The sequence below is a fragment of the Bufo gargarizans genome, chromosome 2 (genome assembly GCF_014858855.1).
Source record: "Bufo gargarizans isolate SCDJY-AF-19 chromosome 2, ASM1485885v1, whole genome shotgun sequence".
Lineage (NCBI taxonomy): Eukaryota > Metazoa > Chordata > Amphibia > Anura > Bufonidae > Bufo > Bufo gargarizans.
Genome location: NC_058081.1, coordinates 609,482,299 through 609,770,656, shown reverse-complemented (window position 1 = coordinate 609,770,656; position 288,358 = coordinate 609,482,299). Strand labels below are relative to the sequence as shown.

Here is a 288,358-nt window from a genome sequence, read left to right as displayed (position 1 = left end):
AATTCTTCTCAAATGTCTGTAGAGGTTTAAACGTAAGTTTCTTGTAACAAGCTCCTTCCCTTAATTGTCTGTAGGCTTCCCGTTCGTATAAGTCATGAGGCCATACTACAATGTTACCACCTTTGTCGGAAGGTTTAAACACGACATCTGCCAAGGTTCTTCAGACTAAGCCGTTGAACTCTTGACAGATTGTCCTTCGGGGTGAACATTGCCATACTCTCAAATTCTCTAGAGACAAGTTTTACAAACAAGTCAACTGCTGGACACAGCGATAATGGGGGGAATTTTTTAGACTTACATTTAATTGAAGCCGGGATCTCCTCAGTTTTGTGTGATTCATTTTCTCCTGCCAATTCCTCCAATATTCGAACTGCCTGTATCTCTTCAGCAGTGGACAAGGCCCCACTCTCACCCTCTTTATGATGCCATTTTTTTAGCAGTAGGGAGCGGGCAAAGATATGCAGATCCTTCACTGCTGTAAAGGAATCGAAATTTGCACAGGGAGAAAACGTTAAACCCTTTTCCAGCAGTGAATAGTCTGCTGGTGACAGAATATGATTGGATAAATTTATTACCTTCAGCCCATCGTGACTGCTGGTATCCCTTCTGTCTGCAAAGGGTCTCCTTTTTTCATTCGAGGTCACTCTTGATGGTGTTTTTCTCTTCTGGATCCCCCCTGATCTGGTCATCCTTCCATCTGATTCTTGGCTGTCAGAAATCGATGACAGGGATAATGTTGAGGAGGTCCGATTCCAGGGGGTAAAATTACCTCTTCTTTGATGGTACATATTTTTCCGTCTCCATTTATATACATTTTTCTGTTGGAAATCTTCACAGTCCCTGGAAAATTTCCTCGATTTAATCTCTTGAATTTCTTTGTCCCACTTCTAGAAGTTTTTATTAAGTGCCCCCGCAAAGGCCGCCAAGGATTCCCTGTTGCAATCTTGTTTGAGGGTTATTTGTAATTTCTCAATTTCTGCATCCAATGCAACGAGGGTCTGATTATTATGTTTAACCACCAGATTCATTAATTTCCTCGCTGACTCTGTACATATCTCCTCCCAACTTGATAAGAAGCTTTCACTATCAATATCAAAGGAAGACATCACCTGTATACGTAAACCCCGTGGTATTAGATCCATCAGGAGATATCTCTCCAGGAAAGAGATATCCTGAACTATTAGGCCATCAAAGAAAACGCTATGTCTGGCGCAAACCCAACACATCACATCACCCAAAGAACACCATCCTCACAGTGAAACATGGTGGTGGCAGCATCATGCGGTGGGATGTTTTTCAGTAGCTGGGACTGGGAAACTGGTCAGAGTTGAGGGACAGATGGATGGTGCTAAATACAGGGATATACTTGAGTAAAACCTGTAGCACTCTGTGCGTGATCTGAGGCTAGGACGGAGGTTCACCTTCCAGCAGGACAATTAACCCAAACACACTGCTAAAGCAACACTTGAGTGGTTTAAGGGGAAACATGTAAATGTGTTGGAATGGCCTAGTCAAAGCCCAGATCTCAATCCAATAGAAAATATGTTGTCAGACTTAAAGATTGCTGTTCACAAGTGCAAACCATCCAACTTGAAGGAGCTGAAGCAGTTTTGCATAGAGGAATGGGCAAACATCCCAGTGGTAAGATGTGGCAAGCTCATAAAGACTTATCCAAAGTAACTTGGAGCTGTGATTGCTGCAAAAGGTGGCTCTACAAAGTGTTGACTTTAGGGGGGTGAATAGTTATGCACATTGACTTTTTCTGTTATTTTGTCCTATTTGTTGTTTGCTTTACAATAAAAATAAAATAAAATAAATCTTCAAAGTTGTGGGCATGTTCTGTAAATCAAATGATGCAAATCCTTAAACAATCCATGTTAATTCCAGGTTGTAAGGCACCAAAACAGGAAAAAGTCAAGGGGGTGAATACTTTTGCAAGACACTGTACATCAGGTGTCCAGGAAGGTTTTAGACCAGGTCTCAGCTCTCTCAAAAAATGCATTAGCCAATAGAAGCTTAGTCACATGACCCTTATCATCCAATGGAAGCTTGCAGGTCCTCCAGGCTCCACATACACAGTTTTACTCCAGGTTTCCATAACAACCCAGCCATTTATCGTCACGGCTGTAGGAGATCTTTAAAGAAAATCTGTCACAAGGATAATCGCTATTGAAGTAAAGCCATGGCCTAATAACACTTACTACCTTATTTCAAGATATGCCTTTGTTCCAGCAATAGATGTTTTTATCCTCAGAAAATCCAGTTTATTTGGTATGCAAATGAGCCAGTAAGGTGCCCAGAGGGGCATCACTCTTGCAGGAAGGAGCTCAGACATGCCCCCTGCCACAATATGTCCACCCTGAAAAGACTTAAAACCCTGCCCCAAGGTCCCGCTAAGTCACGACCCCTGATCTGGTTAGGCCACGCCCACTCCCACTCCTGAGCCGACAGGGATTTAAAAAAATGAAGCCAAAAATCAACTTCTTTCAGCTGCAGGGGTGGGAGGGAGCTTGGCTTTCTCCCTGCAGCTTACACTCAGACAGCACAGTGCTGCTGTCTTAGAGTGAGCTGTTGAAAAGGACACACCCCTGATTCGGTTAGTGGCGTACCTCCAATAGAGGCAGACCACGCAGCTGCTATGGGGCCCCTGGGGGAAGGGGGCCCGCAGTGGAGGATAGGCCCCGCCCACTAATTACACTTGTATGGCTACCTGAGAAAGTAAGAGGTGGAGAAGGACCTTTGGTGATGTCATCAACCATGTGACCGGTGCAGGAAGCCAATGAATAGCAGAGCAGCAGAAATCTAAAGGACCTATGGTGATGTCATCAACCATGTGACCAGTGCAGGAAGCCAATAAATAGCAGAGCAGCAGAAGTCTAAAGGACCTTTGGTGATGTCATCATCATGTGACCAGTGCAGAGGACTGGTGAAAGACCTGTGGCATATCACTGTGAGGGGGCGGAGCTTCTGTGTGGTGCCTGGAGGAGAGGTTAGTGGTGTTCTGGGATAACCCATAACATCCTAGCAAAGCTGGGAGTTGTAGTTTTGTCGTATTATATGTTTCTCAATGTAATTTAAACGTATGCCCTAGTACAGGCTGGTAATGCTGGGAGTTGTAGTTCTCTCCTCCTATACCCCCTCTTTTAAATGTATACTGATACCCCATAATAAGTCTGGCCATACTGGGGGTTATAGTTATTTCTTTTTAAAGCTCTTACCTGGTACAACTAGATGATGTCCTATAATCTGGACATGCTGAGAGTTGTAGTTCTCTTTTCTTAGGCTGGATTCTCATCACAGTTTAGTTTTCCGTTTTGCATGCAGGACTTTTTTCTGTCTAAAATAACGGATCTCCGACAGATATGGCATAAATGGATGCCAAATGTGCAGAACTGATGCTTGAAATACAGGATCATTTTTTTTCTTTATTTTTCTGTTCATCTGACGGATCAGAAGAACTGAAAACTAAATGGTGATATGAACCCGGCCTTATACTCTGTGTAATATCTACTTGTATCTGATCATAACAGCCTGGACATGCTGGAAATTGTAGTTCTCTCCACTTTCACCTCTCCCTGTGTTGCTCCCTAATTTCCAATAATAATCTGGTGATGATGAGACTTGTAGTTCCCTTGTCACTATTATAATGTTCTGCAGCAGCTGAGGTGAGTATTAGGCTTTGTTCACATCTGTGCTGGTGACGTTCGCTGTTCTGCTGTCATAGGAGCAAATCAACGAAAATCACTGCAGTTCCGGATCTGGCGCTTCATGGACTACAACACCCGACGGATCCCGCTGACTATGATGAGATCTGTCAGGTTTCCATCTTCCAGGCTATAAAATTGTGTCTAGCATTTATGACTTGATCCACGAATGAGGCCCCAACACAGATTTGAACGAAGCTTTTCATGTTCTGCAGCAGCTGAGGTATGCATTAGGAGGTTCTGACAGTTCATAAGGTAAGGGGGGCTATGGTGGCACTGGTATACTATTATGCCAGCACCACCATAGCCCCCCCCCCCCCCCATGAGCTGTGCTTGTGTGCTGCTTATAGTGGAAAGTGCCCTAAGACAATGAATGGGGACAATCAAAAGCGGGTTTTTTCCCGGTATTGAGACCCTATGACGGATCTCAATACCGGAAAATAGAAACGCAAGTGTGAAAGTAGCTCCTAATGTCTACACGGCTGCAACTGCTGGGGGTATGGCAGGGGAGAAGCCAGGGCAGGTGGTGGGATGGGCCAGTGGACGGAGTTAGTGGGGCCCCATTAAGATTCTTGCTATGGGGCCCAATGATTTCTATGTACGCCCCTGGTTAGGCCATGCCCCATCCCACTCCTCAGCCAACTGAGATTGAAAAAATGAAGTTAAAAATCTACTTCTAAGTCCCGTTAAGCCTCGCCATGATCTGGTTAGGTTACGCCCCCTCCCACTCCTGAGCCGACGGGGATTGAAAAAAGGTAAAAATCAACTTCTGTCAGCTGCAGAGGTGGGAGGGAGGGTGACTTTCTCCCTGCAGATCACACTCAGACAGTACAGTGCTGCTGTCTTAGAGTGAGCTGGTCAAAACGACACGCCCCCGATCCAGTAAAGGACACTGTTAAGGGGGCGGGCCCCTATAGAGGTTGCTGTCAAGGGGGTGGTATGCTGTGAAAGTCACTGTTAAAGGGGAAGGCTGCTATAAAGGTCAAAGTTAAGGGGGTGGGCTGCTGTGGAGGTCCAACTTTAAGGGACAGGGCACTGTGGGGGGTCGGTGTTAAGGGGTGGAGGGCTGTGGAGGTCACTGTTTTTGGGGCGGGGTGCTGTAGATGTGTCATGCCCCACTCTGACGATGTGCGGAGGTCAGCCAGGATAGCAGCACGAGTTTAGTGGTTGCTTTGGAGCCGTGCTGGATCCGCCTCTCATCAGGTGCACTGGGTGGGGTCATTAGTTTAAATAGCACACTGCCCAGTGCCCTGAGCGGATTATACTGTTCATTTTGGTCTGGGAAGCTTGGAGGGAAGGTTGGCTGTCAGTTCCTGCTCTCAGAGATAAGTGTCATTTCTAGTTCGGTTGTTTGTGTCTTCTATTCCATCCAGGTTCTGTGCGAGCAGACTGCTCCTATCTCCCCACTTCACCATCTTAGGGAGTTCAGGGTTTTGTCAGCCCAGGCTGGAGGACACAGCACACCTACCTTCAAGGTCTGCTGTGGGCTGAGCAGTGCAGGGAAAGAGGTCAGGGAGAAGCTAGGAGGTGACCCTTCCCCTGTCTCTCGTCCAGAGCCTGGTTGGTGTGTTATCTTTTGTACAGAGTGCACGTCCGTCGTGACAAGATGTCACTGTTATCGTGGATAGGTTTTATATCTTTTAACGACACACACAAACATTAAATGATATAGATTAAATATACCCGAGCGATGCCGGGTCCTTCAGCTAGTTGTGTTATATAGTTAAAAAGCTGTAGACGGTTTGGGGCGGGGCATTAACCCTGAAATGGATTAACCATAGGTCTGGCAATATGAAAGAATGAGTGGGTGGGCTATTTGCAAATGCACTGACTGACCGATGTCTCCTGATATATAGTATTAATGTCATCTGGACCAGGCTTGTGATCCAGAATGTGGTTTCATAATGTGATAAAAATACAGATACAATCTCTACAGGAATTAAGAACAGACTTGCCAAGATCTGATTAGATAGGTGTCAAAGTGAAATAGATGCATAAAACACAAATTAGTCACATCCTGCAGGGTAAAATACATATGCAGGTACACATACTGTACTCTTAATTAAAAGGGAACAAGGCATGGCAGCATTCTATAAACATCCAATTTATGATCTATATGCAAACTAATACCACATCTAAGATACAGTTAAACATGAGGTGCTTAGCAAATGTATTTTGATCAAAAAATATCTATGCCCATCTAACAAGACAAGGTCACCTCAGTACAGATGGGAACCTCATCTAAAACCTATGCTGTACATGGGTATATAAATTCAGAGAGAGCACAACCTAGATATATACTGTGACTGCTACAATTGTTACCTCTGTGGGTTTACAACTAGACTTGAACAAATCGAGCTTCGGATCATAGATCCAAAGTCAATTGGTTCAAAAACTTTGTCTTAAAGGGGTATTCCCATCACAATGATCACTGTTAAATCTGTTAATGATTTGACAGTGATCATTTTAGTAAATACATTTTATTACCCAATTCCCACCCTTTTTGAGAAAATAAGTCCCCTCTTACCTGATTGTTGTCTTTCGTCTCCCCTGGTTACGGCCACCTCTTGCCCGTTGAATCCTGTGGCCGCGCTTGCGCAGAAGACTGAAGATTTTCGGGAAGCGCAATGTCCTGGACGCGCACGCTGCCGCACATGCACCATGATGACTTCTTCCTGGCCAGTATAGTACAGAGCCGCGAACGCGCACGCCGGCTCTGTACTATACAGGCCAGGAATAAGTCACCATGGTGCATGTGCGGTGGCGTGAGCGTTCAGGACATTGCGCGTCCCGGCCAGGAGAAGACGTCAATCAAGCCCAGCTGAATCCATAAAGTGGATGTCGCGCTCGCCGCAGGTAAGTATGAAAACCGCTGATGGGAATACCCTTTAAATGCGGTTTCCGAACAGCATTAAAGTGTATTGACTCCGTGTAGGCAAAATTTGTATCTCCTGAAGTCACGTGAGACTTCCTTGAAATACTATGGTATTCCTATCTGCGTCTTTAAAAACCAGTACCAAACCCCACTCCGGATTTCTATTTTAAAAATGTTTTTAAAGACGTAGATAGGAATACCGAAGTAATTCACCCAGTGTTTGAAGGTTGTTTTATAGAACAGGAGTGGAGCCTATTACTATTAGGAATATGCGATAATACTGTATGTGGCAGGCAAGAAATATACAAACTCAAGAGTCTGGAGCCAGCGCGCAGCTGCCAGCCTCTTACCACATTATTATAGCACCCTAATATAGGAGCTGATGATAAATACACTAATAGGAAGGCGACACAACTGATAATTTTAAGATAGTTATTAGTTAGTAAGAAGATTCATAATAAGCAATATTAAAAGTTAAGTTTTATGGGGATAAATTAGGCATATGTCAAGATAAGGCAAATAGTAGTCTGAGTGACTAATTGTTCCTGGCACCGCCCGTGCATCTTACTTTGGATTCAGATGAGCGCAGCTACTACCTCTTTTTCCTAATTACTATAGGTTTATAGAATGCCGCCTTGCCTTGCTTAGCTTGAAAAAGATGCATGCATACACCCAACAAGCCCAATAATAAATATATTAATATTTATGAAATAAATGCATGGAGTATTACTGATGCAAGATAAAGTTCATGGAATTTGTAATTCATTAATAGTGAAATAAGATTTATTTTCTGAGATTGAAGGGGTTGGACGCTTTTTCCTTACTGTTGACCAATGTGTTTTAAGATGTCTTACTAATATAGCCTATGTTGATATTCTGTACCATTTTCTATATTTCTTGCTTGCCAAGTCTTTTGTGCTGATGGAAGGTCATGTGATCAGCTAAATCACCTCCATGTGCTGTCTCCTGCATCTGCCATCTGCACTTGCACTGTTAGGAATTAAGTGCAGTACAATGTGTTAGAAAGGAGGAGGCTGAATGTTATCTATGGTCCCATGACCCTCCATCAGTGGCCATCTTATGGACAGGACCTCTATGTGGATAGCACAGACTATTAGCCCAACAAGTGGAAATGGCTCATGAAATATGTGAAACAGCACAGAATATCAACAAAGGCTATATTAGTAAGTGGCAAATAGATTGGTCACAAGCAGCCAGAAAGTGGCCAACCCCTCATAAGTCCTCATTTTGAAATTTAAAAAATTCAAGAAACCTCCCTACGAAGAAGGCGTCTCCTTAAATCTCTCCAGGAATGATGTGCCTCCTTAACTCTCACCATCAGACAGTGGTGTTCAGTGGGTTGCCAGCAGCCAGGGCAAGACAAGTATTGTGGCCCACTTAAACTGTGACATGTGATTGCCGGGTCCACTAGACGAAGCGGCATAGCTGCTTCCGCCATTCACTGCATAGCGCTCATGGACTGCTATGCACCAAGCAAAGGAGAAGGCAGAAGTGGTAATAAACCACTTTTGTCTTCTCCTATAGGTCCCTTAAAGTTGAAGACCTGACCAGTGGGACTTCATTTTGGCACTGTACATGTATGGTGCTCCGGATTAAAGACCTGCATCAAGCCCCATATATGTGCAGTGTTTAGTTGTGTAGCTAATATGAAGGATTACTGTGGGGCACTAAATGGAATCGGTATAGCAGGCTGATGAGAATTACTACTACTCTGAGCCACACAAGTAAAATTCCCATTTGACGGCTCTGCAGATACCACTTAATCCCCCACAGTAATAATCCTCCATTATGAAGCCAGTCCCAATCTCAATTTAGAACCCATGCGCCCCAGCCAGCTCCACTTTTATACTTATCATGCTGCCCCCTCCCCAATTCCCCCATAAACAAAAACAAAAAAAAACTTGTGGACACACTTGAGTGTGGACAGTTGGACATCCGCAGCAGTCAGTTGCTCCAAACTGGAGCGGTGTACAGCCTTGTTCAGGCCTTGAGGCGGCGCAGGCTGCTCTGACCACTCATTAGTGCAGGTGCCTCTGGTGCTCTTGAAGGCTGCAGGCCGCCGCAGACCTGAGCCAGCATTTGTACAGTGCGCAGCCTGCGACTGAGTGAATTTCATTCATTCTGTCACAGCCAGTGCACTGCACGCATCTTTCCATGGCCATTCAATGAATCATTTGGGATGCACACAGTTTGTTGCCTTGGACAGAGTGAATGGGAGTGTCTGTAATAATGCCTGGAAGCCGCCTCCTCCCAAATATTTGGCACCCAGAGAAACCGCTCCTTTAACCTCCCTATTCTATGCCACTGCCATCAATGACTTACTGCTGTTTTCTATGCTATAAATTGTGAACAAATCGGACTGCCCTGCTGTTGCAAGACAAATGTTGAACACGGCATTTAATTTTTTTTTTATTGTTGGGGAAAGTCATATTGTTCAAGTGTTCCAAGATCCTTCTGATATTTAGCTTTCTTGAAGTGCAGCCTGAATACAAATGCTGACATGATTTGGTGTGAAGAATTGGTGTGCACAGAAGTTCTGACAAGAACTCACAATTCTTTTCTGGGGGTTTATATTTGGGAGTGTTGACAACTATTTGAATATACAGTATATACACTAACAGATATAGACAAGTATTGGGACACCTACACATTGCACCTATTGGAGCTTTTAATGATATCCCATTCTAAATCCATAGGCATTAGCTAGTTCTCCCCTTTGCAGATTAAATTGCTTCCACTCTTCTGCGAGGGCTTTCTATAAAATCTTGTAGTGTGTCTGTGGGAATTTCTACCCATTCATCCAGAAGAATTGTGACGTCAGACACTGATGTTGGACAAGAGGGCATAGTTGACAATCTCTATTCTAGTTCATCCCAAAGGCGTTGGATGGGGTTGAGGTCAGGGCTCTGTGAGGGCCTGTGAAGTTTTTCCACACCATACTCACCCAACCATGACTTCATGGACCTTGCTTTGTGCACTGGAGCACAGTCATGCTGGAACAGAAAAAAGGCCTTCTCCAAACTGTTCCCCAAAAAAATGGAAGCATACGATTGTTCAAAATGTCTTGTCCACAATGCAGTTAGGCAGATAACGTTCTAGCATTTGCCAAACCCAGACTCGTCTAATCAGACTGCCAGGTAGAGAAGTGTTATTTGTCACTCCACATAACACATTTCCACTGCTCCGAAGCCCAGTTGTGACGTGCAAATATTTTGTAGAATATTCGTTGAATATTCACAAATTTGAATATTCGTAATATTTTACGATTTTTTTGCTCAAAGAATCGGCAAGGTAATGATCTTGTAATATGCGAATTTTCGTAATGCGAATTTTTCAACTTACAACTATTAGACAAAGAAGAATAAAGCACTATATTAGCTAAATTGCTCTATATTCGTTTTATTTTTGAATATTCGCTATATTGCTATAACTTCGTTTTTTTAGAATATTCGTAATATTCAAAAACAAGAAAAGTCATTTTTTTGTTGTAATTTTTTTTCCAATCTGAACTTCAGATGAGAAAAAAATTACAACTATATTAGCTAAATTGATCTTTTTTCGAATATTCGCTATATTGCTATATATTCTTGTTTTAGAATATTACGAATATTCGAAAAAACAAAGTTATAGCAATATAGCGAATATTCGGAAAAAAAAAAAGGCTTGCAAGGCTTGCAAGTGGCTTGGAAACCCATGCCATGCAGCTTCCAAAAAAAGCAGTTTCTGAGTTTCTGTGGTAATGTTAACACCAGAGTATTTTGGGGACTCTGCAGTTATTGAGTTAGCAGAGCGCTGGTGACTTTTATGCCCTATCACAGCGCAACTGTCATTTTACCAGAGCAACAAATGAATGTTGCTCTTATTGGTTGCAATGGCCAACAAAGATAGTTTTTCTTTTAGACAGTTTTGATAAACGATGCCCTGTTCTTTCAGTCTGGCTTTAATGCCCCTCTCACATGCCACATCGCTCCTCCTTCACGCTTTGTTAGATACATCATTTAGTAAGCACTTAGTATTATTGGTGTCATGTGCAATGATTTAAAGTGCTATTTATATAAATTATATATTTATATTTATTATTTCACATGAGATGAATTTTCCATGCACTGTAATCACTTTGATATCTATGATGCCACCATGTGATACATTAAGTATTTGTCACAGTTTACTTTTATCCATTTTTTTTATAATGACATTATATAACTGATTTTTGTGAATTGGCACATTAATTGGGTTTGCTATATATACTGAGCACTTTGTCTGTATACACTGCTTGAGGAAGGCTCCAGCATAGAGCCGAAACGTCGCATGTCCTGTTTGGGTGAATAAACATTTATCTATTTTTATTTTATGGAGTGCTGCCCATTTTTCGACTTTTACATTGGGTTTTCTTAATCCCAGCTGGGCCAGCTGCACCTCCTTGTCTTCTCATTAGACGGTGCTGCCACTTTTTTTCATATACAGTACAGACCAAAAGTTTGGACACACCTTCTCATTCAAAGAGTTTTCTTTATTTTCATGACTATGAAAATTGTAGATTCACACTGAAGGCATCAAAACTATGAATTAACACATGTGGAATCATATACATAACAAAAAAGTGTGAAACAACTGAAAATATGTCATATTCTAGGTTCTTAAAAGTAGCCACCTTTTGCTTTGATTACTGCTTTGCACACTCTTGGCATTCTCTTGATGAGCTTCAAGAGGTAGTCACCTGAAATGGTCTTCCAACAGTCTTGAAGGAGTTCCCAGAGATGCTTAGCACTTGTTGGCCCTTTTTCCTTCACTCTGTGGTCCAGCTCACCCCAAACCATCTCGATTGAGTTCAGGTCCGGTGACTGTGGAGGCCAGGTCATCTGGCGCAGCACCCCATCACTCTCCTTCATGGTCAAATGACCCTTTCACAGCCTGGAGGTGTGTTTGGGGTCATTGTGCTGTTGAAAAATAAATGATGGTCCAACTAAACGCAAACCGGATGGAATAGCATGCCGCTGCAAGATGCTGTGGTAGCCATGCTGGTTCAGTATGCCTTCAATTTTGAATAAATCCCCAACAGTGTCACCAGCAAAGCACCCCCACACCATCACACCTCCTCCTCCATGCTTCACGGTGGGAACCCGGCATGTAGAGTCCCACCGTTCACCTTTTCTGCGTTGCACAAAGACATGGTGGTTGGAACCAAAGATCTCAAATTTGGATTCATCAGACCAAAGCACAGATTTCCACTGGTCTGATGTACATACTTTGTGTTCTTTAGCCCAAACACGTCACTTCTGCTTGTTGCCTGTCCTTAGCAGTGGTTTCCTAGCAGATATTCTACCATGAAGACCTGATTCACACAGCCTCCTCTTAACAGTTGTTCTAGAGATGTGTCTGCTGCTAGAACTCTGTGTGGCATTGACCTGATCTGAGCTGCTGTTAACCTGCGATTTCTGAGGCTGATGACTCAGATGAACTTATCCTCTGCAGCAGAGGTGACTCTTGGTCTTCCTTTCCTGGGGCGGTCCACATGTCAGCCAGTTTCTTTGTAGCGCTTGATGGTTTTTGTGACTGCACTTGGGGACACTTTCAAAGTTTTCCCAATTTTTCGAACTGACTGACCTTCATTTCTTAAAGTAATGATGGCCACTTGTTTTTCTTTACTTAGCTTCTTTTTTCTTGCCATAATACAAATTCTAACAGTCTATTCAGTAGGACTATCAGCTGTGTATCCACCTGACTTCTCCACAAGGCAACTGATTGTCCCAACCCCATTTATAAGGCAAGAAATCCCACTTATTAAACCTGACAGGGCACACCTGTGAAGTGAAAACCATTTCAGGTGACTACCTCTTGAAGCTCATCAAGAGAATGCCAAGAGTGTGCAAAGCAGTAATCAAAGCAAAAGGTGGCTACTTTGAAGAACCTAGAATATGACATATTTTCAGTTGTTCCACACTTTTTTGTTATGTATATAATTCCACATGTGTTAATTCATAGTTTTGATGCCTTCAGTGTGAATCTACAATTTTCATAGTCATGAAAATAAAGAAAACTCTTTGAATGAGAAGGTGTGTCCAAACTTTTGGTCTGTACTGTATATATATATATATATATATATATACGTACACACACACACACAAGAAAAATGGCGGCACTGGCTATAATCAGAAAAAATTGGGTGCACGTTCCTGGGGAATCGACTTCTTACCCCACCAATGTATCCAGAAAATGGACGGCACTCCAGTTAGATGAAATTAAATGATTCCTTTATTCAACCATCCGGTTAGTTGAATAAAGGAATCATTTAATTTCATCTAACTGGAGTGCCGTCCATTTTCTGGATATATATATATATATATATATATGTAGTACAGACCAAAAGTTTGGACACACCTTCTCATTCAAATTGTAGATTCACACTGAAGGCATCAAAACTATGAATTAACACATGTGGAATTATATACATAACAAAAAAGTGTGAAACAACTGAAAATATGTCATATTCTAGGTTCTTTAAAGTAGCCACATTTTGCTTTGATTACTGATTTGCACACTCTTGGCGCTCTCTTGATGAGCTTCAAGAGGTAGTCACCGGAAATGGTCTTCCAACAGTCTTGAAGGAGTTCCCAGAGATGCTTAGCACTTGTTGGCCCTTTTGCCTTCACTCTGCGGTCCAGCTCACCCCAAACCATCTCGATTGGGTTCAGGTCCAGTGACTGTGGAGGCCAGGTCATCTGGCGCAGCCTTCATGGTCAAATAGCCCTTTTACACAGCCTGGAGGTGTGTTTGGGGTCATTGTCCTGTTGAAAAATAAATGATGGTCCAACTAAACGCAAACCGGATGGAATAGCATGCCGCTGCAAGATGCTGTGGTAGCCATGCTGGTTCAGTATGCCTTCAATTTTGAATAAATCCCCAACAGTGTCACCAGCAAAGCACCCCCACACCATCACACCTCCTCCTCCATGCTTCACAGTGGGAACCAGGCATGTAGAGTCCATCCGTTCACCTTTTCTGCGTCGCACAAAGACACGGTGGTTGGAACCAAAGATCTCAAATTTGGACTCATCAGACCAAAGCACAGATTTCCACTGGTCTAATGTCCATTCCTTGTGTTCTTTAGCCCAAAAAAGTCTCTTCTGCTTGTTGCCTGTCCTTAGCAGTGGTTTCCTAGAAGATATTCTACCATGAAGGCCTGATTCACACAGTATCCTCTTAACAGTTGTTCTAGAGATGTGTCTGCTGCTAGAACTCTGTGTGGCATTGACCTGGTCTCTAATCTGAGCTGCTGTTAACCTGCGATTTCTGAGGCTGGTGACTCGGATGAACTTATCCTCCGCAGCAGAGGTGACTCTTGGTCTTCCTTTCCTGGGGCGGTCCGCATGTGAGCCAGTTTCTTTGTAGCGCTTGATGGTTTTTGTGACTGCACTTGGGGACACTTTCAAAGTTTTCCCAATTTTTCGGACTGACTGACCTTCATTTCTTAAAGTAATGATGGCCACTCGTTTTTCTTTACTTAGCTACTTTTTTCTTGCCATAATACAAATTCTAACAGTCTATTCAGTAGTACTATTAGCTGTGTATCCACATGACTTCTCCACAACGCAACTGATGGTCCCAACCCCATTTATAAGGCAAGAAATCCCACTTATTAAACCTGACAGGGCACACCTGTGCAGTGAAAACCATTTAGAGGTGATTACCTCTTGAAGCTCATCAAGAGAATGCCAAGAGTGTGCAAAGCAGTAATCAAAGCAAAAGGTGGCTACTTTGAAGAACCTAGAATATGACATATTTTCAGTTGTTTCACACTTTTTTGTTATGTATATAATTCCACATGTGTTAATTCATAGTTTTGATGCCTTCAGCATGAATCTACAATTTCCATAGTCATGAAAATAAAGAAAACTCTTTGAATGAGAAGGTGTGTCCAAACTTTTGGTCTGTACTGTATATATATGAAAATAAAAAAAAGCAGCACACATTAAACACGGGTGCAAGTCCTCCTGGGGGCCTGAGACCAAGATCCCAAAATGTATATAGAAGAAAAAGGCAGCACTCCAAATTTTGATGAAAAAAAGTGGACGGTTTATTCACCCATCTAACAGCAACATTTCAGCTCTCTCATTGGAGCTGGACAAAGGCTCCAATGAGAGAGCTGAAACATTGCTGCTAGATGGTTGAATAAACCGTCCACTTTTTTTCATCACAATTTGGAGTGCTGCCATACATATATATATATATATATACAGACGTGGACAAAATTGTTGGTACCCTTTGGTCAATGAAAGAAAAAGTCACAATGGTCACAGAAATAACTTTAATCTGACAAAAGTAATAATAAATTAAAATTCTATAAATGTTAACCAATGAAAGTCAGACATTGTTTTTCAACCATGCTTCAACAGAATTATGTAAAAAAATAAACTCATGAAACAGGCATGGACAAAAATGATGGTACCCCTAGAAAACACAGAACATAATGTGACCAAAGGGACATGTTAATTCAAGGTGTGTCCACTAATTAGCATCACAGGTGTCTACAACCTTGTAATCAGCCATTGGGCCTATATATATGGCTCCAGGTAATCACTGTGTTGTTTGGTGATATGGTGTGTACCACACTCGACATGGACCAGAGGAAGCAAAGGAAAGAGCTGTCTCAAGAGATCAGAAAGAAAATTATAGACAAGCATGTTAAAGGTAAAGGCTATAAGACCATCTCCAAGCAACTAGATGTTCCTGTGAGTACAGTTGCACATATTATTCATAAGTTTAAGATCCATGGGACTGTAGCCAACCTCCCTGGACGTGGCCGCAGGAGGAAAATTGATGACAAATCTAAGAGACGGATAATCCGAATGGTAACAAAAGAGCCTAGAAAGACTTCTAAAGAGATTCAAGGTGAACTTCATGCTCAAGGAACATCAGTGTCAGATCGCACCATCCGTCGTTGTTTGAGCCAAAGTGGACTACATGGGAGACGACCAAGGAGGACACCATTGTTGAAAACGAATCATAAAAAAGCAAGACTGGAATATGCCAAACTACATGTTGACAAGCCACAAAGCTTCTGGGAGAATGTCCTGTGGACAGATGAGACAAAAATCGAAGTTTTTGCCAAGGCACATCAGCTGTATGTTCACAGACGAAAAAATGAAGCATATCAAGAAAAGAACACTGTCCCTACTGTGAAACATGGAGGAGGCTCTGTTATGTTCTGGGGCTGCTTTGCTGCGTCTGGCACAGGGTGTCTTGAATCTGTGCAGGGTACAATGAAATCTCAAGACTATCAAGGAATTCTAGAGAGAAATGTACTAGCCAGTGTCAGAAAGCTTGGTCTCAGTCGCAGGTCATGGGTCTTGCAACAGGACAATGACCCAAAACACACCGCTAAAAACACCCAAGAATGGCTAAGAGGAAAAAATTGGACTATTCTAAAGTGGCCTTCTATGAGCCCTGACCTCAATCCTATTGAGCATCTTTGGAAGGAGCTGAAACATGCAGTCTGGAAAAGGCACCCTTCAAACCGGACACAACTGGAGCAGTTTGCTCATGAGGAGTGGGCCAAAATACCTGCTGAGAGGTGCAGATGTCTCATTGACAGTTACAGGAAGCGTTTGATTGCAGTGATTGCCTCAAAAGGTTGCGCAACAAAATATTAAGTTAGGGGTACCATCATTTTTGTCCATGCCTGTTTCATGAGTTTATTTTTTTACATAATTCTGTTGAAGCATGGTTGAAAAACAATGTCTGACTTTCATTGGTTAACATTTATAGAATTTTAATTTATTATTACTTTTGTCAGATTAAAGTTATTTCTGTGACCATTGTGACTTTTTCTTTCATTGACCAAAGGGTACCAACAATTTTGTCCACGTCTGTATATATATATATATATATATATACAGTCGTGGCCCAAAATTTTGAGAATTACATAAATATTGGAAATTGAAAAAGTTACTGCTTAAGTTTTTATAATAGCAATTTGCATATACTCCAGAATGTTATGAAGAGTAATCAGATGAATTGCATAGTCCTTCTTTGCCATGAAAATTAACTTAATCCCCAAAAAACCTTTCCACTTCATTTCATTGCTGTCATTAAAGGACCTGCTGAGATCATTTCCGTAATCGTCTTGTTAACTGGATTTCATTATGTCAGGCTGATTGGGTTAAAAGGACAGACGTGACCTGTTAAAAGGAGGGTGATGCTTGAAATCATTGTTCTTCCATTGTTAACCATGGTGACCTGCAAAGAAACGCGTGCAGCCATCATTGCGTTGCATAAAAATGGCTTCACAGGCAAGGATATTGTGGCTACTAAGATTGCACCTCAATCAACAATTTATAGGATCATCAAGACCTTCAAGGAAAGAGGTTCAATTCTTGTTAAGAAGGCTTCAGGGCGTCCAAGAAAGTCCAATAAGCGCCAGGATCGTCTCCTAAAGAGGATTCAGCTGCGGGTTCGGAGTGCCACCAGTGCAGAGCTTGCTCAGGAATGGCAGCAGGCAGGTGTGAGCACATCTGCACGCACAGTGAGGCGAAGACTTTTGGATGGCCTGGTGTCAAGAAGGGCAGCAAAGAAGCCACTTCTCTCCAAAAAAAAACCCATCAGGGACTGATTGATCTTCTGCAGAAAATATGGTGAATGGACTGCTGAGGACTGGGGCAAAGTCACATTCTCTGATGAAGCCTCTTTCCGATTGTTTGGGGCATCAGGAAAAAAGCTTGTTCTGAGAAGAAAAGATGAGCGCTACCATCAGTCCTGTGTCATGCCAACAGTAAAGCATCCTGAGACCATTCATGTGTGGGGTTACTTCTCATCCAAGGGAGTGGGCTCACTCACAATTTTGGCCAAAAACACAGCCATGAATAAAGAATGGTACCAAAACACCCTCCAACAGCAACTTCTTCCAACAATCCAACAACAGTTTGGTGAAGAACAATGCATTTTCCAGCACGATGGAGCACCGTGCCATAAGACAAAAGTGATAACTAAGTGGCTCAGGGACCAAAACGTTGACATTTTGGGTCCATGGCCTGGAAACTCCCCAGATCTTAATCCCATTGAGAACTTGTGGTCAATCCTTAAGAGGCACGTGGACGAACAAAAACCCACTAATTTCTGACAAACTCCAAGAAGTGATTATGAAAATGATGATTACACTTACCAGTAATCGGATTTTCCTGACCCCATGACAGCACCACTGAGAGATGGCTCCGTCTCCACGGACAGGAAACCTGTAGCATAAAAAGGTGGAGCCACTCTCCCACCTCAGTGGGTTTACAGAGTATGAGAGGGACTCCCCTTTTGGTTAATACAATATATATATATATATTTTTTTTTTTTTGCATCACACCACGTGAAATTTAACACCAACCACCACCTTAGGGAGGGAATTAGACGGGTGCTGTCGTGGGGTCAGGAAAATCCGATTACCGGTAAGTGTAATCATCATTTTTCCCCCCCCCACGACAGCACCACTGAGAGAGATTACATAGAATTCAAGGGTGGGTGACAACTTCTAACACCTTTGTACCAAAAAGGAGGTCAGAGATGGAGTCAAGCTGAAGTCTATAGTGCCTATAGAAAGTAGAGGGAGAAGCCCACGTGGCAGCCCTGCAGATTTGGTCAATTGAAATGCTGGACCTTTCTGCCCAGGAGGTAGACACCGCAGTAGTAGAGTGAGCCTTCAAGGATAGAGGAGGAGAAAACCCAGAACAAGAGTAGGCTAAAGAAATTAGCTCTCGAATCCACCTAGCAATGGTACTTTTAGAGGCAGCATTACCTTTTCTAGCCCCAGCGTACAAGACCAATAAAGACGAGGATTTTCTCCAGTCCTTTGTTTTCCCTAGGTACTGGATCAGGCACCTTCTTACGTCTAATAGATGCCATTTTTCTTCATCCTCAGATTTTGGGTCTGGAAAAAAAAAATGGGAGAACTATCTCCTGTAATCTGTTGGCCTTAGAAGGGACTTTAGGAATGAATTTTGGATCTGGTCTTAGTATCACCCTATCCTCGCGTATGGTCATAAACGGGGCATTAATAGATAGGGCCTGAAGCTCGCTAACTCTACGCGCCGAAGTAAGAGCTATCAACATAACTAACTTTAGCGTGAGATTTTTCATAGAGCTATCCTCAATGGGCTCGAATGGATGACTAGTCAAAGCTTTTAATACTAAATTCAAGTTCCAGGGGGGAAATCTAGGTCCCTTAACCGGAGCAACCCAATCCACCACCCTGAAAAACCTGACTATCCAGGGATCCATGGCCAGACTCCTACCGCTTAATCCTGAGAGGGCCGAAACCTAAACCTTTAGGGGGCTCTTTGCTAAGCCGAAAGATAACCCTCTTTGTAAAAATTCCAAGACCTGTCTGGTGGAAATTTTATCTGGCCAAACACTGGTGTCAAGACCTGCAAAGGATAGGAATCTCTTCCATATTCAACGTAAATAGTGTTAGTCACTTTTTTCCTGCTTTTGAGAATGGTAGAAATTAGTACTTCAGAGAACCCCTCCTTAATTAAGTGTGCCCTTTCAATCTCCATGCCGTAAGATGCAAGGACTCCACCTCTGGGTGCATTACTGGGCCCTGCCTCAGGAGATTCGGAATCTCGGGAAGAACCCACGGTTCTGCTACTGACATGGACCTGAGAAGAGAGAACCATGCCCTCCTTGGCCAAAAGGGGGCGATTACTATCATGTCCGATTTCTCCTCCCTTATTTTCTTGAAAACTCTGGGAAGGAGCTGAAGAGGGGGAAAGGCATATCCTAGATGAAATTTCCATTCTAGGAGGAAGGCATCCACCCCAAACGAGGATTCGTAAGGACTAAGAGAGCAAAACTTTCCCACCTGCCTGTTCTCCCTGGTGACAAAAAGATCCGGGACACCCCATAATTCCACGATCTTCGCAAATATTGATGGGTCTAGGGACCACTCTCCCTGTCTCAAACGATGACGGCTTAAAAAGTCGGCCTGCACATTCTCCTTCCCTTTTATATGCAGAGCGGATATGTGAGTTAAATGAACTTCTATCTCTGAGAATATCATCTCCGTTTCCCTTATTGTAGATCGGGATTCGGTACCTCCCTGACGGTTCAGGTATGACACCACCGTTCTGTTATCTGACATAATCCTGACATGCTGGTGCTGTAGCTCTGGAAGGGCTGCTCTTAAATCTAGTAACACTGCTCTCAATTCCTTTCTGTTGGAAGAGAATTGTCTCTGCAACGGGGACCAGTTTCCCTGCCTTAACTGACCCCGGAAATGTGCGCCCCACCCCCATGGGCTGGCATCTGTCGTAATCACTACCGGATCGGGGTAATTCCACGGGTTACCCTGGTTTAAATTCTTTACCTCCAACCACCAGTTGAGGGAGATAAGAGTCTTCCGGCAGAGATTCATTTGGGAGTCCAAGGTGATTCCCTTTCGTCTTGTTATGTCCAATATTTCCTCCTGCAAATATCTTGAATGAAACTGTGCCCATCGTACCGCTGGAATACAGGCAGTCATTAACCCTAGTAGGGACATGGCCTTCCGGACTGACATACTCGGATTTTACTGAGCTCCCCGGGCTTCGTTCTAGGTTCTGTTTATCTTTCCTGATGGAAGAAAAGTCCTTTGTTGCAAGGAGTCCAGCTGCAACCCTAAGAATGTCTTGCTTGTGCTGGGTTCTAACCTGGATTTCTTTATATTGATTATCCAGCCCAGATGCTCCAGGATTTGAATCCCCGTTTGGACGGAGCTCCGACACTTCTCCCGCGACTTTGCTATAATCAGGAAGTCGTCTAGATAGGGTAGAAAAAGAATATCTTCCTTCCGAATAAAAGAGGCCACCTCTGCCATCACCTTGGTAAAGGTTCTTGGTGCAGTCGACAGGCCGAATGGCATGGCCTGAAACTGTAGGTGTCTGGTTCCCCTGTTTTCTGCAACCGCCACCCTCAGAAATTTTTGGAAGAGGGGATGCATCGGGATATGCAGATATGCGTCTTTTAAATCTAACACCGCCATGAAACATCCCTGAAAAACAAAATGAATTGCAGACTTTATGGTCTCCATCTTGAATTTCTTTATAACTAGAGACTTGTTTAATTGTTTTAAATTTATAATTGTCCAAAAGGAGCCATCCGTTTTTTTTCACCAAGAACAGAGTCGAGTAGAAGCCCTTCCCCCACTCTGCTCTTGGCACCGGTACTAACACCCTTTTTTCTATCAGCTGATCCACTTCCCTTGACAATTTTTCGGATTCTTTTGTAACCACAAATCTTTGAGGACAATGTCCTCTGAACTGCAGTTTTAAGCCCTCTGTCACAATATCGGTCACCCATTTTCCTGCAATTTCTCTCCAGGCAGAAGGAAAGAATTTTAGTCTCCCTCCTACCTGTAGCCTGGCGTCATTTTTTCAACAACTTGTCCTTCTGGGAGGAGGAGGAATTTCCGAACATGAAGCCCCTACCGCCTGACCCCCTGGGTCTGGGAAACTGATCTCTGTCCCCCGACTGTCTCTTTCCCTGAAATCTAGATACGTTTTGAAAGGGACGTCTGTATGGTCTAAACTGTGAGAAGGAGGATTCTTGAGGCATTCTCTTTTTTCTATCTGCTGCCTTTCCTAGGAGGGCATCAAGCTCTGGGCCAAACAGAAACTGTCCCTGACAGGGAATACTACACAAGCGTTGTTTAGAGGCCATGTCTCCTCCCCTCCAGTTCTTCAGCCAAAGGGCTCTACGGGCAGAGTTTGAAGTGGAAGCAGACCTGGCTGACAATCGAACTGCCTCAACCGAAGCATCGGATAAGAAATCCGCCGCCTTCAGTAAGGTTGGCAATGAATTTAAAATCTGATCCCTAGGACACTTATCCCTTAACTGTCCTTCTAGTCTTTCAAGCCATAAGGCTAAGGACCTGGCTGTAACTGTCGCTGCTATGTTTGGTCTGAAGGAAGCTGTAGATGCTTCCCAAGTATTTTTAAAACAAGAGTCTATCTTTTTATCTAGTGGGTCCTTTAAAAATCCCATATCTTCAAACGGTAAGGAAGATCTTCTGGAAACTTTAGAAATGGCCACGTCCAGTCTAGGCGCCTTATCCCATGATGTAGTGGCCTCCTTCTCAAAGGGGTATTTTCTCTTAAAATTCTTACTTACAAAGGCTTTTTTGTCTGGTTTCTTCCATTCCATTTCTATTAGGGCTGATATGCTCTTATGTAAAGGAAAACATCTTCTTTTCTTTTCGCATAATTCCTCAAAGACTGTGTCTGCCATAGACCTGTCCTACTTGACGTCTTCTAACTCTAGTGTAGCCCTAATAGTTTTAAGTAATTTTTCCGTATCTGTTACTGGGAACAGAAATTTTTTCTCTAGCTCCTCTTCCGCGAAGGACAAATCCTCCGACCTCTCATCCCTATCTTCCTCACTATTGCCTATAGATTCCACATCCGAATCTGTCTTTTCTACTGATCTTTTATTTTTTTTTTGATGTTTTAAGGGATTCCTTAACTTCCGACTTAATCAATTGTCTAATGTCCTTCATGAAATTTGGGGATTCTTCTGCCAGGGTCTTATCAATACATACCTGACAATTTCTTGGCATACGAAGAAGACAAGGAGCATCTACACAATGCACATTCCTTATTTTTCTTTTTTGACACGGCTTTTTTAGGTGCCATCTAAAAAAACAAATAGATACGAAGAACATACATCAGTATTCTCATTAACCTTTGTATCTTCCTGACCCCACGTGCATCTGTTTTTCTGACTCTGCTTCTTCCGGCCTCTTGTCCTCTTCCATGATATTCCTAGAGGCATAGAGGTTAAGATTCAGTATGCCGCAGGGAACAGCACCTCTCCTTGTAAAGTTCCCATGTTCCCTGGGAGCGCTGTGTCTGAAACCATCTGGGGTTCTCAGCCTCCTTGATCCGCCGCTGACGAACGCTTTTGCTAGAGAAGGAGAAATAACTGATAGCCCAGAGTTAGCAGTCAAACATCCACAGCAGACCTCAATGGTGTCTGCACTCCGAGAACGCTGAATCTGTCTGCTCTCTCTTTTATTTCCGGTCACCTGACCGGAACCAGTCTATGGAACGCACGTCTTACCTGACGTCATTCCTGCGACTTCGCGGCACAGTCTGCAGCCCACACAGGGTGTGCGCCGGGACAGCAGCCCTCTGGCGTGTCCTCCATGAGCCGCTCTCCTGTTCTGCGGCTCCCATGCGGTCTCACTCTTTTAAAGGACCGGTGTCCTCAGCCTCCGGACAAAGGTTGGCCCGGACCAACCCCCATTGAAAGGTAAAAAAGACCCGGCACCCGGTCTCAGGCTGGTAAGACCCATGGCTCTCTAGGTTTTCCTAGGATTTCCAAGCCATGGGTCCCTAGGAGAAAAACTGCTACAAGTCTCCTGCTCCAGGGACAGGAAACCTCACTGAGGTGGGAGAGTGGCTCCACCTTTTTATGCTACAGGTTTCCTGTCCGTGGAGGCGGAGCCATTTCTCAGTGGTGCTGTCGTGGGGGAGGGGAAAAGAATGGGTTGCTATCAGTCAGGAATTGGCCCAGAAGTTGATTGGGAGCATGCCCAGTCGAATTGCAGAGGTCCTGAAAAAGAAGGGCCAACACGGCAAATACTGACTCTTTGCATAAATGTCATGTAATTGTCGATAAAAGTCTTTGAAACGTATGAAGTGCGTGTAATTATATTTCACTACATCACAGAAACAACTGAAACAAAGATCTAAAAGCAGTTTAGCAGCAAACTTTGTGAAAACTAATATTTGTGTCATTCTCAAAACTTTGGCCACGACTGTATATGTATATATATATATACACATACACACACACACACACACACACACCGTATATTTTGCCCTATAAGACACACCTGCCCATAAGACGCAACTAGGTTTTAGAGGAGGAAAATAAGAAAAAAATATTTTGAACCAAAGGTGTTTTAACATAATTTTCACACATTATAGGGGGGGATCTGAAGCTGACACAATATTATGGGGGGGGTCTGCTGATGACACCTTGTTATTAGGAGTGAGGTCACTTTATTAGGAGTGGGGTCACTTTATTGGGGGATCACTTTATTGGGGGGGGTCACTTTATTGGGGTGGGGACACTTTATTGGGGGGGGGGGGAATTTATTGGAGGGGCACTATGCCCTGACTGGGGTGCAGACAGACAGACTGAAGGCCATGGTCAAAGGAGGACAAGTTTTCAGGCTCTGAATGTCAACTCACTGACAAGCAGAGTTATTAGCATACCTAAAACAGAAAATCATACTTAAAACACTATAGGCACAGGCAGTGTGACAGAGACGAGAGGCGGAGCATGCAAGTCTCCTCCACCCCTCTTTCTGCCTGTTCCTGCTCTGAGCTCTTCAACTTTCCTCCTCCTCCCTCCTCCATAGCTGCGCTTCGGGCCGGCCGGTCCATACACCCAGCACATGCTGAGGCCGACCGGACCCCACCACGGACAGCCCGCAGATCCGACAAGCCCCTGCATCACCATATGCAGCCCGGCCGGTCCCAGCCTAGGAACACCCACAGCGCGTCCGGCTCCTAACAAGAACAACAAGCACGGCCAGATTGCAGCGGCCGTTTGATTGTATCGCATCACAGCAGGTACAGTGACTTCACAAGCGCCGGACATGCTTTTTTCCCTATGTTCATCCCATAAGGCACACTAACTTTCCCTCCCCATTTTGTGTCTTATAGGGCGAGAAATACGGTATATAATTTTTTTTTTTTTTTTTTGAGAGATAGCTAAAATGTGTTTATTATAATTTATTTAGCTCCATTACATTTTTGCAGTTATTAAATAAATTAGGCTTATGTTGCTATCCCATTCTCCTGTTTAGCTTAGTGCATTGTACAGTAATACTAATTAAGTTTTTTAGTTAGGGTGCATTCACATCACCGTTTAGCTTTCCGTTCTTCTGATCCGTTAGAAGAAGAGAGAGAAAATAAAAACAGAATCCTGTAAAAAAAAAAAAAAAAAAATCATTGTTTTCCGTTATAACATGTGTAGCAATGTGAACATTAAAGTGTTTTCCCCAGGTTCCAGTCCGGGACTTAGGGCATGCTCATGTCCAGGGATCCTATTTAATCCTGCTACTGGATGTTGGGTGTGTCTCACTCTGGAGAGTGTGCAGACAGAGGCCTGGTGAGTCTCTGTCAGTGTGGTCTCAGATAAGCCAGGCTGAGGGGCCACGAGGCTATGCAATAGCCTGGACTTTGGGGGACGTGCACACAGAAGGCTGGAGTGGCTCTGTGTGGTCTGAGCCAGGAGGGCTGAGAGACCACTGTCCCCCAAGAGACACTGGTGTGAGAGCAGCCTGGAGGCTGCTGAAGGTTGGGCTGGGAAAGCCGCATCTCATCACGGGTGTGAACTGTGTTACGCTTTAGGTGAGTCAGGGAAACCTATGTGTTTAGATAGGGCCCAGACGGGCAAGGTATTTTATTTTGGCTTTGTGTGTTTTTCTTTATGCCGTGTGCCACAATAAAGCACAGTTTGGCCCCTAAATCTTGGTGTCTGTGAAGAAGCGTGTGTTTGCAACCCCTGGAAAAGAGATAATCCCCTACACATGGTTATAGCGGAAAATAACGGAATCCATAAGGCGGAAGTCAAAGGGAAGCCTTTAAGAGGAATTCCGTTTTGATCGGTCATAATAGAAGTCTATGGGAATCATAACGGATCTGTCTGGTTCCTGTTATGCAAGACAGGACTTTTTTTTCCTGTTTTGCATAACGGAGACCAGATGGATCCGTTATGATTCCCATAGACTTCTATTATGACGGAAAGCAAAATGTACTAACAATATCACAGCTGCCATTAATGAACATTGGCATGTTATAACCAATTCCTACCCACAAATTGAGGAATTTCAGAGGTCCCCTATGATTTGTTATAAAAGAGCGGATAACATCAGGGACAAAATCATCAGAGCGGACATTGGGAGCAATAGAACAGAACTCAGACAAAGTGTACTCTCCACCCCCAAGCAAGGAACCTTTCCCTGCCTGGGTTGTATACACTGTTCTAGCATTATAAAAGGCACACATCTTACCCATGCACACACAGGAGACAGAATACCTATACGTGGCATGTTCACATGTAAAAGTAAATTTGCAATTTACATTCTCAAATGTCCATGCGGCTTACTGTATGTGGGTGAAGCGTCCACCAGAATGAAAGACAGATTCTGTAAGCATAAGGAAAGGCAACCTATTGTTACCCATACCATATCATTTCCACCAACAAAAACATACCATCACAGAACTACGCTTCCAGATTATTGAATATGTCTCGCAGCCATGTCGGGAAGGGAATGGGAACAAATTATTACTCAAGCGGGAGGCTTACTGGATCCACCAACTCCAAACACTGGAGCCGAGGGGTCTGAACCACGACTATGAGTTGAACAGCTTTTTGTGATTCATATTTTAATATATACTATCATTTTTCCACAGCGGAACTGAAACTATATGAACTATACAATTCTGAAATGCCAATATGGACTATGATATTGCTTTGACTTTACACGTGATCCTGTTTTTCTTTTCAATTTTTTTCAATTTTGTTTGTTTACTCTGTCGTCATGACAACATGACTTCACTACTTTGTTATTTGGTGGGTTATTTAAATGTAATGCTGTTTGAGATTTTCAAAGTCTGAGGAAGGCACAGATTGTGCCGAAACGCATCACTAGTATGCGGCAATAAACAAAGCATTACAAAAGAAACTAACAGTGAGTGCTGGTCCTTCGTTATCACTAATTTTATGTGTCTAACATCATGACCATTTAGCTAGTGATTCTGATGGTGGGCATCATGGGAGGCCTGGTCATGACATCAAAGGAAAACCAGTCTCCACAGAGGTGTCATGGTGGGGAGTGGGGGGAACTCCCCACCGAACACCGAAGGTAAATGGGAAAGAAACTAGGCCTGGACACTGGGGACAGGGAGCAGGGCACCTACTAATGCCACCCTCATCCTAGCCCTGACTTCTATCCATATGAGCGGACCTGGATGGTAGGAAGGCTCATACACCAGAACCTCCGACCCTGAGTCCCCCTGATGATCCTGGATATAATGTCAGGAACTAGAGATGACATGTTCCTCTAATATATGGATGAACAGGAGTCTCCCACTGGCCTAGATGCAAGAAAAGTGGAAGACAGGGAAAAGCAACTGGATCGGCAGGTAAGAACCCAGAATAAATAACACTTACCTGCCACAGAAACAGGAAGGAAAACCAACACACAAGTAATTGCCTTGACCCCCAATGCGGACAGGGTGCATAGCGGCCCCAGGCAGAGCTGCTCACTGACTTGTTGTTCCCCCTCGGGGAACCCTGGAACCCTCTCACCGAACGCACAGACAGACAGGGGAGTGTCTAGCATCCATGCAGGACCATACACACCAAAACAGACCAGACATGGAACAAACAACTAGACATACAACACAAACCCTGAACATAAACCACACCAAACATAGAAACGGGTAAGGTAGGAAGACATGGTAACAATGGGATGACATTGGTGTCTCACTACACCTCAATAACTGGGCAGATGGAATATCCAGGACAGGAGCATAGCTCCAGCACCAACAGAGGCTGGAGGACAACAAAACACCAGGCTGCAGCCGCAGGTAATATATGCACATAGTGACCACACCCAGCCAGGTAGTGAACCCCACAAGCACCAGACAGGGAAGGGAAACAAACTTTAACCCCTTCCCAACCAGCGCCGTAATAGTATGGTGCAGCGGGACATGATTTGTCACCCAGCGCAGTACTATTATGGCGTGCTGATCGGGCGGGTGCAGGAGCTGCGCCCGCCCGATCAGCTACAGGGGACCAGCTGTTCTTGTTAGCCGGACCCCTGCTGCATGCGCCGGAATCAGTGAAAACACAGATGCCGGAGCATTAACCCCTTCTGTGCCGCGGTCAGCGCTGACCGTGACATAGAAGGGGTTTGCTGCGGGTGAGGGAGCCCATTGGGTCCCCGCGCTGCTGTGGCGGGGACCCGATGGGTGAGAAGGTAGCTCGATGCCGTGCAGAGGCTGCCCAATGGCTTGCACGGCATCCGGACCTGCCTTCTATGGGTGCCCAGGAGATCCAGCCTCAGGCTGGGTCTCCTAGGCAACCTGTTAGTGTATTACTCTGTGTAATACACTAACAGGCAATGCATTACAATACGGATGTATTGTAATGCATTGCAGAGGGGATCAGCCCCCAAAAGTTAAAATCAGAAATAAAGTAAAAAAAGTTAAAAACTGTTTTTAATAAAAAAAAGTTTTAAGTGAAAAAAGAAAAACACCCTTTTTCCCCTGATTTTATAATACAAATTTTAAAAAAAAAGAGAAAACACACATATAAGGTATCACCGCGTCCGTAACGACCGGCTCTATAAATGTATTACATTTCCTAACCCCTTTAAATGAACACCGTAAAAAATAAAAACTGTATAAAAAAAAGCCATTTTTGTCACCTTACATCACAAAAATTGCAACACCAAGCAATCAAAAAGGTGTATGCCCCCCAAAAAGTACCAATCAAACAGTCACCTCATCATGCAAAAAAATTAGATCCTAACTAAGACAATCGGTCAAAAAATAAAAAAGCTATCACTTTCAGTCAATGGAGACACTAAAATATGACTTTTTTTTGGCTTCAAAACTGCTATTATTGTGCTAAAGTGAAATAAAAAAAAAAAGTAGACATATTAGGTATTGCCGTGCCTGTAACAACCTGCTCTAAATACCACATAACCTAACTCTTCAGGTGAACACCGTAAAAAATAAAAAATAAAAACAGTGCCAAAAAAGCCATTTTTTTGTCACCTTACATCACAAAAATTGCACCAAGCGATCAAAAAGGCGTATGCCCTCCAATCAAACCGTCACCTCATTTTGCAAAAAGGAGACCCTACCTAAGACAATCGGTCAAAAAATAAAAAAGCTATGGCTCTCAGACTATGGATACACTAAAACATTTTTGGGGTTTTAACAATGCTATTATTGTGTAAAACTTAAATAAATAAGAAAAAGTATACATATTAGGTATTGCCACGCCTGTAACGATCTGCTCTATAAAAATATCAGGGGAACGCTGGAAAAATAAATAAAAACTGTGCCAACATTACCAAATTTTTGGTCACCTTGCACCAAAAAGTGTAATAATGAATGATAAAAAAACATATGTACCCAAAAATGGTACCAATAATAACGTCAACTCTTCCTGCAAAAAACGGGCCCCTGCACAAGACAATCAGCAGAAAATAAAAAAAATATGGCTTTCAGAAAATGGAGACATAAAAACATACTTTTTTTTCCAAAAACGCTTTATAATGTGAAACTGAAACAAACAAACAAAGTAGACATACTGTTGTGGAAATTTTATCAGGATGTGTTTTTAATATATTGTGTATTGTCATCATGTCTCTCAGTATCAGGGTAAACCGTTGGAGTGGATATCTTCCTGTGTATGTGGAGACACAGCTGCCGGGCACAGAGGTCTCCATCTGCAAATGGTCTGATGTGCTGTGGGCCGGGGGAGACTGATGTGTTCAGCAGAGCGGTGTTTTGTTGGCGAATGTATGGACGCCGGCTAGGGCCCCCGCGCAAGACGTGGATTTATTGGCTTGACGTGGATGCATTTGTTAAGAGAACAACATATGAAAGGAACATGCGTTTGTTGTCTCTAGTGCGCCTGATCAGCCGCTGGAGATAATGACGTTGTCCTGTAAATAAACATGCATGAGGATCATAGTAACTTTATTGGGCATTGATCACTGAGCAAGGCTGGATAAAGTTCACTCCAGTGGTAATGGGAGATTATTGTTAGCTGGCTATGTTATTTTAAATGGTGTTTTATCATCCTGTATTATCACTTCCTGTATGTTTGTTACATGAAGGAAGTGGCCGGTCCCCTTTCTATTGTTGCACCCTTTTGTGACTAAGAAATAAAAGTGAACAGAGTGGGTAGGAGCAGCAGCCAGTGCTTAGAAGAACTCAACATGAAAACACCTTTGTCTGACTCTGGTTGAGTGTTACCAGTCCTTATGCAAAGGAGCTTGATACATGTGGGAAATTCTTTGTGGTTGGCATACTTTGGATACTGTATGTGCGTCTGATGCAAGCAAATTTCTATTAAAATACGGATGTAGCAGGGTTAACACACATGCTTTATGAGACATTTTATCTAAACTAAATGCAACTAAATGCGTTAAGCAATTGCTTTTCAATGGCTTTTGTTTCAAGATAATGCGATAAGTTAAAAAATTTGAGTTAAAATTTGATCTACCCTGTGAGATGAATGTTGTAAAAAATAAAAACGGTGCCAAAACAAAAAAGTAATATAGAGCAATTAAAAATCATGATATATAAAAATGTGATGGCACACTCACATATGGTATAATATATATTATATATAATATATATACATCATATGTGAGTGTGACATCACATTTCTATATATCAAATTCTCCTTACCACACGGTCTTTGGGTGTACCGGTGATAGAGCACCTCTACCCATAATACCTAGTTGATGAGCCACTGAACAATTACATTGCAATTAAAAATCATATGTACCACAAAATAGTACCAATAAAACTGGCACCTTGTCCCCTAGTTTCCAAAATGGGGTCACTTTTTGGGAGTTTCTACTGTAAGGGGGCATCAGAGCGGCTTAAAATGGGACATGGCATCTAAAAACCAGTCCAGCAAAATCTGCCTTCCAAAAACTATATGGTGTTAACGACCACATGTGGGGAGTGTCTTTAAACCTCAGAAGCAGGGTAATCAATATTTAGTTTTGTTTGGCTGTTAACCCTCCATGTGTTAGAGAAAAAATGGATTAAAATGGAAAATCTGCCAAAAAAGTGACATTTTGAAATTTCATCTCTATTTTCCTTTAATTCTTGTGGAACACCTAAAGGCTTGACAAAGTTTGTAAAATCAGTTTTGAGTAGCTTGAGGGGTGTAGTTTCTAAAATGGGGTTATTTATGGGGGTTTCCACTATGTAAGCCCCACAAAGTGACTTCAGACCTGAACTGGTCCTTAAAAAGTGGGTTTTGGAAATATTCTTAAAATTTAAGAATGGCTTCTAAAGTTCTAAGCCTTCTAACATCCTAAAAAAATACAATGACATTTACAAAATGATGCCAACATAAAGTAGACATGTGGGGAATGTTAAGTAATAAATATTTTATGAGGTATCACTTTCTGTTTTAAAAGTAGAGAAATAGAAATTTGGAAAATTGTGAATTTTTCATAATTTTTGGTGAATTTTTGATTTTTTCAGAAATGAAGGTGAAATATATTGACTCAAATTTATGACTGTCATGAAGTACAATGTGTCACAAGAAAACAATCTCAGAATGGCTTGGATAAGTAAAAGCCTTCCAAAGTTATTACCACCAGGCAGGGGCTGACTGGCAACTTTTGGCCCAGGGGGCAAGTAACACCCAGAGGCCCACTGACCCTCCCCCCCCCCTTGCCACTTTCGTCAGCCATGTAAATTACAACACAGGAAAACTAAATAAACTAGGGATGCTCCGATATATCAGCCGCCGAAACATATCAGCCGAAAATGGCATTTTTGGTATAATGCCGAAAGTGTCATTTTATGGCTGATACAGTGTTGCATCCGTGTATTCTCTCCTCCCCCCTGGGCGCTGCTCTGTGTCCGAGCAGGGGGGGGGAGAGACTGTGTCAGCCGTCCGAGCGCTACGGGAGGAGAGCGCAGTGAGTGGCCGACGTCTCCTCTCCACAATGCTCAGCCTCCTGTCTCAGATTGGCAGAGTGGTGTGTGGGCAGAGACAGCTTGCAGTGCTGTCCCAGGAGGTTGAGCTCTCCTCTCCGCACCGCCTGCTCAGCCTCCTGTGACATTGTGTCAGGAAGCAGAGTGAGGCACAAACACGCAGTGATCAGCGATCACTGAGTGTTTGTAAATAATTGAGAACCTAACATGTTTACTGTGTTCCCAATTATGAATAAAAAGAAAGTGATCTACAGGTGTGTTCATTCATAGTTGTAATTATAGTAAACACACTCTGTCCTCATGTTCTGAATGAACAGAAACTCTCAATATAGAGGGTTCCTGTTCATTTGTAACAGGGGATACAGAAATAGAGATTGAGGACTTTGTGTCCTCAATTGCTTTTTCTATTTTAAAAGGGAAATATCAGGCGTCTGTTTAGACCCCTAATATTTCCCCGAAGCCCCTAAAAGTAAAGTAAAAAAATCTAATTATTTAATAAAAAATGAATGAAATTAAAAGTTTATGATGAAAAATGTAAATTTAAAAAAATGTTCTGTTTCGGCTTGACTATTTTTGTTTCGTTTTGAAATTTGCTTTTTGGTGCACTTCTAAACAAGTCACACTGTAAGACTTTAAAATAAATAGAGAACTTTAATCCGATATACAGAAGCAAAACATAAATTAAAAGAACATGCATTTCTTGAATTGTTTTTTTATTTTTTTTTCACACTAGCAAACAAACATGAGAACATATTTTTTTTCAAATAGTTAAGTGCATATTACAACTGCTTAGTGCAGAACATATTATGATGTATTGCATACACCATACTAACATTTGGAGAGGTATGTTTTTCTCAAAAATTTCAAACCGTTAGCAAAGACCTCATCAAAGGAGAGGTCTTCCGAATTTTTTCAAGAACATCTGGAAATTGAACAAGTTCCAAAAGATCTCTTTCAACTGACATTATCATAAGTGCATCAAGAAGTTCTTGCCCCATGGTGGTTCTTAGGCGAGTCTTTATAAGTTTTAACTTACTAAATGCTCTTTCACATGCCACTTGAGTATATGATAGTGTTAGCAGGTATTCATAAACTACAGAGAGATTTTCATAAGCAGTTGAAAAAAGATTGTATTTTACAAGAAATCGGTGACAGCAAAGAAAACATTTGTTACAGGACTTGCATTTTGTTTCTTGTTCCATGGTATCAACTTTACAGGAGCCCCAGTCCTCATCATCAGCATCAGTATTAACAGGATTATTATCCAGATAATCATCATCATCATCATCTTCTTGCTGACAGCTAATAGGAGCTATGTTTACCTTCCCGCTCTCATGTTCTCTAAGATGTGGGAACAAGTTGGCAAAACTCTGTAGCTCAGTTTTCAGACCCGATTCATCCACGTTTGCCAATTGAGAAATTCTTTGTAGTGCTCCTGCCTCTAACACATTTGGATCTTTTCTGATTTTGTCAAAGAAACGAGGATCCAAGTATTGGGAGTCCTGAACTAATTGTTTGTTTTCAGAAAATCGCTCATCCAGGCTTCCAATAATCTGATCCAGAATTGGTCTAAAAACTTCAACTCGAAAACGTTGGGTTTCACTAATAGGACGTTCATCAATTGAGGATTCGCCAGGCATACGCTTTTTTCGCCCAATTCTTCTCTCTTGTAGCTCTGACTCAACTTCCAGGGAATCAAGGCCCTCTCTTTCTATGATTAGGTCATTTATTTTTTTTGCAAACTGCTTTGCTTTCTCTTTTATATAAGAAAACTCAATTTTTTTTAGTTGGTCAACTGTACTTTCCACCATTCTCCATGCAACCATATAGTCAAGACCACTTGTTTGAAGATATCTTGAAACAGGGCCAATAACATAAAAAATAGCCAAAAATAGATGTGCAGTTAAAATGGTCTTAAACAACATAGGTTTTCTGACAGAGAAGAAGCCTCTGAAGTAGTCTTTGAATCAGACTGTTTGAACTGTGAAATCAACAATAACACTTCTAAAGTGTCCAAAAATAGTGAGTGTTTTTCTCCAAATAGCCAGTGGAGGGCTTTATCTTTGGCCCACCATCTTGTCTCCCCAATTTTTTGCAACCTGAGAAGTTTCTCATGCCCACATCTCTTATCAAGCTGATCCCTCCAGACATTCATTCTCTTGTGAGAGTCCCCAATAAATGTTGCTAGGCGATGTAGAAGACCAAAAAAAGTTTTTGCCTCTAAAACATCACAGCAGTCAGATATGCACAGGTTTAAAATGTGACTATAGCACCAAATGTAGACAGCATTAGGCACTTCCTTTGCAATCTGAGCACGCAACCCCACATAAGCACTTTTCATGTTTGCTGCTCCATCAATAGACTCTCCTGCTATTTTTTTTGTAATCCAGTCCAAGAATTTTAAAACTTGACATTAAAAGTTCATTGAGTCCTCTTCCAGATGTATCTTTTACCGGTAAAACAGAGATGAGACGTTCCTTAACAGATTCCTCTTTTACATATCTAACAACCACAGTAGCTTGGTCAACTACTCCAACATCTTGTGTAGAATCTACTTGGATGCTAAATCTCTTTTCACCAATTTAAGACACTATTGATGACTTCATGGTCTGAACGATTGCCATAATTACTTTTTTTACTGTGTTATATGACAAAAATGTCACAAGTGATCCACGGCCAGCTGTCTGTTTTCCCAGGAGTCTTCTCTGTTTTTTACTCTTTTCACTTTCAGAAATGCATTTCCGAATGTGATTTTTAAGCGGAACGTCATAATTCGAGAGAAATAAAACCATTTCTAGAAAGTTTCCATGGTTAATTTCAGCATTATTCAAATTATATAATGATTCATTAGTTCCATGGGCACGAAAAGGTAATCCTTGTTTTGCTAGCAGTTTAACAATATCAAAGATTCGTTTCATTACTTCTATGTTTTGAAGTATCTCCTTCTTTCTTTTTGAAGCATGTGCCTGGTTTATCAATGTATCAATGCCTTTGCTCTTTGTTATAGTAAAATAGGTGTTCACAGCTTCACGGTGAGTTTTTGATATCTCATGTTTGTTAGTAACCTGATAACAATGCCTAAAATTTGTACACCCACTAGTGAACGATGAAGTGGAATTTGAAAATGCTATGCAGATACTGCAAAAAAAAGCTTCAAGCTTTCTATTGTTTACTCTGCAAGTGAGCCATGAACGCCTAATAAGATCTCCATTTGGATTTCTACGGAAATAAAAATTGATTTCTTTAAAGGGAAGGCCTTCACAATCGGTAGTGCTTGGTTGCACTGGATGCATTTGCACAAATGTAATTTTTTCTGCCATGGAACATGTAGAAGGAAGACTAAAGAGAGTTTTGGTGGTGTCAAACTGAACATCAGAAGATGCAGACTCTTCTTCTGTTCTACCGCTTTCTAAATCATGAAAGCTTGTAGCTTCAGAGCAAGGAATGGGTGATTGTTCTATAATAGTCATTTCAGAACTGCTTTCAAAGTCCAACTCCTTCTCTATTAAGCTACTTGGACTTTGTGTTCTCAACTCCTCTTCAACTAGCACATCTTGCCTCACTGGAAGCCTATCTTGGTCTGTGCAAACCTCTGTTGGTCTTTCTTTGGGTACTGTTGCACCATGACCCTACAAAAAGTCATATAAAAATTATGAACATTATGAGCAGTGCAGAAGGCTGCCTACCCCTGCTTTACAACTTCTAAACTTTCAACTCACCACTGCAAATGATAATTTCATTTGCTTAGGATCCTTTCCTGCTATGTCAAGCTCTTTAGCCCTTTTCTCGCGTATTTTTTGAGCTCCACTTTTTTCCTTGCTTTTTGATGGTATGCTCTCCATATTTATCAATAAGGAATGAACTAAACTGTTTGCTGGACATCAAACAAATAAAAGGGAGTAACAATTAGGACAGGAATAAGGGCTTTATAGTACATATCCAAAATACAAATTAAAGCTTCATATATGCCAATCATCTAAGGTGACCCGAAGGTGAGGGCATGCCATGCCAGTGTGCTCCCACAGGTGTAAGGGCACCACCGCACAAGCATTACTTACTGGAGCGTTGGGCATCCAGAGCAGGCCTTTGCAATGGAACCCTAAAGCTCAACACACACCTTACAATCTGATTGTACAATTTCCTTTAGATCTACTAACAACAAAGTTTGCAAACTAATGTGGCATACAATGTGCGATGTCACTAAAAAACATAGGGGGTTCACTAAGGAGCCAAAGGATTAAGCTGAACATTCGGCTGTTCACTTTCTGCTGTTTGGCCCCTGAGAGAATAGCCCGTACAAAAGTGAATAAACTGACGAATGTTTGCCTCAGCAGACCCAGATGTTGGATCGGCTGAGCTAACCAGAATACTCCCTTTGGTTCAGCCAAAAGTCCTGAGGCTGTTCAGCTTAACTAAAGGGGAAGTGAAGGGAGACAAAGCGATAAAATTAGCCGTACAGGTCTGAAGTGAATAGTCGAAGAAGCTTCAGCTCCCTTCATTTCGGGACAGGTATTTATTTTGCAGCTTATTAAATAACACCCTCAGTGATAAAGGAGTATGATGTAAGTCATGTGGGGATAAAACAAAAAATTAACTCCTTAGGGTGCAAAACAAATCTGCACCTCAGTTGCAGATAATCACCATAAAGGGTTAATTTGTATAGTAATCTACTTTATTTGATTTTGTTTTTCTACATTTTAAAAATACCTCTCTGTCAGTGTTGACCAGAAGAAGGGGTAATGGTAGGGGTGGGCGATATAGACGATACATCGTCAGTAAATACATCACCAATTAATAAAGTTACTGATTAGTTTATAAATGTATAAACGTCGGGGGAAGGGGGGGGGGGAATCTGTGGATGGCACCGTTTAGGGGGGGGGGGGATCTTTGGATGGCACCGTTTAGGGGAGGGGGATCTGTGGATGGCACTGTTTAGGGGAGGGGGATCAGCTCCCTGCTGTTGCGTACACAAAGCACAGGGCAGCAGGGAGAGTGTAAAGTCATATTCACCCTAATAGAGCTCTATTAGGGTGAATATAACAAGGGTTCTAGCCCTTAAAGAGGCTAATAGTTATTAAATAAAAAGTAAAAAATAAAAAAAAAAGTTTAAACACGCCCCCCAAATATAGAAAACAATATATCGCGATATATATCGCACATGCTTAAAATTAAATCGCAATATAGATTTTAGGCCAAATCGCCCACCCCTAGGTAATGGCATGTCAGAGTTTTAACTAGAGGTGCACCGAAATAAAAATTTCAAAACCGAACAGAGGTGTGACGTAGAGATCAGTAAGAAAGTCCAAAGGTCATACAAAAAGAACATGGAGTTACTGTTACTCCTTTTCTTTCTTCATTCAGGTGTTGTTCCCTCTTGTCTTTCTCTCCTGATAGTTGTGGCCTGGGGGTCAGATGAATGCTTCAGCAGCCTCTAGCCGCCGAGATAAATGCTCCTGCAGCTTCCTGTGGTGTCACTGTCTCCTCCCTTCAGGTCCCCGGATCACTTCAGAGCCTGCCAATGGTAGGTGGGCAGTCTCCCTCCCAGCCAATAGTAGCAGAAGTGGGCGGAGGGAGCTGCCGTGGCCGTAAAGGACCCCTATCAGAGACACGCGCATTTGGGAAGGCAGCATGTTCTCGCCAGCCGCTGAAGTAGCAGAGCGGCCGAGAGGAGCTGGGTGACACTAGTGTTTGCACCGACGGGGGCCATTTATAGAGGCAACAGTAGGGTGAGCACATTTCCTAACTGCCATTCAGGGACACTTATTTTCACAAGTGCACGGTCACGCTACTTGGCCGCGCCGCAAGGCAGGGGAGGAGCCACACACAGGACAGTACTATGCGATGCCGATCTGATTCGGAGATCGCATGGTATAAAGATCGCATAGTATAAAGAAGTGACTATCACCAGGGCCGGTTCTAGGTTAACTGGGGCCCTGGGGTAAAAAACAATAAGGGGGCCCCCACATGACACTTGACTTTTGCAGAAGAAACGGTATATTGTGTTGCACGGTATATGCATGAAAACTTACAATTACTTGGCTTGACCCTTGGGGATCTTGGACACCTCGACACTTTGGCCGCGGCTCGGCGGAGCTGATGTGTTTTATCCTAATGAGAAAAATTTCATAATGAGGATTTGGAGAAGAGGCAGAGGGATAGCAGAGCAGGGAGAGGCCGGTGCTGCTACTAGGTGGGTCATACCATGGGGGAGTAATAAAGCCCACCATAATGCCCCCTCCCCAGTAGTAATAATTCTCCTTATAATAGACAGTGCAAAAAATACCCCCTTGTAATGTCCCCAGTTGAGCCAATGTCCCCATAGTGCCCCCTATAATGTGCCAGTAGCCGTAGGCCCCCCTATATTGTGCCAGTAGCCATAGGCCCCCCCTATAATGTGCCAGTAGCCATAGGCCCCCCTATATTGTGCCAGTAGCCCATAGGCCCCACTATATTGTGCCAGTAGCCCATAGGCCCCCTATAATCTGCCAGTAGCCCATAGGCCCCCTATAATCTGCCAGTAGCCATAGGCCCCACTATAATCTGCCAGTAGCCATAGGCCCCCCTATAATCTGCCAGTAGCCATAGGCCCCCCTATAATCTGCCAGTAGCCATAGGCCCCCCTATAATCTGCCAGTAGCCATAGGCCTCCCATAATGTGCCAGTAGCCATAGGCCTCCCATAATGTGCCAGTAGCCATAGCCCCCCATATAATGTGCAAGTAGCCATAGCCCCCCTATAATGTGCCAGTAGCCATTAGCCCCCCTATAATCTGCCAGTAGCCATAGGCCCCCCATAATGTGCCAGTAGCCACATAGGGCCCCCCTATAATGTGCCAGTAGCCACATAGGGCCCCCCTATAATGTGCCTGTAGCCATATACCCCCCATAATGTGCCAGTAGCCATAGGTCCCCTATAATCTGCCAGTAGTCATAGCCCCCCTATAATCTGCCAGTAGCCATAGCCCCCCCTATAATCTGCCAGTAACCATAGCCCCCCCTATAATCTGCCAGTAGCCATAGCCCCCCTATAATCTGCCAGTAGCCATAGCCCCCCCTATAATCTGCCAGTAGCCATAGGCCCCCCATAATGTGCCAGTAGCCACATAGGGCCCCCCTATAATGTGCCAGTAGCCACATAGGGCCCCCTATAATGTGCCTGTAGCCATATGCCCCCCATAATGTGCCAGTAGCCATAGGTCCCCTATAATCTGCCAGTAGCCATAGCCCCCCTATAATCTGCCAGTAGCCATAGCCCCCCCCTATAATCTGCCAGTAGCCATAGCCCCCCCTATAATCTGCCAGTAGCCATAGCCCCCCCTATAATCTGCCAGTAGCCATAGCCCCCCTATAATCTGCCAGTAGCCATAGCCCCCCTATAATCTGCCAGTAGCCATAGCCCCCCCTATAATCTGCCAGTAGCCATAGCCCCCCCTGTAATCTGCCAGTAGCCATAGGTCCCCCATAATGTGCCAGTAGCCATAGGTCCCCCATAATGTGCCAGTAGCCATAGGCCCCCCCTATAATCTGCCAGTAGCCATAGGCCCCCCACTAATGTGCCAGTAGCCAGATAGGGCCCCCCCACTAATGTGCCAGGAGTAGCCAGATTGTGCCCCCCTGCCCCCCACCCCCCTCATAAAGTGCCAGCCCAGTAGCCAGATTAGGGGGGCCCCCCTATAATGTGCCAGGAGTAGCCACTAGCCAGATTGTGCCCCCCTGCCCCCCACCCCCCTCATAAAGTGCCAGCCCAGTAGTAGCCAGATTAGGGGGGGGGGCCCCTATAATGTGCCAGGAGTAGCCACTAGCCAGATTGTGCCCCTGTGCCCCCCACCCCCCTCATAAAGTGCCAGCCCAGTAGTAGCCAGATTAGGGGGGGGCCCCCTATAATGTGCCAGGAGTAGCCACCACTAGCCAGATTGTGCCCACGTGCCCCCCACCCCCCTCATAAAGTGCCAGCCCAGTAGTAGCCAGATTAGGGGGGGGGCCCTATAATGTGCCAGGAGTAGCCACCACTAGCCAGATTGTGCCCCCATGCCCCCCTGCCCCCCACCCCCCTCATAAAGTGCCAGCCCAGTAGTAGCCAGATTAGGGGGGGCCCCCTATAATGTGCCAGGAGTAGCCACCACTAGCCAGATTGTGCCCCCGTGCCCCCCTGCCCCCCACCCCCCTCATAAAGTGCCAGCCCAGTAGTAGCCAGATTAGGGGGGGGCCCCCCTATAATGTGCCAGGAGTAGCCACCACTAGCCAGATTGTGCCCCCCTGCCCCCCACCCCCCTCATAAAGTGCCAGCCCAGTAGTAGCCAGATTAGGGGGGCCCCCCTATAATGTGCCAGGAGTAGCCACTAGCCAGATTGTGCCCCCCTGCCCCCCACCCCCCTCATAAAGTGCCAGCCCAGTAGTAGCCAGATTAGGGGGGGGGCCCTATAATGTGCCAGGAGTAGCCACTAGCCAGATTGTGCCCCTGTGCCCCCACCCCCCTCATAAAGTGCCAGCCCAGTAGTAGCCAGATTAGGGGGGGGCCCCCTATAATGTGCCAGGAGTAGCCACCACTAGCCAGATTGTGCCCACGTGCCCCCCACCCCCCTCATAAAGTGCCAGCCCAGTAGTAGCCAGATTAGGGGGGGGGGCCCTATAATGTGCCAGGAGTAGCCACCACTAGCCAGATTGTGCCCCCATGCCCCCCTGCCCCCCACCCCCCTCATAAAGTGCCAGCCCAGTAGTAGCCAGATTAGGGGGGGCCCCCTATAATGTGCCAGGAGTAGCCACCACTAGCCAGATTGTGCCCCCCTGCCCCCCCTCATAAAGTGCCAGCCCAGTAGTAGCCAGATTAGGGGGGGCCCCCCTATAATGTGCCAGGAGTAGCCACCACTAGCCAGATTGTGCCCCCACCCCCCTCATAAAGTGCCAGCCCAGTAGTAGCCAGATTAGGGGGGGCCCCCCTATAATGTGCCAGGAGTAGCCACCAATAGCCAGATTGTGCCCCCGTGCCCCCCTGCCCCCTCATAAAGTGCCAGCCCAGTAGACTACTGGGCTGGCACTTTATGAGGGGGGTGGGGGGCAGGGGGGCACGGGGGCACAATCTGGCTAGTGGTGGCTACTCCTGGAACATTATAGGGGGGCCCCCCTCTAATCTGGCTACTACTGGCAGTAGTAGCCAGATTAGGGGGGGGCCCCCCTATAATGTGCCAGGAGTAGCCACCACTAGCCAGATTGTGCCCCCTGCCCCCCACCCCCCTCATAAAGTGCCAGCCCAGTAGTAGCCAGATAGGGACAGAAATAAAGAAAAAAAAAAAAATGTCAGTCAGACATACTTACCTCCCTGCTTCTCTGGACTACTCTGGTCCCGCCTCCAGCCAGCACACACTGCAATCACTTTACGGCAGCGGCTCAGTTAGGCCGCAGGACCGGCGCAGGTGGCGCGATGACGTCATCGCGCCGCCTGCGCCGGTCCGGCGGCCTGTCTGATAGGCTGCCGGCAACACGCCTCCACTGCTCCCCTGCTCCCCGTCTCCCTGGCATAAAGCGGCTGTTTATTCCGGCCCGGCCGGCCGGGACAGCAAGCCAGGGAGGCCCGGGGGGCAATTGCCCCCCTGCCCCCCAGCCCAGTCCGCCCCTGCCACCAGGGGTGTACACTGGGCCCCATAGCAAGAATCTAAATTAGGCCCCCATTCCCCTTTTATAGCCCCCCCAGTACCCATTCCAGGCCTCTCCCTTTGTTCCATAAACTATGCTTGCTGCTGCGTTTTATAATTTATGCCATCAGGGCCGGATTGGGATTACAAAACAGCCCTGGCACACAAAAGAGGTATAATAGATGCAGTGTGTACAGATGTATAGTATATACAGCAGAGTACTGATATGTGAGGTATGAGGTAAAATATATGCAATGTGTACAGGTATATAGTATATACAGCAATGTGAGAAAGAGAAATCGGTGGTGGCTACTCTCCTTTCTAGCCTATGATAAGGTGCTATAAATCCAAGGAGAGGACACCCTACCTCTCAAAGATAAATAAGTTTAGTAAGGATATAAGGATAAGCACTCTAGCAATTGGCATATATTTGGCATATATTTAATATAATTTAATAACGGTGTAGTCGATTTACAATAAAACAATGATCAATAAAATAAAAATAAAAATATAAAAACACAATAGTACTGGTATCAGATGATTCTAAGGCAATCCTAAATGGAAATGATCATGACCTGATAGCCTAATGTCCGACAAACCAAGGGAGGATCCCAAGAGGTGGAATCAGTACGAGTATAAGTCCACACTTTCTAATGATCTATTAGAGTGGATAAAGCATTGCTAGTCCCGTCACATCTGTTGGTATTGACCAGTGAGACTATATATCACAACGGTATAATATCTGTCAGCTTTGCAGCTGCTTACCTCTCCTTCATATACCTCCTTAGTCCTGCAGAATGCTTCAGACTGGGTAGGAAGGGCTCATCGGGTGCAGCTTTTTTCGGTAATTAGATAACCGGGTTGCCGAACGCTCACCTCTGAACACTCTTGGTCTTACGGTGCAGAGGCAGCGTGTAAAGTCCTTGTTGGTGTGAAGGGCTGGCGTCTCACGTTACTTTGCTTGGTATCCGCGTTGAATGTTTGCGGGATACTGCCGACGTCACTTCCTGCAATGACGTGTTCCTTCCTGTTATGTCCAATGATTCCGGACTGTGGTTTTTCGTTCGTAGAGAGTTTTGATTTCCAGCTTTTTTAAAAACCTGTTTGCATGGCCATGCAGTTAAAGAGATTCAGACAGGTGTATGGCGCAGAAACCCAGACGCGTTTCGGGAGTTGTCGCTCTCCCTTCCTCAGTGGTTATGCCATACCTGTCTTAATACACCTTATATACTCTCTCAAGTTCTCTTCAAACTCTGGGTCGGACTTTGGATCGGACTTCTGGATATAGTATTTCCGTTTCTATGTGATATGATGTGTGGACTTCTAATTTTCACCGTTTATTTATCAAATCTGTTTCTTTTTTAAGGAATCCCTGATTCAGTATTCATGGATTTCTTTTTAGTTAGTTTTTGTTGTTTTTTTGCGTCCTTTCAGTCTTTTATATTTTGATCGATTTCCCAATATTAGGTAGATACCACATCGCTATAGACAGTCTGTTTAAAACCATGGATGATTATATATGCCATTCTAATTTTGGGTTACATACAATTCATTAAATATATCAAACATAGAGATATATACGAATAATAAAATGAACATATGTAATATGATTAATAATAACATATATGTGATAATAAAAAGTGATAATGATAAACATAATAATATTATTAAAAATGAGATAACAAATAAAACAACAAATGATGGATGCTGGCACAATATCCATAATTGAAAAAGCATATCCAAACGTAATGGTGTTAACATTAAAGCTTGTAATGGCACCATTAATGAAGGACCTCCATTCCCAATTGGTCCATAACTAGTTGGTCCATAGCTTTCGGCACAAGAAATATATAAAAAAAAAAAATTAATGGTGCCATTACAAGCTTTAATGTTAACACCATTACGTTTGGATATGCTTTTTCAATTATGGATATTGTGCCAGCATCCATCATTTGTTGTTTTATTTGTTATCTCATTTTTAATAATATTATTATGTTTATCATTATCACTTTTTATTATCACATATATGTTATTATTAATCATATTACATATGTTCATTTTATTATTCGTATATATCTCTATGTTTGATATATTTAATGAATTGTATGTAACCCAAAATTAGAATGGCATATATAATCATCCATGGTTTTAAACAGACTGTCTATAGCGATGTGGTATCTACCTAATATTGGGAAATCGATCAAAATATAAAAGACTGAAAGGACGCAAAAAAACAACAAAAACTAACTAAAAAGAAATCCATGAATACTGAATCAGGGATTCCTTAAAAAAGAAACAGATTTGATAAATAAACTGTGAAAATTAGAAGTCCACACATCATATCACATAGAAACGGAAATACTATATCCAGAAGTCCGATCCAAAGTCCGACCCAGAGTTTGAAGAGAACTTGAGAGAGTATATAAGGTGTATTAAGACAGGTATGGCATAACCACTGAGGAAGGGAGAGCGACAACTCCCGAAACGCGTCTGGGTTTCTGCGCCATACACCTGTCTGAATCTCTTTAACTGCATGGCCATGCAAACAGGTTTTTAAAAAAGCTGGAAATCAAAACTCTCTACGAACGAAAAACCACAGTCCGGAATCATTGGACATAACAGGAAGGAACACGTCATTGCAGGAAGTGACGTCGGCAGTATCCCGCAAACATTCAACGCGGATACCAAGCAAAGTAACGTGAGACGCCAGCCCTTCACACCAACAAGGACTTTACACGCTGCCTCTGCACCGTAAGACCAAGAGTGTTCAGAGGTGAGCGTTCGGCAACCCGGTTATCTAATTACCGAAAAAAGCTGCACCCGATGAGCCCTTCCTACCCAGTCTGAAGCATTCTGCAGGACTAAGGAGGTATATGAAGGAGAGGTAAGCAGCTGCAAAGCTGACAGATATTATACCGTTGTGATATATAGTCTCACTGGTCAATACCAACAGATGTGACGGGACTAGCAATGCTTTATCCACTCTAATAGATCATTAGAAAGTGTGGACTTATACTCGTACTGATTCCACCTCTTGGGATCCTCCCTTGGTTTGTCGGACATTAGGCTATCAGGTCATGATCATTTCCATTTAGGATTGCCTTAGAATCATCTGATACCAGTACTATTGTGTTTTTATATTTTTATTTTTATTTTATTGATCATTGTTTTATTGTAAATCGACTACACCGTTATTAAATTATATTAAATATATGCCAAATATATGCCAATTGCTAGAGTGCTTATCCTTATATCCTTACTAAACTTATATACAGCAATGTACTGATATGTGAGGTACGAGGTATAATAGATGCAGTGTGTACAGGTATATAGTAAATACAGCAGTGTATTGACATGAGGTATGAGGCATAAATTACAGCTCGTACCTCTCACATCAGTCCACTGCTGTATATACAATATATCTGTACACACTGCATCTATTATACCTCATACCTCACATATCAGTACATGGCTGTATATATTATAGATAAACCCCATACATCCCCATAATGTATACATCCATGGATAGCTCTGATCTGGGTGAACAACATATCCAAAAATCACCCAGATCCGGGCAGAAGTTCCCGAATTCCATGGAAGTCACATTTGGCCGGCCGCAAGCATGGCTTTCCTGCCCTGTGCGGCCATCTCAGGGTTCGCTGTTTGTCGCCCCTCGGGCTGTTATTGGTGCGTTACCTTGGTAAGACACGTTTGCCAGCATTGAACGAAAGATTGCATACCTGACACGTCATTCAGGTTTTGGCGATCCGTTCCACATTTGTTATTTTGCATAGCACGCAGTCACCTGGGGTCATGAACATGTTAAAAAAAAATTATAAAAAAAAAAAAGATTTTTTTTTAAAAAAAGGAAAAAAACAAACAAACGGTTATTTACACTCGTGCCTCCAAGGCCATCATAACACTGGATTTGTTGATTTCCTGGTCGCAGGTTTCGAAGCAGGTTTCCAAACTGTTCTAATCGCGCTACCTGAAGCAACGTATGAGTGTAAAACTTTACAGTCCGCGGTGAGAGTCCCCACAACAGTGAACAGGTTGATAGAGGCTGAATTAGAGAAAGGGTTCCTCATAGGCCCCTTTTCGGTTCCCCCGTTCGACCACTGGCGGGTCAACCCGGTGGGGGTAGTCACAGGTAAATTCAGCAAGAAGGATAGGCTGTCTATGACCTTTCAGCCCTGCATGCCTCTCATGTTTCCAACCTCAATTCCCTCATCCCATCTGAAGAAGTGAGCCATAGGTCAGGCCATTGCCATCATCATGCAGGCAGGACCTGGGGCTCATCTGTCCAAGGCAGACATAGATGCCTTAAAACTACTTCCCATCATGCCTGCGCTCTGGCAGTGGCATGATATCAAATGGAAGAACCTGTATTATGTCGCCACCAAACTGACATTTGGCTCCAAGAGTAGCCCCTGGCTATTTGACCAGTTCGCTCAGGCCCTGCACTGGGTGTAGGAAGTCAAGTTTAACTGCAGTCATGTTATTCACTATCTGGATGACTTTCTGCTGATTGAATACCCAGGGTGCACACCCCAGGATCTGGACACCCTACGAGTAGTTTTTTCCAGCTAGGCGTGCCAGTGTCGCCTAAGAAAATTGAAGGCCCATCCAAGGTGATCACTTTCCTGGGTATCGTACTAGACTCCGTCAACATGTTAGCCAGTTTACTGGAAGATAAACTGATCCGAATCAGGGAAGTTATACACAAATTCACAGTCACGAGAGTATCAACAAACGCGGAGTTACAGTCGTTGCTAGGGATGCTAAACTTCGCCATGCACATTATTCCACAGGGAAGATCATTAATTTCCCATCTGTTAGCTCTTCTTCCTGCTGCTCCACAGCAGCACAGCCCAGTTCAGCTAGATGCTCAGGCTGTAGCAGGTCTAGTCATGTGGGATCAGTTCCTGAGCCACTGGAATGGGATCTCCTTTTTCATCCCCTCAGCTACCAGTTCATCTCCTGTGGTTTTTGTTTCCAGTATAGGTTTTGTGTTCAACATTTCTCGGCCATCAACAACCTGGAGTCAGGGTCCCTATGAAGGGCCTGGGTAACTGCCACGGTTCAAATTTACTGGCATCTTTGGCAGGCCAAGACCCTTGTAGCCCTCTGTTGCCGTTTCCCAAAGCTCCGCTCACTACCTCCTAGTTTGTCAGTCACATCCACACGTTGGTGTCAAATTTAAGTTTGAACCCTGCGTCTATTTCTGGTCATTCTTTTTGGATAGGGGCTGCTTCGGCTGCCTCCAGGAATAAAGTGCCGGCTCATGTAATCCAGACGTTAGGTGGCTGGAGCTCCTTATGTTTCAACAGGTACATACCTCGTCCCGAACGTGAAATGTTTCTCGCGTTTGAGAGTCTTGTTATGTAATGTTGTTTTAGAATATCCGTTCAGGTGATGTTTGATAGCAGTGTTTTTGCCCACTTTAGGCTTTCCCCCCCTACGCAGTGGTTACGGCACAACTCAAGATGCTTAGTTAGTTAGTCAGGCAGGTTGAGGGTACCATGTCTCCAAGCCCACGTGTCACAGGCAAGCCATGACCACAAGTGTGAAGGCCGATTCATTGGCCTGCATTTGTGGGAGGGCCGCCAGCAGCTCACTTATACACAGCTAATGCCTCCCCCTGAGGCTGATGTTCCATTGCAACATACCCTCCCAACCAGCCCTCATTTTCATCTACACATTACAGGGTATGCCCACTTTAGGCTTTCCCCCCTACGCAGCGGTTACGGCACCACTCAAACCGCTTAGTTAGTCAGGTAGGTAGAGGGTACCATGTCTCCAAGCCCACACGTCACAGGCAAGCCATGACCACAAATGTATATATATATATATATATATATATATATATATACACATATATACATACAGAGCAGTGTATTGATGTGAGACATACAAGTTATAATACTGTAGATGCAGTGTTTACAGAAATATGTGGTCAGTTATACATTATGGTCACTGTGTGTCAGGTACATGAGGTAGTGGTCACTGTACCTGTCTGAAGTATTATACATGAGTTAGCAATGAGTAAAAACAGGGCATGGGTGGGGGGAAAATGAAGAGAAAAGTGGAGGACCTCCTCTTACCACTCCATTCCAGTCTGTATGGATCAATGCAGAGCTGATTGTGAACGTCTAATACTTGCTGTTAGGGGTTGAAAGACCTGTGATGATGTCATCACAGGTCCTGGCAGACGTACCTTTCAAACCTAGGAACTACACCATTTTAGGTGCAGTTCCTTTGCTAGATCCTGCAAGACCTGTGTTGAAGATTTTGTCATCACAGGTCCTGGCAGATGCACTGTTCTAACCTAGGAACTACACTTTACACTGTGCAGTTCCCTTACAGGACCTGTGATGACATCAAAGGTCCTTTAGCTTTAGAAAGATAGACAGGATCAATTAGGGGGTGGGGCCTCTCCTCCACTGCGGGCCCCTCTTCCTCACGGGCCCTGTAGCAGCTGCATGGTCTGACTATATGGTAGGTACGCCACTGATTACCACATATAGTGACACATGTCTGATTTGCAAAAAGTGGCCTGGGCAGGAAGGTGAAAACTGGCCCAAGGTAGAAAGGGTTAAAGGAGAAGTGTAAACACATGCTGCATTGACTATACGTTACCCCAGGCAACCAGCATGCACGGCAAACATGTCATGGCAAACAACACAGAGACCAAGACACAGCCATGACAAGAGGGCACAATGACATGACCACTCCATATATCTCTGGAGCCAGACCGAAAAAATAGCGCAAGACTCTGGCTTATATGTTATGAAAAATCAATAATGAACAGATTGTGGTTTCATAATATGATACAAAAAGAGATAATCTTGACAGGATTTCAGAGCAGACTTGCCAGGATCGGATTAAATGGGTGTCAGGGTGAAATAGACACATTGCATAAACCCAGCACGCCCAGTAATAGTTATTAAATAAATAGAGGATTGATGACACAAGTCAAAGGAATTAGTTGGAATAAGCTAATGATTGCTTTGTATTTAAAGCGATGCAAATGAGCTCTTAGCAAGCTCTGCTTCTAAAGCCACCAGATGTAAGGGTCCATTCACACGTCCGTATGTATTTTGCAGATCCACAAAACACGGACAACGGCAATGTGCGTTCCACATTTTGTGGACCACACATCGCCAGCACTCTCATAGAAAATGCCTTTTCTTATCCGCAATTGCGGACAAGGATAGGACATGTTCTATTTTTTTGCGGAACGGAAGTGCGGATGCGCAAATGCGGATGTGGACAGCACATTTCGGCCCCATTGAAAATGAATGAGTCTGCACCTGTTCTGCAAAATTGTGGAATGAATGCAGACCCATTTTGCAGACATGTGAATGGACCCTAAGGCAGCTATCCTACAAGTCAACGTTCAACCCTTTAAATAGGCCTTGAGACATAACTCGATATTAAATAAGCCTCATCTACAGACAGATGTTTTGGGGTGATTGCCCCTCCTCAGTGCAGAGCAGAGAGTACTGGCTTAACTGGGTGAGAGACCTAGGTCAGGATTTGGGGGGTACTATCTCTCCTTACATGCTCCTCTGGAATTCTTGGAAGAAAGTGATGCAAATGAGCTCTTAGCAAGATCTGCCTCTAATGCCACCAAATGTAAGGCAGCTATCCTATAAGTCAATGTTCTTACGAAATTATGTTCATGACATACTGATACTGGCTTACAAGTTCATTTTTCTCTGCAACTATACCAAAGACAGACATACGAAATGCTGTGGAAGAACCAGGCTGCGTTTGCCCGCCATGCCGATGACTTTGGCTGCACAGATGCTATCATGCATGAGATACCGATGGGGGACACTCCTCCAATTCGGGAGAGATATCGGCAGATTCCGCCCAAGTTGTACCAGGAAGTAAAGTCAAATACCTTGCAAATAAAAAAATGATATTTAATATTTTTCTGTGATATAATCACAGTTGCAAGCCCGTGTGTGTCAGGCCCACACAGACTGCATTGTGGCCACTGGCTAGTGGCTAGGCCTCCACTCATACCGTTACAGGGTGTCACTCACTCAAATACCTTGCAAATAAAAAAATTATATTTAATATTTTTCTGTGATATAATCACAGTTGTAAGCACGTGTGTGTCAGGCCCACACAGACTGTACTGTGCCCACTGCCCACCACTTATATAGGGTGGCACAGAAAATTGCACGCATAGTACCACTTATCTTTAAAAAAATTACAGGCAGAGGCAGGCCACCCCGCAGGGGCAGTCATGGTGCTGTGATTTCCACTGGCCCTGGAATAATGCCCAGTGTTCAGAGGCCACGTACCCTGAACCCCAAAAATTCGGAGAAAATAGTTGACTGGCTTACACAGGACACCTAATCTTCAACAGCTTCCACTAAGAACCTTGACGCACCATCCTCCTCCAGCTCAGCTTTGGTCACCTGCTCTCAAGTTACCACTCTCCCGCCCGCCGCCACCACCACCACTACCACCACAGCCACCACAGCCGCTTCACTTGATCCCTCAGAGGAGTTATTTACACATCAGTTGGATGAAATTAGTGATGCGCAACCATTATTGCCAGAGGATGTGGATAACAGGGATATGTCTCAGTCAGGCAGCATTACACACATGGACGTACAGTGTGATGATGATGATGATGTTGTACCCGCTGCTTTTTCCTTTGCTGAGGTGTCAGATACAAGTGAAGCGGTTGATGATGACGATGTGTCCGTGGATGCCACGTGGGTGCCTGCTCGAAGAGAAGAAGAAGAGGGGGAAAGTTCAGAAAGGGAAACAGAGAGAAGGAGGAGACGAGTTGGAAGCAGGGGGAGGTCATTGCAAGGGGCTAGTCAGACAGCATGTATCGGCACCCGGGATCAGCCAGACAGCACGCCAATCAACGCATGCTGTTGCCACCACCAGAATGCGTCATTGCAAATCTCAGCAGTGTGGCATTTTTTTTGTGTGTCTGCCTCTAATAACAGCAATGCCATTTGCAACCTGTGCCAAAAGAAGCTGAGTTGCGAAGGCACATGCTCTCACATCACAAACGCCAATGGGATCAACACATGAGTACAAGCAGCACACAAACTCAAAGCCACCATCCTCCTCCTGGTCCAGCATCTTCAGCCACGTCAACCACTGCTGTCCTCCTTGCCCCCTCTCAACCACCCGCCACTCTGCCTCTCATCTTCAGCAGTTCCATCTCATCTGCCCACAGTCAGGTGTCTGTAAAGGAAATGTTTGAGCGTAAGAAGGCAATGTCACAGAGTCACCCCCTTGCCCGGTGTCTGACAGCTGGCTTGATGGAACTCTTAGCCCGCCAGCTTTTACCATACCAGCTGGTGGAGTCTGAGGCCTTTAAAAAATTTGTCGCTATTGGGACACCACAGTGGAAGGTACCCGGACAATTTTTTTTTTCAAAAAAGGCAATCCCAAACCTCTACTCAGTGATTGAAAAGGAAGTCATGGCATCTCTGGCATACAGTGTTGGGGCAAGGGTCCATCTGACCACTGATACCTGGTCTGCAAAGCACGGTCAGGGCAGGTATATCACCTACACTGCGCATTGGGTCAACCTGCTGACGGCTGCCAAGCATGGAATGCGTGGCTCTGCAGCGGAGGCCCCAGGGGCTATTCCACATCCCGGATACGACAGTGTCACGCTGTCTTGGGGTTGACTTGCCTGAAAGCAGAGAGCCACACCGGACCAGCACTCCTGTCCGCCCTGAACGCACAGGTGGATCAGTGGCTGACCCCGCACCAACTGGAGATCGGCAAAGTGGTGTGTGACAATGGAAGCAATTTGTTGGCGGCATTGAATTTGGGCAAGTTGTCACGTGGCACATGTGTTGAATCTCATTGTGTAATGCTTTGTGTCTAAGTACCCAGGCTTACAGGACGTCCTCAAGCAGGCCAGGAAGGTGTGTGGCCATTTCAGGCGTTCCTACACGGCCATGGCGCACTTTGCAGACATTCAGCGCCGAAACAACATGCCAGTGAGGCGCTTGATTTGCGAAAGCCCGACACGTTGGAATTCAACACTCCTAATGTTCGACCGCCTGCTCCAACAAGAAAAAACCGTCAACGAGTATTTGTATGACCGGGGTGCTAGGACAGCCTCTGCGGAGTTGGGAATTTTTTTGCCACGTTACTGGACGCTCATGCGCAATGCCTGTAGGCTCATGCGTCCTTTTGAGGAGGTGACAAACCTAGTCAGTCGCACCGAAGGCACCATCAGTGACCTCATCCCATTTGTTTTCTTCCTGGAGTGTGCCCTGCGAAGAGTGCTGGATCACGCTGTAGATGAGCGTGAAGAGGAAGAGTTGTGGTCACCATCACCACCAGAAACAGCCTTATCATCGCTTGCCGAACCTGCGGCAACGCTGCAAGAGGAGTATGAGGAAGAGGAGTCAGAGGAGGAATGTGGCTTTGAGGAGGACGAAGACCAACCACAGCAGGCATCCCACCAGGGTGCTCGTTGTTGTCACCTATCTGGGACCCGTGGTGTTGTACGTGGCCGGGGGAAAGAACAGACCGTCAATGACATTAGTGAGGACGAGGAACGGGAAATGAGTAGCTCGGCATCCAACCTTGTGCAAATGGGGTCTTTCATGCTGTCATGTCTGTTGAGGGACCCTCGTATAAAAAGGATGAAGGAGAATGACTAGAGTTGAGCGAACACCTGGATGTTCGGGTTCGAGAAGTTCGGCCGAACTTCCAGGAAATGTTTGGGTTCAGGATCCGAACCCGACCCGAACTTCGTCCCGAACCCGAACCCCATTGAAGTCAATGGGGACCCAAACTTTTCGGCACTAAAAAGGCTGTAAAACAGCTCAGGAAAGGGCTAGAGGGCTGCAAAAGGCAGTAGCATGTAGGTAAATCCCCTGCAAACAAATGTGGATAGGGAAATGAATTAAAATAAAATAAATAAAAATTAACCAATATCAATTGGAGAGAGGTCCCATAGCAGAGAATCTGGCTTCACGTCACCCACCACTGTAACAGTCCATTGTCATATATTTAGGCCCTGGCACCCAGGCAGAGGAGAGAGGTCCCATAACAGAGAATCTGGCTTCATGTCAGCAGAGAATCAGTCTTCTTGTCATAGCAGAGAATCATGCTTCACGTCACCCAACACTGGAACAGTCCATTGTCAGATATTTAGGCCCAGGCACCCAGGCAGAGGAGAGAGGTCCCTTAACAGAGAATCTGGCTTCATGTCAGCAGAGAATCAGTCTTCATGTCATAGCAGAGAATCGTGCTTCACGTCACCCAACACTGGAACAGTCCATTGTCATAAATTTAGGCCCCGGGACCCAGGCAGAGGAGAGAGGTCCCGTAACAGAGAATCTGGCTTCATGTCAGCAGAGAATCAGTCTTCATGTCATAGCAGAGAATCATGCTTCACGTCACCCAACACTGGAACAGTCCATTGTCAGATATTTAGGCCCAGGCACCCAGGCAGAGGAGAGAGGTCCCGTAACAGAGAATCTGGCTTCATGTCAGCAGAGAATCAGTCTTCATATCATAGCAGAGAATCATGCTTCACGTCACCCAACACTGGAACAGTCTATTGTCAGATATTTAGGCCCAGGCACCCAGGCAGAGGAGAGAGGTCCCGTAACAGAGAATCTGGCTTCATGTCAGCAGAGAATCAGTCTTCATATCATAGCAGAGAATCATGCTTCACGTCACCCAACACTGGAACAGTCCATTGTCAGATATTTAGGCCCAGGCACCCAGGCAGAGGAGAGAGGTCCCGTAACAGAGAATCTGGCTTCATGTCAGCAGAGAATCAGTCTTCATGTCATAGCAGAGAATCAGGCTTCACGTCACCCACCACTGTAACAGTCCATTGTCATAAATTTAGGCCCGGCACCCAGGCAGAGGAGAGAGGCCCTGTAACAGAGAATCTGGCTTCATGTCAGCAGAGAATCAGTCTTCATGTCATAGCAGAGAATCATGCTTCACGTCACCCAACATTGGAACAGTCCATTGTCATATATTTAGGCCCCGGCACCCAAACAGAGGAGAGGTTCATTCAACTTTGGGTTGCCCCGCAATATAATGGTAAAATGAAAATAAAAATAGGATTGAATGAGGAAGTGCCCTGGAGTACAATAATATATGGTTAAGGGGAGGTAGTTAATGTCTAATCTGCACAAGGGATGGACAGATTCTGTGGGATCCATGCCTGGTTCATTTTTATGAACGTCAGCTTGTCCACATTGACTGTAGACAGGCGGCTGCGTTTGTCTGTAATGACGCCCCCTGCCGTGCTGAATACACGTTCAGACAAAACGCTGGCCGCCGGGCAGGCCAGCTCCTCCAAGGCATAAAAGGCTAGCTCTGGCCACGTGGACAATTTAGAGACCCTGAAGTTGAATGGGGCCGAACCATCAGTCAGTACGTGGAGGGGTGTGCACACGTACTGTTCCACCATGTTAGTGAAATGTTGCCTCCTGCTAACACGTTGCGTATCAGGTGGTGGTGCAGTTAGCTGTGGCGTGTTGACAAAACTTTTCCACATCTCTGCCATGCTAACCCTGCCCTCAGAGGAGCTGGCCGTGACACAGCTGCCTTGGCGACCTCTTGCTCCTCCTCTGCCTTTGCCTTGGGCTTCCACTTGTTCCCCTGTGACATTTGGGAATGCTCTCAGTAGCGTGTCTACCAACGTGCGCTTGTACTCGCGCATCTTCCTATCACGCTCCAGTGCAGGAAGTAAGGTGGGCACATTGTCTTTGTACCGTGGATCCAGCAGGGTGGCAACCCAGTAGTCTGCACACGTTAAAATGTGGGCAACTCTGCTGTCGTTGCGCAGGCACTGCAGCATGTAGTCGCTCATGTGTGCCAGGCTGCCCAGAGGTAAGGACAAGCTGTCCTCTGTGGGAGGCGTATCGTCATCATCCTGCGTTTCCCCCCAGCCTCGCACCAGTGATGGGCCCGAGCTCCGTTGGGTGCCACCCCGCTGTGACCATGCTTCATCCTCATCCTCCTCCACCTCCTCCTCATCCTCGTCCTCCTCGTCCTCCAGTAGTGGGCCCTGGCTGGCCACATTTGTACCTGGCCTCTGCTGTTGCAAAAAAACTCCCTCTGAGTCACTTCTAAGAGACTGGCCTGAAAGTGCTAAAAATGACCCCTCTTCCTCCTCCTCCTGGGCCACCTCCTCTTCCATCATCGCCCTAAGTGTTTTCTCAAGGAGACATAGAAGTGGTATTGTAACGCTGATAACGGCGTCATCGCCACTGGCCATGTTGGTGGAGTACTCGAAACAGCGCAACAGGGCACACAGGTCTCGCATGGAGGCCCAGTCATTGGTGGTGAAGTGGTGCTGTTCTGCAGTGCGACTGACCCGTACGTGCTGCAGCTGAAACTCCACTATGGCCTGCTGCTGCTCGCACAGTCTGTCCAGCATCTGCAAGGTGGAGTTATACCTGGTGGGCACGTCGCATATGAGGCGGTGAGCGGGAAGGCCGAAGTTACGCTGTAGCGCAGACAGGCGAGCAGCGGCAGGATGTGAAGGCCGGAAGCGAACAGACGGCCCGCACTTTATGCAGCAGCTCTGACATGTCGGGGTAGTTGTGAATGAACTTCTGCACCACCAAATTCAGCACATGCGCCAGGCAAGGGATGTGCGTCAAACCGGCTAGTCCCAGAGCTGCAACGAGATTTCGCCCATTATCGCACACCACCAGGCCGGGCTTGAGGCTCACCGGCAGCAACCACTCGTCGCTCTGTTGTTCTATACCGTGCCACAACTCCTGTGCGGTGTGGGGCCTGTCCCCCAAACATATGAGTTTCAGAATGGCCTGCTGATGTTTACCCCGGGCTGTGCTGAAGTTGGTGGTGAAGGTGTGTGGCTGACTGGATGAGCAGGTGGAAGAAGAGGAGGAGGAAGCTGAGTAGGAGGAGGTGGCAACAGGAGGCAAAGAATGTTGCCCTGCGATCCTTGGTGGCGGAAGGACGTGCGCCAAACAGCTCTCTGCTTGGGGCCTAGCCACTACATTTACCCAGTGTGCAGTTAGGGAGATATAGCGTCCCTGGCCGTGCTTACTGGTCCACGTATCTGTGGTTAGGTGGACCTTGCCACAGATGGCGTTGCGCAGTGCACACTTGATTTTATAGGATACTTGGTTGTGCAGGGAAGGCACGGCTCTCTTGGAGAAGTAGTGGCCGCTGGGAACAACATACTGTGGGACAGCAAGCGACATGAGCTGTTTGAAGCTGTCTGTGTCCACCAGCCTAAATGACAGCATTTCATAGGCCAGTAGTTTAGAAATGCTGGCATTCAGGGCCAGGGATCGAGGGTGGCTAGGTGGGAATTTACGCTTTCTGTTAAATGTTTGTGAGATGGAGAGCTGAACGCTGCCGTGTGACATGGTTGAGATGCTTGGTGACGGAGGTGGTGGTGTTGGTGGTACATCCCCTGTTTGCTGGACGGCAGGTGCCAACGTTCCTCCAGAGGCGGAGGAAGAGGCCGAGGCGGCAGCAGCAGAAGAGGTAGCAGGGGGAGCCTGAGTGACTTCCTTGTTTTTAAGGTGTTTACTCCACTGCAGTTCATGCTTTGCATGCAGGTGCCTGGTCATGCAGGCAGGGCCGGTGCAAGGATTTTTGCCAACACAAGCGAAGCTACATTTTGGCGCCCCCCCCCCCCCCCCTCGTTTCTCCTCTCTGTGGTCCTGGTATCTTCTCTCTGCTTCAGACAATGGCTGGTTTAAGGACCATATTTTTCGCCCTCTAAGACACACCTAGGTTTTAGAGGAGGATAATAAGAAAAAAATATTTTCCATTACACCTCAGGTCAGACCAGCAATCAGACCCCCAATGTTAATCAGACCTCAGCTCACAGCCCCAATCAGACCCTCAATGTCAATCAGACCTCAGATCAGAACCCCATGTCAGACATCAGCCCCCAATGTTACATTTCTCCCCCTTCATGTCACATTTTTCCACCCTTCCCCAGGGTGCGCCCTAAGGCGACCGCTTGGTCTGCCTTATGGTAGCACCGGCCCTGCATGCAGGTTGTGCTAAGGTTCAGAATGTTAATGCCTCGCTTCAGGCTCTGATGGCACAGCGTGCAAACCACTCGGGTCTTGTCGTCAGCACATTGTTTGAAGAAGTGCCATGCCAGGGAACTCCTTGAAGCTGCCTTTGGGGTGCTCGGTCCCAGATGGCGGCGGTCAGTAGCAGGCGAAGTCTCTTGGCGGCGGGTGTTCTGCTTTTGCCCACTGCTCCCTATTTTGCTACGCTGTTGGCTCGGTCTCACCACTGCCTCTTCCTCCGAACTGTGAAAGTCAGTGGCACGACCTTTATTCCATGTGGGGTCTAGGACCTCATCGTCCCCTGCATCGTCTTGATCCCTGACCTGCTGTTCAGTCTGCACACTGCAGAAAGACGCAGCAGTTGGCACCTGTGTTTCGTCATCATCAGAGACGTGCTGAGGTGGTATTCCCATGTCCTCATCATCAGGAAACATAAGTGGTTGTGCGTCAGTGCATTCTATGTCTTCCACCGCTGGGGAAGGGCTAGGTGGATACCCTTGGGAAACCCTGCCAGCGGAGTCTTCAAACAGCATAAGAGACTGCTGCATAACTTGAGGCTCAGACAGTTTCCCTGGTATGCATGGGGTTGATGTGACAGACTGATGGGCTTGGTTTTCAGGCGCCATCTGTGCGCTTTCTGCAGAAGACTGGGTGGGAGATAATGTGAACGTGCTGGATCCACTGTTGGCCACCCAATTGACTAATGCCTGTACCTGCTCAGGCCTTACCATTCTTAGAACGGCATTGGGCCCCACCAAATATCGCTGTAAATTCTGGCGGCTACTGGGACCTGAGGTAGTTGGTACACTAGGACGTGTGGCTGTGGCAGAACGGCCACGTCCTCTCCCAGCACCAGAGGGTCCACTAACACCACCACGACCATGTCCGCGTCCCTTACTAGATGTTTTCCTCATTGTTACCATTCACCACAATAAGGGCCCTTTCACACTTGCGTTGTCCGGATCCGGCATAGAGTTCCGTCGTCGGGGCTCTATGCCGGAAGAATCCTGATCAGGATTATCCTAATGCATTCTGAATGGAGAGAAATCCGTTCAGGATGCATCAGGATGTCTTCAGTTCCGGAACGGAACGCTTTTTGGCCGGAGAAAATACCGCAGCATGCTGCGCTTTTTGCTCCGGCCAAAAATCCTGAAGACTTGCCGCAAGGCCGGATCCCATTGAAAGGCATTGATCCGGATCCGGCCTTAAGCTAAACGTCGTTTCGGCGCATTGCCGGACGCTAAAGTCCTGGCAGCCATGGTAAAGTGTAGTGGGGAGCAGCATACTTACCGTCTGTGCGGCTCCCCGGGCGCTCCAGAGTGACGTCAGCGCGCCCCAAGCGCATGGATCACGTGATCACATGGAACACGTCATCCATGCGCACGGGGCACTCTGACGTCATTCTGGAGCGCCCCGGGAGCCACACGGACTGTAAGTATACTGCTCCCCCGCTCCCCACTCCTACTATGGCAACCAGGACATTAATAGCGTCCTGGCTGCCATAGTAACACTGAACGCATATTGAAGACGGCTCCATCTTCAAATGCTTTCAGTACACTTGCGTTTTTCCGGATCTGGCGTGTAATTCCGGCAAGTGGAGTACACGCCGGATCCGGACAACGCAAGTGTGAAAGGGCCCTAAGAAAAATATTATTTGGCCCAATGTATTGAATTCAAATTCAGGCCTTTTTTTACAGACACCTAACACTATCTGGCTGTCTATTTAGGTACCGTATTACACTAATAAAGGCACAGCAGTAACGACAGATTTAGCTGAATATAAATTTGAGGCCTAGTATTTAGGCGCTGGATGACAGGTATACGTTTACGGACAGAATTAGACTTGGAAATGCACGGTAGCGTGTGAAGTTATTGTGGATGACCCTATCAGCACCTTGAATCTAATATACAGGGGCGTACATACAGGGGTCGCAGGGGTCGCAGTTGCGACCGGGCCCAGCACTCCAGGGGGCCCGGCCGCCTGTGGACCCCTGGCCCCGCTCTGCAGAAGTTCTGTGGGTGCTGCGCCTGACTGTATAACCCGGGGCCTGCCGCCCAGTGTTGCGTTTCTGCGCTGCGCTTCAGTGCCAGGCCAGCCCTACCCTCCATTAAGTCTCCTCCCCCTGAGTCTCCTCCCCGGGCGGCCGCACCGAACATGAGGTTTCCCTAGGCTGCGCAGGCGCACAACGACGCCGAGACGCAGCAGGGAGAAGGCGCCAGAAAAGATTTGGAGGAGCACTGCGCGAAAGAGGCCGATGCCGGAAGATAAGATTTGTAAAAAAAAAAAAAGGTCTTCATAATTGCTCACCATAATTGGTGAGTAAGTTCAGAACTTCAGAGTAGACTCAGAGTAGGGTCTGATGGGGGCTGGCTCTATCTCTGCTATATTTCTGTAGCCTGGTGCCTGGAACCTCTGACTGCCCAGTTGGGCTGAAACTACTACACCCAACATGTTCTGGCAGTAATAGTAAATGGATATTGGTGCAATTCTGAGCTACTAGTCTATATAATACATAGACTAGTAGCTCAGAATTGCACCAATATCCATTTACTATTACTGCCAGAACATGTTGGGTGTAGTAGTTTCAGCCCAACTGTGCAGTCAGAGGTTGCAGGCTACAGAATTATAGCAGAGTTAATAGGCTACTTTCATACCTGCGTTAGGTGCAGATCCGTCTGCATTACTATGTAAAAAAAAAGTCTAAGTGTAAGTCAGACGGATCCGTTTGCATTATTCTTTTTAAAAAAAAATCTAAGTCAAAACGGATCCGTCCTGACTTACATTGAAAATCAATGGGGTACGGATCAGTTTTCACTTGCACCATATTGTGTCAGTGAAAACTGACCCGTCCCCATTGACTTACATTGTAAGTCAGGACGGATCCGTTTGGTGTCCGCATCCAGAGCAGAATGGAGGTGGAACGGAGGCAAACTGATGCATTCTGAACGGATCCTTATCCATTCAGAATGCATTGGGGCTGAACTGATCCGTTTTGAACCGTTTGTGAGATCCCTGAAACGGATCTCATAAACGGAATTCAAAACGCCAATGTGAAAGTAGCCTTATTTATAAAGCCGTTGATAGGCCAATGAAGTATTTTACCATATGAAGGCAAAATAAATGCATGACAAAACCAGCTCTAGTACATAATGTAGCAGAGCTGGTTTTACGTGGGAAATGCATTGCTGGTACCTGATGCTGACACCTGCAGTTCTGGGTAAAAGTACATAGTTATGGTTGAGGCAATTTGTTAACTCTGCTCTGCTACATCTGCTTATAAAGGGATGAACAGACTGCGCACATTGGGGTATACCTTCTTGTTCTTGCATTCGTCTTCAGCCTGTGGCTCTCTAGACCTGGTGGAAATACAAATTTAGGCATGCTGCTGTCTGGTGATGCTGGGAGTTGTAGTTGGGGCGTACATACAGGGGTCGCAGTTGCGCGCACTTACGTAACATCACAATGTTATCAGCGCTGCAGGTCCGCAGGAAGTTGGGAACAGAGGAGCGTGGGAGCCACTGCTAGTCTGCCACTGCCCACTTGCCCAGTAGTCTGACTCTATACTACAGTCACTCACCCCACCTTGTTCTCTCTCTCTCTGCCAGCCTGAGCCAGGCCCCAGAGCAGCGCTCATTCAGCCAGCCAGAGCCCACACTGAGCCCAGCCAGCATTCAGCCTTGCCAGTTGCCGCAGACTTTCAGCAGGTCCATTCAGCAGCTTTCAGCCTGAGCCAGGTCAGGTAAGAGTTACTATTTGGCCTTGGTATGTTCTGTATATTATTATATGTGAGCTGGCCTGGTATAAGTTATACATCTTCTGGTATATTAAGATGTATAACTTATACCAGCTGTACATATACACTACGTGCAGAATTATTAGGCAAATGAGTATTTTGACCACATCATTCTCCTTATGCATGTTGTCTTACTCCAAGCTGTATAGGCTCGAAAGCCTACTACCAATTAAGCATATTAGGTGATGTGCATCTCTGTAATGAGAAGGGGTGTGGTCTAATGACATCAACACCCTATATCAGGTGTGCATAATTATTAGGCAACTTACTTTCCTTTGGCAAAATGGGTCAAAAGAAGGACTTGACAGGCTCAGAAAAGTCAAAAATAGTGAGATATCTTGCAGAGGGATGCAGCACTCTTAAAATTGCAAAGCTTCTGAAGCGTGATCATCGAACAATCAAGCGTTTCATTCAAAATAGTCAACAGGGTCGCAAGAAGCGTGTGGAAAAACCAAGGTGCAAAATAACTGCCCATGAACTGAGAAAAGTCAAGCGTGCAGCTGCCAAGATGCCACTTGCCACCAGTTTGGCCATATTTCAGAGCTGCAACATCACTGGAGTGCCCAAAAGCACAAGGTTTGCAATATTCAGAGACATGGACAAGGTAAGAAAGGCTGAAAGACGACCACCACTGAACAAGACACACAAGCTGAAACGTCAAGACTGGGCCAAGAAATATCTCAAGACTGATTTTTCTAAGGTTTTATGGACTGATGAAATGAGAGTGAGTCTTGATGGGCCAGATGGCTGGATTGGTAAAGGGCAGAGAGCTCCAGTCCGACTCAGACGCCAGCAAGGTGGAGGTGGAGTACTGGTTTGGGCTGGTATCATCAAAGATGAGCTTGTGGGGCCATTTTGGGTTGAGGATGGAGTCAAGCTCAACTCCCAGTCCTACTGCCAGTTTCTGGAAGACACCTTCTTCAAGCAGTGGTACAGGAAGAAGTCTGCAAGGTAAGAAAAACATGATTTTCATGCAGGACAATGCTCCATCACACGCGTCCAAGTACTCCACAACGTGGCTGGCAAGAAAGGGTATAAAATAAGAAAATCTAATGACATGGCCTCCTTGTTCACCTGATCTAAACCCCATTGAGAACCTGTGGTCCATCATCAAATGTGAGATTTACAAGGAGGGAAAACAGTACACCTCTCTGAACAGTGTCTGGGAGGCTGTGGTTGCTGCTGCACGCAATGTTGATGGTGAACAGATCAAAACACTGACAGAATCCATGGATGGCAGGCTTTTGAGTGTCCTTGCAAAGAAAGGTGGCTATATTGGTCACTGATTTGTTTTTGTTTTGTTTTTGAATGTCAGAAATGTATATTTGTGAATGTTGAGATGTTATATTGGTTTCACTGGTAAAAATAAATAATTGAAATGGGTATATATTTGTTTTTTGTTAAGTTGCCTAATAATTATGTACAGTAATAGTCACCTACACACACAGATATCCCCCTAAAATAGCTAAAACTAAAAACAAACTAAAAACTACTTCCAAAAATATTCAGCTTTGATATTAATGAGTTTTTTGGGTTCATTGAGAACATGGTTGTTGTTCAATAATAAAATTAATCCTCAAAAATACAACTTGCCTAATAATTCTACACTCCCTGTATACCCATATAAGGAGATACCTAGGTTATATCATCAGCGTGGTCCACTATATCGCTATATACAAGAAGATGTTATACCAAATATCATCCTCTTGTATATAGTATTATACAGTATATAATATATATATATATATATACACACACACATAGATTTGCATGCGGCGAGGGCGGCGGCAGGTTGGGGGGGGCGTCAACGGGGAGGGGGCCCCATGGATCAGTTTCGCACCGGGGCCCCATGGATTGTGTGTACGCCACTGCTAATATACCCTTTTATGGATAGATTTAAAGTAGGTCTGATACAGCAGAAAACACTAATTTAGGAAATTGCTAAATTGGGAATTGTATTTCAACCCAGAACAAAAACTGTGCTTTGACGGACACTAAATAACTTGACCAGCCACAGCAATAAACACAGATTTAGATGAATGTAAATGTGAGGCCTATTATTTAGGCGCTGGGTGAAAGGTATACGTTTACAGAGAGAATTAGACTTGGAAATGCACAGTAGCGTGTGTGTGAAGTTATTGAGAATGACCCTATCTGCACCTTGAATCTAATATACCCTTTTACGGATAGATTTAAAGTAGGTCTGATACAGCAGAAACCACTAAATTAGGAAATTGCTAAATTGGGAATTGTATTTCAACCCAGAACAAAAACTGTGCTTTGACGGACACTAAATAACTTGACCAGCCACAGCAATAACCACAGATTTAGATGAATGTAAATTTGAGGCCTAGTATTTAGGCGCTGGGTGAAAGGTATACGTTTACAGACAGAATTAGACTTGGAAATGCACAGTAGCGTGTGTGTGAAGTTATTGTGAATGACCCTATCTGCACCTTGAATCTTATATACCCTTTTAATGAATAGATTTAAAGTAGCCCTGATACAGCAGAAACCACTAATTTAGGAAATTGCTAAGTTGGGAATTGTATTTCAACCCTGAACAAAAATATATCCTTTGCCAGACAGCAGACAGTATTACAATTGGCTGGCCACAGCTGAAACACCAGATTTAGGGTACTGCTATTTTGGCAATTGTATTTCACCCCTCAATAAAATAGCAAGCACAACTTGCCCCTGATGTAGGATATAGCCAAAAAATAACCACACTATTGATGGTTAAATGCACTTGGTGACAGCTTGCCCCTGATGTAGGATATAGCCAAAAAATAACCACACTATTGATGGTTAAATGCACTTGGTGACAGCTTGAACCTGATGTAGGATATAGCCAAAAAATAACCACACTATTGAGGGTTAAATGCACTTGGTGACAGCTTGCCCCATATGTAGGATATAGCCAAAAAATAACCACACTATTGATGGTTAAATGCACTTGGTGACAGCTTGCCCAATATGTAGGATATAGCCAAAAAACAACCACACTTTTGAGGGTTAAATGCACTTGGTGACAGCTTGACCCCGATGTAGGATATAGCCAAAAAATAACCACACTATTGATGGTTAAATGCACTTGGTGACAGCTTGAACCTGATGTAGGATATAGCCAAAAAATAACCACACTATTGATGGTTAAATGTACTTGGTGGCAGCTTGTGCTGGCGCACCACAAGACCGCCGATCACCCCAGAAAAAAGTGAATGAAAAACGCTCTGGGCAGCCTAAAAACAGTGAGCAATTGAATAGCAGCAGTTCAATGATCCACAGCTGTAGATCAATCACAATTAAGTCTTTTGGAGGAGTTAATCACTGCCTAATCTCGCCCTAATGTCGCAGCTGCAACCTCTCCCTACACTGATCAGAGCAGAGTGACGTGCGGCGCTACGTGACTCCATCTTAAATAGAGGCTGGGTCACATGCTGCACTGGCCAATCACAGCCATGCCAATAGTAGGCATGGCTGTGACGGCCTCTTGGGGCAAGTAGTATGACGCTTGTTGATTGCCTGCTTTGCAGCCTTTCAAAAAGCGCCAAGAAAGCGACGAACACCGAACCCGAACCCGGACTTTTACTAAAATGTTCGGGTTCGGGTCCGTGTCACAGACACCCCAAAATTTGGTACGTACCCGAACTATACAGTTCGGGTTCGCTCATCCCTAAGAATGACCTGTACTGGGTGGCCACTCTACTAGACCCCCGGTATATACAGAAAGTCGCGGAAATGTTACCAAATTACCGACAGTCAGAAAGGATGCAGCAGTTCAAAACCAAACTAAAAAATATGCTTTACACAGCTTATAAGGGGGATGTCACAGCACAACAGGAATCTAAGTGGGGAAGAGGTGAAATTAATCCTCCTCCTACTACGACCACGGCGGCAAGGACAGGACGCTTTACAGATGTGTTGTTGATGGAGGACATGCAGAGCTTTTTCAGTCCTACGCATCGCCACAGCCCTTCGGGGTCCACCCTCAGAGAATGACTCGACCGACAGGTAGCAGACTACCTCGCCTCAACTGCAGATATTGACACTCTGAGGAGCGATGAACCCCTTGACTACTGGGTGTGCAGGCTTGACCTGTGGCCTGAACTATCCCAGTTTGCGATAGAACTTCTGGCCTGCCCCGCTTCAAGTGTCTTGTCAGAAAGGACCTTCAGTGCAGCAGGAGGCATTGTCACTGACAAAAGAAGTCGCCTCGGTCAAAAAAGTGTTGATTACCTCACCTTCATTAAGATGAATGAGGTATGGATCCCGAAGGAACTGACAGTGGGGCATACGTTTGACTAACAAAAGGCCTGATGACATGCCTTGGCCTCAAAATGGTCCCCACGCTGCTGTATTTAATGTCTGCATACTGGATGACTTTCGTGAATTCTCCGCCACCAACTAGGGTTCAAGCCGCAATGTTATAGTCACCTTTCTGCGGCTGCAACAATACCTAATTTTTCAGGCATGTGTACATGCCTAATTTTTCTGGCCTCTAGTGCTGCACTGTGGCTGCAAAAAACAAACAAATTAAAGGCACATACATGTGTCAATTCCCCTTCGTGATCAGTACCTTGTTGTGGTGAAGGGGCTTGCGTACTAAAAGCGATCGGCTGGATAATTTTTCATAGAAAAAACATTATTTTTCTTTTATTTTTTAAAAATCATAATAAAGTCTCTTAATAGTTTATTAGAAATAATGCAGACAATTTAAAAAATCCCCATCAATTCCAATACGAAGCAAGTACAGAGCTCAGAACTAAATTATTTCAGGATGTCGTTAATTCGACAATGATTAATCAATTCGACACACGTCCCCGGATAGGGGACGTAATAGGGATTAAACTGATAGGAATAGTACTAGTTAAGACACCACTCATATAGGGTGTCACAGCACATTGCCTAGTGCACGTAGTGGGGCGCGCAGTGCCCCAACTTGGGAGTAAGAGGACCGACCAAGCTGCTTTTTCCATCTCCCGGTTCCTAAAATCAATTCAGTTTGGTGTATCAGAGTTTGGTCTGTCACTGTGAAGGCAGTCGAAGATACCCAGCCAACATTTTTTTTTCACAAAAGGCAATCCCTGATATGGGACATAACAGGGATTAAACTGATGAGAAAAGTACTACAGAAAATACCACTCATATCGGGTGTGACAGTAAATTGCACGGCGCAGACGCAGTGACCGTGGCGTGGATTCAAACAAAGGGGAGGGAGCCAGCGTTTTTCTAGCCATCTCCCCATTCGAAAAATCACTTTAATAAATGGACCTCAGATTGTGGACGTCACGTAACAGGGATTAAACTGATGAGAATAGTACTACAGAAAATACCACTCATATCGGGTGTGACAGTAAATTGCACGGCGCAGACGCAGTGACCGTGGCGTGGATTCAAACAAAGCGCAGGGAGCCAGCAATTTTTTTAACCATCTCCCCGTTCGAAAAATCAATTTAATAAATGGACCCCAGATTGTGGACGTCACGTAACAGGGATTAAACTGATGAGAATAGTACTACAGAAAATACCACTCATATCGGGTGTGACAGTAAATTGCACGGCGCAGACGCAGTGACCGTGGCGTGGATTCAAACAAAGAGGAGGGAGCCAGTGTTTTTTTAACCATCTCCCAGTTCGAAAAATCTATTCAATTCACCTTTCGGGGACCCTTGGTGTTGTACGTGGCTGGGTGGAGGAAGAAACCTTCAATGACATCAACAGGACATGGCTAGCTTGGTATCCAAGCTTTTCCAAATGGAAAGTTTGCAGTTGGGCAAATGGACTGTTTGCGGTGCATTAAAAGGGGAGTTTGGTCTGTCAATGTCTGTAAAGCGGGCGTAACCCTTACACTACCTGATCGATACAACATCATACCTGATCGTATACACACACTGGATCTTTTAAACCACGTTGTTCAAAACAAAATTGGATTGTTAGGTGATTTATGCCCTTTATGGATTAAAATCCAACTCTGCGTCAACTATGTAATTTTCCATGGGAGTTTTGCCTTGGATCCCCCTCCGGCATGCCACAGTCCAGGTGTTAGTCCCCTTGAAACAACTTTTCCACCACTACTGTGGCTAGAAAGAGTCCCTGTTGGTTTTAAAATTCGCCTGCCTATTGAAGTCAATGGCGGTTCGCCCGTTCGTGAAAATTTGCAGAAATTTGCGTTCGCCAACGGAAAATTTTATGTTCACGACATCTCTAGTACCCAGACCCGAACTTCTTCACAGAAGTTCAGGTTTGGGTTCAAGGTTGTGTAAATTGTATTATTTCCCCTTATAACATATACAGAATGCATAGTACAATAGGGCTGGATGGGTTAAAAAAATAAAAAATAATTTAACTCACCTTAATCCACTTGCTCGCGCAGCCTGGCTTCTCTTCTGTCTTCTTCTTTGAGGAATAGGACTTTTGATGACGTCACTGCGCTCATCACATGGTCCATCACATGATCTTTTACCGTGGTGACGGACCATGTGATGAGCGCAGTGACGTCATCAAAGGTCCTTTTCCTGTGCACAGCAAAGAAGAAGAAGACAGAAGAGAAGCCAGGCTGCGCGATCAAGTGAATTAAGGTGAGTTATATATAAAAAAAAAAATTTTTTAACCCCTCCAGCCCTATTGTACTATGCATTATGTATTAAGAATGCTATTATTTTCCCTTATAACCATGTTATAAGGGAAAATAATAATGATCGGGTCCCCATCCTGATCGTCTCCTAGCAACCATGCGTAAAAATCGCACCGCATCCGCACTTTCTTGCGGATGCTTGCGATTTTTTCAAACAGCCCCATTCACTTCTATGGGGCCTGCGTTGCGTGAAAAACGCAGAATATAGAACATGCTGTGATTTTCACGCAACACACAAGTTATGCGTGAAAATCACCGCTTGTGTGCACAGCCCCATAGAAATGAATGGGTCCGGATTCCGTGCGGGTGCAATGCGTTCACATCACGCATTGCACCCGCGCGGAAAACTCGCTCGTGTGAAAGGGGCCAAAAGGTTAACAAAGTTTGTAAAATACGTTTTGAATACCTTTAAGGGTTTAGTTTCTAAAATGGGGCCATTCATGGATGGTTTCTATTATGTAAGACCAACAGTGACTTCATAACTGAATTGGTCCTTAAAAAAGTGGGTTTTGGAAATTTTCTGAAAAATTTTAAGATTTGCTTCTAAACTTCTAAGCCTTCTAACGCCCCCAAAAATAAAATGGCATCAATAAAATGATCCACACATTAGTAGACGTATGGGAATTGTAAAGTGCTAACTGTTATAAAAGGTATCACTATCCATTTTTGGGGGGTAAATTTAGGATAAAAAAAATAAAATATTGACTACAATTTACCACTATCATGAAGTACAATGTGTCACGAGAAAACAATCTCAGAATGGCTTGGATAAGTAAAAGCATTCCAAAGATATTACCACATAAAGTGACATGTCAAATTTCTAAAAAACGGCCTGGTCCTTAACCCCTTAGGGACCGGGCTCATTTTCACCTTTAGGACCAGGCCATTTTTTGCAAATCTGACCAGTGTCACTTTATGTGGTGATAACTTTAAAATACTTTGACTTATCCAGGCCATTCTGAGACTATATCTGTAAAGAATAAATCAAGGAAAATGGACGTACAGTAGATTTCTTGAAAACGTTTCACTCGTTCTTCCAACGAGCTTTCTCAATTCTGAGTGACTGTACAAAAATTCTGGGAATAAATATGTAACTGAATCCACATCTGGTAATTATACCCAGCATTGGGTCAAAGGTGTTGATTCCATTATCCTAATTGGAGTCAGTAGGTGTCAATTTTTGTACAAAGTGGTCTGAGGAAGGGGTGTAGATGCCCCGAAACGCGTCTGGTGACAGAAAGAAAAAGCGCACACCTAACCCACTGGATCCTGATGTAAAATATTGCATGGCCATGCGATAAAGAACACTTCCGATCATAAATACCGTTCCGGAACATAGCTACGGCTGCCACTGCTAAGGTATTACTCCTGCCTGTCTGATCCCGCGATATAGTGACGTCATCTACCCGAGACTTACGACGGGAGACGCCGAGACGGCCGGCATTGCTCGCTTCTCGTTGAGGGATGCGCCAGCGGGTGACAGCACTTGGAACCAGGTAGGAACCTGAACTGTTTGCCCAGCAGACAGTGACCTAACAATACCACTATTCTGGGCGGTATATCAAGCAATTCTGGAGAGACTTTTTCCTGCTATGACACCTATATACACGAGGAGATCTAACACCAATTGAAGATATAGACTTTCTTTGGGACACTTCAATCTTGATTGCGGTTTATACTGACACCCCAGTGGCTTATTCACTATTAGCCCCCCAGGTGTAGAATCACGAGGATGTTTTATTATTTTATGTATTTTATGTGCTGGTACCTACTAGTTTTATTGTATTTGAATGTTCATATGTAAATGATTATTGGACAATTGGTCCTATTAAACTAATATATCCTTGTACCTTATGGTCCAGATGGTGTGAGTGCTCACTCCTTTCTTTTTTCCAATAGATTCCCGTTGTGCCATCCCCCTTATAAGCTGTGTAAAGCATATTTTTTAGTTTGGTTTTGAACTGCTGCATCCTTTCTGACTTCCGGTAATTTGGTAACATTTCCGCCACTTTCTTCTTATACCGGGGGTCCAGTAGCGTTGCCACCCAGTACAGGTCGTTCTCCTTCATCCTTTTTATATGAGGGTCCCTCAACAGCATGAAAGACCCCATTTGCACAAGGTTGGATGCCGAGCTACTCATTTCCCGTTCCTCCTCCTCACTGATGTCATTGACGGTCTGTTCTTCCCACCAGCCACGTACAAGACCACGGGTCCCAGATAGGTGACAACAACGAGCACCCTGGTGGGATGCCTGCTGTGGTTGGTCTTCGTCCTCCTCAAAGCCACATTCCTCCTCTGACTCCTCTTCCTCATACTCCTCTTGCAGCATTGCCACAGGTCCGGCAAGCGATGATGACAAGGCTGTTTCTGGTGGTGATGGTGACCACAACTCTTCCTCTTCCCGCTCATCTACAGCCAGATCCAGCATTCATCACAGGGCACGCTCCAGGAAGAAAACAAATGGGATGAGGTCGCTGATGGTGCCTTCGGTGCTACTGACTAGGTGTGTCACCTCCTCAAAAGGACGCATGAGCCTACAGGCATTGCGCATGAGCGTCCAGTAACGTGGCAAAAAAATTCCCAGCTCCGCAAAGACTGTCCTAGCACCCCGGTCATACAAATACTCGTTGACGACTTTTTCTTGTTGGAGCGGGCGGTCAAACATTAGGAGTGCTGAATTCCAACGTGTCGGGTTGTGGCAAATCAAGCGCCTCACTGGCATGTTGTTTCGGCGCTGAATGTCTGCAAAGTGCGCCATGGCTGTGTTGGAACGCCTGAAATGGCCTGGCCTGCTTGAGGACGTCCTGTAAGCCTGGGTACTTAGACACAAAGCGTTGTACGATGAGATTCAACACATGTGCCATGCACGGCACATGTGACAACTTGCCCAAATTCAATGCCGCCAACAAATTGCTTCCATTGTCACACACCACTTTGCCGATCTCCAGTTGGTGCGGGGTCAGCCACTGATCCACCTGTGCGTTCAGGTCTGCTTTCAGGCAAGTCAACCCCAAGACAGCGTGACACTGTCGTATCCGGGATGTGGAATAGCCCCTGGGGAGCTAGGGGGGTTCAGTTGATGTGCATCCAGACGCCGCAGCAGAAGAGGACTCAGCCGAGGAGGTTATAGAAGAGGATGGAGTAGGAAGAGTAGAGGAGGTGGCAGTAGGCCTGCCTGCAAGTCGTGGCGGTGTCACCAACTCCGCTGCAGAGCCACGCATTCCATGCTTGGCAGCCGTCAGCAGGTTGACCCAATGCGCAGTGTAGGTGATATACCTGCCCTGACCGTGCTTTGCAGACCAGGTATCAGTGGTCAGATGGACCCTAGCCCCAACACTGTATGCCAGAGATGCCATGACTTCCTTTTCAATCACCGAGTAGAGGTTTGGGATTGCCTTATTAGAAAAAAAAAATTTGTCCGGGTACCTTCCACTGTGGTGTCCCAATAGCGACAAATTTTTTGAAGGCCTCAGACTCCACCAGCTGGTATGGTAAAAGCTGGCGGGCTAAGAGTTCCGTCATCCAGCTGTCAGATGCCGGGCAAGGGGGTGACTCTGTGACATTGGCTTCTTACGCTCTAACATTTCCTTAACAGACACCTGACTGTGGGCAGATGAGATGGAACTGCTGAAGATGAGAGGCGGAGTGGTGGGTGGTTGAGAGGGGGCAAGGAGGACAGCAGTGGTTGACGTGGCTGAAGATGCTGGACCAGGAGGCGGATGGTGGCTTTGAGCTTGTGTGCTGCTTCTACTCGTCATCATGTGTTGATCCCATAGGCGTTTGTGATGTGCGATCATGTGTCTTTGCAAAGCAGTTGTACCTAGGTGGGTGTTGGATTTCCCACGACTCAGTTTCTTTTGGCACAGGTTGCAAATGGCATCGCTGTTGTCAGAGGCAGACACACAAAAAAAATGCCACACTGCTGAGCTTTGCAATGACAGCATTCTGGTGGTGTCAACAGCACGCGTTGATTGGCGTGCTGTCTGGCTGACCCGGGGTGCCAACACATGCTGTCTGACTGTGCCACTAGCTCCTTGCGACGACCTCCCCCTGCTTCCAACTCGTCTCCTCCTTCTCTCTGTCTCCCCTTCTGAACTTTCCCCCTCCTCTTCTTCTTTTCGAGCAGGCACCCACGTGGCATCCACGGACACATCGTCATCATCAACCGCTTCACTTGTATCTGACACCTCAGCAAAGGAAGCAGCAGCGGGTACAACATCATCATCATCATCACACTGTACGTTTATGTGTGTAATGCTGCCTGACTGAGACATTTCCCTGTTATCTACATGCCCCGGCAATAATGGTTGCGCATTACTAATTTCATCCAACTGATGTGTAAATAACTCCTCTGAGGGATCAAGTGAAGCAGCTGTGGTGGCTGTGGTGGTAGTGGTGGTGGTGGCGGCGGGCGGGAGAGTGGTAACTTGAGAGCAGGTGACCAAAGCTGAGCTGGAGGACGATGGTGCGTCAAGGTTCTTAGCGGAAGCTGTTGAAGATTGGGTGTCCTGTGTAAGCCAGTCAACTATTTTCTCAGAATTTTTTGGGGTCAGGGTACGTGGCCTCTGAACACTGGGCATTATTCCAGGGCCAGTGGAAATCACAGCACCACAAACACGACGGCCCCTGCGGCGTGGCCTGCCTCTGTCTGTCATTTTTTATTAGATAAGTGTTACTATGCGTGCAAGGTACTGTGCCACTCTATATAAGTGGTGGGCAGCGGACACGATACAGTATTGTGTGGGCGCCTGACACACACGGGCTTGCAAATGTGATTAGATCACAGTTACATTTTAAATAGATTTTTTTTTCCTGAAAGGTATTTGGGCGAATGACACCCTGTAACGGTATGAGTGCAGGCCGAACCAGCCACTAGCCAGTGGACACAATAGAGTATGTGTGGGCGCCTGACACACACGGACTTGCTAATGTAATTAGATCACAGAAAAATATTAAATAGAATTTTTTTTTATCTGCGAGGTATTTTCTGTCACATCCACACCCTGTACCAGCCCTGAAATGGGCTTTTTGGGGTGCTGTCAGGACGCTGTCCTTACAGCAGATGAGTCTGTGGACACAGAACAATGCCCTAGCTAACGCTTTCCCTATTGAATCAGCAGCAGCTACACTGTCCCTCCTCTCTCTGTGCAAGCAGATTCCGAATGAATCTAAAATGGATGCTGTCCTGGAGGTGGGAGGGTCTGGGAGGGAGGGTCTGCTGCTGATTGGCTGGAATGTGTCTGCTGACTGTGAGGTACAGGGTCAAAGTTTACTCAATGATGATGTATAGGGGGCGGACCGAACATCACATATGTTCGCCCGCAGCGGCGAACGCGAACAAGCTATGTTCGCCGGGAACTATTCGCCGGCGATTAGTTCGGGACATCACTAGTGGCCGCGACTTTTTTCCAGGCCCAGTCTGCAATGATTGTGATGTTGGTTCTCAGCAACCACTTACTTTTAACTTATAAATGACTGACCGCTGAAATCATCTCACCTGTCTCTACTTTATTCTGCTGTTAGTATGGGCAGCATAAAGTTGATGACAGGGTCCCTTTAAGGTGAAATATGGCAGGGTCCTGAAAGGATTAATTTATAAATATTTTATGAGGTTTCACTGTCTTTTTTTTTTTTAAATAAAGGTAAAATGTATTGAGCCAAATGTACCACTTACATGAAGTAGGATGTGTCAAGAAAAAACAATCTCTGAATGGCTTTGATAAGGAAAAGCATTTCAAAGTTATTACCACATAAAATGATACATGTCAGATTTGCAAAATTAAGCTTGTTCAGGAAGGGGGTAAATGGCTCTTGAAGGAGTTAATCATGGGATAATCTACATGAAGCCAGTGACAGATTTAAAATTTAAAAATTATAAAAAAAAAAAAGCCTGAATGCAAGTTTCAATAAATGGATATAAGATTAAACTAATATTTGGCTGCTGGGTAATGTGTCTGCTATCATCTCCTTACATCAGAACTATCTGTAAAAGTTGATGTTACCATAGGTATGACTTCTGCCAGCATCACAGGGTCCTGATGGTACTGCTTATCACACGGGTAGCATCTCATTATCCTGATGGTGTCTTTATATAGCCTGTGCTGACTAATCTGGTCACCTGTTTTTGCATTGTGCATGTGGAGGTGGGGCTGCCAACATTTGAGTTCTACACATTAACAACCCATCTTTCCAAGGCTATTTTTAATCAGAGCAGTACATAGCTGGATCATACTTTCCCTGAATTCATTGGAGACCTGTTGACACAAAGATAGGAGTCAATATAGAGTAGGGTCCCATCTAAAAGAGGTCACATTGCCTTTGTGGATGGGCACAAATGGTATTGATGCTAAGCACCTTATATTTCCTTAATAGTGAATTAGTAGAATTTATAATCCATATACTGGGTGTTTGCAGAGTGCTGTTGCATTGTGTTTGGCTCTACTGATGACCTTATGCTGTCAAGTAAAACAGTGAGTGATGACAGAAATGCCATTTATTTATCCAGTTTTTCATATGTTGTCTATGCTCTGGTTGGAAACTGATCTTAAACTGGGGAATGCGCTGGTACCTGCAACTAACATAAAACCATCCTTATTACCTGCTGCCCCCTGGTGGAGACTCATCTACAGAGTCAGCCGTTCCCTTTGGTGTAATTCATAGGCCATGTATGGAGGCTAAGTGTAAAACAGAATATATGGCCAGGCACGTATCATAGATTAGTCAGTACTATGTCCAGATTTTTTACATGAGGGATATTTGGAGGGACACATCATGGGGGAGATGATATCTTGTAATGTTCTGCCTCAGATACAGTACAGAGGATGCATTGCTAGAGTACATTGGCCTCTCCTGGACCCTATATGTACTGTAAAGTGATGTAATTAATGTCTGTACAGCTTTAGAGAAAAAGTGGATCCTTTGCAACAATGAGTCTTGAGGTTTGGTCATCTGAGATCCAATAATCAGAGCCATTTAGTGCTCACATAATGGTGCCGTAAAATGGGCATCACACTAAAGTTAGCCACTGGAATTCACTAAGGGATCATAATACTGATGTCTCTAAATTCTAATGAACTTTGTTGCTTTGTGGACCCTGATTCCACTGCCACCAGAGGAGTACCTAATTCCCAAGTGCTATTGATTTCCAGGGCCTCCTTGACATTTTAATATCTATTCACATCAACCTCAGTAAAATATCCATTCCAGGTGTTGTGTATTAATGACCTATCTGCAAGGATAGGTCATCAATAAGAGATTGGCAGGGGTCCAACTCCGGTACCCCAGCTGATTTAGGTATTTGAAGAGGTAGTGCTGTGAGCCTCTGAGGAATCAGTGCAGAGGATGGGAGTGTTGGCCGTGATGACACCCTGCCGATCTGATATTGTTGACCTATCTGACTATACAACCCTTTTAATCTAAATGAAATAGATGTCTAAATTTTACTAAGCAGAATGCCATGTTAACAAGACCAAGGCATTCTGGAAACTGTACCTAAAGGCTGCAGAACATGTTGGCACTATATGAAGATTATTTCTAAATCTGTGGAAAGCCCACCATAGACACTTATCACTAGAGATGAGCGAATTTCATAAAAGTTTATTTCAGCTGATTCACCGAATTTCACCCAAAAATTCGCTTAGTGATGAATTACTTCGTCACAAAGCGCATTCTTTTGTAAGTAGCAGGTGCAGTCACAGGGAGCTGTGATAGTGCCGCCCCGTCATTGTACACCACAGATGCCACGTTCATACACGATAGAGGCATCTGAGTGTAAAATTACCAATAAAAAAAATAATTTATCAAACTTACCGCCTCCGTGTGCTTGTGACGTGCCGGCCACCACCATCTTGCTTGAAGATCTCGGCGCGAGATTATGTCATCATGCTGGCTGGCGTGGTGACGTATAAGACGTCAACATGCTGGCCGGCGTGATGATGTAATCTCGTGCCGCACGGGATTTCGCCTGTGATTTTTAAGCATGATGGAGGCTGGTGGCCCATCGTGAGCAAATGGAGGAGGTGAGTTTAATTTTTTTTTATACTATTTCAGTTTAAATCGATTCGGTGAAACGAAGCACGAGGAAATTCAGCTTCTAGGCGAATCGAATTTATCCCGAAATTCAGATCGAATTCCACTTCGTGGGATTCGATTCGCTCAGCTCTACTTATCACCCCTGCCCCCAACATTAAAATGCCTTTTTGTCTCAGCTGAACATGTATGTTACCTTAGCAGCGGGGGCGTTAAACTGCTTGCCTGTCCCCCTTGGTGCTGTCTCTCTAGGGGGAACTGAGAACAATTAAACCATCCTCCTCTGCAAGACCACAGACATGATTCTTGGCAGGTCCAGAATCTGCCACAAAATGCACCAACCCCTGGCAGATTGGTGCCAAGAACTAATATGAATTATCAAATTGAATTGCATATATTTTGACATTATATAAAATATATTACTGTAAGAATCTCTGCCCCCCTTCCATAAAGCATTAAAAGTTTTAAACACATCACATCTATATTCATCTCAGTAGATTATATTTATCTCATCCCTCTGGGTGTGGAAAGTGCAGAGAATGCGCTGGTACCAGCAACATGCACACAGGAATGATGATTGATAAGATAAAGACACCGTCAAAGAGCAGTACCAGCACATTCTCACCATTATACGGCTTCCCACCCACTCTCCCTCCAGTACAAACTGGCTGCAGAATATGAGATGTTCAAGGGAGGAGCTGCCATGTCCTAGATTACCTTGAGGAGAAAATGAAAATATAGAAATGTTTTTTTAAGATGCGAGTGACTTCCACTCAGGAGGATAGCATAGCAACAAGATAACTAGTAGAACCTGGACCAGCAGAATGAGAATGTAAAACTAATGTAGTATATACAAGGAAGAACCAGTGAAGGTCATGCAGATTAGGACTCCAGAAGCCGGAAAAGCGTCAACATTTCTGTAAAGGACACGAATGAAAAAGATTTTATCGGATCGCCCATAGGTGAATACATAGAATCAGTCCCTATTGTCATGCTTGCTATAGTCGTCCTATGACGTGCTTGCCACAACTATAGCAATAGCATTGTGAGCCGTGCGCATGGCCCTATAAGCAGGTGACATGTGACATGTGATCGTAAATGATAAGATGAAATAACCGTGCAGTGCAGGGTTTAGACCAGGGCATGCTTAACCTGCGGCCCTCCAGTTGTCACAAAACTACAACTCCCATCATTCCCGGACAGCCTACAGAGGGGCATGGTGGGAGTTGTAGTTTTACAACAGCTGGAGGGCCGCAGGTTGATCATCCCTGGTTTAGACAATGAATTCTGCTACAAATTGGTTTGAGCCATGTCATCTCACAATATAGGTTATATGTGGGGAAATCCTGACGCTCAGGCCAGGTAACACTCTTGACCTGGGAATCACAGGTTCTCAGACTGCTTTCAGCCTTTACTGACAGGTTTGCTTGAACGTGTCATGATTCAGACAGGCTTGAATAGAACCTGACACATGACCAATGATATACTGGCATCAGCAGGTTGAGGCACCGCTGTTCTCGGGATCAGTGGAGGCCCCAGCACTCAGAGTCCTATGATCAGACATTAATGGAACACCAAATTGACAATGTTACAAATGTTAATTATGTGAAAACCCCCAGGGTTGTTGGGATTACCTAAAAGGAGTTCTAAACTATGATAACAATGATTGTTTAAAGCTGATATGTGGACACAGTGCCACTGGGTTTGCAGGAAAAGCAGGCAGGGAAGCACATTAAGATGGACAAGTCTTTGATCATCATCCCTTGCACTCTCCTTTTCATAATGCCTTATAATTTGCGCAGAATGGCAGACCTGGGACCTAGAGTATTTGCTCCTCCTGATCACAGCCTTTTAGGCACTACATATGTACTTAAATGTGCACAAAACAAAACAAATTCTGAACTGCTATATCTGTATAGATTTAATGCATGTAGGGCACTTACTGATGACCTTAAGTAGAGCGAGGTCTACCCATTATTTCAAGCCTCTCAAAATGGTCCAGGTACAAGGTGACTGAAAAGAGGGAAATGTAAATAAAATATAAACACACATCTTATTTATTCACTGTACAGTAAGTGAAGGGGGAAAAAAATTTAAGTCTGTACAAAACCTGCACCCTGTCAATTAGATGGACAAGCAGATATCTCATGTCACTCATCACTCCACACATATGAGATTGTAGTTCTTTTCTCTCTGTAATGCTCTGGGAAGAATTTTAGCACATTGAACTTTCTTTTGTCAGCTCTTCAATCTCAATTGTGCAACCAAGTATGTGCTGAAAGGTTTTTATGGACTCTACACATTCAGGAAACTCCTAGATCCAAATCCATTCCAATCTTAAATTACCAGTATAGTCAGACAGTCAATGCCTAGAAAAGTCAGTGCGGGAATATTTGACAATGTGATGATTTTGGCCTTAGGCAATGATCTGAACCAATCCTGATGGTATGAGACTCTTAAGCCATCTATAGTGTAGATTTGCTTCTACAATGTTTCCCTTCTCCATAAGTTCCTGGACAAGCAGGAAAAACGTCTGGTCCACTTAACCATACAATGGACAATAGATGTGTTCTACTGATCCTAGTCAGCTATTATCCTACACAGTGCACAAAGACAATGATCAAACAAGGTAGTTGGACAACATTTTTGGGAATGCCTATGCTTTCTCTCAAATCAAGTGAGAAAAAAAGGTGCTAATGCCTAGCATAGTTTATCATCATGTGTGACATAATGTCTTGAGTGTTTGAGAATTTTCATAATTTCCTCACAGTTATGGTTGGAAATTGATAATGACCACGAATGTACAGTACATAGCATGTGTGATCTGTACACAAAGGATAATGGCTAGAAATGTTGCCTGTTGCTAACCATCTGCTAAACATTTTCTATAATATGGCTGCTCCCTTTTGTATATGGATGATGTGGATCCTAGCAGTCAGACTGCCCCTCCCACTGGTTAGATATTGATGGCATATTCTAGTGACATGCTATCAATGTCTCTAGTGAGTAAACCCCTTCCATGGAAAATGACTGCTTCAGTAGCCGCTTCTCTTCTGAGAACATTGACACAATCAGTAGTCACAGACTTAAGCCTCATTCACATATCAGTGTTTTCGTCAGTGATTTCCATCAGCGATTGTGAGCCGAAACCAGGATTGGAGCCTCCACAGACATAAAATAAGGTGTAAGGGAAAGATCTGTCAAAACAGTACAAAAAAATCAGCAGCAGATGGATTTCTTCATTATAAACTAAAATCCATAGGCTGACCAGACAGGCAAGGTCTACGCGTTTCAACTGTACGTCTTAATCATGTTGGTCATCATGAATCATGATTAAGACGTACAGTCGAAATGCGTAGACCTTGCCTGTCTGGTCAGCCTATGGATTTTATAACGAAGAAATAAAGAAATTGGATTTTATCCTGAGCCTGCTGCTGGATTTTTTCTACTGTTTTTATGGATTTCTGGTCCGGGATCCGTGCATGACGAAGGAGGACAGTGGGTGAGCAACTTTTCTGTGTTTAGAGCTGCACCTGGTTTTGGCTCACAATCACTGATGGAAATCACTGACCAAAACACTGATGTGTGAATGAGGCATTACCATGTACTATGAAATTAATTTGGTGTAATCTCCCTTTAAAGCGGTTCACTCATCTTTTCATTGGCATCTTCTCTGAAAAGGAGCTGATTGCTGGTATCGCTAGTGGTCAAGTGGTCAGTCAAGATGGACATTGTTTTACATACAGTACCAGCCTTCTGGTGACCCTTCAGATTAGAGTGGTGGGGAAGGGCACTTACTCCCTTAGCACTCTCATTGATAAGGATTTCACAATGTTACCATTCGATCCAGCCAGTAAGTACAAGATTAGACCAATCTGAGTTTATTGTTTTTCCCCATGGAGGGAAAAATCTTTTATTCATAAAGCAGCTATGATGTAGAGGTGGCTGTACAGACGCCATTACCTGCTTCATTCCTTAATACGCCAGGGATATCTGGATTAACAGCATACAACAAAACTGTTGGTTGGCTGCGAAAAGCTCCTAAGGCTGTGAAAGTGGCAGGACATTAATAGTGGGAGAACATGGAGCTTTTATTACACTCCAATCAGCCTGATAATGATCTGGTGCCACTTTGTGATGGTAACATTTCATGTTAATGCATAATTCCGATGTAATTTATCACAGCAGTGGTAGGGACTTTGTGAACAACTATCCTGATCCTGAACCCTCCAGAGAAATGCTGCCCATAGAAAAGTTCTATGTCCTATTGTGGCCTAGAGGTTGCAAAAAGGTCCATTATTCAAATCTTATTGTCACATTTTTGTGGTTTTCTATATGACAGGTACTTACACTGAAATCAATGGAAACCCTAAGAGGACTTTCATGTAGCTATTCCTCTACTATCTTCTGGTGTTTGTAGGTACATACGATTCAGGAGCATGTAACTTACATAAAACTAGAAGACATTGCTAGAGAAGAGGAGAGAGCATAGATGGTATTTCAGGTTCTCCTAAAGGTGACTATGCATTATGGGTAGGTTACTATTCTTACAATTGATCTATTGTACATTATGTTAGGAGGGAGTTATCCATGAGATATTACTAGCATTATTTTCTAGCACTGGCTATTTATTTATAGCATTTGTTATTAATTATTCATCATTTGTTTTGTAGCTTAGGGCTCTTTCACACCTGCGTTCTTTTCTTCCGGCATAGAGTTCCGTCGTCGGGGCTCTATGCCGGAAGAATCCTGATCAGTTTTATCCTAATGCATTCTGAATGGAGAGAAATCCGTTCAGGATGCATCAGGATGTCTTCAGTTCAGGACCGGAGCGTTTTTTGGCCGGAGAAAATACCGCAGCATGCTGTGCTTTTTGCTCCGGCCAAAAATCCTGAACACTTGCTGCAAGGCCGGATCCGGAATGAATGCCCATTGAAAGGCATTGATCCGGATCCGGCCTTAAGCTAAACTTTGTTTCGGCGCATTGCCGGATCCGACGTTTAGCTTTTTCTGAATGGTTACCATGGCTGCCGGGACGCTAAAGTCCTGGCAGCCATGGTAAAGTGTAGTGGGGAGCGGGGGAGCAGTATACTTACCGTCCGTGCGGCTCCCGGGGCGCTCCAGAGTGACGTCAGGGCGCCCCACGCGCATGGATGACGTGATCGCATGGCACGTCATCCATGCGCATGGGGCGCTCTGACGTCATTCTGGAGCGCCCCGGGAGCCGCACGGACTGTAAGTATACCGCTCGCCCGCTCCCCACTACTACTATGGACACCAGGACTTTAATAGCGTCCTGGCTGCCATAGGAACACTGAACGCATTTTGAAGACGGATCCATCTTCAAATGCTTTCAGTTCACTTGCGTTTTTCCGGATCCAGCGTGTAATTCCGGCAAGTGGAGTACACAACGGATCCGGACAACGCAAGTGTGAAAGAGGCCTTAGTAATTCTCTCGTTATAACTACTCTCCACTTACAGACTATACTTCCCTATTTCCCTCGGGTAGTACCACACTTTACATTGATGTGATTCATCTTTTTTTTATTATGTCTGGTATATTAATTTAATAAAGACTGATGTATTTTTTTTAGCTATATAGCTATAAGGACTCTTGTGTCTTTACGTATGTTAATTTGATGGTTCTGAGTCAGCATGTTATTTGGGGCCTTTTGAGCTTAGATACATTTCCCCTTATTTTAAGGGTGGTAATATTTGTTATCATGTTGGTTAGCCTTCATGTAATAACTATTTTTGTTTCATTTTTAACCTCCTGAATCTCTATGGCAGAGCCTGTTAACAAACAACATTGGCAGTTTTATTACCATGTGCATAGACAGAAAGGGGGTCATTTATGACCATATATACACTTTTGTGCCGTATATCTGGCGCAGATTCTGTTGCATGCCATGGTGCGGCAGAATCTGGGACTTCCTCCCCACTGACACCAGGTCTAAAAAAGTGGGCGGAGAAGGGGACGGGCCGTCTCATTCATCATTTTCTACACCTGGTTTAAGCGTACAAAATGGTCTAAATGTCAGACAGCAAGGAAGTTGTCTTGCATTTAGAATCAGAGCTGGATGCACCGAAGTTATGTAGAGGCCGGTCACCACCAGCTATAGGGCTTAATAAGTCTAAAACGGTGGTCTTAATAAATGTGCCCCAAATATTTCTGTTTGATCACTAATGTTCTCTAGCAAACTTCTGAGGTCTTCATAGAATAGCTGTAGTTATACTGAGAATACATTAGACACTGGTGGTCTCTATTTACTAATTAGGTGACTTTTAAAGGCAATTGGTCACACTGGATTTTATTTAGGAGTATCAGAGTAAAGGGGGTGAATACAAATACATTCCACACTTTCCAGATTTTTATTTATGAAAATCTTTGAAAACCCTGCATCATTTCTTTTCACTTCACAAATACTTGCTACTTTGTGTTGGTCTTTCACATAAAATCCCAATAAAATAAATTTAAGTTTGTGGGTGTAAGGTGGAAAAATGTGGAAAAATTCAAGGTGTGTGGTGCACTTCCCGCTTTCGCACAAATGTAAGTATTCTGGCCTTTGGCCCATGCAGTGTCTGTGTGGGACTCCTCACCAAGCACGCAACAGTCCTGCTGCTGCTATGTCAGAGTTAACTCTCGTCAGTTGGCAAATGTGGTGCACTTCTGTGTCTTCACTTACATTTTATTCTTCTGGGCTGTGTCCCAAGTGATGTCGGTATGGGACTTTTCGCCAAGCGGTAATGGTTCTACTACTGCTATGTCAAATTTAAAAGGGTTTTTCTGAGATATTTTTACTGATGACCTATCCACTTATACTAGTTAAGTGCCTTGTATTAACTTTCTCTATATACTGAATGCCACTTGCTGAAGTGAGAGAACCCTTTTAATTCCCTTTTCCATAGAAAAACAGTGTTTTCTTAGAAGGCAGTTTAAAATCTAAAATAATTAAACTATGAAGGTAAAATTTGGAGCCATTATGCTCAGAGAACAAAAGGGCAAAGGCAGCAATGACATTGTCCATCTCAGACTGAATTATTAATCAGATTGTTTTTCAAATTGGGGAACCTCTTTAACCACCTCCGGACCGCCTAACGCACATGTGCGTTCCGGAGGTGGCAGCGCTGCGCACAGTCACGCATATACGCGTCATCTCGCGGGACGCGAGATGACGCGAATATGCGCGCGCGCATGCGCAGTTCGCGCCGGCATTTCGCACAGCAGTATTTCGTCAGCAACCTGCCAGCCAATGATCGTGGCTGGCAGGTTGCTGATTTTTAAAAAATCCAATCAAAGTGCCAGATAGCAGATCATATTAGTAAATATGATCTGTTATATGGCTGCCTGCTCCTCTGCTGGTTCTTTTCGTCGGTTGAATCCAGCAGAGGAGCAGGCTTCACAGTGAGTACACCAACACTACACACTTAGCCCCTGATCACCCCCCTGAACCCCAATTAACCCTTTGATCACCCCTTTGATCACCCCTGTCAATCACAAGTGAAAAGAAAAAAGTGATCAGTGCAAACTGTCACTTTTTTTTTTCACTGTTATTGACCGTTAGGTTTTAGGTATAGTTTAGGTCCCTTGGTTAGGTAGTTAGCGATCAGTTAGCGCCCAGCCCACCGCACCGCAGTCCGTTATTCGCTGATTAGCGTATCGCTAATTAGCATTTGTACTTTTATAGTATCTGGAAGTGATCAAAACTGATCACGGTCAGATCTATAATTGTATTAGTGTCACTTTAGTTCGCCCTCCACCCAAAACGCAGTGTTTGCCCGATCAGGCCTGATCTGTCGCCCACACGTGCGTTCGCCCACACCCGCCCCACCGCAGTGACAAAAAAAATATTTTTGGATCACTGCACATTCACTTTACACGCACTGCGGCGATAAAAAAATCAGTTTTGATATTTTTTATCAACCGCAGCGGCCTCCGGTACTTCGCTAGCCTCCCCTTTGTAAGACAGGCTTGCTTTTTTTTTCTTGGGTAGTCTCAGGGAATACCCCTAAATTTAGTTGCCCACATGTCTAACAGGGGGTATTCCTCTGAAGAGGCCTACAGGCTTCTGACCCAGTCGGATGAGGAGTGGGAACCCTCATCTGATGAATCCAGCGGGTCAGAATACGAACCTGTAGAAAGCAGTGGCTCTCTGACCCAAAGTTCGGACGAGGAGGCTGAGGTCCCTGATACCACCAGGCGTACCCGGCCCCGTGTCGCTAGACCGCAGGTTGCGCAGGATCCGCTTCAAGAGCAGCAGAGTGGGGCTGGTGCTGTCGGATTACGTGGTGAGGCATACACCAGCAGCCCAGCCCTCCCTGGACCTAGTACCAGCACTGCCGTACAACCTGGTGAAGTAGCGAGCACCAGAAGGGCAGTTGAAGCTGGTACGGTGGCACGTGCAGTAGTGACCCCGTCGCAGCCACCGCAAAGACGTGCCCGTAGAGCCCCTAGAATCCCAGAGGTGCTGGCAAACCCTGATTGGCAGTCCCCAACTTCAGCCGCACCTGTAGTTTTCCCTTTCACTGCCCAGTCTGGAGTTCGGGTTGAGACGGCTCAGATCGGTTCGGCCCTGGGATTTTTTGAGCTGTTCTTGACTGCGGAGCTTTTAGACATAGTTGTGGCCGAAACAAACAGGTATGCCACACAATTTATCACCGCTAACCCGGGAAGCTTTTATGCCCAGCCTTTCCGGTGGAAACCAGTCCAAGTTTCCGAACTTAAAACTTTTCTGGGCCTCCTCCTCAACATGGGCCTGACAAAAAAGCATGAATTGCGGTCATATTGGTCCACGAACCCGATTCATCACATGCCCATGTTCTCTGCTGCCATGTCCAGGGCACGTTTTGAGGCCATCCTGCGGTTCCTGCACTTTAGTGACAACACCGCCTCCCGTCCCAGGGGCCACCCTGCTTTTGACCGGCTCCACAAAATTCGGCCCCTCATAGACCATTTCAACCAGAAATTTGCAGATATTTATACCCCAGAGCAAAACATCTGCATAGACGAGTCCCTGATACATTTTACCGGGCGCCTTGGCTTCAAACAATACATCCCAAGCAAGCGCGCCCGGTATGGGGTCAAATTGTATAAGCTCTGTGAAAGGGCCACAGGCTATACCCACAAATTTCGGGTCTATGAGGGAAAAGATCAGACCCTGGAGCCGGTCGGTTGCCCTGACTACCTGGGGAGCAGTGGGAAGACAGTTTGGGACTTGGTGTCACCCTTATTCGGCAAGGGGTACCATCTTTATGTGGACAATTTTTACACAAGTGTGGCCCTCTTTAGGCATTTGTTTCTAGAACGGATTGGCGCCTGTGGTACCGCGCGAACTAGTCGCGCGGGCTTCCCCCAACGGCTCGTTACCACCCGTCTTGCAAGGGGGCAGAGGGCCGCACTGTGTAACGAAGAACTGCTCGCGGTGAAATGGAGAGACAAGCGTGACGTTTACATGCTCTCCTCCATTCACGCAGACACGACAATACAAATTGAGCGAGCAACCCGTGTCATTGAAAAGCCCCTCTCAGTCCACGACTATAACCTCCACATGGGAGGGGTCGACTTCAATGACCAGATGTTGTCTCCGTATTTAGTTTCCCGACGCACCAGACGCTGGTATAAGAAGGTGTCTGTATATTTAATTCAATTGGCTCTGTACAATAGTTTTGTTCTCTACAGTAAGGCTGGGAGAACTGGATCCTTCCTCAAATTTCAGGAAGAGATCATCGAGAACCTCCTGTATCCAGGAGGTTCCGTGGCCCCAACCACCAGTGTAGTTAGCCGTCTACACGAGCGACATTTCCCCAATGTCGTTCCTGGTACCTCAACCCAACAGTCACCCCGAAAAAGATGTCGTGTCTGTAGCAGGAGTGGAATAAGGCGTGACACCCGCTATTTCTGTCCTGACTGTCCGGACCACCCTGCCCTATTGCTTTGGAGAGTGTTTCCGGAAGTACCACTCACAGGTACACTATTAGCATAGGGATCATCTCACCAGGACAGGCACACAGGGCTATTAGGGCCCATTCACTCACTGCTGCTGCAAACGTCTCCTTTCACATGGGACAAAGTGCATAACGCACTTCAAAAAAAAAAAAAAAAAAAACACCAGTAAGCAAACACGTTAATGTTCAGTTAAAAAAGTTAAAGTTTATATGTTCTGTTGCAAAGTTAATAAAATTATTGCGTTGCGGCCTGGTTTTTTCTTTTTTTTTCTTTTTTTACCTTCCAGGTGGACCAACCGATCTACTAGCTGCAGCACCGATGTGCATTCTGACAGAAGCATTGCGCTGCTGTCAGATTACACGCAAGTCGGTGTATGCGGCGCTGCAAGACGGGATTTTCTCCTCTGCAGTGACAGATACGTTTGCCGAGGCATACGAGCTGAGGAGGAGGCGGCGTTCCTATGCTTTGGCAAGCACTTTGTATATATATATATATATAAAAAAAATAAAAAATCCCGGCAATGATTTATTCATCCACATCGATTGATGTGAATGGAGAAATCTGGTTTGCCAGGGCATACGAGCTAAGTGGGTATGGATGTAGGGCGGAGCTCCTATGTCCTGGCAGACGCCTTTCCCCTCCATTTTTTTTTTTTGGCAGAGATTTTTTCATCCACATTGATCGATGCGAATGAAGAAATCTGTGCCGTTCATTTTTTTCTTTCAGCCCAGAGGCTGAACGGAAAAAAAAATCTCATTACCTGTATGCTCAATATAAGGAGAATAGCAGAAACTCCTAATGCTGGCCATACATGTAATGATTGCGGAGACCCTCAAATGTCAGGGCAGTACAAACACCCCACAACTGACCCCATTTTGGAAAGAAGACACCCCAAGGTATTTGCTGAGGGGCATATTGAGTCCATGAAAGATTTAAATTTTTGTCCTAAGTTAGCGGAAAGTGAGACTTTGTGAGAAAAAAAATAATAAACAATTTCCGCTAACTTATGCAAAAAAAATAATTCTATGAACTTGCCAGGCCCCTCATTGGATACCTTGGGGTGTCTTCTTTCCAAAGTGGGGTCACATGTGGGGTATTTATACTGCCCTGGCTTTTTAGGGGCCCTAAAGCGTGAGAAGAAGTCTGGGATCCAAATGTCTAAAAATGCCCTCCTAAAAGGAATTTGGGCCCCTTTGCGCATCTAGGCTGCAAAAAAGTGTCACACATCTGGTATCGCCGTACTCAGGAGAAGTTGGGGAATGTGTTTCGGGGTGTCATTTTACATATACCCATGCTGGGTGAGAAAAATATCTTGGTCAAATGCCAACTTTGTATAAAAAAATGGGAAAAGTTGTCTTTTGCCAAGATATTTCTCTCACCCAGCATGGGTATATGTAAAATGACACCCCAAAACACATTCCCCAACTTCTCCTGAGTACGGCGATACCAGATGTGTGACACTTTTTTGATGCCAAGGTGGGCAAAGGGGCACATATTCCAAAGTGCACCTTTCGGATTTCACCGGTCATTTTTTACAGATTTTGATTGCAAAGTACTTCTCACACATATGGGCCCCTAAATTGCCTGGGCAGTATAACTACGCCACAAGTGACCCCATTTTGGAAAGAAGACACCCCAAGGTATTCCGTGAGGGGCATGGCGAGTTCCTAGAATTTTTTATTTTTTGTCGCAAGTTAGTGGAATATGAGACTTTGTAAGGAAAAAAGAGAAAAAAAAAAAAATCATCATTTTCCGCTAACTTGTGACAAAAAATAAAAAATTCTAGGAACTCGCCATGCCCCTCACGGAATACCTTGGGGTGTCTTCTTTCCAAAATGGGGTCACTTGTGGGGTAGTTATACTGCCCTGACAATTTAGGGGCCCAAATGTGTGAGAAGAACTTTGCAATCAAAATGTGTAAAAAATGACCGGTGAAATCCAAAAGGTGCACTTTGGAATATGTGCCCCTTTGCCCACCTTGGCAGCAAAAAAGTGTCACACATCTGGTATCGCCGTACTCAGGAGAAGTTGGGGAATGTGTTTTGGGGTGTCATTTTACATATACCCATGCTGGGTGAGAAAAATATCTTGGTCAAATGCCAACTTTGTATAAAAAAATGGGAAAAGTTGTCTTTTGCCAAGATATTTCTCTCATCCAGCATGGGTATATGTAAAATGACACCCCAAAACACATTCCCAAACTTCTCCTGAGTACGGCGATACCAGATGTGTCACACTTTTTTGCTGCCAAGGTGGGCAAAGGGGCACATATTCCAAAGTGCACCTTTTGGATTTCACCGGTCATTTTTTACACATTTTGATTGCAAAGTTCTTCTCACACATTTGGGCCCCTAAATTGTCAGGGCAGTATAACTACCCCACAAGTGACCCCATTTTGGAAAGAAGACACCCCAAGGTATTCCGTGAGGGGCATGGCGAGTTCCTAGAATTTTTTATTTTTTGTCGCAAGTTAGTGGAATATGAGACTTTGTAAGAAAAAATAAAAAAAATAAAATCATCATCATTTTCCGCTAACTTGTGACAAAAAATAAAAAGTTCTATGAACTCACTATGCCCATCAGCGAATACCTTAGGGTGTCTACTTTCCGAAATGGGGTCATTTGTGGGGGTTTTCTACTGTTTGGGCATTGTAGAACCTCAGGAATCATGACAGGTGCTCAGAAAGTCAGAGCTGTTTCAAAAAGCGGAAATTCACATTTTTGTACCATAGTTTGTAAATGCTATAACTTTTACCCAAACCATTTTTTTTTTTTGCCCAAACATTTTTTTTTTATCAAAGACATGTAGAACAATAAATTTGGCGAAAAATTTATATATGGATGTCGTTTTTTTTGCAAAATTTTACAGCTGAAAGTGAAAAAATCGTTACATTTTGATTAATAACAAAAAAAGTAAAAATGCCAGCAGCAATGAAATACCACCAAATGAAAGCTCTATTAGTGAGAAGAAAAGGAGGTAAAATTCATTTGTATGGTAAGTTGCGTGACCGAGCGATAAACGGTGAAAGTAGTGTAGTGCCGAAGTGTAAAAAGTGCTCTGGTCATGAAGGGGGTTTCACCTAGCGGGGCTGAAGTGGTTAAAGGTGCTTTATATTAACATGCAAAATAACCCATTCAGATGTATGAATGTTATTTTTACTGAAATGTCTGCATTTAATCTGCAGCATGTAAATATACCCAGGGACGTAGCTAAATGCTCATGGGCTCTGGTGCAAGAGTTCAGCTTGGGCCCCGTTTCCCTCAGTTCTTTGTGGCCAGGGGCAGGGGAGCACATAGTTTTCGTGCTGCCTGAGGCAAAAATCGAAACAGCACCCCCCCCCCCAATGCTAAATTCTTGACCTAACCCCTTCCCTCCAGCCAGAGGTATAACTTTGCCAACATGCCCTTTCTATAATATCCATGTTGTCTTATGTGGCACAAGGATCTTTGGGCCCCCTCAGGCTCCTGGGCCCAGTATCCACTGCTACCTCTGCACCCCCTATAGCAGTGATGGCGAACCTTTTACAGACTGAGTGCCCAAACTGCAACCCAAAACCTACATATTTATCACAAAGTGCCAACACGGCAATTTAACCTGAACACTACAGTCCAATATAATATATCTTCTATGTACTTAATAATATCCTGCCTACAGTCAGTGCGCTGCCTGTGCTGTTCATAGTGTGTCCTGCTCTGATGAATGGCAGGAAAATTCTAAGGCATATTGGTACAACATAGACCTTTTCCAATGCGTGAGTGCCCACAGAGAGGGCCCTGAGTGCCGCCTCTTGCACCCATGCCATAGGTTTGCCACCACTGCCCTATAGCTACGCCCACGAAAATACTCTAAAGGTGGCCATACACTTTAGACTACCCAAACATTTTTGGGTGAAATTTAACAATGAACGATCGTTTTATCCGCCTGATGACAGACCACCATTGTCTGCAAAGGTGTCGGCTGTGTTTGAAATTTTCAGCAAATGAAAGATCTTTCTTTGCTCATCGCCCTATTTCATTCAACATGTATGGACAGTTTGAACGACTGTAACGGCCAATACGGAGTGAAAAGTGTATGACCGTGTCTGTGACATGAATGAATTGACCCCACCAGAGCGTCTAGCTTGGGGGGAGACATGGGGGCAATGACACCATTATTAGGCAGAAAAGATAAAGGTTTAAGGGCCTTGTTTCTTTCCCTGTATCTCTTTTCCCGCCCTTTTTTCTATTTCAGGTAAAATCACCTCAGAAATGTCTTACCTGCATTCCAGAAGTTTCCAGCTGCTGTGTGTCAAGAAAGCAGCTGATTGGTTGTTGCCTGTTGCTGGGGGAGATTTCCAGCTCCCTGATTTGTTGTTGTATTATCGGCGGGAATCTGTTCCCCTTTATATTTCCAGGTTCAACGGAGCTGGCTCAGAAGTGCCTGGAGAAGCTGACCAGAGTGGGACATGGAGGAACTTCTACAGCAGCTGTTGGAGAGAGCGGGGGCCGCCGGAGGAGAAGACTGGCTGAGGAGCTGCTTGAAGATGCCGGCGCCGCTCCTATCAAGCTTACCCCAAGTGTCGTCGCAGCCGCCGAGTTCGTCTGGACCTCCGCTGGGGACCCCGATGTTGCCGCCGCCATCCCTGGAGCCGCCGTCGCAGCATCCAGAAAGAGAGAGGCTGGTTCCAGCTGGAAGAAGAGCGCCGGAGCTGCGCTCAGCCGGAGAAGCCCTCTGCAGTTTCCGGGAGGAGGAGTCAGCAGCGCTGCCCGGCAAAAGAGCTAGAAGGAGCGCTTATACTCCTCCCCCAGGGGCGGGGCGTCGGCGCAGCAGCAGTCAGCGAGGAGCAGCTGTACACAGAAGCCGTCGGTCCTCCAGGAGCATCGAGTCAGGAGGGAAGAGCGGCCAGCCAGGATATACAGCTGGTGCTATTACTGGTGGGGAACGTCATCAGGATGCTGCCAGTATGGCGCTGCAGCATGAAGAAGAGCAGGGATGCAGCCTGAATGAGCTACAGGGGCTGCCTGTTGAGAGGCTCCCACCTCTGTTGGTTGAGCCATCTCCGGGCCCTCTGGGAAGACTACCACACCTATCATCTTCAGCCTCTGGTCCACGCCAGGAGGGTCAGCTAATGGGTGAGAACGTCAATGTTGTCCCTTTGTCTGAATCGTCTGTTTTAAATAATTTGGTTAAGCTGCTAGCTGAGTTTTCTAGCAGGCAAACGGTTCATGCCGCTTCAGATGTCTGGAGCAGTGGTCAAAGTACGGTGGTTACTCCGTCTGGTGTTAATAGTGTTGGCAATGTGGTGCCTGTGTTGGAAAAGGGTTCAGGGGTTAAAGAGACTTGTTTGAAGGAGGCTCTAGTCTGTGAAGTGTCTCCGTTGGGTTATCACCTTAGTGCTATAATGAAAGAACGTATTTGGCGGATGGAGTACGATGAATTAATGGCGTTATTACCGTCTGCCAAAGATAGTGCTTTTAAAAAGGATGAGAAATTAGAGGATGAAAAGAAATGCTTTCCCCCTAGATCATTTAACAATTGGCTTCAGGCTTTTTGTGTTTATGCTGCGGTTTTGGGGGAGAAGCATTCTGAGCTATGTTCGGGACTGTTCTAGCATTTGGATATTGTTATTGAGGCCTACAGGAATTTTGGCGGGATGGCTTGGTTTCAATACGACGAGACGTTCCGCCAAAAGTTAGCTGTCCATCCATCCCTTAAATGGGGTGTGAAGGACATTGGGTTCTGGGTAAATTTAATGTTGCCACAAAAAGCTATACCAGCGAAGCCGCCGGTGGCGACTCAGACAGTCATGAGGAAAGGTGTCTGTTTTGCTTATAATGAGGCTTCTTGTAAATGGCTGCATAACTGTCATTTTAAGCATGAATGTTCCTTTTGTGGGGGGACCCATCCTATGTCCCGTTGTTTTAAAAGGAACTCCCAGTCAGGCCAGCAGCAGCCAAACGTTAGGGAACAGGTGGCAAAAAGCATTGAGTCCAGTGAAGTTGGCAGAAATGCAACCATGGCTCGCTCTTTATCCAGACCGTCAGAAAGCTGATTTAATTTATAACGGTTTTCTGTATGGTTTTGAAGTGCCACATTTTTCTGGTGTTGGCTGCTGCTGGGTTGAGAATTTAAAATCTGTAAATTTACATAATGAGGTAGTCCGTAGAAAAGGAGCTGGACTTGGGGAGGATTGAGGGCCCCTTTGCAGAGCCGCCGTTTATTAATTTTAGGCTTTTTCCTTTGGGCGTTGTGCCAAAGAAGGAGCCTGGTGAGTTTAGGCTGATTCATCACCTGTCGTTCCCAGAGAAAGGCTCTTTGAACGATATGGTAGATAAATCTAGGGCTTCTGTGTCATATGCCTCTTTTGATAGCGCTTTAGCATTAGTTAGGTCTTTTGGTAAAGATGCCCTGTTAGCTAAGGCAGACATTAAATCTGCGTTTCGTTTACTACCTGTTTGCCCAGATGGTTTCAACTCATTAGGTTTTCAGTTTGACAGTTGTTTTTATTTTGATAAATGCCTGCCGATGGGTTTTTCATTGTCATGTTATTATTTTGAAGCATTTTCTTCATTTATTCAGTGGGTTATTGAGTATGATTTAAAGTTTAGTGGTGTTCTTCATTATTTAGATGATTTTTTGTTTGTTGGTCCTTCTCATTCTAGTGCTTGTTCAGATCTGTTAGCTAGGTTTTTAGATATTTGTTCTTGTTTTGGTATTCCAGTAGCTGAGGAGAAGACTGTTGGCCCTTGTGTTTGTTTAGAATTTCTCGGGATAGTTATCGACTCGAGTTGCATGGAATTCCGCTTGTCAGAAGCTAAATTGGAAAAAATCCGGAGGTTGCTCTGGTCTTTGTTGGGTAAAAAGAAATGTACGCTGAAAGAGATGCAATCTCTTCTTGGATCCCTTAACTTTGCTTGTAGGGTTATTCCCATAGGTAGGGTTTTTTCTAGTCGATTGTATTTTGCAACTGGGGGTATTAGGTCACCTAAATCACATATTCGGTTGACTAAATGTTTGAAAGAAGATATGGGTGTTTGGTTAGAATTCCTTCAGGAATTTAATGGTTCTAGTTGCTGGCAGGAGGAATTTCTGAGTTCAGACGCTTTAGGGCTATTTACGGATGCGGCTGGTAGTTGTGGTTATGGAGCGTTCTGGAATGGTAAATGGTCAGCTGAGAAGTGGCCAGCTTCCTGGGTGGATAATGGACTCACAAGGAATATTGTTTTATTAGAGCTTTTTCCGGTTATTGTTGCAGTTGTTCTTTGGGGTTATGAGTTTAAGGATAAGAGAATCTTATTACACACAGATAACAAAGGGGTTTGTTTTGCGGTCAATACTCTCTCTTCCAAATGTGATGTAGTGGTAAAATTATTAAGGCATTTAGTTTTATTTTGTATGAAGTTTAATATATGGATCAAAGTGAAGTATATTGTAGGGCCTTCTAACGTGCTGGCTGATTCTTTGTCTCGTTCACAGTTCCTGAGATTCCAGGAGTTAGCTCCGGAGGCGGATCTGGATGGGAGCCCGTGTCCTCAACATCTGTGAGGTTTGATTTGGGACTGATGTCTGCAGCTATTGAGAGGTCTTTAGCCCCGAGAACATGGGCAGCTTACTCTGCCGCATGGAGGGATTGGTTGTATTTCATAAATGCATGTTCTGAAGATATTAAAGGGAATGTTTTAAGTTGCGGTTTATTATTTGTTACTAGTTTGTTTAATAAAAAGTTGGCGGCTTCTTCTATTGCTAGGGTGGTGGCAGGTGTTTCGTTTTTCCAGAAACTGCAAGGTGTGAGACCGTTATCTTCCTTTTTTCAGATTAAACAGTCGTTGAAGGGTTACAGGAAAAGTGTTGGTAAGTTGGATTCTAGGAGGCCAATTTCTATTTCTTTGTTGGGTGACCTTTGCAAGGTTTTGGGTGACGTATGTAGGGATCAAAGTGAAGTGTTGCTTTTTCGTACAGCCTTCGTGTTAGCCTTTTTCGGGGCCTTTAGGGTTAGTGAGTTAGTGGCTGCGAGCCGTAATAGTGTTTGGAGTTTTCGGATGTTGTTGTTATTAATGATAAAGTTGAGATTGTTATCAGAAGGTCTAAAACTGATCAGTATGGCAGGGGTCAGGTAGTTAGATTATATTCTTGGGTTGGTTCGGATTTTTGTCCAGTTAAATTGGTAAGGTCTTTGCTTGAGATTCATCCTGCCAAGTCTGGCTCTTTTTTAATGCATCAGGATGTCTCCCCTCTCACTAAATTTCAGTTTAGCGCAATTTTAAAGAAATGTTTGGGGAAGTTGGGACTTAGCTCTGTAAAGTTCACGTCACATTCATTCAGGATAGGCGCTGCGACTGAGGCGTCTAGGTTTGGTCTAGATGATTCAGTAGTTAAAAGAATCGGGTTCTAAACAGATTTAGAATTTATGTTAGACCAGAGTTAATGTTACCAGCCTGAATGCCTTCTTTATTTTACAGGGAGTCAGTTTGTGATTTGGATTGTGGGCCATTCATTTGTGTTTTGGGCTCAGAAGCGAGCTGAAAAAAGAATATATTCAGAGAATTTGTAGTTTAATGCATGTGAAATTCTTATTTTGTGGCAGGGAATTAGAGGAATGTGCTGGAAGGGGTTAATGGAAGAAATGAATAAGCTTATGAAAAAATGGCCTGTTCCACATTTGATTGTTATCCACCTTGGAGGGAACGATTTAGGTAGATTAAGAACCTGTGAATTATTATGGGTTATGAAGAGGGATCCGGCCTTGTTACATCACAGCCTTCCCGGTACTGGTTTAGTTTTTTCAGAAATTGTCCCTCGCTTAGTCTGGTCAGGTAAGAATGAGAAATTTCTTCCCTTGATAGGGGGGTTTTGCTATAGGCATTCAGATTTGGAGGGGTTTTTGCCTGGCCTTTTTAGATCCGATAGTGTTCATCTTTCAGAGGTAGGGATTGATATTTTCAATCTGGGCTTTCAAAATATAGTGGAGAAATGGCTGCGGTGTGGTGGGGGGCCTCGCCTTTGTTAGGCGTGGCTTGTGGGGTAGTGTCGCTCAGCTCATGCTGAGTGGATCTTGGTCTTTATATGGTTAATTTATTATTGGTCTTATGGTATCGGTTATGTTGGTATTTTTAAAAGTTATTTATTTATTTAACGTATGGTTGTAAAATATTTTTAAGTGACCCTTAATAAAGCACAGCGGCCATTTCCTCCACTATGTTGTTGATGTCATTTATTTATTTAGGAATAAGTCAGTATTAGAGTGTGTCATTTGCCCCCATGAATTGACCCCACCAGAGCGTCTAGCTTGGGGGGAGACATGGGGGCAATGACACCATTATTAGGCAGAAAAGATAAAGGTTTAAGGGCCTTGTTTCTTTCCCTGTATCTCTTTTCCCGCCCTTTTTTCTATTTCAGGTAAAATCACCTCAGAAATGTCTTACCTGCATTCCAGAAGTTTCCAGCTGCTGTGTGTCAAGAAAGCAGCTGATTGGTTGTTGCCTGTTGCTGGGGGAGATTTCCAGCTCCCTGATTTGTTGCTGTATTATCGGCGGGAATCTGTTCCCCTTTATATTTCCAGGTTCAACGGAGCTGGCTCAGAAGTGCCTGGAGAAGCTGACCAGCGTCCCACCCCCCCTTCCCCTAATTTTTCACTGTGTCATCTGTCGCTGGGCTTTATTAGAGGGGTAGTGTCGCTCAGCTCATGCTGAGTGGATCTTGGTCTTTATATGGTTAATTTATTATTGGTCTTATGGTATCGGTTATGTTGGTATTTTTAAAAGTTATTTATTTATTTAACGTATGGTTGTAAAATATTTTTAAGTGACCCTTAATAAAGCACAGCGGCCATTTCCTCCACTATGTTTTTGATGTCATTTATTTATTTAGGAATAAGTCAGTATTAGAGTGTGTCATTTGCCCCCATGTTCACCAGATATTTGTTCAATGGCTGTTAAACCATCAACCAACTTCTAATGTGTATCGCCACCTTTGGAGTTATATCACGCAGTCAGGTCCAGCGTCAGCACCCGGCTTACCTGGGCAAGTGCCGGGGCCCATTGCTCCTAGGGGGGGGGGTCCACTGTGCCCGCTCACTCCTGCAGCTGTGTCCTGCCTGTTCTGAATTCTAGGGCAGCTTACCCCAGCAATGCAGACAATTTTCGAAATGTGCACTGCTGGGGTGGGCAGAATAGGGTAGATGGAGTTTCGGTAGATGCTATGCTAGAATGGAGTTGTTAGAAGGAGGTCTGTGATGTCACTGGTCACATGCTCCTTCATGGTCAAATGACGAAATGACTGCAGCAGCTTGTGGAAGGAGGAGGGGCTGTGTGTGCCTGCAAGAAGCCCATTGAGGTAGGATGTGCTGCAGTCCTGGAGTACACAGAGCTTCATGGGGAGCAGGTGAGGGGCAGCATATGGAGCTCGTATATGAGGGGGCAGGTGGAGAGCTCAGGGGCAGTGGAATCTGGTGCAATTAGTACAGATATGGGTGTATTCTGAGGGCCATGATGTGTGTGTCTGTCTGTCCCTGTGTGTGAATTTCTGTCCCTGTGTGGGGGTGTGTTTGTGCCCCCCTGTGTGTGTCTAAGGCCTTATGCACACAGCCATTGTGCACACGCATACGGCGGGTCCGCAATACACGGGGCACTGGCCGCGTGCATCACGGATACGGATCTATTCACTTGAATGTAAATAGAATTTTTTTTTGCGGTGCAGATGGATCATGGACCCATTCAAGTTGAATGGGTCTCGATCCGCCACGGCCGCCGCACAGACGTTGCCCCTGCATTGGGGACCACAAATTGCGGTCCCCAATGCACGGAATGGACGCACAGCTACCATGTGCATGAGGCCTAAAGCATTGCTTAGACTCCATACCACAGTCTGGCCAGTGCCTAATGGGTTACAGTTTAGACCACCTTCTGGTACATGTTGATAATTCCCTTTTAAACCCCAGTCCATGTCTCCTCAGTACTGGGAATCAGTGGGAGTCATATTAGAAAGTAACAAAAGGTTGGAGCATAACTAAAGGTGGAATTCCCTTTTTAATGTCCCCTAAAGGTGGCCACACATTAGATAGAAGTTGGTTGACGATCGCATAGGTGTCTGTCCATACTGTATGTATATGTATGTCCCTGTGTGTGTGTGTGTCTGTCCCTGTGTGTGTGTGTGTCTGTCCCTGTGTGTGTGTGTCTGTCCCTGTGTGTGTGTGTCTGTCCCTGTGTGTGTGTGTCTGGCCCTGTGTATGTGTGTGTGTGTGTCTGTCCCTGTGTGTGTGTGTCTGTCCCGGTGTGTGTGTGTCTGTCCCGGTGTGTGTGTGTCTGTCCCGGTGTGTGTGTGTCTGTCCCGGTGTGTGTGTGTCTGCCCTGTGTGTGTGTGTCTGTCCCTGTGTGTGTGTGTCTGTCCCTGTGTGTGTGTCTGGCCCTGTGTATGTGTGTGTGTGTCTCTCCCTGTGTGTGTGTCTCTCCCTGTGTGTGTGTCTCTCTCTTTGTGTGTGTGTATCTCCCTGTGTGTGTGTGTATCTACCTGTGTGTGTGTGTCTCCCTCTGTGTGTATCTCCCTGTGTGTGTGTCTCTCCCTCTGTGTGTGTCTCTCCCTCTGTGTGTGTGTGTCTCTCCCTCTGTGTGTATCTCCCTGTGTGTGTGTGTCTCTCCCTCTGTGTGTGTCTCTCCCTCTGTGTGTGTGTGTATCTCCCTCTGTGTGTGTGTATCTCCCTCTGTGTGTGTGTCTCTCTCTCTACCTGTGTGTGTGTCTCTCCCTCTGTGTGTGCGTCTCTCCTTAAGGCCTCATGCACACGGCCTTTGTTTTGGTCCACATCCGAGCCGCAGTTTTGGCGGCTCGGATGCGGACCCATTCACTTCAATGGGTCCGCAAAAGATGCGTTGGTCTGTTCCGTGGTCCCTCAATTTTTTTTTAACATGTCCTATTCTTGTCTGCGCCTTGCGAACAAGAATAGGCAGTTATATTAAAGGCTGCCCATGCCATTCCGCAAATTGCGGAACGGGCACGGACGCCATCCGTGTTTTGCGGATCCACGATTTGCAGACCACAAAAAACGGAACGGTCATGTGCATGTAGCCTAAGTGTGTGTCTCTCCCTGTGTGTCACCATCACCATGCCCACAGGGTTCATATGCCTTGACGCAGCTGCATCACGACGTTCTGTGCGGGGCAAGAAGAAGATGAAAGAGGAGGCAGCGCCGCCAGCATGGAGTCCATGGGAGAGACATAGGAAGGCACACTAAGGACATAGGTAACACTACCACATGATCTACTCTAGTGTTATCTGTGGTTTTACATAGGACTGCAGGTAACACTGCCACATTATCAGCACTGGTGTTATCTGTGGTTTTACATAGGACTGCAGGTAACACTACCACATTATTAGCACTAGTGTCATCTGTGGTTTTACATAGGACTGCAGGTAACACTACTAGAGTTTCTGTACTCAGATAGCCATGACTGTGTTATCTGTGCTGTTACATAGGACTGCAGGTGATATCTACTATATTTTCTGTACTCAGAAAGTTATCACTGTGTAAGGGGGCCCACTGAGACTTTATCGCCCAAGGGCCCACATGAACCTGGAGCCGGCCCTGCACCCAGTACATCCTTGGCCCGCATATCAAGGGATAGTCTCTTTGCTTTCACAATAGATTTGAGTGAAAGTGAACGTGCTTGACAGTAATGACAAAATATTTTCTAAAAATCTAATATATATATATATATATATTTTCAGAGAGAAAATGTCCCACTCCAGCAAAGAAAGGTTAAAAGCAGAGCAATCTGGATGTCTGAAGCTGTATTCTCACGATTTAGCCACTCGTTTCCGGACAGATGTGCTCTGTTTTCCTGCCACTGTGGAAAAGAAAAAAGATGAATATAAGTTCTGCTTGTGTGAGTGAAATGTCTTCCATCTGCCATTTGAAATCTTTGTGGTCATTTATCAAAGTGGTCTGAAGTAGAACTTGCTTAGTTGCCCATAGCAGCCAATCAGATTCCACTTTTCATTTTGGACAGCTCCTTTGGAAAATGAAAAGAGGAATCTGATTGGTTGCTATGGGCAACAAAGCCAGTTCTATTTTACACCGTATTTAATCTTAATGTGGTGAAAATGTTATCATTTTATACAATAGGAAACCACTTTAGGTACTTAGAGTAAAGGAAAATAGGGAGTTGTCATCATTTAAAGGAAAATTTGCCAGACAATATATTGCAACCAGAGAGTGGCTCATAGCTGTATATACTTTAATCATCACTTTTTATAATGCCATTTGTAATTGATAGAATTATGGATGTCAGAAGTAGCACATCCTCTACAATGGCTGCACGTTTGTTTTGCTTATTAATGCTGTTCAATATCACAGTGATCTGTGTCATATAACTCCATGGATTTATTTTTGGCATGTTTATCCTTTTCATATACAGTATATGGCCTCATGTGCTTTACCTTCCGGAGGAGTGGAAATCACAACTGTGTTTTTTCTGTTAGATTTTTTTGATTTCAGCTTACGACTCGAGTACTTTGATTCTCCCCAGTTTCCCAACTTTGCTGCAAAAAAAGTGAGTGGAGGCCTACATTACTAAAAACAAACAAAAAAAAAACGTACAGCATTACGGTGCGAGCATTACGGTACGACCCTTCGGAGCGGTCGTGATCCAGTTGGGTTGTGGCCATGCTGCGGTTAAGAACTGCACGACCAATTGGCCCGAAGCTACCTTTCATTTAACTAATGAGGACCGCACTGTGATTGATATTGATGTTGCTGTGCGGCCATTAACGATAAAGACCAACTATACAGTGGGGTCTTCATTAGTTAAATGAAAGGCAGCTGAGGGCTAATTGGTTGCATGGTTCTTAACCGCAGCGCGCCGCAACCCGACCGGATTATGACCGCTCCGTGTGGTTGTACCGTCACACCTAAAAAAAACACGACTAAGGCCAGGTTCACATTACCACTTTGTTTTCCATTCTTCTAATACTTTATTTTAGACAGGAGACGAAATCCTTTGTGCAGGACTTTTTCACCCATCTAAAATAAAGGATCTCTGGCAGAACTGACAAATATAGATGCAAACCACTGCAAAATAAGTACAACAGATGCTCAAAATAAAGGATCTTGTGTTTTGGTCAGTTATTTCCATCAGTGATTGTGAACCAAAACCAGGATTGGAGCCTCCACAGACATAAGGTATAAGGGAAAGATCTGTACCTGTTCTTGGTTTAGAGCCGCACCTGGGTTTGACTCAAAATCACTGATGGAAATCACTGACCAAACACTGATGTGTGAATGGCAGACAATTCTATGTACATCACCATGTCTAAATAATACCTACTAGCAATATATTTCCTTCAGCATTGACTATTTTGTGCTCTGCTTCATTAGGACACAGCTATGATCAGTGACTCCAGTTTATCTGCATTGCCCATTGGAGTGTTAAATAGTTTGAAATCCATCTCCTGTCTCATCAGCTCTGCCTCATACTCTGCTAATTCCTCTGTGCATGGATCAGCTCAAGAAAAAGGCAGTGTGTGCAGGATTGATTCTCAGGAAGGACAGCATAAATATATACTAAAGATATTAAAGGGGTTGTCCATCCGTTAATATTGATGAACTGTCGTCAGGATAGGTCATCAATATCTGATCGGCAGGGGTCCATGACCGGCACCACCGCTGTTCAGCTGTTTGAAGAGGAGTGAGTGCTCTATGAGAGGGCTGCTTTCTCATCATTACACTGAACTTCATCTCAGAAGTGCAGAGTAATAGAAGTACTCACTACATTCAAGTGAATGGAGCGAGTATTTGTAATTACATTACACCACCGCTCCAGAGGAAACGAGACGTAGTGTGAAGACCAGGAAGCGGCGCTTAAATGGAGCGACGCCTCCTCGTCATACAGCTGGTCGGTAAGGGGGAAATCCCAGAGAAAAAAACTGCAGCACATACGGTAGATTGAAGAGGGAAAGTAAGAGAGAAGCCAGGAGAGCAGCTTTTCACCTGGAGTAGTAGACACAGGGGCATAGCTATAGGGGGTGCAGAGGTAGCAGTCGCTACCGGGCCCAGGAGCCTAAGGGGCCCCAAAAACCCTTGTGCCACATAAGACACTGGCATTATAGAAAGTGCATGCTGGTCTATTTACACCTCCGGCTGGAGGGAAGGGGTTAGGTCAAGAATTTGGCATGAGGGGGTGCCCTTTCAATGTTTGCCTCTGGCAGCAGGAAGGCTATGTGCTACCCTGCCCCTTGCCAACAAGCACTGATGGAATGGGGGCCCAAGCTGAACTCTTGCACCAGGGCCCGTGAGCCTTTAGCTACGCCCCTGAGTAGACAGTATGTAATAAGGCGGTCAATGCATTGAAGTAATCAAAATGGAAACTTAGTTACGTAGCCATAAAAGAAAAATGTGAGATAGTCATGGATGCAATGGTCCCATTACATTAGTAGTAAGTCATCTACTGCTGCAAAAGCCATCAGAAGGAGCAACATCAAACTCCTAACAATAGAAGGAGCAATAGAATCCATACATAATAAGAACCATAGCTGAGCACAACCCCAGAGAGGTTCATGTCTGCCCGCATATCACAGGTGCCCTAGTTGGCTCCTGGACAAGGAATATTACAGTTTGTTACCGCCTGGTATATACATTCTTCTCACTGATGGCCATAACTGATCCCATCACTTCTGGCTTCGTTCCCTGATGAAGTTTTACACACACTGAAGTCATTGAATCAACACTTTAATGGTATTTTTTAGCCCACAACCCTTATGACACCTTGTTTAGCTCCATTCTCCACCAAGCTGCAATCAGCTGGTTCTAAGTTGCAAAATTTTACTGGCTTCCTACATAACAAAAGAAGAGAATAGTGATAAAACAGTAGTAGGTGATAAAATATCTTGCAATCAAAGTCCTGCAGCTTTCTTAAAGGGGTTGTTCACTTTCTGGTTATTGTTGACCAATGTGTTTGTGAGATGATTATATGGCAGTTACTAATATAGTCTTTGTTCAAATTCTGCACCATTTTCTATATTTCATAAGATATGCCCCCTTGCTTGCAATGTCTTTTGTGCTTTCCACACTGAAGTCCTGTCCATAAAATAGCTGCTGATGGAAGGTCATGTGACCAGGCAAATCACCTCTATGTGATGTCTCCTCCATTCAAATACACTACATCTGCACTAAACTTCCAACAGAACAAGTACAGATGACAGGTGTAGTGTATTATAATGGAGGAGACATTACATGGAGGTGAGTTTCCTGGTCACATGACCCTCCATCAGCAGCCATTTTATGGACAGGACATCTGAGTGGACAGATCAAAATACTTTGTAAACAAGGGACATGCCTTATAAAATATAGAAAAATGGTGCAGAATTTCAACAAAGACTGTATTAGTAATTGCCATACAATCATCTTATAAACACACTGGTCAACAGTAACCAGAAAGTGGCTAACCCCTTTAAATAGTTTCTACTTTAGTTCCTCAACTTTTTCAAGATTTCCGCTCATTGTCAGTGAATGAGATGATTTATGTTTACATTGTACAACTGTCTAGACTGTATATAATTGTAGCAAACCCTTAAATTGTACCTATACTTTTAACAAACTTTTGCTATATCATAGTTACATATCAAAGGTTTTGAACACTGGTGTTCCAAGTGCTAAGACCCCACCAATCGCTTAAACAAGGAGAATGAAGGATTCAAACGGACTCTCATTGCTGAAGATGGGCTCAATAGACAGTCACTATGAGACAGTCTTCAGTCCATCTACTACAGCTAGAAGAGACAGTGCTTATTTCTTCTAGTTTTAGCAATTGGTGGGGGTCTGAGCACTTGGTGGGGGTCTCAGCCAGGCTCGGACTGGCCCACAGGGGTACAGGTGAATCCCCCGTGGGCCCTTGAGCAAGGTGGGCCCCTAGTCACTCCCCTGCTTTTACAAGTGGCACATGGCACAGTACTGCCAGTCTACTGCCAGTACTGCCAGTACACTGATTGCAGTAGATATAGATATAGGGAGCATAGAGTCTCTAAACCAGCCTATGTTGATATGAAAACCTGGGCACATTAAACATTTAACAAAAGTAACCAGTTTATTATTATAGACACATTGGGTGGTATAGAGTCAAGCTAGTCATGTCCTCTTTCTCCAGGGACCTGCCCTCTCAAAATCACTGCATGGGTGCCCATGATCATATTGTAGCGTCTTGCTGCTGCTGCTGCCACTGTATGGGTGGTTAGTATTAAATAGTGGGCCCCCAAAATGAATTTTTACTGGTTGGCCCTAGGCACCCTAGTCCAACACTGGTCTCGGCGCTTGGACCACTACCAATCAAAGCCTTTAATATGTCACTGTGGAATATCAAAGTTTGTTAAAAGTACAGGTACTCTTTAATGGGGCTTTCGGAATACAATATTTATGATTATCCTCAGGATAGGTCATCAATATTAGATGAGTGGGTGAGGGTTTTACTCCCAGCACCCCTGCCGATCAACTGTTTCAAGAGGTTGCAGCCCTCTGGTAAGTGCTGCAGTCTTTTCCTAGCCCACCTCACGTCCATCAGTCACATGGCGCAGGTGCAGCTCAGTCTTATTCAAGTGAATGGCAATATGAAGCACAACCACTATACAGTGTACAGTACAGCTCTGGGCTTGGTATGCCGTGGGGAGGTAGCAGCACTCACTGGATCGCTGCGGTCTCTTCAAACAGCAGATTGGCGGGGTGCCAGGAGTCTGATAACATAGGTCATCAATGTTGTACTCCCTAAAAAACCCTTTAACACTGAGAATGACAGGTGAAACTCGAAAAATTAAAATATCATGCAAAGTTATTTCAGTAATGCAACTTAAAAGGTGAAACTAGCATATACGATAGACATGCAAAGCGAGATATTTTAAGCCTTTATTTATTATAATTTGGATGATGATGGCTTACAGCTTATGAAACCCCAAAGTCACAATTTTGATGTCCCCTTTGCTCAGGGGTATGGATTAATTAGCTGACTAGAGTGTGACACTTTGAGCCTAGAATATGGAACCTTTTCACAAAATTCTAATTTTAAGTTGCATTTCTGAAATAAATGAACTTTTGTTGTCAGCCTCTGATATAAACTGGAATGATCCTATTCACTGTCATTAAGTAGACATCTTAAAAATGGTAAGGTAAACACAAAGGGTGGAATTTACCAAAGACCGGCATTTTATGCTGGTTTGTGATCTTGCATGTGCTCCTAGAGGACGCACCTCATTTATGGCTAGATGCAAGCCTCAATATATATTAGGCACATCCTCCAGCACCCTGTGCATCTAAATTGAAAGCTACCCTTTCTTCCCACTCCCCCTTTTTTCTGAAATTGGCTAGGGCAGCATAGAAATGCCACTTGCGACAATATTTTGCACCAGAAAAGTGGCATGGGGTGAATGATAAATTCCCCCAAATTATATTAGACAGTTGCAGAATTTAGCATTAGCTGCATAGTCTTGTATATAGTCAGTATAACTGAAATAGAGAGTGTTGATGAAAATGAAGTAATTTCTCGATGATGTCAAATACATAATACAGAATGGAGACCACATAATATGTAGATTGCTTGAGCTGTAGGGACTTGGCAAGATATTTGTGGAATTCTAAAGGTTCACCCTTACCTAAAAATTTGGCATTTACAATGGTATCATCATTCAGTAATGGGGTAAATATGACATCTGAGGAGTCCGGGGACCCTGAGGAAAGAGGATACAGTAAATTTGAATGTTATCTACTCCATATCACTAATAGGCAGAAGATGAATGACAGGTTACGATACTAGCAGACAGAGAATATAGTGAGAGGAAATCTGAGGCGGGATAGTAATATCACAGAATGTGGGGAAGGATTTAGTTAGGAAGGCATGGTGATGTCATGGAACGCAGGGGAATGTTATCAGGTGATGTCACATCTCAGCTAAAACTCTAGGATTCAATAATACAACTCAGGTAAGGGTAGTATATTCAGGGAGATAGATTGAAAAAAAAACATAATATACAAGTAACATAAACTTTTATAGAAGTGCAAATTTATTTTTGGTGATAGCGACAAACAGCATACATTTCTTATTGCTCTCTGTGTGCTATAATAAAAATTCAGAATGGTGTCACTCATTGTTTTTTTCTCACATACTAACAGCCTATATGTGACTATGCAGCGAGCCCATGTGAGAGTCGAGAGGAAGGTAGTTGTTGTAGTGGCCTGATGGTATTAGTAGCCTCAGGGTGGCTATGTCCCTCCCTAGGCCCATGCACCATGAAGGAAGGTTGCTTTTTCATTCCCTTAGGGCGCATTCTGGACTTTTAGGCCTCTTTCACACGGGCGTCATGTTTTTGGCCCGGATAAGATGCGGGTGCGTTGCGGGAAAATGCGCGATTTAATGCTTAGTACAATAGGGCTGGAGGGGTTAAAAAAAATAAAAAATAATTTAACTCACCTTAATCTACTTGCTCGCACAGCCCGGCTTCTCTTCTGTCTTCTTCTTTGAGGAATAGGACCTTTGATGATGTCACTGCGCTCATCACATGGTCCATCACATGATCCATCACCATGGTGATAATTCATGTGACGGACCATGTGATGACCGCAGTGACGTCACCACAGTTCCTTTTCCTGTGCACAGCAAAGATAAAGACAGAAGAGAAGCCGGGCTGCACGAGCAAGTGGATTAAGGTAAGTTAAATCTTTATTTATTTTTTAACCCCTCCAGCCCTATTGTACTATGCATTCTGTATTAAGAATGCTTTTTTTCCCCTTATAACCATGTTATAAGGGAAAATAATAATGATCGGGTCCCCATCCCGATCGTCTCCTAGCAACAAATCGTAAAAATCGCACCGCATCCACACTTGCTTGCGGATGCTTGCGATTTTCACGCAGCCCCATTCACTTCTATGGGGCCTGCGTTGCATGGAAAACGCACAAAGACGAGCATGCTGCGATTTTCACGCAACGCACAAGTGATACGTGAAAATCACCGCTCATGTGCACAGCCCCATAGAAATGAATGGGTCCGGATTCAGTGCGGTTGCAATGCGTTCACCTCACGCATTGCACCCGTGCGGAAATCTCGCCTGTGTGAAAGGGGCCTTAGGGGCTCCTGCATGGTGGAAGCTGGGGTGCCCTTGATGTTAGAGAGGTGCAAGGCAGGAGGGCAGACAAAGGGCTGGTGGATGGTGGAGGCCATGACCAGGTCCATTTAGTTAAAATAAAGTCTCTCTTTACTGCATAGATGATAGTGGTTGTAGTACACAGACAAGAAGTAAACGCAGCTCTCAAGTTTTTCACAAAGTAGGCTTTTTTCAAAAGGCTGTATATAAGAGGTGGCTGTAATGATGATCCTTTCCGAGTCTCTTTCTATTGGTACTGGCAATCTCCCAAGATGGGCTAAAGGTGTGCAATCAGTCTCAATATACTTTCTGCAGTACCTAACTGTGGGATGCAGTCCTAGATCAGGTGGCCAGCCTGTCTTGGTAGTGTGGCTGGGGCTAGAAGCAAATAACCCTAACCATGTGCAGTAAAGACAAAAACCGTAGGAGTTTTTTTTTTTTACCTTTTCAGTACACCAGAAGGACCACTGCAAAGTCTTAAAGAGGACCTGTCACCACTACTGACATGTCTGTTTTAATAGCTTTATGCATTTCCCATATAATAACAATTCTGGAACATCTATTCTTATGGCTCTGTGTTGTGCCATTCCTTTATTATTTGTACCAGAAGTTATGAATGGGGGGTGGGGGTACCTGCACAGACTCTCTTTACCCTTACTGAAGGCTAATAACAAATAATTCATAACTTCTGGTAGAAATAATAAAGGAATGGCACATCTTAGAGTCATAAGAGTAGATTCTCCAGAATTGTTATTACATAGGGAATGCATGAAGCTATAAAAACACGCATGTCAGGAGTGGTGACAGGTCCTTTTTAATTACAATTGACAAAGTTAATGCAATGTTTATTGAATTCAATGTTGTAATTTGTTGTGCACATGCAATTGATATGGGTAACTTATGGTTAACAAATTGTGTGGGGTCCATTTGCATATCTCCTTCTTAAACTTCCCTATCCTTGTATAAGCATATCTGGTGAGAGATCTACCTTTGTTTCAGGGACATGATGTTATGCAGAGCTGTTCAGCTAGTTGTAATTGCTAATCAGGGAGTTGTTACTACTGTTAGCTAGACATATAATCTTAAGCAGCACTACAGGCCCCAATTTAGGAGAAATATACAAATAATAAGAATAGTGATGATGGTGCTCGCGGATGGAGATCCTGGCTAGGGGTCCCGTCAAAGAGCAAATATTTAGGAATACACAGCACTCACCAGTTGAATGAACAAGCAATCTTGAGAAAGACCAGAAAGACCATATATGGTCAAAACGTTGCTGTCTGTATGCTGCTGGTACAAATAAAGTAACAGGATTTTGTTCATTCAACTGGTGAGTGCTGCTGATTTCTACATATTTGCTTATGTACAGGCAGCCATTTTACCATGTGCTTTCAGTGTTAATGCAAATGTTTGAGTACATGCTATCTATACTTTATACTTATACTTGCTATTTGTATTCTTGTAGTTTTACCAATTAAACAAGTTAGACTACAAAGAACAGTCCTCTTATTTGGAAGACAGGAATGGTTTCTACTGAATGTCAGACTGCACACTGTGTGAACGTGTATGAAGACAGAACAAGCGCTGTTTCTATTTTAGCAGATGATACCAAGCTATGTAGTATTTTGCAGTCTATGGAAGATGCCCATAAACTATCAAGCAGATTTGGACACTGAGTGGTTGAACATCCACTTGGCAATTAAGGCTCGATGTGGATAAATGTAAAATTATGCATCTGGGTACAAATAATTTACATGTATCATATGTCCTAGAGGGGAGTATCACTGGAAGACTCACTTGTAGTAAAGGATTTGGGTCTACTTGTAGATCCTAGACTAAATAACTTAATACAGTGTCAATCAGCTGCTCCTAAGGCAAGAAGGATATTGGCATGTATTAAAAGAAGCATGGACTCACAGGACAGGGATGTAATATTACCATTATACAAATGTTTACAAAGCCTCATCTAGAATATGCAATTCAGTTCTGGGCACAAGTCCATAGAAAGTATGCCATCGAACTGGGAAAAGAACAAAGAAAAGCACTAAACTAATCGGGCATGGAGGGTCTTACTTATCAATACAGATTAAAATAATAAAATGTATTTAGTCTTGAGAAGAAACATCTAAGGGGGACATAATTGACTTATACAACATATAAATAAAAAAAATGGTGAAACGCTGTTCCATGTAAAGGGGCACTGCCTAAGTCTGGAAAAGAAAAAGTTCTCCAGTCTCCAGAGGTGACAAAGTTTCTTCACCGTAAAAACTGTAAATCTGTGGGTTAGCCTACCTCAGGACATCATAACGGCAGGAACAGTGAATGCTTTAAAAAAAAGTTTAGATGAATTCTTAAAATTAAATAAGATTTAGGGCTCATTCACCCGGCCGTATGAATGGATCCACACCCGTTCCGCAATTTTACGGAAGGTCTCCGGATCCATTCATTTCTTTGGGCCCTCAAAAGATGCGAACAGCACACGTGTGCTGTCCGCATCCATTATTCCGTACCGCGGCTCCACAGAAAAGATAGAACGTGTCCTATTCTTGTCCGCAAGGACAAGAATAGGCATTTTCTATTATGGTTGCGGTCATGTGCGGTCCCCAAATTGCGGAACGCACATGGCTGGTATCCGTGCTTTGCGGATCTGCAAATTGCGTATCTGCAAAGCACTATGGCCATCTGAATGGGCCCTAATGCTTATGTAAATGTGTTGCAGTATCATTCTCACTCCCCTTTCCTAAAATTCACATGTATTTGTTCAACTGTACTAACTATGTAACGCTTTACCAGTGAACCAGCAGGTCCCTACAAATATTCCATGAATTTATTTTTGCAAAAACAGTTTTCTGTATACTTCTTGTCCCGGCTCTTTAACGTCCTCCTTTGTTTGGACGTTTAGGATGTCAAATAGCCTTGATTGACCATTCACTGCAACCAGAAAGAACCCAATGTAGTGAATCAACTAGATTCTGAGTCATGGATCCACCAGTCTGTGCCGCTGGATCAGCTCTGTTCCTCTAACTATGCTGCAGCTTGCTTCTTGTTGGCTAGGCCTCTTTCTCTGCCTGTAGGGTGCACATGCTCCCTTTGGACCTTAAAGAGCCAGTACACACACTGTAATCTTTACCAGCCAATAGGTGGCCACCTTGGAGTATTTCAAGCACCTTCTCCTATATGTAGGTGCCTGAACAATAGGTTCTTATTTGCTAACGTCCTGCAAAAATGTACTGTTCTACGTTTATCTGCCCATGTACTAACTTCCACCATGACCCTGGACTGTTTAATGGATTACATGTTCTCTGCCTGTCCTGAGCTCGGTTTGTTGCTGAATACAGTTTTTCCTGATCTCTTGGGGCTCCACATTGGAGTCTCTAAACCCTGTGGGTCGTTGGCAGTCACTTGAGACTACTCCAGAAGGTAGCAACCTGGTGGTTCCCCTGCAGTAAAATCCAGATCCCTTTACAGTGGTTAAAGGATAAATATCAGGGGGGCCACTTAGATAAGGCTCTTAGGAGTAGCCTCAAGTAAAATAAAGTGACAGCAGATCCACATCTGCTTTGTAAAAATATTTTTTTCTCTCGGTGCAGACTGCGATAGAATACAATATTTTGTATTTAATGACAAAGAAAAACAGTCAATTATTATTCAAAAATTATTTTCTATGAATATGGAGTTTTAAAAATACCTGTTTCTGATGTCTATTTAATTACTTACTATTCACGGCAAGCAGGACACACGTCTCCCTTTCACTGAGGAGCTCATTGGCATAACACTGCTGGTTCTCCAGAAGATTCTTCACTTGTCCACTGCCATCTGCAAGTTCTATTTCCCCTACAATATACAAATTGGGTATTCATAGGAACAGTACTGACACTATGGAAAACGGCTAAGAGTGAACTCATTTATGTTGATTTTCAGGCCTCATTTTGTGGAAAAGGCACATCATATTTCAAATGTCAATCTGGCCAATTCTAAATAATTTAGACAGTATTCGTTGCATTGCTGTATTATAAGCAATGCGCCATAACGTATTATCATGCCTCATACTGTACTATAAACAAAATCATACTGAAACATATACAATATAGGGGTACAACACATCATACATGTGATATAAACTATTTTCTTGAAATTCGTTTCATGTCCAATTCATTGAATTTTTCTAAAAATTTGATTAGTGGCTCAATTGATTTTATAAATCACAGAAAAAATGCACCACACGGATATGCCACTGACTATACTGGCTAGTCATAAATGCAGATATTAAAAGCTGAGACTTTTGCCAATATATTCCTGTCAGGAAGATATCGGAGCCCACATGCACCACCAGACCTTGTTCACACCATAGGTAGCGTAGTGGTAGGACCCCTTGCCATGCTGAGAGCCGTGACGTGGTGCATGTGGGCTCCGATATCGTCCTGACAGGAATATATTGGCAAAAGTCTCAGCTTTTAATATCTGCATTTATGACTAGCCAGTATAGTCAGTGGCATATCCGTTTGGTGCATTTTTTCTGTGATTTATGATTATATTTTCATCCGCACAATGCTCCGTTTTGTGTAGGATGCCTTTGTGGTGCATGTGGACCGCGCCGACATCCTCCACCGTATGCAAAATATTTTTTGCTGGGGATAGTCGTTTGCTGCGGTCCACATGCGGTGGGGCTGCTCCCCCAATGAAAAACACGCTACAGTGTTAGGGGTTGAGCAGCTCCCCCAGATTTGCCACTATATTTCTGTGTTTTTGGCTCAATTGATTTTACACAAATCAAAAGTGCTATACTTGTCCAGAAAATTTGTTTTTTTCTCCTTTTTATTATTTATTTATTTATTTATTTTTACAAATTTTTGCTTTTTCTCCTCCCCCCCCACCTCTTTTAAGCTCTTTGAAGCAATGACAGCAATAGCAAATAATGTCACTGACATATACAGTGCAGCTACGGGTAAAGATATGGTTGACTGTGTTAACAAACAGCCTGTTTAAAAATACACTATGCTGTCACATTTGTTTTTTTTTTTTTTCATATTAGAAACCATCCAAAAATGGACCCTTTATTGGGGGCAGACGGTGTTTAAACACTCAATGTTATTGGAATGAAAACAGTGGCTTATTTGGAAAGAGAGTCCAACAATTATGCCTTAATGGGGACAGATTCCTGCCTCTGTTTATACACACATGTTAATGTCATAAGAAACAGTAGCTTGTTTTGCAGAAGTGTCCAAAAATTTTGCACTAATGTTGGCAGAATGCCTATAATTGAACACACACAAGTGTTAATTGTCAATAAAAACAGTGGCTTGTTCTGAAGTTGAACAAGCCTTGAAAAAATTCCCTTTTATTTGGGAGCAGCAGCAGTACAGTGTGGATGTGGAAATGGTAAAATATATACGGTTAATAGTGGCAACAATAGTAGTGCCAGCAGAAGCAGCACAGCATGGAGCAGACAAGGCAGCAAGTACATGTGTGTGTGGCTGTTTTGGGGTAGTAGTTGAGGCAGCTGTTTAGGGCTAATGGTAGTGGCAATAGAGGTAATGGAAGTAGCAATAGGGGGTTTAGCACTGGGGAGTGGCAACAGCAGCAGTGGCCATTAGGTAGACCTTCAGAGAGTGGCAGTGGCTTAATGGGGTAAGCGATCAATATCCACTGTCAGCAATGGCAAATCTATTCATTTGCCATAGCCAGAGGTGTCATTTTGACAAAAAATATGTTTGTACACTGACACTGGTGACTGGACAAGAGTCCAGTGAGAGCAAACTGGGCCAGTTCTGGCCACTGTTCCATTCTGCCTAGCTAGAAGTCCATGGGGTCAGGGAAAACAGTACGTGCCACAGTCATTTAGAAAACAAGACAATTTTAAACAATATTTTTGGAAAAAAGACACCTAAAAAATACAAACCGGATTCCAAAAAAGTTGGGACACTATACAAATCATGAATAAAAACTGAATGCAATGATGTGGAGGTGCCAACTTCTAATATTTTATTCAGAATAGAACATAAATCACGGAACAAAAGTTTAAACTGAGAAAATGTACCATTTCAAGGGAAAAATATGTTGAATCAGAATTTCATGGTGTCATCAAATCCCCCAAAAGTTGGGACAAGGCAATTTTTACCACTGTGTGGCCTCTCCCCTTCTTCTTACAACACTCAACAGACGTCTGGGGACCGAGGAGACCAGTTTCTAAAGTTTAGAAATAGGAATGCTCTCCCATTCTTGTCTAATACAGGCCTCTAACTGTTCAATCATCTTGGGCCTTCTTTGTTGCACCTTCCTCTTTATGATGCGCCAAATGTTCTCTATAGGTGAAAGATCTGGACTGCAGACTGGCCATTTCAGTACCCGGATCCTTCTCCTACGCAGCCATGATGTTGTGATTGATGCAGAATGTGGTCTGGCATTATCTTGTTGAAAAAGGCAGGGTCTTCCCTGAAAGAGATGACGTCTGGATGGGAGCATATGTTGTTCTAGAACCTGAATATATTTTTCTGCATTGATGGTGCCTTTCCAGACATGCAAGCTGCCCATGCCACACGCACTCATGCAACCCCATACCATCAGAGATGCAGGCTTCTGAACTGAGCGTTGATAACAACTTGGGTTGTCCTTGTCCTCTTTGGTCCGGATGACATGGCGTCCCAGATTTCCAAAAAGAACTTCGAATCGTGACTCGACTGACCACAGAACAGTCTTCCATTTTGCCACACTCCATTTTAAATGATCCCTGGCCCAGTGAAAGCGCCTGAGCTTCTGGATCTTGCTTAGAAATTGCTTCTTCTTTGCACTGTAGAGTTTCAGCTGGCAACGGCGGATGGCACGGTGGATTGTGTTCACTGACAATGGTTTCTGGAAGTATTCCTGAGCCCATTCTGTGATTTCCTTTACAGTAGCATTCCTGTTTGTGGTGCAGTGTCGTTTAAGGGCCCGGAGATCACGGGCATCCAGTATGGTTTTACGCCCTTGACCCTTACGCACAGAGATTGTTCCAGATTCTCCAAATCTTCGGATGATGTTATGCACAGTTGATGATGATAGATGCAAAGTCTTTGCAATTTTTCGCTGGGTAACACCTTTCTGATATTGCTCCACTATCTTTCTGCGCAACATTGTGGGAATTGGTGATCCTCTACCCATCTTGGCTTCTGAGAGACACTGCCACTCTGAGAAGCTCTTTTTATACCCAATCATGTTGCCAATTGACCTAATTAGTGTTAATTGGTCTTCCAGCTTTTCGTTATGCTCAAATTTACTTTTTCCAGCCTCTTATTGCTACTTGTCCCAACTTTTTGGGGGATTTGTTGACACAGTGAAAATTTGAATCAACGTATTTTTCCTTTAAAATGATACATTTACTCGGATTAAACGTTTGATCTGTCATCTACGTTCTATTACAAATAAAATATTGACATTTGCCATCTCCACATTCAGTTTTTATTCACAATTTGTTTAGTGTCCCAACTTTTTTGGAATCCGGTTTGTAGGTCCAACTAATAGCATAGAGAAGAAGTGGAACTGTGCCACTATGGACACCTGGCCAGAAGTCAGACTGATGGGCTAAAAATACATTTTTTCAATTGGTATTGAAATGTTTCAGCAGTTTTTGTGATATATGGGGTTAAAAAATCAGTTTATTTGTAGACTGTCACATGCATTTCGGCAGCTGACTGCTCATGTGAAGCCTTATCTCTCCTATGTCTTGAACACTCATTTAGGCCATATTCTTATCAGTTTCATAAGAGCTTAGCTATGATGAGTGTTTATGAGGTCAGAAGATCAGAGATAAGGCTTCACATGAGCCACTGACAGTATTCAGGAACGAGAGTCTGCAAATAGACTGATTTTTAACCCCATGTCCTGTAACTGCATTTTCAGCAGAAGAACCTGTCAGAATTTTGCCCCTAATTGGCTGATCATGCTGTCTGTCAGCCTTTGCACCAATTAGGGCAAGGTTTTCCCCACCAATCTTCACAGATTCGTTTGGCAGGTGGATTTTTGTTAAATTTGTAACAAATCCCCTTTGTTTTAGAGTTGATTTAGTTATCTCTAACCATACAGTATTGGAATCCATTATAAACTGTCATGCTGCACCATAACCTTGTCATTATACGTCACACTATATGATTATACATTATATTTCTACATCATTCTGCAATCATTCTTCCCCTTGTGTCTCCTTCATACCTTCATTTTCATAGTGACAAGAGTTCTTCATACATTCTAGAAGGAGTTGAACTTTACAGTTGATATTAAACAGCATCTCTTCACTGTCTGTGAATGAAATCTGGGTATTAATTGATGAATAAGAAGATGCAGTTAGGCAAAGGTTTGCATTTATTTAGTAAACTGAGTCTGATTTATGTTATTCCACAAACCTCTGTCATGCCAGATCCACAAACCTTCCTATATATGCTATATGCACAAGTAAATGAGGCCTATTAGACCATGTACACAATAGAGTGGCAATAATAGTCCATGCAATATAAGTGACCTACTACAACACTCTACACATGAAAGAGTCATTACTACAAGATTATAGACAAGACGCCCAAGATTGTACATTTAGATGAGACCTCACTTATATGGTGCTGACATATTTCTTAGCACATTACAGACATTATCGTTGCTTGCTATCTCAAATTCCCTATCAGTCAGTATGTTTTTGGAGTGTCGGAGGAAAGTCACACAAACACATGGAGAACATACAAACTCCATGTAGATGGTCAGATTTAAACCTAGCACTGCAAGGAACCGGGTGTTGAATCCTACAATCATACAAATACAAGCGACCGGTTAACTGGTTACAAAATCAACAATGATCATAGAAACATTGTATACGTAGAGCTTATACAGAGTCCCTATGGTTCCACATTACAACACAGTAGGCACTTAGTGTGTCATATGAGGTCTCTGTATGGCATCACTTTAGGCTAGGTTCACATATGCAAGCTGAAAGTCAGTATTTATTCCAGAGCCCCTATAGGGTTCCATTATAGTCAATGGGGTTCTGGCGGGGCATAGAGGTATCTGGCTATGCCGGATACAGTGAACTCCGGTTGTCTGTTCCTCTGTTGTAACAGACCGCCGGAGTTCACAAAGTACAGTATATTTGAACAGACCTTTAGGGAGACAATGCTTTCTTATACTGAACCTGCATTCTACTGTATCTGACAAAATAATGTTTTGAAAGTGCCTTGAAGGTGCAGATGGCCCTATAGACTTCAATGGGTGCTATATCGCGGCATTACTAAAGTAATCAATGGTTTCATCTGTCAGCTGGTAACACAGTGGTAAAACCACATGTTTTTTGTTTTAAAACTATATTTTAAGCAGCTCCAAAGCTGAAAAAAAAACTAGCAGTGAAAATCCAGCCTTAGGCCACGTTCATATTTCCATGTCTGTTTGACATCAGTGGAAAATCACTGTGTTTCATCAGTAAAGATGTCTGTAAAAAAAATCAGTGTGCCTGTTTTTTGCTCTGTGTGTGTCATCCATATTCCACAGACACTGCTAGGCTGAAAATTAATTTCAAGAGCATTTCCTACCAATGGTCCATGAAAAACCACTGACACAACATGGTTTTTTATGGACCCATAGATTTCAATCGGCGTGTTTGGTCCACATCATAGACCAAAGTATTGACTCACAGTGACTTTATCTCTGTGTAGCCTCCATTCTTGGTTTCGTCTCACAATCACTGATGGGAATTACTGAACAAATCCTGACTAAACACTAACTGTGTGAAAGCGGTCTTACTGAACCATATCCTACTTTACAAGACTAAAATACAGACAAGAGCTAACAAGCCAATTACATTTACATACATTTGGTAGAAACCCTTCGAGATCTGTCCCTTTTCTACTTACCTCCATAAAGAACAGTTATGAACATTTCTGCTGTATTCCTGAAAGAATTAGATAAGTGGAGACGTTATAAGAGGAGTCCTAGAGCTGTCGACTATAGAAAGGTGGAAATAAAGAGACTTACTGTAAGTGAGCAGCTGAAATTGTGAGTGTCTCTAGTCATGGTAGCAGGAGCAATAAAAACAGGGGCAGTCTCCAGGGAGAGACTAGATGGCCACAATTAGCAGCCATTGACTTGACTGCTGTTTACCAAGCCAGATCTGATTGCTCAGTAAACAATCCTTATTATCAATTGAGAGGGCTCCACACAGCTTGGCTTTACATAGTTTTGTCTCCAAGGTGTTGCTAGACGTTGCTGCCAAGAATGCATTAGACCCGTGTGCACGTCTTGCATCTGTTTCAGTTTACACAGTAGATCTCCTATCACAGCAACTACAGGCCCACGCCTCGTCATAAATTAGGCACAGAGGAGAAACAAAAACTGACGAAAGGACGGTTTCTGTAAATGACCCCCAATGTATTCACCCAATAGCTACTAAGTGCACAGTGTTAGGACTAATTCACATGGACAGTACACACATGCATTGAACTGTATATGTGTATTCACATGTTCACACAAGAAAGTTTTTTCCGTGCTGGTTCACTAGAAAAGAAACAGAGGCATGTACTACTTTGTTCCAGTTTTTAAAGAGAACATGCTCATTCGATTCATTGGGTCTGTGAAAGCCATCTGTGTGTGATCTATTTTGCAGTGATCAATTGCATAGCAGATTGATAAAAAGTTTGCTAAAAAAAAGTTTCTGTTTTATGTAGATGAAAAAATTTAAATGGATCAACCACAGTGAAAAGACTCAGACACATGGACCTCCTGAACTTGAATCTTTGCAGATGCAAAACTTTGTGAATACACTCTTACAAATAACTGTTTGGAGACCTATGACTAAGGCCTCATGCACACTACCGCTGTTTTGGTCTGCATCCGAGCCGCAGTTTTTGCAGCTTGGATGTGGACCCATTCACTTCAATGGGACCGCAAAATATGCGGACAGCATTCGTGTGCTGTCCGCATCCGTTGCTCCGTTCCGTGGTCCGCAAAAAAAAACAAAAACCTGTCCTATTCTTGTCCGTTTTTGCGGACGAGAATAGGCAGTTATATCAATGGCTGTCTGTGCCGTTCTGCAAATTGGAACGCACACGGACGCCACCCATGTTTTGCAGATCCGCAATTTGCGGACCACAAAACACACAACGGTCGTGTGCATAAAGCCTAAATGTCAAAACAGTTATGATGTCAACCATGCAATGTTATACAATGACTCAACATTAGAGATCAGCGAATCGAAGTTGACTAAGTGGAATTCGGTCTGAATTTCAGGAAAAATTCGATTTGCACCGAATCCGAATTTTTTCCTAATATGGCTGCTGCACATGTTAGGACATGAACTCTGGGAACGAGGGATCACCAGCCATGCATGCAGCCAATCACCAGCCAGCCAACCCTGTGATGTCACAGCCCTCTAAATGGCCTCAGCTATCTTGGATTCTGCCATTTTCCAGTGTACTTAGTGCAGGGAGAGATATTAGCAGGCGCTTGGGACAGTGCTAGGAAAGACTTGAAAACTTTTATTTTGCTGTATAGAAGTTCAGGGAAAGAGCATTAAAAGTGTAGGGAAAGGATAGGGAGGAATTATTCCACATTATAAAAGGAGAACAGTGTACAGTCTGGGTACTAGGAACAATACTATTACACCTTGCTGCACTCACGGGATCCAAATTGCCATTGTACTGCTGCTTTCTGGTTTGCAATAGATGATACCTCTGTAATTTCAACAAATATTGCTTGCTATTGGGGTACAAGTGTTGTGTGATATAGCCATTAACAGGATGTATTACTAGGAAATATTTATACGTCTTATTAGCCCTTGTGCAGTGCAGTTATATGTTCCAAAGCCTTTTTTGGCATGTATCAGTGGCAAAAAAAAGTATTACTTGCCGTTCAGTGGTGCAGTCATATGTTCTAAAGCCTTTTTTGGCGTGTATTAGTAGGGGAAAAAAGGGTTTATTAGCCATTGTGTGGTGAAGTGATAAAATTACAGCTTTTTTGGGCGTGCATTAGTGGCAAAAAAAAGTATTACAGTATGCCGTGCATCTTATAAAGCGAATACTAGTGAGTGCATTAGGTGCTGGGAAGAAGCGCTGTAAGCGCTTCCGATACTCATCCTCCCTGGTCTCTTGCTAGGTAGGGCCTGCGCTCCACTGTCCTGACTCTGTACAGAGTAAGGACATAGTGTGCACACTATGACCTGACTCTGCACACAGTGAAGACAAGGGAGAGCGACACGGAGCCACTGCGCAGGAGAGGTAAGGAAGTTATTTATTTTAGTCTGAACGTGGTCTGAAAGAAAAGGGCTGATCTGAGGTCCAGGTTCGGACTGGCGCACAGGGGAATCCCCTGGTAGTCCCCTGAGAAAGGTGGGCCCCCTGTCCACCAGCACAGCATCTTAAATAATCTATATCAATATAAAAAACTGAGCAGACTATCCAGTTCATTATTATAGATGCATCAGAAGGTTAAGATAGCCTCTAAGAATAGGCAGGCCAGCCAGTATCCTCTCATATCTGGGACCCAACTTTTCAAGTTGTTGCCAAGAGACAACAGTATGTGTGAACTCATCCAATGGCATAGAAGATGAACGTGCTCCTGTCCAAGTTGCTGGTGCTTCAGTCCCTCCCTTTCTAAGTGGTGGACTCTGCACCTTTCAGAGAACCGATGGCTTGTGCCGAGCCGAGGTGGAGAGTCCCAAGCCATCATTTCTTTGTCAAAAAGGCAGTACCAGCCCTGCACAAATACGTAGAACGAAAGGTGAGCCAGTCCTTCAGCCTGTCGGTGTCTGCCAAAGTGTACGGCAGCGCCGACGTGTGGAGCTGTAACTACGATCAAGGACAATATATGTCCTTTACGGCCCACTGGGTAAATGTGGTTCCTGCCCAGCCAAACCAGCAACTTGGCCAGGTGACGCCGCTTCCGCCTCCACGTTCTCGCGCTGTTGGTCCTGCGACAATGTACGCCTCTGCCCTCTCATCCACCACCGTGTCCTCAGCCTCCACTGCAAGGACAATTCACAGTACTCCTCCACCATAACACATGTGCAGGGCACGGCAGTGTCACGCTGTTCTACACCTCGTTTGCCTGGGCAAACAGAGTCACACAGGGGTGGAACTGCTCCATGTCCTTCATCAAAAAATTAAATCCTGGCTTTCTCTGTGACAACTCAAAATCGGAACCATGGTAACCGACAATGGGAAGAACATCATGTCGGCGCTGCATCAATGAGGGCTGAGCCATGCGCCCTGCATGGCGCACGTGTTCAATATGGTTGTCAAGCGGCTCCTTCCACCCACCTGCAAGACATCCTAAAAATGGGCAGGAAACTTTGCATGCACTTCAGCCACTCGTACACCGCCAAACACACCCTCCTTGAGCTGCAGCGGTAGAACAGCGTCCCCCAACATAGGCTGAGATATGACGTTTCCACCCGTTGGAATTCCACCCTCCATATGTTGGACCTACTATATGAACAGAGGAAGGCCATAAACGATTTCTTGATGATCCAAGCGGACAGGAGTACTCCCCTGTGTAACTTTGATGTCAGCCAGTGGCAGCTCATGCGTGACACCTGCTGTTTGCTCAGGCCCTTTGAGGATGCCACGTTATTTGTCAGTTACCAGGACTACAGGATGAACAACGTAATTTCAGTGCTTCATATCCTGGAACAGATGCTGATAAATCTGGCTGGTCAGGGAACTGGAGACGTGCGCCTTCATCTCACGGCCACATGAGCCTTGTGAGGGCTGAACTGGAGGAGGACATTGGAGCACAGGCAATGTGTAGCAAAATGGGTGGTTTTTCTACACAGGTGACAGGAGAGGAGGAGCAGGAGCAGCCGGAGGAGCAAGAGGGAGATGAGAAAGACGAGGCAGATGACCCAGGCACACCGTGGCAGTATGCAGTGGAGATGGAGGCAGGGAGTCCCTTCAAGTCACTTGCGCAATTGTAGTGACAGCCAAATTGTCACCATTCGGCGTGGCCTGACCGGCATGGAGGGAGGACGCGGGTCGCTTCAGCTCCGGTGCTATCCTGTTTATATCCTGACCATCTGCTCCGGTGGATCCTGTTTCTTGGACTTAAAAGACCCTCTGTGAGTCCCGTTACCTGCTCCCCCTATATCCAGCTGGTACTTTGCCCTGCGGCCGCGACCGGATAAAATCGCAAGGCCGGGCTTGAGCGTGGGCCTACATCCCGATCTGCTGCCCTATCCTGCCGGTGGAGGACCTGGTGAGGGGTGACTCCCTGCTACACTTACCCACGCCGGAGGCCGAGTAGTGCCTGGAGGTACGGACCGGGGCTCTCCACATCCCCGCACTGATCAGACGGCTGGCGCGTCCCCTACATGTGCAGCGGCTGCAGGCACCATCTTACCTGCGGCACTGAGGCCGGCTGAGCTCCTTCCTCTGTGGCCAGTGCTCTGGATGAGGATTCCTTTCCCCCCTGCACTGTAAGAGAGACTTCCCTGGTGTGGGGCGGCGTGGTGTTGGGGTCTGAGTGGCTCAGTTTCATTATATATAGAGAAGCCTGGCTCCTGTATTAGGCCGCAAGTGACAGTACTGCAGTGATCTTTAACCCTCTCAGTGAGGTGAGTGCTGAAAGTTTTATGGGCCGCAAAACGGGCACCTCCGGGCCTTCTATCCCTCTTAAGTCAATGATGGACAATATGAGCCAAACGGACGGCCATGAGGCTGGGGCCTCTCCTGATCGCCCAGAGGTAGATCTTGCAAAAGTTATGGCGGCCATTACTAACTGTCAAACAGCGCTCACGGTCAAAATTGACCATGTACAGGCCGACCTCACTCTCCTCAGACATGATATTGATAAAATCCGAGAAAGAACAACTGAGGTGGAGAGGAGACTGGGGGAGGTGGAAGATAGTGTTCAACGCGATGATGCGGCGGTCCGTGCACTGCAAAATCAGGTTAAAGCCTTGGCGGCAAAAGTGGAGGATGCCGAAAATCGTAATAGGAGAAATAACATTCGGATTATGGGGTTGCCGGAGAGAGCAGAGGGCCCTTCTCCTGAGGAATTTACGGAGCGACTCATCAAGCAGGTCCTGGACCCAATTAACTTATCAGTGACTTTTGCAGTGGAGCGAGCGCACAGGATTCCTACTCGTCCTTTGCCCCCAGGGGCTCCGCCACGTCCTTTCATCTTCAAAGTACTAAATTATAGAGATCGTGATGCTGTTCTGGCGGCGGCCCGTCGTCTGAAGGACATTCATTTTGACAACGCCCGGATTTCCTTCTACCCGGACTTCTCTACAGAGGTCCAGAAACAACGCAGGCAATTCACTGCTGTGAGAGGTCGGTTGCGAGAGAAAGGTCTTGTCTACGCCATGATGTATCCAGCTCGTCTCAGAGTCCAGGATGGAGATCTGGTGAAATTTTTCGCCACCCCAGAAGAGGCGTCTGACTGGCTCGACCGCAGGGGCTGAGTATATTGGGACTTGTGTTTTGAGAGTCTTAATTTATGTTACAGTTGGTCAATTTATAGGATGGAGCTGACTGTACCTAACTTATGTTGTCCTACTATCTAGGTTCTGTTCTTGGTTTACCTAGGGTGGTGGGCTGTAGGACGGGCCTCCCCGTCATTTCCTTCTAGTGAGGAGACTAAACGAGGGGTATTCAAGCTTGGATATGTTGGGGTTATCTGGGCAGGGTGGGGGGATTTGCCCGCAGTTCTGGGCATGTTGGGAAGTTCTTGCTGTATTCTTGAGGATTTGGAGTGACTGTGTGTGTGTATGGGTTGGGTGGTGCAGTTTCCTAACGGGTTATAACTTTGCCATTCCACCATAATGGCAGTCTGTCGGTTTGTCTCCTGGAATGTCAGGGGCCTAAATGATAAGGTTAAAAGATCCCTTGTCTTTAATTTTGTAAAGAACCATAACCCTGATATATTGATATTGCAGGAGACACATCTGCAGGGACGGAAGCTGCTGGCGCTGAGGAGACCCTGGGTAGGAGCGGCCTTTCATGCGGTATATAATTCCAGGGCAAGGGGTGTGTCAATTCTGGTGGCGAGGTCTCTTCCCTTCCGTTCTTACTCGGTTCAAACTGACACGATGGGGCGCTTTGTGGTCCTCCACGCTGCAATCAGAGGCATCGATTACCTTGTGATAGGGGTTTATGTCCCCCCCCCTTTTCAGAAGGATGTACTGGACGAAATTATGAAACGTGTAGCAACACTCCCTCCGTTGCCTCTGATTGTACTTGGGGACTTCAATGCGGTATTGGACCGGTCGATGGATAGGCTTCGCCCTGGGGGACCACATACAGACGCGTTGAACTCCTGGGCGGGGGTATTTGCTCTAACAGAGGGCTAGAGATATGTGCACCCTGATCTTCGGCAGTACTCCTGTTACTCTGCCTCTTATGCAGCTCTCTCCCGGATTGATTTAGTGTTTCTTAGTAGAGAGTTGTTGCCCTCGCTGATAGCCACTGAATATTTACCGAGAGGTATTTCTGACCACGCCCCCTATTGGTGGTTCTGAGACAGCCTATTGCACCTGCTGAAAGGCTGTGGAGACTTAATAGTAAATGGCTAGAGGTGTTGCCGGTGGTTTGGGCTGCGCAGCAAGGGATGAAAGACTATTGGGAACTCAATGAGGGCTCTGCTAGCCCCCTGGTGGAATGGGACGCCTTTAAAGTTGTGTTGCGCGGTACCTTGATCCAGGCAATTGCATCTTACAGGAAAGAATTGAATGCCACTAGACTTAAATTAGAGGAGGAGGTGGTAGGGAAAGAACAGGCTTATATTACAGAACCAAATGATGTGACCCGTAATCTATGGGATGAGGCACAGAGGAAGCTTAACTTGCATCTCACAGAGTACACCCAGAAGAAGTTGCTATTCCAGAGACGTCTAGTCTTTGCAGATGGAGATAAAAATGGGAGTGCCTTAGCTTTCCTGGCTAGAACTGAGGTGCCGCAGACGGCTGTTCCACACATTACCTGTGGGGATGGCTTGAAGGTATATCGGCCGGGAGAAATTTGTGAACAATTTGTTCAGTTTTATACGGACTTATACAGTTCTAAATCCATCTCTTCTCCGGGAGAGATCCGTTCATTCCTTCAATCCATCCCACTTACGCCTTTAGTTGCGGCCGATAGTAAGTATTTAGGGAGATCTATTGACGAAGGGGAAATTAGGGCAGCAATTGAGGACATGGCACCTGGGAAGTCACCTGGCCCGGAAGGCTTCCCGATTGAATGGTACAGGTTGGAAGTTACTTTGCAATCTGCACGCTTACTTAGACTTTTTGATCATGCATATGAGTCCGGGATGTTGCCTTCTTCCTTTGGAGAGGCGACCATTGTAGTGATTCACAAAGCCGGTAAGCCGCCGGATCAGTGTGCATCGTACAGGCCAATTTCCCTGCTGAATACAGACGCAAAAATCTTAGCCAAAGTCCTAGCTAGGCGTCTCGGTGGGGTGATCTTGTCCATTATTGATCCGGATCAATCCGGTTTCATGCCTGGTAAGACAACGGATATAAACCTCAGGAGATTATTTACGAACTTGCAGGTCAGACACGATAATGCGGGTTCAAGAGTCTTGGCGTCTCTAGACAATGAGAAGGCCTTTGACTCGGTAGAGTGGCCCTTTATTTGGGAAACAATGTTCCGCCTCAATTTCCCTCCCTCCTTTATCAAGTGGGTCCAGTTGTTATATCAGGCACCTACAGCACGGATTAGAGTGAATGGAGCTTTCTCCCGTCCCTTCAGATTATATAGAGGTACTAGACAAGGGTGTCCGCTCTCACTGTTGTTGTTCGCCCTGGTAATGGAACCCTTGACACAACTGATTAACAATAGTTCCTTGATTGAGGGGTGGACGATTGCGGGGATTCAGGAGAAGGTGTCACTGTACGCGGATGACCTGCTGGTTTACCTGGCAGATCCTGGCCCCTCCTTGGAGACCCTCTTAGATGTGGTAAATGGATATGGTAGATACTTGGGGTTGAGGGTAAACTGGGCCAAGTCTAGTTTGTGCATAGTTGATGTGGACTAAGCTGTAGATATTTCCCCGGTGTCTCCCCTGAGAGTAGTAGAGAGTTTTCTCTATCTAGGGATTCATATTCACAGGGACCCTAGACTGTTTTGTCAATTGAATTTGAGACCCACCATGGAATATGTCACGCGTAAGTTAGAGGCCTGGGAAAACCTTCCTTTGACTCTGGTGGGTAGAATCAACATTGTTAAGATGGTGTTGTTGCCCAAACTTCTGTGTATATATATAGAGCGGCTCTGGTAAGGATCCCGATTTCCCATTTTGACTCTTTAGATAGAACCCTGTCCCGTTTCTTGTGGCATCATCAGTCCCCAAGGTTGGCGAGAAAGACATTGAAGGCCTCCTATACACAGGGTGGTCTGCAGCTTCCGGATATGTATATTTATTATATAGCCACGCGTTTAATGTATGCATCTTGGTGGATTAGGGCGGATGCTAATAACCCGGCGGTGGTATTAGAGGCGGCGCTGACCGGGTCCTATGAAGCGCTAGCTAATCTCGTATATAGGGGAGGCAGGGTTACAGGTACTGGGATTTACACGGATAGTATGGTAACAGTTATCGAGGCTTGGGTAAAATTTGTGGAGATACATACTGAAGGTCAGACAGGTGATACCTGGTCCCCTTACATTCCACTCTGACGTAACAAGCTCCTTCCGGAGCTCTTGCACCTCCCAGATTTTGAATTCTGGCCTAGGAGCGGCCTTAAATATTTAACACAACTGTTTCATGAAGGGATCTTCCGTTCTTTTGAGACCCTATGCACTGAGTTTCAGCTGTCCTGGACGAGCTTTTACCGCTACCTCCAACTGAGACATGCCTGTGAGAAGCAGTTTAAATCCCTGTCCCTAAATTTAGAATGCGGCCCACTAGAGTCGGTAGCTAGGAGGAAAATCCCACACAAACCAATTTCTTCCTTCTATGCTGAAATTGTCCGAATGCAAGATTCTCCTATCAAGCGGTCCTTTGCTAAATGGGCTGTAGATATCCCGGAGTTGGAGGACTCTCATTTGGAGGAGTGGCGTCTGAGGTGGAGGACATCGGTTATAAGTGCTAGGGATCAGCTCATTCAAGCTAAATGGATGCATAGAGTGTACTTGACCCCACTGCGCCTTCATCAGATGCGGCAAATACCGACGCCTGGCTGCGATTCCTTTTTCCATATGGTGTGGCTCTGCCCGGTGATGAAGGCATACTGGAAGGGCATATGTGACTTTATTAACGCTAAATTGGGGCTCCCAGGGATTTGTAGCCCGATAATCTGTATGCTAGGGTTAGTGTCGGAAGCTACACCCTCCAAATATAATAGAATACTGTTACGATTGTTGTTGTTCTATGGTAGGAAAAATATACTCCTGAACTGGAAACCGCCCAAGTGTCCTACAGTGAGCCAATGGGTACTCCTCATTAATAAGGACCTTCAGATGTATAAGTTGACATATGAGGCAAGAGGACTGCCTGATCGATTTGATAAAATCTGGGGTCTTTGGGTTCAGGCTGAGGGTATGACTTGAATCATTAACGGTGGAGACTGTATCACCCAACGTGTGTATGAGAGTGTGTATGTGGTTTGAGCGAGTCACGGATATCTCTTAGTGATGACAGGAGAACCCTGTATTAAAATCGCATTGCTGTCTTCTATGGTCATGATATATACTGACGATGAACTTGCTATTGTGAATGTGTGCGTCATGAAGAATTTTTTTTCTTTGTTCTCCCTCTGGGAGTGTTGTATAAAATTGAAAATGTCTAAATAAACGCTATTAAAAAAAATTGTCACCATTCAGCAGAGGGATGACTTCTGGGTCTACATTTTGTTGGGTCTTCGCTACCGGTCCAAAATGGGGGCCTTTTTTACACCCGCTGAGAGGGAGGACAAACTAGACTACTATAGAGACATTCTATGTAGTCAGTTGGCCACTACCTATCTGTGCCATCGTCCATCCTCTCGCAGGTCTGACCGGGAAGGTCCTCTGTGCTCTCATTCCACTGCCCTGGCAGTACCAGCTCCATAATCAGCTTGAGTCTAGAGTCCCTGATATGCAGCTTTCTTAACCCGCCTAGTGAAGAAACTACTCACCAGCAGAGGCAGCTAGACCTGGAGCAGAACCTGAACCAGCAGGTGGTGGCATACTTGGACAGCACCCTGCCACCCCACATTGAAGATCCCCTGAATTACTTGGCAGCCAAACTTGATTTTCAGCCACAACTAGCAGAGTTTGCCCTTAAAAAGCTGTCCTGCCCAGCCAGTACTGTGGCATCAGGGCGGGTGTTTAGTGCAGCGGGGGCCATAGTTACTCCAAGGAGAACTCGTCTTTCCACCCAAATTGTGGAGAGACTGACCTTTGTCAAGATAAATCAGGCGTGGATCAGCCAGGATTTCCACCCACCTGATGCATCAGATTAGATCATCCATGCTGACAAAAGAGACCGATTTCTTCTGGCTACCTGCCTCAGCTACTATTATGATGCTTCCACCCGCCTGATGCCACACATCTGATGCCAAGTGCTCCTTCTTACACCCACCATCGTCAGCGGGTACTGTTATTGCCACCCACCTCCCCACTCTTTCACCGGGTCACTCTGTGTTCTCCTCATGCTGCTGCCACCTCAACACTCAAGTCTCCTCATGCTGCTGCCACCTGCACACTATGTCACCTTGACAGTCTGTGGCCTCCTCATGCTGCAGCTAACTCAACACTATGTCACTGTGCCACTCTGTGGATTCCTCATGCTGCTGCCACCTCAACACTATGTAAATGGTCAACTCTGTGGACTCCTCATGCTGTTGCTGCTGCCACCTCCCCACTATGTCAATGGGCCACTCTCTGGTCCCATCATGCTGCTGCTACCTCAACACTATGTCATTGGGCCACTCTGTGGACTTCTCAAGCTGTTCTTCTGCCCTCCCCTACTCCATGACTGGGCCACTATTTTACCTTTTTGGCCTGGTTGACATCATCATTTATTTGATCCTTCTTCTGATCTGTCAGAAGGAAGGAAAAATGAGACGCACAACGGGTCCTGTCTGTGTAGCAGCTGTAAGGCCTGTATGGTCCCATCAGAATTGGCTGATTTGGTAGCCAAAAGCAGGAGTGGGTATAAAACACAGAAGACATGCAAATCATCCATTCACATGTCATCTCTGTTTTGGATCTACTCCAGTTTTGTGGGGGGTTTAGCAATACTGATGGATTACTGCCCAAATGCTGACCGAGTGAAAGCGGATGCTTAACAAACAGGATACATTTTTTGGGGGGGTTATTTTTTCTGACAGATCAGAGGAAGGGCAAAATAATCAGTGACGTCAACACAAACTTACTGCTGACACCCTCTCCACTCTGTCAGGGGGGCTCTACTTGTAAAAGCATTTAATAGAACAGGTTCTGGAGACATCTATGTGGAATCAGCTGACGATGGGGTAAAAGGAGTGCGCTCTTTCACTCTACAGTAGGATCTTGGGCCTCTGCACGTTTTTTTATACCTGCCGCTAACATCGACCTGTCAGCCTGAGTTCACACTTAAGTTATTTGGTCAGTTTTGGCCCCGTGACTGCCAATAAATAAGTGGTGTGCAGTGATTCTAAGAGCGACGCCTGTCATCTGCATGTCATACTGACTGACAGTATTGTTTCACTACCACATCAGACTCCCTATGCGTGTTACTGCAAGGCACAGTGTTCTACACCACTATACAGGCTTTCTGCAGCCAGGAAATAGCTGTTTTTTAATGCGATAAGCCGTAAATAAATTCGGATCAAATCGAGTCTTTTTGGAAAATTCGGCGAACCGTCCGAATTGAAATTTTTTGAAATTTGCTCATCTCTACTCAGCATATCAAACAGCGTATATCATCTTTATATATGTAATTGTAATGTAAAGTAACATTATCAACATCAAACAAGTTAAAGGTTCTGGTCTTTTGGTTCCTTTTCTTGGCCTCTGCCTCTCCTTCTGCTGGACACTACATTTCTTAATCCATTCCATATTCATACACTTTACCCAAGCAGTAGAAAACTGGTCACTAACTGTCATTTAGCAGGGGAGTTCCTTTAACATTACACCCTGTTCAAAATTATTATGCAAATTCTCACAAAGATCAAACATTTTGTTTTTCAGTTTAACTCATGGATGGCATTGTGTCTCAGGGCTCTTTTGATCACTGAAAACAATCTCGGACACCTGTGATAATTAGATTGGTAGATGAGCCCAATTTAAAGGGAACCTGTCATCGGGATTTTGTGTATAGAGCTGAGGACGTGGGTTGCTAGATGACCGCTAGCACATCCGCAATATCCAGTCCTCATAGCTCTGTGTGCTTTTATTATGTAGAAAAAACGATTTGATAGATATGCAAATTAACCTAAGATGAGTCCTGTATGTGAGATGAGTCAGGGACAGGACTCATCTCAGGTTAATTTGCATATGTATCAAATCGTTTTTTACACAATAAAAGCACACAGAGCTATGGGGACTGGGTATTGCGGATGTGCTAGCGGCCATCTAGCAACCCATGTCCTCAGCTCTATACACAAAATCCCGGTGACAGGTTCCCTTTAAGGAAAAACTACTAAAGGAGGGTGTTCCACATTTTTAAGCAATATGGGGAAGAAAAAGGATCTGCTGCCGAAAAGAGTGAAATAGTTCAATGCCTTGGACGAGGTATGAAAACATTAGATATTTCACGAAAACTTAAGCGTGATCATCGCACTATTAAGAGATTTGTGGCTGATTCAGAGCACAGACGGGTTCGTGCAGATAAAGGCACATTGAGGAAGATTTCTGCCAGATCCATGCATCGGATCAAGAGAGCAGCTGCTAAAATACCATTACATAGCAGCAAACAGATATTTGAAGCTGCTGGCGCCTCTGAAGTCCCATGGACATCAAGGTGTAGAGTCCTCTAGAGTCTTGCAACTGTGCATACACCTTCTATCCGCCCACCACTAACCAATATTCACAAATAGAAACGGCTGATTTGGGCAGAAAAATACATGAAAACTAATTTTAAAACAGTCCTGTTCACTGATGATGCTGTGCAACCCTGGATGGTCCAGATGGATGGAGTAGTGGATGGTTGGTGAACGGCCACCCTGTTCCAACAAGACTGCAACGTCAGCAAGGCATTGGTGGAGTCATGTTTTGGGCCGGAATCATGGAACGACAGCTGGTCGGCCCCTTTAGGGTCCCCGAAGGTGTAATGATGACCTCTGCAAAGTAAGTGGAGTTTCTGACTGACCACTTTCTTCCCTGGTACAGAAGGAAGAACTATGCTTTCCATAATAAAATCATCTTCATGCATGACAATGCACCATCTCATGCTGCAAAGAATACCTCTGCATCAATGGCTGCTATGGGGATAAAAGGAGAAAAAGTCATGGTGTGGCCTCTATCCTCCCCTGACCTCAATACTATTGAGAACCTTTGTAGCATCCTCAAGCAAAAGATCTATGAGGGTGGGGGGCAGTTTACATCCAAACAGCAGCTCTGGAAGGCTATTCTGACATCTTGCAAACAAATTCAAGCAGAAACTGTCCAAAAACTCACAAGTTCAATGGATGCAAGACTTGTGAAGCTGCTATCAAATAAGGGGTCCTATGTTAAAATGTAACGTGACCTGTTAAAATGTAAAAAAAAAAAAAAAAGTTGTTAAAAGTTTGATTGAAATATCTTTTGATTTAGTAAATATGCTGCAAACACAACAAATGACAATTTTCAGTTCTTTACAACCTACTGTGAGTAATCATTTGGAAAAGTGCATTGTAAGTTGTTTTATATAAAAAAAAATTGCTGTTATCATTAGGAGGTTTGTTCAGTAAAATTTGAATTGTACTCTTAATAGTTGCTAACATGAGAATTATGCTGACTGTTATTTGCATCAATTATTTAGGTAAATGAGAAAAATATCATTTGCATAATAATTTGGAACAGGGTGTAGAAGGGGGCCCTAAATCGACTAACCATACACCCTCTAAGATTTTTTTTTAGCACAAAACACCAAAGGGAGAAACCATGGAGAAGAATGAGTATCAATCCATGAACATTAATAATGCTACAAGGTGCATTCGTATCAATTTGATGAAATATTCACGGAAAGCAAGAACAAAAAAATTATTATGGTTATGTTCACAAAATGGATTTGGATGGCATCAAAATCTGCAGTGTATCTCATGGTAGAACTTGCAGAGGTTTTTGCTGTGGGTTTTCATTTTGAATGGCGCTGTCCCAGTCTTGGTTTAGCTCCTTTGAATGGAGCTAATCTGCGAGTAGGTTCCCGCTGCAGTTTTCATAGGTTTCGGTGCCAAGAATACAGGTGTACATTCTTGGTCGGGCCCTGAAAATTGCACCGGAAAAATCATTAGCCATGTGAACTATGGCGTGGCCTTATATTAAAAACAAAGGGCACCTGTGAAAAAAAAAATCATGTAATCATATCCCTAGTGGACCTGCTACTTTTAAGGGCTCACACACATGAACATTGGCCATTTTGCAGTCTATAAATTGCGAATCCTCAAAACACCAATACCGTCCACGTGCATTCCGCATTTTGTGGAATAAAAAGGCCAGCCTCTAATAGAACAGTCATATTCTTTCCCGTAATGTGGACAAGAATAGGACATGTTCTATAATTTTGCAGACAGCATGGAATGGATAGAGTGCTGTGAACATCCTATGCAGCCCCATTGAACTGAATGGGTCCACATCCGACCTGCAAAAAATGCTGATTGGATGCAGACCAAAAATGTGTTTGTGTCGCGGAAGGATAAATCCCATAAAGTAAATTAAAGCAATAAAATAAAGCCCCTAAAAATAAAACCAACTCTGATGTTCAAGCTCTATTATTTTTAGAGAATCCAGCCAGGAGCAGATCCATGATTTCATAAAGAGACACACAGACTTGTGAAGATTATTACAATGTACGTATGTAACAGGAACAATGCAACACATTACAACTAGAGATGAGCAAAGTTTTCTAAATTATGTTTCAGTCGCTTCGCTGCATTTAAAAAAAAAAATTGCTTTGTTACGAATTAATTTGTTACAAAGTTATGCAGTGCAGCAACATGCATATCTAGTCCTTTCTGGTAGCGAAATAGTTACTGTGCATCTGAATGACGTGCAGGCCACATATATGGATGTGCGCATAATTGTGCAGGCCACCAACATTCCTAGCTAATTCCTAGCTAAAAAAAAAATTTACTGTTAGCAGTAAGGTTATGTTCATATCACTGTTAGTTTTTGCATTCTTCTGAACCATCAGAAGAACAGCTAACAAATGAAAGTGTAAGGGTACACGTCCCTATTTAATATTCAGAGTAACTAAGCCTATGGGAACGTTAAAACCTAAATAATTTTTATTAGTAAAACTTCTCTAAAATCGTGGGGTGTACAACCCACTCAAATAAATAACAACAAAGGCTTTCAGTAGGGGTAAGGGCTCTTTCACACTTGCGTTCTTTTCTTCCGGCATAGAGTTCCGTCGTCGGGGCTCTATGCCGGAAGAATCCTAATCAGGATTATCCCCATGCATTCTGAATGGAGTGAAATCCGTTCAGGATGCATCAGGATGTCTTCAGTTCAGGACCGGAAAGTTTTTTGGCCGGAGAAAATACCGCAGCATGCTGCCCTTTTTGCTCCGGCCAAAAATCCTGAAGACTTGCCGCAAGGCCGGATCCGGAATTAATGCCCATTGAAAGGCATTGATCTGGATCCGGCCTTAAGCTAAACGTCGTTTCGGCGCATTGCCGGATCCGACGTTTAGCTTTTTCTGAATGGTTACCATGGCTGCCGGGATGCTAAAGTCCTGGCAGCCATGGTAAAGTGTAGTGGGGAGCGGGGGAGCAGTATACTTACCGTCCGTGCGGCTCCCGGGGCGCTTCAGAGTGACGTCAGGGCGCCCCACGCTCATGGATGACGTGATTGCATGGCACGTCATCCATGCGCATGGGGCGCTCTGACGTCATTCTGGAGCGCCCCGGGAGCCGCACGGGCGGTAAGTATACCGCTCCCCCGCTCCCCCGCTCCCCACTACTACTATGGCAACCAGGACTTTAATAGCGTCCTGGCTGCCATAGGAACACGGAACGCATTTTGAAGATCCGTCTTTTAAATGCTTTCAGTTCACTTGCGTTTTTCTGGATCCGGCGTGTAATTCCGGCAAGTGGAGTACACGCCGGATCCGGACAACGCAAGTGTGAAAGAGGCCTTACACTGTCTGGTGTGTAACAAATATAACCAGGCAAGTGAAACCTGTGGATCTGGGCTGCAGTGGTGTGCTCGTGATGTACTGTGGACACCTAATAGCACCCCCACCGTTTTGTTAGCAGCCCGATCACATTACCCCCACTAACAAAACTATCTAGTGGCCAGCTCATCAGAGCTGATAGTGCACCACCAGCGTGTGATCCTAGATGTGGTCAGCGTATATACCATCTAGAATACATTCAAGGCAAGGCTGTCTCAGACCTAACACGGCTGGCATCTAGTATCTCCAGCTAGTCCCTAATCCTAGGAGACCTACAATAGAAATGGCTCAATGGCGTCAACGCGTTTCTGTGCCACAATACACTGGGCACTTCCTCAGGAGCCTAAGACATGAGACATTACAAATGCACAGTCACTGTTAGACTTGTTGCAGTGACACTCTGATGGGAGCATCGGCGCTAGGATGGCCGTACACGGCCGCGTGAGCGCCAAAATTTAAAGGGGTCGACATCCTGCCCTCCAGGCGTAGCTACCGTGTGATTCACCAATCAGAGGTGAGTAAGAACTCTGTTCCCTGCTGACAGCAAAGATGCACGGAGAACTGTGCCAGCTGGAGGGTGCGCGCACCGAGCTCTACTGTGCAAGAGGTAACTATTGTGGCGGCTAAAGTAGGGACATCTATATATAACGGGAGGTATCAGAGAATACCCAGGAGAGTTACAAATAAAGGCTCCTTATCGCTACAAGCCCCCATGTTTCAGTTCACAGAAGCCGATCCCCGCACCTCTCATATAACCAAGAATCAGGAGCAGGATCATAAGCAACAAGAACTAAACTAATCAGTTTAGTTCTTGTTGCTTATGATCCCGCTTCTGATTCTTGGTTATATGAGAGGTGCGGGGATCGGCTTCTGTGAACTTAAAAATGGGGGCTTGTAGCGATAATGAGCCTTTGTAACTCTCCTGGGTATTCTCTGATACCTCCTGTTACAGTATATATAGATATCCCTACTTTAGCCGCCGCAATAGTTCCCTCTTGTATAGTAGCGATCGGTGCGTGCGTCCTCCAGCTGTTATTTTTCTGTTCTTCTGATGGATCGAGGAACTTAAAAATAAACGGTGATGTTAATGCAGCCAAACAGGGACACTTGTCACAATGTTATGGTGTGGCAGACCACTACAGTCACATCATAACTGCTAGATTGACCTACAGTAGTCTGTTGTATCAGGCACCGGTGTTTGGAAATCCTGGTTGATTGAGGTCTGATTCATCTTTATAAAGGTTAGTTTCTCAACATTTTGTGTTGAAAGGCAATTTCTCTTTGGGGCAACTATGCTACCTGCCTAATTAAACATTAGCTGTGATGCCACACTACTGGCCAGGCAGCAAAGCTTGCCCAGGGTAAACTCGGCCAGTCGCTGCCACAATTAAAGTTTGGCTGTCCAGTAGTCCAGGGGATTTTTGATTTGGGGTGATAGGGTGCAGTCCAAATATGCCACCATCTGCTGGTTCAGGTTCTGGTCCATTTCCTGCTGCTGCTGGGTGGTTTTGTCAATAGGCGGATGAAGAAGTGTTCTCATTACAGACTTAAGTTCTTGCTGATGGAGCTGGTGCTGCTCCTGACCCTCCACCCCCTCCAGCAGTCATGCTAGTGGTACTTGAGCTCAGAGGGTCCCCCCCAGCAGATAGACCATGTACAAAACACGTGTTGAAAAAAGTATCATAAAATGGCGGTATGCATAAGATGGTGGCTCAACTGTTCAATCTTATCATTCAACATAAAATGGTGGATATATTTCTCTCTTGATTATCTGTACTCTCATTGTAAGTTAATTAAGCACTTTATGATCTCTCTGAGAGGTATATATGAGGTGAACCAATAGTTCACTTGATCTACTTGGTTTGCAGTTTGCTCAATACAGTTGCTTATGATCTGGTATGAGCAGTTCGCATTTGTATTGGATTGTATGATTGTTTGGTTGCAATTTGTATGGTATTTGCAATTGGTGGAACTGTAAGTAAACACACATATAACTGGTTCAGTATACAGTTCTAATCACTATGTTAACAGTAGGATCATTATATAACAGTTTTAAATACCTATTTTGGCCTCTCTGCTTCCAAAAAACACAGCTCTTAGTGGAGTGAATGTCTGTTCAGCTTCTCTCCTCTGGTGTAATGATTCTAGCAGCTCCTGCTAGGGGAATTTCCCACACAGGCTGTGTGTGAGGCTGTCTGTGATTGGTAAAAACTCCTGCTGTGTGTGAGTCTGTCTCACGGCTGAGGATGGGGGAAACCCTCAGCCGTGCGATGCCAGAAGATGGTTAGTAGCTGCTAGGCCAGGACAACAGGATCAGGGAGCAGGTCACCTCCTATCGCGTCCCTAATGCTGACCCTGAGTCCTATCTGTATGAGCCAACCCAGATGGTAGGAGGGCTCATACTCCGGAACCTAGCGTTCCTACTAGCCCTAAGGAAATCCCTGGACTTAGGAGCAGGGTAAGACGACCTGTTCCTCCAGGACACGGACGAACAGGAGTCTCACTGGCCAAGCTGCAAGGAAGGGGCAACATATACAGACATATGGATATGGCAGGTGAACTACACCAGTTCCAAACCTACCTGCCACAGCCTCGCTGACTGGAACCCATGCACCAGTACTGTTTTCCACACAAACATCAAGGAACAGCACACCACAAAACACACAAGTAACCAGGACATCCATAGCTGCAAAGCTTAACATCATGCATAAACTTTTTATGACCACAAGGGTGGCCCTCATTGGACAGCTGGTATATAAACCAGGAGGATGACTCCAGCATAAACATGGCAGGAGTACCCCTCAGCTACGGGCATCCAGCAGAGGCTAAATAGCCCAAGTAGCCACACCCACACAGACACACACTGGAAAGGGAATAAACCCTTCCAACACCAGACAGGGTAGTGAAGCCACTTAAAGGGGAATACACACACAATAAACCCTGTGCACACCAAACAGGGAAAGTGCACACATATACACACACACGTTGCCAGAGGCAACAGCATGCCGTGACAGCGAGCCGCCTAGCCAACAGCTCCAGCTGCTACACTGCCAACAACCATATGTTGCCAACGGCAACCACAGGTGAGGCAACAAACCCAGAGCCCTCACCTGTGTTTGACAACATAGAACAAACCGCTGACAACTGCATGCGGGTCAAGGAGTCACGACCAAAACCATGGTCGTGACAGGCTGGCTGTGATTAGTCTAGACTCCTGCCCAGCAACAACAGTTTAACTCTATTCTGTTGTTTCTGCTGTGTCATTGAGCTTACCTCACATTATATAATGAATCTTAAAGGCATATTATGTTTTCTGCTTGTGTGAACACAATATATATATAACAGTTATACATAACATCCAAACATAAAGTCACTGTAAATAACTGCTTTTGTTTTTAAAACACAAACATAGGAACTGTATTAAGGTTATTGGGAGGTTTAGCTGTATAAACACACAAGCTATATTAGCAACCTAGGACAGGTCTTAGCTGCCCAGCTACAGGATGTCTTGATAGTAGTTGAGTTTTTCACCCCTCTCAGAAGGTGTAAAAAAGGAACCAATTTTGGACCAATAGCAAGGGTCTAACATTGTGGAAAGCCAGTAGTCATCTTTCTGCCGAATGGTGACAATGCAGCTGCCACTACACAAGCAACTCAGCATGCATCTGGCCATTTGCGCAAGGGACAAGGAGGGACTCCCTGCCTCCATCTCCACTGCATACTGCCAAGGTCTGTCGGGTTCATCTGCATCATCTTCATCGTCTCCCTCTAGCTTCTGATGCTCTTTCTGCTCCTCTCTTGTCACTTGGGCAGATAAACTAACTAATTCTTTATAGAATTCCTGAGTGTAAAGGAGTACCAAGCTACCATGAGCTGCCACTATCTTAAGTCAAAGTTACTCTGGGAGTAGTCCTGTCCGTCTGCATTATCAAGAAATCGGTCACGGGTTTCCTATGCCCATATGGTCAGTCCAACATGTGGAGCATGGAAATCCAATGTGTAATAACGTTGCATATTAGGCGATGTAAGGGAATACCCTTCTGCCTTTGCAGCTCAAGGAGCGCATGTTTTGCATGGTAAGAGTGTTTGAAATGCATGCACAGTTTCCTTGACATTTTCAAGACGTCTTGCAGTTGGGTGGAAGACTTCAGGAACGGGGTGACAACCAGATTAAAGACATGCACCCTGCAGTAAATCAAAAGCCCAGACAGGGGCAAAAAGGAAGCTAAAATATAACTTTTTACAAATACAATGAAATATCTGGGTAGTACCAGCTATCAAAAAAGGACAAAACATTAAACATAAAGTATAATAATCCACTATTGGAACTACAGGGCACCTGAAGTCCTATAGCACAACAGGCAAGAATCCCCTAGATCATGGGAGGGGGGCTAGGATGACCCTACCTAACTACACAGAGCACCCGCCACAAAAGGTGCGACCCCATCCAGATACCTGTGCCTAGTCTGGACAGAATCCCTGGTAAACCCTATAGGATAGTTCCCGATGTGCCACATTTCATACAATACTCATCAGGAGAATTATTCCCAGGGCTTGATAAGAATGCACAACAATTCCTAATGGTCATTGGACCAAGGAGAATGCTGGGGGATAATGGTGTCCCCTAGTGAAGGAGAGCCCGTCAGTGGTATGGAGCTGCCAAATGTGCTGATGCCACACAAGAGAAGAACCCACAGTCCGTGTGGGGAGTCTTGTCCGAGGGCACCCAAGGTGTACATGGCTCCCTGATGCAATGCAGACAGAATCTTCTTCCCAGTGGCGTACCGCCAATATAGGCAGACCACGCCATTGCTATGGGGCCCGCGGCACAGGGGGACTCGGAGCGCATGGAAGGCCCCACCCCCTATTCTGCATAGACAGTTTAATCATAGATATGGGCTAATGTTAATATGGGACCCCCCTCATCTGCCGGGAGTGCAGGCTGAGGACCGCAGGGCAGCAGCATTATATGTCAGCAGGCACACTGAGCCAATGAGGAACCAGCTCTACAAACGTGCCTGCTGACGCTGATTGATGCTGCCCAGTCCGCGCTCAGAAGAAAGCATGCACAGGTCAGGTAGAAAAAAACCTCTCTGCATGCTATCAGTGGTGCTCCCCCTCCTCCTCCGTGCCTTCTAACTGCTCCTCTCCTGCAGTGATAAGTTTCCAATCTGTGTTTGTTATGTGTGTGTATATATATCTATGTATGCATGTATATATGTGTCTATATATCTCTAGGTATGAATGTGTGTATATGTGTCCATATTTATCTATGCATGCTTGTGTTTATGTGTGCCTATATATATAAATATATATATATATACAGTCATGTGAAAAAATTAGGACACCCTTTGAAAGCATGTGGTTTTTTGTAACATTTTTAATAAAAGGTTATTTCATCTCCGTTTCAACAATACAGAGAGATTAAAGTAATCCAACTAAACAAAGAAAACTGAAGAAAAGTCTTTTCAAGATCTTCTGTAAATGTCATTCTACAAAAATGCCTATTCTAACTGAGGAAAAAGATAGGACACCCTCACATGTATTCCCTCTTAAATTGGCTCAGATCTCACACAGGTATATCACACCAGGTGCACATAATTAGTAGATCGTTACTCTGCATGTTGAATGAGGCTTGCCCTATTTAAACCTCAGACATTTAGTTTGGTGTGCTCCTGACTGTTGAAGTGAGAGTGAGCACCATGGTGAGAGCAAAAGAGCTGTCAGAGGACTTCAGAAAAAAGATTGTAGCAGCCTATGAGTCTGGGAAGGGATTTAAAAAGATCTCAAAAGATTTTGAAATCAGCCATTCCACTGTCCGGAAGATAGTCTACAAGTGGAGGGCTTTCAAAACAACTGCCAACATGCCCAGGACTGGTCGCCCCAGCAAGTTCACCCCAAGAGCAGACCGCAAGATGCTAAAAGAGGTCTCCAAAAACCCTAAAGTGTCATCTCGAGAACTACAGCAGGCTCTGGCTACTGTTGATGTAGAAGTACATGCCTCTACAATCAGAAAGAGACTGTACAAGTTTAACTTGCATGGGAGGTGTGCAAGGAGGAAACCTTTGCTTTCCAAGAGAAACATCGAGGCCAGACTGACATTTGCCAGAGATAAAGTTGACAAAGACCAGGACTTCTGGAATAATGTTCTTTGGACAGATGAGTCCAAAATTGAATTATTTGGACACAACAGCAGAGGACATGTTTGGCGTAAACCAAACACAGCATTCCAAGAAAAGAACCTCATACCAACTGTGAAGCATGGAGGTGGAAGTGTCATGGTTTGGGGCTGCTTTGCTGCAGCAGGACCTGGTCAGCTCACCATCATAGAATCCACTATGAATTCTACTGTGTATCAGAAGGTGCTTGAAGAACATGTGAGACCATCAGTTAGAAAATTAAAGCTGAAGCGGAACTGGACCATGCAACATGACAATGACCCAAAACATACTAGTAAATCAACCAAAGATTGGCTGAAAAAGAAGAAATGGAGAGTCCTGGAATGGCCAAGTCAAAGTCCAGATTTGAATCCCATTGAGATGCTGTGGGGTGACTTGAAAAGGGCTGTACGTGCAAGAAACCCCTCAAACATCTCACAGCTGAAAAAGTTCTGCATTGAGGAGTGGGGTAAAATTTCCTCAGACCGATGTCGAAGACTGGTAGATGGCTACAAGAACCGTCTCACTGCAGTTATTTCAGCCAAAGGAGGTAACACTCACTATTAGGGGCAAGGGTGTCCTATCTTTTTCCTCAGTTAGAATAGGCATTTTTGTAGAATGACATTTACAGAAGATCTTGAAAAGACTTTTCTTCAGTTTTCTTTGTTTAGTCGGATTACTTTAATCTCTCTGTATTGTTGAAACGGAGATGAAATAACCTTTTATTAAAAATGTTACAAAAAACCACATGCTTTCAAAGGGTGTCCTAATTTTTTCACATGACTGTATATATATATATATATATATATATATATATATATGTGTGTGTATGTATGCATGTGTATATGTGTCTATATACAGGTCCTTCTAAAAAAATTAGCATATTGTGATAAAGTTCATTATTTTCTGTAATGTACTGATAAACATTAGACTTTCATATATTTTAAATTCATTACACACCAACTGAAGTAGTTCAAGTCTTTTATTGTTTTAATATTGATGATTTTGGCATACAGCTCATGAAAACCCAAATTTCCTATCTCAAAAAATTAGCATATTTCATCCAACCAATAAAAGAAAAGTGTTTTTAATACAAAAAAAGTCAACCTTCAAATAATTATGTTCAGTTATGCACTCAATACTTGGTCGGGAATCCTTTTGCAGAAATGACTGCTTCAATGCGGCGTGGCATGGAGGCAATCAGCCTGTGGCACTGCTGAGGTGTTATGGAGGCCCAGGATGCTTCGATAGCGGCCTTAAGCTCATCCAGAGTGTTGGGTCTTGCGTCTCTCAACTTTCTCTTCCCAATATCCCACAGATTCTCTATGGGGTTCAGGTCAGGAGAGTTGGCAGGCCAATTGAGCACAGTAATACCATGGTCAGTAAACCATTTACCAGTGGTTTTGGCACTGTGAGCAGGTGCCAGGTCGTGCTGAAAAATGAAATCTTCATCTCCATAAAGCTTTTCAGCAGATGGAAGCATGAAGTGCTCCAAAATCTCCTGATGGCTAGCTGCATTGACCCTGCCCTTGATAAAACACAGTGGACCAACACCAGCAGCTGACATGGCACCCCAGACCATCACTGACTGTGGGTACTTGACACTGGACTTCAGGCATTTTGGCATTTCCCTCTCCCCAGTCTTCCTCCAGACTCTGGCACCTTGATTTCCGAATGACATGCAACAGTCCAGTGCTGCTTCTCTGTAGCCCAGGTCAGGCGCTTCTGCCGCTGTTTCTGGTTCAAAAGTGGCTTGACCTGGGGAATGCGGCACCTGTAGCCCATTTCCTGCACACGCCTGTACACGGTGGCTCTGGATGCTTCTACTCCAGACTCAGTCCACTGCTTCCGCAGGTCCCCCAAGGTCTGGAATCAGTCCTTCTCCACAATCTTCCTCAGGGTCCGGTCACCTCTTCTCGTTGTGCAGCGTTTTCTGCCACACTTTTTCCTTCCCACAGACTTCCCACTGAGGTGCCTTGATACAGCACTCTGGGAACAGCCTATTCGTTCAGAAATTTCTTTCTGTGTCTTACCCTCTTGCTTGAGGGTGTCAATGATGGCCTTCTGGACAGCAGTCAGGTCGGCAGTCTTACCCATGATTGCGGTTTTGAGTAATGAACCAGGCTGGGAGTTTTTAAAAGCCTCAAGAATCTTTTGCAGGTGTTTAGAGTAAATTAGTTGATTCAGATGATTAGGTTAATAGCTCGTTTAGAGAACCTTTTCATGATATGCTAATTTTTTTAGATAGGAATTTGGGGTTTTCAAGAGCTGTATGCCAAAATCATCAATATTAAAACAATAAAAGGCTTGAACTACTTCAGTTGTGTGTAATGAATCTAAAATATATGAAAGTCTAATGTTTATCAGTACATTACAGAAAATAATGAACTTTATCACAATATGCTAATTTTTTTAGAAGGACCTGTATATATCTATGTATGGTTGTGTGTGTGTGTGTATATATATATATATATATATATATATATATACAGTACAGACCAAAAGTTTGGACACACCTTCTCATTCAAAGAGTTTTCTTTATTTTCATGACTATGAAAATTGTAAATTCACACTGAAGGCATCAAAACTATGAATTAACACATGTGGAATTATATACATAACAACAAAGTGTGAAACAACTGAAAATATATCATATTCTAGGTTCTTCAAAGTAGCCACCTTTTGCTTTGATTACTGCTTTGCACACTCTTGGCATTCTCTTGATGAGCTTCAAGAGGTAGTCACCTGAAATGGTCTTCCAACAGTCTTGTAGGAGTTCCCAGAGATGCTTAGCACTTGTTGGCCCTTTTGCCTTCACTCTGCGACCCAGCTCACCCCAAACCATCTCGATTGGGTTCAGGTCCGGTGACTGTGGAGGCCAGGTCATCTGGCGCAGCACCCTATCACTCTCCTTCATGGTCAAATAGCCCTTACACAGCCTGGAGGTGTGTTTGGGGTCATTGTTCTGTTTAAAAAAAAAGGATGGTCCAACTAAACGCAAACCGGATGGAATAGCATGCCGCTACAAGATGCTGTGGTAGCCATGCTGGTTCAGTATGCCTTCAATTTTGAATAAATCCCCAACAGTGTCACCAGCAAAGCACCCCCACACCATCACACCTCCTCCTCCATGCTTCACGGTGGGAACCAGGCATGTAGAGTCCATCCGTTCACCTTTTCTGCGTCGCACAAAGACACGGTGGTTGGAACCAAAGATCTCAAATTTGGACTCATCAGACCAAAGCACAGATTCCCACTGGTCTAATGTCCATTCCTTGTGTTTTTTAGTCCAAACAAGTCTCTTCTGCTTGTTGCCTGACCTTAGCAGTGGTTTCCTAGCAGATATTCTACCATGAAGGCCTGATTCACACAGTCTCCTTTTAACAGTTGTTCTAGAGATGTGTCTGCTGCTAGAACTCTGTGTGGCATTGACCTGGTCTCTAATCTGAGCTGCTGTTAACCTGCGATTTCTGAGGCTGGTGACTCGGATGAACTTATCCTCCACAGCAGAGGTGACTCTTGGTCTTCCTTTCCTGGGGCGGTCCGCATGTGAGCCAGTTTCTTTGTAGCGCTTGATGGTTTTTGTGACTGCACTTGGGGACACTTTCAAAGTTTTCCCAATTTTTCGGACTGACTGACCTTCATTTCTTAAAGTAATGATAGCCACTCGTTTTTCTTTACTTAGCTGCTTTTTTCTTGCCATAATACAAATTCTAACAGTCTATTCAGTAGGACTATCAGCTGTGTATCCACCTGACTTCTCCACAACGCAACTGATGGTCCCAACCCCATTTATAAGGCAAGAAATCCCACTTATTAAACCTGACAGGGCACACCAGTGAAGTGAAAACCATTTCAGGTGACTACCTCTTGAAGCTCATCAAGAGAATGCCAAGAGTGTGCAAAGCAGTAATCAAAGCAAAAGGTGGCTACTTTGAAGAACCTAGAATATGACATGTTTTCAGTTGTTTCACACTTTTTTTGTTATGTATATAATTCCACATGTGTTAATTCATAGTTTTGATGTCTTCAGTGTGAATCTACAATTTCCATAGTCATGAAAATAAAGAAAACTCTTTGAATGAGAAGGTGTGTCCAAACTTTTGGTCTGTACTGTAGATATATATATATATATATATATATATATGTCTATATGTATGCATGTATGTGTGTATATATGTCTATATTTATCTGTGCATGCATGTGTGTGTAGATGGATATATATATATATATATATTTATATATTTATGTGTGTGTGTCTTTGTATCTGTATGAATGTATATATATATATATATATATATATATAACGTGTGTCTTTACGTATATAGGTTCCTATTCCTATGCATGTACAGTATTTGTCTCACTCTCTCTCTCTGTCTATATATATATATATATATATATATATATAAAAAAAAAATTTTGTATGTATGTATGTATGTCTCTGTGTGTGTGTCACCATCACCATGCCCATGGTGTTCCTATGTCTTGACGCAGCTGCATCAGGACGTTCTGTGCGGGGAACAAGAAGAATAAGCACCACCAGCATGAAGTCCGTGGGAGAGACACAGGGAGGCACACTAAGGACGTAGGTAACACTACCACATGATCTACACTAGTGTTATCTGTGGTTTTACATAGGACTGCAGGTAACACTACTAAATTTTCGGTAATCAGAGCCATCACTGTGTTATTTGTGGTGTTACGTAGGACTACAGGTGACATCTACTACATTATCTGTACTGAGAGCGTTATCACTGTGTTTTTTGTAGTGTTACATAGGACTGCAGATAAAACTTTTATGGAATATCCACAGGAGTCCCATAGATTCCCACAGCATTCCCTTTGCCGCAAAACTGACCTGTGCCATTCATTCTCTGGGTCAGTACGAATATGTACAAACGTATGTATACATTTCTTTATTGGCAAATGGGGGGGAAAGGGGGGTGGCAGGGGAGGAGCCAGAACAGGAGATGGAATGGGCCAGGGGTGGGTAGTAGGCGGGGTTAGGGGGCCCAATTCAGATTCTTGCTATGGAGCCCAGTGATTCAGCTTCTGCACCATTGGATGAGTGCATGCATACTGTTGTCTCTTTGCAATCGCCTTGGTGAACGATTGCTGGCGAAATACATGACGAGGAGTAGGAGGAGGAGCAGCATCAGGAGCAATGGGGGAAGGAACGACAGCTTTCTTCTGCTGAGGTTGAGGAGCTCTGACTGCTGGAGGTATGCGGGCTGCTGGGAAATGTAGCTGTTTCAGGCTGTACCATTACATTAGTGCCACGTTTTTCCTAGGCCACTTTATGGTGATGCTCCATTTGTTGAAACAGGGCCGGGCTGCAACCATTAGCCTTCTACCCTCATATCATGCATACCACCACGCTAACATCCTCCAGTGACTTGATAAATAGTGCTTCCATACTGCTGGCTCATCGGCACGTTCCCCCCTTGCTGCTTTCTTACAGGCCTGCTGCCACCCTTATCCCCTGATGATGATGTTGATGCCCACTCTTCACCCAGCTCCAATCGGCTACATCATCATCCACTACAGTCTGGTCGTCACTTATGTCACTCTCACTAGTCTCATGGCCACGTCCCTATGCTCTCCCTACAGTGTCTGAAAACTCTTCCTATGATCTCCCTACATTGTCCCGATCCAATACTGTGCAATTAAAAGCTTTGTTAACCACTGTCCCTAGCACTTGTCACATCTCTCCCTATGCTCAGCTCACAGTAAAATGTAAAGGCTTTTATTAATCTGCTGATTGGCTGGCTGCATGGCATTATGGGTCATATTGCGTTTCCGGGCTTCTTACTTTTATTTTGTAACACGTATAGCTGCCATTTTAAAAAATTGATCCGTTACCACGAAGCACAAGGAAATTCAGATTTGTGTCAAATCAAATTACTCCTGAAATTCAGATCGAATTCAATTCATTTCACTTCGTAAATTAAACACTAATTACAATGTTTAATTTACACATTTTTTTATAATAAAGAAACAAAGTCAACCATAAAGACGGCAGTTCTCCAGCTTGATTGAACAAGTTCTGGGTGTTTTTCTCTTGAACTCCTAATACAGGTTGTGGAGTTCAGTGAATGCCTTATCTGATGAATTTACTGTTTCAAGGATAATTCAGGAACAAGAAAGAAGCAGGAAGTGTGCAGTAGGAGGCACTGTACTACTGGGGTTCTGCAGCACTGGGAAATTTAACTGTGCAAAGTAAAATTTACACAGTGCTGCTGATCTATTTTAATTCTTTCAGCCCAAGAAGTTTTTGATTTTTGCATTTCTTGGGCCATAACATTTTTATTTTTCCTTGTATGAGCTGTATGAGGACTTGTTTTTTGTGGGTCAACTTGCACTTTCTAATTCCACCATTTAAATTTGTATACGATATAATGGGGGGCTGGAAACAAAATTCCAAATGGGGTGAAATAAAAAAAAAAAACAATACCACAACAGTTATATGGGTTTTGTTTTTACGGCATTCCCTATACAGTAATACTGATTAGTTACTTTCAATCTCCAGGTCAGTACAATTATGGCGATATGACATATGTATGGTTTGTCTTGCGTTTTAATACTGAAAAAAATAAAAACCTTGAAAAAAATATTTTTTTTCTTTTCATCGCCATGCTCTGACCTCTATAACTTTTTTGTAGTTATGTGTACAAAGCTGTGTGAGGGCTTATTTTTGCAGTGAGATTTAAGCTTTTAGTTGATACCATTTTAGGGTGTGTTTGCATTTTTGATAACTTTTTATTTTATTTTTTGTGGGAGGAGAAGTGACCATAAAATTACGAATTGGCCATTTTTACATTTTTTCCATTTTGCTGTTTGCCATATGGGCTAAATTATTAGTACAGGCGTTTTCGCACATGGCATTGCCCATGATGTGTATTTTTTATTGTTTACATATTTTTATTTACACTTTGGGAAAAGGGGGTTGATTTGAATTTTTATATACAGTATATATGTATTTTTTTTTAACATTTTTTTTACCCCATAGGGAAATATAACAAGCAATCATCAGATTGCTTCTCTCATACATGCCAATCCATTAGCATTGGAGTGTATCAGAAATATTCTACGGGGGTAATTCACTATCAGAAATACAACTATATTTGGTGTATTTCTGGCAGAGATTGCGGCGCAAAGGTCACCCTTCCCCGCTCACGCCAGTGGGTGTGGAGTGAGTGGGGAAGGGGTACAGGCTGGCAGGTCTGTCTCATTCATTATTTTCTACGCCTGTTTTAGGCATAGAAAATGGTCTAAACATAAGCCGGCTAGAAAGCGGTCTTACATTTAGACCAGTGTTGAATACACTGAAGTTATGTAGAGGCTGGGGCCTCTACATAACTTCGGTAGATCCAGCTCAGAGGCTTACTAAGACCGGCGTCTAAAATGCCAGTCTTAATAAATTATGCCCTATGTTCCTATGAAGCCCTGCCACAGGCAGGGGCTCCATAAGAACTAATCTGTGGCAGCTTCTTGTCGTTTAGGGGGACAGAGGTTGCTGCACACTGCATCTGGCTTCCCCGAACCTAGCCTGCAGATGCCGGAGCACACCCGGAAGCACCCGCCTCAAGGTTTTTGGTCGTACTAATGCTGTGGTCACATTTGACTGTGGCATCTGAAGTTAAAAGTCTGCAATTGGAGTTACTGCTGATCCCAGGTGCCTGCTATTTAAAAGAGCAGGCATTTGGCGGCTATGGTGCTTGGTCTGCTCGCGAACGGGCCCATATTTAAAGTCCCGGCTAGCATGTACAACACTGGTTGGGATGGGGTTAACTATTGTGAGACAGGTCCAGTCCTCATGATGACATAATCTCAGTGGGATAGACATTACAAATGCCAGTGTTAGTATGAAGTCTGTTGGTGTATAATATGTCAAATTTATTAAGAGACATGGGGCTCTTAATAAATATGACACACTTCCAAGCAGTCCATATGCCAGAAATTCAAACCAACAGCTATAAGCTATTGCCAGTATCTGGGGTAAATTACAGTAAATCTGTTAGGCAGCAGGAGGCTATTCCCCTTCACGTTAAGACCCATCCTCTCAACGCTTTTCAGAAGTGAGAAGTTGCAACTTATGGTACAAATATAACTTGACAAATGTCCCTAAATGTGTTCTTTTGGACTGCCATAGTAGTCAATGGGGGAGATTCATCAAACATGGTGCAAAGGAAAACTGGCTTAGTTGTCCATACCAACCAATCAGATTTCACCTTTCATTTATCAAGGAAGCTCTGAAAAATGAAAGGTGGAATCTGACTGGTTGCTATGGGCAGGAAGCCAGTTTTCCGTTACACCAGTTTTGATAAATTCCCAAATTGTTTTGGACTGCTGTGGTAGTTCTGTGTTACCATCAATCAGTAGCATTACGGAAAGTCTGTGTAGCCATAGTCTTATATATAATAACGCTATATTTTTATAATTGTAGACAGAGCTCTAAGGGTAGATATTTAGGTCTCTTGATGCAGCTTTGTCAGCTAAAACCAGAAGTGAGTTCACAAAAGAGAAGCTGTATATGTGTTCCAAGGAAACCTGAACGTATAGCCCTAAAAGGCATGGGATTCAGCCGTTACCCTCCGGTTCTCCAGAGCCGATTGTTAAAATTACAGCCGGATCGAAGAACTGTGTTACTGGATGAGTCCCGATTTAGCACTCTGGTGGCGGTGGCAGGGCAGCGGGAGATGAGTGCTTTCATTGTGGAAGCACTCATCTCCCTACATTCATCTGTATTGACATCCTCAGGACAGCGATACAGATGATAGCTGCAGCAGGTCAAAGGAGAGGCGTCTCCCTTTTCTGTTCCTCTGATATTAGGCCAAGTTTTATTGGAATGGATACAATAGTAGCAAATCTCCATCTTTGAGAAGTACAGTAGGTCTGAGTTTGATCCACAGGATATTAACAATAATGTTCACAGTCTCTGACAGCAAGTAGAGATCTTGAAAAATTTGAGAAATTAACCTTGTATAACAGAATATTTCTTAACTGTAGTGATTAAAGGGATTTTCCAATATCCAAAATCTAAACTTTTTAATCATCATAACTAATCCCATTGTTAACTGCCTCGAATATCTTTATTTTCTCTGTCCTCTGTTACAGTGCTCATAGCCATGGGCCCGGATATTTACAGCATGAACTTCAGTGTTTTGAGGTGCATGTGCAGCGAGCCCCTGAGGAGCCAGAGTAGTAATACTGAGGGTGATGATGTGTCATGGTGTACTCCCTCAGGCCATTGCTCCCTTAGGTCAGTGCAGTCAAGTAGAGGCATCCTATGTTCCCTCAGGTCACTCCCTGTAGCTGTGGGCTCCCTGCCTGATGATGGTGTTGGGGTGCTCATGGTTTGCTAGGCATGGCACGTGTTGGAAATGCAGTGGCCAGCATGTGTGGTAAAAGAGTCAGACACCAGACCAGATTCAACAAGAGTCTCTCTTTACTTTATGCAGGACTGAAGTTATAGTACATTCAACAGTAGTTTGTATTAAATTAAAAGTCCTTCCAGATATCCCAGCATGAGGTAAGCAGATGAATACTGCATTGACCCTAAGATTACTCTGACTAAAATATCTACTATAGAGATCTCTGACTAAGGGCTTGTTTATACCGTTCCATGTGCATTCTGTATCACGGATGCGGACCCATTCACTTGAATGGGACCGCAAATCCTGAGATGCGGAACGGAAGTACAGAACGGAAACCCACGGAAGCACTATGAGGTACATAGGGTGTCTTAATTTGTTAGCCCTCTGCAGCAGTAGGGTCTGGATCACCTCAAACTTGGTTACCTTGCAGTCTCTCTCTCTCTGAAGCCATGCAAATCCTTCTCCCTCTATACAGCTCCTCTCCTAGACTATTCTGGAAACAGGGGGTGGAGCAAGCCCACACCCTAAGCTCCAGAGAGGTCTGGGTTAGTATTGTTACCTCTGTCTTTGCCTGGCTCATGCTGGAACAACAAGTGTGCAGTACATAGCATTAGAAACATTATATAACAAGCCAAAGTTTGCAGATACCCCCACTGCACATACACAGTAGTCTGTTAATACTGCACATATGTTGGGGAAATGCTTCTTCTACTAAGCGTCTAGATTGCACTGCATGTGACGCCAGTGATATCGCATGGCCCGGAAGAGAGACCCCTGCATCTAGAATGACATATCAGCAGAAGTGCTGAGCAAGAGACAGGGGGTGTCACATGACCGCTGCCTGGATGAAGAAATCAGGGTTGCTTCACACAGGTAGGTTATATTAAATTAATAGTATAACTTTCAATTTGTACCTGAAAACCCCTGCAAATCTTAGGCCACTTTCATACAGTCAGTGTTTGATCAGTGATTGTGAACCAATGGAGGCTTCACAGAGATAAGGTATAACAGGAGGATTTGCTAATGGAAATCACTGATCAAATACTGACTGTGTAAAAGTGGCCTTTTTTTTAAATTTTTATTAACACCCCTTTCAGGCCTGAGCTCACGGCTGTATTCATGCTTTATACAGTATGTATGTAACTATGTTTTATGTCATAGCAGTCACTTATCAAGTGCGTCGAAATGCTAGTTACAACTTGATTTCCGGAATACAGAGGATGTAGTGTCCGGCTGATGCAGATAAAGTAATTCAGATTCCGAAGCACTGATCTTCTCAGATGTGAAACGCCTCTGTATTTCAAGCAGTACAGCCAGGTCCCTCTTTTCTGCCAACCTATTAAACTACAAGAAAAATATCTGTAAGGTTATTCGGTTTTAGAAAGTCAAGAACTAAGCTACAAAAGTCATTTCTAAAATCTTGATTGTACTACTAAAATTGTTAGTGATCGGTCATCTGCCCTGGATCATGTCAACCCTCAACAGGAGTAACATTTCTTCATTTACCTATGTACTGGTGATAACGACCATATTGTTAGGCGTTTACCAAACAGGACACAGATGAAGCTTCTAGATCTGCAAAAGTTTCCATCAAAGATGCTTCTAGTATACATGTGAAAAGTCAAAGTTGATGTCACAATTCTGTGTATTGCTAGAGGCAAAAATCATGGTATGTAGCTAATGGAACTTAAAAGTTAAACACATGGTATTTTCAGATGGTGATAATGTCAGGTATGGAATCCAGTGTCAGGATGCTGGTACACAGCCGGATGACCGACCTGTAATGGAGGAGACCCCACTACTGCAGTTCCTGAATGTCTATCACTAAATAAACCCACAAATTTCCATCTCAGTGTGCAAGACCATTGGAGCTATTGTCTTAAATTCGTAGATCATCCTAGACATACGTGTTAACAAATCTCCTCCTCTCTATTCTCGATTAACAGTATGAAGCGATGCAAACGAGAGGCCTTTAGGATCACTTCCCTGTTTCTACGTAAAGTGTATATTAATTACTGAAGATCTCACCACAGATGGATCTTTAACGTTCTTGGTTCCAGCACTCAGGTCTCTGAATTCCCTCTTGTTTTTCATTGCTTGTTCTACCAGCTGGAGGAATGTTTCATTGAGGACATCTATTGTCTCTTCCTGTCATTCAATAGAAGTAGTAAGAATGTTATATGATATACAGTATACTGTAAAGGTTGATCATTAATTCTACATTGTGAAAACATAAGCATGCAAGATTGGATGGCTCTGAGACCAGGGCCATAACAGGTAGGTAATGGCTCCCTGGGCACAATGTGGAATGGAGCCAACCCCAACATGACAACAGTTCAGAAAACCAAAATGTAGTGGTGATTACAGACTATATCCCGATGTCTTAAAGGTGTTGTCCGGGTTCAGAGTTTCACCACAGGCAGCCCCCCTGTCATGAGCATCAGGGCAAAGGCATTTTCTGGAGATCCAGACTGGGCTCTCCATGGGAAAGCTAGGCGGAGGCTTCAGTCTAGCAGTGAGCCCAGTGACGTCACCGGCACTGATAGGCGGGCTTTAGAACTGCCCTACCTGTGAAACGGCTAGGGCAGCAGTAAAGCCTGCCCATCAGTGCTAGTGACGTCACTGGCAACACCTCTAAGAGGAAGCCTCCCCCTCGTAGTGTAAAAATATTTACAAAAAAGCCCTTGCCCTGTGCGGAGAGCATTGGAACATGAAATGGCCTAATGCTCATGTCAGAGGGGCAGGAGGGGTGAAATTTGGGATATATCTGGATTCAGTTCTGAACCCAGACAACCCCTTTAACTTCCCCTTGTCTCTGTCCTTTGCTTCAATGTGTTCTTTCATCCAGTAGTGTGGCCCTCTTAATCACTGGTTTGCGTGAGATCTGCTATGGCCCGAAATACTAGGTAGTAAATACTTCATACAATATGTAATCCAAAGATATTAATGACCCACCTGCATAGCCATCTGATCTGAACTCTGCTCTTTGGGACTCTCTCTGAGACATCCAGAATTCTTTATAAACACATTTTCCATGATTCTCTGGTTTTTAAACTTGCTGTAAAATTCACAGCTGATAAAAGATGACAAGAACAGAAATGTGGAGAACGCCAATAAAGCCAGATCAATGTGCAGATTTGTGTAATGACATACAAGATGCTGTGGATAATGTGGGCTGCTACATATATAGGGGACAAGGCATAAGTGTGTGATTGGCAGGGGTCAATCCTTTGGGACCCTGAGAAGAGGAGCCCTGTCTTCTCTCAATTTAATGGATTGGCAGTGCATTACAAAAGCTTATAGACCCATTATAGTGAATGGGTCTGCATTAGTGATGCGGGATGCCACGGAACGGCGCCCGTGTATTGCAGATCTGCAAATGTGGTCCGCAAAATGGCCACGGGATGCACACATTCGTGTGCAGGAGGCCTAAGGATATATTATTTTTTTGTATTCCAGTCTTAATAAAAAAAATACTCCATAAGATGGGTCAAATTTACTAAGAGGCCTATGACTGTTAAAGGAAAGTTGTCACCTCCCTGGACTGCTATTAGGAGCAATACTGCATGAATAATACTGCTACTACTAAGCTGGGATCTCTACACTGATTTCAGAGGATTTTAATATTTGTGGCCTGTCCTCAGGAAAGCTCATCAAAAAGGCTATGGGCACATTTGGGGGCACTTTTTATCATTGCATTTTACTCATTTTTGTCTAAAACAATTTTTTATTTATTTATTACAAATTTTAAACAGTTTTTGTTCCGCAGTCTTCACTTTCAGTGCATCTTACAGACCATTTATTTTAGCTTTACAGTGAATCTGTAGGGAAGCTGCTCTGAGGGTCGAAGTGTATCCCCTATCTCTGAACTCCTGACAGCTCATATACACTCATTATAACGAAATTATGATCAAGCTGATAACAATATGGGTTAAGTTTTCAGTGATCAGTGGCTATGCAGTGAACCACCATAGCAGCAACCTGATCAATTCGGTGTGAAACAAAGAGCCAAAGTCTGCAGATAGACTGAACGTGATAGCTATAGAACAAAATCAGTCCAAAATGGAACCTAAGCTACTCTGAAACAGCTTAGGATAGTCCATCAGTATTAAAATACCAGAGAACCCCTTTAAGTATGTGTGAGTCAGAGTTCTCTCAATATATGACAATGATATTAATAATTGATATGAATAATAATTGATATATAAGGGTATAATTGAGTATGTTTATTATTAGCCCATTATTAATAGATGGTAAAACTTTAAGATGTGATTATAATAAATAATCTACTGATGACTATCCCATGAATTAGTGGGCTATTCCTAATCCGTATGACCAGAGCTTCTATTGCCAAGGCAAAAAGAAGTGGCACACGTTTTTTAGGGACTTCACCTGTATTTCCTGAGAAACCACTGTGTTATGGGGTTTAAAGTTCTGCTATTTATTTTCTTATGTCTTTATCTGCTCAATGTACACAGCTTTGATAAGTGAGGTCCAGTTTAGAGTCCTTTTCAATTGAGTTATTTGAGCCCCAAATGAGCCTTTATCGATAATATTTAAGTCTACTGGCACTCTTTTGCACACTTTTTTTTTAAACGGTCTGACAAAAACTGAAAGGAGGACGATCGGTCGTTACTAGAATCTTTGATCCCTTATTCAGTTTGCATGATGTTGGCATACCATGATCTGCTGCCAACAAGCAACAGTTTTTGGTGTCGCACAATCAATGCCAATATTCGCTCGTTTGGCAGGTGGTTGCTGGCACGTTTCTATACGCGAATGGTCAGGAATGAGCATTTTCTGTTCCCAATAATAATCAGTCCATGAAAAAGGACCCTTATCTGCATTGTCTACTAATGCTCAATGTATTTTAAATTCCATCTAGTGTCTCAACAGATGTGTAAGGGTGCCTTTGCACATACCAAGATTTTGTTACAAAAAATTTCTGCAACCAAAAATCAGTTCCATTGATTTGAATGGGTTTGTTTTGGTGGGAAGCACATGGATTTCTGCAAACCCCAATGAGATGAATGGAATAGATTTTCAGTCTTTCTGCGACACAATCTGCCACGTGCGAAGGCACCCTGTCTCTTTCTCATGCTTACGTTGCAGCCATGCTTATTCAGATTACAGAAGCTACTGTTTAAAAGCATGAGCTCAGCAAAACGACAGTTCCTGAAGATAGGGTTACAGCAAAGAGCTAGTGGCCACAAACTACTACCAACCAAACTGGGAGACCTCAGGCTCCTCTGCTGTCTAACAGGCTTGTCTGTATGTGGGGGGGGGGGGACTAGACTTCTCTTTATAAAATAATTGCTTTGACAAATCTAATATGCAATTTGTTTTCCTATTGTGTTACCTGGAGAATACGACACCTACCTTCTCTGCTTATGATAATGATCCGGTAGTTTGTGGATCATCAGAAGGTCTCTGAATGCGGTTTTCATGTCCGACTGTCCTTCACCCATGTCCTGGAACAAGAAGGTCAATGTGAGAATCATACGAAATAAAAAGAATAAGAAAGAGGGTCAAGGAATTTGGGTGATTCAGGCTTAGCTTCAGATGATAAAAGAAACAGATATTTCATTGTTTTGCCTCATGGATGAGGCTGCTCTTGATCGGTCTGGTCAGTTCCTGGAGCTTTATGCTGGGTTCACCAGGATGCTCATACAGTATTACCAAAACTGCACTTAAATAAAAAGTAAAAAAATACTTATTTGATGGGATTTCTTATTTGGAGGTATTCTCTACAGGGCTGATTCAACAGTAACTGCATATGTCAATAAGAAGGAAATATGTATGTAACTCCACCAGCATTGCCTTCATAGAACATACCCATGACTACCAGTAACTACGTTATGCAAAAATGCACGTTCCCCATCAATCAATGCAGTCAATCAGCGCTGACATCCTTGAGTATGGTCTGGTGTGTATTGTCTGACAGCACTTACTGTGACCTTCTCCGAACTCTCTGCACTCCAAGAATAGAAGAACGCACGGGATAGTGCCCTGAAAGCTCCATTCATGCACTGTAGATATTCACTATTAATGGGTGTCTGATGCATCCCTAAGAACAAAAGCAAAGTTTCAGCCATATTGTATGTTGAAAAATGTCAATACTGTAAAAAGTTACATATAGAGTTTTCCAGTGCATGGTTATTGATGGCCTGTGCTCAGAATAGGTCATCAATATCATATCAGTGAGGGTCTGATACCGCACACCCTCATGATTAGAGGTTTCGGGCAGAAACTATTCACTGTGAGTACCTGAAACAGCTGCTTGGTGGAACTGTGGGGTTTTGGACCCACACTTATCTTATACCCTGAAGATAGGCCATCAAGTAAGGGAAGCCCATTTATTTAAAAAAATATATATATATTCTCATTTTATAACAGTGGCTTCATTCATTATAATCAATGGGTTTATGGCCTCTCTGATAATTACCTGTACTGATCTGTGCCACCGCATGCACAATGGCCACTGCTAGCTCCCCAACATGATCCAGGCATGTAGATGGTACAAACAAAATTTTATTTTCTGCATCATAATAGGAGTCTCCAAGATGCAGATCCTCCTTCTGCTGCCCAAAACTCTGTATTCTTGGAATTGCTTGAGCTATCAGAAGTAGCAGAGGATATTGGGTGCAGCTATGACATACAAGATGGAGGAGAGCTGAGCCAAAGCGGAACACAATCAACTGACGGGGGGAGAGCTGGCTCATGTCCATTGGAACAAGAGTGCCAACAGTTACTGGCTCGTAGCTTCCCTTAACCTCTTTCTCTGAAAAACAGAAGACAAATATGGAGTAGAGAGTAAGGAGGATGTTGTAATGAAACTTTTTTATTGGCTACAGGCAGCCCGCACGCTATCTTTTAGGAACTGTCACTAGGTTTATGCAACGATATCTGAGGGCTGAGTAATATAGTGACTGACATCCTTATTTTAGTGCTATTTTTTCACTTACTTTAGTAATTTTCATAAAAATCAGTTTATCAGGAGAGAACTACAGGTCTACAGTCATTGGGCTTTTTGGTTCCTTTGAATACACATGCTGTAACCTTGACAAGTATTCAATAATGGAGCTTCCTCAAAACTAACGTCATAGAGTCATGGGTTCCATATTCAGATGAAGACTAACAAGCCTGAAGTAGTTGATTGCAAGTTAGAATAGTCTTCTCTGTATGCAAAGTCCCATTGGTTCAATACAAATGGCCGGCTACAGGAGCATAAAGAAACAATTTGCCTCTTTCCCTCCCCTACTGACAGAATGAGGATGAACCTTCTCATTTTGTGCATATGCGATAGAAGATTTAGTGGAAAAGACAAAATAAAATTTCTAACATGGAGAAGACCAAACATAAGCAACACCTTGTTTCTTTAGTGCTTCTTTGATCTCCTCTAATGTCTTTGTTAAAGGGCTTGCAGTGATCAGTTTCTTCAGTTTCTCCTCTCTGTACAACGCTGTCATAAAAATCATTGGTGGAAACTGCAAACCTAGGAAAGAGAACAGAAATCGACATATTCATATCCTAATGAAACTGAACATAAAGGTCCTCATTCCATTGCTATATATCACGCACCTACAGAGGAAAGCATTGGTATGTTGCCGTTGATGAGACCTTCGTATGCATTCTTATTGGCCAAGGTCTAAAATAAAGTAACACAACATTCAGAATCTAGCAATTATTTTGCTTAGTGTAGTGCAATGCAGAGTGCAATTTTCATTGAGGCCACCTTCAAACAGTCAGTATTTGATCAGTAATCTATGAGGCCTTGTGCATTTGCCTGGTTGGCAGAGAGGCAAAGACTGCCAATGTCTTTTTGAATTCTTCTCCCCCTGATTTGCATCAATATTTGTAAGCCAATACTAGGAGTAGAAACTACAGAGAAGAAGTACAGGGTGGGCCATTTATATGGATACACCTTAAAAAAAAAAGGGAATGGTTGGTGATATTAACTTCCTGTTTGTGGCACATTAGTATATGTGAGGGGGGAAACTTTTCAAGATGGGTGGTGACCATGGCGGCCATTTTGAAGTCGGCCATTTTGAATCCAATTTTTGTTTTTTCAATAGGAAGAGGGTCATGTGACACAACAAACTTATTGGGAATTTCACAAGAAAAACAATGGTGTTCTTGGTTTTAACATAACTTTATTCTTTCATTAATTATTTACAAGTTTCTGACCACTTATAAAATGTATTCAATGTGCTGCCCATTGTGTTGGGTTGTCAATGCAACCCTCTTCTCCCACTCTTCACACACTGATAGCAACACCGCAGGAGAAATGCTAGCACAGGCTTCCAGTATCCGTAGTTTCAGGTGCTGCACATCTCATATCTTCACAGCATATGCTGTGCAGCACCTGAAACTATGGATACTGGAAGCCTGTGCTAGCATTTTTCCTGCGGTGTGTTGCTACCAGTGTGTGAAGAGTGGGAGAAGAGGGTTGCATTGACAATCCAACACAATGGGCAGCACATTGAACACATTTTATAAGTGGTCATAAACTTGTAAATAACTCATGAAAGAATAAAGTTACGTTAAAAACAAGCACACCATTGTTTTTCTTGTGAAATTACCAATAAGTTTGATGTGTCACATGACCCTCTTCCTATTGAAAAAAACTAAAGTTGGATTCAAAATGGCCGACTTCAAAATGGCCGCCATGGTCACCACCCATCTTAAAAAGTTTCCCCCGTCACATATACTAATGTGCCTCAAACAGGAAGTTAATATCACCAACCATTCCCATTTTATTAAGGTGTATCCATACAAATGGCCCACCCTGTACAATGGGAATATTTGCGCCTCTTCAGTATTTTGGACGCCCTTCTGATTTTGGCCTACAAATACTGATAACAAAAATACTGGACAAATACTATCTGTGTGTACAGTGGCCTGAGGGAGAGAAACTGGGTAAATGAAAGCATTTGCATGATAACCTTTAGATGGAAGGTGTGTGAGCTGTAATTTTTTTCTGCTACCGTAGTTAAAACCAGACAGTGACACATATTCTTATTCTTTAATCAGTTTTTTATTTTATGATTGTGGATTTTTTATTTTCTGAACATGATTATGGGGGCTGCCATCCTTCCTGAGATGCATGTAGAGATATACTTGTGTAGCAGCCAACATGGGCAATAGACACAATGGACAGGTGTGGACTTCATGGACATTTATAGGAGAGTTATCTAGACATGCTCTGCGACCTGTGCAGAGGTTATTGTCCAAGGAAAGGATAAGCTTTGACCATCACCTATTGTGAATTATGAATCCTGTAAATATATGTTAAATATACACATATACTACTTACAAAAAGTTTGGGATATTTGGCTTACGGGAGAAATTTATGAAAAATGTAAAAAGTTCACGCTACAGTGATATTATATCATAAAAGTAGGGGATTTAAGTAGAAGCATGTAATGGTGATTTCCTCCTCTCAAACAATTTATTGAAACAAAAGCCAACACCAGTGGTGGGTATACCCCCAACAAAATGTCAGTGCCTCAATAACTTTTCACGTGGCCTTGAGCATCAATTACAGCTTCATGCTGTTCACAAGTCGCCTTATTGTCTGTTGAGGCATGGCTTTCTACTCTTCTTCAAGGGTGACCCTCAGGTCATTGAGGTTCTGGGGTACAGAGTTATGAGCCTCTACACGGCGACTCAGCTGACCCAATACTGTAGGTTTTCAATGAGATTCCGGTCTGGAGAAAGTGCAGGCCGGCCACTCTATTTGAAGTACCAAAGTCTCCAGCAGCCATTCCCTAATGATGCGACCTCAATGAGCTGGCGTATTGTCGACCATTAAGATCAAATTAGGCCTGTGTTGTTCATGCAGAGGCACAATGACTGGATTAATGATGTTATTCAAGTAGTATGGGCTTGTCACTGTACCATTCACAAAGTGTAGGGCAGTTCTGTATTCACTAGACACACCTGCTCACACTGTAACGCCACCACCAACAAAGGCTCATCTGGTGACAACAGTGGCGGATGCATAGCGCTCTCCTTGACTTTTCCAACATTGTTGGTGGTCATCATTTCTGCTCAGTGTGAATAGACTTTCATCAGTGAACAGCACTGAGGCCCACTGATCCTTTGTTCAGTGTAGAATGCTCCCTGGCCCATGCAAGACGGTGACTGCTGTGCCTGGTGGTGTGGTCAGGTACCCTTGTAGGTTGTCTAACATGCAGAACAAGCTGATGTAAGCAGTTTTGAATGGTCTAATGTGACACTCACCTCCTTCAAATATGCCTGGAGTTGTGTGGCATTCAACATCTGGTTCTGGAGGGCAATAAAGTGGTCATCAGTGTGGGATGTGGCCAAAGGACGTCTACTTCTATGCCTTTCTGTGACTCTTCCAGTCTCTTTGTATCTGTGTGAGATTCTAAGCTCAGTGGCCACTTCCGTCTGAGAACATCCTGCTTGAAGCCTCGCAATGGTTAAATACTGTTGATCAGTTGTTAGGTGTCATTTTGGTCTCATTATGTCAAATTGTGAACAGCATGATGAGGAGGTCTGTTTAAATACCAATTCTAATTCAACCAGGAAATTTATTGGGCGATTCATGGATCAAACACTTGTTGTGAAGTTTGCCATTAAGCTCCTTCTTAGAGAACAGCAAGTTGTGCAAAAAGTACTAAAACACTGAACAGTTGTACATCTGCATTCAAAAGTTTAGAGAAGGTCACATTAAAGTGTAACTGCCATTTTTTTTTTTTTTGTAATGTGTAGGGGCAGTGATACTGACCATTTTTGTAATATACTTTCATTACGGAAATCATACATTTCTATTAGAAAAATAGCTCTAAAGTGGCCCATTTTAAGCCTTAGCAACGCTCCTCTGTCTTCTGTTTATATAACATGGTCAGTGTTAGCAAGTCTCCACAGTTATGTAAACAGAAGACAGAGGAGCGTTGCTAAGGCTCAAAATTGGCCACTTTAGAGCTATTTTTCTAATATAAAAGTATGATTTCAGTAATTAAAGTACATTAGAAAAATGATCAATATCACTCTCCCTAAACAATTCACAAAAAAATAAAAATAGAATGGCAGTTGTACTTTAAGTTCACCTGTAAAGGTTAGAGTGCATTTTATGTTCATCCTGAAATTTCATCCACAAGCCAAATATCCCTAACTTTTTGTGAGTATTTGTATATATAGTAAGAGAGAGACAGAGAGAGAGAGAGAGAGAGAGAGAGAGAGAAGTGATATGTCATAGTAATCCTGCCTGTGATGATAATTAGATGACTTCTGAAAAGTGATCTGTACAGACCAAAAAGAGGCTATATTATTAAGCTTAGTGGCCAGTGCAAAAACTGCAGGAATTATAGATAGTGACATGGAAAACTAAAAATAACTAAAAAATTTTAGAAAGATGTTTAACAAAAAAACTTGATTTAAACAATAGATCATTTTATGATGACGACTTGCTGACCACCCATTTACTTCATACGTCCAGGTGGTTGGCACATATCTCGGCATGGACTTTTGTTAACGTCCTTGCAGGGATCGAAACTGAAAGAGTGGGGATACTGATGTCACTGACCATAGAGAAGGCAACAATGGGTTTTCTCCATCCCTGCTTTCACCATCCCTGCCAACGGGCGCTGTGTATAGAAGTCAGCAATAAATAAATAAAAAATGTAATGTTAAATGTCCTCCACAGGTCTGGTATGACCTTATGAGAAGCACAAAGTGTAAAATAAAAAGAAATGGGAATTAGTCCTACCAGTAATTGGTTTTCCAGGAGTCCAATGTGACAGTACCACAGGAGGTTGTCCTTACAGGCTTTTGTTGAGAAGGAACACCGAGAGGTTAAAATCCTCCCCCATCCTCCAGTGATTTTCCCAATTACTACATCAGCATAGATGCAGTCAATTTATTTATATACTAACAATGTTGCATCACATCGCAGTATACTGAACATGGCAAAAAAGAGAGGGTAAATCAGGGTGCTATCATGTTAGACTCTACAAACACTATCCGCTGCATCACTGTTGAAGAGCTGCAAGCAGTATCAGCCAACATAATCCAACCTGCCCAAAGATGCATCTTTTGTGACTTGTGGGCAATTAAAAAAAAAACAAAAAAAAAACTATCAACTTTCTGGTTCATCTTGTCATACTATCGCTGGAGGCGGGCTACTTTTTCGTGGGCCATCCTGTATTAGGGGTGGCCTTTATGTTCCGCAAAATGAGGTATGCACACAGCCGGCATCCGTGTTCTATGGATCCGCAATTTGTGGACCGTAAAACACCAAATGTTTGTGTGCATGAGCCCTAAGGTTGAGATACAGATTTTTACAGTACTTGGTCTAAGTCCACCATTAAAGAGGACCTTCATCTGTTTAGCCCTAGTCTAATTAGGGTCATACCTTATAGGGCAGGGAATGAGCACCTCCCTGGCTTTGATCGGTGCGCTCTGATTGGATGCGCTCACAGCCAGGGAGAAGAGAACCACTCCAGTCTCTGCCTAGTATAACCAAGTCGGGTAATTAGAATATAAGGTGCCGAAATCAACGGGGGACAACATCCTTAGGTCATCAATATTAGATCGGCGGGGGTCTGACACCCGGCACTCCTGACAATCAGCTGTTTGAGGAGACAGCGTGTGCACAGTGCACAGCGCACATGCTGTCTTCCTTTTCTCTTCCTGCTCTGCTGCAGTATGTCTATGGGACAGCAGCAGTGAACAGCATGCGCCGTCTCAAACAGCTGATCGGCGGGGGTGTCGGACGTTGGACTGTGATTTTAGCACATTATTACAAGATGTGGGCCCCCTCTTTTGATTTTGCCCAGGGCCACATTTTGTCTAAAACCGGCCCTGCACCTAGGTATTTATCTTTGTGACAAATAAGTCTATCTGAGGTGTGCCCCACTTGAGGGTTAGTTCGTGAAAGACTCCAGCCTGTTTCACAGTTGCTTTGTAGCATTCCAGTTTTGAGATCCGTCAAAGGATCTCAAAACCTGAATTAAACAGATCTGTGCCATTTAATACATCCAGATGCATCCTTTTTGGCCGGATTCGGTAGTATTAAATCAAAACTAAACAAACCAGCTCTGGTATGAAAATCATTGTAAGTCAATGGGCGCCAGATAATTAAATTTTATTTTTTTACGTATCCGGCACCCATGACATTGATTTTCATGCCAGATCTGGTTTGTTACGCAACAACGGAATGCATCCTGATCCTGAACAGCTTTGTCCCCATTGACAATGAATGGGTACAAAACTGATCCGTTTTGGCCCGGTTTTGAGATCCTCTGCCTGATCTGAAAACCGGAATGCCACAACATAAGTGTGAAATAGGCCTTCTTTGTTTAGGAACCACTCCTCTGGGTCAATAAGATGTTTGCTTAAGAAGTCTGTTGTAGTGTTCTCCATGCCTCTTTCGTGAACAGCTAATATGGAAAAAACATTCTCTTCTAGTCCCGGAAAAATATTTGATGTATTAACTGTTGACTGTAGTCATATTGTTGGACCATATTCTCAGATGGAACCCTTGAAGAAGAGCACTGCTTTGTGATAAAGCCCATACTGCTCTTTGTTCTCTGAAATTGGAAGAATGATCTTTGATTCCCTGAGGCCAGAGACTTTGAAAATACTGATTCTTTATATGAGCTCCCCAGCCCCGCTTGCTGGCATTCATAGTGATCATAGGAGTCATGTTCCAGGTTCTCCTGGTTGGTCCACCATAATAGGGAACACTTTATCCTTTCTGATAGGTGAATTCTTCTGTATAGAGACAGGTAGCTTTTGATCCAGGTGGAGATGTTATTTGGGTTGAAAAAAAAAATCTTCTGTCATTGACTCCTTTTGGATAACTCTCTTCCTTACTTGTAATTGAAGAACTGTTTTATGAAAGCACAGCATTCTCCTAGATTTCTCTTCCAGAAACCTGTTTTTATATGCTGCCTTCTGCAAAATGTTATCTACAACTAGTCCAAATAGATAAGATTCTGAGAAGGAATTGAGCATAATTTATTCTTGGAAAGTATATCACGCCCCAAAGTCTTTAACCAGAGGGCATGTCTTGCGGTATTAAATAATGCGCCATACCTGGCGGCGAATTGGACCGACTATGCCAAAGTGTCAGCCATAAACTCTGTGGTCAACTTTAGCAGAGGAAGGAAGTCAAGAATCTCTTCCCTGGAGGTCTTCATATTAAGATGAATTTGAAACTGATTAAGCCAGTTACATTGATCTAGCTACTGACATGGCAGCTATATTTGTATTAATTAAGGTTGAAGCAGATTCCCAGGTTTTCTTTACATGGCTATACCAAAAATTAAGCCATTCCTGAACTTAACGTTCTCCAGCAGACTGAAGCATTTGGTCCACCCCAGAGGAGAAGCCAGAAAAAAAAAAATACTAAAATAAAAATTACTGAAAAATAAAGCCATATATATGCAAAAATCATTTACATAACCCGAATGGAAAAAAAAAATTGTTTGTACTAAACAAACAGGAGGGGGAGAAAATGGCCCGGTCTTGAACTGGTTAAATTTATTAGTTTACATGCGAGAAACAAAAGGTGTGCACATGGAAGTGTTTAAATACATCTCACACGATATTACGGCTAAGGCTAAATGGCAACACTGGTTGTGCAACAGCTGTTGCGGCCAGGATTACAGGATAACAGTGATCCCCTAGAAATGAATGGGATTGCAGAGCGAGTTGGAAAAAATCCAACAGTGATGGATTTTTTGCGAATCATGTTGCAATCCTGTTCATTTCTATGGGATCACCGATACTCTGCATCCCCGGCCGCAACAGCTCTCGTCATGTAGACCTAGCCTAAGATAAATATAATTAATGTGCTGCAATCAATTACTGGAGTTTCAAGATGATATCTGCTATCATCCAAACATTTAAAGGGTATACCCATGTTATAAAGTTAGAGCATATCAATAGGATATGGCATTATTTTATGATCGTGGGGGTCCAGGCTCTGGAACCCTTACCCATACAGAGAATAGAGGAGTCACAACTCTAATATAATGCTGGTGTAGCAAGCACCGGAGAAGCCAGTGGAGAGGATTGGAGTGGTAGTCGCCCTGATGAGATGATGTGCCACAGTATGTAAATATGTACTCCCTCAAGTCGTTGCTACTTGGGGATCAGTGCAGTGGAAAGTGGGTATAAGGAATCAGACCAGAAGTGTTAGATCGAAACGCGTTGGTTGCGTTACCGATTAGCATGTAGAGATGTATTTGTAGATGAAGTTTAAAAAGACTGAAGATTTTATTTTCATCTTAGTCCTGGCCTTTTTTTTCTTTTTCTTCTGGATTGTTTACGGACTGGACCTGGTCCTTGCACAAGAGGCTATACGGGTAGTGCTGGCTTGATTACTGATTTACACAGTCCACTGGGTAATGCAGGCTTTTTGATTTGACCTGGCCTGGATGTGATCTAAAGTGATGGGTGTCTGAACCATAGTCTCTCAACTGCAGCAAAGCTTGGATAGCTATGGTTGCTGGTCTATCTGCTGACTGTAAACCCTGTAGATATACAGAATATCTGTCGTTTTGTCTTTGAAGTTTCTCTGGAGTAGTGGTCTCACACATGAGTTTGTTATCTGGTCCCTAGGAGCAGGAGCCATAGGAGGTGCTTCCTCACTCCTCACAGTCCTAGCTAAGACTCCCATCTCCTGGCAAGAAGTAGAACCAGCCGACTCCTACAAAGATGCCAACAATACCTCACCTGCTGGTGTACAGTGCAAACATGACATAACATTACCTAACAAACCAAACTTTGCAGATACTCCCAGGTATGGGGTACTACACTGAGTTCTCTCCTAAGTTTTCCCTGCACAGCTGCACCCCGACCACCAGGTTTTGCAGAGAAATTCAGTCAGCTCCATTCATCATATATGATTAAATAAAATAACTCAGTATAAAGACCAGTGTTAAATATTATCTGACCTGGTCTTGCTCAAGGGGTCTAGCAGCTCTGGGTTCAATATGACCCTTCACATGGTTGTGCTTCTCCAGTGTCAATATATTTTTCTTTGCTGCTAGTTCAGAGGTGACTTTCATCAATGAGAGCTTTACGACTTTCATAAGAGCAGTGGCTTCTTGCATGAAAACACCTAGAATTATATACTGACCATAAGAATGTACACATTTGTATAAAAACACACACGCATTGTTGCTGCAGGTTATTGTCCTGATAAGATGGAAGAAAATTGAACTCAATATGCCCCTATTGAGTGTAAATTATGACAGGAATCAAGTTAAAAGATACCTCTTAAAGAGCATCTGTCAGCAGATTTGTACTCATGAAACTGCCTGACCTGTTACATGTGCTCTTGGCAGCTGAAGGCATCTGTGTTGGTCCTATGTTTATATGTTCCCGCATTGCTGAGAAAAATGATGTTTTAATATATGCAACTGAGCCTCTAGGGGCAACGGGGCGTTTCTGTTACACCTAGAGGCTCTCTATGCAAATGCACCACGCACTGCACTTTTGACAGGGCCAGGCATTGTAAATGTAATAACGCCTGCCCTGTCAATCAAAGGGGAGAGGGTGCGGCAGTTGCAGAAAGTGGAGCCTCTAGGTGTAATGGCAATGCCCCTGTTGCACCTAGAGGCCTTTTTGCATATATTTAAGTGTAACTGTCATATTTTTTTCTTCTCTAGTTTATTAGTGTTAGACATGTACAGTATACCTGAGTTAGTCTGTCATTGACTGCCAAAAGATCTGTAATTACCTTACAATAACAGCTTTCATTAATGTCCCCTGTCCTTTTCCACTGGTCCCTTAAAAGACCATTGCTAGGGCTTTTCTGTCTTCCCTTTAGTGTAAACAGAAGACAGACACTGCACATTGCATGTTTGCATTAGGCTTCAGAGGGAGGAGGTGTGTCTCTCAGTAATCAAATCTGATTGGCTAGCAGGAAGCTGCTGACTAAAGCAAGTGTGTATGTGAAGTAAGGGAAGACAGTTTTGGCCTCAGAGAACTGGCAGAGAAGCCATCTTGAAAAAATCCTCATATTGTAGGATTCAAAACAGCTGTAACTAAGGGAAAAGCTCAATGAAAACAGTGGTATGTGAATAAAATAAAGATTTCTTTATGCATAATGCTGCAGCAGCAGTAACATGTGCTAAAATAGATTTTTCTATGAAAACATGACAGTTACACTTTAAGACTACATTTTTCTCAGCAAGGAGGGCACATAAGAACATAGGACCAACATGGATGCCTTCAGCTGCCAAGAGCACATGCAAAAAGTCAGCCAGTTTCATAGATAAAAAATCTGCTGACAGATACCCTTTGAAGGGAAACCATCACTGAAAACCAGGCAACAGTGTCTTGTAGGACTAGCTCAACTTAAAGGGGTTGTCCCAGCACAGAAAATGGGGGCATATCACTAGGATATAGTCAACCACATAGAAATGAATGGGAGAGGTGGCCGCACAAGCGCGGTGCGCTCCCTTTCACTTGTATGGGGAGAGCACTTGGTGGTGGCCGGACCCCAGGAAACCCAGGGTCCTCCAGCCACCGCTCTCCCTGCTCCGTTCTCGGCGTAGGTACAGGTCACTGAGGTGGGAACCCTAACTATAAGACAATGGGGGCATATCCTAGCGACGTGCCCCCACTGTCTGTGATGGGAATACCCCTTTAAGTCATGGAGGCTGATCTCCCCACGCTCCCTAAGACCAGGTTTCTTTGCAACAAGTCCACTGTACTGAAGTGATTCAGTAGATGGTTCACACAGGCACTGAATACATCAAGCACAGTCGTTACTTTTACAATGTGCAATTTCTAAAGACTATCCATAGGAGGCATGGGGTTAAGTCTCCTTCTTATAATCTGCTCAGTCTTTCCCAGCAAAACAAAGGGCTGCAACTTATTCTTCCCTTTCTTACTATATTGATATTCCTTCAACATAGCACAGTCTCTAAACCGGTGATCAGGCTGTTCTTTTAGTATGATGGAGAACTTGAAGCTCATTAGATCGCACTACATGCAGGGAAGTCTGTAGCCAAGGTTCAGGCATTTACCTTTGCTGACAAGATGCTTTGCACCCCCACTTGTTACACTCTCTGTAGAATCATTTTCCCTTGAAAGGCTGGCACATATGTTGTCTCTTTTGCAGAGCTCAGCTGTTTAGCTGCTTTCACACTCACAGCAAGTATTAGGTGCCAGCTATAGTATTTAGTGACCCACTTTCTTTCACTGGCTACAGTCTGGGCATAAACAGTCGCAGAAGACCCTGCATCAAATAACCCTAGCAGACACTGTTACCGTTAGGGCGCGGTTTAGCATGATTAGGGGCATGGATTAGTGGAGTTTGGGTGTAGCCTATGATGTCCTCTGTTTTGGGGTTATGCAAGTGGGCACCCTAATGGGGACATTGCATATTAAGCATAACATAATGGAATTACAATAATTATGAAGTGATGATGCAAGAGACATAATTATGTTTACACATGCTCAGAGAAATCCATGTTATGACATTGTTGGTTGGATTTTACTAAATATCAGCCTGATTTATAAGTGTATTTTACCTATACTGCCCCTACAGGTATAGAAGGAGATGCTTATGCTAACCTGGTTTCCAGGCCTTACCTTGAGTCTGGTTGGCATTATACGCCTGGTTCATGATCAGGGATGAGCTCTGACTCTGTTGAGAAGTCATTGTGGCTCTTGTACTTTCCTCTTCACCTTCAAGTGGAATTTTCCTCCACTCAACACATTTATTGGACCCCAGTTCTATGGTCTGTAACATTTCCTGGAACATATAAATAATATTTTATGCATATAAAGTCTATGCATTACCGTTCACTGGAAACTGCACTTTAGGGCTACTTAGAGCGAGGGACAACAGGGGGTTGCCATTATCAGTGTGGTATCAGAGTTTGGCTTTTAGGGAATACTAGGAATAGATACATCACTTGTCTCACCTTCTAATATAAGCCCATTAGACCTGTTAAGATTCTTCCAATGATGCTTTATTCGGATACAATATGTGTATTGCATTGTATGGTTTTCTCACCACACTTTTGCCCCTTCATATAGGTTGTAAGTGCATTTTGATACTTCTTGTGGCAACAATACTACTGTTAGGACTGATGTTATCACATCTTATATGTTTATATTTCTAATATACTTAGTAAAAGTTAAAGGGGTATTCCGGTTGTTACAAGTTACAGGACAGAGGATAACTATTAGATCCATATGGGTCCTACCATTAGGATTAGGGATGAGCGAATCGACTTCGGATGAATCATCCGAAGTCGATTCGCATAATACTTTGTTTGAATACTGTACGGAGCGAGCGCTCCATACAGTATTAGAATGTATTGGCTCAGATGAGCCGAAGTTATTGCTTAGAGACTTCGCATAATAATTTAATAAATACATTTTTACTGTAAAAAAACATTTCCCGAACTCGGGTTCGGTTCCAAGTGGTACCTAGCTCCGTACAGTATTCAAACAAGGTATTATGCAAATTGACTTTTATAAGTTTGTATGTCCAACTTGCTGCTCCATTGATTTTGGGGGGCTCCGTGGGGTCCCCGTGATTGGTGGGGGTCCCAGCGGTAGGAACTGGAATACACCTTTAAATTCTAATACTTTCACTCATGCTGTGAATATACTGTATTAAAGGAGTTTTTCGGGACTCAGCAGGTTCCAAAACTCACTTGCTTTCACCAACGGCATTTGCTAGGTTGCCAGGTCCCAGGCCCAAACTATTCCTCTCCCTGATGCATGCTCAGATGAGGTAGATTCAGGAGTTTGCACATGCACCAGGAAGAGGAATGGCCCTATCCACAGATGAAGTGACCTCCACAGCCCAGGCTAGAAGCTTGATAAAGTATGTGACATTGGCAGGAGAAAGTTTTCAAGAAGCAGAGTATTATGTGACTGGGTTGCCAAGAGGCTGATCCACATGACTTTGGAATGGTAAGTACAGTTTAAACCAGAAGTTTACATACACTATATAAAAAGACACATATGCATGTTTTTCTCAATATCTGACATGAAATCAGAATAAACCTTTCCTGTTTTTGGTCAATTAGGATTACCATAATTATTATTATTTGCCAAATCCCAGAATAATGATAGAGAGTGTTTAAAGACATTTTTATTACTTTCTGCAGTCAAAAGTTTACATACATTTCATTAATATTTGGTAACATTGCCCTTAAACTGAATGACTTGGGTCAAACATTTTTTATATCCTCCCACAAGTTTCTCACAATAGTTGGTCGGAATTTGGGCCCATTCCTCATGACAAAACTGTTGTAACTGATCCATGTTATTTCCACATAATCTTCTTTCCTCATGATGCCATCTACTTTGTGAAGTGCACCAGTCCCTCCTGCAGTGAAACAACCCCACAACATGATGCTGCCACCCCCGTGTTTCACAGTTGGGATGATGTTCTTAGGCTTCCAAGCTACTCCCTTTTTCCTTCAAATGTAACAATGGTCATTATGGCCAGAAAGTTCAATTTTAGTTTCGTTAGACCACAGGGCATATCTCCAAAAATTTAGGTCTTTGTTCCTTTGTGTATTTGCAAACATTAATCTGGCTTTTTTATGTTTCTTTTGGAGTAATGGCTTCACCCTGGCAGAGTGTCATTTCAGCCCATGTTGAAGTACTCGTTTCACTGTGGATATTGACACAATCTTACCAGCTTCTGCCTTCATCTTCACAAGGTCTTTTGCTTTTGTTCTTGGGTCGATATGCACATGTCGGACCAAAGCACGTTAATCTCTGGGACACAGAACCCGTCTCCTTCCTGAGCAGGATGATGGCTGGACATTCCCATCTTGTTTGTACTTGCGTATAATTGTTTGTACAGATAAACGAGGCACCTTCAGGTGTCTTAAAATTGCTCCCAAGGTTGAGCCAGACTTATGCAAGTCCACAATTATCTTCCTGATATCCTGGCTGATTCCTTTAGATTTTCCCATGATGCTACACAAAGAAGCAGTGTGTTTCAGGTGTGCATTTAAATACATCCACAGGTGTGTCTCTAATTAACTCAGATGTTGCCAACAAACCTAAGGGAAGCTTCCAAACACATGACATCATCATATGGGCAGTCCAGAAATGTTTAAAGGCATAGTATTCTTAGTGTATGTAAACTTTTAAGTAATAAAAATGCCTTAAAACATTCTCTCTCTCATTATTCTGGCATTTGGCAAATAATAATAATTATGGTAATCCTAATTGACCAAAAAAAGGAAAGATTTATTCTGATTTCATGTCAGATATTGAGAAAAACAAAAATAAATGCATATGTGTCTTTTTTATATAGTGTATGTAAACTTCTGGTTTCAGCTGCATATTACAGTATATTACAAACTTTCTTCTGCAGGCATGTTATGAGTAACTACTGTAGATTTGCAGAAACCCCTTTAATTGTAGAAAGTTCAGTCAGTGACACTAATGACTCGGGGGTACTAGCAAGTTGTATTCCTGGGAGGGAAGGAAGACAACAAAGACTACAAGGTTCATTTATTAAGACTGGCGTTTTAGACGCTGGTCTTAATAAAGCTCCTGCGCTGGCAGTGGATTGCGTATCCAGTGCCGCTTCTAAATGTAAGCCAATTTCCGAGCTGGCTTACACTTAGACCAGTTTCTACGCCTAAACCAGGTGTAGAAAATGATGAACTAGATGGGCCTGCTGGCCCGTCCTCTTCCCCACCCATGCTATGCACACTTTTTTAGACCTGACATGAGCGGGAAAAAGTTGCAGAATGCAGCGCAACTAACCACTGAGTCACAATCTACGCCTGTATTACGCCTAAAATACGCGGATTTCAGGTTAATGAATGACCCCCTACATGTATAGCTGATGCATAGCCATGAACAGAACTTTTCATAAAACAGATAAACCTGGGCTTACCTTGAGCACCTGTATCCTGTGTATAAAGGCCTTATAGAAGGAGAGAGTTTCGCTCCTATGTCTTCCCAGCTGGGATGTCAAGTGAAGATTTTGATCTTCAAGTTTGTCAAACAAAGTCCGTACATTAAAATCCTCCAAGACACGTATTGAGTTCCTTTGATCTGAAACAATTTTTTTTTTAACATGCACAAGGTTTCTGTGGCCACCATAAACATAATAGGTAGAGGAAGTATAATTTACTTATCTAGAGCAAAGGTATGCAACTATATGTTAGGACCCAGTTCAAGGATTTACTTTTGAGATCCCCAAAGTATCAGGTAATTTATTAATGGTTCCCATTTATAGCGGTCCAACATGAACGGCACAATGACCAGCTAAAGAAAGGCTAGACACCATTGATTATAACAATACTGCATGTCTGTACCTAATCCATAGAATATTTCTTTCTTCCCATTATCCAGTATCTCTCCAGAGCCATGACGGCCAACCGCTTCATAAAACTGGAGACTGAGTAAGAGAAAACATCCAGAGATCACATAAAGCTGTACGGAGAGGTGGTGTGCGTAGAGACAAGTATGGCAGAAAGTCACATGTAAAAGTATTATCTGTTACATGAAGATTTACAATATACAAGGTCTTCTAAGGTGTTTTGTATACTGCATTTTTTGAAAGATATTTTATATACTGTTTATAAGGAGGTCACATTGTACACTGTATATAAGGAGGTCATATGTGGTATATTACGCATATGACGGGTGCATGTTATAATGTGTATAAGGAGCTCCTGTGTGGTATATATGGAGGTCATATGGTATATACTGTATATAAGAAAGTTAAGTGTGGTACACTGCATATAAGGAGGTGATATGGTATATAAGGTCATGTGTTGTACAGCCTGAATATATGCTTTATAATATACTGTATTTTAGTAAGGCTCTGTTCACATCAGATTTGATCTATATACATTGGAGGTATACATCAGGGGCATTGTCTGACATATACATCTGACGTATGTCGCTATATAGACAGCTCTTTGCGGTGGCCCACCGTATGCACTAGGGTTTTTTCCTGGCGCATACACCAAAAGTGTTCACCCGAATGTGATGTGAACATGGCCTAATACTGAACATCATATGAACACATGTATCACCAGGACAACCTGTCTCTTGTGAGCACATATTCTGGTGGGATATAGGGTTCTCCAAGACTCCTCCACCTTGGCTTCCAGTTTTTTAGGGGGCTGGGGGTGTAGAGTGAGGGTCGTAGTACCCAGGTCAGGACCAGCAGAGTTACCATTACTGTGAAGAGCAGCAGCAGAACACCTAAATAACATGCAAAGCAGCATCGTTATTATTAGAGCTGAGGGAGGAGGTTGATTTCTGATATAACATTTAAGAGCGCAGTAATAGGACAGCATGCTGAAACGCTTGCCCTAATGGCTGCACAGGGATGAGAGCATTGCACAGTGCATTACCCAGGATTGCTGCCCAGTTTGGTGCCAAGTTGAGTCTCTGCTGAGTGACAATACCCTGCTTGACAAGCTGATAAGGAGAAGATGGCTGGATACGGGAAGCTGCTGGATCACAATACACATTATTCTCTTTCACGGTCACAAAAAGGGATCGATCCCTAATCCCGTTGTCCAGGAACACATATGTACCAGGATCTGTGAATACGTGGGCAAATCTACAACACACAGGTAACACACAATCAGTGCTCTGTCACGGTCTAGATGTGATGAAAACTGTGGTCATACAGTGGCTACCTGGAAACATTAATATGGGTCTCCTTGATGAGATGATCAAGTCTCCTGAAGGCTCCAAAGTCCCAGTGCGGGTTGGTGTTAAACAAGTGGTCTTTCTGATACAATGGATAATGACTGGACATCCGCTCTGTAATTTGCAGGTAAGTGATAACTTTTATTATTTTATGAGACCGATATTAGATAAACATATTAGATAAACATATTAGATAGATATGACACAAATAGACAGACAGATAAAGGAGGCTGTCCACCTCCGAGACATGTTGCTCTCTGTTTTTATTTTATTTATCAAACGAAAAGCAATGGAGCTGCTTGACTTAGGGGAAAGAAAGTGGCGGATAGGGTTAATTATGATAAGAGTGGAGTGTTCCGGTAGGAAAAAGGAAGGGGTGGAGCGGGTTATGGGATGTGAGTTTAGAGGATATTGGTGTGGGGCTTATTCAGTCAGAGGAAAGCGTGGGTAGAAGTTGCCCACCCTCCCTCCCTTTGTCACAGCGGGCAGTAAGAAGGGTATCCTGGGAGGCAATATTTTGGTATAGGCGCATGGCTTTATCTTTACGGCGTGCGTCTATGAGGTTTTGGTGGTAAATGGAAAACTGATAGGGATAATAGCCTTGCAGGGGTATAAATCGTGGATTTGGAGCCCTTAGGTCGGAGAGTGCGGCCGAGGGTAAAAAAGTGATTTAAAACATGGACCGGATGCTCAGATTGCCTTCTAGGATCCCTCGGTGTCTTATGGTTATAATATATGTTAAAAGTATTAAGTTTAAAGTGGTTATAATATGTGTTAAAAGTATGGTATTTTATTTATGGTTGTTTAATAAATTGCCTCTTCGGCCTTTACACCGAGTACGGTTGTTGTGTTTTTATTGATCAGGGTGGGGGGTAAAAGGGTAAAGGGTAGGAGCCAGAGTCTCTTCCATCCCATGAAGTCATACCATTTTAGTGATCCGCACTTGAAACCATTTTTTTTCTCCTCTTCATCATATTGTTGTCTCCCTTTTTGTAGTCCCGAGTGGTGGGAGCAGCAGTCACATGCATACATGCATATGTCTACACCAGAGTTGTGCCTGAGCGCAACTGTCTCCGGTAAGCGATACCATAACGCTGCGTTTATAGTAACATAGTACATAAGGCCGAAAAAAGACATTTTTCCATCCAGTTCGGCCTGTTATCCTGCAAGTTATAGTCCCCATATTGGAATGCTACATACCGTATAGCTGTCCGTCGCTTATTTTCTTCAAAAAAACACTTTTATTCAATATGCACATTAGGTCTGAAAGTGCCCAGGGGCGGCATTCAAGCGGCCGGTGCCCAGGCCCCTCGTCGCTATTCATTTTAAACTCCTCCCCTTTAACCCCTCTGGCCCGCCCTAGGTTCTTCAGAAATCCAGCATCAGCGCCGTTCACAGGTAAGCGCCTGTGCACCCCCCCCCCCCCCGTTGCTCTTAGAGGCTCATTTGCATATATTAAAACTTTTATACTTTTACTTTTTCTCAGTAATGTGGGTACATATAAACATGAGACCAACACAGATGCCTTCAGCTGCCAATTTCAGAAGTACAAATCTTCTGACAGAAGATAAAGCATGTTAGGCCGCTGCCACACATTGAGGTTTTCTGATTTTTAAAGCCAAAATCAGGAGTGGATCATAAAAGAAGAGAAATTATTAAGGACAGCTACTTCTCCTCTTTTTTAAATGTATGCCTGGTTTTGGCTTAAAAAAAGTGGCATAAAAACCTCAACGTGTGGCTGTAATGTGTGTAAGTGTATACAGTAATGTGATAATTAAGCTTTAATCGGTTTCAAAATGGCAGCTTGCAATGGTGGATCATGTGAGATGTGTATTACAACAAAATAAGTTGCCGATTAACCTGACCTCCTATGGGTGCATTTCACAGTCTATAGAAAGATAAAATCCACAAACAGTTGAGTCACTATGTAAATATATCACATTACATAATCTACCGTGTATGACAGCCTGTACTGACGATCACAACTGCAGACACAAATGTAAATGGAAACGGACATCAAGCTTGTGGACAGACATTCACCCTCTCTTCTACATCAGATGACTGTACATTGCCTGGTGTAAAGACAACACTTTCCAGAACAACAAAAAAGTGCGCCAGCTCTGTGCAGACACTGAATAAGAAAGGAATGCTTGGAGATTTCAGCTCTGAAGTTAATAGACTTGTGACTGCAGTTCAGGGGTATAATACAGGCAATAATCCAAGATTAAAACAAGATTTAAACTTATTTGTCAACTGGTCACATCATTACCGTTTGGTGATATGCTCAGCTGAAATAAAACAACGTCCCCCTTTTTGAGGCACAGGATAGGATTGGGTATTCTGGGCAAAGATACAGAGTCTGCCGATGTGAGGACCCGATCAACAGCTCGTGATTTCCTGGGTGTTGGCACAGACCACGAATCTCCTAAAATAATTTAATAATAAAAATATTCAGATACAGCCCACAAACTCAACACTTTATAAATGCAAACCTTCTTCTGACCTGTCAGAAAGGCTTCGATGACTTGAGCGCTGGAAAGAATGACACCGAATACCCCACTGGGACTGAACAATACAAGGTGCACTTGCTCACTGCTCCATATGTGGTGATCAGGACCCAGGACATTCATCACCTCCTGAGCAACACAGAAAGTAAAAATCTAGTTGTAACTCCACTAATAAACGGATAAACGGTTACCACTGGTCCGAGACAGATATCTGGCCTGAATACCACTAGTGCCGACATATTTTTCAGGAGGAGGTTGTTCCATGTGATTTTTTTAGTCAGTTTATTTTTTACAAATTTCATTTATGAGCATCACCAAACATACATTTTATATCATCTATACCAGTGATGGCGAACCTTTTACAGACCGAGTGCCCAAACTGCAACATAAACCCACTTATTTATCACAAAGTGCCAACACAGCAATTTACCTTGAGTACTACAGTCCAATATAGTATATCTTCCATTTACTTTATCGTTTATCTACAATATCCTGCCTACATTCAGTGCACTGCCTGTGCTGTTCATAGAGCGCCCTGCGCTGATGAGTGACAGGAGAAGTCTAAGGCATATTGGTACACCATAGACGTTTTCCTGGGTGTGGGTGCCCACAGAGAGGGCTCTGAGTGCCGCCTCTGGCACCCGTGCCATAGGTTCGCCATCACTGATCTATACTATGACCGGAAAATTCATTAGTAGGTACAGACTGGTGTAGATTTAATCTAAACTTGATGCCAGTTTTCTGGCATAAATTATGATAAATGTGTCAGAGAGAGAAGGCCCTGTCCACCTCTTGCTAAGCCTGGTTCCATTCTTTGGAAAAGTGGTGTTAAAGCTGCTCTCAATCAAAGCCAAATTATCTTAATCCTAGGATTTTACATGCATGGAAGAAACAGCACTGACACCAGACTAGGGTATTACAGGAAGTTAGGCAGTATATAAGTACATCAGAGGGGGCATCCTCCCTGAGGTTCGTTGCATTGTTCAATTGGCTAGAATACAAAAATAAGAAAAGAGATAACACTTGGCATCTGCGCATTGTGCATTCTTTTACTAACTTTGATATGCAAACTATGTAAACATCTAGGTGCCAGCGCCATATTGTAATGGCTTTACACTAACAGCAGTACAGCCTATCTCATATATGACACATCAGGGAGGAGGGTCCTCTTGGATAAGCTGAATAAGGCGTTAGCTGAGAGCTGGAGGATATGGGGGCCATCTTAGTTAATCAAGACTGATATCCACATCTCTATCAGTGGCATGATCATCATGAAATCCCAAAAGTCACACATTTTTCCCCAATGTGTGACTTTTGCATGTCAGGAAACTGGTGTACTATATTGAGGAAGGGTAGTTGAGCGGCACTCCTTTAGTTCTGACACCATCCCAGAACTCCTTGACTATGCAGACTAAGGCCGTGAACAAGGTCAAATAGACCGAAACGTTGGCCAGTGGCTTACAAATTTTTTGGATGGATATATAAAAATGAAAAAAGATATATAAAGAAAAAGAAAAATAAAACAACTGATTCATAAGCAGCTATTGAGTGCCGTGGTTCTTTGATATCAAGGAAACTGGTGTACAGCTTAACAATTTAACTGTGTCATATTTTACTGTTGCACTAGTCAGTCGCTAGAAAATATTGGTGGCAAGCTACTGTGTGCCTTCTCAAACAGTTAAACTGTCGGAGTCCCGGGTGTTGGATTCCCACCGATCAAATACCGATCACCTATCCAGATGATAGGCCTTCAGTATAAAAGTCCTGGAAAACCCCTTTAATACAGTACATGCCAATCTCTTTCTAACAAAGCTAGAACCAGCCCTGTACATCACATGGATATAGAGATCTCCTCGTTCATTGCTCTACTCCATTTATTTCAAGCTGGCAGCTCAGAGGGGGTGTCTTCAGGGGGTATTCCCTTTCTGCTGCAGCTCCCTGCCTGTAACTGTCACAGCTTCGAACAGTATGGCTGGTGGCAGTAGTATGGAATTGAGCATGTGAGACCACCTCAGCAAGGTTAACAGAGTAAGGCTACTTTCACACTAGCGTTCGATCGGATCCGTTCTGAACGGATCCGATCATAATAATGCAGACGGAGGCTCCGTTCAGAACGGATCCGTCTGCATTATATTGGCAAAAAAAAGCTAAGTGTGAAATTAGCCTGAGCGGATCCGTCCAGACTTTTACATTGACATCTTTTACAATGGCATCTTCAAACGGATCCGTCCCCATTGACTTACATTGTAAGTCTGGGCGGATCCGCACGCCTCCGCACGGCCAGGCGGACACCCGAACGCTGCAAGCAGCGTTCAGGTGTCCGCCTGCTGAGCGGAGCGGAGGCTGAACGCCGCCAGACTGATGCATTCTGAGCGGATCCGCATCCATTCAGACTGCATCAGGGCTGGACGGAAGCGTTCGGGTCCGCTCGTGAGCCCCTTCAAACGGAGCTCACGAGCGGACAGCCGAATGCTAGTGTGAAACTAGCCTTAGGCTACATTCACACGTCAGTATTTTTCTATATCCCGAATTTCGGTCTGTTTTTTGCGGATCTGTTGTTCCTGAAAATGTTTCCGTATGTCATCCGTATGTCATCTGTTTTTTGTGGATCCGCAAAAAACGGAAACATGTATAAATTTCACAAAGCAAATAAAGTTGTTTGGATTTCTTTGAAAAAAAAAAAAAAGTGAACAAGTGATTTCTGTGGGCAGGATTTAATTTCCAGGAACGGATTCCGCATAAAACGGATGACATACGTAATGACATACGAATGTCATCCTTTTTTTTGCGGAACCATTGACTTTGTATTGTACCAGGATCCGATTTTTGTGGAAAAGAATAGGACAAGTTTTATATTTAATCGGATATGCGGAACGGAACAACGGAAACGGACAGCACACGTTGTGTTGTCCGATTTTTTCCAGGACCCATTGAAAATGAATGGGTCCTGATCTGGTCCTGATCTGTTCCGCAAAAAACTGAACAGATCAGGAAAGAAAAAACGGACGTGTGAATGGACCCTTATGCGTAAAAGAACAAACAGCAGGTGCCGTTATACAGACAGCTTTTATTGAATAACTCAGTGGCTATACTAAATTTTTAACTACATGCAATTACATAAGTATTTACTACAAGTTCTGGTTTGAAACTTGTAGATGATTTTTTATGAGACAACCCCTTTAAAGGTTAGAAGAAAAGAGCAGCAGTTATGTCTGAACGACCAGAGGAGATTTTTGTTTTAATGCCAGCAATAAAGGTAAGCATCCATTCGCTCTATTTCTACCAGGCTCATTCTCCTATTCCAGCCCCGGGAGAGTCTCTATCAGCAAGCACAGGACGCACTGTACACTTACATACAGAAGATCAAATCAATCAGAATGAGAAACATGACAAAAGATCTTCTGCAAATAGCCATGTCACATTAAAGATGTAAACTGACACCGCATAAAGTGCCCTGCAGATCTTCACCCAGTCTGTGAACTTGTGCTATGACTCATTGCAGCTTTCTCAGAAAAGTTATATTTGTGCAGGATATGTTGGCTCGCGCATGTTCCTGATACACTGTATTCATGCGTTCTGAGAATTCTAGTTGTAACATAGCAGGAAGGGCGTGAATTATGTGCTAACTATACTTACACAAGTTAAATTAAAAGTTCATATGATTAAACCACTAGCATAACAATAATACTATAATACTCAAATTATATATACAGTGGATATAAAAAGTCTACACACCCCTGTCAGGTTTCTGTGCTGATACAAAGATAAATCATTTCAGAACCTTTTCCACCTTTAATGTGACCTATAAACTGTACCACTCAATAGAAAAACAAACTGACATTTTTTAGGTGGAGGGAAGAAAACAACAAAAAAAAAACTAAACTAAATGTGGTTGCATAAGTGTGCACACCCTCTTATAACTGGGGATGTAGCTGTGTTCAGAATTAATCAATCACATTCAAAATCATGTTAAATAGGAGTCCGCATACACCTGCCCTTATTTAAAGTGCCTCTGATTAACCCCAAATGAAGCTCAGCTGCTCTAGTTGGTCTTTCCTGAAATGTTATTAGTCACATCCCACAGCAAAAGCCATGGTCCACAAAGAGCTTCCAAAGCATCAGAGGGATCTCATTGTTAAAAGGTATCAGTCAGGAGAAGGGTACAAAAGTGGAGAAAATATGGCACAACAGTGACATTACCAAGAACTGGACGTCCCTCCAAAATTGCTGAAAAGACGAGAAGAAAACTGGTCTAAGAGGCTACCAAGAGGCCTACAGCAAAATTAAAGGAGCTGCAGGAATATCTGGCAGGTACTGACTGTGTGGTACATGTGACAACAATCTCCCGTATTCTTCATATGTCTGGGCTATGGGGTAGAGTGGCAAAACTAAGGTCCCTTTCACACGGGAGAGTATTCCGCGCAGATGCGATGCGTGAGTTGAACGCATTGCACCCGCACTGAATACCGACCCATTCATTTCTATGGGGCTGTTCACATGAGCTGTGATTTTCACGCATCACTTATGCGTTGCGTGAAAATCGCAGCATGCTCCTCTTTGTGCGTTGCGGTGCGATAATCCACACAACGCAGGCCCCATAGAAGTGAATGGGGTTTGCGATGACATGCCTGGATAAGGCACATTATAGCTGCCTCTAATCATTGTCCTCAGCAGTCTACACCTGAGGCCAGTGATTGGCTGCAGAAGACAAGTGCTGTATCTGGGCAAGTTACGGATACTGTTTGAAAACCAACAGTGGCAGGCGTACTGGACCAGCTCTGCAGAGAACAGCGTTGGAATAACAGGTGAGGATGTAAAAAAAAAATTTATTATTATTATAAGACGTAGGAATTGTCTAACAGTTTTAATCATCTCAGACAACTCCTTCAAGGAGAATTAAAAAAGTGTAGCAGTGTTATCTCAGGAAAGGATCCTGTATATAGACGTAAATGTTTGTAGAAGTTCTGCAGAACACTACAGTCAGGCTCTCCCTAGTCTAAAGTGGCTGATAATAAGATGGAATAGATTGCATGTGTCTGCCTGATCCACTGCAGAAATATCTGCGACTGGCCTGTTCATCTGAAATTCATGCACCTGTTGCATCCAATTCACATATGTGGAACTGATCTGCAGCTACGGAACAAATATGACCATTACTTTAAATTGTATATATTTTACAGCTAAAGATCTCCATCTAGTGGCCATCAGGTGTGCTACGCATTTTAAAGTTAATTTGTTACATGAATGAAACAATTTGTAATATAATTATTCTTGTGGGTTTTCTAGGCAACACAGTGGAATTTATATTTTCCTATCATTTGGGTAAGAATAAAATATTATATTCTATGGCACATGGTAGAATTACTTATTTAGTAATTTGTTGCAAAAAATTCAGAATGTGTGCCTGATTTGGAGGGATTTTGCAGGTGAAACTCGAAAAATTAGAATATCGTGCAAAGTTAATTTATTTCAGTAATGCAACTTAAAAGGTGAAACTAACATATGAGACTCATTACATGCAGAGCGAGATATTTTTTAAGCCTTTATTTGTTATAATTTGGATGATTATGGCTTACAGCTTATGAAACCCCAAAGTCACAATCTCAGGTCCCCTTTGCTCAGGGGGTATGGATTAATTAGCTGACTAGAGTGTGACACTTTGAGCCTAGAATATTGAACCTTTTCACAAAATTCTAATTTTAAGCTGCATTAATGCAATTCCTTTTAATTTGCATTACTGAAATAAATGGACTTTTGCAGGATATTCAAATTTTCTGAGTTTCACCTGTAGTTAATGTCTATCAGTATATAAAGGTGTATTTACAGCCATTTCTTTTCAAGCAAACTTCATACATTATGCAATGAATGCAGCGAGCCGCAGGGGTGGTTCGGAGGATAGGAGGAGTTGTACTCATGGTGGCAGCTTTTACTCCAGTGCTCCCTCAGGCCATGCAGTGGTAGGGGGCACACTCTTTGTTCCCTTGGGACACACTCGGATTCTAGGGGCCCCTTTCTGGTGGTAGTAGAGGTGTACTTTATGTAAATAGGATTTTGGGGTACAAGACAGAGTCCCTAAATGTGGAAATGCAATGTAAATGTTGGGGCAGACAATGATGAGGCCAGTATTCCCACAAACATACGAGTGATGCTTTACTGAGCAGCTCGGCATCCATGTACTTGCAAGGGTCAGTCCAGTCTTTTCAGATGTTTTAGACAATTTCCCCCAAGGCTGTGGTCATGGGAGTGTAGGCTGTTTACTAATCTCTTGTGAGTTTCTGTCCAGATAAGCAATGGAGCCTCTCTATAATCTGTAATCTCCTTAAATTAGGCCAAGGGGTGCTGTCTTTCACTCTTGCAGATTTCTGCACTCTTATACTTTTTCTGTGTGGCCATGGTTTGATCCTTATATGATAGAATAAGTTGTGTTCCTTTCTCAGGTTGCTGACTCTCTCAAAATGTGGCACTACAATGCCCAGCTAGTTCAATAAGTACTTCTGCTGTACTCACTGCGGGCTCAGATTAAAACAGGTGATCATGCTGTTTCTTAGGTATGGCAGGATATCTGAAACTTCTATTCTCACCAAATGGCAGTGAAGTCCATAGCCTTAATTCATACCTCCTAACCATTCCAGATCCGACGGGACAGTCTCAGATTTCAATGGCTGTTCTACAGTCCTGGAACGGCTGAGGTATGTCCTGCCCTCATAGGACGCAGAGACAGCTGACTGTAATGGTGAAGCAGGGAGCCGTCAGCTCCCCGCTTCACCATTCAGCTCAGCTGCTGGCACTCCACAGCAGACACACTATGCTGTCACACATCGCCTGGTCTGTGTAGGAGGAGCAGTACGGGCTGGGAACTAGCTGGTGGACTCCTCCTACGCTGCTCAGCAGGGCGATGTGTGATACCATATTTTCCCTGCTGGGGAATGGTGGGTGAGCTGTGATGATCATTGGGTGACCAGGTGAGTATTTTTTATATATTTTTTTAACTTCCTGTAAAGGGGGCACATCTAGGCATAACTACTGTGAGGGAGCACATATCTTGCATAACTACTGTGAAGGGGCACATCTGGGCATAACTACTGGGAAGGGTGCACAAGTGGGCATTACTACTGTGAGGGGACAATGTGGGCATTGCTACTTTGAGGGGAACAGTGTGGGCACTACTACTGTGATGGGGCACAATATAGGCACTGCTGCTGTGAAGGGCACAGTGTGCACACTGCTACTGTGACAGGGCACAATGTGTGGTGGAATAAAGGGGGAAATAATTACTATGTGGGGGCATTAAGGGGACTGGGTATGTATAGTTATGTTTTGGGTGGCGTTAGAGGCCTAGCCTAGTATGAAAACATGTGCCACTGTCTTGTATCCCTCAGCACTCTCCTTTGTACTGGTTCACTTGTTTTTCAGGCCCTGTTGTTCTGTTGCTGCAGTCTCTCACACAGCTTGTCCCTCTGGCTCACAGCCACACACTGAGGCCTCACATTCCAGTTTTTAAGAGACGTGCCATCCACATTTTCTGCGGACAGCCCACATACCCATTGATTTTAATGTGTTTCTTCACACATCTGTAGTTTTTTTACATCTGTGGGTCAGTAAAAAAATAATGGAGATATGCGCTACCTTGGTCCATGAAGTGGACCAAACACCCCCATACAAGTGAAAAACCTGCCTGCCACATACCAGTTTCCGGCTCCTTCTCTTCTCAGACTCTTCAATTTGTAGCTGGAACTGCATGTTGGATCCAAAGCTCATTGATATACGTGGTGCCTTCATGAGGCAGAAGCGATCACACAGTTCTTCAGCTGAGACATACTGTAGACACTGGCACCTGAATAAGATAATATAGACCTCGGCTTAACCAAATCAGCGTTCAGTTTACCATTCTTCAGCTCATATTAATAAGACACAAATTACATACATTTCATTAATTGTACCCTGTACTAATCCGAATCACAGCCTGTATTATACTCCAGAGCTGCACTCAGTATTCTGATGGTGGAGGTACTGTGTACATACATTAAATTACGTGTGGTGTACAAAAGTTGCAAATGATGGCGCTCACCATATGTGCACCAAAATCCCTTGGTTGAGCTTGATGGACTTATCCCTTTTTTCAACCGTATTAATCATGTAAGGGTCCATTTACACATCCGTGTGTGTTTTGCGGATCTGCAGATCCACATACACGGACACCGGCAATGTGCGTTCCACATTTTGTGGACCGCACATCGCAGGCACTTAATAGAAAATACCTATTCTTGTCCGCAATTGCAGACAAGACCTGGACATGTTCTATTTTTTTCAGGAACAGAAATGCGGACCCGGAAGTGTGGGTCCGCATTTCCGGTATGGGCAGCACATTGTGCAGCCCCATAGAAAAAGTCTTGATAAATGTTCCCCATTGTGTACATACATTACACTACTTATCCTACAATGTTCCTGAGTAACATACAAAAGTATATGCCAGAGCTGCACTTCTATTCTGCTGGTGCAGTCACTGTGTACATACATAACATTACTTATCCTGTGCTGATCCTAAAATACAACCTGTATTATACTCCAGAGCTGCACTCACTATTCTGCTGGTTTAGTCACTGTGTACATACATTACTTATCTAGTATTGCTTCTTAGTTACAGTGTATTCTGTATTAGGCCTCTTTCACACTGGCGTGTGCGCCCCGTTGCTGTATTGCGGACCGCATTTGCGGATCCGCAATACACGGATGGCGTTCCGCATCACGGATGCGGACCCATTCACTTGCGAGAACCTCTATAAGACACAAATTGTGGCGCAAGTATGGTGTGCACCATAATCTACAATTTTTGAACTGCACTATTGTGTAAATATACATCTTGTATTGATCCTAAATTATATCCTGCATTTAACTCTAGAGCTGCACTCATTGTTCTGCTGGTATAGTGTCTGTCTGCATCCTGTACTGTTCCTGAGTTACATCCTGTATTATGCACCAGAGCTGCACTCTCTATTCTGCTGGTGGAGTCACTGTGTACAGACATTACTTATCCTGTACTGATCCTAAATTACATCCTGCATTATACTCCAGAGCTGCACTCACTATTCTGCTGGCGGAGTCACCCTGTACAACTATTACAGGGAGTGCAGAATTATTAGGCAAGTTGTATTTTTGAGGATTAATTTTATTATTGAACAACAACCATGTTCTCAATGAACTCAAAAAACTCATTAATATCAAAGCTGAATATTTTTGGAAGTAGTTTTTAGTTTGTTTTTAGTTTTAGCTATTTTAGGGGGATATCTGTGTGTGCAGGTGACTATTACTGTGCATAATTATTAGGCAACTTAACAAAAAACAAATATATACCCATTTCAATTATTTATTTTTACCAGTGAAACCAATATAACATCTCAACATTCACAAATATACATTTCTGACATTCAAAAACAAAACAAAAACAAATCAGTGACCAATATAGCCACCTTTCTTTGCAAGGACACTCAAAAGCCTGCCATCCATGGATTATGTCAGTGTTTTGATCTGTTCACCATCAACATTGTGTGCAGCAGCAACCACAGCCTCCCAGACACTGTTCAGAGAGGTGTACTGTTTTCCCTCCTTGTAAATCTCACATTTGATGATGGACCACAGGTTCTCAATGGGGTTCAGATCAGGTGAACAAGGAGGCCATGTCATTAGATTTTCTTCTTTTATACCCTTTCTTGCCAGCCACGCTGTGGAGTACTTGGACGCGTGTGATGGAGCATTGTCCTGCATGAAAATCATGTTTTTCTTGAAGGATGCAGACTTCTTCCTGTACCACTGCTTGAAGAAGGTGTCTTCCAGAAACTGGCAGTAGGACTGGGAGTTGAGCTTGACTCCATCCTCAACCCGAAAAGGCCCCACAAGCTCATCTTTGATGATACCAGCCCAAACCAGTACTCCACCTCCACCTTGCTGGCGTCTGAGTCGGACTGGAGCTCTCTGCCCTTTACCAATCCAGCCACGGGCCCATCCATCTGACCCATCAAGACTCACTCTCATTTCATCAGTCCATAAAACCTTAGAAAAATCAGTCTTGAGATATTTCTTGGCCCAGTCTTGACGTTTCAGCTTGTGTGTCTTGTTCAGTGGTGGTCGTCTTTCAGCCTTTCTTACCTTGGCCATGTCTCTAAGTATTGCACACCTTGTGCTTTTGGGCACTCCAGTGATGTTGCAGCTCTGAAATATGGCCAAACTGGTGGCAAGTGGCATCTTGGCAGCTGCACGCTTGACTTTTCTCAGTTCATGGGCAGTTATTTTGCGCCTTGGTTTTTCCACACGCTTCCTGCGACCCTGTTGACTATTTTGAATGAAACGCTTTATTATTCGATGATCACGCTTCAGAAGCTTTGCAATTTTAAGAGTGCTGCATCCCTCTGCAAGATATCTCACTATTTTTGACTTTTCTGAGCCTGTCAAGTCCTTCTATTGACCCATTTTGCCAAAGGAAAGGAAGTTGCCTAATAATTATGCACACTTGATATAGGGTGTTGATGTCATTAGACCACACCCCTTCTCATTACAGAGACACATCACCTAATATGCTTAATTGGTAGTAGGCTTTCGAGCCTATACAGCTTGGAGTAAGACAACATGCATAAAGAGGATGATGTGGTCAAAATACTCATTTGCCTAATAATTCTGCACTCCCTGTATATCACTTATCGTGTGCTGATCCTGAGTCACATCCTGTACAATACTCTAGAGCTGCATTCACAATTCTGCAAACTTCAAAGTTGAAATCTCCTTGTTGGTTCTCTGTCTGCACAGGGCTTACTCTGTAAATTGAGGCTGTAACACAATTCATAAAAAAATAAAATATTCTATGTAGCTGATTTGTAGGCAAACTGGACATACTGTATGCTTTAACCAATCAACAAATACTGCTAAATGTCGCCGTACAGAGGCGACTAACTAGATAAGACTGACATTCCCAGCTCTGCGCTGAGCTCTCCGCCCTGAAGACCGCATGATGGGGTACAGTCATGATGCTCCGGGTGTACACACTTTCTTGTAGATGAGAGGCGCACTTCAGCACTAGAACAGCGCTCTGCCACCTGCACGTAAGCATGGAAACACAATTTCACATACACTCAGCGTTAACATTTGGAAGGTTAAAAAAAGGAAATGTAACGCTCAAAAAGGCAATGTGTGAACTCAGCTCTATTTGGCTAATACTCCATACTCTATGGTGCATTAGTCCTATATGCCAGTGGTCACCAGCTGCTGTAAATCTACAACTAAAACGATGCACTGGTTTTCAAAGGCTGCAAAAGCATGTTGGGAGTAGTAGTTTAGAAACAGCTAGAGAGAAACAGACTAGAGACCACTGCATCCTGCTATCTCTAATCATTCAGCTGGCTGTCTTATTGTCCAGGCTGAGAACACATTTGCCTGTTCTCTTCGCTGTACCTGTGGCTGGCAGTCTAAGTCACTGTTGCTGTCTGATCTCTGTTGCTCTCGGTTGTCATAAAACACAAATCCAGCCTGGCAGATGCAGGAGCCATCAAATTCCTGAAATGAGCGGTTCAGTCCTCGGCAGACACAGCTCTTGGAACCTTAGGGTCGTTTGCAACAGAAAAACCATCAGGATAAATGAACCTCACCATGAGATAAACCATTAAAGGGGTTGTCTCATCATAGACAATGGGGCATATCGCTAGGATATGCGCCAATGGTCTTATAGGTGCGGGTCGGACACCTATATCGAGAATGGAGCCCCGCAAGGTGGTGGCTGGAGGACTCCGGCCACCACCAAGCCGACTCCCCATAGAAGTGAATGGGAGCGTACCGCGCATGCACAGCCCCCGCTCCCATTCATTTCTATGGGGCCGACGGAAATAGCCGAGCTATTTTTGCTGGCCCCATAGAAAATGAATAAAGGGCGGCTGCGCATGCGCAGTGCGCCCTCCTTCACTTGTGGGGCTCCGTTCTCGATATAGGTGCAGGTCCCAGCGGTTGGACCCGCACAAATAAAACAATGGGGGCATGTTCTAGCGATATGCCCCTATTGTCCATGATGAGACAAGTAAGAGAAGGCTTGGGATAACCTTCGTGAAACTTAGAATGTCAGCACAGTATATGGTCTGACCGCAGCAATAATTGTATGTGCTACACTTGCCTGTACAAATATATGTGCGCGGCCAGTATAAGGCCTCATGCACACAGCCATATCCGTTTTGGCAGTTCACAAAACACAGATACCGGCCATGTATGTTCAGCATATTGTGGATCAGTACATTCTGCTCTCTGTTAACAGCACATTTTTGTCATCTGTTTGACATATACATTGGGGAAAAAAAGATACAAAAGAGCTGCACACCACGCTTTTGCATCTTGCATAGTCTGGTAAAAAAAACGTATACATTAATGTGTTTTTTTTTACTCTTTGTTGAATGGATGCCACTGTATGGCATCAGTCTGAGGCATCCGTTAACACATGTTTTTTGTATACGTTAAACAGATAACAAGTACAAGAATAGGACATGCTCTATTTTTTGGGTGGGGCCGTGGAACGGACATACAGATGCAGACAGCTCTATTGAAATGAATGGGTTTGCAAAAAATTTGAATCTGATACGGACATAAGGCCTAAACCTGCCTTTACACACAGGTTTTTGCAGACAATTTTCTGTACTTTCACATTTTTAGGGGTGTTTTTTTGTGCCTGCCGTTTTTGTTAATTTGGTGGCGTTTTTTTTTTTTTTCTTACTTCTTTTCAAAAACAAGACATGCTAGAGCTCTTAGGCCTCTTTTACACGGGCGTCACGTTTTGGCTCCGGATGTGTCCTGGGTGCATTGCGGCAAACCCGCGCGAGTAGGTACGCAATTGCAGTCAGTTTTGACTGCGATTGCGTTCCGTTGTTCACTTTTTATCATGCGGGTGCAATGTGTTTTGCACGCCCGTGATAAAAAACTGAATGTGGTACCCAGAACCGAACTTCTTCACTGAAGTTCAGGTTTGGGTTCAAGGTTTTGTAGATGTAATTATTTTCCCTTATAACATGGTTATAAGGGAAAATAATAGCATTCTTAATACAGAATGCTTAGTAAAATAGGGCTGGAGGGGTTTAAAAAAAAAATAATAATAATTTAACTCACATTAATCCACTTGTTCACGCAGCCCGGCTTCTCTTCTTTCTTCAGGACCTGGGTAAAGGACCTGTGGTGATGTCATTGCGCTCATCACATGGTCCATCACATGATCCATCACCATGGTGATTGATCCTGTGACGGACCATGTGATGAGCCCAGTGACGTTACCACAGGTCATTTTCCTCCTGCACAGCAAAGAAGAAGAAAGAAGAGAAGCCGGGCTGCGCGAACAAGTGGATTAAGGTGAGTTAAATGTTTTTTTGTTTTTTTTTTACCCCTCTAGCGCTATTTTACTAAGCATTCTGTATTAAGAATGCTATTATTTTCCTTTATAACCATGTTATAAGATAAAATAATATAATGATCGGGTCCCCATCCCAATCATCTCCTAGCAACCATGCGTGAAAATCGCACCGCATCCACACTTGCTTGTGCATGCTTGCGATTTTCACGCAGCCCTATTAATTTCTATGAGCCTGCGTTGCATGAAAAACGTAGAGCATGCTGCGATTTTCACGCAACGCACAAGTGATGCGTGAAAATCACCGCTCATGTGCACAGCCCCATAAAAAAAGTATGGGTCCGGATTCAGTGCGGGTGCAATGCGTTCACCTCACGCATTGCACCCACGCGGTAATCTCGCCCGTGTGAAAGAGGCCTTAGCGTTTTTTCAGGCGTTTTTACATCCCCTTCTCTATAGGGGAAGCATGCCATGAAGAAAGTGATAAGACAAATCTCCGTCTTTGTATCAAATTGGTGTAAAGGAAAGCTGGTTTAGTTACTCATAGCAACCAATCAAATTCCACTTTTCATTTTCCAATGGAGCTCTGAAAAATGAAAGGTGGAATCTGATAGGTTGCTATGGGCAACTAAGCCAGTTTTACTTTACACCAGTTTTGATAAATTGACCCCACCGTGTGGCTGAAAAAAAATGCCAAAAGCATGCGGCAAAAACAGCAGGTGGCCAATGAAAAATGCATGCTGTTATCCTGCCTTGTTTGTGTAAGGATCCTAAGAGTAGCATTGTAGTGCACATCCGTATATTACATGGATAACCATTGATGTGAACACCTACCATGACATTGAGTCAAGGGCTACATGGTGACACTGGTCGTGCGACACCTGTCACAGCCAGGATCACTGAGTAGCGGTGATCCCATAGAAATGAATGGGATCGCCGTGGCAGTCGCAAGATATCCATCACCGCTGCTCTGCAATCCTGGCCGCGACAAGTGTCGCCGTGTACCCTTGCTCTATTTCAAAATCTTTCTTTCAGACCATTTGGGTGATTTTACAAACCTGGCTGGGAATAGGATGAGCTTCCACACAGAAAGCATGACACCTGGCCCGAAAGGTGGTTGTAAGTGCCAGCTGGGCATGGCTGGCAGTCATCTAATTCTCTTCCTCGAGTGCTGTTACCATAAGTCCCAGGTGGACAAGGCACTGGTGCTGCGGCACTGGATGGGCAGTAATGGCCAGCCAAGCAGGGGAAGGACTTGTAGTTGTCCACACCTATAGTGGAGAGGATGGAAAGTACATGGACGCATTAGGTGCTACACATAGTTATTTTTATTTTTTTGCCTTAATGAGGTAGTGCAAGAATGAGGAGACCTCTCCATTCTGCTAGATCTGCAAAGGGAAGATGACTAAGGCTACTTTCACACTAGCGTTCGGGCGGATCCGTTCTGAACGGATCCGCCCATAATAATGCAGACGGAGGCTCCGTTCAGAACGGATCCGTCTGCATTATATTAGCTAAAAAAAGCTAAGTGTGAAAATAGCCTGGGACGGATCCGTCCAGACTTTCAATGTAAAGTCAATGGGGGACGGATCCGCTTGAAGATTGAGCCACATTGTGGCATCTTCAAACGGATCCGTCCCCATTGACTTACATTGTAAGTCTGGACGGATCCGCACGCCTCCGCACGGCCAGGCGGACACCCGAACGCTGCAAGCAGCGTTCAGCTGTCCGCCTGTCCGTGCGGAGGCGAGCGGAGCCGAGGCTGAACGCCGCCAGACTGATGCAGTCTGAGCGGATCCGCCTCCATTCAGACTGCATCAGGGCTGGACGGCTGCGTTCGGGTCCGCTCGTGAGCTCCTTCAAACGGAGCTCACGAACGGAAACCCGAACGCTAGTGTGAAAGCAGCCTTACCTGCTTCCTGGCGCTGGCTTCCTGCACCTTTTCCTGCAGGCCTGCAATGCTCCGCTGAGCTACATTGATGTCAACCTGCGGTTCGCCATCGCCGCAGCCAATCACAGGCCATGGTGGTTTCTGACTCCCTTCACGTCATGAGAAATGGTAACATGGCACAAGGGGAGCTGGACACCTCTGTGGCCAGTGATTTGCTGCAGCAATGTCACTGGATGTTGATATCGATGAAGCCTAGCAGAGCAAACTTACAGGAAAAGGAGCAGGGAGACGGCGCCTCAAAGCAGGTACCGTATATACTCGAGTATAAGACGAGTTTTTTGGCACATATTTGCTCAAAAAGCCCCCTCGTCTTATACTCGAGTCTAGGTCTTACTGCCGTTCTGAAGCAAGCGCAGAAGATTAGACGTGAACGATGCCAGGAGGATTCAATTGCCCATGCGCAGGATCGTGACTGGGGAGAGTTGTAGCCGCCGCCCAGCGAAGTCAATATTAACCCCTTAAGGACATAGGGCGTACCGGTACGCCCTATTTCCCGAGTCCTTAAGGACCAAGGGCGTACCGGTACGTCCTAACTTAAAATCTTAATTCCGGCGCCGCTGGGGTTAATCGGAACGGGATTTCGGCTGAAATCATTCAGCCGGCATCCCGTAACAACGCAGGGGGGGGTCATTTGACCCCCCCGTATCGGCGATCGCAGAAAACCGCAGGTCAATTCAGACCTGCGGTTTGCTGCGCTTTTTGCCGTTTCTGATCCCCGCGGTCCCTGACCGCGGGGATCAGAAACTTCAGAGTGCCCGAAATCAATATTGTTAACCCCCCCCTGCACCCCTGCATGATTTGATGGCAGCGGGTGGTGCAGGGGGGGTGTCGCAGGCGGTGGGGGCGTTGCGGGAGGCGGGCGGTGCGGCAGGCGGGATCGCGATTCCCCCGCCCGCCTCCCATTGCATAATCGTTGGTGTACAGTGGGTATACCAGGGTGCCAGCACATTGCTGGCACCCTGGTATAAACGGCTGACATCGTTGATGCGATGTCAGCCGTTTAACCCTTTCCATACAGCGGTCCGTACGGACCGCTGTATGGAAAAGGTTAACAGTAAGAGGGAGCTCCCTCCCTCTCCGATCGGGGGGCTGCTGTGCCTTTGCAGCCCCCCGATGGGAGAAGGAGAGAGCCCCCAGACAGCCCCCCCAGAACCCCGTCCTTACCCTTCCCCGTCTGCGAAGTTCTGACCATAACTGAGCAGACGGGGAAGGTTCCCATGGCAACAGGACGCCTGATCAGGCGTCCTGCTGTCCATGGTGCTGAACAGATCTGTGCTGAAAGCATAGACCTGTTCAGTGTAAGTAAAATACAGTGCAGAAACCTATATAGGTTCTGTTCTGTATTTTACAGACATCAGACCCACTGGATCTTCAAGAACCAAGTGGGTCTGGGTCAAAAAAATCAAATAAAAAGTGAAAAAAGTTAAGATAAAAAAAAAAAACATTTATCACTGAATAAAAATTAAAAAAATAAAATACACTACACATATTAGGTATCGCCGCGTCCGTAACGACCTGATCTATAAAATGGTCATGTTACTTTCCCCGCACAGTGAACGCCATAAAAATAAAAAAATAAAAACTATGAGAAAATTGAAATTTTGCCCACCTTACTTCCCAAAAAAGGTAATAAAAGTGATCAAAAAAGTCGCATGTACGCCAAAATAGTACCAATCAAACCGTCATCTCATCCCGCAAAAAATGAGACCCTACTCAAGATAATCGCCCAAAAACTGAAAAAACTATGGCTCTTAGACTATGGAAACACTAAAACATGATTTTTTTTGGTTTCAAAAATAAAATCATTGTGTAAAATGTACATAAATAAAAATAAAGTATACATATTAGGTATCGCCGCGTCCATTTAGACCGGCTCTATATAAATATCACATGACCTAACCCCTCAGGTGACCACCGTAAAAAAAAAAAAAAAAAAACTGTGTAAAGAAAGCAATTTTTTGCCATCTTACGTCACAAAAAGTGTAATAGCAAGCGATCAAAAAGTCATATGCACCCCAAAATAGTGCCAATCAAACTGTCATCTCACCCCGCAAAAAATTAGACCCTACTCAAGATAATCACCCAAAAACTGAAAAAACTATGGCTCTTAGACTATGGAGACACTAAACAATTTTTTGGTTTTCAAAATGAAGTTATTGTATAAAACTTACATAAATAAAAAAAATTGTATACATATTAGGTATCGCCGCGTCCGTGACAACCTGCTCTATAAAATTACCACGTGATCTAACCTGTCAGATGAATGTTGTAAATAACAAAAAAAAAAACATGCCAAAAAAGCTATTTCTTGTTACCTTGCCGCACAAAAAGTGTAATATAGAGCAACCAAAAATCATATGTACCCTAAACTAGTACCAACAATACTGCCACCCTATTCCATACTTTCTAAAATGGGGTCACTTTTTTTGGAGTTTCTACTCTAGGGGTGCATCAGGGGGGCTTCAAATGGGACATGGTGTCAAAAAACCAGTCCAGCAAAATCTGCCTTCCAAAAACCGTATGGCATTCCTTTTCTTCTGCACCCTGCCGTGTGCCCGTACAGTAGTTTAGGACCACATATGGGGTGTTTCTGTAAACTACAGAATCAGGGCCATAAATAATGAGTTTTGTTTGGCTGTTAACCCTTGCTTTGTTACTGGAAAAAAAATATTAAAATGGAAAATCTGCCAAAAAAGTGAAATTTTGAAATTATATCTCTATTTTCCATTGAATCTTGTGCAACACCTAAAGGGTTAACAAAGTTTGTAAAATCAGTTTTGAATACCTTGAGGGGTGTAGTTTCTTAGATGGGGTCACTTTTATGGAGTTTCTACTCTAGGGGTGCATCAGGGGGGCTTCAAATGGGACATGGTGTCAAAAAAACTGTCCAGCACAATCTGGCTTCCAAAAACCATACGGCGCACCTTTCACTCTACGCCCCGCTGTGTGGCCGTACAGTAGTTTATGGCCACATATGGGGTGTTTCTGTAAACAGTAGAGTCAGGGCAATAAAGATACAGTCTTGTTTGGCTGTTAACCCTTGCTTTGTTAGTGGGAAAAAATGGGTTAAAATGGAAAATTAGGCAAAAAAATGAAATTCTCAAATTTCATCCCCATTTGCCAATAACTCTTGTGCAACACCTAAAGGGTTAACGGAGTTTGTAAAATCAGTTTTGAATACCTTGAGGGGTGTAGTTTATAGAATGGGGTCATTTTTGGGCGGTTTCTATTATGTAAGCCTCGCAAAGTGACTTCAGAGCTGTAGTGGTCCCTAAAAATTGGGTTTTTGTAAATTTCTGAAAAATTTCAAGATTTGCTTCTAAACTTCTAAGCCTTGTAACATCCCCAAAAAATAAAATATCATTCCCAAAATAATTCAAACATGAAGTAGACATATGGGGAATGTTAAGTCATCACAATTTTTTGGGGTATTACTATGTATTACAGAAGTAGAGAAACTGAAACTTTGAAATTTGCTAATTTTTCCAAATTTTTGGTAAATTAGGTATTTTATTATGCAAAAAAATTAATTTTTTTGACTTTTTTTTACTAGTATCATGAAGTACAATATGTGACGAAAAAACAATCTCAGAATGGCCTGGATAAGTCAAAGCGTTTTAAAGTTATCACCACTTAAAGTGACACTGGTCAGATTTGCAAAAAATGGCCTGGTCCTTAAGGTGAAAATGAGCCCGGTCCTTAAGGGGTTAATGAGCTGGGCGGGGCTTCAGAACGGCAGTTGGGAGCGGCTGGCTGGGCGCATTTTGAGATGAAACGCCGCCCCTTGGGCAGATTGGTGACGAGACAGGCAGGTTATAAAACTTTATATTTCGGTATTTGTAAGGAGGACAAGGGGGATACTTAGATGCTTTTAATAGACTGTATAAGACCTGTAATGTCATATATATAACTAAATATGCTGATTTTGCCTGTCAGTGTCCCTTTATCTCGCGAGACACGCTCTTCTTTTCTCCTGCACGCCGGCCGTAACGCAGCGCATGCAGTAACACTGCGTGTATAGTATGAGCCCCAACACAGGCTGCTCTATGCAAACATAGTTGGCATTCTTTTTCATAGTCTTTTTTTTATCCTGTTTACCAGTAGCTGCTGCATTTCCCACCCTAGTCTTATACTCGAGTCAATAATTTTTCCCATTTTTTGGGGGTAAAATTAGGGGCCTCGGCTTATATTCGGGTCGGCTTATACTCGAGTATATACGGTAAGTCACCTTCCCTTTGCAGGTCCGACAGATTTGGGGGGTTGCCATTCTTGCATAACCCCTTTAATCATTTTAGCTATGGGCCCTTTCTGAAACACCAGGGTGAGACCACAAGGCTATGTACACCTTCAGTCCTATATTTCTCCATGATAACATAGAACACATTTTCTGTAATGTAATCCTGCTGTCTTGCAGTCTTGTATTTTCTCCCATTTGTCCCCTACTAGGGATTAGTGAATAATGTTGATTTATTTATTTTTTTAAGTCAGATTCTACCAAATTTGGGTGAGAGGCATAGAGAGACAGAAAGAGAAAGAATATATAGAGATGGAGGGAAAGATAGAAAAAGAGAGAGGAAGGCTTTTCCAGGTAATTAGCACTTTCAATTTGGGTAGAATTTATTCCAACCAGAATCAAATTGTATGGGTAAATCAGCTGAATAGGACCAAAATCTAATTTTGAAAAATTCTGATCTCTGTCCCCTACTTTGTTCTATTTGTTAGGTTAGGCTACTGTAGTTTCACACTAGTGATAGAGATCCGGTAGAGTGTTCTGGTAGGGAACAGCCTGCTGGATCTTTTTGCATTCCAGCATTGCCAGAAGCTTGCAAGTCCTCGTCAGGCTCATTAACTATAATAGGGACCGGAGGAGATCCGTTCGCAGTCCAGCAAATATGTTGAGAATTGGCCAGAAGAAAACTGCTGCAGCTGGATCTCTGCCGGGCTGTTACACGGCAGATAAATTGGCAGTAACAAGCACGGATCAATAGCACTCGCTTATTTTCATTTTTATGTTGCAGTTATCATGGGGGGTTGTACAATCATTAGTGCGTGCTTTTATTTCTCTCTTCCTCTCATGTAGCACATCCTCTTTTTACACAAGGGAATAGTCTGTCGACAAATGTTCATTTTCATGTCATCCTAAAAGATGTGATAAACGACTAATGCACGTTTTATCGTTTGATCACTGGGCATATTTACACTGGTCAAGAATGAATGTTCATCCTAACTACATATCATTCAGGTGCTCTTAATAAGGAATTCTCACTCTGTTCAACTGGCTTCCTAGAATACATGACAACGGCCCTTTTGCAATCTTGCTCAGTTATTTTTAAAATTCATTGGCCAAGATTTACTAATGTGCCTGAGCCTACAAACTGGTGTAAAGTAGAACTGGCTTAGTTGCCCTTAGCAACCAATCAGATTCCATCTTTAATTTTTGAGAGCTCCTTTGGAAAATGAAAGGTGGAATATGATTGGTTGTTGTGGGCAACTAAGCCAGTTCTACTTTACAACAGTTTTGATAAATCACCCCCAATGTGGCCAAAATTGGTCCATAATTCTGATGTAAAATTCTGTCTTAAAGTAAACTAGCCAATAGTTAGAGAAAAGTGTCTATCCCTGTGCCACATTTATCATTCAGCCCAAGCCCCTGTGAACAATCTGGTGCAGGTCTAGGCAGCTCGTCTAATTTTGCGCCATCTATAATGGTATGACCACACTGCATGGTTATGATTCTGGCGAGTCACGTCCAGTTGCAGTCAAGAACCACGCAGTCAATTAGACTGCAGCTGTCTGATATGTTACTATTGAAGACTAATATAACCAATGAAGTACCTAGAATACTGCACGGCCATTTAAGGGGTTGTGTCACTTCAGAAAGTGGCATTTATCATGTAGAGAAAGTTAATACAAGGCACTTACTAATGTATTGTGATTGTCCATATTGCCTCCTTTCCTGGCTGGATAAATTTTTCCATTACATTATACACTGCTCGTTTCCATGGTTACGGCCACCCTGCAAGCCATCAGCAGTGGCCGTGCTTGCATACTATAAGAAAAAGTGCCGGCCTCTCTAAGGTTATGCTGGTGCTTTTTTCAATAGTGTGCAAGCATGATGGAGAAATGAATCCAGCTAGCAAAGGAGGCAATATTGATAATAACAATACATTAGTAAGTGGCTTGTATTAACTTTCTCTACATAATAAAAGCAATTTGCTGAAGTGAGACAACCCCTTTAAGAATGCAAACCGCCTATACAGTGTGTCTTCATTAGTTAAATATAAAGCATTTGCATCCGAATTGTCCACAGCTGGCTGAGATCTGAATGGATTACGACCGCGCCAGGTGGTCGTACACTAAGCTTAGTAAATCTGCCGATTATTCTTATTTTTTTTTATTACCCCACCTGTATTTTTGGTGCATAAGACAATTATGTGATGGGGCATGCTTTACAGTTTCAGTGTTGGGCAGGTGGTTCTTGTCCTGTCCAGTCTCTTTTAGTGCAATTGCATACAGGGTAATAAAGCAAGGCAAATATGATCTAATAGATGGAATGTTTAGAGAGGAGAGCAAGGATGTGGAGGTTTTCTGGAGACTTGAAAGTAAGCTGCTGGATTGTACTGCAAGGGAATATAAAGGGGCACATGACAGCAGGAGGATCAGAAGCATAGTAAGAACATTAGGAAGGGATTAAATGGGTTTTCCAGGATTTTGATACTGATGACTGTAGCTGGCCAACTAAGACCTGTCCTAGGTTGCTAACATAGCTTATATGTTTATACAGCTAGACCTGCCAATAACCTTAATACAGTTCCTATGTTTGTGTGTTAAAGACACAAGCAGATTTATTTACAGTGACTTCATGTTTGGATGTCATAAAACTGTTATATATATATTGTGTTCACAGAAGCAGAAAAGATAATATGCCTTTAAGATTCACCATATGATGTGAGGTAAGCTCAATGACAAAGCAGAAACAACAGAAAGCATAGAGTTAAACTGTTGTTGCTGAGCAGGAGTCTAGACCAATCACAGCCAGCCTCACACACAGCAGGAGTTTTGGCCAATCACAACCAGCCTCACACACAGCCTGTGTGGGAAATTCCCTAGCAGGAGCTGCTAGAAATTATTATTCACCAGAGAGAGAAGCTGAACAGACATTAACTTCACTAAGAGCTGTGATTTATGGAAGCAGAGAGGCCAAAATAGGTATTTAAAACAGTTATATAATGTTCCTACTGTTAATATAGTGATTAGAATTGTATACTGAACCAGTTATGTGTGTTTATTTACAGTTCCACCAACTGCAAACTACAAAGTTCACAATCCAAATTCAAATTCCATATTGCAATCCAAATTGCATGCAACCATACCAGATCATACTCAACCAATCTGCAAATAGTTACTGCTAACTGCATATTGCAAATTACGACCAAATTCAGCAAGTGAACTATTAGTTAGACCTCAGATGTACCTCTCACAGAGATCATAAAGTGCTTAAATAACTTAAAGTGAGAGTACAGATACTCAAGAGAGAAATATATCCACCATTTTATGTTGAATGACAAGATTGAACAGTTGAACCACCATCTTATGCATACTGCCATTTTGTTATATCTTTTCAACACCTGTTATGTACATGGACTATCTGCTGCAGAGGCGGCAGTGTTATATGAAGAAAAGTTGAAGTTAATAAAGAAGTTATTTCAAGCATTTGGTGTGCTCATTAAACCTACTGTTTCCATAGAACGGCGCTAGAGGAATTACAGAGCAATAGACAGTCTAGTTAGACAAAAAGTCGAAGATATCAAAATTCTTCTAATGCCACAGCGCAAAAGGCAATTCATAGTGCTGCGCCTGCCACAGTGGAACTATTACCCTCAGAGGGTGAAGCGATAGCGCTCCTCAACTTGCACAGAAAAGAGCGCATTAGAGCAGCGGAGCACCAGCATATACAGTTGTGCAGCAACTGATCCCCGAGTGAGCAAGCAAAGACACCTCAGCGTAGCTAACATAGAGGCCATAGAACGTGTGCATTAGTCATTCTGCAGCTGACTCTTAAAGTGGCAGAACGGCAAAGGCAAAATAGTCAGAGAAAGAGCGCCAACCCTCCTGCGATCCCTAGAGAGAGAAAGAGACGCATGGTGGGAGGCCAAAGTCCAGAGCTAGAGAGCCCGCACTGCTATCCACGAAGAGGCAATGTACTGCAGCCAGCTAGTTCCCACCACTAGGCCCAAAGCCTGCAGCAGCGTAGCCAAGCCAACACATCGCAAATCAGCGTATCCAGGCTAGCGCATCGCAAGACAGCGTATCTAAGCACAGATTATCGCAAGTCAGCACGGTACATCGCAAATCAGCACAGAGCATTGCATCACATCAAGAAAAGACAAGTCTCCTTTCAGACTGACGTTTGTTAGAGCAACCTACAGATCACAATATCCTGCTTTTTAGAATAGGGTCAGAACTTTCCTTTATTACTTATCATTGCATATAGGCTTTGGCATAAAGAGACATTTTCATGTTTAGGAATAAAGTTAAACAAAGGACAGTTTGTATTACACAGACTCTAAAGTATTTATAGTGAAAGTCATTTATTGTCTGCATATATTGCTATTGTATTTAAAGTGAAAGTCATTTATTTCTGCATTTGTCAGTATTGCATTTAAAGTGAAAGGTTTTTTTATATTCGTATTGATTGTTATAGCATTTAAATTAAAATGTCTGAACCTGATATTCCTATGCCACAGAAAGAGGATGCAAAGATAGATAAAGTAGAGGCAGAAGAGCAAGAGAACCTGTCTTGAGCTAGAAGAGTCTGATACAGCATTAGTCTTGCTTCAAACAAATATAGCCCAAACAGATTAACTAAGAAGTTCATAACATGCCAGAAAACGGACCCAAAAGATGCTGGAAAATTTGGAGCAAGAATCAGCATTAAAAGAAAAAAAGTTTGCCAGAATGTTTGAGAAGTCGAAATTATACATTAAAGGCATTTGTAGAAAGTTAAAATAAGAAAGTATAAAAGGGAACTTGAGTGAGCGCCAACTGGTGGCTGAATAGGAAGCTGAAATCGAGGCACAACACCAACAGATGAAAAGTCTGGAAAGGCAAAAAGAAGTTAAGATCATAGAAGCCAGACTTAGAGTACACAAAGAGGATATGAATCAGAGTAGTCTTAGGTTCAAATCTGTACTAAGTGAAAAAACTAACTATTTTCCTCCATATGCCCAGGAGAATGGAAAGAAATCTCCAGCACTTAGTGAGGAAATAAGTCATTATCCTTCCATCCCTGCTCAGAAAGACAAAGAGAGACCTAGTCCAGTGTTAGGAAAAAGGTGTGTGAACTTACCTTCTATGTCTAACGGAAAAAATGAAGAAGAGGGCTCCCCTAATTCAGAACTAAATGAGAAAATAGAACTGAATGATTCTATTCCTAGATGTCACTGCAACGGTCAGGAGAATGTTACAACCATTGTCCCAGTAAGACCACAGAGAACAGTCCTCGCTAGACTTCCTGTTCCAGTACTTACTGTATTTTCAGGAGAAGTACTGAAGTTCATAGAGTGGAAGGCAAGCTTTGAAAAGATCATTGAGCATCATTGCTTCAGTCCAGTCGACAAGTTATTCTACCTTCAGAGATATGTTTGTGGAGAAGCCAAGGAAGTTCTTGAAGGTAGCTTCTATAGAAGAGACGAAGAAGCCTACAAACAAGCTTGGGAAAAGTTGAATGCAAGATATGGTCATCCTTTCTTAGTACAAAGAGCCTTTAGAGAGAAACGGAATAACTGGCCTAAAATAGGTCCTAAGGAACACTTCAGACTCCAAAAGTAGGATGACTTCCTGCAAGCATGCAGCAATACCATCCAACATGTTCAAGGAATGAAAGTACAGAACGATTATCTAGAAATCCACAGGATGCTAACTAAGCTACCTGAAGAAGTGGCTTCTAGATGGAATCGCTATGTGACTAAACAGTTAGATCTAGGTAAGAACTTCCCAAGTTTTAAAGAGTTCTCTGACTTCGTCAATGAGGAAGCACGGATAGCATGTAATCCAGTAACATCATCTTGCGTCTTAAAATCCTTAGAAGAAAGGCCTGTAAGAGAGATAAGACATGCCTGAGCAACTAGCATTGCAACCAACACAGCAGCTAAAGGTCCAGATACCTACAAGAGCAAGTTCAAAGTCACTATTGGGATCAGTAGAGAGAAAGAACTGACAAATCTTCAGACTACCTTCAAATGTATGTTCTGTGGAGAAAACTACTCCATGCACAAGTGCCAACAATTAAAGGAGAAGTCCCCAGAAGAAAAGAAAAAATTTGTACTGGATAACCAACTGTGTTTCAGATGTCTAAGAAAAGGCCATGTTACTAATGAGTGCAAGAAAAAGTCCACATGCACCGTTTGCAAAGGACACCATCCTACACCACTACATGAAGAATATCCAAAGAAAGATAAATCCTCAATACTTAAAGATACTGAGGAAGGAAAGAAGGTATTGGTATTGTCTTGCAGAGTAAGGGAAGGAGTAAGCAACGGCACATCAATAGTTGTACCAGTGTGCATTTCAAATCCTAAAATGAGGAACAAGAAGGTAAACGCCTATGCGCTACTGGATTCCCAGAGTGACGTCACCTTCATTGATTAAGAAATCTGCAAGAAATTACAAGTGGTTACAGAACCAGTGAAGCTCAAACTCACCACAATGATGGGGAAAACTCAGTAGTGAACAGTCAAAGGGTCAAAGGACTGAGTTAGATGACTTCATTCAAATTTCACATTAGATCTACCTCCAGCTTATACAAAAGACGATATACCTCTAGATCAAGATCGCATACCTACCTGTGAAACAGCCAATACATGAGAACACCTATCTGTTATATCTAATGAAATGTCCCTGCTGAAGGAGTTTGTTGTTGGACTGTTAATAGGCTAGGATTGTCCCGAAGCCTTGGTACCATGAAAGGTAATCAAAGGAGGAAAGGGTGAACCCTCCGCTGTTCAAACTGATCTAGGATGGGGTGTTGTTGGAGGAAAACAGCAGATTGCAAACTCAAGACAGGTGACAGGATTGTGTCATCGAATATCTGTCCAAGAGTTACCAACTGTAAGTCCAGCAAAAGTAATCAAGATCCTTGAATCTGAATTTGCAGACATAAGTTCTAAAGAAAAGAGTGTATCCCAAGAAGACATAAAGTTTGTACACACTCTAGAAGGAAGTACTCAACAAGGTCATCTTGAAATGCCCTTACCTTTTAGAGAACGACCTCGTCTGCCAAATAACAGAAATCTTGCCCTAGCAAGATTGAAATGTTTGAAGAAAAGGATGGTAAGAGATCCCAAACTGAATAATGATTATTTGAAATTCATGGAAGGCATCCTTGAAGAGGGACATGCAGAGAAAGTTAATAATTAGCCAAAAGAAGGAGACGTGTGGTACATCCCACATCAAGGTGTCTACCACTCAAAGAAACCAGATAAGATTAGAGTGGTATTTGATTGCTCACCAAAGTACGATGGTGTTGCATTGAATGATCATCTACTAAAAGGACCAGATCTTACAAACACTCTGCCTGGAGTAATCTGTAGAATTAGAAAGTATTCCGTAGCAGTCATGTGTGACGTTGAAAAGATGTTGCACCAGTTTCATGTGAAGAATAAATATAGAGACTTCCTGAGGTTTCTATGGTGGGAGGATGGCGATACAGATTCAGAGCCAGCAGAATACAGAATGAAAGTACACTTGTTTGGAGCCACATCGTCTCTAGGTTGCACCAATTATGGTATGAAGTACCTGGGCAATCAGAATGAAAAGGATTGCCCATTAGCAGCAAATTTTCTGAAGAAAAACTTTTATGTAGATGATGGTCTTATAAGTCTAGAGTCCACAGAACCTGCAATCAAACTATTGAAAGAAAGTTGAGAGTTATGAGCGAGAGGAAACCTGCGCTTTCACAAATTCATCTAAAACAACAGAGAGGTACTGGAATCCATCAGTGACTCTGAATGTGCAGCAACAATGAAGAATGTAGATCTCAATTATGATCATCTTCCAGTTCAAAACGTACTTGGATTGGGATGGAATGTAGAGAACAACAAATTATTCTTTAAAGTATCTAATAAAGAGAAAGTTGCAACTAGACGTATCATTCTTTCCGCAGTGGATTCTATATATGATCCATTGGGATTCCTCGCCCCAGTAATCCTCAGAGCAAAAGAAATACTACAAGAATTATGCAGACAAAAGTTGGGATGGGACGAGTCCGTACCTGAAAATTTGAGGCCAAGGTGGGAGAGTAGGATAAGAGACTTACAAAACTTAAGAGAAGTTCGGATACCAAGATGTTTTGTACCTCATGATTTTGGAAAGTACAAGAAAATAGAACTTTATCACTTTTCAGATGCCAGTAGTTATTGTCAGTGCTCCTACATCAGAGTGATAGGAGAAGAAAAGATACACTGTGCCCTGGTTATGGGGAAGGCCAGAGTTGCACCTACCAGTATTCAGACAATACCAAGACTTGAACTGACAGCAGCCGTAGTTTCAGCATTAGTAAGCAAGTTTCTGAGAGAAGAATTGGAGTTGAAAATAGATGAAGAATATTTTTGGACAGACTCACAAGTTGTCCTAGGATACATAAATAACGAAGCTCGAAGATTCCAAATCTTTGTCGCCAACAGAGTTGAGAAAATTCTGGAAATAAAAAATCCAGAACATTGGGATCACATTGACACAAAGCATAACCCAGCACATCATGCTTTAAGAGACCTCAATGTTACAGAATTGAAAAAACTAAATTGGTTCACAGGCCCAGAGTTCCTTTGGAAAAAGGAAATTATGTCCAGTAAAGGTTACACAGAATTGTCTATGGGTGATCCAGAAGTAAAAGTTATACAAACATTGAGCACTGCTGCCAAGTGTCAAGATGACACACTTGAAAGACTAGCCAGATGTTCAAAATGGAATATGGTCATAAATGTAGTAGCTCAAATTCAACATTTGGTAAAGGGAATCAGAAAGAAGGAATTGTTGAATATAGAAGAAAGAATGAAAGCTGAAGAGACAGTCATAAGACTCATTTAACAGAGATTCTACAGTGAAGAGTTGAAGAGAATTAGTCAAGAACCTAAAAGGCTTCCAAACAACCACCTATTGTACTAGCTTAATCTTGTTCTGCAGGATGGTATACTGAAGGTGGGAGGGATACTGGATAATGCATTGTTACCTATCAGAGTGAAACATCCAGCAATTCTACCCAAAAACTCTACCTTCACAAGATTTATTATTGATCACTACCACAACAAATCCTTGCATCAAGGAAGAAGCTTTACCCAAAGCTGTTTGAGAGATGATGGTTACTGGACTGTGAAAGGAAGCAAAGTTATAGCAAAGTATATAAGTAAATGTGTAGTCTGCAGAAAGGCACGTAGACCTACCGAAGAACAAAGAATGGTAGATTTACCGGCAGATTGTGTAAACCCATCACCACCATTTCTTAATAGCAGAATGGATTGTTTTGGCCCATTCATCACCAAACAGAACCGCAAGGCATACAAGAGATATGGACTAATATTTACATGTCTGAGCTCCAGAGCAATTCACCTGGAAATGTTAGAGGATATGTCAACTGACGCATTCATCAACACCTTCAGATGTTTCATAGCCATTAGAGGTACTGTCAAAGAGCTTAAATCTTTTAAAGGATCTAATTTTGTCAGAGCAAATAATGAATTGAAGAGAGCTCTAAAAGAGATAAAGAAAAAGTAACTGAGTATTTGTTAAAGAATGCTCCACATGCAAGCCATACAGGAATAGTTTGGGAAAATCAGAACTGTAAGAAATGTGTTAAGTTCAGTGTTGAAAAGGAAAGCCAGAAGAATAGATGATGCTTCACTTAGGACCCTATTCTATGAAGTAATGTCTATTGTTAACAGTCATCCACTTACAGTTGATAACATCAGCGATCCAACAAGTTTGGACCCTTTAACTCCCAAGCATCTACTTCACCTTAAAGGGAACCTGTCACCAGTTTTATGGTGTCCTAACTAAGGGCGACATACATAAGTGACTGATTCTCTTAGCAAAATGCTGGCTCTCTTTCTTTAATTGACCCAGTCAATCTGCCAACATCTTGTATTAAAAAAGCTCCAGCTCATAATGATGAGTCCTGAATATTCATGAGCTCCTGACTTTCCCCGCCTACCTGCTGCTGATTGACAGTTATTTTCCATATGAATCAGCAGCAGGTGGGCAAGGGAGTGGCTATAGCTCTGAATTAAAAAACGCTGGACTCAATGACATCACGCTGGACTCAAATCAGCTCATTAGCATGCGGCATGTGATATCTTTGTGTGTATATTATGAGGTAACCATCTGTCACACCAGTAAGTGAATACATCTAAGGTACTTTTTAGTAGTTCATAATTGTATATAATTAGTTAGATTATAGTCAAATATCCACATGACAGGTTCCCTTTAAGTCTGATTACATACAGCCACCACCTGGCAAGTTCACCAAAGAGGATTTATATGCTAAAAGGAGATGATGAAGAGTTTAATATCATCAGATTAGTTATGGAATAGATGGAGAAAAGAGTACTTAGCCAATCTTATACTAAGAAGTAAATGGAAAACACTAAGAAGAAATGTCCAAGTTGGTGACATAGTGTTAGGCCTCATGCACACGACCGTTTGGGTCCGCATCCGAGCTGCCGTTTTGGCGGCTCGGATGCGGATCCATTTACTTCAATGGGGCCGCAAAAGATGCGGACAGCACTCTGTGTGCTGTCCGCATCCATGGCTCCGTTCCGCGGCCCTGCTAAAAAAATATAACATGTCCTATTCTTGTCCGCGCTTTGCGGACAAGAATAGGCATTTATATTGCTGGCCGCCCGTTCCGTTCTGCAAATTGCGGAAGGCAACACGGGTAGCTTCTGTTTTTTGCGGATCCGCAGTTTGCGGACCGCAAAAAACAGCACGGTCGTGTGCATGAGGCCTTAGTGAAAGAACAAGATTTACCTGGAAGTCAATGGAAATTGGCCAAAGTTCTAGAAGTTCAAAAGGATGAAGACAAACTAGTAAGAAGAGTGTTGTTACAAATAGGAGACTCATAACTTGACAAAAATGGAAAACGTCTCACTACTCCACTCAAGTTAGTTGTTCTACTTGAGAGTGATAAAAGACACTTGAGAGTTGAGAGCATGATGTAAAATTCCTCAAATTCATGTTTAAGTCCTACTACTGAGAACATAGAATTATAGGTAATTTTGGTGGGAGTGTAGCTGGCCAGCTAAGACCTGTCCTAGCATAGCTTATATGTTTATACAGCTAGACCTGCCAATAACCTTAATACAGTTCCTATGTTTGTGTGTTAAAGACAAAAGCAGAGTTATTTACAGTGACTTTATGTTTGGATGTCATAAAACTGTTATATATATATTGTGTTCACAGAAGCAGAAAAGATAATATGCCTTTAAGATTCATTATATGATGTGAGGTAAGCTCAATGACACAGCAGAAACAACAGAAAGCATAGAGTTAAACTGTTGTTTATGGGCAGGAGTCTAGACCAATCACAGCCAGCCTCACACTCAGCAGGAGTCTTGGCCAATCACAGCCAGCCTCACACACAGCCTGTGTGGGAAATTCCCTAGCATGAGCTGCTAGAAATTATTATTCACCAGAGAGAGAAGCTGAACAGACATTCACTCCCCTAAGAGCTGTGTTTTATGGAAGCAGAGAGGCCAAAATAGGTATTTAAGACAGTTATATAATGTTCCTACTGTTAATATAGTGATTAGAACTGTATACTGAACCAGTTATGTGTGTTAATTTACAGTTCTACCAACTGCAAACTACAAAGTTCACAATTAGAGTTGAGCAGACACCTGGATGTTCGTGTTCGATTGGTTAGGCCGAACAAAAAGTTTGAGTTTGGGACCCGAACTTGACCCTGAATCCGAACCCCATTTAAAGTCAATGGGGACCCGAACTTTTGAGCACTAAAATGGCTGTAAAAATGTCATGGAAAGGGCTAGAGGGCTGCATATAAAGGGTGTATCTCATATGCCCCCGTCCCACACTAGGCTGCAATTTAAGATTTGCGCCCAAAATGGCTGTATTTCAAATAACTGAAAATAACTCCTGTATTTAAAGGGTGTATCTCTCACGCCCTGACCCACAGTAGGCCGCAATTAAACATTTGTGCCCAAAATGGCTGCATTTCAAATAACTGAATATAACCCCTGTAAGGGTGTATCTCACAATGACATCTGCAGCAAAGGCTGCCAAATATTTTTTTTTGCCCAAACGGGTGTTTGTTTAATAACTGAATATGACAGCATTATATAACCCTGGAATTTCAAACGTCTTGATGCTGCAAGGGCGGAACAATTGTGTATTTTGCTCAAAAAAGGATGTTTTATTAATAGAAGAATATAACCCCTGTTTATAAAGGGTGCATCTCACACGCCCTGACCCACACTAGGCCGCAATTAAAGATTTATGCCCAAAATCTCTGTATTTCAATTAACTGAATATAACCCCTTTAAATAAATGGTGTATCTCACAATGACATCTGCAGCAAAGGCTGCCAATTTTTTTTTTTTGCCCAAACAGGTGTTTGTTTAATAACTGAATATGACAGCCGTATATACCGTATTTTTCGCCCCATAAGACGCACTTTCCCCCCCCCCCAAAAGTGGGGGAAAAGTGCCCCTGCGTCTTATGGGGCGAATGCTGGCAATTTACATCGCAGACTGAGATGTATTAGTGAGGAGGGAGGAGGGTCTGTAGTAGGCGGGGAGAGCGGCGGGCAGTGCAGGCACTGTACTCTGGCCTGCCGCTCAGTATGTACTGTATTATACCTAGTGTTAATCATAATATCTAAACTGCGCTCCCCCTGATCCCCATCTGTACTTTACTTACCGGTACAGATGTCACACTCCGTCTCCTGTAGTAAGCGCTAGCAGGCAGGCCGGGCTGTAGGCGACCGTAACTCACTGAGGTCACGTGCCTGCTCCGCCTACTTTATGAATGAAGCAGGCGGAACAGGCACGTGACCTCAGTGAGTTAAGGCCGCCTGCAGCCCAGCCTGCCTGCTAGCGCTTACTACAGGAGACGGAGTGTGACATGTGTACCGGTAAGTACGATACAGATGGGGAGCAGGGGGAGTGCAGTTTAGATATTATGATTAACACTAGGTATAATACAGTATATACTGAGCGGCGGGCCAGAGTATAGTGCCTGCACTGCCCCGCCGCTCTCCCCGCCTACTACAGCCCCTCCTTGGGGATCTATGAATGGGATAATGATGGGGGGTCTGTGGATGGCATTATGATGGGGGAATCTGTAGATGGCATTATGATGGTGGGGGAGGGATATGTGGATGGCAATATGATGGTGGGGGGGATCTGTGGATGTAATTATGATGGGGGGGTCTGTGGATGGCATAATGATGGGGGGTCTGTGGATGGCATTATGATTGGGGGATCTGTGGATGAGACTGTTATGGGGGGATCTGTGGATAACACATATAGCAGTGTCATCCACAGATCCACTACCCTATAACAGTGCCATCCACAGATCCCCCTCACCATCATAATGCCATCCACAGATCCCCCCCACCATCATAATGCCATCCACAGATCCCCCGCACCATCATAATGCCATCCATAGATCCCCCCACCATCATAATGCCATCCACAGATTCCCCCCCCACCATCATAATGCCATCCACAGATCCTCTCTACCATCATAATGCCATCCACAGACCCCCCTTCATCATAATGCCATCCACAGCTCCCCCATAACAGTGCCATCCACAGATCCCCCACATAACATTAACAGTGCCATCCACAAATCGACCCACCCCATAACAGTGCATCATCCACAGATCCCCCATAATAGTGTCATGCACAGACCGCCATTAGTTCAAACCCACCAAAAGCACACCTTTTGGTTAAAAATATATTTTTTCTTATTTTCCTCCTCAAAAACCTAGGTGCGTCTTATGGGCTTATAGGGCGAGAAATAAGGTAACCCTGGAATTTGAAACATCTTGAATGCTGCAAGGGCAAAACAATGTTGTATTTTGCCCAAAAAAGGGTGTTTTATTAATAGAAGAATATAACCCCTGTATATAAAGGGTGTATCTCACATGCCCTGACCCACACTAGGCCGCAATTAAAGATTTGTGCCCAAAATGGCTGTATTTCAAATAACTAAATATAACCCCTGTATTTAAAGGGTGTATCTCACAATGACATCTGCAGCAACTGAATATGAGAGCAGTATATAACCCTGGAATTTCAAACGTCTTGATGCTGGAAGAGCGGAACAATGGTGTATTTTGGCAAAAAAAAGTGTGTTTTTAAATACCCAGAAAATGATGGCTGTATTTCTAGCTTAAAGGGGTTCTGCACTTTCATTTAACTGATGATCTATTCTCTGGATAGATCATCAGCTTCTGATCGGCCGGGGTCGGACACCCAGGACCCCTGCCGATCAGCTTTTTGAGAAGGCAGCCCCGCTCCAGCAGCGCCGCGGCCTTCTCACTGTTTACCGCCGGCCCACTGACGTCACGACTAGTATCAACTAGCGTGGGCGCGGCTAAGCTCCATTCAAGTGAACAGAGCTTAGCCCCGCCCACGCTAGTTGATACTAGTTGTGACGTCAGTGGGCCGGCGGTAAACAGTGAGAAGGCCGCGGCGCTGCTGGAGCTCCGCTGCCTTCTCAAACAGCTGATCGGCGGGGGTCCTGGGTGTCGGACCCCCGTCGATCAGAAGCTGATAATCTATCCAGAGGATAGATAATCAGTTAAATGAAAGTGCAGAACCCCTTTAAATTGCACACTGACTAATCCAGATGTTGTATATTGCCCCAAAAATGTTTTTTTTTTTAACTAACAGAATATGAAAGCTGTATATATTAAACTTGAATTTCACACTTGCAGATCTGTAAAATAGTGGATTTTGGAAAAAAAATGTGTGTTTTTAAAAACCCTGAAAATTATGGCTGTATTTCTAACTTAAATTGCACACTGACTAATCCAGATGTTGTATATTGCCAAAAAGAGTTTTTTTTTTTTACTAACAGAATATGTAAGCTGTATATAACGTTTGAATTTTACATATCCAGATGCAGCTAGGGAGGTAAAATAGTGTATTTTGCACAAAAAGGGTATTTAAAAAATAAAAAATGAAAATTATGGCTGTATTTCTAGCTTAAATTGCACACTGACCTATCCTGCAAATGCACCAGATGTTGTATATTGCCAAAAAAGGGTGATTTTTTACAACCAGATTATTAGTGCAGTTTTCCAAGATTGGATTTCAATGTCACAAAAGCTCAGATGCAGTGCTGGTGCACTTAGCTTGCATAAAATGGCCGCCGCCCCACCTAACTAACAGACAGATAAAAGTCGTTTTTTTGGTCACTGGTCTCAGGGCAGGGTAAAAAGATTGTGCCCTGCACCCACACAACTGAATGTATGTCGATCGCTGAGTTAGATTCACGTTCTGAACCAAAGATTCTCTCCTATTCTCTCCCTGAATCACCAGCCGCATCCTCTCCCTACACTAGTAACAGCAGAGTAACGTGCAGCGCTACGTGACTCCAGCTTATATAGAGCCTGGGTCACATCCTGAACTGGCCAATCACAGCCATGCCATTAGTAGGCACGGCTGTGATGGCTTCTAAAGTCACAGTGAAAACGCTTGTTGATTGGCTGCACTGCAGCCTTTTAAAAATCGCCAAGAAAGCTCCGAACACCGAACCCAAAACTTTTACTAAAATGTTCGGGTTTGGGTCCGGGGTCCAAAAATCCTAAAGTTCGGTACGAACCCGAACTTTATAGTTCGGGTTCGCTCAACCCTATTCACAATCCAAATTCAAATTCTATATTGCAATCCAAATTTCATATAACCATACCAGATCATACTCAACCAATCTGCAAATAGTTACTGCTAACTGCATACTGCAAATTGCAACCATATTCAGCAAGTGAACCATTAGGTAGACCTCAGATATACCTCTCAGAGAGATCATAAAGTGCTTAAATAACTTAAAGTGAGAGTACAGATACTCAAGAGAGAAATATATCCACCATTTTATGTTGAATAACAAGATTGAACAGTTGAATCACCAACTTATGCATACCGCCATTTTGTAATATCTTTTCAACACGTGCTATATACATGGACTATCTGCTGCGGAGGCGGCAGTGTTATAGATTAAGAAAAGTTGAAGTTAATAAATAAGTTATTTCAAGTATTTGGTGTGCTCTTTAAACCTACTGTTTCCATATAACGGCGCTAGAGGAATTACAGAGTAATAGACAGTCTATGCACGTAGTTGAGGCTGGGTTAGAGGTGGTATAAAAGGGGCATTTTCAAATGTGGGAAAGGAATGCACATGCAGTGGCAGAGCAAATAAGTATGTGCACCTCCTTCCTCTTTTTTCATTTCTCGATGGTATAGTTGGTGGTGGCTCTTCTGTAGTTGCTGATATTGTTGCAACAGCAGATGTAGAAAGGGTCTCAGGAGGCATTTGTGGTGGATAAACTGGATAAAAAATGGGGCAAGTCTGGGGGACGTGTTTAACTCCCCCAATGTTGCTGATGATAATTTGGCAGTAGAACGTTTACCTAGTTTGATTAATATTCTGGTGGGCAAGGTGCCTTAGGGTCAGGTGATATATGGCCATGGGTAATGTAGGAGATGGTAAATGTTTGGATAGTGTTTTGCAGCTAATAATGGGCCAGATAAAGATGCTTCTTCTGGGACTCCCCCTTTTTTTTTTATACATTTGTTGGTGGGAATATTGTGGCGGGTTTCTAATGGCGGGTTTCTAATTTCTAATTTATTATTATTTAAAGCTTGGTATTTATCAGACGCAGTACCCACTGAGGGCTGCGCCAGTGCGATCTGCCCTCAGTCTCCTGCAGATCGCACTGGCGCAGCCCTCAGTGGGTACTGCGTCTGCGCGAGACTTCGCTCGGCCATGAGGGAGGGGGAGGAGAGGGATGAGAGGCTGTGGGCGGTTAGGCATTCTGAAGGAAGGCGTTTTGGGCACTGTAAGAGGGGCGTTACTGGGCACACTAAGGGGAACATAATGCCCCTCTGGGCACCTTCAGGGCTAATTTGCATAATCATAAAAGTCGTTTTTCTCCTAAACTACTGGACAGATTACAAGATAGAAGAGCACAGCCGATTCAAGGTAAGCTGTGCTGCATGACTGCTTTAAAATCCCTTTAATAAAAGAACCGCTTCAGCCATTTATCACCATACTAATGAGTGTGTCTTTATTAGTCGGGGTGGTGGTGGTATGTTAAATGGGTTTGACCTAGCGTACCTAAACTTTCACTACGTCATGCAGAATTAACATACATTCACACAAGGAAATAACCTCACAGCCAGTTATCGTATGTGTATAGTGTCTTTTAATCATGGAAAATCTTGTAAACTGGTGTCTTTATACACGTAAACATTTCGGTATTTATCTTGTATCTTTATGATATGTATAAAAATGTTTCCACAGCCCTATAAACTTCTGTTTCAATGTAAACACAGAGTAACCTTGCTTATAGATGCATGGATAAAGCGGCAGCTGTGTCAGCCATTCATGCTATAGGTAATATCAGGGCAAAACACACTAACATGGAAAACTACTGGCTACAGTACTATATACTGCTAGTAACTGGCCCTGCAGAACTATACTCTACAGATACATCACATTATTAGCATTCTGGCACATATAGCACAATACCCTGATTTACAGGTGCAGAGAAAATCTCAATGTTAGCAGCCTCTGGCACTCCAGCGGTTGTGACACTTCAACTTCCAGCATACGTGGTTGCTCGGCTGTTCTTGAAACTACTATAAAAGTCAATAGAGCATGCTGGGAGTTGTAGTGTCACAACAGCTGGAGTCCCAAAGGTTGCTGAGCCCTGCTATAATACACTGGCCACAATGAGAAGGATCTGTCCAATTATCAGGTGAGTGGTCACATGGTCCTACATGTTCTACCCCAGCACGCACTGCAGATACAGAATGGACAAGTGGCTCATGTTTAGGGCATAGCCGCGTTCTTGAACATCATGTTACAGTTCCTATCCTTCTACCTATAAAAAAGTTTGCACTAATGATCAAGCACTGACCTGCATTGCATCAGGTCTTCTACTCAATCACATCCAAAACTGCAACTATTAATTAAAAAGTAACTAAACTATAACAACATGTTGCCCTCAAATCAGGATGAAGTGTAAATGACAGAGCGCCGTCATGAGCATTTAGTCTAAGGGCTGTTTCACACTAGCGGATGCTGTGCGTGACATCCGCTCTGTGAATGACAGCCAAGACCCGATGCGGACAGCAGAAGCACGGAGCAGTAACATGATTGATGATGCTCCGTGCCTCTCTGTGATCTCTTTACTACGAAATCACAGTGAGATAAAGTTGTCATTGTGATTTTGTAGTAAAGAGATCACAGAGAGGCACAGAGCGTTATCAGTCATGTTAATGCTCCGTGCTTCTGCTGTCCGCAGCGGGTCTTGGCTGTCATTCACGCAGCGGATGTCACGCACAGCATCCGCTCGTGTGAAACAGCCCTAAAGCAACGTGATAGGTTCTGCAATCCGCAGCCCCTCCTGGCACCATCACTGCAGCAACTTAAACATTATGGTCCTGTCTGATTTAATATCAGGGTACTACTTTTAATAGGAGTGTATAGTAGAACTCGGATCTCTTGCTAAGTAAAATTTAACTTTTAATGTAGTAGTTAATAAACTGAGGAAGAGGTGTAATACCTCGAAACGCGTCTGGTATATCAGAGTGAGCGCGGATTCTAACCAACAAAGAAAGGAACCCCAACATCAGCTAGATCGCCAAACATCATCGAAAAATACTAGCGGTCTACAAATATCATTGGTTCACCTCCAATACTAAAGTTACAGCCGCACAAACAGTGACGTCATAGACAAGCGTCTACCCGGAACCCCAGAGACCAGGTCACGTGGGACGCCACAGCCGGCCGTGTACGGCCACCTGGGATACCAGCGCTGCAGTCTCGCAGCAAGAAGGGGTAAGGATAAGAAGTCACAGCGGCAAGAACCAGTAAGTAACTTGGAGGGTATATACGCAGCTCTGCATAAAAGGAAGTATCGGACTTTGATTTCTAATCCAAGCCACCACTAGCAGCCTAAGTGGATACATATATCTAAGGACACTGAATCCTGATAATCAAGGAAAAAGGCACCTACACTCTATTCCTAATTGGAACACTATTTAAAATCACGGCACTATAGCAGCAGCACAATGTGGGCCTTCTAACATCAACCTTAAAGGGCCACAGTGCTGTTTTCATCAATTTCCAATTAGATTGCCTTGTGTGGTAGATATTCAATTATACTGCAGTGACCGCTATATTTATATCTACAAATCCAAGCAGGACACTGGTGTTTTTTGTTATATTCTCATGCATTTGGTTGCTGCATATTTCATATTCAGATATTTTGATGTATATGTTTTATGTGTATTTTAGGGGTTTGTTTTTATATTATTTTTATTAAATTAAATTTACATCATCCAACAGTGTTTCCCTTTGAGTGTGCCCCCTCATCTATTTATTTATGATTGATGATGCTCCGTGCCTCTCTGTGATCTCTTTACTACGAAATCACAGTGAGATAAAGTTGTCATTGTGATTTTGTAGTAAAGAGATCACAGAGAGGCACAGAGCGTTATCAGTCATGTTAATGCTCCGTGCTTCTGCTGTCCGCAGCGGGTCTTGGCTGTCATTCACGCAGCGGATGTCACGCACAGCATCCGCTCGTGTGAAACAGCCCTAAAGCAACGTGATAGGTTCTGCAATCCGCAGCCCCTCCTGGCACCATCACTGCAGCAACTTAAACATTATGGTCCTGTCTGATTTAATATCAGGGTACTACTTTTAATAGGAGTGTATAGTAGAACTCGGATCTCTTGCTAAGTAAAATTTAACTTTTAATGTAGTAGTTAATAAAATATTAAACCCAAACAAAAAGTGATATTAAAAAATTATTCAACAGGTCTATTGTCAGGGTTATGTAACAGGTTACTTGGGCTGAACTGAGGTCAGGTCAAATATTGAGTGCAGGTGCCAATATATCATGCATTATCATACAAAGTGTTTGACATAATTGTTCCCTGGTCTAATAACCTATGGTCTAAAGTTACTTTCTCTATTAGGCTCTAGAATAAGGTTGGGAAATATTGACGTGGCTGTAGTCGGAGCAGCCACCCTGAGAAGAGCGACCCCCAGCCGAATGGAACCATGGCCCTAGATAAATTGACCCTCTCCTATACTATATACCCTAATCTCCAACTCGTTTCGCCATTATAAAATGGCTCATCAGGTAGCAGCTTGGTGGGCTGTTTAAGGTCCCTTTCACACGAGCGAGTTTTCCGCGCGGGTGCAATGCGTTACATGAACGCATGGCACCCGCACTGAATCCTGACCCATTCATTTCAATGGGTCTGTGTACATGAGCGTTGTTTTTCACGCATCAGTTCTGCGTTGTGTGAAAATCGCAGCATGTTCTATATTCAGCGTTTTTCACGCAGCCCTGGCCCCATAGTCTGTGGCACTGGCTGCCGTCAGTGCTTTGTGGACTTCCGATCTGTGCTTCCGTTCCACACAGCACCGTATCTTCTGGATTGCGGACCCATTCAAGTAAACGGTGCGCAAATGGCCAGTGCCCGTATATATTGCAGACGGTTTGCGGTCTAGAACACGGGCACGGACCTGCTACGGTCGTGTGCATGAGGCCTTAGGCCTCTTTCACACGGGCGTCATGTTTTTTGCCCGGATAAGAGGCGGGTGCGTTGCGGGAAAATGCGCGATTTTTCCGCGCGAGTGCAAAACATTGTCATGCGTTTTGCACTCGCGTGAGAAAAATCGCGCATGTTTGGTACCCAAACCCGAACTTCTTCACAGAAGATCGGGCTTGGGATTGATGTTCTGAAGATTGTATTATTTTCCCTTATAACATGGTTATAAGGGAAAATAATAGCATTCTGAATACAGAATGCTTAGTATAATAGTGCTGGAAGGGTTAAAAATAATAAAAAAGTTAACTCACCTTCTCCTCTTGTTAGCGTAGATGCCGGTCTGTTCTTTAGCTGTGGACTGAATGACCTGAGGTGATGTCAGATCACATGCTCCAATCACATGGTCCATCACCATGGTGATGGAGCATGTGATCTGACGTCACCACAGGTCCTTCAGCCCACAGCTAAAGAACAGACCGGCATCTACGCTAACAAGAGGAGAAGGTGAGTTAACTTTTTTATTATTTTTAACCCCTCCAGCCCTATTATACTAAGCATTCTGTATTCAGAATGCTATTATTTTCCCTTATAACCATGTTATAAGGGAAAATAATACAGTGAATAGACTGTCACCTAGAACCCATGCGTGAAAATCGCACCGCATCCGCACTTGCTTGCGGATGCATGCGATTTTCACGCGACCCCATTCATTTCTATAGGGCCTGCGTTACGTGAAAAACGCACAAAGAGGAGCATGCTGCGATTTTCACGCAACGCATAAGTGATGCGTGAAAATCACCGCTCATGTGAACAGCCCCATAGAAATGAATGGGTCAGGATTCAGTGCGGGTGCAATGCGTTCAACTCACGCATCGCACCCGCACGGAATACTCGCCCGTGTGAAAGGGGCCTTAGGGAGAGTTCACATCACCGTTAGGCTGGTTTCACACGAGCGTGACGGATTAGGTCCGGATGCGTTCAGGGTGCGTTCAGTGAAAATCGCACTATTTTGCAAGCAAGTTCAGTCAGTTTTGTCTGCGATTGCGTTCAGTTGTTCAGTTTTTTCCGCGCGGGTGCAATGCGTTTTGATGCGTTTTTCACGCGCGTGATAAAAAACTGAAGGTTTACAAACAACATCTCTTAGCAACCATCAGTGAAAAACGCATCGCACCCGCACTTGCTTGCGGATGCAATGCGTTTTTCACGCAGCCCCATTCACTTCTATGGGGCCATGGCTGCGTGAAAAACGCTGAATATAAAACATGCTGCGATTTTCACACAACGCAGAACTGATGCGTGAAAAACAACGCTCATGTACACAGACCCATTGAAATGAATGGGTCAGGATTCAGTGCGGGTGCCATGCGTTCATGTAACGCATTGCACCCGCGCGGAAAACTCGCTCGTGTGAAAGGGACCCAAGAAGAACAGAAAGGGTGCTGGCACACAGGGCAGTTCTGACATGCATTTAGGATGCAGTTTTTCTATTGTAGCTAGATGAAATTATTATTATTTATTCATTTAATGCACTTATTTAGAGCTACTATATTCCGCAGCGCTTTACAGACTTTTCGGATCCATCATTAACACCGTTGAAAGTCAATGGGGGACGGATCCGTTTTCTATTGTGTCAGAGAAAATTGATCCCTCCCCATTGACCTACATTGTGTGTCAAGACGGATCCGTCTTGCTCCGCACCACATCGTGGAAAAATGCTGCTTGAACTGAACTGAACGGAATGCACCAGAATGCATTCCGTTCCGTTTGGTTGAGTCCCAATTGCGGAGAGAAAAACGCTGCGTGCATTCTGTTTTGTTCAGTTCAGTTTTGTCCCTATTGACAATGAATGGGGACAAAACTGAAGCTTTTTCTTCCGCTATTGAGATCCTATGACGAACCTCAATAGCGGAATTGAAAACACTAGTGTGAAAATAGCCTTAAATAAATCATTCCCACTATGCAGAACACCAGGGGTAAACAGCAGACTATGCAGAATAGGAAAAATAGGAGCCTTTAAAAAAAAAAAATTGATGTGCATCAGTTATGCATATTTGGCATCCATTAGAGTCACTTCCGTCTGAGATCCGTTTGCCAGTTTTCTAGCGTTAAAGACCTTGGTGCTGCAATCTGCGCCAGAAATACACCAAATTTTGGCATATTTATGTGTAATAAATGACCCCCAATGTGGATAAATCAATGAACAAATATGCATAAAAAGTGACAGAAAGGAATGAAATGAATGTGCGTGTTTTTTTTTTTTTTTGGGATACCCTTATTTACATCCTATATTCTTGTATTTTATGGTATTATTTTGCTTTTAGGAATTGCTGTTTTAGCTATTTCCCCCTTGGGCTTACCCCACTATCCATTGTCCTCGGTTTTTGCTATTTTCACTTTTGTCATTTCCTATATATTTAGAATTATTTCTGCATCCTCCATTTCATTCTTATCTTTCACTTTAGTGTTAATTTATTCGTTTTTCAAGTATATATCTTTCAGAAGAGCGTTTCTACAGGGAGGAACAAAAATACCAAACTTCAAAAAAGCTAAATTTAGCCAACTAAGAGAGGCCATAGGCCTAACTAACTGGGACAAAGTCCTCAAAAATAAAAATACAGCCACAAAATGGGATATCTTTAAAAGCACCCTAAAATCTCATTGTGAGAGGTACATACCGTATGGGAATAAAAGGTTAAGGAACAAAAAGAAACCAATGTGGATAAATAGAACTGTAAAGAAAGCAATAAATGACAAAAAGAAAGCATATAAATCACTAAAACAGGAGGGTAGCACGGAAGCACTGAAAAACTATAAGGAAAAAAATAAAACATGTAAAAAGCAAATAAAAGCGGCCAAACTAGAGACCGAGAGATTAATTGCTAAAGAGACTAAAACTAACCCTAAAATGTTCTTCAATTATATAAATGTTAAAAAGTATAAATATGAATGTGTCGGCCCTTTAAAGAATAATGAGGGGGGAGTCGCAAAGAGCGACGAGGAGAAAGCAAAGCTGTTAAATATATTTTTTTTCTCCAATGAATTCACTGAGGAAAATAAACTGTCAGATGAAATGCTGAAAGTAAAAATAAATTCCCCATTAAAAATGTCCTGTCTGACCCAGAAAGAAGTACAGCGACTTAAAAAGATTAAAATAGACAAATCGCCAGGACCGGATGGCATACACCCCTTTATCCTAAGTGAATTAAGTAATGTCATAGCCAGACCCTTATTTCTGATATTTGCGGACTCTATACTGACAGGGAATGTCCCACAGGATTGGCGCATGGCATATGTGGTGCCAATATTCAAAAAGGGCCCAAAAACAGAGCCTGGAAACTATAGGCCAGTAAGTTTAACATCTGTTGTGGGTAAACTGTTTGAAAGTTTTCTAAGAAATGCTATCTTGGAGGATCTCAACGGAAATAAGCAAATAACGCCATATCAGCATGGCTTCATGAGGGATCAGTCATGCCAAACTAATTTAATCAGTTTCTATGAGGAGGTAAGTTCTAGACTTGACAGCGGCGTATCAATGGATGTCGTATATCTGGACTTCTCCAAAGCATTTGACACTGTTCCACATAAAAGGTTAGTATATAAAATGAGAATGCTCGGACTGGGAGAAAATGTCTGTATGTGGGTAAGTAACTGGCTCAATGACAGAAAACAGAGGGAGGTTATTAACGGTACACACTCAGATTGGGTCACTGTCACTAGTGGGGTACCTCAGGGGTCAGTATTGGGCCCTATTCTCTTCAATATATTTATTAATGATCTTGTAGAAGGCTTGCATAGTAAAATATAAATTTTTGCAGATGACACTAAACTGTATAAAGTAATTAACACTGAAGAGGACAGTATACTACTACAGAGGGATCTGGATAGATTGGAGGCTTGGGCAGATAAGTGGCAGATGAGGTTTAACACTGACAAATGTAAGGTTATGCCCATGGGAAGGAATAATGCAAGTCACCCGTACATACTAAATGATATAACACTCGGTAACACTGACATGGAAAAGGATCTAGGAATTTTAATAAACAGCAAACTAAGCTGCAAAAACCAGTGTCAGGCAGCTGCTGCAAAGGCCAATAAGATAATGGGTTGCATCAAAAGGGGCATAGATGCCCGTGATAAGAACATAGTCCTACCACTTTACAAATCGCTAGTCAGACCACACATGGAGTACTGTGTACAGTTCTGGGCTCCTGTAAACAAGGCAGACACAGCAGAGCTGGAGAGGGTCCAGAGGAGGGCAACTCAAATAATAACTGGAATGGGGCAACTACAGTACCTTGAAAGATTATTAAAATTAGGGTTATTCACTTTAGAAAAAAGATGACTGAGGGGAGATCTGATTACTATGTATAAATATATCAGGGGTCAGTACAGAGATCTCTCCCATCATCTATTTATCCCCAGGACTGTGACGAGGGGACATCCTCTGCCTCTGGAGGAAAGAAGGTTTGTACACAAACATAGAAGGGGATTCTTTACGGTAAGAGCAATGAGACTATGGAACTATCTGCCTGAGGAGGTGGTAATGGTGAGTACAATAAAGGAATTCAAGAGGGGCCTGGATGTACAGTTGCAAGAAAAAGTATGTGAACCCTTTGGATTGATATGGATTTCTGCACAAATTGGTCATAAAATGTGATCTGATCTTCATCTAAGTCACAACAATAGACAATCACAGTCTGCTTAAACTAATAACACACAAAGAATTAAATGTTACCATGTTTTTATTGAACACACCATTTAAACATTCACAGTGCAGGTGGAAAAAGTATGTGAACCCCTAGACTAATGACATCTCCAAGAGCTAATTGGAGTGAGGTGTCAGCCAACTGGAGTCCAATCAATGAGATGAGATTGGAGGTGTTGGTTACAGCTGCCCTGCCTTAAAAAAAACACACACCAGTTCTGTGTTGAATGGAACCGGCACTCAAACAGTCGGAGTACACGTGGGATTGTTTTAAATTTATAAAACTTTTATTAAATAATATACTCTTTGTGCACTTCTTAGGTATATATAAACATAAAAATAATATACTGATGCACACATTCAGTTCGAGGCTTTCAATAATCAAAGAGCAGTCGCTACTATGCTGCCCTATAGGTTCGCTGCACCATATGCCGCTGCATCTGTATCCCACTTGTTTGGTGTGACTAGTGAATCGCAGTTTTCTATGGCCAAGCGACCTATTTGTAGGGCTATTTGTGTGGCTCCTTATAAGTAGAGTTGAGCGAACACCTGGATGTTCGGGTTCGAGAAGTTCGGCCGAACTTCCCGGAAATGTTCGGGTTCGGGATCCGAACCCGATCCGAACTTCGTCCCGAACCCGAACCCCATTGAAGTCAATGGGGACCCAAACTTTTCGGTACTAAAAAGGCTGTAAAACAGCCCAGGAAAGGGCTAGAGGGCTGCAAAAGGCAGCAACATGTAGGTAAATCCCCTGCAAACAAATGTGGATAGGGAAATGAATTAAAATAAAAATTAAATAAATAAAAATTAACCAAAATCAATTGGAGAGAGGTCCCATAGCAGAGAATCTGGCTTTACGTCACCCACCACTGGAACAGTCCATTCTCAGATATTTAGGCCCCGGCACCCAGGCAGAGAAGAGAGGTCCCGTAACAGAGAATCTGTCTTCATGTCAGCAGAGAATCAGTCTGCATGTCATAGCAGAGAATCAGGCTTCACGTCAGCCACCACTGCAACAGTCCATTGTCATAAATTTAGGCCCAGTACCCAGGCAGAGGAGAGAGGTCCCGTAACAGACAATCTGGCTTCATGTCAGCAGAGAATCAGTCTTCATATCATAGCAGAGAATCAGGCTTCACGTCACCCACCACTGTAAGAGTCCATTTTCATAAATTTAGGCCCAGCACCCAGGCAGAGGAGAGAGGTCCCGTAACAGACAATCTGGCTTCATGTCAGCAGAGAATCAGTCTGCATGTCATAGCAGAGAATCAGGCTTCACGTCAGCCACCACTGCAACAGTCCATTGTCATAAATTTAGGCCCAGCACCCAGGCAGAGGAGAGAGGTCCCGTAACAGACAATCTGGCGTCATGTCAGCAGAGAATCAGTCTTCATATCATAGCAGAGAATCAGGCTTCACGTCACCCACCACTGTAAGAGTCCATTTTCATAAATTTAGGCCCAGCACCCAGGCAGAGGAGAGAGGTCCCGTAACAGACAATCTGGCTTCATGTCAGCAGAGAATCAGTCTTCATGTCATAGCAGAGAATCAGGCTTCACGTCAGCCACCACTGCAACAGTCCATTGTCATAAATTTAGGCCCAGCACCCAGGCAGAGGAGAGAGGTCCCGTAACAGACAATCTGGCTTCATGTCAGCAGAGAATCAGTCTTCATATCATAGCAGAGAATCAGGCTTCACGTCACCCACCACTGTAAGAGTCCATTTTCATAAATTTAGGCCCAGCACCCAGGCAGAGGAGAGAGGTCCCGTAACAGACAATCTGGCTTCATGTCAGCAGAGAATCAGTCTTCATATCATAGCAGAGAATCAGGCTTCACGTCAGCCACCACTGCAACAGTCCATTGTCAGATATTTAGGCCCAGCACCCAGGCAGAGGAGAGAGGTCCCGTAACAGACAATCAGGCTTCATGTCAGCCACCAGTGCAACAGTCCATTGGCATATATTTAGGCCCAGCACCCAGGCAGAGGAGAGAGGTCCCGTAACAGAGAATCTGGCTTCATGTCAGCAGAGAATCAGTCTGCATGTCATAGCAGAGAATCAGGCTTCACGTCAGCCACCACTGCAACAGTCCATTGTCATAAATTTAGGCCAAGCACCCAGGCAGAGGAGAGAGGTCCCGTAACAGACAATCTGGCTTCATGTCAGCAGAGAATCAGTCTTCATATCATAGCAGAGAATCAGGCTTCACGTCACCCACCACTGTAAGAGTCCATTTTCATAAATTTAGGCCCAGCACCCAGGCAGAGGAGAGAGGTCCCGTAACAGACAATCTGGCTTCATGTCAGCAGAGAATCAGTCTTCATGTCATAGCAGAGAATCAGGCTTCACGTCACCCACCACTGTAAGAGTCCATTTTCATAAATTTAGGCCCAGCACCCAGGCAGAGGAGAGAGGTCCCGTAACAGACAATCTGGCTTCATGTCAGCAGAGAATCAGTCTTCATATCATAGCAGAGAATCAGGCTTCACGTCAGCCACCAATGCAACAGTCCATTGTCAGATATTTAGGCCCAGCACCCAGGCAGAGGAGAGAGGTCCCGTAACAGACAATCAGGCTTCACGTCAGCCACCAGTGCAACAGTCCATTGGCATATATTTAGGCCCAGCACCCAGGCAGAGGAGAGAGGTCCCGTAACAGAGAATCTGGCTTCATGTCAGCAGAGAATTAGTCTGCATGTCATAGCAGAGAATCAGGCTTCACGTCACCCAACATTGGAACAGTCCATTGGCATATATTTAGGCCAGACAGAGGAGAGGTTCATTCAAATTTGGGTAGCCTCGCAATATAATGGTAAAATGAAAATAAAAATAGGATTGAATGAGGAAGTGCCCTGGAGTACAATAATATATGGTAAGGGGAGGTAGTTAATGTCTAATCTGGACAAGGGACGGACAGGTCCTGTGGGATCCATGCCTGGTTCATTTTTGTGAACGTCAGCTTGTCCACATTGGCTGTAGACAGGCGGCTGCGTTTGTCTGTAATGACACCCCCTGCCGTGCTGAATACACGTTCATACAAAACGCTGGCCGCCGGGCAGGCCAGCACCTCCAAGGCATAAAAGGCTAGCTCTGGCCACGTGGACAATTTAGAGACCCAGTAGTTGAATGGGGCCGAACCATCAGTCAGTACGTGGAGGGGTGTGCACACGTACTGTTCCACCATGTTAGTGAAATGTTGCCTCCTGCTAACACGTTGCGTATCAGGTGGTGGTGCAGTTAGCTGTGGTGTGTTGACAAAACTTTTCCACATCTCTGCCATGCTAACCCTGCCCTCAGAGGAGCTGGCCGTGACACAGCTGCCTTGGCGACCTCTTGCTCCTCCTCTGCCTTGGCCTTGGGCTTCCACTTGTTCCCCTGTGACATTTGGGAATTCTCTCAGTAGCGCGTCTACCAACGTGCATCTTCCTATCACGCTCCAGTGCAGGAAGTAAGGTGGGCACATTGTCTTTGTACCGTGGATCCAGCAGGGTGGCAACCCAGTAGTCTGCACACGTTAAAATGTGGGCAACTCTGCTGTCGTTGCGCAGGCACTGCAGCATGTAGTCGCTCATGTGTGCCAGGCTGCCCAGGGGTAAGGACAAGCTGTCCTCTGTGGGAGGCGTATCGTCATCGTCCTGCCTTTCCCCCCAGCCACGCACCAGTGATGGACCCGAGCTGCGTTGGGTGCCACCCCGCTGTGACCATGCTTCATCCTCATCCTCCTCCACCTCCTCCTCATCCTCGTCCTCCTCGTCCTCCAGTAGTGGGCCCTGGCTGGCCACATTTGTACCTGGCCTCTGCTGTTGCCAAAAACCTCCCTCTGAGTCACTTCGAAGAGACTGGCCTGAAAGTGCTAAAAATGACCCCTCTTCCTCCTCCTTCTCCTCCTCCTGGGCCACCTCCTCTTCCATCATCGCCCTAAGTGTTTTCTCAAGGAGACATAGAAGTGGTATTGTAACGCTGATAACGGCGTCATCGCCACTGGCCATGTTGGTGGAGTACTCGAAACAGCGCAACAGGGCACACAGGTCTCGCATGGAGGCCCAGTCATTGGTGGTGAAGTGGTGCTGTTCTGTAGTGCGACTGACCCGTGCGTGCTGCAGCTGAAACTCCACTATGGCCTGCTGCTGCTCGCACAGTCTGTCCAGCATGTGCAAGGTGGAGTTCCACCTGGTGGGCACGTCGCATATGAGGCGTTGAGCGGGAAGGCCGAAGTTACGCTGTAGCGCAGACAGGCGAGCAGCAGCAGGATGTGAACGCCGGAAGCGCGAACAGACGGCTCGCACTTTATGCAGCAGCTCTGACATGTCGGGGTAGTTGTGAATGAACTTCTGCACCACCAAATTCAGCACATGCGCCAAGCTAGGGATGTGCGTCAAATTGGCTAGTCCCAGAGCTGCAACGAGATTTCGCCCATTATCACACACCACCAGGCCGGGCTTGAGGCTCACCGGCAGCAACCACTCGTCGGTCTGTTGTTCTATACCCTGCCACAACTCCTGTGCGGTGTGGGGCCTGTCCCCCAAACATATGAGTTTCAGAATGGCCTGCTGACGTTTACCCCGGGCTGTGCTGAAGTTGGTAGTGAAGGTGTGTGGCTGACAAGATGAGCAGGTGGAAGAAGAGGAGGAGGAAGTCGAGTAGGAGGAGGTGGCAACAGGAGGCAAAGAATGTTGCCCTGCGATCCTTGGCGGCGGAAGGACGTGCGCCAAACAGCTCTCCGCCTGGGGCCCAGCTGCCACTACATTTACCCAGTGTGCAGTTAGGGAGATATAGCGTCCCTGGCCGTGCTTACTGGTCCACGTATCTGTGGTTAGGTGGACCTTGCCACAGATGGCGTTGCGCAGTGCACACTTGATTTTATCGGATACTTGGTTGTGCAGGGAAGGCACGGCTCTCTTGGAGAAGTAGTGGCGGCTGGGAACAACATACTGTGGGACAGCAAGCGACATGAGCTGTTTGAAGCTGTCTGTGTCCACCAGCCTAAATGACAGCATTTCATAGGCCAGTAGTTTAGAAATGCTGGCATTCAGGGCCAGGGATCGAGGGTGGCTAGGTGGGAATTTACGCTTTCTCTCAAATGTTTGTGAGATGGAGAGCTGAACGCTGCCGTGTGACATGGTTGAGATGCTTGGTGACGGAGGTGGTGGTGTTGGTGGTACATCCCCTGTTTGCTGGGCGGCAGGTGCCAACGTTCCTCCAGAGGCAGAGGAAGAGGCCGAGGCGGCAGCAGCAGAAGAGGCCGAGGCGGCAGCAGCAGAAGAGGTAGCAGGGGGAGCCTGAGTGACTTCCTTGGTTTTAAGGTGTTTACTCCACTGCAGTTCATGCTTTGCATGCAGGTGCCTGGTCATGCAGGTTGTGCTCAGGTTCAGAACGTTAATGCCTCGCTTCAGGCTCTGATGGCACAGCGTGCAAACCACTCGGGTCTTGTCGTCAGCACATTGTTTGAAGAAGTGCCATGCCAGGGAACTCCTTGAAGCTGCCTTTGGGGTGCTCGGTCCCAGATGGCGGCGGTCAGTAGCAGGCGGAGTCTCTTGGCGGCGAGTGTTCTGCTTTTGCCCACTGCTCCCTCTTTTGCTACGCTGTTGGCTCGGTCTCACCACTGCCTCTTCCTCCGAACTGTGAAAGTCAGTGGCACGACCTTCATTCCATGTGGGGTCTAGGACCTCATCGTCCCCTGCATCGTCTTCCACCCAGTCTTGATCCCTGACCTCCTGTTCAGTCTGCACACTGCAGAAAGACGCAGCAGTTGGCACCTGTGTTTCGTCATCATCAGAGACATGCTGAGGTGGTATTCCCATGTCCTCATCATCAGGAAACATAAGTGGTTGTGCGTCAGTGCATTCTATGTCTTTCACCGCTGGGGAAGGGCTAGGTGGATGCCCTTGGGAAACCCTGCCAGCGGAGTCTTCAAACAGCATAAGAGACTGCTGCATAACTTGAGGCTGAGACAGTTTCCCTGGTATGCATGGGGGTGATGTGACAGACTGATGGGCTTGGTTTTCAGGCGCCATCTGTGTGCTTTCTGCAGAAGACTGGGTGGGAGATAATGTGAACGTGCTGGATCCACTGTCGGCCACCCAATTGACTAATGCCTGTACCTGCTCAGGCCTTACCATCCTTAGAACGGCATTGGGCCCCACCATATATCGCTGTAAATTCTGGCAGCTACTGGGACCTGAGGTAGTTGGTACACTAGGACGTGTGGATGTGGCAGAACGGCCACGTCCTCTCCCAGCACCAGAGGGTCCACTAACACCACCACGACCATGTCCACGTCCGCGTCCCTTACTAGATGTTTTCCTCATTGTTATCGTTCACCACAACAACAAAAATATTATTTGGCCCAATGTATTGTATTCAAATTCAGCTGAATATAAATTTGAGGCCTAGTATTTAGGCGCTGGGTGACCGGTATAGATTTACTGACAGAATTAGACTTGGAAATGCTTAGTAGCGTGTGTGTGAAGTTATTCTGAATGACCCTATGTGCACCTTGAATATTATATACCCTTTTAGGGATAGATTTCAAATAGCTCTGATACAGCAGAAACCACTAAATTAGGAAATTGCTAAATTGGGAATTGTATTTCAACCCAGAACAAAAAATGTGCTTTGACGGACACTAAATAACTTGCCCAGCCAGAACAGTACAGCGGTAAAGACAGATTTAGCGGGATATAAATTTGAGGCCTAGTATTTAGGCGCTGGGTGACCGGTATGGATTTACTGACAGAATTAGACTTGGAAATGCACAGTAGCGTGTGTGTGAAGTTATTCTGAATGACCCAATGTGCACCTTGAATATTATATACCCTTTTAGGGATAGATTTCAAATAGCTCTGATACAGCAGAAACCACTAAATTAGGAAATTGCTAAATTGGGAATTGTTTTTCAACCTAGAACAAAAAATGTGCTTTGACGGACACTAAATAACTTGCCCAGCCAGAACAGTACAGCGGTAAAGACAGATTTAGCGGGATATAAATTTGAGGCCTAGTATTTAGGCGCTGGGTGACCGGTATGGATTTACTGACAGAATTAGACTTGGAAATGCACAGTAGCGTGTGTGTGAAGTTATTCTGAATGACCCTATGTGCACCTTGAATATTATATACCCTTTTAGGGATAGATTTCAAATAGCTCTGATACAGCAGAAACCACTAAATTAGGAAATTGCTAAATTGGGAATTGTTTTTCAACCCAGAACAAAAAATTTGCTTTGACGGACACTAAATAACTTGCCCAGCCAGAACAGTACAGCGGTAACGACAGATTTAGCGGGATATAAATTTGAGGCCTAGTATTTAGGCGCTGGGTGACCGGTATGGATTTACTGACAGAATTAGACTGGGATATGGCCAAAAAATAACCACACTATTGCTGGTTAAATGCACTTGGTGTGACAGCTTGACCAACCACACTACTGAGGGTTAAATGCACTTGGTGACGGGCGCAGCTTGCCCCTGATGTAGTATATAGCCAAAAAATGAACAGACTATTGCTGGTTAAATGCACTTGGTGTGACAGCTTGACCAACCACACTACTGAGGGTTAAATGCACTTGGTGACGGGCGCAGCTTGCCCCTGATGTAGTATATGGCCAAAAAATAAACAGACTATTGCTGGTTAAATGCACTTGGTGTGACAGCTTCACCCTGATGTAGGCTTTAGCCAAAAAACAACCACACCATTGAGGGTTAAATGCACTTGGTGACAGGCGCAGCTTGCCCCTGATGTAGTATATAGCCAAAAAATAAACAGACTATTGCTGGTTAAATGCACTTGGTGTGACAGCTTCACCCTGATGTAGGCTTTAGCCAAAAAACAACCACACCATTGAGGGTTAAATGCACTTGGTCGCAGCTTGTGCTGGCGCACCACAAGACACAAAATGGCCGCTGATCACCCCAGAAAAAAGTGATTGACAAACGGTCTGGGCAGCCTAAAAACAGTGAGCAATTGAATTTCAGCAGCTCAATGACCCACAGCTGCAGATCGATCAATTAATCAAGTCCTTTGGAGGAGTTAATCTGCCTAATCTCGCCCTACTGTCGCAGCCGCAACCTCTCCCTACGCTAATCAGAGCAGAGTGACGGGCGGCGCTATGTGACTCCAGCTTAAATAGAGGCTGGGTCACATGGTGCTCTGGCCAATCACAGCCATGCCAATAGTAGGCATGGCTGTGACGGCCTCTTGGGGCAAGTAGTATGACGCTTGTTGATTGGATGCTTTGCAGCCTTTCAAAAAGCGCCAAGAAAGCGTCACAAAAGCGCCAAGAAAGCAACGAACACCGAACCCGAACCCGGACTTTTACGAAAATGTCCGGGTTCGGGCACCCCAAAATTCGGTACGAACCCGAACATGCTAACAGTTATTTCGTGAGTCCCAATACGTATGTGTGAGTTAGCTGGAGTTCTTCCCGTCTCTGTTATCGGTTATCGATCCTTTAGTACATGGCCATGCACTGTCTCACAGGTAACACCCAGACGCGTTTCGAGATACTATCTCTTGTAGGAGACGCAGGTGCCCGCCAGCATACCGCCGCATCCGTCCTTTTTGCCAGGTGTCATCTGATGAGCTCATGAAAGTTATATTGTGCACCTGTTGCAGGGATTACTTACATAACCATTGGCTTCAAACTGTCAACTTACAAGGAGCCACACAAATAGCCCTACAAATAGGTCGCTTGGCCATAGAAAACTGCGATTCACTAGTCACACCAAACAAGTGGGATACGGATGCAGCGGCATATGGTGCAGCGAACCTATAGGGCAGCATAGTAGCGACTGCTCTTTGATTATTGAAAGCCTCGAACTGAATGTGTGCATCAATATATTATTTTTATGTTTATATATATCTAAGAAGTGCACAAAGAGTATATTATTTAATAAAAGTTTTATAAATTTAAAACAATCCCACGTGTACTCCGACTGTTTGAGTGCCGGTTCCATTCAACACATATTTATACAGCACAGAATTAGGGGTGTGTCTTTTTGAACCTGTGCACCAACTGTGACAATTCGGAGTGAGCCATCTGCTTATTACCCACTGTTAACACACCAGTTCTGGGTTTGCTTTTCACAAGAAGCATTGCCTGATGTGAATGATGCCTCGCACAAAAGAGCTCACAGAAGACCTACGATTGTTGACTTGCATAAAGCTGGAAAGGCTCATAAAAGTATCTCCAAAAGCCTTGCTGCTTTACAGTCCACGGTAAGACAAATTATCTATAAATGGAGAAAGTTCAGCACTGCTGCTACTCTCCCTAGGAGCGGCCATCCTGTAAAGATGACTGCAAGAGCACAGCGCAGACTGCTCAATGAGGTGAAGAATCCTAGAATGTCAGCTAAAGACTTACAAAAGTCTCTGGCATATGCTAACATCCCTGTTAGCGAATCTACGATATGTAAAACACTAAACAAGAATGGATTTCATGGGAGGATACCACAGAGGAAGCCACTGCTGTCTAAAAAAAACATTGCTACACGTTTACAGTTTGCACAAGAGCACCTGGATGTTCCACAGCAGTACTGGCAAAATATTCTGTGGACAGATGAAACCAACGTTGAGTTGTTTGAAAGAAACACACAACACTATGTGTGGAGAAAAAGAGGCACAGCACACCAACATCAAAACCTCATCCCAACTGTGAAGTATGGTGGTGGGGGCATCATGGTTCAGGGCTGCTTTGCGGCGTCAGGGCCTGTACGCATTGCTATCATCGAAGGAAAAATGAATTCCAAAGTTTATCAAGACATTTTGCAGGAGAACTTAAGGCCATCTGTCCAACAGATGAAGCTCAACAGAAGATATGTGTTGCAACCGGACAACGACCCAAAGCATAGAAGTAAACAGAATGGCTTAAACAGAAGAAAATACGCCTTCTGGAGTGGCCCAGTCAGAGTCCTGACCTCAACCCGATTGAGATGCTGTGGCATGACCTCAAGAAAGCGATTCACACCAGACATCCCAAAAATATTGCTGAACTGAAACAGTTCTGTAAAGAGGAATGGTCAAGAATTACTCCTGACCTTTGTGCACATCTGATCTGCAACTACAGGAAACGTTTGGTTGAAGTTATTGCTGCCAAAGGAGGTTCAACCAGTTATTAAATCCAAGGGTTCACATCCTTTTTCCACCTGCACTGTGAATGTTTACATGGTGTGTTCAATAAAAACATGGTAACATTTAATTCTTTGTGTGTTATTAGTTTAAGCAGACTGTGATTGTCTATTGTTGTGACTTAGATGAAGATCAAATCACATTTTATGACCAATTTGTGCAGAAATCCATATCAATCTAAAAGGGTTCACATACTTTTTCTTGCAACTGTATTTCTGGAGCGTAATAATATTAGAGGCTATAGCTACTAGAGAAGGGTTGTTGATCCACGGAGTTATTCTGATTGCCTAATTGGAGTCGGGAAGGAATTTTTTATTCCCCTAAAGTGGGGAAAATTGGCTTCTACCTCACTTTTTTTTTTTTGCCTTCCTCTGGATCAACTTGCAGGATGACAGGCCGAAAAGGATGGACAAATGTCTTTTTTCGGCCTTATGTACTATGTTACTATGTTACTATTAGGGATGAGCAAACCCGAACTGTATAGTTCGGGTTCGTACCGAATTTTGGGGTGTCCGTGACACGGACCCGAACCCGAACATTTAAGTAAAAGTCTGGGTTCGGGTTCGGTGTTCGTCGTTTTCTTGGCGCTTTTTGAAAGGCTGCAAAGCAGCCAATCAACAAGCGTCATACTACTTGCCCCAAGAGGCCGTCACAGCCATGCCTACTATTGGCATGGCTGTGATTAGCCAGTGCAGCATGTGACCCAGCCTCTATTTAAGCTGTAGTCACGTAGCGCCGCACGTCACTCTGCTCTGATCAGTGTAGGGAGAGGTTGAAGCTGCGACTGTTAGGGCGAGATTAGGCAGTGATAAACTCCTCCAAAAGACTTAAGTCAGTGATCGATCTACAGCTGTGGATCATTGAACTGCTGCTATTCAATTGCTCACTTTTTTTAGGCTGCCCAGAGCGTTTTTCATTCATTTTTTTCTGGTGTGATTGGCGGCCATTTTGTGTCTTGTGGTGCGCCAGCACAAGCTGCCACCAAGTACATTTAACCATCAATAGTGTGGTTATTTTTGGGCTATATCCTACATCAGGGGCAAGCTGTCACCAAGGGCATTTAACCATCAATAGTGTGGTTATTTTTTGGCTATATCCTACATATGGGGGAAGCTGTCACCAAGTGCATTTAACCATCAATAGTGTGGTTATTTTTTTGGCTATATCCTACATCAGGGTCAAGCTGTCACCAAGTGCATTTAACCATCAATATTGTGGTTATTTTTTGGCTATATCCTACATATGGGGCAAGCTGTCACCAAGTGCATTTAACCATCAATAGTGTGGTTATTTTTTGGCTATATCCTAAATCAGGGTCAAGCTGTCACCAAGTGCATTTAACCATCAATAGTGTGGTTATTTTTTGGCTATATCCTACATCAGGGTCAAGCTGTCACCAAGTGCATTTAACCATCAATAGTGTGGTTATTTTTTGGCTATATCCTACATCAGGGGCTTGGCTGTGCTTGCTATTTTATTTAGGGGTGAAATACAATTGCCAAAATAGCAGTACCCTAAATCTGGTGTTTCAGCTGTGGCCAGCCAATGTAATACTGTCTGCTGTCTGGCAAAGGATATATTTTTGTTCTGGGATGAAATACAATTCCCAATTTAGCAATTCTCTAAATTAGTGGTTTCTGCTGTATCAGGCTTACTTTAAATCTATCCCTAAAGGGTATATTAGATTCAAGGTGCAGATATGGTCATTCTCAATAACTTCACACACACGCTACTCTGCAATTCCAAGTCTAATTCTGTCTGTAAACGTATACCTGTGACCCAGCGCCTAAATAATAGGCCTCAAATTTTTATTCAGCTAAATCTGTGGTTATTGCTGTGGCTGGGCAAGTTATTTAGTGTCCGTCAAAGCACAGTGTTTGTTCTGGGTTGAAATACAATTCCCAATTTAGCAATTCTCTAAATTAGTGGTATCTGCTGTATCAGGCCTACTTTAAATCTATCCCTAAAAGGGTATATTAGATTCAAGGTGCAGATAGGGTCATTCTCAATAACTTCACACACACGCTACTGTGCAATTCCAAGTCTAATTCTGTGTGTAAACGTATACCTGTCACCCAGCGCCTAAATAATAGGCTTCAAATTTATATTCATCTAAATCTGTGGTTATTGCTGTGGCTGGGCAAGTTATTTAGTGTCCGTCAAAGCACAGTTTTTGTTCTGGGTTGAAATACAATTCCCAATTTAGCAATTCTCTAAATTAGTAGTTTTTCTGTATCAGGCCTACTTTAAATCTATCCCTAAAAGGGTATATTAGATTCAAGGTGCAGATAGGGTCATTCTCAATAACTTCACACACGCTACTGTGCAATTCCAAGTCTAATTCTGTCCGTAAACGTATACCTGTCATCCAGCGCCTAAATACTAGGCCTCAAATTTATATTCAGCTAAATCTGTCGTTACTGCTGTGCCTTTATTAGTGTAATACGGTACCTAAATAGATAGCCAGATAGTGTTAGGTGTCTGTAAAAAAAGGCCTGAATTTGAATTCAATACATTGGGCCAAATAATATTTTTGTTATTGTGGTGAACGGTAACAATGAGGAAAACATCTAGTAAGGGACGCAGACATGGTCGTGGTGGTGTTAGTGGACCCTCTGGTGCTGGGAGAGGACGTGGCCGTTCTGCCACAGCCACACGTCCTAGTGTACCAACTACCTCAGGTCCCAGTAGCCGCCAGAATTTACAGCGATATTTGGTGGGGCCCAATGCCGTTCTAAGGATGGTAAGGCCTGAGCAGGTACAGGCATTAGTCAATTGGGTGGCCGACAGTGGATCCAGCACGTTCACATTATCTCCCACCCAGTCTTCTGCAGAAAGCGCACAGATGGCGCCTGAAAACCAAGCCCATCAGTCTGTCACATCACCCCCATGCATACCAGGGAAACTGTCTGAGCCTCAAGTTTTGCAGCAGTCTCTTATGCTGTTTGAAGACTCCGCTGGCAGGGTGTCCCAAGGGCATCCAACTAGCCCTTCCCCAGCGGTGGAAGACATAGAATGCACTGACGCACAACCACTTATGTTTCCTGATGATGAGGACATGGGAATACCACCTAAGCACGTCTCTGATGATGACGAAACACAGGTGCCAACTGCTGCGTCTTTCTGCAGTGTGCAGACTGAACAGGAGGTCAGGGATCAAGACTGGGTGGAAGACGATGCAGGGGACGATGAGGTCCTAGACCCCACATGGAATGAAGGTCGTGCCACTGACTTTCACAGTTCGGAGGAAGAGGCAGTGGTGAGATCGAGCCAACAGCGTAGCAAAAGAGGGAGCAGTGGGCAAAAGTAGAACACCTGCCGCCAAGAGACTCCGCCTGCTACTGACCACCACCATCTGGGACCGAGCACCCCAAAGGTAGCTTCAAGGAGTTCCCTGGCATGGCACTTCTTCAAACAATGTGCTGACGACAAGACCCGAGTGGTTTGCACGCTGTGCCATCAGAGCCTGAAGCGAGGCATTAACGTTCTGAACCTTAGCACAACCTGCATGACCAGGCACCTGCATGCAAAGCATGGACCGCAGTGGAGTAAACACCTTAAAAACAAGGAAGTCACTCAGACTCCCCTTGCTACCTCTTCTGCTGCTGCCGCCTCGGCCTCTTCCTCCGCCTCTGGAGGAACGTTGGCACCTGCCACCCAGAAAACATGGGATGTACCACCAACACCACCACCTGCGTCACCAAGCATCTCTACCATGTCACACGGCAGCGTTCAGCTCTCCATCTCACAAACATTTGAGAGAAAGCGTAAATTCCCACCTAGCCACCCTCGATCCCTGGCCCTGAATGCCAGCATTTCTAAACTACTGGCCTATGAAATGCTGTCATTTAGGCTGGTGGACACAGACAGCTTCAAACAGCTCATGTCGCTTGCTGTCCCACAGTATGTTGTTCCTAGCCGGCACTACTTCTCCAAGAGAGCCGTGCCTTCCCTGCACAACCAAGTATCCGATAAAATCAAGTGTGCACTGCGCAACGCCATCTGTGGCAAGGTCCACCTAACCACAGATACGTGGACCAGTAAGCACGGCCAGGGACGCTATATCTCCCTAACTGCACACTGGGTAAATGTAGTGGCAGCTGGGCCCCAGGCGGAGAGCTGTTTGGCGCACGTCCTTCCGCCGCCAAGGATCGCAGGGCAACATTCTTTGCCTCCTGTTGCCACCTCCTCCTACTCAGCTTCCTCCTCCTCTTCTTCCACCTGCTCATCCAGTCAGCCACACACCTTCACCATCAACTTCAGCACAGCCCGGGGTAAACGTCAGCAGGCCATTCTGAAACTCATATGTTTGGGGGACAGGCCCCACACCGCACAGGAGTTGTGGCGGGGTATAGAACAACAGACCGACGAGTGGTTGCTGCCGGTGAGCCTCAAGCCCGGCCTGGTGGTTTGAGATAATGGGTGAAATCTCGTTGCAGCTCTGGGAATAGCCGGTTTGACGCACATCCCTTGCCTGGTGCATGTGCTGAATTTGGTGGTGCAGAAGTTCATTCACAACTACCCCCGACATGTCAGAGCTGCTGCATAAAGTACGGGCCGTCTGTTCTCGCTTCCGGCGTTCACATCCTGCCGCTGTTCGCCTGTCTGCGCTACAGCGTAACTTCGGCCTTCCCGCTCACCGCCTCATATGCGACGTGCCCACCAGGTGGAACTCCACCTTGCACATGCTGAACAGACTGTGCGAGCAGCAGCAGGCCATAGTGGAGTTTCAGCTGCAGCACGCACGGGTCAGTCGCACTGCGGAACAGAACCACTTCACCACCAATGACTGGGCCTCCATGCGAGACCTGTGTGCCCTGTTGCACTGTTTCGAGTACTCCACCAACATGGCCAGTGGCGATGACGCCACTATCAGCGTTACAATACCGCTTCTATATCTCCTTGAGAAAACACTTAGGGCGATGATGGAAGAGGTGGTGGCCCAGGAGGAGGAGGAGGAGGAGGAAGAGGGGTCATTTTTAGCACTTTCAGCCCAGTCTCTTCGAAGTGACTCAGAGGGAGGTTTTTTGCAACAGCAGAGGCCAGGTACAAATGTGGCCAGCCAGGGCCCACTACTGGAGGAGGAGGAGGATGAGGATGAAGCATGGTCACAGCGGGGTGGCACCCAATGCAGCTCGGGCCCATCACTGGTGCGTGGCTGGGGGGAAACGCAGGACGATGACGATACGCCTCCCACAGAGGACAGCTTGTCCTTACCTCTGGGCAGCCTGACACACATGAGCGACTACATGCTGCAGTGCCTGCGCAACGACAGCAGAGTTGCCCACATTTTAACGTGTGTGGACTACTGGGTTGCCACCCTGCTGGATCCATGGTACAAAGACAATGTGCCCACCTTACTTCCTGCACTGGAGCGTGATAGGAAGATGCGTGAGTACAAGCGCACGTTGGTAGACGCGCTACTGAGAGCATTCCCAAATGTCACAGGGGAACAAGTGGAAGCCCAAGGCCAAGGCAGAGGAGGAGCAAGAGGTCGCCAAGGCAGCTGTGTCACGGCCAGCTCCTCTGAGGGCAGGGTTAGCATGGCAGAGATGTGGAAAAGTTTTGTCAACACGCCACAGCTAACTGCACCACCACCTGATACGCAACGTGTTAGCAGGAGGCAACATTTCACTAACATGGTGGAACAGTACGTGTGCACACCCCTCCACGTACTGACTGATGGTTCGGCCCCATTCAACTTCTGGGTCTCTAAATTGTCCACGTGGCCAGAGCTAGCCTTTTATGCCTTGGAGGTGCTGGCCTGCCCGGCGGCCAGCGTTTTGTCTGAACGTGTATTCAGCACGGCAGGGGGCGTTATTACAGACAAACGCAGCCGCCTGTCTACAGCCAATGTGGACAATCTGACGTTCATAAAAATGAACCAGGCATGGATCCCACAGGACCTGTCCATCCCTTGTGCAGATTAGACATTAACTACCTCCCCTTAACCATATATTATTGTACTCCAGGGCACTTCCTCATTCAATCCTATTTTTATTTTCATTTTACCATTATATTGCGGGGCAACCCAAAGTTGAATGAACCTCTCCTCTGTCTGGGTGCCGGGGCCTAAATATCTGACAATGGACTGTTCCAGTGTTGGGTGACGTAAAGCATGATTCTCTGCTATGACATGAAGACTGATTCTCTGCTGACATGAAGTCAGATTCTCTGTTACGGGACCTCTCTCCTCTGCCTGGGTGCCTGGGCCTAAATATCTGACAATGGACTGTTCCAGTATTGGGTGACGTAAAGCATGATTCTCTGCTATGACATGAAGACTGATTCTCTGCTGACATGAAGCCAGATTCTATGTTACGGGACCTCTCTCCTCTGCCTGGATGCCGGGCCTAAATATCTGACAATGGACTGTTCCAGTGTTGGGTGACGTAAAGCATGATTCTCTGCTATGACATGAAGACTGATTCTCTGCTGACATGAAGCCAGATTCTCTGTTACGGGACCTCTCTCCTCTGCCTGGGTGCCTGGGCCTAAATATCTGACAATGGACTATTCCAGTGTTGGGTGACGTAAAGCATGATTCTCTGCTATGACATGAAGACTGATTCTTTGCTGACATGAAGCCAGATTCTCTGTTACGGGACCTCTCTCCTCTGCCTGGGTCTAAATATCTGACAATGGACTGTTCCAGTGTTGGGTGACTTAAAGCATGATTCTCTGCTATGACATGAAGACTGATTCTCTGCTGACATGAAGCCAGATTCTCTGTTACGGGACCTCTCTCCTCTGCCTGGGTGCCTGGGCCTAAATATCTGACAATGGACTGTTCCAGTGTTGGGTGACTTAAAGCATGATTCTCTGCTATGACATGAAGACTGATTCTCTGCTGACATGAAGCCAGATTCTCTGTTACGGAACCTCTCTCCTCTGCCTGGGTGCCTGGGCCTAAATATATGACAATGGACTGTTACAGTGGTGGGTGACGTGAAGCCAGATTCTCTGCTTTGGGACCTCTCTCCAATTGATATTGGTTAATTTTTATTTATTTATTATTCAAATTTTTTATTCATTTCCCTATCCACATTTGTTTGCAGGGGATTTACCTACATGTTGCTGCCTTTTGCAGCCCTCTAGCCCTTTCCTGGGCTGTTTTACAGACTTTTTAGTGCCGAAAAGTTCGGGTCCCCATTAACTTCAATGGGGTTCGGGTTCGGGACAAAGTTCGGGTCGGGTTCGGATCCCGAACCCGAACATTTCCGGGAAGTTCGGCCTAACTTCTCGAACCCGAACATCCAGGTGTTTGCTCAACTCTAGTTACTATGTTTCATTTTCTTTCAGAATGTATTTTCCCTCAGTGGTTATTTCATTTTAAACCACCATTAACACCCACCATTCCTTTTCACTTTCACTTTTCTGACCACTCCACGCATCGCTCACTGCATGGCCATGTTTTCGTTTGTTCATTGAACAGAAGGTTGTCCACTGTTATATTCCATTGCATAAAGCTTTATAAAGGGAGCAAAAAAGGGAAGGCATTTGTGACAAAGCAATATTCATCAAACATGAATATACTGTCCTTGTGAAAGATGGGAGTGGAGTGGTTTTGGAACTTTTTTTTCTGAAAGTCGCAAATGATAAATAAGCCAAAAAATAATAATCATGTAACTACATGGCAAACCCACTAAATATTCTGAAAAAGGAAACTGGAGCAGTTACTTAAGGCAAGAAATAGGACAGTCACAGAATCTAGATAAATAAGACAGATGTGACTAAGGCTACTTTCACATGTTATAACGGGGTTTGGAAAAAAGTATAAAGTCCCCCCTGCGCTCCTATTGTTAGGCTGTGTAAATCTACCTAATTAAGGAGATCCCGCTGCTGACTGTCTAACAAGGAGCTATTGTTCTCCTCAGGTAAATGTATAGAAATAATAAGTCACCCGTGGGTGATATGAGACAAAAAAGCGCTGGGTAACACAGTTAAAACAATTAGTCCTCTTGAGTAAATACTATCAATCAGTACCAGTGTAACAGAGCGATAAAAAAGATACAGCGGACTCCAGAATATGTAACAAAAAGGGTTTTTACCCTTGCAGATTATGTAATAACTGCAAAACCCTGAAGCACCATGTCGAACCTATACTCCAAATAGACACTCAACAGGGCAAACACATAATCAAGGATTATATTACCTGTCACACTAAGGCTACTTTCACACTTGCGCTTGATCGGATCCGTTCTGAACGGATCCGATCATATTAATGCAGACGGAGGCTCCGTTCAGTACGGATCCGTCTGCATTAATAACTTAGAAAAATTTCGCAAGTGCGCAAGTAGCCTGAGCGGATCCGTTCAGACTTTCAATGTAAAGTCAATGGGGGACGGATCCGCTTGAAGATTGAGCCATATGGGCTCATCTTCAAGCGGATCCGTTCCCATTGACTTACATTGTAAGTCTGAACGGATCCGCACGACTCCGCACGGCCAGGCGGACAGCTGAACGCTGCAAGCAGCGTTCAGCTGTCCGCCTGTCCGTGCGGAGGCGAGCGGAGCGGAGGCTGAACGCCGCCAGACTGATGCAGTCTGAGCGGATCCGCTCCATTCAGACTGCATCAGGGCTGGACGGAGGCGTCTGGGTCCGCTCGTGAGCTCCTTCAAACGGAGCTCACGAACGGACCCATGAACGCTAGTGTGAAAGTAGCCTTAAGGAGTCATTTATTATATCAAATGTCCATGCAATAAAATATATGTTGGACGAACTAAAAGGGAACTTAGGGTGAGAATAAGGGAACATATTAACAACATAAACAAAAAATCTGACAATCACCCATTGTCACGCCATTATTCAGAATTCCATAAAGGAAAATTCTCAGGATCCAATTTTGGGGGCATCGAAAGAGTCAAGGAAGATAAGAGGGGAGGCGATTACATCAAAGCCATGTCAAGAACAGAAAGTAAATGGATATTCAGATGTAATAGTCTGGCCCCAATAGGACTAAATCAAGAAATAGAATTGTTTGCATTCCAATAAAAAATAGCAACCAAAAAACGTGCCCAATGGACTTTTCAGAAAAATCAAGAGATTATAGTCCTTATTTTTCACCCTAATTTACCCACAATTTTCTTATTTTACTTATAAACATCTGAATAAACAGTTAAACAAACTAGCGGAAATAAATCGCATCCAGAATGTTTATCATATGAAAATATACTGACATTCCTGTTGCAGTAAGACCTATGTTTGCATGTTGCCATGGGAACCGGAGGAGCTATTTAAACCTCCTAGGCACAACTAATGGACTAACCCTGACGAAGGAGCCCGATAGGCCCCAAAACGCGTAGGTAGCCTTTTGTCCTATGGAGGCCCCTGTACTCTGTATGGTGACGTCACCACAAGCGGTTTCCCGGGCAACAGACACACAAGCTCCCTCGCGCTGCGCGTGCTTCCGGCCGGAGCCGCGCTGCTGCTGGTAGGCGAGCTAGGAGGACGCCGCGATTCAAAAAGAACAGCATCAGCAGCAACTCACCAACAGTGAAATTCACACCGGATCACAAATCCTGGAATTATTTTGACCAAAGACAAGGTAAATTACGGCAACATTACTATTGACAGTAATTCAGTTTTGATATTCCAGGATCAACACTTATAATATCTTTTTTCCACTCCCACAACACCCACTTTGTGTGCCAGCCGCTCTGTTACACTGGTACTGATTGATAGTATTTACTCAAGAGGACTAATTGTTTTAACTGTGTTACCCAGCGCTTTTTCGTCTCATATCACCCACGGGTGACTTATTATTTCTATACTTTCACATGTGAGCTTTCTCTGGATGCGTCAGGAATCAACAAAAACGCTTCAGTTACTGATAATACAACCGTCTGCATCCATTATGAACGGAACCGCTTGTATTATCTTTAAAATAGCAATGACAGATCCGGCATGAACACCATTGAAAGTCATTAGGAGACGTATCCGTTTTCTGTGTCAGAGAAAACAGATCCGTCACTATTGACTTGCATTGGGCGTCATGCCAGAACCGTTGTGCTCAGCATCCCATGACGGAAAGAAAACCGCAGCTTGCTGTGCTTTTCTCTCCGGTATGGGAACGCAATCAAATGTAACGCATTTTGGAGCATTCCGTTCTGTTCAGTTCCATTTTGTCCCCATTGACAATGAATAGGGACAAAACGGAAAACATTTTCTCCATTATTGAGATCCTCTGGCGTATATCAATACTGGAAAAGTTAAACACAAGTGTGAAAGTAGTCTAAGGCCTACTGCACATGAACGTCTGCTTCCCGTTGCCGTTTTGCGGACCGCATTTTCAATCCGCAATACACGGGCACCGTTCCATGTGCATTCCGCATCACGGATGCTGACCTATTCACTATGGAGTGTTTCCGTGGGGTTTCGTCCGTACTTTCTTTCCGCAAAAAGATAGAACATGTCCTATCTTTTTGCGGAACGGGCAGATCGCGGACTTATTAAAGTGAATGGGACCGCGATCTGCTGCAGCTGCCCCACGGATGGTGTTTGTGCATTACGGCCAGCATTTTGCTGGCCGCAGCACGACCACGGGGCGCACACGTTCGTGTGCAGGAGACCTTAGTCTATATTTAAGGGCTCATGTGCCCTGTGCTGCGGACCGCAAATAGCTGTGTGCACACCGTTTACACATGCAGACCCATTACTTGAATGGGTCCGCGATCCGCAAGAGTAAGTCCGCACTGCAAAAAAATAGGACATGTTACATTTTTTTGCAGTGCGGAGGCACAGACCAAAATCCCACGGAAGTGCTTCTTAGTGCTTCTGTGGGCTTACAATCCATGCCTCCGCTCCGTATCTTGAGGATTGCAGACTCATTCAAAGCAATGAGTCCACATTCGTGATACGGAGTGCACTCGGCCGGTGCCTGTATATTGCTGACCTTCTGTTAGCAGTCCGCAATACAGGCTCGGGCACACACATCTTGTGTGCATAAGCCCTAGGTCAAATGGAAATCAGGGCCTTGTGATGCTACCACAGAAGACGGATTGACTGCTTGCTTTTGGTTTTAGAAATTACCTTGTGGACAGCTGTATCCGGCTGGACATGGTTGACACATGAACTCTGAGGCACTGGCGCTACGATATGTTCCTGCTCCACATTTGCTACATGATATCTCTGGTGAATCCCGAAGCGTGATCCCATAAACAGCTGTACTCCCTCCTGGACAGGACATCATGCGTATGCTACCAGAGGGGCAGAAATAAGGGAAGGTGCAGCTGAAAAACAAAAATGACACCCGCAGAGGCTGGTCAGTGGTTAGTTGGAATTATAGGATTTATTTGCTGGTGATAAGGTAAGAACTTTTCATTAGGATATGCAGAATATACTGGTGCTATACAGACAGTGGCAAAAAGTATATGAATATGTCCTTGTCTTGGGGAGTTTAGATAACTCATATACACTTTTCATTTTCCTCTGAGAGTAGATGATTGTAGGGGTTCTTGTGAGGGGCCAGCCATTGATCAGTTGAACTTTCCAGTTTATTCTTTTCCCTGAAGCAGGACATGGTTCCCACTGAAATCAATGAGATGTCCACGTAGGGCTAGTTTCACACTAGCATGTAAGCAGGGTTTTTTTCTGTCCGAATCCCGGCACTAACGTCAGAAACAGGCTGGATCCCCATATAGTCAATGGGCCCTGACGTTGCTCCAGTCCTTCCCGTGTATCCTAGATACGATGAACTCTGGCAGGTTGTTCCTCTGCCAGAACAGCCTGCCAAAAGATTTTAATGCTTGCCTAAAGCATAGACGAGTTGCTCACATGGAGTTGATTGGCCATTCACGTCACAAGGAAAAATTCCAGGGAGCCAGTCACGTTACAATGAAATCATGAGGCCGGCTGACCCAAAAAACTATTTAGCAACTCAGTATTTCCAACGTGTGAGTCAGTGATGACCTGTAAACCACGCTACAGTAAGTGTAGGATGCTGTGTACTATTATACGGCTGTATGTGTAATAATAGTAATAATATGACTGTAAGGTTGTATTTATTATTCTGGTGCTCCATATATCACTTAGTGCTGTATATATAATTTTGGTGCTCCTTGTCTTACTATAGGACTATATACTGTAAGTAATGACTGGGCTCCACATATCACTATAGGGCTGGATAGAAAATATTGATTATACCCTAATGGGACCGGCAGAGCCGTATCCGGTTCATACACAAATGCGAAGATGTGCAGGTAGTCTAAGTTAGCCAAAGTTGGTCCTCCAGAACTAATAAAGTAATGTTGCACTCAGAAATTCTCTCCATATACCATAACAAGCAGTATTCCAAAATCCTGTATTACTTAGTAGGATCATTACATTTGCAAGGCATTATGAACTACATAACAGACAATCTCAGCATATGCTGCACTAATACTCGATTTGCTTAAAACTCATCACCCATACTGAGCTGAGGTTAGATATACTCACAGTTGTGCACTGGTGTTGTAGGTGGCAGATCCTTCAGGGCAGAAGAAGCCACCAGGACACATTAGGGGAATTCCTGTACGTGACGTGCAGTACGATCCCGCTCTGCAAGATGATTCGCTGAAAGAACCTGGTACAATATAATCATTGATCATTCTCATTTATCTTCTGTTGTTTTTAGGTATCAAGATAACATGTTAAAAAACCCTCCTGTGTGATTTGCAGCACTGAGTAGAAGTCCCACTATTAGGTCTCCTTTACACATCAGTGAATCGTGGATGTATGCTGTCTCCATGGACCGCTCTCATATTCATTGACATTAATGAGTGTATTTACACATCAATGGCTTTTCATGGACTATAGGTCTGTGGTGTCACCATGGAAGCAGTCCCTAATTTTGGCCACGATTACATATCCCTCATGCATATTATAGTCTATGGATCAGAGAAAGCCACAGACACAAGATAGACGCCATCTACGTTTGATCCCTGGTTTTCATGGATTGTTGATATTGATTTTTTTGCTAGATGCTCTGGAAATTAATTTTCAGCCTAGCAATGTCCGTGGAACACAGATGGCAAAAAGTGGACACGATGACAAAACGCGGATTCTTCATAGACATCTTCACGGATGAACCACTGACCATCTTGTCACGGATTTCATCATGGACAGGGACATGTGACTGAGGCCTTACAGCTCACACATCTTTCCTAGATCACTGAATGGCAAATCACTTGGTTGCATATATATTGATGCAATCACCTCTTCTGGATTACTACATAATATGGAAGATTTGCCATTCAGAGCTCTGAGATGGTTGGGTGGATGGACTTGCTTGCAACGTCAGAAAACAGGCTAGAATGGGGACTTATATGTACTGTACTGTGGCATTTTCTTTATGTGTAGATTTTTTGAAGATTTCATTGGCAATGTGCAGCAATATAGGGGGGGGGGGGGCACCATCCAGGATTTTCTATGCTCGAGTGTTCGATCTTACAGTCTGCTGACCATAATCAACTCGTCTAGTCAGGGAAATTACTGACAGGCTGGAACCTTGGGCCTGGTCTAAAAATCCCTTATTCTCCTAATATAAGCACCAAAAGTATCATCCGACGTGTTTCGCCAGAGTCAGTGGCTCATCAGGGAAAAGGTTTAGTGCTATGTAGCGCATCTGTGCAGTGGCAACGCTACATCATAATTAAGGCAGTGGCAGCGTCTGTTTGAGATTGCCTCCTTTTTATTGCCCTAACCACACCTCCTCATTACCTCAGTCCCAATGAGTAAGGGACGCGCGGTTAAGCCCTCCACTCCTCCAGTGCAGGCTCTTAACTTAAGGACCAGATTCAGGGATAGAGGATATCCGGATGGAGCCCTCAGATCTGCGTTTGAAGCAGTCTGCATGGAAAAGAGGGACTACCAGCCCCCAGATAAGTCTGACAACTGGCTGTCAAGAAGACCACTGTGAATGTTCAAATGTGGCAGATGCCTAGCATGTGGCCAGGTGAACAAAACAATTTAAAAGTTCCCATACAGGAAAAGAATATGAGATCTGGGACTTTATAAATTGTTTAACAACGGGAGTAGTATACCTGGCCCAATGCAGCTGCCCCCTAGACTATGTAGGGAAAACGAAAAGGGAGTTCAGACTGCGCATAAGGGACCACATTAATGACATCTCTAATGAGAAAGATACATCAGTGGCAAAACATATAGTCCAGGTACATGGGGATAACGCTACGTGTTTAAAATTTATAGGCATACAACACATCTCAAAACCAAGGAGGGGAGGAGATTGGGAGAAATAGAATCTTGAGGGCAGAGGCAAAATGGATATTTAGGTTAAAATCAGTAACACCAAATGGACTAAATGAGTATCTGTCATATAAACTATTTTTATAGTGCGAGACCTAATTAGAGCCTATAAAACATAAGGGCCTCACACTACTACATCCTCTTTCATTTCATATTATTTTGTCCATGTCTTAAAATGCTTGTAAAATACATAGTCATGAGCAATTACCCTCCCAACTAAAAGGTGTGGTTGGAGTCCTGTAAATGAGTTACTGTAATTAATAGGTAATAATAATTTACCTACTATGAATAAAAAAACATCCCTGTCAAAACAATAAGAAACTACCATATGATAGCCCCATGAGAATACTACAGAGTAATGCATGGATTACTGGATGCATTGTTAAATATGCCTCTTGTGATCCATGAAATATGCAAGTTGACATCGCTGTTGCGAATGGAACCGAAGCCTCAATGAGTCATTCAGAGATCCTTAAGTATTTAGGAAGAAAGCGCTGCGAATCAATTTGAAGCCCAGTGCAGTCATCCAGAATCAGCGCTGCCACCTTGTAGTCACTTTAGAAACAACATGTAAATAAAAGCAAGTGGCGGAAACCTAGTCGGAGACGCATCTATAGATCCCTATAGCAACGACCACTCCCACACAGCTTTTCACCTCCGGAGGTGAAGAGGAGCGGTAGGCGGACCGGGGACCGGGATAGCCGTGTGCTGTGACCTCCCCCCCCCCCCCCCGCCTCCTAAGGTTGGATGACGCAGCTCTGGAGGAGTGGAGGGGTCCCTTACTCATTGGGGCTGAGGTAATGATGATGTGTGGTTAGAGCAATAAAAAGAAGGCAATTTCAAACAGACGCTGCCACTGCCTTAATTATGATGTAGCGTTGCCACTGCACAGATGCGCTAGATAGCACAAAACCTTTTCCCTGATGAGCCACTGACTCTGGCGAAACGCGTCGGATGATACTTTTGGTGCTTATAATAGGATAAAATAATAAGGGATTTTTAGATCAGGCCCGAGGTTCCAGCAGCTGGGGGTCGTCCTTCTCAGGGCGAGTGCTCCAACTACAGCCTGTCAGTAATTTCCCTGACTAGAAGAGTTGATTAGGGTCAGCAGACTGTAAGATCGAGCACTCGAGCATAGAAAATCCTGGATGGTGCCCCCCCCTCACAATTAAATGAGAAGGACACTAGGGCCAACTGTAATTATATAATCCTCTCTCCTTCCCACAAAGGAAGTGTCTAAAGAACTTTTTAGAGAATTTTTTTATCATTTATTATAAAAGGAAAAATAAAAGTTACATTTTATTTTCAAAACTAAGGTACCCTCGGTTTAATACAGTTCAATATTGAGACCACTGAGGATAGAAAAGTGAGGTCGCCGCAAATTTACCACCTCACACTGTGCTTTATTTGGTTTTCTGCAAAAAATACCACTTTAAAATGTTTGCCAGTACCTTACCCCTCAGATCAGACACCCTTTAGACCTCCATGTCAGAGCCCCATATCAGATCCTCAGATCAGAGCCCCATATCAGATCCTCAGATCAGACCCCCATATCAGTCCTCAGATAAGACCCCATATCAGTCCTCAGATAAGACCCCATATCAGATCCTCAGACTCCCTTATCAGATTCTCAGACCCTCATTTCAGACCTCAGATCAGCACCCCATACCACATCCTCAGACCTCCTAATCAGATCCTCAGACCTCCAGATGAGACCTCATATTAGACAACAATCCGCCTTTTATTTTATTTTTTTGCGGATAGCACACTGACCTACTCATTTCTATAGCGCTATGTACACATACACTGCCTGCCCCCCCCCCCCCCCCAAAAAAAAAGATGCCACCTGTATTTAACTAAGCAAATAGTTATGAGCCTCCTTTTGGATAATTACTACATTGGCGATTATCTTTCAGCTGGCAATGATTATTTAACCCCAACTGGTGCAATGAGTTGCTTCTCTTTTCTTAAACAACCATGTCAAAAGACACATCTCGTGGTCGTGTAAAAGATGTTTGAGAAGGGTCAAATCATTGGCATGCATCAAGCAGAGAAAACATCTAAGGAGATTGCAGAAACTACTAAAATTGGGTTAAGAACTGTCCAACGCATTATTAAAAACTGAAAGGATAGTGGAGACTAGGGATGAGCGAACTCGAACTGTATAGTTCGGGTTCGTACCGAATTTTGGGGTGTCCGTGACACGGACCCGAACCCGGACATTTTCGTAAAAGTCCGGGTTCGGGTTCGGTGTTCGTCGCTTTCTTCGCGCTTTTGTGACGCTTTCTTGGCGCTTTTTGAAAGGCTGCAAAGCAGCCAATCAACAAGCGTCATACTACTTGCCCCAAGAGGCCATCACAGCCATGCCTACTATTGGCATGGCTGTGATTGGCCAGAGCACCATGTGACCCAGCCTCTATTTAAGCTGGAGTCACATAGCGCCGCCCGTCACTCTGCTCTGATTAGCGTAGGGAGAGGTTGCGGCTGCGACAGTAGGGCGAGATTAGGCAGATTAACTCCTCCAAAGGACTTGATTAACTGATCGATCTGCAGCTGTGGATCATTGAGCTGCTGATCCTCAATTGCTCACTGTTTTTAGGCTGCCCAGACCGTTTGTCAGTCACATTTTTCTGGGGTGATCGGCGGCCATTTTGTGTCTTGTGGTGCGCCAGCACAAGCTGCGACCAAGTGCATTTAACCCTCAATGGTGTGGTTGTTTTTTGGCTAAAGCCTACATCAGGGTGAAGCTGTCACACCAAGTGCATTTAACCAGCAATAGTCTGTTCATTTTTTGGCCATATACAAAATCAGGGGCAAGCTGCGCCTGTCACCAAGTGCATTTAACCCTCAATGGTGTGGTTGTTTTTTGGCTAAAGCCTACATCAGGGTGAAGCTGTCACACCAAGTGCATTTAACCAGCAATAGTCTGTTCATTTTTTGGCCATATACAAAATCAGGGGCAAGCTGCGCCTGTCACCAAGTGCATTTAACCCTCAATGGTGTGGTTGTTTTTTGGCTAAAGCCTACATCAGGGTGAAGCTGTCACACCAAGTGCATTTAACCAGCAATAGTCTGTTCATTTTTTGGCCATATACAAAATCAGGGGCAAGCTGCGCCTGTCACCAAGTGCATTTAACCCTCAATGGTGTGGTTGTTTTTTGGCTAAAGCCTACATCAGGGTGAAGCTGTCACACCAAGTGCATTTAACCAGCAATAGTCTGTTCATTTTTTGGCCATATACAAAATCAGGGGCAAGCTGCGCCTGTCACCAAGTGCATTTAACCCTCAATGGTGTGGTTGTTTTTTGGCTAAAGCCTACATCAGGGTGAAGCTGTCACACCAAGTGCATTTAACCAGCAATAGTCTGTTCATTTTTTGGCCATATACAAAATCAGGGGCAAGCTGCGCCTGTCACCAAGTGCATTTAACCCTCAATGGTGTGGTTGTTTTCTGGCTAAAGCCTACATCAGGGTGAAGCTGTCACACCAAGTGCATTTAACCAGCAATAGTCTGTTTATTTTTTGGCCATATACTACATCAGGGGCAAGCTGCGCCCGTCACCAAGTGCATTTAACCCTCAGTAGTGTGGTTGGTCAAGCTGTGACACCAAGTGCATTTAACCAGCAATAGTCTGTTCATTTTTTGGCCATATACAAAATCAGGGGCAAGCTGCGCCTGTCACCAAGTGCATTTAACCCTCAATGGTGTGGTTGTTTTCTGGCTAAAGCCTACATCAGGGTGAAGCTGTCACACCAAGTGCATTTAACCAGCAATAGTCTGTTTATTTTTTGGCCATATACTACATCAGGGGCAAGCTGCGCCCGTCACCAAGTGCATTTAACCCTCAGTAGTGTGGTTGGTCAAGCTGTGACACCAAGTGCATTTAACCAGCAATAGTCTGTTCATTTTTTGGCCATATACTACATCAGGGGCAAGCTGCGCCCGTCACCAAGTGCATTTAACCAGCAATAGTGTGGTTATTTTTTGGCCATATCCCAGTCTAATTCTGTCACTAAATCCATACCGGTCACCCAGCGCCTAAATACTAGGCCTCAAATTTATATCCCGCTAAATCTCTCGTTACCGCTGTCCTGTTGTAGCTGGGAAAGTTATTTAGTGTCCGTCAAAGCACATTTTTTGTTCTGGGTTGAAGTACAATTCCCAATTTAGCAATTTCATAATTTAGTGGTTTCTGCTATATCAGAGCTATTTGAAATCTATCCCTAAAAGGGTATATAATATTCAAGGTGCACATTGGGTCATTCAGAATAACTTCACACACACCCGCTACTGTGTATTTTCAAGTCTAATTCTGTCACTAAACCCATACCTGTCACCCAGCGCCTAAATACTAGGCCTCAAATTTATATCCTGCTAAATCTCTCGTTACCGCTGTACTGTTGTTGCTGGGCAAGATATTTAGTGTCCGTCAAAGCACATTTTTTGTTCTGGGTTGAAATACAATTCCCAATTTAGCAATTTCATAATTTAGTGGTTTCTGCTATATCAGAGCTATTTGAAATCTATCCCTAAAAGGGTATATAATATTCAAGGTGCACATTGGGTCATTCAGAATAACTTCACACACACCCGCTACTGTGTATTTCCAAGTCTAATTCTGTCACTAAACCCATACCTGTCACCCAGCGCCTAAATACTAGGCCTCAAATTTATATCCTGCTAAATCTCTCGTTACCGCTGTACTGTTGTTGCTGGGCAAGATATTTAGTGTCCGTCAAAGCACATTTTTTGTTCTGGGTTGAAATACAATTCCCAATTTAGCAATTTCATAATTTAGTGGTTCCTGCTATATCAGAGCTATTTGAAATCTATCCCAAAAAGGGTATATAATATTCAAGGTGCACATAGGGTCATTCAGAATAACTTCACACACACGCTTCTGTGCATTTCCAAGTCTAATTCTGTCACTAAATCCATACCGGTCACCCAGCGCCTAAATACTAGGCCTCAAATTTATATCCCGCTGAATTTGAATACAATACATTGGGCCAAATAATATATTTGTTGTTGTGGTGAACCATAACAATGAGAAAAACATCTAGTAAGGGACGCGGACGTGGACATGGTCGTGGTGGTGTTAGTGGACCCTCTGGTGCTGGGAGAGGACGTGGCCGTTCTGCCACATCCACACGTCCTAGTGTACCAACTACCTCAGGTCCCAGTAGCCGCCAGAATTTACAGCGATATATGGTGGGGCCCAATGCCGTTCTAAGGATGGTAAGGCCTGAGCAGGTACAGGCATTAGTCAATTGGGTGGCCGACAGTGGATCCAGCACGTTCACATTATCTCCCACCCAGTCTTCTGCAGAAAGCGCACAGATGGCGCCTGAAAACCAACCCCATCAGTCTGTCACATCACCCCCATGCATACCAGGGAAACTGTCTCAGCCTCAAGTTATGCAGCAGTCTCTTATGCTGTTTGAAGACTCCGCTGGCAGGGTTTCCCAAGGGCATCCACCTAGCCCTTCCCCAGCGGTGAAAGACATAGAATGCACTGACGCACAACCACTTATGTTTCCTGATGATGAGGACATGGGAATACCACCTCAGCATGTCTCTGATGATGACGAAACACAGGTGCCAACTGCTGCGTCTTTCTGCAGTGGACAAGCTGACGTTCATAAAAATGAACCAGGCATGGATCCCACAGGACCTGTCCGTCCCTTGTCCAGATTAGACATTAACTACCTCCCCATAACCATATATTATTGGACTCCAGGGCACTTCCTCATTCAATCCTATTTTTATTTTCATTTTACCATTATATTGCAAGGCTACCCAAAGTTGAATGAACCTCTCCTCTGCCTGTGTGCTAGGCCTAAATATATGCCAATGGATTGTTGCAGTGGTGGCTGACGTGAAGCCTCATTCTCTGCTATGACATGCAGACTGATTCTCTGGTGACATGAAGCCAGATTGTCTGTTACGGGACCTCTCTCCTCTGCCTGGGTGCTGGGCCTGAATTTATGACAATGGACTGTTGCAGTGGTGGCTGACGTGAAGCCTGATTCTCTGCTATGACATGCAGACTGATTCTCTGCTGACATGAAGCCAGATCCTCTGTTGCGGGACCTCTCTCCTCTGCCTGGGTGCTGGGCCTAAATTTATGAAAATGGACTGTTGCAGTGGTGGGTGACGTGAAGCCTCATTCTCTGCTATGACATGCAGACTGATTCTCTGCTGACATGAAGCCAGATTGTCTGTTACGGGACCTCTCTCCTCTGCCTGGGTGCTGGGCCTAAATATCTGACAATGGACTGTTGCATTGGTGGCTGACGTGAAGCCTTATTCTCTGCTATGATATGAAGACTGATTCTCTGCTGACATGAAGCCAGATTGTCTGTTACGGGACCTCTCTCCTCTGCCTGTGTGCTAGGCCTAAATATATGCCAATGGATTGTTGCAGTGGTGGCTGACGTGAAGCCTGATTCTCTGCTATGACATGCAGACTAATTCTCTGCTGACATGAAGCCAGATTGTCTGTTACGGGACCTCTCTCCTCTGCCTGGGTGCTGGGCCTAAATTTATGACAATGGACTGTTGCAGTGGTGGCTGACGTGAAGCCTGATTCTCTGCTATGACATGCAGACTGATTCTCTGCTGACATGAAGCCAGATCCTCTGTTACGGGACCTCTCTCCTCTGCCTGGGTGCTGGGCCTAAATTTATGAAAATGGACTGTTACAGTGGTGGGTGACGTGAAGCCTGATTCTCTGCTATGATATGAAGACTGATTCTCTGCTGACATGAAGCCAGATTGTCTGTTACGGGACCTCTCTCCTCTGCCTGGGTGCTGGGCCTAAATTTATGAAAATGGACTCTTACAGTGGTGGGTGACGTGAAGCCTGATTCTCTGCTATGACATGAAGACTGATTCTCTGCTGACATGAAGCCAGATTGTCTGTTACGGGACCTCTCTCCTCTGCCTGGGTGCCGGGGCCTAAATATCTGAGAATGGACTGTTCCAGTGGTGGGTGACGGGAAGCCAGATTCTCTGCTATGGAACCTCTCTCCAATTGATTTTGGTTAATTTTTATTTATTTAATTTTTATTTTAATTAATTTCCCTATCCACATTTGTTTGCAGGGGATTTACCTACATGTTGCTGCCTTTTGCAGCCCTCTAGCCCTTTCCTGGGCTGTTTTACAGCCGTTTTAGTGCCGAAAAGTTCGGGTCCCCATTGACTTCAATGGGGTTCGGGTTCGGGACGAAGTTCGGATCGGGTTCGGATCCCGAACCCGAACATTTCCGGGATGTTCGGCCGAACTTCTCGAACCCGAACATCCAGGTGTTCGCTCAACTCTAGTGGAGACAAATGTGGCGGGAAAAAAATCCTGAATGATCATGATCGGCGATCACTTAAACGTTTTGTGAAATCATAGTAACATAGTACATAAGGCTGAAAAAAGACATTTGTCCATCCAGTTTTGGCCTGTCATCCTGCAAGTTGATCCAGAGGAAGGCAAAAAAAAAAAAAACTGTGAGGTAGAAGCCAATTTTCCCCACTTTAGGGGAATAAAAAATTATTTCCCGACTCCAATCAGGCAATTAGAATAACTCCCTGGATCAACGACCCCTCTCTAGTAGCTAAAGCCTGTAATATTATCACACTCCAGAAATACATCCAGGCCCCTCTTGAATTCCTTTATTGTACTCACCATCACCACCTCCTCAGGCAGAGAGTTCCATAGTCTCACTGCTCTTACCGTAAAGAATCCTCTTCAAATCGAAGAAAAACAACAGTAGAACTCAGGGCTATGTTTAAGTGAAAGTAAGAGCATTTCCACACGCACAATGCGAAGGGAACTCAAGGGATTGGGACTGAACAGCTGTGTAGCCATAAGAAAACCACTAATCAGTGAGGCAAACCAGAAATAAAGGCTTCAATTTGCTAGGCAGGGCCGGTGCAACCATATAGGCGAACTAGGCATTCGCCTAGGGCGCCAGCCTGCTGGTGGCACCCTGGTGGGCTTCCCCTGACTGGGGCTGCAGCCCTGGGCAAGCGGCTCTTGAGCCGCCACCAGCGCATTTACAGGGGGGCCAGGAGGTGGAGGTCCTTCTTAAATATGGCAGAGTAGGCGTCTGCTTACCCTGATGGCAGGTGCCTGCTCTGCCAGTAAATTACCGGAGGAGAGGAGGTGGGCGGCAAGGGAGGCTGTTCTAGCAGCTCCTCCCTCGTGCGCCCTCTGTGATGCTGGAATATGACATCATTCCGGCCCTGGCATACTAAGATACTAAACGGCGCGCTGGAGGACTGAGGAGCTGCACCACACTGGACCCCAGGGAGGCGAGTGTTTAAGTGTTTGACTGAGTGAGTGTCTGCCTGTGCATTTATGTCAGTGAGTGAGTGTATGTATGTCTGTCTTTCTGTCAGTAAATATATGTGTGTCTGTCATTGAGTGTCTATGTGTGTATGTCAGTGTGTATGTCAGTTTTTCACAGCCGTGAGCAGTCAGTGGAACTACGGGCTGGGAGCAGGAGCGCACGGCGTCATTGGTTGCTATGATGCCGTGCACTCCTGCTGCCGCCGCAGTACAGTAATACACTGGTATAGATCATACCAGTGTATTACTGTACTGTGGCGGCAGCAGGGAGCGCACGGCGTCATAGCAACCAATGACACCGTGCGCTCTCCTGCTCTTAGCAGGAATCCAGCCCATTGGCAATAGTGCTTGAAAAAATACTTACACCTTTTGATAAGGGGTATCCCATCCTTTTTGGCCGACACACAGCATTTTCTCAGCACTATTTCTTAATTGGGTCTGGTGCCCCCAGACAGTCTGTTGGTGACCATTGATGTGGTCAGCCTGTATACCTCCATTGAACACAGTGGAGGTATACAGGCTGTCAAGACATTCTTGGAGAAAAGTAATTATTCCATCTTGGAACGTGAATTTTTTATACAGCTTCTTCATCTGGTTCTATATGAAAATTATTTTATGTTTGAGGACTCTTATTATTTGCAGAAACGGGGGACCGCGATGGGGTCGAATGTGGCCCCGCCCTATGCAAATGCATATATGTCGCGATTTGAGGATGAGTTTGTGTATAGCAGTCGATGGTATCATAGCCATATTTTATTGTGGAAAAGATTCATTGACGACATTTTTTGCATATGGGCGGGGTCACATGAGGCCCTAGCGTCCTTCACCACACATCTGAATCATGCGTGCATTGGCCTACAGTTCAAAGTTACATGTGATGAGTATACAGTTAGTTTCTTGGATACTAGGGTAACTAAGGATCCTAATGGTAATCTCTCCACCGACCTATATAGAAAAAAGACAGACAGGAATAGTATCCTCCACTTTACCAGTGCCCACCCACCCTCTTTGAAGAAAGCAATTCCGAAGTCCCAGTATCAGAGGGTGAGGCGCATTGTCTCCAATCCCTCGATACGGGAACTCAGAATTGATGAAATTACCAAAAGGTTTGAAGAAAGAGGGTACCCCACTTCTATTCTAGCAAAGACCCTATGTGAATTACAAACCTCTGGTAGTTCTGATAAAGAACAAGTGAAAACCTCAAGAGTGGCATTGATCCACAAATATCATCCGTTTAATAAAAAATTGGATAATGTTGTAAGGAAACACTGGCATTTGTTAGCAAAAGCGTACCCCCAGATTGATGAGTTCAAAAATCCGCCCCTTATTTGCAATAAAAAGAATCAAAGCTATAGGGATAAATTAGTACGAGCAGATATCGGGAGTACTCGTGGTGCCCTCAAACAAAGTGTACTGGCCACACAGCGGAAGGGTACGTTTCCGTGTCTGCATTGCTTCCAATGCTCCAACATAATCAAAGGGCCCAATATATACCACCCACATACTGGACGAACATACCCAGTGGACGGCTTTTTCACGTGTGAATCAGCCAATGTTGTATACTTGATCAAATGTCCATGTGGGTTGCTATATATTGGGCAAACAATGCAGAGCATTAAAGATCGTATTGGCAAGCACAAATCAACTATCAGGACCAAAAACCTTCTTTTACCCATCCCTTCCCATTTTGAGAAATATAACCATACAATCGCTCAACTGAAGTTTCAGGTCATAGAACGGGTCACTCGACCCAGGCGGGGAGGTGATATTAAGAAACTTTTATTGCGTCGGGAGGCCTACTGGATCCATACCCTGGACACCCTCCATCCGAGGGGCCTTAATCGAGATTACGAAATTATGCACATTTAAGTTCTGGTTCTGTTTTCCAATGCATTTTCTGTATACCATCTAATTTATGCATTATTATTGTTTTTTAGACATCTACCATATAATGAAGAATTTTCTCCACCATGCTGGTATTTACTATCTACTATTTATCTAAGTGTGTGTGTGTGTGTGTCTGTCAGTGAGTGAGTGACATAAGGGGGCGGCAAAATGGATCTTTGCCTAGGGCGGCAAAAATCCTTGCACCAGCCCTGTTGCTAGGGAGCATAAAGATTGGACTCTGGAGCAATGGAAGAAGGTCATGTGGTCTGATGAGTCCAGTCCAGATTTACCCGGTTGCAGAGGGATGAGCGCATCAGGGTAAGAAGAGAGGCAGATGAAGTGATGCACCCATCATGCCTGGTGCCTACTGTACAAGCCTGTGGGGGCAGTGCTATGATCTGGGGTTGCTGCAGTTGGTCAGGTCTAGGTTCAGCAACAGTATGAGCTCCAAGAATGAGGTCAGCTGACTACCTGAACATACTGAAGGACCAGGTTATTCCATCAATGAATTTTTTTCTTCCCTGATGGCACGGGCATATTCCAAGATGACAATGCCAGGATTCATCGGGCTCAAATTGTGAAAGAGTGGTTCAGGGAGCATGAGACATCATTTTCACACCTGGATTGGCCACCACATGTCCAGACCTTAACCCCATTGAGAATCTTTGGGATGTGCTGGAGAAGGCTTTGCGCAGCAGTCAGCCTCTACCATCATCAATGCAAGATTAATGCCACACTGGATGGAAATAAATCTTGTGACATTGCAGAAGCTTATCGAAACAATGCCACAGCGAATCCGTGCCATAATCAAAGCTAAACGCTTTTTTTTGGTGGCGACTTTTTTTTTGGACAGGCAGTGTATATCATTTTGAGGATCCTTGTGGCAGTTCTGCAAATTATAGAGTATGTCTGCCTCACTCTCTCACTCCAACTCTCAACTACAGATTCTTGCAAACCCCCCCTTGGTAGGAAGCAGGCCTAGCCCACTACTGCCCAATAGAGGGAGAATGGAATGGTGAGTTCCATTCTTTCTAAAGGTACTCTCTGCCAGATACACTACCACCTGCTGGACAAGCATGCACATTATATGTACATAACAGTTTTAGCATATAACAAAATGACACTTTGCTGGTGGTGGTACAGTTGGTGGTGCAAACCAATACAATGGCAGCAAACAGGCTAGCAATAGGAATAGGTGTGGTAGTATCCCTCTGGGCCACTACAGATGCAGCAGCTGGTGAATAGTGGAGTTAGTAACCAGGACAGATGGTGTTGATAAATAAGTCTGTCTCCACTAAAGTGGAGAATAGGAGTTTATCCAGTAATGACAAGGGATAGTTCCAAGGCAAATAACACAGTGCAATTTTTCCTCATGAACAACAGCAATCAAGGCAGTTGCAGTGCTCCACACTGTCTCTTTAAAGTCTTTCAACAGAACCTTAGACATTCAGTGAGGTTCTTGTTAAATGCCTCTGCAAATTTCTGAAGGGTGAGGATTAAAGATACGGTTAGACAAACCGTCTCCAAGTGTAAGAAGGATGAACCATCTCACAGCAGTAAGGCCATAAAAGGGCACAATACCTTGATGACTGACTCTAATACATAGCCTTGTATATTCTGAGCAGTTTGCACATGTAGGTTCTTAGTGTTTCTCAGGCAGAACTAGACTGACCAGGAGGCAGACCCAGGTCCATCTCCTGGCAACCAATTAGGATGAGCCAAGGGTTTAACCCTTAACTGTCCATACAACACTATTAGGTACACAAATATAACAAATACACATTTTTTACTTAGCAATATAATATGACATTTGTTAATTCTTTTGCAGTAACCCTGAAATACATGGACAGGTATGGGACTGTTTCTAGAAGAAAGCAGCCATGTTCTACTCCTGAACAACCACTTTAAAAGTATAAAGAAACTGATGTCTTTGTAATCGAAAAAATGGGAAAGTCATGTTATACCTGAAAGCTTTCTTCTCAGAGGTGAAATGCTCCATTTCCTATTTAGTCTCACATTTTTCATTCCAACAGTATCTCATAAGAAAAAAAAAATAGAGGCAACAAATACTTCAGAAGAACAGAGGAGAGACAGAATCTGTTCTTCAGAGAGAAAACTATTGCACCAGCTTATGACTGGAAAGATAACTAAAGGAGGGTTGCCAAAAAGGCCGCAGTTATTCATTTAATATATTACCACCCGCCGCATATTTATGGAGGGCAGCCCAGATGCCTAAAGCCCTGTCACAGTATATTATGGTGAAGGTTTTATAACTTCCTGATCACTGTCGAGAACCCTGGAAAGAAAATAGAAGCAGTATCCACCAATTCTGCCATTTCTGGTCTCGCATATGCAAGGCCTAAAGTGGACCTGTCACCTCACCTGACATGTTTTTAGTACTTGCATTCCTATCAACTACTTGCATTCCCATCATAATAATTGTGGAGCATCTATTATTATAACTCTATTTTGTGTCATTCCTTTATTTTTCCTGCTAGAAGTTATGAATGAATTGCTAGCAGTTTTCAGTGAAGGCCTAAATAGTTGTAACCAGTTGGAGGTGTGTCCCTGCACAGTCTGACACTAGCATCACTGATTGGATAGTGTCAGACTATGCAGGTACACACCTTCAACTGGTAACACCCATCTGTACCTCCATTGCTAAGTAATTAATTTGTAAATTCTAGCAGGAATATAAAGAAGTCATAAGAGTCATAAGAATAGATGCTTCAGAATTGTTAGTACATGGAAAATACAGGTAAGTACTAAAACAGACCTCCCAGGAGAGGTTACAGATCCTTTTTAATGAGCACTATGCATACAATTGCCACACTCCTCCTTTTAGGCATGGGTCCCAAAGGCAGAGGTCCCAGACACTGCCTGCTAGTCCGGTCGCACTGCTCCACTTCAAGCCGGCGGCATTGTCATCCTCCACCATTTTCGGTGTCTTTTGCAGACTGCGGCTTGCGTGCTTTCCCAAAGGACTCCAGGCCTATCCTTAGGGCGCATGCTTACTCTTGGCTTCTTAAAGGACAAGTGGGCGTCCAAATTTTTACCCAGCCTATCATTGGGAAGGTGCCTGAGCTTTAGGTTTCCTAGTCTCTAGTAACCAGCAAAGATATTTTCTCTGTCTGACTACCTGTGTACCATACTACTCCACCCTGACTAGTGACTCTGACTTCTACCATGGTATCTTTGACCTCGTGGGTACACCACCAACCATATAGGACTATACATTTTAGATGCCAGTATTAATAACACCCTAAGCTGGCGCCGGCCTCTCCACAACTTTGGCGCAGCCAGCGCCAGTTCTAAATGTAAGACAGCTTCCTAGCTGTCCTAAATTTAGACCTTTTTCTATGCCTGAAACAGGTGTGGAAAATGGTAAATGAAACAGACCTGCCAGCCTGTCCTTTTCCTTGCCCACACTAGGACCACAATTTTAGTCCTGGCAGGAGCAGGTAAAATTAAGAGATGGTGGAGCAACTAACCGTTGTGCAGCCATCTGCTCCTGAAATATTAGTTCAAATAGCGCTCTGGCTTATCCAGATGATCTTTAGAAAACTGTAGGCTGGTAGCAATGTTCTTTTTGGAGAGCAGTGGCTTTCTCCTTGCAATTCTGCCAGGCACACCATTGTTATTTAGCGTCTTCAGACTCATGAACAATTTGTTCAAAACTTTGTTCAAAACTTCAGAATAATACTGTACGGAGTTCCGTCTCCATACAGTATTAGAATATTGGGGCTACGATGAGCCGAAATTAGTTAATCACAAAGTGGTGTGTGACTTTGTTGAATAACTTTGGTAATTGATTTTTAAAGTGGAAAACCACTTTAAAACTTGAAACCGAACCGGGCTTCAGTTCCAAGGTACCGTACATCCATCAACACTATTAGTGACCTCACAGACTATTACATGCATTGTTCTTGGCATGATCTTTGTTAAACAACCATTCCTGGGGAGGTTAATAATCATGATGAGCATCAATAACTCTTCTTCTGAGGTTCTCAGAAATCTCCTTTGCTCGAGCCATGATACACTTCCATAAATATGTTGTGACAATCAGACTTTGAAAGATCCCTGTTCTTTAAATGAAACAGGTTGCCCACTAACATCTGACTGTCATCCCATTGATTGAAAACATCTGACTCTAAATCCACCTTTAAAGTCTCTGTTATTTCTAAAGATTCACATACTTTTGCCACTCACAAACATGGATCATTTTCCTCAATAATCAAAGGCCAAGTCTAATATTTTTGGCTAATTTGTTTGATTTGGTTATCGTTATCTACTTTCAGAACTTCTGTGAAAATTTTATGATAAGGTCTATACTAAATAACTTTATAGAATTGCAAAATACTAAAATATAGTCATAAAGCACCTATACTGTACTCAGTGGCATATCTATCACAAGGCAAACAAGGCATTTGCCTAGGGCATTTGCCCCTGTCCCATCCGTCTTATATGCCGCCGGTATACTCAGAACATCCGATGGTGTATTCTAACCCCCAGGCATTCCCATGGTGACGGGGACGCTTGCCTGGAGGTTAGAATATACCATCGGATCTGAGTTTTCATGATCTCAGTGAGATCGTAAAAACTCTAATCCGATGGTATATTCTAACCACCAGGCGTTCCCATGGTGACAGGGACGCTTGCCTGGGGGTTAGAATGTACAGGGCCACGCCGCTCACAGGAGAACATTTATAAACTAATCAGTAACTTTAACTTTAATCATTGCTGATCTCTTTACTGGATACCTTAGTCTGTCTTAGCTCCGGTAACAGCAGACAGTGCGGGCGGTGCTCACTCACTGATGTCATGCACCTGCGCCGCCTAGTGGGAGGAGCAGGCGTGTGACGTCAATGAGTGAGCGCCGGCCGCCCACACTGCCTGCTGTTACCAGAGCTAAGACAGACTAAGGTATCCAGTAAAGAGATCAGCAATGATTAAAGTTAAAGTTACTGATTAGTTTATAAATGTATTCCTGTGAGCGTCGGGGGGGGGGGGGGATCTGTTGATGGCACTATTTAGGGGAGAGATCTGTGGATGTCACTGTTTAGGGGGGAGATCTGTGGATGGCACTGTTTAGGGGAGGGGGATCTGTGGATGGCACTGTTTAGGGGAGGGGGATCTGTTGATGGCACTATTTAGGGGAGGGGGATCTGTGGATGTCACTGTTTAGGGGAGGGGGATCTGTGGATGTCACTGTTTAGGGGAGGGGGATCTGTGGATGGCACTGTTTAGGGCAGGGGGATCTGTGGATGGCACTGTTTAGGGGAGGGGGGTTCGTGGATGGCACTGTTTAGGGGAGGGGGATCTGTGGATGGCACATAGGAAGGGGTGGGGTTTAGAGAGAAAGGGGTTTGGCCTTGACAGGAAGAGGTGGAACAAATTTATATTAGGGGTGTGCCCGAGTTAAGTCTCGCCTAGGGCAGCACAAAACCAAGATACACCACTGACTGTACTAATAGATTGTCTATGAAAAGTCATAAAACATGCCTTCATACCAGGTGGGCACTCATAGCCAGGTCTGCAGGGGATCCCTATAATGTTGACTTCCAGTGTCACAGCTGGGTTGGGGCAATAATATCCTGCACGGCAGATCACACAGTCCTCAACAGATGCAGCTCCTGGTTCAGTTCTTAAGGTACCAGCAGGACAGGCCAGTGGGTCGCTCGTACCTGGGCACCAGTACCCTGGTGGGCATGGATAGTCCTCATACAGAACTGTACCTAAGAAGAAAAATATACATATATTGAACAACTGGAACTGAAAAGGACATTTTGTTAACGGAGTAAAAGTTGTGACAGCCCCGTCTAGGTGTATTGGAAAGGCCACATACCCACTAATTCAAAGTAACAGAAAGTTCAGATTTACTCTATTTCTCTGATAATAAGACTCACATTACTTTCGTGTTATGTTTGCTGCTGAAATAGCAGTAATTTATTGTTTCCAACCTGGTAATTTGCAGAAATAGCCAGGGGGACAGGGCTGGCAGTCACCAGCATTCTCTGCCCCTGCGTAAGCACGATAAGTGTGAACAGGGCACTCCTGAGGTCCAGCTGTAGGTCCAGAATTAGTCTGATTTCCTCCACTGCAGTAATAACCAGGTGGGCATAGGACAGGTACTGGGTTCCCTAGATGAAGACATATTTGTAGCTGTGAACATAAATCAGATTTATGAAAGAAATAAAATTAGGAAACTTGATGGCACCTTCTTTACACCAGTATCCTCGAGGGCAGGATACACAATCCTCCCTGTGCCTGCCCCCTGGAGAGTTTCTTACTGTGTTAGCAGGGCATGAGATGGGCAACACAGTACCTTCCTGGCAATAGAAACCTGGAAATTGAAGAATGAGAAGTTGGTTGGTGGATTCCATCAATTTGTATAATTAACTGTACGCTATGGGGACTTCCTGAACGCCTGGGGGAAAAGAGGTCAAAATGGCGGGATTCTAATCTGCCCACTGACATAGATCGGAAAATCTTGAGAAAATGAAAACATAAAGTATAATAGAAAATTGCAGAAATTTTCATTACACTGTAATCAAGGACATTTCCTATGCAATGCATTTGGAAAGTATTCAGACCCTGTCCCTTTTGTTCACATTTTGTCATGTTGCATCCTTGTGCTAAAATTAAAGAAAATGCATGAGAAAGGTGGCATGTTCCCCGAAACATCACAGGGCGCGTGGGCACGCAAAACTTTCCACCTTTGAATGAACTGTCCTTCTCTAAGTGGGATCGTTAAGTGTTGATTTTTATGGCACATTTATTAAGATTGGTATTTTAGACGCAGGTCTTAATAAAGGCCCATAGTTGACGGTGGTTCCAGCGAAGTTATGAAGAGGCACCGGCCACTCCATAACTTCGGCGCAATGTAAGATAGCTTCCTAGAACAGGCGCATAAAATTGTGAATGAGACGGGCCTGCCGACCTGTCCCCTTCCCCGTCCATGTCACGCCCACAATTTTAGAACTGGCGAAGTCACAGATAGTGGCTGAAAATGTATTTCAGCTTAGTAATGTATTTCATGCTTTTTCATATTGGATTCAGTAGAATTGTTGATGTACAATATATTGTTATGGATATTTTTGTAAAATGAACTGAAGCATTCATGGATTGCTATGTCTTCTATATATAGAAAATCACCCAAATCAGGTGTGCACATCTTATGACATCATACCCAAGAAGACTGGAGTAAAGGGTCTGAATACTTATGTCAATGTCAATTTTAGTTTTCCCTTTTCAATAAATTAGCAAACTTTGTCATTATGGGGTATTGGGTGCAGAATTTTTTGGGGTTATTTTAGCCGCAACGTACGAAATCTGAAAAAAGTAAAAAGTAAAAGGGTCTGAATCCTTGCACTTAAAGGGAAAGCGTAGTAGTTGAATACTTTCTGAACGCACTGTATATCTTCAGAGCTTTGATTGTTTTGATGACACAAGGCAAACAAGAGCACACTTTTATCAGACACCCTTCCATACTACTTTATTCATGAGCCACAGGTAATGCAGGAATGGAATATTAATGATTATTTTCTTCTGCTATTACTCGCTTTTTGTGATGTGCACAATGCTCACATTATGGGATATGAGTCAATTAGACTAATTGCTTTCAGCAAATAACAGTCCATACCCAGCCTGGATGGTGTGCATAGGCTAAAACAACTGCCCAGAGCAAGATGACAAGTCTAACTCAATGAATATACATGAACAAATACAATAAAATGAAATGCAGTATAATTTGTACCTGGGAGAGGGCATGTGCCAGCAAAAAGCTTTCCCTACACCTACAGCAAACATAGATCTAGTTATCCCAGCCAAAATAATGGGGATTAGGGCACGAACAGACACATCTGTTTTATTTCAAAGGTTTGCAGACTCGGGGAGCGGTTCAGCAGTTTTTGAAGCCAAAATTAGATGCGTATCATAAAAGGAGAGAATGTATTAATGAGTCACTGTACTTTCACAAAATTTCATTAGATAATGGTGTAACTAGCAAATTTTTCAAAATAGTTGCATTTAAAAAATATGCCCACATCCACTTAAACATAAGTCTGATAAAAAAAAAAACTGCTTCTACACCGCTTCTGAACATCATAGGGAGCATCCTGTGTGTAAGTAAGTGGGATTTCCCTCTCCTCTTATCTGTTCTGCTCTGGAGCTGAAAACATAGTGGGAAGTAGTGGAAAGGACATCACAGCAGTACAGTGAAGGCAGATTTCAAATAAGGGATATTCACCCTGCTTCTGAGCAAAATGCTTCTAGCTGTGCAGATGAAACAGGGAATAATATGGCTGAAACAAACATTAGGTCATCCTAAAAAAAGATCTGCTCCTTAACAGTTATGATTTTTACAAAGAAGCACAGACATTATGCAAACATTTTTGAAAACCCATGTACACTTTAAAGACAGATATTAGATTGTCTTGTTTTTTTTTTAATCCATTCTTGGTTTTGGCTCCCAAAAAACTGCACCAAGATACTTAGACTTGAACATGCATTTTAGATTCAGTGTGACTTTATACCAATTGTCTTCACAAATTTACTCACCTGGTGGGCAGATCCCTGCACACATCTGCCCCCAGTTACATTCAGTCACTGCACTTCGGCTGAAGTTTTGGACATATGGTGTATATTCTGAACTGCCGGATAGACAGAAATGACCAGCTGCACAAGGACCTTGAAGCTTACCTCCTCTGTGTATCAGAAAGTACAGTAGTAAGGGACTGTATTTATTTTATGTACTTATATGGCGCTACTATATTCCGCAGCACTTTACAGACATTAGCATTACTCACTGTCCCCAATAGGGGTCACAATCTATCAGTATGTCTTTGGCGTGTGGGAGGAAACTGGAATACCTGGAGAAAACCCATGCAAACACAGGGAGAACATACAAACTCCATGCAGATGTTGCCCATCGTCGGATTTAAACCTAGGACCCCAGCGCTGGAAGGCACCAGTGCTAACCACTGAGCCACCGTGCTGCCCACATAGACGCAGCAGTCTTTTTGCAGAAAATGTATTTTATTTTAGACATCTATGTTTTTTTGTGCATGCATGTGCATGGATTTCTGAAAGCCACATTCAGCTAAATGGGACAATGTCAGAAATGTCTACAATAAATCTGCCGCATGCGCATTAGATGGATTTTATACATGGATCTTACCTGCAGTAATATCCTGGAGGGCAAGGAAGACATTCACCCTTCTCTCTCAGACCACTCATTTCCAGAGGTGTATAGGTCCCATTGGGGCAAGGTAAAGGAAAAAGTGTCCCTAGTAAATGTAATATTAGTTTAGAGGATAACATGTCCAATATATTTGACTGTAGAGAACAATATGACAATATATGCCTTGTCCAATATATTTGACTACAGAGAACAATATGACAATACATACCTGCAGGGCAATAGGAATATGGAGGACAGGGCTGTGAGTGACCAGCTACTGCTTCCTGGCAGTAGAATCCTGGCTGGCAAGGGGTGCAGGAATGAGAACCTGTATTTGGCTGGTACTGTCCAGTAGGACATGGAATAGGATGTGAAGACCCAGCAGTACATAAATGGCCCTAAACAAAATAGAGAATAAAAAAATGGAGTTAAGATTTGTCAAGATGTATATAAATAAACAAAAAAGGTCTCCAACTTTTTAATCTCTTCAAATTTCAACATTTTCAAGATGTCTGATTGTTGTCTGTGAATGACAGCATTGCATTGTAGATGTGGCAAGAGGTTGTTCTAATGCATCCATTCATTTGTAAACATAAGAACACCACAAAAACTGTATCTTTCCGCAAAAGGGCTGGAGAGTGCTTCTTGCCATCGTGGGTAGTGCACAGACATACCGGGCCAACACCAGGTGTCATGGCATGGGCGCCATCTGGTATTCATGGAGGGAGCAATGATCAGCTTTCAGTATGTCCAGGACATCGTGGAACCAATCTATTGCCTTTTATAACTCAGGAGACGTGGTGTTTCAACAAAATATTGCCCACCCACACACTGCCTGCACTACAAAACAAGTTCTTCAGGGTATCTAGTAGCCCACCCGGCCAGCTTGATCACCAGATCTCTCCCCCATCGAGAATGTCTCAGACTGGATGGGGAGATGGATCTCCCATTCACAATAGTTAACAACCATTTTGGCATGGTAACGGTCATATAGATACTGAATATCCTCCTGTGGTATGTCATTCCAAGCTTTTTTCAACTTGGACCCATATTTCAACCAAAGTAGCAGCCTATATCACAGCAAGGGGTACCCTATATTATTGTCACCCTGCCTGAACATACAATGGATATAAAAAGTCTACTTTTTCCACCTTTTAATGTGACCTATAAACTGTACAACTCAATTGAAAAACAAACTGAAATCTTTTAGGTGGAGGGAAGAAAAAATCTAAAAATAAAATAATATGGTTGCATAAGTGTGCACGCCCTTAAACTAATACTTTGTTGAAGCACCTTTTTATTTTATTACAGCAATCAGTCTTTTGGGGTATTAGTCTATCAGCATGGCACATTTTGACTTGGCAAGATTTGCCCACTCTTCTTTGCACAAACACTCCAAATCTGTCAGATTGCGACGGCATCTCCTGTGCACAGCCCTCTTCAGATCACCCCACAGATTTTCAATCCGATTCAGGTCTGGGCTCTGGCTGGGCCATTCCAAAACTTGAATCTTCTTCTGGTGAAGCCATTCCTTTGTTGATTTGGATGTATGCTTTGGGTCGTTGTCATGCTGAAAGATTAAGTTCCTCTTCATGTTCAGCTTTCTAGCAGAAGCCTGAAGGTTTTGTGCCAATATTGACTAGTTTTTGGAACTGTTCATAATTCCCTCTAGCTTAACTAAGGCCCAAGTTCCAGCTGAAGAAAAACAGCCCCAAAGCATGATGCTGCCACCACCATGCTTCACTGTGGGTATGGTGTTCTTTTGGTGATGTGCAGTGTTGTTTTTGCACCAAACATATCTTTTGGAATTATGGCCAAAAAGTTCAACCTTGGTTTCATCAGACCATAACACCTTTTCCCCCATGCTTTTGGGAGACTTCAGATGTGTTTTTGCAAAATGTAGCCTGGCTTGGATGTTTTTCTTCGTAAGAAAAGGCTTTCATCTTGCCACTTCACCCCATAGCCCAGACATGTGAAGAATACGGGAGATTGTTGTCACATATACCACACAGCCAGTACTTGCCAGATATTCCTGCAGCTCCTTTAATGTTGCTGTAGGCCTCTTGGTAGCCTCTCAGACCAGTTTAATTTTCTTCTTTTCATCAATTTGGGAGGGACGTCCAGTTCTTGGTAATGTCACTGTTGTGCCATATTTTCTCCACTTGATGACGACTGTCTTCACTGTGTTCCATGGTATATCTAATGCCTTGAAAATTATTTTGTACCCTTCTCCTGAATGATACCTTTTAACAATGAGATCCCTCTGATGCTTTGGAAGCTCTTTGTGGACCATGGCTTTTGCTGTGGGATGCGACTACGAAAATTTCAGGAAAGACCAACTAGAGCAGCTGAACTTTATTTGGGGTTAATCAGAGGCACTTTAAATAATGGCAGGTGTATGCTGACTCCTATTTAACATGATTTTGAATGTGATTGCTTAATTCTGAACACAGCTACATCCCCAGTTATCCCCAGTGTGCACACTTATGCAACCACATTATTTTAGTTTATTTTTTTTTCTTCCCTCCACCTAAAAGATTTCAGTTTGTTTTTTAATTGAGTGGTACAGTTTATAGGTCACATTAAAGGTGGAAAAAGTTCTGAAATTATTTATCTTTGTCTCATTTTTTTACATCACAGAAACCTGACATTTTAACAGGGGTGTGTAGACTTTTTATATTCACTGTATACCCTGCTGCGAACCCCAAATAAAGGGTGCACCACGTTGATTGTGTGATTATTGACCAAGCACCACATGCAACACTTTGCTTTTCAATTAATTGTATTTAAATAATCCCAACACATTGGGGGGAATTTACTAAAACTGGTGTTTCTGATGCCATGCTTATCAAGAAATCCTGATGGCATCTGATGCACCAAAATTCCTCCTAATAATTCTGTATCCCCTATTAAATCTATGCCAGCAAGCAGTTTGCATCGTTTTCTGTTGTATATTGTGTGCCAGTTTTCTGGATCAATATTGGGCGGAGGTTTTGTCCATGTCCTCTCCGTCCCATGCTTCATACACTTTTAGTAAATAGTGTTGAGCGCGAATATTCGAAAAGCAAATTTTTTTCGCGAATATCGCAACTTCGCGATTTCGCGAATATTTCGAATATAGTGCTATATTTTTTTTTTTGTTTTTTTTTCCACAAAATTACAGTCACATATAATTGATTGTTTCCCAAAGGTCCAACAGCTCAGATCTTACTCACATTGCCTAGAAAGTGATTGAGGCGCGAATCTTCGTAAGGCGATTTTATTAGCGCACATGCGAATATCGGCACTTGTCCCAGAACAGAGGCAAAGGGCTTTGCATTCTTACATTAGTGATTGAATTGAGCTGCGAATCTTCGTGAGGCGATTTTATTAACGCAAATGCGAATATCTACACTTGTCCCCAGAACAGAGAGGCAAAGGCCTGTGCATTCATATAGTATAGCACCATATTCGCGAATACGTAGAACTTCGTAAAATTCGATTTACGAATATTCGTATTTTTTATTTTACTTTCCACCTTACAGATGACATTGATCTGTACTCTGTCAACTACTGTCATCATCACCCCCCACTGTATCTCGATTGATTCCCAAAAGTCCAAAAGCTCAGATCTTACTCACATTGCCTAGAAAGTGATTGAGGCGCGAATATTCGTAAGGCGATTTTATTAGCGCACATGCGAATATCTACACTTGTCCCAGAACAGAGGCAAAGGGCTTTGCATTCTTACATTAGTGATTGAATTGAGTTGCGAATCTTCGTGAGGCGATTTTATTAACGCCCATGCGAATATCTACACTTGTCCCCAGAACAGAGAGGCAAAGGCCTGTGCATTCATATAGTATAGCACCATATTCGCGAATACGTAGAACTTCGTAAAATTCGATTTACGAATATTCGTATTTTTTATTTTAGTTTCCACCTTACAGATGACATTGATCTGTACTCTGTCAACTACTGTCATCACCCCCCACTGTATCTCGATTGATTCACAAAAGTCCAAAAGCTCAGATCTTACTCACATTGCCTAGAAAGTGATTGAGGCGCAAATCTTTGTAAGGCGATTTTATTAGCGCACAGGCGAATATCGGCACTTGTCCCAGAACAGAGGCAAAGGGCTTTGCATTCTTACATTAGTGATTGAATTGAGTTGCGAATCTTCGTAAGGCGATTTCATTAGCGCACATGCGAATTTTGCATCTCATAATATGTATTATGCGATGCAAAAATTTGAATTATCGCATATGCGAAATAATAACGAATTCGAATATTCGCAAATATTTTACGAATATTCTTTCGAATATTCACGAAATTTCGCGAATTCGAATATGGGACATGCCGCTCAACACTGTTAGTAAAACAGAAAAAGGCATACATTTTGAAGCAAAATGAGCCGTGTGGCAAAGTTTTTGTCTTTACTACACCAGAAAACTAGCTTACCACATTGATACATTTCTCCATTGTATTTCAGATTATTTCTTTTTAACATCAGATTTCTGTAGTGATTTGTAAAACTGGGTGCTCTGTTCTCAAATAGCATCAGTCGTTCATTGCATCATTTGTTAGTATTATGTTTGTTACGGGCTTGATAAACTGGATGATAGCAGGGCAAATAATAAAATAAACCATATAATAGTAATATAGAAAACAGAGAATTAATACAGAAAGTACACTCACCTAAAGAATTATTAGGAACACCTGTTCTATTTCTCATTAATGCGATTATCTAGTCAACCAATCACATGGCAGTTGCTTCAATGCATGTAGGGTTGTGGTTCTGGTCAAGACAATCTCCTGAACTCCAAACTGAATGTCAGAATGGGAAAGAAAGGTGATTTAAGCAATTTTGAGCGTGGCATAATTGTTGGTGCCAGACGGGCCGGTCTGAGTATTTCACAATCTGCTCAGTTACTGGGATTTTCACGCACAACCATTTCTAGGGTTTACAAAGAATGGTGTGAAAAGGGAAAAACATCCAGTATGCGGCAGTCCTGTGGGCGAAAATGCCTTGTTGATGCTAGAGGTCAGAGGAGAATGGGCCGACTGATTTAACCATGACAACCGAGGTATGCAGCAAAGCATTTGTGAAGCCACAACACGCACAACCTTGAGGCAGATGGGCTACAACAGCAGAAGACCCCACCGGGTACCACTCATCTCCACTACAAATAGGAAAAAGAGGCTACAATTTGCACGAGCTCACCAAATTTGGACTGTTGAAGACTGGAAAAATTTTGCCTGGTCTGATGAGTCTCGGTTTCTGTTGAGACATTCAAATGGTAGAGTCCGAATTTGGCGTAAACAGAATGAGAACATGTATCCATCATGCCTTGTTACCACTGTGCAGGCTGGTGGTGGTGGTGTAATGGTGTGGGGGATGTTTTCTGGGCACACTTTAGGCCCCTTAGTGCCAATTGGCCATCATTTAAATGCCACGGGCTACCTACCTGAGCATTGTTCCTGACCATGTCCATCCCTTCATGATCACCATGTACCCATCCTCTGATGGCTACTTCCAGCAGGATAATGCACCATGTCACAAAGCTCGAATAATTTCAAATTGGTTTCTTGAACATGACAATGAGTTCACTGAACTAAAATGGCCCCCACAGTCACCAGATCTCAACCCAATAGAGCATCTTTAGGATGTGGTGGAACGGGAGCTTCGTGCACTGGATGTGCATCCGTCAAATCTCCATCAACTGCAAGATGCTATCCTATCAATATGGCCAACATTTCTAAAGAATGCTATCAGCACCTTGTTGAATCAATGCCACGTAGAATTAAGGCAGTTCTGAAGGCAAAAGGGGGTCCCACACCGTATTAGTATGGTGTTCCTAATAATTCTTTAGGTGAGTGTATATTGAACCCTGTCAAATCAATAACTGGTTGAGCAACTCTATACTATTTAATTTAGTGGTGTTGGAGGGAGGTCATTTTGATTCCACAATTTCCAATATGCAATTTAAATTCCTTGTGTCTCAGGGAGGGACTGGGATAAACATAAGCCTTGCATTAACAGCATCAACAGAGGTATGTAAATGTACAGTATAATGCCAAGAAAAAAACTGAATTTACTGCAAGTAATAAGGAAGCACAGATGACAAAAACCAGTCTTATCCTGTAGAGCAGGATTCAGCAACCTTCAGAACTCCAGCTACTGTAAAACTACAACCCCCGGCATGCATACTTACTCAGTTGTTCTTTTAACTTCCATAGAAGTTAAAGGAAGTTTCGGGGGGTTGCAGTTTCAGAACAGCTGGAGTGCCGGAGATTGCTGATCCCTCCTGTAGATTAAAGTGGACATTAAAAGCATGATCCAGTCATCTGTACTGACCACACAAAAGTCCCAGAGCGGAGACTCTACCAATGGCTAAAACAAAGGGGCTGAAACATGAAGCTCTGAACAATCCATGTGGTCCTGTTATGTCAATGAACTGACCTGGCATCTGATGTCCGAGCCAAGAAGGAGCAACCAGGCCCCATTAGACAGACATAAACTGGATAACCTATTCATATGCCGTGTACATGATGTGAAAATAATCTTACAGCTAAAGAGTAGCTAAGAGCGACTCAATTCTAGAGTAATTGGATTTGTTACAAATTGCAAAAAACTTTCTAAATAATTCTGAAGTTCTGGCAATTTGTTTAGGATGAATCACACAAAAACTGCGCTCTGCACACTTGGAGGAAGTGGGTGGAGGGCTTGCTCTGATTGTCTTAGAGGCTGAAAGACAGCTTGATCAGCCTATCAGGGCCAGAGTTCAGGAAGGTCCTTTTGCTCAGAACATAATAAAATGCCATTTTGTGTTCTACTTGTGACTTGAAAGCATGTCTGACAAAAAGCTATTATAGACTAAGCCACTAATCTAGTGTGATGGCTACACCATAAGGAAAGCATATGGATAGAATAGGGATATATTGTTGGATTATTTTAGGGTTTGAACAGGGAAAGCAGATACAGAGAGTGAGGGAATTCTGGCAACTAGTTCTCCATGACAAAATCCTGCAAGAAACTACATTTTTTCTGTATGAACAGCCAGCCACTAGTTTTTGTAAAAAGATTCTGCAGTTCATACACTTCTTGCCAGCACCCCAACATTTGCAGCATATGTTCTGCTGCAAGTGCTGAGCAATTGCACATTTTTCCCCCCTAAAGAACAGTAAATTTACCATTTGTTAGGCATTTTAGTGCATTATTCCTGTGTTATTGAACGCATTGTACAGTGGGATGCGAAAGTTTGGGCAACCTTGTTAATTGTCATGATTTTCCTGTATAAATCGTTGGTTGTTATGATAAAAAATGTCAGTTAAATATATCATACAGGGGACATAATTGTTTAAACAAAATTAGGCAGGTGCATAAATTTGGGCACCACAAAAAAATAAATGAAATCAATATTTAGTAGATCCTCCTTTTGCAGAAATTACAGCCTCTAAACGCTTTCTGTAGGTTCCAATGATAGTCTGGATTCTGGTTGAAGGTATTTTGGACCATTCCTCTTTACAAAACATCTTTAGTTCATTCAGGTTTGATGGCTTCCGAACATGGACAGCTCTCTTTAAGTCACACCACAGATTTTCAATTATACTCAGGTCTGGGGACTGAAATGGCCATTCCAGAACGTTGTACTTGTTCCTCTGCATAAATGCCTTAGTGGATTTTGAGCAGTGTTTAGGGTCGTTGTCTTGTTGAAAGATCCAGCCCCGGCGCAGCTTCAGCTTTGTCACTGATTCCTGGACATTGGTCTCCAGAATCTGCTGATACTGAGTGGAATCCATGCGTCCCTTAACTTTGACAAGATTCCCAGTCTCTGCACTGGCCACACAGCCCCACAGCATGATGGAACCACCACCATATTTTACTGTAGGTAGCAGGTGTTTTTCTTGGAATGCTGTGTTATTTTTCCTCCATGCATAACGCCCCTTGTTATGGCCAAATAACTCAATTTTAGTTTCATCAGTCCACAGCACCTTATTCCAAAATGTAGCTGGCTTGTCCAAATGTGCTTTAGCCCACCTCAAGCTGCACTTTTTGTGCTGTGGGCAGAGAAAAGGCTTCCTCTGCATCACTCTCACATATAGCATCTCCTTGTGTAAAGTGCGCCGAATGGTTGAACGATGCACAGTGACTCCATCTGCAGCAAGATGATGTTGTAGGTCTTTGGTGCTGGTGTGTGGGTTGACTCTGACTGTTCTCAACATTTGTCGCTTCTGTCTATCCTAGATTTTTCTTGGTCTGCCACTTCGAGCCTTAACTTGAACTGAGCCTGTGGTCTTCCATTTCCTCAATATGTTCCTAACTGTGGAAACAGACAAATGAAATCTCTGAGACAGCTTTCTGTATCCTTCCCCTAAACCATGATGGTGAACAATCTTTGTCTTCAGGTCATTTGAGAGTTGTTTTGAGACCCCCATGTTGCTACTCTTCAGAGAAAATTAAAAGAGGAGGGAAACTTACAATTGACCCCCTTAAATACTCTTTCTCATAATTGGATTCACCTATGTATGTAGGTCAGGGGTCACTGAGCTTACCAAGCCAATTTGAGTTCCAATAATTAGTTCTAAAGGTTTTGGAATCAATAAAATGACAACAGTGCCCAAATTTATGCACCTGCCCAATTTTGTTTAAACAATTATAGCACACTTTCTGTAAATCCAATAAACTTCATTTCACTTCTCAAATATCACTGTGTGTGTCTCCTGTATGATATATTTAACTGACATTTTTTATCATAACAACCAACGATTTATACAGGAAAATCATGACGATTAACAAGGTTGCCCAAACTTTCGCATCCCACTGTATATTACTGCAAGATAACTGATAGTTAAATGCATTTTACTGCTATAACACCATTTTTACACCTATGTCATCAAATGCATTGTATATTACTGCACAATAACATGTAGTTACAACAAAAGCATTACTGCAATAACGTAACTGTTAAACCCATGTTACTGAACGAAATCTGGGGGTCATAAATAAGGTGTATTTCTCGCACAGATTGCGGCGCAATAGTTCTTTGTACCACAATCTGCAACTTCTACCTGCTCATGCCAGGTCTAAAAAAGTGTCCATGTAAAAGATGTAGTCCACACACAAAAATTAAGTTAATAATATATTTTATGACGTCCTAAATATAGGCAAAGAAACACAAACCCAAGTGCAGATAAATAGAGTCTTATATTTCCTGGTAAGTACTGACACCCTGCCCTTACAGTATAGATGAGATTTTAAGTTCTCCTCTGGGTCTGATATAAGGACTTGACCTGGAGTCTGATTAATGTAGGGGTCTGCTCTTGGGAATGAGCAGGTCCAATCCGAGGTTTAAAGTATTTAAGGGTATGATTTGGGTTTGAATTAATTTAGAGGTCTTAACTGGGTCTTATTTGACCGCCCGGAATTGGGGGGTTATTGGACAAATAAAAAATTGTGATCTGGACTCCTTACTTGTAGTACTACTCATGTATTATAGCAGACAATGGTCCGAAATTACATACAGGTTAAACTCGAAAAATTTGAATATCGTGCAAAAGTCCATTTATTTCAGTAAAGAAAATCACGGTAAAAGGAATTGCATTAAAGCAGCTTTAAATTAGAATTTTGTGAAAGGGTTCAATATTCTAGGCTCAAAGTGTCACACTCTAGTCAGCTAATTAATCCATACCCCCTGAGCAAAGGGGACCTCAAAATTGTGACTTTGGGGTTTCATAAGCTGTAAGCCATAATCATCCAAATTATAACAAATAAATGCTTGAAATATCTTGCTTTGCATGTAATGAGTCTATCTCATAGGTTAGTTTCACCTTTTAGGTTGGATTACTAAAATAAATGAACTGTGCACGATATTCAAATTTTTCGAGTTTCACCTGTAGTTACATTGTTAATACAGTTGCAAAAATAGTTGTTAGTCCATCAAGTTTAACCAAGGGATAGGTAGTCTATTCCACAGATTTACAGTTCTTATAGTAAAGAAGCCTTGACACCTCTGGAGACTAAACTTTTTCTTCTCCCTTTTCTTTTTAGACGATTTTACATGGAACAGCTTTTCACCATATTTTTTTGTATGGCTCATTTGTATAGGTGATGCCCCCCCCCCCCCCCCCAAGATGGCTCTTCTTAAGACTAAATAAACTGAATTATTTTTTAAACTTTCTTAATAACCAAGACCCTTCATATCCTTCATGACCCTTATCAGTTTAGTTGCTCTCCTTTGTACTTTTCCAGCTCCAGGGCATCCTTTCTATGGATTGGTGCCCAGAAATGAACTGCATATTCCAGATGAGGTCGCACAAAAGCTTTGTGAAGTGGTAATATTACATCCCTGTCCCACGAGTCCATGTCGAGTTTAATACAATATCTTGCTAGCCTTAGAAGCAGCTGATTGATGTTATTTAATATATGATCTACAAGTACACCCAAACAGGGGCTGATTAAGTGCATGATAGGCCAGGGGCTGTCTACCCAACTCAGACCCCTCCCTCCATTGTAGTTTAATCATTTTTTGTATGAAGAGGGTGCAGTGCTTTGTGAGCACTACAGACTCTTCCTAGGCCCTATGACATCACATTCATCGTTCACATGGCCTAACTGCAGCTTAGTCCTATCTGAGTGATTGGGGCTGAGCTGCAATACCAAGCACAGTGTTATGAAATGGACAGTGCTGTGATTGGTAAGGAGCAAAGAGGCTGCAGAGCTCACTGGAACATCGCAGTCTCCTCAAACAGCTGATTAGCGGAGGTGCCAGGAGTCGAACCCCCACCATCTAATAACTCTCTGAGTACAGGTATCATAGATGTTATCTGTAGTCCTATGTAACACCCTAATTAACACAGTGAACTATTGTGTTATGTGGGGTGTTACATAGTACTGCATGGAACATCTACTACATTATCTGCACACAGAAAGTTATCACTATTATCTGGGCTGTTACACAGGACTGCAGGTGACAAATTAAAATTTTAGTTGACAAATTTAAAATACATATGAATATGATAAAAAAGACTTGAAGGAGAAGATGAGATGCAGGTCACAGTAGTGAGCCAGCTCTACATGTAGGAGAATACAGCACCACATACCTCTTACTTCCAGTGATATCTACTGTCATGTATATCTTCTCTTTCCTCTTCTCCTCCGTTTGACCCAGACCACCATGACAAATTCTTTCAGCTGCATCTTGTCTCTACAGAGTTTGTTACACAGACATGTTAGATTTCTCATAATTGGGGTAATTTATTAACATGGTGTAAAGTAGAACTGGCTTAGTTGCCCATAGCAACCAATCAGATTTCACCTTTCATTTTCCAAAGGAGCTGTCAAAAATAAAAGGTGGAATCTGTTGCTGTGGGCTACTAAGCCACTTCTACACCAGTTTGATAAATTATCTCAAAGGTCCCTATAGTTTCTACAGCAGTTATAATGTCCCCTAGAGTGCCCCCAGTAATAATAATAACACACTATATTGTGCTACAGGTAATAGTGCCTGTATAGTTTCCCCCAAAATAATGTCCCCTAATAGCAACCCCCCACACTGCCCCATATAGTAATTTCCCCTACATTTCCCCATATAGTAATTTCCCCCACACTGCTCCATATAGTAATTTTCCCCATACTGCCCCATAAATTAATTTGCCCCCACACTGCCCTCCCATGAAATAATTTGCCCCCACACTGCCCTCCCATGAAATAATTTGCCCCCACACTGCCCCATGAAATAATTTTCCCCCACACTGCCCTCCCATGAAACAATTTTCCAATACACTGCCCCATGAAGAAATTTGCCCCCACACTGCCCCATGAAGTAATTTCCCCCCACACTTCCTCCATGAAGTAATTTGCCCCATGAATTAATTTTCCCCATGAAGTAATTTGCCCCGACACTGCCCCCTCATTAATTAATTTGTCACCACACTGCACCCCTATGAAGTAATTTGCCCCATGTAATAATCTGCAGCAATGAAGTGATTTGCCCCATGGAATAATCTGCCCCCACACTGCGCCCCCTGAAGTTATTTGCCCCAACACTGCCCCATGTCCTCCTCTGTCCTCTAAAGTTGGCACACACATAAAAAAAATAAAAAGAAATACTAAAAGCGAATACTTTCCTGTGTTCATGATGGTGAGGCAGGCCGCAGCCGCGCGATCTTCATTGTCCTGCGCCCTGCTGCAGGTGCGCGATGATGTCATCATGCATGCCTGCGCCGGGATTATACTGCCACATAGGCCTCAGGCACACTGGGCCTGAAACCTATCGCGTTGATCGGTGACGGGGCAGGGAACTATGCGCTCCCGTGCCCTGCCGCAGTATGTGGGCGTTCGGGTCGGCATTGGGCCCCCCAGTGATGCCGGGCCTGGGGCTGCAGACCCGAACGCCCCTATGTTAATCCGCCACTGCACCCAAATGATTCTCTACAAATGACTTTCCCAGTGTTACTTGCCCTAGGACATATGATGCACATGGATGATTACTACCCAGATGCATAACTTTACATTTATCCTCAGTGAACCTCATTTGCAAAGTTCATGCCTAAACACTCCCTGTGTTCAAGTCAGCTTGTAGTTTATGGACATCTTCCATAGACTGGACAGTACTACATAGCTTGGTGTAATCTGCAAAAATAGAAACAGCACTATTAATCTCATCCTCAATATTATTAATAAATAAATTAAATAATAGAGGACCAAGCACTGAACCTTGGGGTACACCACTTATAACAGGAAATCATTCTGAATAGGAATCATTGACCACAACTCACTGGACACGGTACTTCAGCCAGTTTTCAATCTAATTACAAACTATACTTTTGAGGCCTATAGTCTTTATTTTCCCTATTAAACATCTATGAGGGACAGTATGAAATGCCTTCGCAAAATCCAAGAACACATCGTACATCCACAGCCGCCCCTCTGTCCAGGCTACTACTCACCTCCTCATAAAAACAAATCAGGTTAGTCTGACAACTTCTGTCATTGGTAAACCCATGCTGGTTATCGTTTACAGTATTATTAAGAGCTTATGCACACAAACTTATTTTTTGTCCCTGTCCATTTTCTTTAACGGAAATTACTCTGTGTGCATTCAGTGTCCGTATATCCGTTCCGCATAATGATAAAACATGTCCTATTATTGTCCTCATTACGGACAAGGATAGGACTGTTGTATTATGGTCCGGATGTTCCGTTCTGCAAAATGCAAAGCGCACAATGCTGGTATCCGTGTTTTGCGGATATGCAATTTGCAGACTTCAAATCAACATACTCCTGTATATAGTCCCTCAAGAAAAGAGTCCGTCAACAGAAGTTAAACTACCTGATCTAAAATTAGGTGTAGAAGTCAAAGAGCTCTTTTTGAATATGGGCACCTTGTTTGCCTGATGCAAGTCACATGGCACTTGGCACTGTACCAGCCGCTAGAGAATCTCTAAAAATTATGAACAGATGAACAGGGAAAAGCAGGGAAAAGCAATAACGGAAATGAGTTCTTTAAGAACTCTTAGGTGTTACATCTTATTTATATCTATATACAGTTGCAAGAAAAAGTATGTGAACCCTTTGGAACGATATGGATTTCTGCACAAATTGATCATAAAATGTGATCTGATCTTCATCTAAGTCACAACAATAGACAATCACAGTCTGCTTAAACTAATAACACACAAAGAATTAAATGTTACCATGTTTTTATTGAACACACCATGTAAACATTCACAGTGCAGGTGGAAAAAGTATGTGAACCCTTGGATTTAATAACTGGTTGAAACTCCTTTGGCAGCAATAACTTAAACCAAACGGTTCCTGTAGTTGCAGATCAGACGTGCACAACGGTCAGGAGTAATTCTTGACCATTCCTCTTTACAGAACTGTTTCAGTTCAGCAATATTCTTGGGATGTCTGGTGTGAATCGCTTTCTTGAGGTCATGCCACAGCATCTCAATCGGGTTGAGGTCAGGACTCTAATTGGGCCACTCCAGAAGGTGTATTTTCTTCTGTTTAAGCCATTCTGTTGTTGATTTACTTCTATGCTTTGGGTCATTGTCCTGTTGCAACACCCATCTTCTGTTGAGCTTCAGCTGGTGGACAGATGGCCTTAAGTTCTCCTGCAATATGTCTTGATAAATTTGGGAATTCGTTTTTCCTTTGATGATAGCAATCCATCCAGGGCCTGACACAGCAAAGCAGCCCCAAACCATGATGCACCCACCACCATACTTCACAGTTGGGATGAGGTTTTGATGTTGGTGTGCTGTGCCTCTTTTTCTCCACACATAGTGTTGTGTATTTCTTCCAAACAACTCAACTTTGATTTCATCTGTCCACAGAATATTTTGCCAGTACTTCTGTGGAACATCCATGTGCTCTTGTAAATATGCAGCAATGTTTTTTTTTTTTGGACAGCAGTGGCTTCCTCTGTGGTATCCTCCCATGAAATCCATTCTTGTTTAGTGTTTTACGTATCGTAGATTCGCTAACAGGGATGTTAGCATATGCCAGAGACTTGTGTAAGTCTTTAGCTGACACTCTAGGATTCTTCTTCACCTCAATGAGCAGTCTGTGCTGTGCTCTTGCAGTCATCTTTACAGGATGGCCACTCCTAGGGAGAGTAGCAGCAGTGCTGAACTTTCTCCATTTATAGACAATTTGTCTTACCATGGACTGATGAACAGCAAGGCTTTTGGAGATACTTTTATAACCCTTTCCAGCTTTATGCAAGTCAACAATTCTTAATCGTAGGTCTTCTGAGAGCTCTTTTGTGCAAGGCATCATTCACATCAGGCAATGCTTCTTGTGAAAAGCAAACCCAGAACTGGTGTGTGTTTTTTATAGGGCAGGGCAGCTGTAACCAACACCTCCAATCTCATCTCATTGATTGGACTCCAGTTGGCTGACACCTCACTCCAATAAGCTCTTGGAGATGTCATTAGTATAGGGGTTCACATACTTTTTCCACCTGCACTGTGAATGTTTACATGGTGTGTTCAATAAAAACATGGTAACATTTAATTCTTTGTGTGTTATTAGTTTAAGCAGACTGTGATTGTCTATTGTTTTCACTTAGATGAATAACAGATCACATTTTATGACCAATTTGTGCAGAAATCCATATAATTCCAAAGGATTCACATACTTTTTCTTGCAACTGTATATATATATATATATATATACACATATATATATATATATATATATATATATACACATATATATATATATATATATATATATATGTATATGTATATATATAATCTTATACTTATACAGTCCTGATCAAAAGTTTAAGACCACTTGAAAAATGGCAAAAAATCTTATTTAGCATGGCTGGATCTTAAGGTTCCAAGTAGAGCTTCAACATGCAACAAGAAGAAATGAGAGTGAGACCACACATTTTTTGTGCATTCAATTTAATGAAAACAACAAATAAACTGAAACAGGCTGTTTTTCAGCTGATCCAAATTTTAGGACCACATGCCTTTAAAAGGCCAAATCTGTGCAAAGATGTGGATTTATTGTCAGGTAGTCACACGTTCTGATGGCAAAGGCAAAAAAACTCTCCTTTTTTGAACGTGGTCGGGTTGTTGAACTGCATAAGCAGGGTCTCTCACAGCGCGCCATCGCTGCTGAGGTGGGATGCAGTAAGACAGTCATTTGGAATTTCTTAAATGATCCTGAGGGTTATGGAACAAAAAAGTCAAGTGGAAGACCCAAAAAAATTTCATCAGCACTGAGCCGGAGGATCCAATTGGCTGTCCGTCAAGACACTGGACGATTCTCGACCCAAATTTAAGACCTTACTGGTGCTGACTGCAGCCCCATAACCATCAGATGGCATCTGAGACTGAAGGGCTTCAAAAACAAAAAACGTCTTCAAAGACCTTGTCTCCTTGAATGCCACAGAACTGCTCGTTTGGACTTTGCAAGAGAGCACATTCAAAGGTGGAAGAAAGTTTTAATCTCTGATGAGAAAAAATTTAACCTTGATGGTCCTGATGGTTTCCAACGTTACTGGCATGACAAGCAGATCCCACCTGAGATGTTTTCTACGCGCCACAGTGGAGGGGGCGCCATAATGGTCTTGGGTGTTTTTTCTTTCAGTGGAACAATGGAGCTTCAGGAAGTGCAGGGGCATCAAACGGCCACTGGCTATGTCCAGATGTTGCAGAGAGCATTCCTCATGACTGAGGGCCCTCGTCTGTGTGGTAACGACTGGGTTTTTCAACAGGACAACGCTACAGTACACAATTGTCATGGTCTTACCTCCTTGCTGTTCCCTTCGTTTGACATGTGCTGGCGGCCATCTTGGTTTCTGGGTTTTCTTGTAGCCTCCCACCCTGCGGCTCCTCCTTCCCACTGGGAGGAGCTGGATGCCTAGCTCATATATATAGGAGGTCTGTGGCTTCAGTTCCTTGCTTGGTCCTCCTGTGTTCACATGCTTCCAAGACTGCTGCTGCTTCTGGTTCCTGATCCTGGCCTCGTCTGACTACCCCGTTGGTTCCTGATTCCGGCTTCGTCTGACTACCCCGTTGGTTCCTGATCCTGGCTTCGTCTGACTACCCTTCTGGTTCCTGACCTCTGTCTCCGCAAGACCCTGCTTCGGTTTCGCCATCCGTTTGGACTTTGCTTACGGCTTGCTCTTCAATAAAACCTTCTTATTTTCCACTTATCTCTTGTTGTACGTCTGGTTCATGGTTCCATGACATTAGGACCAAGCCATGAATTCTGACGGTACAGGGCCACCCTCGCTACCTACGCTGGTTGCCAGACTTGATCAGCAGGATCACCTGTTGGGTCGGTTCGCTGTGGCGTTGCAAACCCTGCTTGAACGCACGGCTCATTTAGCTTCCGTTGCCGATGGGTCGGTTGTCGCTCCTGGGCCCGCTCCTACTGCCGCTCCGGTTGTTGCGCCAGAGTCTACCCTGACACCTGTTGCTGCGCCTGTGGTGTTTCAGGGTATGACCGGTTCTGCCCCCCTTCCACAGCGCTTTGGGGGAGAGCCAACTCAGTGCCGAGGTTTCCTTAACCAGGTGGGCATTTACTTCGAGTTGCTGCCACATGCCTTTCCTACTGAGAGATCAAAGGTGGGCTTCTTGATCTCGCTGCTCTCGGACAAGGCCTTGGCCTGGGCCAGCCCTTTATGGGAGAACAACAATCCGGTGGTTGCCGAGTTTTCCGGTTTTGTTGCTTCTCTTCGGAAGGTATTCGATGTGCCGGCTCGTGCTGCCTCTGCTGCGAAGCTCCTTATGTCCATCAGACAGGGTTCACGATCCGTAGCTGAATACGCCATTGAGTTTCGTACCCTGGCAGCAGAGGTGGGCTGGAATAATGAGGCTCTGGTCGCTGCTTTCTCTCATGGTCTCTCGGATGCCTTGAAGGATGAGGTTGCAGCTAAGGACCTACCAGTGGAGCTCGAGTCTCTTATTTCTTTCCTGATTTTGATTGACACCAGACTCAGGGAGAGACCTTCCTTTAAGGAGAGCCTGCGGAGGCCTTCTAACAGATTGGCGCCTACGTTTGCTGTCCCACCCGTGCCTCCCTCTCCTCCCACGCCTCCTGGGGATGACTTGTCTGGGGGTGAACCCATGCAGCTGGGGTTTGCTCGCCTGTCCGAGGGGGAGAGGGTACTCCGGAGACGCGAGGGCCGATGCATGTACTGTGGTCTCGGTGGGCATTTTCGGTTGGCATGCCCGAACCGTCCGGGAAACGCTCGCACCTGAGATCCTGTCGGGGGCAGATCTTGGGTGGAGTCTCCTCGTCCCCGGTTTCCCGTGTTGACAAACCACTGATTACTGTTGTCCTCTCCTGGGTCGGGGGCTCGGTGACGACCCAGGCATTGGTGGACTCTGGTGCTGGTGGTTTGTTCATTGATAGTGTGTTCGCTGCCGCCAATTCCATTCCTCTGCAGCCTCGAGGTTCCCCACTGGCTCTTGAGGCGATAGACGGCAGACCCCTTCTGCCGCCACACGTGACTCATGAGACCCTTCCAGTGGGGATGGCCATTGGTGCCGTTCACAGAGAGTCGGTCTGTCTCCAGGTTATTTCGTCTCCACACTACTCGGTGGTCTTGGGGTACCCCTGGCTCCAGAAGCATAATCCAACTTTCGATTGGAAATCGGCCGAGATCCTCTCGTGGTCACCGCAGTGTGGGGCTAGTTGCATCCATGGGCCTGTCAAGTTGCTGAGTACTTCCTCGGACTCTCTGTTGCCTCCTGAATACGAGGAGTACCGGGATGTATTCGATAAGGTGCGCGCGGTTGCCCTACCTCCGCACCGCCCATACGATTGTGCCATAGAGTTACAATCTGGTGCCGTTCCTCCTCGTGGCAAAGTCTATCCACTGTCGGTAGCGGAGAATGAGGCCATGGAGGAGTACGTGAGGGAGGCGCTTTCACGCGGACACATTCGCAAATCCTCGTCCCCGGCAGGGGCTGGATTTTTCTTTGTGAAAAAGAAGGGCGGTGAATTGAGGCCTTGCATCGATTACAGGGGTCTCAATCGCATCACGATAAAGAACGCTTACCCGATACCCTTGATTTCCGAGCTGTTCGATCGCCTCAAAGGGGCCACGGTCTTTACCAAACTCGACCTGAGGGCAGCATATAACCTGGTAAGGATCAAGGCGGGCGATGAGTGGAAGACCGCGTTTAACACCAGGACCGGTCATTATGAATCCTTGGTTATGCCCTTTGGGTTGTGCAATGCGCCCGCAGTCTTCCAGGAATTCATCAACGATGTTTTCCGTGACCTGTTGCAGCAGTGTGTGGTGGTCTATTTGGATGACATCTTGGTATATTCTGAATCCATGGAGGCCCACGTTCTGGATGTCAGACGAGTGTTGCAACGGTTACGAGAGAACAAGCTGTTCGGTAAGCTTGAGAAATGCGAATTTCACCGATCCCAGGTAACCTTCTTAGGTTACATCATTTCCGCTGAGGGGTTCTCCATGGATCCTGAGAAGGTTTCGGCTGTCTTACAGTGGCCCCAGCCCAGTGGTCTTCGTGCCCTGCAGCGCTTTTTGGGCTTCGCCAATTATTATCGGAAGTTCATCAGGGACTTTTCCATGCTAGCCAAGCCTCTCACGGATCTGACCAGGAAGGGCAGCAATCCCCAGGTCTGGCCGCCCGAGGCCATCCGAGCTTTTGAGGCTCTAAAGTCCGCCTTTGTGTCGGCTCCGATTCTGTCGCATCCCAACCCTGGGTTGCCGTTTGTCCTTGAGGTGGACGCGTCTGAGACGGGAGTAGGCGCCCTCCTGTCTCAGCGTAGAACACCGGAGGGTCCTCTGCTTCCTTGTGGGTTTTACTCCCGGAAACTGTCTTCCGCGGAGTGCAACTATCAGATTGGTGACAGGGAGTTATTGGCCATCGTGCAGGCCCTTAAAGAATGGAGGCACTTGCTCGAGGGCTCGGTGGTTCCGGTTCTCATCCTGACGGACCACAAGAATCTGACCTACCTCTCTGAGGCCAAGAGATTGACACCACGTCAGGCCAGATGGGCTCTGTTCTTGTCACGTTTTAATTACGTGGTCTCCTACCTACCCGGTTCCAAGAACATCAGAGCGGATGCCTTATCACGGCAGTACTCCGAGCTGTCCGGGGAGGAGTCGATTCCGACTTCGGTCATACCTCCGAATCAGATCCTGGCCGCCATTCGCACCAGCCTGACCTCTCCCCTGGGTGAGCAGATTTTGGCGGCTCAATCTGGTGCTCCCTCTGGGAGACCCAACGGCAGGTGTTTTGTGCCTGAGGAGTTGCGCACTCGGTTGTTGCGAACCTACCATAACTCCAAGGCCGCGGGGCATCCTGGAAAGAATCAGCTGTCCTGGGCTGTTTCACGTCTGTTCTGGTGGCCTTCCCTACGTTCCGACATCGCCGCATATGTAGCGGCATGCTCCGTTTGTGCCCAGAGTAAGTCCCCTCGGCACCTTCCGTTGGGCCTTTTGCAACCCATAGCCACCGGGGAGCGTCCATGGTCACACCTGGGGATGGATTTCATTGTGGACCTCCCTGCATCCCGAGGCCATACGGTCATTCTCATGATAGTGGATCGGTTTTCCAAAATGTGCCACTGTGTTCCTCTCAAGAAGTTACCCTCTGCACAAGAGTTGGCCTCGATTTTTGCCAGGGAGGTCTTCCGGTTGCACGGTTTGCCCAAGGAGATTGTGTCGGATCGGGGGAGTCAGTTTGTGTCCAGGTTCTGGCGCGCCTTTTGCTCCCAGTTGGGGATTCATCTCTCTTTCTCCTCGGCCTACCACCCTCAGTCCAATGGGGCCGCAGAACGATCCAATCAGGCCTTGGAGCAATTCCTTCGTTGCTATGTCTCCGATCACCAAGACAATTGGGTTGACCTCCTGCCTTGGGCTGAGTTTGCCAGGAACACGGCGGTGAACTCTTCCTCTGGGACGTCTCCCTTCATGGCCAATTATGGGTTCCAACCTGCCGTGTTACCGGAGGTATTCTCTCCCCAGGATATTCCGGCTGTGGAGGATCACCTTTCCGTCCTACGTGCTTCTTGGGTACAGATCCAGAGGTCCCTTGAGGTCTCTGCGCAGCGCCAGAAACTCCAGGCTGATCGCAGACGAGCGCCCGCTCCTTCCTACCAGGTCGGAGACCGCGTATGGTTGTCCACCCGCAACCTCAACCTTCGAGTGCCCACTCCCAAGCTGGCGCCTCGCTTTGTTGGTCCCTTCCGAGTGCTTCGCAGGGTAAACCCGGTAGCCTATGCCCTTGCGCTTCCTCCTGGCATGCGGATCTCCAACGTGTTTCATGTCTCCCTGTTGAAGCCACTGGTGTGTAATCGTTTCACTTCCTCGATTCCTCGGCCTCGTCCGGTCCAAGTGGGCAATCGTGAGGAGTATGAGGTGAGCAATATCCTGGACTCACGCCTGGTCCGCGGCCGGGTGCAGTTTTTGGTCCATTGGCGTGGTTATGGTCCAGAGGAGCGTTCCTGGGTTCCCTCCGCAGATGTCCATGCTCCTGTCTTGCTCCGAGCCTTCCACGCACGCTTCCCTCAGAAACCGTTCCTTACTCCACGGAGGAGGGGCCCTTGAGTGGGAGGTACTGTCATGGTCTTACCTCCTTGCTGTTCCCTTCGTTTGACATGTGCTGGCGGCCATCTTGGTTTCTGGGTTTTCTTGTAGCCTCCCACCCTGCGGCTCCTCCTTCCCACTGGGAGGAGCTGGATGCCTAGCTCATATATATAGGAGGTCTGTGGCTTCAGTTCCTTGCTTGGTCCTCCTGTGTTCACATGCTTCCAAGACTGCTGCTGCTTCTGGTTCCTGATCCTGGCCTCGTCTGACTACCCCGTTGGTTCCTGATTCCGGCTTCGTCTGACTACCCCGTTGGTTCCTGATCCTGGCTTCGTCTGACTACCCTTCTGGTTCCTGACCTCTGTCTCCGCAAGACCCTGCTTCGGTTTCGCCATCCGTTTGGACTTTGCTTACGGCTTGCTCTTCAATAAAACCTTCTTATTTTCCACTTATCTCTTGTTGTACGTCTGGTTCATGGTTCCATGACAACAATGCCCGCAGGACAAGGGACTTCTTCCAGGAGAATAACATCACTCTTTTGGCCCATCCTGCGTGTTCCCCTGATCTAAATCCAATTGAGAACCTTTGGGAATGGATGGCAAGAGAAGTTTACAAAAATGGACAACAGTTCCAGACAGTAGATGGCCTTCATGTGGCCGTCTTCACCACTTGGAGAAATGTTCCCACTCACCTCATGGAAACGCTTGCATCAAGCATGCCGAAACAAATTTTTGGAGTGATAAACAATAACGGCGGAGCTACTCATTACTGAGTAAATGTTTAGAAGTTGGATTTCTGTTTTGGGGGGGTTTAGGGTTTCTTTGGAGATGTGGTCCTAAACTTTTGATCAGCTAAAAAACAGCCTGTTTCAGTTTATTCGTTGTTTTCATTAAATTGAATGCTCAAAAAATGTTTTGTCTTACTCCCATTTCTTCTTGTTGCATGTTGAAGTTCTACTTGGAACCTTGTTAAGATCCAGCCATGTTAAATATGATTTTTTGTCATTTTTCAAGTGGTCTTAAACTTTTGATCAGGACTGTATCTATAACTACATGTATACTTACATCTGGACCTGTAGCCTTGTTCACATTTACCTTATTTAACCGTTTAACACATAATGCCGTACAAGTACAGCATTATGTACCCACAATTTTATAGAGTGGGCAGCAGGCACCCGGCTGCAATGATGGGGAATGGTGATTGAGCTGAACCCTGTCATGTAACCCCTCAGATGCCGTGATGAACAGCGGTCGCGTTATCTGTGAGGTTAGGCAGAGGGCTGCAGCTTCCTCTGCCTTCTGATCCAAGCCACCACAGAGAAATCATGGGGCTTTGATCCGTTACCATGACAGCCTGGACTGTCATAGTAAACCTCCTTTTTAAGTTGTACATGAGGCACAGCTCACCAGGGAGCACGTCAAAATCCTATTCACCTTAAAAGATCTCTGTGGGCATCATTGTGTGCAAACCGACCATAAAACAAAAGCAAAAAAACTTAAAATAATCGGGTCATGAATGGGTTAAGCCCTTTAAAAATGTCAAAGGATACAGCTGACCCTTCAGATTTGTATTTTTTTAATGCCCTTTTTGTCATTGTCCTTTTTACAGTTGTCATGTGGAGTTTAGCGTTAGCCATTTATCCTTGATTACCTACAGGAATACATTTATTTGCAGTATAATTATCCAGTGTAGATTTAAAGTTCTCCAACTTATTCCCTGTATTATTGTGTGACAGTAGCTCCCTGTCTATGCCCAGAAATGCTGCCCTCAATCCAGAGAAATTGGCCTTTTTAAAATTATGAGTTTTTTCCCTTCTAGCCACAGTTTGCTTTTTATCGTTTAGGGGGAATATAATTATATTGTGGTCACTACTACCAAGTGTTTCACGAACAGTAATATTTCCAACAAGCTCAGATCCAACAGAGCATCGTCCCATGTGGAATCTTCTCCTATGATGACCACTGTACCAGCCTGTGCAGCCCACTCTACTTGGTTAGCTGAACTTCTATCTCCTCTGTGATGTTAGGGAGAATTATTTTTTTCAGTTTTTTCCTTTGTAATTGCACCCAAAAGGTTTCAACATCCTCACCAACAATTACTATCTACATACTTGCCTTCATATAACTCCTCACATACAAACACACGTCACCGCCTTTTCTATTGGACCTATCTTTCTGAAAAAGTGTAAATCCCTGAATATTAACAGCCCAGTCGTGTGAAGAGTCCAGCCATGTCTCCAACTACATCTATGTTTTCCTTTGGTATATATTTTTGGTTTGTAGCAGCTTTATGTTACCACCAGCTCTGTTTTTCATGAGGTTACAGTTATGCCCAGTTACCCAGTTATACTCAGTCACCTCCCTACTTTCCTCACTAACCCCAGCCCCCACTAAATCTCCATGCTCCCTCCTATATCCCACGCTGTATCTATGCTTTCTACCCCCATCTTGGTATGACCACCCCCCCAGATCCTAGTTTAAACGCTCCTCGAGCTGTCTAGCCATTATTTCTCCCAGCACAGACAGATGACAGATTTCCTTTAAAGTTGAGGTCAGGCAGTGAAGTGATACATCTGTGAATAATATAGATGGAATACACTTCTGTGAATAGGGATCTGGTCTGGGGTCTGAATTGTGGAGATTGACACCTTATTTGTGAATTAATTTTGCAGTTTGGGCTCAGAGTTACAAATAGGAACATTTTTGTTTCAGTATAGTGATTTATACGGTAGGTAGTATGTTATGAATTACCTGTTTTGATGCTCTTTTTATCTCTTTTGAAAAAAAATAAAAATTGGCATGGGTTCCCTGACATAAGAATGTTTTTACATGGGTTCCCCAATGGCAAAAGATCAGGGAACCCTGATTTAGATCCTATAATAAAGCATTTAGGTGGGGATCAATATTTTTTGATGTGGCTCAGGAAGCAAGACTTTAAAAACATTTTTATTACCTTTGGGCACAGGAAAGCAGTAGGGCTGGTAGAGGTGAAGTTTCCTGGGCAGAAGAATCCAGCTGAGCACAAGCCTGTAGGTGAACTCAGACCGGCACTGGCACAAAAGTACCCAGCATAGCATGGTACACAGCTGTCTGTGGAAGAGCCACCTAGAATGAGAGAACTACTGAGATAGTTCAGAGGCTTCATAGGGATGCAATCTCTCATTCTTAAACAAGAGTCACACAAGTTCTATGTTGAGGATTGATATAATAAACTATTGTTTGCCTGAAGGATCTGGGAAGAACCACATACCTGTTGTATTTTTCAGAGTGCCAACAGGGCAGGGTTTTGGAGACAGTGTTCCTTCAGGGCAGTAATGGCCAAGGGGACAAGGACCATTTAGTGGAAAGCGGGCAGTCTTCTGAGGAATATTGTCCGCTGCTTCTCCTTCACAGTAATAGCCAGCAGAACATAGACCTATGCACAGAGGGGGAGATGCCAATATATAAGGATTAATGCTGAGGTATAAAATCAGATAGAAGGAAAAGAACTGGTTCCTGGGTGTGTCATACCGTAATAATGCTGCACTATACAATAATGTACTGAAATGAGTGCAAAGCTTTCACCATTAATCCCTTACAGCAGCCCTGAAGAAAGATAATACCTTATGGTATATTTGTCTACTCAAATTCATTGTGGAGAAAACTACAGACATTAAAGGGGTTATGCAAATAACATTTATTTTGTAGAAGTTAATACAAGTCACTTACTAATGTATTGTGATTGTCCATATTGCTCCCTTTGCTGACTGGATTTATTTTTCCATCACATTATACACTGCCCTTTTCCATGGTTACGACTACCCTGCAATCCAGCAGAGGTGGTCGTGCTTGCACATTATGGGAAAAAGCACTAGCCTAAGTCCCACGGTCCCGGCCACCAGAGAAGCAGTGTATAAGCACGACCACCACTGGTGGATTTCAGGGTTGTCATAACCATGGAAGCGAGCAGTGTATAATGTGATGAAAAAATTAATCCAGTCAGCAAACAAAGCAATATAGATAATAACAATATATTAGTAAGTGGCTTGTATGAACCTCCTATACATAAATGCTATTTTCTGAAGTGAGACAACTCCTTTAAGGTACCTCTTCACCTTTAATTGCTGTCTCCCGACTTTACATAGTCGTTTTAACTGAGTTTGTATGGAGAGAGGTGAAAGTCGCTGCCACCTCTAATCTCCCAGCTCCCAAAAGGATAGGGTGTTCAAACAGACAATTAATCGGGAGTTCCCCATACATGTTAGACTGTTGGCCGGTCACGCTGAAAATGGTAGCTTTTGACCTAACTATAATGCACTGTATATTGGGGGGAGGGGGATGCTTTTACAGCAGAAGAAGAATGACTGCAGATCTGAAGATGAGTGATATAGGTGGACGATCTGTTAAAGGGGTATTCCCATCTCAGACAATGGGGGCATATCGCCCCGCTACTCCCATAGAAGTGAATGGGAGCGCACCACGCACGTGCGGCCCCTACTCCTATTCATTTCTATGGGGCAGACAGAAATAGCCGAGCCAGAGCACGGCTATTTTAGGCAGCCCTATAGAAATGAATGAAGGGCGGCTGCGCATGCGCAGTGCGCCCTCCGTTTATTTCTCCACTCCATTCTCATTGTAGGTGCGGGTCCCAGAGGTGAGACCTGCACCTATCAGACAGGCTTTATTAAGACTGGCGGCTAAAACGCTAATCCTAATAAATGTGCCCCACAGTCCTTACAAAACCGTTTCATAACCAATGGTCTGGCTGAGGTGGAGCAATGTTTTCCAAAATATCAATGTACTCAGATGCAACCGCCTGTTTCTCTTATTACAACTCCTCAAATAGCAATTTCCAAATGGGGGGTGCACAAATGTCTTAAATGTTCTGCAGTTCCTAGCAGCGAGTTGCAGAAATCCAAATCACTAGCACCAATGAAAGCTGCAAAACCTGCTGGAAGTCTAAGATCTAGACCAGGGTGCAGCAACCTCTGGCACTCCAGCTGTTGTAAAACTACAACTCCCACCATGCACATTTACTTGGCAGTTCTCAGAACGCCCATATAAGTGAATGGAGCATGTAGTTTTACAGCAGCTGGAGTACTGGAGGTTTCTGACTCCTGGTCTAGACCAAGGCTGTGAGACTGTAACCTTAGGGGGGGACTTTATTACACTACACTAAAACCCTGCTCCCTCCGCCTTCTTGCAGAACCCCTTTAAAGTACTTGTGCATAGAGTTGAGCGAACACCTGGATGTTCGGGTTCGAGAAGTTCGGCCGAACTTCCCGGAAATGTTCGGGTTCGGGATCCGAACCCGATCCGAACTTCGTCCCGAACCCGAACCCCATTGAAGTCAATGGGGACCCGAACTTTTCGGTACTAAAAAGGCTGTAAAACAGCCCAGGAAAGGGCTAGAGGGCTGCAAAAGGCAGCAACATGTAGGTAAATTCCCTGCAAACAAATGTGGATAGGGAAATGAATTAAAATAAAAATTAAATAAATAAAAATTAACCAAAATCAATTGGAGAGAGGTCCCATAGCAGAGAATCTGGCTTCCCGTCACCCACCACTGGAACAGTCCATTCTCAGATATTTAGGCCCCGGCACCCAGGCAGAGGAGAGAGGTCCCGTAACAGAGAATCTGTCTTCATGTCAGAAGAGAATCAGTCTGCATGTCATAGCAGAGAATCAGGCTTCATGTCAGCCACCACTGCAACAGTCCATTGTCATAAATTTAGGCCCAGCACCCAGGCAGAGGAGAGAGGTCCCGTAACAGACAATCTGGCTTCATGTCAGCAGAGAATCAGTCTTCATATCATAGCAGAGAATCAGGCTTCACGTCAGCCACCAATGCAACAGTCCATTGTCAGATATTTAGGCCCAGCACCCAGGCAGAGGAGAGAGGTCTCGTAACAGACAATCTGGCTTCATGTCAGCAGAGAATCAGTCTGCATGTCATAGCAGAGAATCAGGCTTCACGTCAGCCACCAATGCAACAGTCCATTGTCATAAATTTAGGCCAAACACCCAGGCAGAGGAGAGAGGTCCCGTAACAGACAATCTGGCTTCATGTCAGCAGAGAATCAGTCTTCATATCATAGCAGAGAATCAGGCTTCACGTCAGCCACCAATGCAACAGTCCATTGTCAGATATTTAGGCCCAGCACCCAGGCAGAGGAGAGAGGTCCCGTAACAGACAATCAGGCTTCACGTCAGCCACCAGTGCAACAGTCCATTGGCATATATTTAGGCCCAGCACCCAGGCAGAGGAGAGAGGTCCCGTAACAGACAATCAGGCTTCACGTCAGCCACCACTGCAACAGTCC

General features: G+C 44.0%; 3 protein-coding genes across 5 annotated transcripts; all 3 read right to left on the bottom strand.

The window, feature by feature from the left end:
- Positions 1 to 97,081: 97,081 nt before the first annotated feature.
- Positions 97,082 to 114,611, bottom strand: C2HXorf65 (chromosome 2 CXorf65 homolog). 3 transcript variants are annotated; one of them, XM_044282014.1, is made up of 6 exons: positions 114,370 to 114,458; positions 112,688 to 112,774; positions 108,221 to 108,337; positions 103,016 to 103,090; positions 97,823 to 97,924; positions 97,082 to 97,230 (listed from the first exon to the last, which is right to left on the bottom strand). In XM_044282014.1, exons 1-6 carry the CDS (start codon positions 114,392 to 114,394, stop codon positions 97,181 to 97,183), a joined length of 456 nt encoding a protein of 151 aa, XP_044137949.1. In that variant the 5' UTR covers positions 114,395 to 114,458; the 3' UTR covers positions 97,082 to 97,180. The 3 variants fall into 3 exon arrangements, with proteins under 3 accessions (XP_044137949.1, XP_044137948.1, XP_044137946.1); XM_044282013.1 differs by lacking the exons at positions 97,082 to 97,230; positions 97,823 to 97,924 and adding an exon at positions 114,491 to 114,611 and having other exon boundaries at positions 102,380 to 103,090; positions 114,370 to 114,407; XM_044282011.1 differs by lacking the exons at positions 97,082 to 97,230; positions 97,823 to 97,924 and having other exon boundaries at positions 102,380 to 103,090.
- Positions 114,612 to 146,463: 31,852 nt separating this feature from the next.
- LOC122926201 lies at positions 146,464 to 169,437 on the bottom strand. Its single transcript, XM_044277581.1, has 13 exons — positions 169,358 to 169,437; positions 168,566 to 168,648; positions 168,142 to 168,302; positions 164,850 to 165,012; positions 162,200 to 162,366; positions 153,849 to 153,915; positions 153,637 to 153,762; positions 152,713 to 153,048; positions 152,219 to 152,334; positions 151,647 to 151,738; positions 149,223 to 149,340; positions 148,296 to 148,415; positions 146,464 to 147,611 (listed from the first exon to the last, which is right to left on the bottom strand). Exons 1-13 carry the CDS (start codon positions 169,435 to 169,437, stop codon positions 147,456 to 147,458), a joined length of 1,785 nt encoding a protein of 594 aa, XP_044133516.1. The 3' UTR covers positions 146,464 to 147,455.
- Positions 169,410 to 260,786, bottom strand: LOC122926200. The gene is made up of 9 exons (XM_044277580.1): positions 260,763 to 260,786; positions 257,817 to 258,018; positions 257,541 to 257,591; positions 183,866 to 184,011; positions 183,383 to 183,510; positions 180,113 to 180,260; positions 172,423 to 172,555; positions 172,189 to 172,344; positions 169,410 to 170,033 (listed from the first exon to the last, which is right to left on the bottom strand). The coding sequence occupies exons 1-9, from the start codon at positions 260,784 to 260,786 to the stop codon at positions 169,903 to 169,905; spliced, it is 1,119 nt and encodes a 372-aa protein (XP_044133515.1). The 3' UTR covers positions 169,410 to 169,902.
- Between the last annotated feature and the right edge of the window lie 27,572 nt (positions 260,787 to 288,358).

What these genes read in the sequence shown, in the direction of transcription:
- C2HXorf65 (XM_044282013.1), bottom strand. Translation starts at nt 114,394, where the DNA reads ATGTTCATAACTGTTCTTTATGGAG. An exon ending in TTGTCACTATGAAAATGAAG is followed by an intron (nt 108,338 to 112,687) that starts GTATGAAGGAGA and finishes TGTATATTGTAG; the next exon opens with GGGAAATAGAACTTGCAGAT. An exon ending in TGTCCTGCTTGCCGTGAATA is followed by an intron (nt 103,091 to 108,220) that starts GTAAGTAATTAA and finishes CTCTTTCCTCAG; the next exon opens with GGTCCCCGGACTCCTCAGAT.
- LOC122926201 (XM_044277581.1), bottom strand. Translation starts at nt 169,437, where the DNA reads ATGGTAACTCTGCTGGTCCTGACCTGGGTACTACGACCCTCACTCTAC. An exon ending in ACAGGATACAGGTGCTCAAG is followed by an intron (nt 165,013 to 168,141) that starts GTAAGCCCAGGT and finishes TATATGTTCCAG; the next exon opens with GAAATGTTACAGACCATAGA. An exon ending in AGAGTTCGGAGAAGGTCACA is followed by an intron (nt 151,739 to 152,218) that starts GTAAGTGCTGTC and finishes TTCTTGTTCCAG; the next exon opens with GACATGGGTGAAGGACAGTC.
- LOC122926200 (XM_044277580.1), bottom strand. Translation starts at nt 260,786, where the DNA reads ATGGGCAACATCTGCATGGAGTTT. An exon ending in ACCAGGGTACTGGTGCCCAG is followed by an intron (nt 184,012 to 257,540) that starts GTACGAGCGACC and finishes AACGACCCTAAG; the next exon opens with GTTCCAAGAGCTGTGTCTGC. An exon ending in GCTGAGCATATCACCAAACG is followed by an intron (nt 170,034 to 172,188) that starts GTAATGATGTGA and finishes TGCAAATTACAG; the next exon opens with AGCGGATGTCCAGTCATTAT.